Source organism: Bactrocera dorsalis, chromosome 1, assembly GCF_023373825.1.
Source record: "Bactrocera dorsalis isolate Fly_Bdor chromosome 1, ASM2337382v1, whole genome shotgun sequence".
Classification (NCBI taxonomy): domain Eukaryota; kingdom Metazoa; phylum Arthropoda; class Insecta; order Diptera; family Tephritidae; genus Bactrocera; species Bactrocera dorsalis.
Window position 1 is genome coordinate 69285573 of NC_064303.1, and position 288358 is coordinate 69573930.

The 288358-nt window shown below is 36.7% G+C and overlaps 2 protein-coding genes, 1 long non-coding RNA gene and 1 pseudogene across 6 annotated transcripts; 1 reads left to right on the forward strand and 3 right to left on the reverse strand.

Moving 5' to 3' along the window:
- Nucleotides 1–1230: 1230 nt before the first annotated feature.
- Nucleotides 1231–2145, reverse strand: LOC125775706 (uncharacterized). The gene is made up of 3 exons (XR_007421312.1): nucleotides 2005–2145; nucleotides 1679–1746; nucleotides 1231–1612 (listed from the first exon to the last, which is right to left on the reverse strand). It is a non-coding gene; the product is annotated as an uncharacterized LOC125775706 (long non-coding RNA).
- A 67655-nt stretch (nucleotides 2146–69800) lies between these two features.
- On the reverse strand, nucleotides 69801–72167 carry LOC125777861 (uncharacterized). Its single transcript, XM_049453902.1, has one exon. It carries the CDS (start codon nucleotides 72165–72167, stop codon nucleotides 69801–69803), a length of 2367 nt encoding a protein of 788 aa, XP_049309859.1.
- A 38999-nt stretch (nucleotides 72168–111166) lies between these two features.
- On the reverse strand, nucleotides 111167–239754 carry LOC105233475 (homeotic protein caudal). Of its 4 annotated transcripts, none has more exons than XM_049445970.1 (3): nucleotides 239479–239747; nucleotides 238703–239276; nucleotides 111167–111775 (listed from the first exon to the last, which is right to left on the reverse strand). In XM_049445970.1, the coding sequence occupies exons 2-3, from the start codon at nucleotides 239178–239180 to the stop codon at nucleotides 111318–111320; spliced, it is 936 nt and encodes a 311-aa protein (XP_049301927.1). In that variant the 5' UTR covers nucleotides 239181–239276; nucleotides 239479–239747; the 3' UTR covers nucleotides 111167–111317. The 4 variants fall into 4 exon arrangements, with proteins under 4 accessions (XP_049301927.1, XP_049301926.1, XP_049301928.1 ...); XM_049445971.1 differs by adding an exon at nucleotides 151937–152022 and having other exon boundaries at nucleotides 111575–111775; nucleotides 238703–239754; XM_049445969.1 differs by having other exon boundaries at nucleotides 238703–239747.
- Nucleotides 239755–269423: 29669 nt separating this feature from the next.
- Nucleotides 269424–271696, forward strand: LOC125775519 (uncharacterized; annotated as a pseudogene).
- Nucleotides 271697–288358: the final 16662 nt, after the last annotated feature.

The window sequence follows — 288358 nt, forward strand, 5'->3', positions numbered from 1 at the left end:
AGTACTCGCAGATACGTACATTCATAAATCATAAAGTAATAATAATTGACTTTTGATTGCAGACTGATTTCACTATCGCTTTGTGACAAAGTTCGTCCCATCGTAAGTGCTCGTTTTAAGCTCTTCGTTTGTGCGTGTTAGTGACAATCCGTGTGTTTACGTATACGATCGCTTACGCTCTTTTAGCACCTGCTATGACTTTGCCCATCCCTGCTTACTAGTATGCTTTTTTTTGTAAGCAATTGAGAGCTCGTTAGAGAGATGCTTATCCTGCTTGTTTTTGTTTGCCAAAGAACAAGAGGTATTGCTGTATATGTAATTGCCAATGTGGACTTTAAAAGAATTTGTATGTTTACATATACATAAACGTATGTTTGAATGTATATTGTTTAAATTTATAATTTTTTTATATACCCTTTTGGTATGGTTGTGTTCATAAACTTATGTTCATTTTGTGAAACTGTTTTTTTTTGTATTCGTTTCAATATTCTATGAGTTTTGCTTCATCGGATTGTTTAATTACTTAAGGAATATAATGATCACCTTTTTATATAAATATTTTAAAATTTAACATATAGTACCCAGTGTAGGGTATAAATTCGAAGGTGGTCTCTATGAAGAAAATGAGCGTGAAAACGGATTCGGTAAACCAGATGTTTTCCGTATGCACTATTGCAGTGTTTTTCAGTATTTTTGATTTCGCGACCCCTTTACAGGTTGAAATATTCTGGCGACCCCCTTGTGTCATAGTAAGTCAAAGAAATAATTTAATTTTAATTACCCTGCAAGACGGGTAGTTGTTAGCAAACGTGTAAACGAGTTGTTATTGTTCACTTTTGCATTCGTTAAAATATTTGTTACTTTTGTTCAGAGAGTGGGAAAAAAGTAACACATAGCTATTTAATGTTCAATGGTTATCTCGCTCTAACCAATGGCAAATATCGCATGCTGCCTTGTTCTAACAGAATACACACATTTGTTAGCAAATCTCTTCACAGTATGTTACGGGTAACAAATTATTTTGTTAGCGCTTAGCTTACCCATGTGTTATGGATAACAAAAAGTATTTGTTACCCGAATATCTGTTAGTGTTATTATTTTGGTTATCAGTTTGTTACCTTTAACATATAAGCATGTTAGGAAGAACAAGCAGTAACAAGATTATCGGTTACCCATTTGTTTCTTCTAGCAAATTCAATTCTTTTAAATAAAACTCAGTTTTTTTTTTATTTCGCTTTGTTTAATAATAAAATCATATTTACTTAAACATAAGATTAAGTTTACTTCAGTATAAAAGTTAAAAAAGCATATTTGTAAAACTAAATTTAGAGACTTCAACTTAGAACTAATATATACAACTTAGAACTAATATTTACAACTTAAAACTAATATGTCAAACTTAAAACTAATAATTACAACTTAAAACTAATATCCATTTTCATTTGTGAATGTTTGTCCCCGAAGCACCCGTGCTCTTCCGATGACATAGGCAATTTCGACTCGAGCTCCACGTAATGCTCATCCTCCAAGTCACCGGTGATGCGGCTAATTGAAATGTTTGTCTTTGCCGCTATGATGCGGCATGCGTCTGCATCTCGGCCTTTTCTGGCATCTAGAAAATTAATATATAAAAATTAACTTCTGTTTTAAATTGGTAATGTAATACTGCGTTACTTACTTTGTTTGTTAGGGATTTTTAAATTGCAGTGTGACGGCTCTTAATGGCATCCAGCTTTTGGGTTATATCTGAAAAACAAAAATATTTTTTTTTGAACACATGTATAGTAAAAAAAGAAAATTAAATAAGACAATAAATACACATTTAGGGTATTGATACTTGGTTACAAAATATTCAATCTTTTTATCTACATATGTAAATGGTTGAAACAAACACAGCAACGAGACAAAATTAAATAATACAATGAAAATTCAGTTAAATGAATATGTAGGTAAATGTTTACTATAAAATATTCACTTATATTGATATCTTTTATTAATATTCACTTATATTGATGTTAACTATTGATGATATTCATGATTTTGTATGCCTGCAATACAACGAACAACGAACAAAATTTGAACTCGTCATTGCGCAATCTTTGTTTTTATCATTCTTGAAACTGCGCTTTTCGTTTTCTTCTTCTTGAAAAATTGAGTATTCGTCTCTCCTATTCTAGCTAGTTAACATTACAATATGTTTAGAATGTCGTTAGTTGTTCTCTATCTTACTTACGTATTCTCCCATTCCATTGAAAATTCCAGAAAATGTAACAGTGTTAGTGAACAGCTGAAAATGTTTCAATGTGTTTGTGCAATCTGTTACCTCCGTCTTGCAGGGTAAAAGACTACATACGTTGGGTAATAAGTTTTTCCTATTTTAGCAAATTTATCTAATGGGTTGTCAAAAAAGTCTTGCGGTATTTTCGCGAGTTGGCGCTGAAAGCGCGTAGTTCTAGTTTTATTCGTCGCAACGGATCATGCTATACCGTTTTGGAAAGCTCATTTCACGCGCTAACACGTGTTTGATTGATTATCGTTTCTTTTAAGTCCTTCGTGAGTTATAGCGTCGCAAACATGGGGCAAAATAAAGAGAAAATACGGCATATTTTACAGTACTACTACGATAAAGGCAAAAATTCATCTCAAGCCGCCAATAAAATATGTGCAGTTTATGGACCCGATACAGTGTCCATTTCCACCGCACAACGATGGTTTCAACGTTTTCGTTCTGGTGTAGAGGTGGTCGAAAATGCGCACCGCTCCGGAAGGCCTGTCGTCGAAAATTGCGATAAAATCGCTGAATTGATCGAAAGAGACCGGCATAGTAGTCATCAAACCGTTATAAACCATTTGAAGAAGCTTGGAGTCACTAAGAAGCGCGATGTATGGGTGCTACACGAATTGATTCAATAAAAATACCGCAAGACTTTTTGACAACCCAATATTATTCGCGCGGGTCATACGACGTCGGCGACGGTGACGTGAGAGTATGAAACCGTCAAAGCTTATGCGGCATCTCACAACCAAGCATCAAAAAGAAGCTGATAAGCCGTTGGATTTCTTTGAACGAAAGTTGAAAGCTCTTAGTCAGCAGCAAAATACTATAATTCAGGTAAGTAAGAAAATAATGAAAAAAGCGTGGAGTGCACTATAAATCAGCTCTTAAAAAGCGCCCCACCCTTTTTTCACAATAATACTATTTTTTTTTTTTTATTTTTTTTTTTCCATATTAACAAATATTTTTAATTTTTTAGTTTACGTTATCGTCAAAGCGTGTTTTTTAGTTTTTTTATACTATATTTTTACTGTTGGTGTTTATTTATTTGTTATTTGCATACAACTTTTGATTATACTTAATTTCGGTGTACAAAGGTTCCGCGTCCTTAATTTTTATTGACTGTTCACTGGTATATTTGGTTTATTTTCAGGCATCCAGTGTAAACGAGTCAACATTATTAGCTGGCTACAAAGTCGCATATCGAGTTGCTAAAGCAGGGAAACCACATACAATTACCGAAAATCTTATTTTGCCAGCGGCACTCGATATGGTTGAAATTATGGTCAGTAAGCAGGAGGCAACCAAATTAATAAAAATATCACTTTCTGACAATAGTATTTTACGCAGAATAAACGATATGGCCAAGGATATTCAAGAACAAAAATTAAAGAATAGCCAACATTTTGCTTTGCAGTTCGATGAATATTCTGATGTTTCCGACTTTGCACAGTTTATAGTATTTGTGCGCTTTGAAGCAGATGACAGTATTACGGAAGAAATCTTATTTTGCAAAGCACTTCCTGCAAACACTACTGGCCAGTGTTTGTACGATATGTTTTTAGAAAGCACTTGCGACTACGATATTGATTGGAAAAAATGTATCGCTATTTGTAGCGATGGCGCTAAAGCTATGACTGGCAAAAATAGCAAACTCATTGCAAAATTAAAATCGATAATACCAAACATATCCTGGACACACTGTTTTCTTCATCGACAGGCTCTAGCTGCTAAGGTAGTACCTTCTTATTTAAATGACGTGCTCAAGGAGGTAATAAAAATTGTGAATTCAATCAAAGGTAAAGCTTTGCAAACCCGGCTATTTAGAATCGTTTGTGAAGATATGGAATCAATTCATCAAAATCGTCTTTATCACACAGAGGTCAGATGGCTATCCAAAGGAAAGGTATTGACAAGATTTCTGGAACTGAGAGCTGAATTGTTAATGTTCTTACAAGATGCAAAATCAGAATATGCTTATCGTTTTTCTGACCCTATTTGGCTCTTGAAATTAGCATTTTTGGCAGATCATTTTAGCCACCTTAACAATGTGAACAAGAACCTTCAAGGAAGAGAAGAAAATATTTTATCAGCTAAAAATAAACTAAAAGCATTTCAGGAAAACTTCGTTTGTGGTCAACCTCTCGGGAAAACAAAATGTTTGAGTCTTTTCCCTGTGTTCAGAAGATTGTTGAAGATAATGCATCAGACCAAAGTCTTGCAGTATCGGCTCATATTCCTTGCATGATACAAAGCTTGCGTAATTTACAAGAGAAGCTTTTGACATACTTTCCAGACTGCACTCTGAAGCTGACAATGGGCGTAGATGGACTTTAAACCCTTTTTCGGACAAATAAATAGATCTGGCTGATGTCAACACAAAAATGAACGAATGTCTTCTAGAATTAGCTACTGATGGCATGCTTAAAATGGAATTTTATTCACAAAGTGTCGACGTATTTTGGATGAAAAGAAAACACGAATATCCAGAGCTGGCAAGGGAAGCTCTTAAAATGTTAGTGCCATTCGCCACTTCATACTTGTGTGAACTGACATTTGGTAGACATTAAAACTAAAAAGAGAAATAGACTGCAATTAGAAAATGATTTAATTATTAATGTTTCAAAAATAACACCACTAATGAAAAATAAACAAGCACATCTTTCTCATTAAAATTATGTTTTTGTTGTGTAAGAAGCTCGACTTTTTCTTTCAGCTGGCGACCCCCGAGTAAGGCTTCGCGACCCCCTTAGGGGTCGCGACCCACAGATTTAAAAACACTGCACTATTGTATATACTTATGTTTATACATACATATGTTAATAACCAATCTAATGTGAGTTCTAGTATGTATGTATGTAAACAAATATATTTGCACCAGGTAGAGATGCATATATGTACAGTGAGTGTCAGCTTAATTGATGCAGTCACAAAAATAATCTTTAGATACCAATAACATTTGAATTAAAAAAGATATTCAAAAAAATTAAAAGCCAAAATAAAGAGCATTATTTCCTCTTAAAAACAGATATTTCATTTATTTGGAATTTTCAGCATTGATTTTACGAAACTGAAAATAATAAGAAAATATTATTTTTGAAATGAGCAGCTTATTTGATGCAGCCAACTTCTAACAGTACTATTCCCGTTATATTAAAAATTTCAAACAATACTTGCTGGTGTGTGTTGTATTAGCTTAGTTTGTAGAATTAATACAGTTTTTGGTGTGAAAGTGTAAGCAGCGTTCCGAGGAAAAATTTATTTTTAATCATGGGCCGGCGCACTAGCCTAGAGCAACGGGAATTAGTTATTCATCACTTTAAGCATGGTAAAAGCCAGCGTTCTATAGCTGAGATGGTAAATATTCCATCTTTTACAGTCCAGCACATAATAGAGCGGTTTTTGAATGAGAATCGAATGCATAACAAGGGCCGGAATGCTCCTAAGAAGATATTTACGCAAAGTGATGAAAGATGGATCATTAGAAAAATTAGTGAAAATCCCAAATTGTCGGCGAATTAATGTATTTGGCTCTGACGGAAGGTCGATGGTGTGGCGGAAACCCAACAAACAACTGGATGTGAAGGATCTACGGGCGACAGTGAAACACGGTGGAGGAAGTGTTATGGTTTGGGCCTGCATGGCAGCAACGGGCGTTGGTAACCTCGTTTTCATAGACGGAAATATGGACAAAAATATGTATCTTGGCATTTTAAAAGATAACTTGCTGCAAAGTGCTGAAAAACTGGGTCTGCGTGGAAACTTTAGTTTTTATCAGGACAACGATCTTAAACATAAGTCGGGAATTGTTCAGACGTGGATAATATGGAATTGCCCTCACCTAATGCAACCACCAGCACTATCTCCTGACTTAAATGTTATAGAGAATTTATGGGCTTTACTGGTAAAAAATATCAGAAAACACAACATCTCTAGCAAAGAAACCCTAATAACAGCACTACTCGAAGAATGGTTCAAAATTTCACCGGAGGAAACCAAAAAACTAGTAAATTCAATGCAAAGTCGTCTCAGAGCGGTTATATCTCAAAATGGTTACCAAAAAAAATACTGAAAAATCGAAAAAAAATTAATTTTTTTATACCTTTTATTGCCGCATCAAATAAGCTGCTCATTCCAATAATATTATTTTTTCATTATTTTTAAGTTTGTGAAAACCAAAATTTGAAATCCAAATAAATGAAATGTTTGTTTTTAAGAGGAAATAATGCTCTTTATTTTGGCTTTTGATTTTTTTGAATATGTTTTTTAATTCAAATGTTATTAGTATATAAAGATTATTTTTGTGACTGCATCAAATAAGCTGACACTCACTGTATGTATGTAAGCCTGTTTTTTTTTGTGTTGCTTTTTGTGTTATACTTTTAATTTTTGAATTCGGTTACTAACTTTAAGCAATCCTGCTTATTACTTGATTAAGTATAAGAGGTATTGCCGGATACTAGTGCAAGTAAATTCTTGAATATTTATTTTGTTGGTTAATAAGTGTTTGAATACACGAAGGTAAGCTGGTACGTCGGCAATAAAGTAATATTATTTATTAACATAATATAATCGTTATACCAAACTGTGTTTGGTTTTCATGTAAAATAAACTCGAAACTGGGACAGTTTGGCAACCATTTTTTCGCTGTTAAAACGGATTTCAAAATACGGATTTTATATCAAACGTATTTTTTACATATGTACATATGCGCATTAAAAGATTTAAAGAAATGAAATAAATACGCTCACTTGGTTCTTCCTCCAGAGGCGTTTCATGTGCTGTAGGTATGTATGTAAGTGTTTACAAGCCTGCGCGATTTCTTCCAATTCCTTTTCCTTTCTCCACTCCTGAATTTGTCAGCTGGCTGGAGAATGGCTTGTAGTTTTATATTTAACTGCTATTTTTGTTCGTGCCCGAATATTTGTTTTTGCGCCTTATTTGTGTTTTAGTTTATTGTTTTTTTTTTTTGCTTTCGCGTCATTCCGTTTGTTTCGATTTTATGTTTGTTTTATTGTTTAGGTGATTTTACATTTTGCGCCCGATTAAATAGTTAGTTTATATTTTGTTTAGGTAACGCGCATATGTTTGTTGCTGTTGTCTTTGTTGAAATTGTTTTTGTTCGTTTTGTTGTCGTTGTCACTTCACCTTTTCTTTCCACTTTATGTATGTACGACTGTATGTAAATATTTTAAATGTACTGCACTGCACCTTCTGCTGATTATTATTATTGTTTATTATATGTATAAAAGTATACGGGTATGTTGTTTTTTTCTTTGCTTGCACTGTTTTAATTTTGGTTTCGGTTGACACTTACTTTTATTAAATGTTAATGACTTTTATTTGTATAATTAGGATTTGGTTTGTGTGTCACTGCATTATTTTAACACTCCAGTGGTCGCGCCCCTTTTTGTGCCGTTAGTAGTCGCGCGTACTACATGTGTAGAACATTTTAGACATAAGGGTTTGAAACGAAATATTTGTAAATAAAAAAATGTGTTTTAATAATAATAAGTAACAGTTTATTATAAAACCAAATCAACCAAAAAATATTCATTTTAAACATATTAGGAACTTAAAATCAGACTTCTTGCGAATAGTTATTCGTAAAACGTAAAAGTATATACACAAGTGGTCTACTATTGTAGTACGCGCGACTACTGGAGTGTTAATATATGTATGTGTGTATTATTTTTCTCAGCACTTTTAGATCAACACACAATAGCTTAGTCGTTTTTAATTTTTTAGTGCCTGTCACTATGGCTCGAAGGACCATGCTTTGGCGGGGGCAAGAAAAAATACCTTTTAAATTTTCAATGCAATTTAATTTCATTAAAAGGATTAATTTTGATACTTATATTTAACAATAAATGTGTATAATAAGTACATAAGTATACAAAGGTATTTGCTACAGCCAAGATTCGATAGAATAAATGAAGGGTATCAGGTGGAAATTAGACGATGAGCACTATCGCGGTCGAATTAATTGTTGAACGCCGCATGCAGGATTGATCCGATTTAATGTGTATAAACCATAGTTAATTACATTGCGCGGGTTGGGTGTAGAAACAACAAAAATTGATATACGAAGTGTCTCAGCGACGAGTGTGTGATGAATTATGTCGAACGTCTCAGCGAATGTATAAACGAATGTGAAGACAAACAGCGATGATCCAATCCTTTTGATAGTTGACATCTGCTGTGGTGAAATCTAATGTGTCCCCCGGTGTGCTGTATTGGTGATGATGTGGTAGGTTGTGCTTGAGTGCGCCAGTTTTTCACGGATAGAGTGGGGGAGGCTTAACTCATTTAAACAACTTTTATTTATTCTCAAAAATAATAAGAAGTCTATTTAGCTTTTCTAATCCACATGTGCACTTGTTCACTCTCTTCACAAGACTTAAAAAAATAACATGTTGATGAATATTTTCGCAACCAAGCTTCTTTCGTAATATTATTTCAAACGTCGTTAAACAATTTTTATCTAATTATTAACAGTCAAGAGTTTTCATTTTCTTTAATACGACAAGGCCACTGGATATATAAACATAATATCGACTGTTTGTTGTCGAGAGTTTTCATTTACTTTATTTTTATCTAATATTTTTAGCAACTTGACTTAAAAATGGAAGATTAAGAAAGATGAAACGTTACTTACAAATACAACTTTAATTCGATGCGAATTAACTGCAACGAAAAAATAACTTCTTCATTAAAAGCACATATGTATAAGGAAAACCATGATTTTCTTACAAGATGTTTACTGACACTGTAAAGTGCCAATTTATAGTAATTACATACTGCGTATTATTTGCACAATTGACCTTCGGCAACATAATTGCTATTTGCAAAGACACAAAAATTAATTAATTTAAAAAAATGGAACTGAATAATCGCAAAGAGCAAAACATTACCCTACACTTGTAAAAAATAAATAAAGTCTGAGAGGAAATAAAGGTACCACACTACAGTAGTCGCCAAATGAATCGCTTCAATTTGAAAACGAACGACGCTGAGGCATACTATCGCATTGCTTTTTATATTCCCTTTCTTGATACTTACATTGCTCATTTGAAAAGCCGCTTTCTTGACCACAGATCAGTGTTAGAAAATTTTTGAGTATTTTTCCCAAAGTACGAATTTGACGCTTAAAAAGCTCGAGCAATATTTTCTTTTTATTAGAGGGTGATCAACTGTCCAGAACAAAACTTTCTTGCGAAGGTGAAAATGTGGAAACAGCAATTTCGGAATGAACAAAACGTCTTTTGGGAATGTTTTCAAGATTTTACGCATATTGACGTTATTGCCTGTTTCAATAGCATCACCGGAAAGATTTTTTTTATTTGGAAAGGATAGGAAATAAATTGTATATAATTTCTATTAATGCATGCAACTAAATTTTATTAAAAAAATAAAGAAATATTAAATGTTTTTTATAATTAATGACATTGAACACTTTGTACACGATTAACTGAGTGCTCGTCACAAACAGGTTGGTGACAATTGGCATAGGCCTTCCGTGTCTTTCGCCGTCTTCTTATTGGCAAAGCATTGCAGACATGACAAGATATTGTTACTCTTTTCCTTCCGGTTTTATCTTTTGGAGTCTCTGGACCAAGATTTATCATGACTGTTTTTGTCAGTGTATGGCCTTATACATTTTCAACGGCAATCTTTGTGGAGAAATGGCGCATTACTTGTGGATTCGCCGTGCGATGTTCAGTCATCGGCAATGCTAGTTCTTCACTTAGTTTACGCATGAATTGACGACGTTCTGTCGTTTTTTTTGAGAATCATTTTATTATTTTCATAATAAATTATATATGCCGCAAGTGAAGAAATATCTAGCATATTGAAGAACATTGCCATTGGCCATCTCGAAGATCGTCATTGAATGTTGTATCAACATTTGGTCCATTGTGTCAACTCCAGCTTTATGTTTATTGTAAAAATTTGTTATTTCTGGTTTTTGTTTAGCGTCATCACCAACTGATATATCTGAATGCATTGTCGATATTTTTTTTAGGAACGTAGGAACACATGGTAACCTTTTCGTGAAATCCAAAAACTGTCGAATACTCCTCCCGTGTCTTATTCGCTTCCATAACACTAGGGATATAAAGTTTATTCCTTTTTAGCGTGCCAACAATGGTAATATTCCACGACAACAAATGTTTAGCAACTGGTACAGTAGTAAAGAAGTTATCCATGCATATGTTTCTTCCACTTCCAATTCTTTCAATACTCTTTCACCCTGATTCCCGGCTCTACGTTGTTATGTTTTTTCTTTAAATTGTCACCTTCTATTAATATTTGAAGAAAAAACATTTTAGAAAAAATTTACAAATTTTTTTTAATAAAACAAACAAAATTTTTAATACTCAGATCGTGGGTCCCCCGGTAGCCGGTTGCTAAAAGACGTCAGTAAAGTTGATTACTAACTTAAGGGTTAATGGTCTAGCATCAATGAATATTCATAGGGATATTGATCTGTCAGTTGATGAAATACTAGAAGAATTCTTTCAAAAACCAAGAAAAATATAACATGGAATGTGAGATACCGTGTAATCCTTAATTAATCACTGAGCTTCAGCGATACTGCTTTTACAAATGTAGAGAAAGTTCGAATTATATGAATAACAACAAAAATCTTGTAACTTATTATAATTGCTTATAATAAACCTCATTCCAAACCCATATCAACAAACATATATTTTTCTCTGGGTTTAGGGGGTGTTTTAACACTGATTGCTTCCTTTTTAGGAAGCTTTCATATTCCTGTACTATTGATTTGAGGCGTGTTGTTTCTGCCTCATCAACTGGGGTACCGGCTGCCTGGTCTTTGGCTATCTTTCCCAGTATGAATAGTCATCGCCACGACAAGGCGACCAACATCAAAGGAGCATTCACCTGTACGAACAGCCCATGATATTTGAGCCAAAAGTTTCTCTAACATCTCATAAAACTAAATGGTTGAAGTATAGGAATTATATCAGCAGCTACAGCAATATTGATTGAAAAATAAATACAGGAAGAGACATTGATGAAAGATTAAGAGAATTTAATGATGTAATAACTAATGCAACTGTATTGGCAACACCAAAAAGAAACAATAAACCAGTTGGCTTTAGAAATTCCAATAATAATGAAATAGAAAAACTTGTAAATGAGAAAAGGCGAGCTAGACAGTTAAGTCGCTCTTCTTCATCTGAAATCTGAAAAAGCGCTTAAACGTGAAGAAGAACACAGCACTAAAAAACTGAAAAAGAAACTGTGCAAGCAAAAATTTCTTTGGAAAGCCCAAAAGTCTTTTAAGCCACTAGTAGGTTCCAACATACCTCTAATTCAGTGGAATGGTAATTGCGCACGCAGTGGTGAGGAAAAATTGCTTTGCAAATCAACTAGAAAAGGTATTTCAACTTAATTACCCAAAGAACAACTTTGAGCTTTCCAGTTTACCCAACACAGTTAACGAGTCACTCGAGTCTTTTAAGACTTCTACTTGTGAAGTTACTAGAATCATAAAAGAGCTAAATCCGAAAAAGGCATCAGGACACAATAATATTACTCCAAAAATGCTAATTGGGTTACCAAATATTGCTATAACTGTGCTCTCCTTGCTCTTAAATGCAATTCTTGGTTTCGGATACTATCCAACTTCCTGCAAAAAGTCGCAAATCATCATGATAGATAACCCTGGGACAGACTTAACACAGTCGTCTTTCTACAGACCCATAAGTCTCTGTATTTCTAAAATTAAAAAAAAAATGTTTTTATCAAAGATGACTCCTTTCCTCCATGAAAATAATATAATACCAACGCACCAATTCGGCGTTCGATAAGGCCTGGCATGAATAACTTTTATCAAAAATCAAAAACGTTTTGCCTTACGAATTGCATAAAACTTTGGAGTCATATTTAAGAAACAGGAAATTTACAGTTAAAGTAGCAGACTTCATATTAGAAGAATGAATAATAAGGGCTGGTGTACTTTAGGGTAAATTTTGTCGAAGAATGGCTAGCCAACTGGCGTATAAACATTAATGAGCAAAAATGCTCTAAGACCAGAAAGGTGTTCGACAGTTAAAGTAAACAATGTTCTAGTACCCAAGCGAATGAAGTAACTTATCTTGGGATTCACCTGGATCGAAGGCTTAAGTGGCGAAAACACATAGCGGGTAAAATAACTTGCATGCAGTTAAGAACAGCAAATTTAAATTGGGTTTTAAACAAAAATTCAAAATTGAGCCTAGACAACAAAGACCTGTTATACAACGCAATCATAAAACCGATTTGGATGTATGGCATTCAACAATCAAAGGTGCACCATTGTACATGCGTAATGAGATAGAGGACAGCAGAAAGAGATACATTTCTAAACTTCCTGAACATCTAAACCCATTGGCTGATGCCTTGGTATATTCCTGCAATCAAACACGTTTAAAAAGAAGTGATCTACCAGCCTACTAAAGAGAAACGTTCTACCAAACAAAGCTCAACCGCAGTCTTGAGCTTCTTTAGTTTTAAATAGATTTAAAATTTGAATACTTATTGATAGGATTTACCAAGCAGATCCAATAAATAAAGAAATAATGAAAAAAGTTTGTTAATATTTTTTGAAGTAAAGAAAGAGCGACCCTTTGTACTAATAAACACAACTCTGTAATATTATATGTTTATGCTGAATTAATGAATAAATATGCCCTCCCTCTTCCGGTTTGTATTTCAGGCTAAGCAAGATTTTTTATTCCACTGTGTAAAAATATATCACACCTATGAAGGTTATGGGCCTAACATTTTTGTATCTGTTAAACGCGGATTGATTATTTTTAACCAAATAATTTCGGATTTTGTTACTTGAAGAAAATGGCGACAAACGCGGTAGCTTTCCCGTCCGAAAAATTGAAGGGGCGTCAAAACTTTGATATTTGGAAGCGCCACGCGAAATCATATTTTGTGATAAAAAACTGTTGGAGGATAGTTGAAAAAGAGCTACCTGCAGACATTTCGGACAATGATAAATAATGTAATGAGCGTGAATTGGCTGAAATAAACTTTATAATTGAACTTAATAACTTTTCTCATATTGCCACAGCTGAAACGGTATATCAGCGTGGAATGTATTGTTCTGTGTGTACGAAGACACGGGTCTTACGCGAGAAGTAGAACTTTTAAAGCAATTAGTGCCTGCAAGCTTAGGGACAATGAATCAGTGCAAGAATATGTGAATGCTGTTGTGATGACGTCACTTAAAGTCCAAAACGTTGGTCTCAATATAGACGATGAACTGACAGCTTCGTTAATATTAGCAGGTCTATCGGACGAATTTCGCCCACTCATACTTGCCGTTGAAAATACAAAAGAGAAACTCACCATCGATGGTGTAAAAAACCTTTTGCTGCAAGATATAAAATTTGATAGTTTCAATAAGAGTGGTGAAAATGTGCTATATTAAAAAAAAAAAAACAAATTCGAAAGTGAATTCTAATAAGTTTCGATGTCATTCTTGTAAGAAAATTGGTAATTTTGCTCGTGATTGTCCTAATAAGACTAAGCTAAATTATTACAATGCAAAAACAAATATTCTTTTTGCATCTTTGCTTTCTCACGACATTCGTAATAAAGATGAATAGTTTGTTGGTTCGGGTGCTACTTCACATATGTATGACAAAAAATCGTGAAATGATTGTAAATGAAGTGAAGATAGAAAATAAAAACATTCAAACAGCAAATAATGAAGTAATTAAAGTTAACTCAAAAGGTGACGTGAATATGTTCGGTACGACAAATGACGAAAAATGGAAACAAAGTAGTGTACAAAGGCGATAAATGCAATATTTACAATCATCATAATAATTTGATAGCCACCGCAAATGTTGTAATTGATCTGTATCGTTTAAATTGTGATATTGAGTACAATCGTGATTCGCCAAGTAAAAATGCATTTTATACTTGTGACGATTATAATTTATGGCATAAAAAAGTTTACTCGGGCAGAAAACTTTTTTGATTTAATATAATTTGATGTAGTGGGTCCATTTTCAGTAATATCGTTTTCTGGTGGTCGTTTTCTGTTGACATTCGTAGATGATTTTTCGCATAAGTTGTTTGTGGTGCCAAACAAGCACAAATCAGAAGTGTTTGTTGAATTTGTAAATTCAGAAAAAAAAAATAATAATCGAAAATCAGTGTTCGCGAAAAATAAAGGTGTCTAGATCGGACAATGGTACCGAGTATGTGAATGAAAGTTTAAAAAAAGTTGTGATTCGGAAGGAATCATACACCAAAAAACATCACCTTATACACCTGAGCAAAATGGTGTTGCTGAAAGACTAAATAGAACAATTATTGAAAAAGTGCGATGCACGTTTGTATAAATGAGCATCCTCCCCCGGCATCCACACATACACCACACTATTACACCACATCACCTCAACCTCCCAACACCGACACGCAGCTTCACCATACCCACCATCAACGCTTACAACCCACATTTCACACTACTCGCGAGAGCACCACACATCGACACCCACATACACGTACACCAACCAACCACATCACACCATCTGATCGCACACACCACAGGGAGAAAAGGAATAAACAAGGAGATCGCAAATTCACTTTGCTTTTGACCTTCACAGCGACTGGTACGCCCGTGCGATTTTTTTCGACTTTCGGCCAACTCGATTAGTGCGCATCTTTTTCGCGAGTTATTCACTCCACGTGCGACCGGAGTTCTACCTCAGTTACATTAGACAATCATTATTCACTATTGTCAAATTAAAATTTAATAAACCCTATTGGGACATTCCCCATCTTTTTGATCAACTTCACGCGTGTGCATATACATTAACGTTTATTTTTTTGGAAAAGTATTTTGTGGTATAAAAGGTGAGTGCGGAGTTATTACATGGTCCTTCGAGACATAAGGAACGGCACCTTGGAAACAAAAAATTAACAGAAAATTAAGTGAAAACAAAATACCCCAGGCTGAGTGCAGTGGAAAACGAATAAAAAAAAAAAAACTAAGTGGGTACAAAAAGCCAGTTAAGTGAGTGAAAGAAAGTACATATGTATATAAAGAAAAAATTATTAAAATTAATTACTATTGTATAATATATGCAAAAAATAAATACATGTACATACATATATATAAACAAAAAGTAACAAGGTGTATGAAAATTGAAAAATAAATTTCAAAAAAAAAACGTAAAGTGAAATAAAGGAATACCTACTGTGCAGTGAAGTGCATAACAATACAAACACAAAAGACTGAAAAATTAACGTGTATACAGCAAATCAATTCTATTCGATTTAATTACCACTAACTAAATAAAACGGGCGCGAAAATAAATATAAAACAACTTAAACTTAATACAAAATTAAACAAAAGTTAAGAGCTACGGAAAAAAAAAGCAATAAGTCAACAAGTTGGAACGGCGGCGGAGAAGCGAAACATCACCCAAGGAAGCGCACACATTTTCATTATTTAACCCCCAAAAATCCCTGAGGAAAATCTGAGTGAGTGTATATTTTCCACTTTTGATTTTTATTATAATATGTATATATGTATGTAACTTGCACCAACGATCAAAATCAAAGAACCGATATTAACTAAACCCGTTTAATGAAAACGGTTAGTAGAGGCTCTAAATCGGCGGCAAATTTAAGTACCGATAGAAACCAATACGGTAAATAATATATGTATATATGTATGTATCCACAGTATACATATGTATATATATATATATATATATATTTATATATTAAACTAAAATAATTGTTATTCCTTGCCTTTCAAACACAATTCACAGAAAAAATTCAAGTATTTATTTTCAAAATATTCTGGCAATACCGCTTCAGATTATTAACTGTGAGAGGGATCGTTGCAAATCAAAAGTAAGAAAAAAAAGAGCAAGAAGAATATAGCATAAAAGAAAATATAAACATACATATATACATATCTTCAAGCGGATTAAACATAACGAAGGAAATCAACATTTTTTTTATACATAGAGATCCATATAACGGGTGATTTTTTTGAGGTTAGGATTTTCATGCATTAGTATTTGACAGATCACGTGGGATTTCAGACATGGTGTCAAAGAGAAAGATGCTCAGTATGCTTTGACATTTCATCATGAATAGACTTACTAACGAGCAACGCTTGCAAATCATTCAATTTTATTACCAAAATCAGTGTTCGGTTCGAAATGTGTTTCGCGCGCGTGTTTTGTTCAGCGATGAGGCTCATTTCTGGTTGAATGGCTACGTAAATAAGCAAAATTGCCGCATTTGGGGTGAAGAGCAACCAGAAGCCGTTCAAGAACTGCCCATGCATCCCGAAAAATGCACTGTTTGGTGTGGTTTGTACGCTGGTGGAATCATTGGACCGTATTTTTTCAAAGATGCTGTTGGACGCAACGTTACGGTGAATGGCGATCGCTATCGTTCGATGCTAACAAACTTTTTGTTGCCAAAAATGGAAGAACTGAACTTGGTTGACATGTGGTTTCAACAAGATGGCGCTACATGCCACACAGCTCGCGATTCTATGGCCATTTTGAGGGAAAACTTCGGACAACAATTCATCTCAAGAAATGGACCCGTAAGTTGGCCACCAAGATCATGCGATTTAACGCCTTTAGACTATTTTTTGTGGGGCTACGTCAAGTCTAAAGTCTACAGAAATAAGCCAGCAACTATTCCAGCTTTGGAAGACAACATTTCCGAAGAAATTCGGGCTATTCCGGCCGAAATGCTCGAAAAAGTTGCCCAAAATTGGACTTTCCGAATGGACCACCTAAGACGCAGCCGCGGTCAACATTTAAATGAAATTATCTTCAAAAAGTAAATGTCATGAACCAATCTAACGTTTCAAATAAAGAACCGATGAGATTTTGCAAATTTTATGCGTTTTTTTTTTTTAAAAAGTTATCAAGCTCTTAAAAAATCACCCTATATATATATATATATATGTATATCCGTATAATATACCCACATACAAGAATATAAATATACATACATTAGCGCTTTAGCGCATATCTTTAACCGCGAATACATACAAGTAAATGCGAATTATTTTTTATACATATTGCCGTATATCTTCAAGCGATTGTATACCTATAAACATAGGATACAATTAAATAAGAAAAAGAATAAATAATAAATAAACGGTGCGAAAATTCGAATAACATTGGGTGGAAAAAAATTAAATATTTCATACTAATTACCTTTGTACATACATACATATATTGAAAGTCCAATTTGGCGATTTCTTGGCATTTATCTTGTTCCTTGTCAAACAATACTATATGTACACAGCATCCACACGTATGTACAAAGGACATTGACCTAATATCAGTGCGCACTGATACGAGATACAAGGGCATCCGAATAAATCCGAAAAAAAAATAAAATAAAATAAAATAAAAATAATTTTTCGAAAATAAATAAATAAACAAAAAAAAAAGAAGCTCGACAAACGAGATAAATATAAACGATAACGCGTTATTAAATACTTTGTCGAAAGTAACAGCTCTTATTTATTGAAAAGAGCTCCCGGTTACATACATATTGTAATAATCCAATTTTGCGGAACTTAACAACTCTTATTGATTAAAAAGAGTTTTCGGTGACACATTTTTCTATTATAATAAAATATACATATATATTTTATTAAATCAAATTTTCTGAATGAACACAGATTCAAAAGAATCAAAAGCAGAATTCTTAAGAATTCCCAAAATGATTAATGATGACAAAAGTCCATGTACACCTGCTGAAGCTACACGCTCAAAGCAAGGTGCTACAAAGCAAAAAAGGGGGAAAGACATTTCGTATATTAAATTCATTTCCGAGAGTGACAGCTTAATTAAATACTGCACTCGATTTGCATCTTCACCGATTCAGGACAACTCTGAATCGGTACTAGAAATAAAAAATAAATCTATTGACAATTTTTGGACGCGCCTCCAAGCTGCAATAGTAGAAACTGATGATTCAGATCTACCTGAAAATTTTAAATCTTCGGCTTACGCCAAATACGAAAATTGCTTAGACCGCTATGAAGACACAAAAGCAATGATCTCAGATCAATTAAAACTTATGAAGCCAATTGCACCTACTCCCCACAGTAGAGTAGAGTTACCACAATTGCAAGCCCAAGAGGCAAGTTCAGGCATTCATCTCAAAGTGCCAGCGTATGATACGGAAATATTTCATGGAGGTTATGAACAATGGCCGTCCTTCCGGGACATGTTTACAGCCGTGTACATAAACCATCCAAAATTATCACAAGCGCAGAAATTGTATCACCTCCGATACAAAACTAAAGGTCAAGCAGGCGTAATAGTCAAGCAGTTCGCATTGAATGACGATAATTTTAATTTAGCTTGGGAAGCTTTAAGACAAAGATACGAAAATGAAAGAATATTAGTTGACAAGCAAGTAACGATACTTATGAACTTGCCTAAAATTCAAAGAGAAACCAGTGAAGAATTCATGAAACTAGAATCCACTGTTTCAAATTGTTTGTCGGTTCTATCGACACAAAATATTCCCACTCACAATTGGGATCCTATTCTGGTAAACATATGTACCGCCGCATTACCAGAAAAATCATTGCTTTTGTGGGAGCAATCGCTCTCATCAAGAAGAAAATGCCCAACGTGGCAGCAAATGAAAGATTTCTTAACTACCCAGTACGAAATTGCGGAAAGGGTAGACAAAAAAGTAGTCAGAACTAAAAACGTTCAACAAGAACTAAATCGAAGCTTCAATAAACCCCAAGCCGGAAGCAACAATCATTTAAACAGAAGCTTTTTCAAAGCACAATCGTTCGCATCTGAACAAAATAAATTCACGTCATGCGAACTATGTTCTGGAGGGCATAAGTTAAAAGCTTGCGAGAAATTTAAAAAAATGAACGTCACTGAAAGGAACAACTTTGTCAGGTCAAAAAGACTCTGTACAAACTGCTTGTCCCATACACACAATCTTAATACTTGCGAAAGCAAATTTAATTGCGTATATTGCCACAAAAGGCATCACTCTATGTTACATCTCAATAACTTTCCCAACACATCTCATAGCAGCCCTTTTTCAAAAAAAACCACGGGTTTAGTTGCAACAGCAACTCTCGAAACAAAAACTCAAGAAAATTGCCAAGAGACACCATGTTGTTCAAAGGCATTAAAAACTCAAACGCTACACAGCGAAAATCATAGTAGAGTACTACTACCTACAGCAGTTGTCTCCATCGAACATCGAGGAGAACTGTTCAAACTAAGAGCCCTAATAGACCAAGGATCGCAACGATCATTCATAGCGTCTAGGGCACAAAATAGTCTAAAACTGCCAACAAAACATGCCAACTATGAAATTACGGGAATGGGCGGTCGAGTAGTACAAAACTCAAGTAAAATCTGCCCCATTACCCTAATTTCCCCCAAAGCGGATAAGCGCATTGAAGCAAATGCTATTGTCTTACCGCAACTAACTAACATGCTACCAAGCTATCAAATAAATAGCAAGCATTGGGATAAAATTTCACACCTGACTCTGGCAGATCCCAACTGCAACACGCCAGCTCAGATAGACATCCTGATAGGTAGCGACCTTATACCGCAAATCATATTAGAAGGTGTTGAAAAAATTTCGAAAACACTACTGGCGCAAAATACCATTTTCGGATGGGTCTTAAGTGGACTAGTTGCGGAACCAGTCACAGCCATGACAACTCCAGTTGAGGAAATCTCAAACGAGTACCTCAATTCACAATTGAGAAGATTTTGGGAGGTAGAAGAACTCCCCCCCCCATTCCAATTACAACACCTGAAGATCAGTATTGTGAAGACTTTTACAAAGCCACAACTACTCGATCAGATAATGGTCGGTATGTCGTACGACTACCAATAAAACAACAATTTCCAGACACACTCGCCTTAGGTCACTCTCGCACCTCTGCAATACAGCAGTTTCTAAGTATGGAGAAAAACCTACTTAAAAAAGGTGAGCTTAAACAAGTTTATGATGGTGTCGTGGAAGAATACCTTCATTTAGATCACATGGAGGAAATAAGCCCATGTGAAAAAATCATAAGAGGCAAATATTACTCTTTCTACTTGCCACATCATGCAGTAGTAAAGCCTGAGAAGAAAACAACAAAAGTTCGAGTGGTCTTCAATGCATCACGATCCACGAGCTCAGGTAATTCCCTAAATGATATTCTATTTACGGGACCCACAATCCAACCAGATTTAATGCTTCTCATATTGAACTGGCGTATATAAATTATTTTTAGGCACTTGTGTGCTTTATTCAGGCTCGATCAGAACTAACTTTTAAAACATTCTTATTCTTAATTCTAAGCCTAAGCCGTCCTCACTGCCGCTGCCGTCGTCGCTGTCGTTGCTATGTTTTGTCAAATGCAGTGTCAGCGAATCCCACGATTACGCCGACTTGCGTGTAGTGTGAGTCGTTGTTTGTTTGCGCTATATTTGTGCTGCGCCAGCGGATCCCACGGCTACGGTAGTTTGTGAGTATCGCTTGTTGTTGGATCATAACTCGGGCCGTTGGTCATGGATTAGTGTAGTGTTAATGTTCAGCATTGCCTGAAACGGATGTTAGGCAGACAATGCTGACTTGGTATTTTGGTGGTTTGCGTTTCGAGTTAACACCTCCCTTCCTAAGTGGGAATCGCCCACGATTCTCTCGGTGACCTCTCTTACTAAGACATTCATTGCCTTTTTTGCGGTGTGTTTTTTATATTTGCTTAGAGCAAGTCGCAAGATTACTAGGATAAAGATTGATGCTATCGTTACTATAAAAAGCAATGTTGTTGAGTTGACTTCTCCTCGAAGAGCGCCAATATGGTTAATATTTTCCGCATTCATTTCATGAAGATAGTTCAAACTCAGTGTTTCTATATGTCCTAAAAGATTGACTCTTTGAGCCGTTGGAGTGCCAGGAGTACGAGTAGGAGTATGATTTCGATTGTGATACTCGGTCCCATTTACCTTTACCGACTGATCGAAAGTCAAAAGGTAAGTACCGCTGACTATCTGAAGGTAAGTACCTTCTGCTATCTCCTTTTTCAACCTCTATCGTTGCTGTGGGATTGTTGATAATGACAATGCCGTCATCGATTTCTTTGATGCCCTTATCATGATTGGTAGTAGTTGAACAATTTGCTACAGCACCTGTGAATAGCTGCTGACAACAAGTAGGGGTTGTTTGCTTCTTGCAAAAAGTTGCAAAAGTTGATTTTTCACATTTAACAGCATATGCTTCGTTTCCGCACTCAGCGACGGTATTAGTATCCCCAAAGTGTAGGACTCGTCCTTCGTGAGGCACGGCGAATAAACTATATTTTTTACAAACAATTTGAGGAATTGGATACTTAACTACAAAGTACAAATTATTCTTATTTTGTAAAGCCTTAATGCTAGACATTCCTATTATTTCTATTATGGTTATGTTAGTCGAGTGCTCATTGATAATATTATTGATATCACTATTATCTAATATTATTGGGTTCACTAGGTTCAACTTAGCTAGGGTTATTGAGATTGTGATTGATTGCAGTTCGAGGATTATTACTCTATTTCTTGCAAGTATTGTTTCGTAAAGATGACCTGTGTCTATTGCTTCCTTTCTTGTTGAGTTTATAATTGTGTTTATTGTTTGCGTAATTTCCAAGATTTTTTGCTGAATATGCGTATTAATTTTGTACTGTCTGTTATTAGAGTCAATGGGCATATCCTGTCTTAGTTGTAGTCTTTGGAAATCGTCAAAGTCAGGGGTGCCGGCGACGACTTTTAGTGCCGTACCTAAAAAGTTTAAGCTTCGTGCCTGTCGATGGTGAATGTCAACGGTTCGAAGTAAAGTCTCGATGTATTTTATGTCTGCTTCTACTATTTTCTTCATGTGTGTCAATGGGAAAAGGTCCATAAATCCTGCCGTCTCGTCGTTCAATGTTGCATATAGTGTCAAGTTGGTAAAGTGCGTCAAATAACCGTAATGTTCCCATACTATTGCGTTTCCGTCCAAAATTGGGATGTAGTTGGAGTTGGTGTAGTCAGTTAGCTTTTGTGTTAAAGTGGTCGTCAATAGGAATGCCGATATTATCCTGTAATTTAAAATACAAGACTTGAAGTAATAAAGTGATTAATTAAGGTGGACGAAGGTTGTCTTTGTGAACCCTCCTCCCCTTTATAAGAACGGTGGTGCCTAGGTCCTGTTCGACTACTTCTTCTGTAAATAGTGTTGAGAGTTTATTGCCTAGCCTTCGATTAACTTTCACTAGGACCTTGTCGCCAACGTTATACGTCACATTCTGACGAGCCTTATTATGATATTCGCGATCACTAGCCTGTGCTTTTTCGATACGATTTCGAACTAGTTCCGTAATGTTAGCTGAGCTGGGATGAAGGATGTCTATTGGTTTTTCGTGGGTTGTTGAATGAATTGTCTTATTATATTCTATGGTGGCAAGCAAAATCAAGTTAACAGTGTCATCGAGATTTCTTTCTAGTTTTAGACACCTAGCTATTTCAGTTAAGGTACTGTGGAAACGCTCCACTTGCCCGTTTGAGGTGCTATGCAGTGGAGGGGCGTTGGCGATTTCAACATTGTTGTAATTTAGCAAAGTTGATTTTATAGCATTTGAGTTAAGTGACTTTTCGTTGTCACAGTATATAGTTTTAACGTTTGGAAAAATGTTTATTAGCTGTAGTATAGGTGGTTTTACGTCTATGATGGTTCTAGACGTGATTTTCTGCACTATAGCAAATTTAGAAAACTTATCGACGCAAGTTAGAAAATATTTCTGGTCCGTGGAGAAAATATCGACGTGTAATATTTCACCAGGACTACATGGAACCGGCGTTGCCGCAATAACATGCTTCTTTGGATGTCTAATGTATTTAGACTTTGAACATATTCGGCAATTTGCTACTACTTCCCTTGCCTTTTTATTCATCTTCGGGAAAAAATAGTCAGCCAAGATCTGCTTAACATTTTCTTGCGCTGCCCTATGAGCTCTGTTGTGTTCAGCAAATATAATTTATTGTTGATCACTTTCGCTGAAGATCTTTTCGGTATGACGGAATGTTACGTTGGGGTGAAGTTCTACCAGTCGGTGTTGAATTTTTGCCAACACTGGTAGGCTGCAATGTATTGCGTTAACTACGCCATCATTAATGACTTCCTGCAGCGTTTTTAGTAATGACTCTACGTCGCAAAATGAAATTACATGTCTGCTTTTTGAACCAAATATTATAAAGGTCTGTTTTGTCTGGCTTTCGCTTTCTTGAAGAATTATCTGGTTTCTATAGCAATTTACGGGTTTATCCACCGTCTCTATAGTGTAGGTCAGTGACTCCTCACTGTGCATGGTGGCGCAGTCGGAGCTTGCCTCCATTTCAATTCCTACCATATTCATGTGCTGTCTGGACAACGCGTCAGCGACATGGTTTTCCTTTCCTGGTTTATAGAAAATTTTTGCGTTGAAGCTTTCTATTAGAGACTTCCATCGTTTGATTTTTGCGTTCGGGTTTTTATCAGAAACTGTGAACGTCAAAGGCTAGTGGTCAGTGTAAATATTCAACTGGTTTACACCGTACAGGTAGTTCCTCAAAGTGTTAAGAGCCCATACGATCGCCAAGAGTTCTCTTTAATTTGTTGCCAAATGCTCTTCTCTATCTCTAAGTGTTCTTGAGATCATGGTAATGGGTTTTTTCTCTTGTGAAAGGACGGCCCCCAAGCCCCTTGAGGATGCATCGGTTGTTAAGTCAAAAGGTTTAGTGAAGTCGGGATATGCTAACGTGACATCTTCTGATGCCAGAATTTCTCTAAGTTTATTAAATGCATCTATACCTTCTGGTGCTAGTTGAATTTTAATTTTTTTGGACTGTGTGGCACTTACTTTGCCATTTTCTCCCTTTAGCATATCAGTCAGAGGTTTTGCAAGGCTGGCAAAATCTTTAATGAAACATCGATAGTAGCTAGCCAATCCAAGAAAGGAACGTAGTCCTCGAAGAGTGGTTGGCTGCTCATAACATTTAATTCCATTGACTTTATCGGGGCTTGTTTTCACACCTCCCCTTGAGACAACAAATCCTAGGTATTCTACCTCGGTCTTGAAGAATTTCGATTTTTCGGCGGATATTCTCATATTTGCTTCATAGAGACTCCGCAGCACCCATTCGATATCTTTCAAATGGTCTTCTGCCGTTTTTGAATAGATAATTACGTCGTCAACGTAAACGTGGCAGGTTTTGCCAATTTGCTCCCTGAGGACGTCGTCGATTGCTCTCTGGAAGATGCTTGGGGCGTTTCTTAGCCCAAAAGGCAAACGACAGAATTCGAATTTACCGTTGTTAACGGAGAAAGCGGTTTTCTCCCTGTCTCTTTCCGCTAACTCGATCTGGTGAAACCCAGATTTAAGATCGAGGGTGGTAAAATATTGTGCACCTCTTAAGTTTGACAAGATTACCATTGCGTTTGGCATAGGGTATTTATCTTCGACTGTGACCTCATTCAGTTTCCTGAAATCAATCACAAGACGTTTCTTCTTATTTCCCGTTTGATCTACTCCCTTCTTATCAACGACCCAAATTGGGTTATTGTAGGGGGACCTTGAGGGTCGAATGATACCATTGACGAGAAGTTCAGCCACTTCTTTGTTTACAAAGTCGGCTACACCCATAGGATATGGATAAAGTCTCGAGTAAACCGATTCATCGGTTTTTGTTCTGATTGTACCAATTATATTAGTGTTGAAGGGTAGTGACTCGTTAGGGTCAGCAAACGCCTTATTTCTACTTTTGATAATTTCACAAAATTGCTCTCGAACTGAAGATGGAATTTCTTCACTTTTTATGTCGATAAAGTTTACATTTTTACATTCATGGAACAAGAGCTTCTCAGTTCCAGAATCGTGCTTTATTGTACTCGTACTGAGGTCTATTTGGGCGTTTACCTGATTGAGCAAATCGAGCCCAATTATGCCGTCGAATGTTGTTATATTTGGTAGTATAAAGAAATCTGCAGTTCCGCCAAACATCTTAATTCTACACTTTTGTGTTACAGGACTATTGCTGTGCAAAGACTTTACTATAAATGGTGTGGACGCTGGAATTATATTTTTTAGCTCAGGTATTGGCTTGATATAATTTTTCGAAGCTCCTGTGTCCACTAATAATTTAATTTTTTTTCCTCGATAACCTACTCCTCGCTCAATCCACGGGAGTAGGGACTTCCCCCTAAAAAATTCAATTGCTCCTCCTCGAGATCTTCAGTTTCATCTTCGGCTTCCTGATTATAAGTTACCTCACTAACCTTTTCTTGATTTAAGGTATTGATGCGTTGCATCTTTGGTCCAGTAACCCTATCTGAATCTGCCTTTCGTTTTCCCTGCTGTTGATTTGAACTATAACCCTGTCTACTATTACTTTGATTCTGTTGTTGGTATTGGTTGGCTCTCTGTGATGGTTCCCTACGCCAATTTACATTTTGTCTTAGTCTTGAAACCGATGGGTCAACGTCCATGGGGGTCACTTGTTCTTGCTTGTTAGTCCTAGTATCATTTGTTCTGTGCTGTTTATTTGTAAAATGCGGATTTTTTTGTTGCTGTTGCATCTTTTTCTCCGAATTATTGTTTATTCCTAGTTTATATTGGTCTTCAATAGACGTTGCGAAGTTTGAAGCAAATAAGTACCTTTCCCTATTTGACTCCACCTCCTGGGCTAATGCCAGAGCGCTAGGTAGGTCTTTAGGGCGAGAGGCAAATAGTATGTCACATAAAGGTCTTTTAAGGCCTGATATAAAAACTCTTAAAGCGTCCGCTCTATATTTTTCGCAAATTGATTCTGATACTTGACCCTCATGGGTCATTATGGTTTTATTCGTGAGGAGAGTTAATATTTTCTCAACCTCGTCGAAATATCGAAGCACAGATAGGTTACCCTGACGTAAGGTGGATAATTGCTGTTCAATTAAATATATCGGCCGCTTGTCTGCGTACGTAAAGTCTAGTCTCGCGATTATTGCGTCGAAATTCAAAACAGTGTTGAAGGATGCCAAAATGGCATCAGCAGAAGCTTTTATTTTATTCCTAATTATACCAACTGCTTGGTAGTGTCTAGAGCTTCCCTGGTAACTTCTGAAAACTTCATAAGATGAATGGGCAGCTTGTCGCCAAGACACATATGTACTGATTTGTCCGTCAAATTCTGGTAATGATTTTACCAGAGCAAGTGGTTCGTCACACCTTACGTTCGGTAATATTTTTACCGGTTGGTATACTTTTGGCGTTTGACCAGTGGTCAATGTAGTCAATTGCTCCGTTAATCGTTGGAGCTTAACCTCGAAAGTCTGTCTTTGTTGTTCAAGAGCGCTTGAGACGGCTGCTTGAACCACTGCGGTTACCTGATTTGAATCCATTTTACTGGTCACCTGTAGTTTTATAATTCTTTCTAAGAGGTTTTTTAATTCTGAGTCACTCATAAACTTGGAAATTAAAATTGAATAGAACTTGTAACCGTTCTTATAGTCGAATCAATCAATCACACTCTTTTGTTGATATGGCTAGATAATTTCAGTTATTTATTACAATTTTCTTCACAAATTCTGTTTCTAAACACAATGCTTTTTGAGAAAAGATTACACTGTTTCTTCAATCAATCACACTCTTTTGTTGATATGGCTAGATAATTTCAGTTATTTATTACAATTTTCTTCACAAATTCTGTTTCCTTTTTATTAAACTCTGGAAAATTTGTTTCACAAAATTTTATGATTAGCTTCTTATATTTCTAAAATAAATTCCTTTCCGTCTATTTTGAAAACTTAGTTTTAATTCAAAGGAAATTATAATGTTTTTATTTTAATGAGCACTCTACTTACAATATTCGAAACATGATTTTATTATAAACTGCTTTCTGATGAATCCTCGGATCCTTGGAGTCCTTGTAGGATTGTAGCGATTCTCTGTGAGTCCTTGTAGGATACGTTTTTAAAGATTGTAGCGATTCTTTGTGAGTCCTTGGGTCCTTTGAAGTCATTAAAGGCACTCCACCGCAAAATACCTTGGTGATTTTTACTTTCTGGAGAATCCTTCGTATCTTCTTTACCCGGTTGGGCGCCAATTATTTTTAGGCACTTGTGTGCTTTATTCAGGCTCGATCAGAACTAACTTTTAAAACATTCTTATTCTTAATTCTAAGCCTAAGCCGTCCTCACTGCCGCTGCCGTCGTCGCTGCCGTCGTCGCTGTCGTTGCTATGTTTTGTCAAATGCAGTGTCAGCGAATCCCACGATTACGCCGACTTGCGTGTAGTGTGAGTCGTTGTTTGTTTGCGCTATATTTGTGCTGCGCCAGCGGATCCCACGGCTACGGTAGTTTGTGAGTATCGCTTGTTGTTGGATCATAACTCGGGCCGTTGGTCATGGATTGGTGTAGTGTTAATGTTCAGCATTGCCTGAAACGGATGTTAGGCAGACAATGCTGACTTGGTATTTTGGTGGTTTGCGTTTCGAGTTAACTTATACAAATACGTATTCAATGGGGATGTCGAAAAGATGTATCGACAGATACTGGTTCATAAAGATGATCAAGATTTTCAGCGGATTATTTTCCGAAAATCTGCCAATAGTCCATTACGCGACTTTAAATTGAAAACAGTTACCTTTGGCGTAAACAGTGCCCCATATCTAGTCTGGCAGAAGACACAAAGCCAGAATTTCCTCTGGCAACACAAGTGTTAAAAACACAGACGTATGTGGACGATATCCTGTCTGGAAGCCACAGTCTTTCACTAGCATACGATACCTTATCACAGGTAATAAACGCCCTCAATACCGCAGGGTTTCCATTAAAAAAGATAACAGCCAACCACCCAAATATTTTAAAAAATATTCCTAAAGACCATTTGTTGGACACTAATTTCCTTATATTTGAAAAGGATAGTACAACAAAAACACTAGGCATCCAATGGAATGCGATATCGGACCAGTTTTCATACACGACTGAGTCCATATCCGCATTATCCGCCATTACAAAACGCCAAATTCTCTCCTCGGTGGCAAAACTTTTTGACCCCGCAGGATGGCTTTCGCCAATTATGATACAAGCGAAAATCTTGATCCAAGAATTATGGCTAGACGGAACCGACTGGGACGAACAAGTGAAACCTCTTCGCTTAGAAAAATGGTCCCAGTTCGCTAATAACTTGAACGACATCTCGAAGATACAAATTCCTCGGTGGGTAAACTATTCCCCCGAATACAAGGTGGAACTACACGGCTTCTGCGACGCCTCTGAAAAGGCATATTGTGCCACTATATATGTGCGCACCCAAAGCGATATTGCAACTACAAGCCACCTACTAGTGGCAAAAGCAAAAGTTGCGCCTCTAAAAACGCTAAGTCTCCCACGACTTGAACTCTGTGGCGCTCTGCTACTAGCAAAGCTAGCTTCAATGGTGCAGACCCACTTAAATATGGCGAAATACAGATTATATTTATGGTCCGATTCCGAGATAGTTCTAGCCTGGTTAGAAAAACCACCACATGCGTGGAAAACTTACATTTCTAACCGAACATCTGAGATACTTGACCTAGTAGGATCAGCCACTTGGCGTCACGTAGCCAGTGCTGACAATCCTGCTGATTTAGGTACAAGAGGATGCAAACCTCTGCATCTTGCCACCTCCACCCTATGGTGGAATGGCCCCCGATGGTTAACAGAATCTCCCGATTCTTGGCCGCAATCGCCTATGCGCAACATACTTGCCCCAGAAAGTCGTAAAATCGACACTTATCATGCAACACTGGATGACACTGACATTCTTGAACGATTCTCATCGTTCGCCCGAGCCCTCCGGGTAGTTGCCTATATGCTCAAGTTTCTTGAGCGGCTTAAACTTAAAGTTAAAGGAGCAACTTATCATTGCGATAAATTGACGCACCAAGACTTACAAAAAGCAAAGGTCGCTCTTATCGCATCAACCCAAACGCGCTACTTCAGCCGCGATATAGAATTACTAAGAGAATCGAAGCCTATTGATAAAAAGAGCTCACTCTTAGTTCTAAACCCATTTCTAGATACGAAGGGTTTACTTCGTGCGAATGGTCGGCTTGCTAATTCAAGCTTAACGTACAATGAACGCCACCCTATAATCATACCAGAGAGGTGTCCGTTTGCCACTTTATTTATTAGTTATATCCACACACTAATGCTCCATGCCGAACATCGCCTCATGCAACATATGGTCCGCCAAGAGCTGTACATACCCCGACTGAAGCCCCAAATAAAGAAGTGCATTTTCATGTGCAAAATCTGCACTATGCATAAGCAGAAAATGCGATCGCAGATTATGGCAGCACTTCCACCTGAACGCTGCAATTTTGCTCCGCCTTTCACCACTACAAGTGTAGATTTTGCTGGGCCTTTTATGATAAAGGCATCCATACTAAGGTCTCCTACCCTCATGAAAGGCTATGTGGCTGTTTTTGTCTGTTTCACGACAAAAGCAGTACACCTTGAGCTATGTACGAATCTGACGACGGAGGCTTTTCTTGCGGCTTTTGCTCGTTTCGTCGGACGACGAGGCTTTCCATCAAAAATCATGAGCGACAATGGTAAAACATTTATCGGAGCTCAAAGAGCTACCGAAAAACAGTTTGTGGACTTCACAAAACAAGTCTCACCGGACATTGTCCAAAAATACGCTCCCCAAGGTATCAATTGGCAGTTTATCCCCCCAAGCGCTCCACATATGGGTGGCTTATGGGAATCTGCCGTAAAAAGCTTCAAATCTCATTTTAAAAAGATAGCTGGCAACCACAAATTTAATTTCGAAGAATTCACGACCCTCTTAATTAGGATTGAAGCCGTTCTTAATTCACGGCCTCTCGCTGCACTCTCGCAAGATCCCTCAGACTTTACTGCCCTTACGCCAGGGCATTTTCTTAAAGGAGCGCCCATTCTGGCCACACCTGAGCCAGGCGTGGAGTCGCTTTCCTTATTAAATCGTTGGAAAAGAATTAAAATTCTCCATCATGACTTCAGTCGTCGATGGAAAAATGATTATTTAAAGGACCTCCACAGAAGGTACCGATGGAAAATCACAGAAAACGCGCCTAAGCTTGGAGATTGTGTCTTAATCAATGACGATTGTCTCCCCCCTACCGAATGGCGGCTTGGCCGCATATAGAAGCTCTACTACGGCTCCGACGGTCATATTCGCGTAGTCGATCTCCGTACACAAACGGGAACGCTAACCAGGCCGCTCGTTAAGCTATGCTTTTTGCCAACCGCGGATAAAACCGAAAAGTAAGCCGAAAATAACGTAATCGTAATCAATAAACAAAGAGACAGAATAAATGATAGCAACATTATCAACTAGTAATAAACACTAACACAAGACAAAAACAAAACAAGGTCGATCCATATGACGACGCACTCACGCCACCTTACGTGGCACGAACGGCCATATGACTATATGCACAAGTATATATGATAATTAAAATTACTATTTTCTTAACAGATCCATATGGATGCCGAGATGCCAATTGTGCCTACGCCCACTGTGCGTTCCGCCGTCACGGTTCCGCGCCCTAGAGCTACCCCAGTAGCAGCGCCGCGCACAACCATCGCTGCCGCACCTCCCCGAGAAACTCCATTGGCTCCGCGCAGTGACACGCAAGTACGGGCTCCGGAACCGCCACAACTTCAGTGCGCGCTATGTCGCCGCCGACATCGATTGCCACATTGTGGCATCTTCAAGGGAATGACACCTCAGCAACGCCAGCAGGTCGCCCAGGCCCACGGTCATTGCTTGAATTGTCTGGCGCCTACCCATCTAACGCGCGAATGCGCCACCGGGTATCAGTGCCAGGTGTGTATGGGTCACCATCACACGATGCTCCACCGCAATACCGGACCCGACGTCGAACGTCATCATGCCCCCCGGGGCCGTACTGCCAGCCGACGACTCCCGCGACCGCAACCGCGAAGGCAAGCCTTCCCTTCGGAGGAGTCCCGCTTCTGGCGTCAACGTCATACCACCCCGTATAGGAGGCGCCATCCTAGGCCGCAAGCCCGCTGTAAGACGGGCCTCAGCAACGTTGTAGCGACTCTACAACAACTACAGAGGTTACTAGGCTAAACACTCGCCTTGGGGGGCCAGGATGTATAAATGAGCATCCTCCCCCGGCATCCACACATACACCACACTATTACACCACATCACCTCAACCTCCCAACACCGACACGCAGCTTCACCATACCCACCATCAACGCTTACAACCCACATTTCACACTACTCGCGAGAGCACCACACATCGACACCCAAATACACGTACACCAACCAACCACATCACACCATCTGATCGCACACACCACAGGGAGAAAAGGAATAAACAAGGAGATCGCAAATTCACTTCGCTTTTGACCTTCACAGCGACTGGTACGCCCGTGCGATTTTTTTCGACTTTCGGCCAACTCGATTAGTGCGCATCTTTTTCGCGAGTTATTCACTCCACGTGCGACCGGAGTTCTACCTCAGTTACATTAGACAATCATTATTCACTATTGTCAAATTAAAATTTAATAAACCCTATTGGGACATTCCCCATCTTTTTGATCAACTTCACGCGTGTGCATATACATTAACGTTTATTTTTTTGGAAAAGTATTTTGTGGTATAAAAGGTGAGTGCGGAGTTATTACACGTTAATTAATTCGAGTTTGCATAAAAAGTTTTGGGCAGAGGCGGCGAAAATGTAATTGAAACGGACTATTGTTGTGAAATTCCTGACGGGTGTGAATCTTTCAACATTAACGATTCAGAATAGGTAGAGAGTAAAGAGTCACCAATGGTTGAAAACATGCCAACGGAATATATTGTATTAACAAACGCGAGAGTCAGATAGTGAATAATAAAGTAGACGCTGATTCATCTGAAAATGAAAATGCAAATGACTCTGATGAATTTAAAGTTTCGGGCAATCATATCATAAGGCGTTCGAAAAGAATCGCGGCCAAGAAATATGGCTATAAATTTTGTGTAGCTGACTTTGTTTCAAATGATCCTCAATTTGAGGACCTCAAAATTTAACTGATGCTATGGCTAGTGAAAATGCAGATGAGTGAAGAGTGACAGTTCAAGCTGAAATTGACGAACAAAACATGGTGTTTAGTACAATTACCTGTTGGTAAGAAAGCCATTAAATCTAGGTGGATATTCAAAACCAAAATAAAAGGTAATGGTGAGGTGATACGACGTAAGGCTAGATTGGTGATCAAAGGATATAATCAGAAAAAAGGTGTTGATTATGAAAAAACGTTTGCTCCTGTAGTTCGATACACCTTATTTGTTGACGTAAGCTGCACAGAAAGACTTGTTAGTACATCAAATGGAGTTAAATGATGAAATATATATGGTGCAAACTGACGGTTTTGATGACAACACAGTCTATTATGGAACGAGAAATTTAACAACGTTCTGCTGAAGTTAGGCAAAGTAAAAAGTTATTCGATGCTATTTGTAGCTGTGTATGTTGACGATGTTCTGTTGTTGTCAAGCGTTGAGAAAAGTATGAAAGCTTTAAAGGAACACCTTTTATCAGAATTTCATAAGAAAGATCTTGGTGAAGTATCCTCAGTACTTGGTAGGCGTCTTACTAGAGATACTACAAAGGGTACTATAGAAATAGATCAATCGCAATATATCTCAGATATGCGGAACCGTTTCGGAATGACTAACAGCAATCTGGTTGCGACACCAATCGACTTAAATCAACGTCTGAGTAATGAAATGCTCATTACCGTATATTCAGGCTGTTTGTTGCTTCTTATTCGCCTCACAACGCGACCTGACGTCAGTTTTGCAGTTAATCTACTGAGTTGTTTTTGTACAAATCCAGGAAAAGCACACTGGGTTGCAGTATAACGTGTAATGCGTTATCTAAAAGGTACCATTTATAGTGGAATTGTGTATAGCAGGGAAGTAAATGATCTCAATGGATACTGTGACGCAGATTGGACAAGTGATCTTGACCAAAGACGATCAACGACGAGCTATGTCTTCCGTCCGATATCCTGGTGAAAAAGAAGGCAGCGTACTGTTACTTTCTCATCGACAGAGGCCTAATTCGTGACCATAACATCAGCTATTTGGGAAGCAACTTGGTTAATACGTCTATAGTTTAAATTGACATACGTTATGGTAAAAGGTATGGTACTTTACTGTGACAATAAAAGTGCTATACAAGTGGTCTTGAATAACTCATATTCAACCCGTACAAAACACGTGGATATAAAAGGTAAATTTATTCGGCAGCAATTAGAAAGCGGCAAGATTAAATTGATTTATATTCCAACGAACGAGATGTTAGCAGACATTTTGACAAAAGGTATTGCTAAAGAAAATCATTTAATATTTGTAAGTTACTTGGACTTTTTAAGAATTAAAATAAAATTGTTTTCTTTGCTATTATTTAAAACAGGAAACTATATATCAAAATGTATGCATGAAATGTAAAGAGCAAAATGTTATTTTATAAATATTGATTATAAAAAGTGTCGTTCGGGAAAAGTATTGAAGTAAGGAAAGAGCGACCCTTTGAGTTGTGCTAATAAATACAACTCTGTTATGCTATATATACTGAATTAATGAATAAATATGTCCCTCTTCCGTTTCGTATTTCACGCTAAGCAGGTTGTTTTATTGCACTTTGAGAAAATATATCACAACTCTAAGAATATAACTTATATCTTTAAATTTACCATATAAAAGTTAGCGTAATTCGTAGACCAAATGCATATATTTTCGGTAATAAACTATAGTATATCTAATATTATAAGTTCAGGTACATATTGACATACATATACCATACAGTATAAAGAATTTTGAGAATCGTATATTACGAATATGGGATATTGACATGAATTTATGTATTTTTGACAGTACCACATATTGCTCCCAGAAAACGATGCTCCAATATTAAAGTACCTCATATATGTACCAACGTTACAATCGACCACACGTGCGGGATGGGATAGATACCGAGAGTTGAAGAGGGAAGCGAGACGCATTTGTAGACAGAAAAAGAAAGAGGCCGAAATGCGTGAGTACGAAGACCTTGATAAGCTGGCCGACAGGGGTAATGCTCCAAAATTCTACGAAAAGATGCGGCGGCTTACAGAAGGTTTCAAGACCGGAGCATACTCATGTATAACCCCCCAAGGTGATCTAGTCACCGATGCCCAGAGCATACTTAATTTATGGAGGGAACACTTCTCCAGCCTGCTGAATGGCAGTGAACACACAACGCCAGGAGAAGACGAACCCGATTCCCCAATGGATGACGATGGAGAAGACGTTCCATTGCCCGACCAAGAAGAAGTTAAAATAGCAATTACCCGCCTGAAGAACAACAAAGCGGCGGGGGCGGATGGATTGCCAGCCTATTCAAACACGGCGGCGAAGAACTGATAAGGAGCATGCATCAGCTTCTTTGTAAAATATGATCGGACGAAAGCATGCCCAACGATTAGAATTTAAGTGTGCTATGCCCAATCCATAAAAAAGGAGCCCCCACAATCTGCGCCAACTACCGTGGGATTAGCCTCCTTAATATCGCGTATAAGGTTCTATCGAGCGTATTGTGTGAAAGATTAAAGCCCACCGTCAACAAACTGATTGGACCTCATCAGTGTGGCTTTAGACCTGGTAAATCAACAACTGACCAGATATTCACCATGCGCCAAATCTTGGAAAAGACCCGTGAAAGGAGAATCGACACACATCTCCTCTTCGTCGATTTCAAAGCTGCTTTCGACAGTACGAAAAGGAGCTGCCTTTATGCCGCGATGTCTGAATTTGGTATCCCCGCAAAACTAACACGGCTGTGTAAACTGACGTTGAGCAGCACCAAAAGCTCCGTCAGGATCAGCGACTTAAAAGACAGCGGCTACGCTGGCTAGGTCATGTTGTCCGAATAGACGAAAACACTACAGCTCTGAAAGTATTCGCCGCTGTACCCGCCGGGGAAGCAGAGGAAGAGGAAGACCTCCACTCCGTTGGAAGGACCAAGTGGAGAAGGACCTGGCTTCGCTTATTATTCGCTTATTTCAATCTGCAAGCTGCATAAATTACCTAAACGTATGGGGATACACTTAAAATACCGAAGTTCAAGACCCATCAAAATACCGTCATAATTCAAATGCTTCAATACAGCTTTTTGAACGGTCCAAAAGAATGTCGGACGAGTGCTTTAGCTCGTTGGCCGGTATGGCCGCCCGTATGCCGGTGCAAACCATTTGAATGGCCTCTACGTCTGCATAACGCTTACCTTTCATGGGCAAATACATTTTTCCGAAAAGGCAGAAGTCGTAAGGTGCCATATTAAGTGAATACGAGGAGTGGTTAATGGTTAAAATGTGATTTTTGATTAAATAATCGTCCTTCGAATGTTGGATTCTAAGCAATTTTTTGTCGTCAGTCAATTTGTGTGGAACAACCCGTGCAAACACCTTTCGTAAGCTCAAATGTTCGGTCCAAATGCGATAAGTCAATGTTTTGGAGATGTTCAGTTCTATTTTCATGAATTTTAATGATGAAATTCACGCACAGTTTCGATGGAATTTCTGGTAATCACGGATATTGATTGGCCCACATGTTGATCTTCATTTATGTTCTCACGACTACTTTGAAAACGTTGAAACCATTCGTGCACTCTGCACGGGATAGGCAATCATCGCCATAAACATGTTTCATCAATTGAAACGTTTCGATAAAAGTTTTAACAATTTAACAAAATTTAATGTTGGCTCTTTGTTCGAAGCTCATTTTCGCACCGATAACACAAGCATACTGACACTTAAAACGCAATAACTGCACTTCCAATCAATGAAATGTCATGAAATCCTCACCGGACAATGGATAAGGGTAGGAGATTATAACGCACCAGTCGACAAAGAGATGGCGCAACCAGGGGGCGCTAGATTTAAAAAGTCCTGTTTACTTCGGAATGCTCCTTGTTTTTATACTTAAAGTAATGGAAACATGGGTTCTATAATTATCTCTTTATTTACCTTACAATGAAAAATTTTGTTTTACTGTTGAAAAGAATTATTATAACACGTCAAACCGAATTTTACTGGTCCACTCATTATCAAATATAATTTCCGATTTGTCCATGAATAAGTCAACTAAAACGCTTAAAAGTATACAGTATATTTACTCGTATCTATACTATCAATAAGGTATAATTAACTTTTTAGATAACAGCATTAAACTTCTTTCTATGACCAAAATCGAATACATAAAGTATTTATAAATGTCTGTATTTATAATGTACTAGCGTACCCAGCCCACTTCGCCAGGCTAGGTTTTGCTTTATTTTACAATAAAATTACAACATTGAATTTATCTCTTAATTATATTACAGTAAAAGTTCCTTATTCGCGCTTCCTTTATTCGCGGATTAAAAAAATGTGACCCAATTTCCATATTCGCAACTAAATATTTTTTTATTCGCGGATCTAATAAGTACATATAATAAAATTATTCCAAATAGGTATCCAACCCAATATTCTTGTCAAATGGACTAATAAAAAAGTAAAATAGATCTTATTACAAGTTAGCCTAAAGTAATGTTTTTAAATGATACGCCGAGGACTTTGACACAACCCGCCTTCGCCGCGATCGGTTGAATGAAAGCAACCTTATACCTCAATAAATAAAGTACATATTATGTATATTTTTAAATGTTGTTGTTCCGTTTATAGTAAAAGCTGCTTTGCGTGTTTTATTGTTTTGTCTTTCACATTAGTTACAAAAATTGTGATCGAGTAACACGTCTCTACTGTACTCTTCCATTCATAATGTCAACTAAAAAAATGAGAAACGAGTTTCGACACAAAAAAAAAACTGTGTTACCGCTTAAAGTGAAAATAGAAATGCTTGCTCGTTTACGCCTTGGAGAGTCATTTGCATCCATTTCACGCTCATTCAATGTCAACGAATCAACTGTACGATCGATAAAAAAATCCGAAGATAAAATAAGGTCGTCTGTAGCTTCAACTTCACTGTCAGCTAAAATTGTTTGTGATCCAGCAATAAAAAAATGGAAGTGGCGTTGTCATTATGGATCGAAAACCGCAACCAAAAAAGGGTGCCCCTGAGTGGTCAAAATCGTTGGAGAAGCAGCATCTGCAGCCACTGCTGCAGCCAGACGATATGCAGAAGAATTCGCAAACCTAGTAGCTGATGGAGGATACAAACCTGAGCAAGTATTGAATGCAGACGAAACTGAACTGTTTTGGAAGAGATGCCAAACAAAACATTTATTTCTAAAAGCGAAAAGTCTACTCCTGGATTTAAGGCAGCAAAGGATAAAGTTACACTGCTGCTATGTTCTAATGCATCTAGAGATTGTGTCATTAAGCCACTGATGCTTTACAGGTCGTTTAATCCTCGGGCTTTAAAAAATCAAGACAACCTGACAGTATTTTGGCGTGCTAATAAGAAAGCGTGGGTTACAAGCGCTATTTTTGTGACTGGTTCCGGAATTGTTTTGTTTCTGAAGTTGAAACTTATTTAAAAAAAAAAAGAATTTAGACTTTAAAGCGGTCCTAGTTTTGGACAAAGTACCAGGTCATCCTCGCGAGCTGAAACCATGCATCCAAATATAAAAGTGACATTTTTACCTGCCAACACGACGGCTGTGCTTCAACCTATGGACCAAGGAATAATCCAGGCCTTTAAGCTCTATTACATTAGACGAACCTTCAAAACCATATTGGATAATATAGAATGTAATCCTGATATGAATGTTATGGAATGCTGGAAGAAATTTGACATAGCAAAATGTATTGTAAACATAAAAGAATCAATGGAAGAACTGAAGCCACACACATTGAAGTCATGCTAGAAAAAACTGTGGCCTGCTCTGACTGACAAACTCAAATTTTGACGGCAAGCATAGCCGACCTGATGTTTATGAAATTTAAAAAAAAGGGTAAATCGCTCCAACTTTTGATTTTTTTTTTATTTTCTTAGCGAAAAATTTAAGAGCATTCAAATTGTAAAATAGATTAATTTTTTACCTGTTTCATTTCTCCAAATGCTTTTAACTTACTCTTGGAACATTTAATAGCCGTGCCAATAAACTCTCTATTTATTTTATTGTGAATTCAAAATGTTATACATAGATGTAATTCATTTCGTCGGATCATAAGGCGTTAGGCATAAAAGTTCATGCAAGAACCTTTTTTTGTTGACTAATTATTTAAATTTACTTGCATTACATTAAAATGGTAACCCTCTTCGCCACGTAGAAAAATAACTGTTTCCGCAACGCGTCGAAGGTTTTCATTTCGGAGATGTATGACGATATCGCGTCGCTCGAATTCTGTTGCGACCATAACCACTGCAACGTTGTCTTTTGCCGGTGCATTGAATCGCCGCTTATGCTCCCCGGGTGGTGTTTTGTCTGCTCTTATCACAACCTTATAATCATCTGTCGCCATCTGGTAATGAAACATAGTTTGTTTAGTTCCTTTTAATAAAGCCGTATTGCCTCTCTGATAATCCGCTTGCTTTTTGGATTGCTAACTCCAAGAGGTTTCTTACAATGCTTTTGTACACTTTCCCAATTGTGTCGAGCATGCAAAGAGGTCGATAAGATGAAGGTTCCTCTGGTGGCTTATTTGGTTTTGGCAGTAGATCCAGACGCTGTATCTTCCACGGATCGGGGAATATCTCTTCTAATATACACGCATTGTACATGTTAACAAATAATCTGGGCCTTAGAGTTATGGCTTCTTTAAGGGCTCTATTTGGTAAACCATCTATTCATGGCGCTTTGGAATTTTTGATCCTTTTTGCAATTGCCAATAGTTCGTCTTCTGTGACTAATAGGGGTGGCTCCGTAGCTTCGTTTCGTTTAATATAGGAAATGGAGGCATGCTTGCTTATTTTCACTTAATATTTTTGGGTGGTGAACATTTATTAACTTACCACAGTCAAAATGAGGCATAAATAAAAAACTTAATTATTCATTTATTTGCTCATAATGTCCCCTTCTTTAAGAATATATATTAAAATAATACGATTTTTTTTTAAAAATATATTAAAGTTTTATATTTAGGCAATATTTTTGGGACTTATTTTTCATAAATTTTAAGAAAATAATGCAATGCAACCATTTTCCGATTAAAAGTCTGTCATCTTGCCAATAGAAACTCAACCCCGGACTCCCCTCGAATATTCCCGCGACTAAACCTATAACTTGATTTGTAGTACATCCTTTATAACTAAAAAAGTTAACTGCCTGTCCAAGATCTCTGTAAATCTTAAATTGCACAAATGCAATTTCTCCAAAATAATGCAAACTTTTTAAAGTAAAAAATTAGTTAACATTTGTTTATGGAATGCTAACGGTGTTAACCAATATAAATTGGAAGTTATTAGATTTCTGGATAAAAATACTTATATTTATGTAATGATCTATGTATATGTGTTGAATAGTAGTTCAAATGTGAACTAGAAAATAGAAATAGAAAATTGAAATAAATAATATATGTATGTATATATATCGAGCCAATACCGCCATATTATCGTAAGCGACATTTTTTCGAAAATGAGTTTTTTATAGAAACTAGTAATTTAAGACGTAACGGACCTATCCCTGTTGATGTTCATCTCCAAAAAGAAACCGTTATAAAGTTAAAGCAAGTGCTAAAATTATCGTAAATACATACATTTTTAAAACCTTAACGTAAGCGACACCTAGCGTTTTTATCTTAAGTGCCTTGCGCACAATTTCATGTCGTGCATGCGACAATAATACTCTGAATACCACTCGCGCAGGCAGGAAAAATCTTCGTCCTCATAATAAATCTGATGAAGTAAAAGGGGCACAGTTAAAATTGTTTATTAAGATGTTGCCTGCTGTTCCATCCCACTATTGCCGCAATAAAAGCACTAAAGTAACTATATTAAAATTGGAAAATTTGCAATTTTATGAGAATATGCTTATATATTTAGATATATGTATGTATGTAGGATGAGACTTATTTATTTGCGATATAACTTTTTTCTATTACAAATTACTACAATATTTAAATTTTACGTCGCAACATAAACATGTTGTTGGTTTGGCTGTCCGTTCTTGAATGACTCGTTTTCTTGTCATCTAGCGTTATAACGCTTCCAAGAACTCAACGCAAGCGTCCTAACGCTTCGCTGAGTTCTTGTTCCAGTCCATAGTTGTATTTTGTCTTCGTCGTGTTCAGTAACATAGTCGTGTTCAGTAACCTAGTCGTGTTCAGTACTCTAGTCGTGTTCAGTACCCTAGTCGTGTTTTGTAACATAGTCGTGTTCAGTAATATAGTCGTGTTCAGTAACCTACACTCGACACCACATTCGGCCATCCTGTTTTCATTCGTCCTCGAATGGTTGAGTCCATGTCTTCATATATGTATTCTGAGACGGTCGAAGTCTTTCTCGGCCCCTCGGTCTCACCCACTTTTTCTACTTCATGTTTACCATGGTTAAGCTTCTTCGCTACTTTATACGGTCCTAAAAACTTTCCCTTCAGTTTCAACCCGCTACCAAACTGTGTTCTCTTTATTGCTACCAAATCGTTTATTTTGTATTTTTTCTCTCTCTGACGACGTGAATTATATGGTTTTCTTCCTGAATTTTTAAAATATTTTCTTTCGCTAGTTTTCGTACTGTTTCCCGATTTTCATTTAAGTCGTTTAGTAGGGCCTTTAGCTCTGGCATGTTGGCCATTCGCATGTCAAGTCCTGTTAATAACTTGAAGGGAGACTGTTTCGTACTCCGAGGAGGTGTGTTGTTCATGAACTGTTGCACCTTTTCTACATGTTTATACCAATTAGTTGGGGTTTCTGTACGCAACTTTGACAACATAGGTATAACGATTTTATGAATTCTCTCTACTTGTCCGTTTCCTCTTGGAACCCCCGTTGTTATTAGTAAATGTTGAATATTCTCCTTTTGACAATATTCTCTAAACAAATTTGATGTAAAAGCGGCCCCCTGTCAGAAATAATACGTCTTGGGTTACCGAATACAGCTGCCTGCTTTGTGAGTCTATCTAACACTGCATCTACTCCTGTATTTTTAGTAGGGTACAACCACACAAATTTACTGAACGCATCTACCACCACCAATATATAATTGTACAACTTACTGGTTGTTTCTAGTGGCCCTAATGGTATGTCTTCTTTATCTATGCTGTTCAGGAATCCCTCTTTCTTTCCTGACTTAACTTCCACAATTAGTTCCTTTGCAGGATTTTTAAAAAGAATGTCAAATTTTATTTAAAAGTCTTCGTATTCGTCTTTTTATAGAACTTTACGTACTGCCTTTGTCCATTCGTCATTCAGTTGTGCTTGCTTTAGCCGAAACTTTAAAGAGTCTTCTAGCATTAAGCAGTAATCCTACTTAAAGCGTCAACGTGGACCATTCTGGATCCTGCTCTATGTTCTATTTCATAGTTAAAGTCCTGAAGAAACAATGCCCATCTCGCTATTTTTCGCGGTACGTCTTTCTTATTAAGAGTCATCGTGAACGCGTTACAATCTGTCACAATTTTGAAGTGTATACCTAATAGGTATATTCTCCATTTCTTTAAGGCCTCTATGATTTCTGGTACCTCTAACTCATACGCCGGATAATTCTCTTCCACCAGCTTTGTTTTCCGGCTCATGTATTGTACCGGATGTAAAAGCTGAAATGCCGCGACTTGCTCTTCGCCTAACTTGAAAACCGAATCTTTTCTTAAAAGGTCTGACAAAGTTGCGTAGTCCAGTACGAATCGTCGGAAATATGACGTCAACCCCAAAAAGCTTTGTAACATTTTTCTGTCGGACGGAAGCGGAAACTTTTGTACAGCAGTCGTCTTTTCTTGCGGTATTTTTATGGTACCATTTCCCACTATGTATCCCAGAAATTCAACGCTTCGTTGAAGAAATTGGCATTTTTTCCATTTAATCTTTAACCCGTACGACTCGCTAACTTCTAAAACTTCTCGTAGTTTTTCAATACCCTCCACCTCGTCTATTGCGGTGATAATCAAGTCGTCCATATATGTAATTACGGTTCCCTTCTGGATTAGTGGCCGCAAAACAGCATTAACATAACGACAAAAGACAGCTGGTGAGTTTGAAATACCGAATGGAACAACACAAAACTCATATTGACTATTGTGGGTAACGAAAGCGGTAAATTTCCTAGATTGTGAATCTACTGGCATATGGAAAAATCCGTTCGATAAATCTAACGTTGTAAAAACTCGACCCTCTTGAAGGCTATCTAAGACATCGTCCATTACAACCATTGGAAAATTGTCCCTTACAATTTTTTTATTTAATTGTCTATAATCGCAACATAAGCATCTGTTTCCATCTTTTTTAGGAACTACTACCACCGGAGAAGCATAATTGGAAGAGCTTGGTTGTATTATTCCCTCTTTTAACCAATCTTCTATTTGTTTGTCGACAAAACTACGGTCATCGATTGGTAAACGTCTTGGTCGCTGATAGACAGGAATTTCATCTGTCAAAACAATTTCCTTCTTAATGGGTGATATGCTTTTGCCAGATGCTTTGTATTTATCAACTAAGATTATAACTTCTCTTGCTAATCCCATACTCAAATGTCCTAAATTCAATGTAGTCTCATCCTTTCTTTCATTTAAACTCATCGCATCAAATTCCTTAATCCACTAATTTTCTGCTTCTATTGGTGCATTTCGTTCTTGCTTCATAACCTGTTTAGAATCCCGCCTCAATTTTTCACTACCTGGTTTATAATCTCTTGAGTTATCCTTTTTCTTAAACATTACTTTATCTTCTGTTAAAACAATATCTACGTCTTTTAAAATAGCCTTTCCTATCATACTTGCAAATTTAATATCTTGTTCTCTGACTGCATGAAATCTGACTTTTAACGATAACTCATCTATATGTATAAAAGTATCAAAACTTCCGATTGTCTCAATCACATTTGAGCAAGCGCTATATAGTTTTCTTTTCTCATTGCTTAGAATTGGTTTAAGCCCACTTAGTATCAACGTTTCGTAACGTATTAAATTAAGTGAATACCCTGAATCAATTAGAGCTTCGAATCTAAGCCCATTTAAATTGACTGTTTTGAAATGTAATTCTTCATTAACGACTGGTTGGAAACTTGTATTTCCTAAAGTGTTTATGCTACTTGATTCGATTTTAACTTCTCTAGATCCCTTGACTTTGTTATTTTTGCACTCAAATGAACGATGCCCCATCTCATTACATTTAAAGCATTTATATTGTTTTTGTGGACATTGAGCTGATACGTGGAATTTGTCTCCGCACTTGAAACATCTTTTACCTAGTTCTTCTTTTGTCTTATTAGAGGATGTATCAGTTACTATTTTTTCTATCCCTGAGTTGTATTTCTGTATCTTTTCGTAAATTTTGATTTGCTCTTTTAGTTCTTCTATATTCTTAGCTTGATACAAAATTGCCTTGTTGAACTTGGTATCTGGAACCCCTTCTATGAAATAATCTATAATGCTTTCTTCGTCTACCTCCTTGAGATGATACAAGTATTCCCGAAAAGTTTCGTTTGCTTGTTTGCGGCGATTTTTCAACAACCTATGCACATCTGCAGAAGATAGTTTGCAACCAAACTCATTAATTAATGATAGCTTCAGAGCTTCCCAACTATTTAAATTATTCTGACTCCTAACAAAGAGTTTAGCGGCCCCACGAAGAAGCTGTTTGCCATAAACAAATCTCTGAAGATCATTCCATTTTACTATTTCTGCATTATTTTCAAATTCGCTTACCCACGAATATCTACAGACCCTTCTCCTGAAAACACGTTAACACAATCCCCTAAATCTTTTAGAGTAAACTGTTGTTGTTGCACGATATATGGTGAGGACCGTAAGTTGGTGGTTCCACCTACATCTTCGTAAACTGACTGGTTGAACTCTTCGTCACTAGCCCTATTTCCCGATAAGTCGTAGTGATGGATAAGTCTTTCCTGAAGATCACGTTTTTGACCTGTAGTCGAAATACCCAATTCCCTCAACTTTTCTTTCAGTCCGGTGACAGTTAAAGTCGTTATTTCGTTTAAGTCCATCTTAGTATTAACAATATGTAAGGATTTACTTATAACGTTAGCAATATAAAATTAACTTAGAAGTAGTATTTATATTAATTTTAATTATAGATTTGATTCTAGTTCTTCTTAGCAAATTATTTTTACTTTTACAATGCTGTACTTCTCTTTTTCTTTACGAATTCGTTTTGTTTGTTCTTTTAGATTAATTTTAATTTGACTCAAATTCTTTTTAGCAAATTGTTTCTTTGAAATTATTCTTCTGGAAAAAGTTTTTACATTTTCTTTTTGTTTGAAATTATATTCAAACTGTTTGATTTGTAAGATCAAACTTGTTAAACTCAACAAAGATTTTTGTCTACCTTACAGTATGATTGGATGTTTAGTGTTATAAGCGATTTCAGAATTTTGCAGTCTTCCTCCTACTCTTAAAATGCCATCTTCATCAACGAAAGGATATAATGTTGATAATTTGTTTTTTCTATCCAACACCTTGCCGTTTCTTAATTGTCGTATTTCATCATAAAAATCAAAATTTTGTTGTATTTTAATTACTTTCTTCTTTGCCAGCTCGTCTACTGTTAAATAATCTGTTGTTATCGTTCTTCTTCGAAGTTTATTTGTGAATCGCATCACGTATGCCATCACTCTAATTAGTTTTCCAAGGTCTGAAAATTTTTGTAGTATTGAGAAAACCCTTTCTCTTCCGTTATTGTGGTTGTAGTAACTATTTTTTCTTTTACTCTTTTCGGCCAATGATCTGTATTTAATTGAAGCCATGATGGTCCTTGCCACCATAAACTGTGTTGTAGTAATTTTTCAGGTGATGTCCCTCTTGATGCAATATCTGCTGGATTTTCACTTGATTTCACGTACCTCCATTCAGCTTCCGGAATCATCTCATTGATATCGTTTACTCTGGTGCGTACAAACTTCTCTTTGTTGTTTTTGTTTTGAATCCATGCCAATGTAACCATCGAATCACTCCATGCGTAAATTTTGCACTGTAAATTCAATATATTCTTGACTCTTTTTAATATATTAGCCAGTAGATGTGCACCGCAAAGTTCCAATTTGGGTATTGTTTTCCTATTTTTAATAGGGTTTACCTTGCTTTTGGCAAGTAACAGTGTTACTTGTTGCCCCACTTTTGCATAAATTACTGCTGCATATGCTTTGTCAGATGCGTCTCCAAACGCATGCAATTCCAATATAGTGCTATTATTTGTACCGATCCAGCGTGGAATAGTTATTTTAATTACAGCTTGATGGGGAAAGTAATATTTACCTTGACCCATATTTTCAACTTCCTTCATATGTCCCATCTTTTGATATTCCCGCATGAGCTTTGTGTAGTCGTCTTTTAGATCTTTTCTTGCTTCAAATTTCCTTTCCATACTCATCAACCGTGCGACTGCTGTCTTCCTAGATTCTCCAAGCTCTTTCTCCTTTTTAAACGGAATGGCTACTATAAATCTGCCATCTGTTGAATCACGTGTTGCCGTTTGAATGTAATTTTGTTCACATATGGTATCTTCTGGAGTATCCTTTTCTATTTCCCAGAATCTTTCTAAATCATCCAGTTTAAAGGTTGTCATGGCTGCTACTATTTTATTGCTTCTGGATCTTTCAATATTACCAGACACAATCCAACCCAGCATTGTGGCTTGTCCTAGTAATCCATCAGCTTTAATTATACCTTTGTTGTAATGCATGTAGATATTCCTCTTTCCAGATCTTCCAAAATTGGCATTTCATTTTTTGAAGAAGATTCCATCTATCTAATGTCGAAAGATTTCTTTCTTGGGATGGTTCTGGTGCACTCAATAAAGGTCTTCCAATTCAGAAATGCCCTGGAGTAAGTATACCGTCGTTTTCATAATCTTCTCCAGTTGTATAAAGTGGGCGTGAATTTAAAACGGCTTCAATTTGTGTTAACAGTGTAGTTAATTCTTCATATGTGAGAGTGTTATCTCCTATGATACGCTTAAGATGATGTTTCATAGATTTAACACCTGCTTCCCAGATTTCTCCGAAATGAGGACTTGCCGGCGGAATAAAGTGCCACTTAATGCCTTCTTTTTCCATTATTGGTGCAATAACTCTGTTATTGGTAACAGCTAGTTTTAAATCTTTGTCCAAAGATTTTGCTGCTCCAACAAAGTTTGTACCATTATCTGAATATATATCGGTACTTTTTCCTCTTCTTGCAAAGAAACGCCGCAACGCAGCTAAAAAAGCTTCCGTGGATAAATCGCTTACGGCTTCAAAATGAATTCCTTTTGTCGTCATGCATACAAAGACAGCAATATATCCTTTATATGATTTTTGGCCTCTACCTTTTGAGCAGGGTATTTGAAGCGGTCCTGCATAATCCACTCCGACATTATTAAATGGATGGTTGGGTATAACTCGATATGGTGGTAAATTTCCCATTAGTTGTGTCATCACTTCTTGGTTATATCGAGCACAACGTACACACATGTATTGTATTGTATAGTTGAAAACAACCCCATGTGGTGTGCTGTAAATATATATGTATATATTTAATTAGATAAGTTAGACTTCTAAAATAGTATATAAGGTTTCCAAATTACTAAATAAAATTAGAATGAAATATTCTCAGCTCGACTAAAGACTTTTTTGAAATCCCCCCACCAGCGGTAAGGTAGACAAAAATCTTTGTTGAGTTTAACAAGTTTGATCTTACAAATCAAACAGTTTGAATATAATTTCAAACACTTTTATTTTTAAAACTTCTTTTGTTTAAATTATTCTTCTTATGATTCAAACATTTTTCCATCCTTCTTTATATTACTTCTTTTCTTTGATAGTTTTCTTCTGATAATTTAAAAATTTTTACATCTTCTTCTTATGATTCAACATTTTCCCATCCTTCTTTATATTACTTCTTTTCTTTCAAATTTTTCTTCTGATAATTTAAAAATTTTTACATCTTCTTATGATTCAAAGATTTTTCCATCCTTCTTTATATTACTTCTTTTCTTTGAAATTATTCTTCTGATAATTTAAAAAAAAATTTACATCTTCTTTCGAAACACTTCTCTTCTATAAATTACACTAGCCGACAATTTTGACATTTTTTTTCTGCTCTGAAACCAAACTTGTTTTTTTATATTGCTTTGATAAGGTACATATATAATTTGAATATAAAAAAAAATTGCTAGGTCCAGGTTAAGAGAAAAATAAAAGTAAAGTTTTTGCAAAAAATATATTGAATATTACAAATTTTTATCCCTCAATTCATATTTTCTTGTACTTTTTTGAACTTCTGCTGTATTGGTAGTCAGGATTATCATGTAAGCATATCCAGCAATAGTCTGCCAGCATGCTAGGAGTCCATTTGCCTTGATACCTTTTCTCCATACTCAATATATCTTGGTGAAATCTCTCCCCATGTTCATCACTGACTACACCTAAATTGGGAGGAAAGAAATCCAAGTGCGAATGTAGGAAATGTATTTTCAGGGACATGTTACACCCTAAAGCCTGAAAATCCGTCAATAGGCTTGATATGAGTTCTTCATAATCGGGTGATTTGGTGTTACCCAAAAAAATTTTTACAACCCCAACAAATGAAAGCCATGCTTTTTTTTCTAGCGTATTTAGTTTAGAGACAAAGTTTTGATCCTTCATAACTCGTCGTATGTCTGGCCCCACAAAAATCCCTTCTTTTAATTTCGCATCACTAAGTCTCGGAAATATACTTTTAAGGTATTGAAAACCTTCTCCCGTTTTATCTATTGCTTTTACAAAATTTTTCATTGAGCCTAATTTTATATGAAGGGGTGGCAATACAATATTCTCGGGTTCAACAAGACGAAGATTGGACACACTTTTCTGATTAGGTACATAGTCTGTTCTTTTTGGCCACTCTTTTTGGATATAGTGTTTGCTTCTACTATCCCATTCGCACATAAAACAGCAAAATTTTGTGTAACCAGCTTGCATACCTAGTAACATTCCAACTACTTTTAAATCAGAACAAGTTTTCCAAGAATGTTTAGCATACTGTATTTTTTGTAGTAGATTTTTGATATTTTCATAGGTTTCTTTGATATGTACTCAATGCACCTGAATCTATCGCAACCTTTTCGGAACTCGTATAAGAGGTATAACTTCAATAATATTATCGTAATTGGACCTAAGGATTTTTTTATTATTTTTCTAATGATATACATACTAACAGGAACCAAAATATATAATTTTTATTTCAGTATTTTGTCTTCGTCGTGTTCAGTAACATAGTCGTGTTCAGTAACCTAGTCCTGTTCAGTAACCTAGTCATGTTCAGTACCCTAGACGTGTTCAGTAGCCTAGTCGTGTTCAGTACCCTAGTCGTGTTCAGTACCCTTGTCGTGTTCAGTAACATAGTCGTGTTCAGTACCCTAGTCGTGTTCAGTAATATGGTCGTGTTCAGTAACATAGTCGTGTTCAGTAACCTACACTCGACACCACATGTATGTTTTCTTTTTTATAACGGGTGATTTTTTTGAGGTTAGGATTTTCATGCATTAGTATTTGACAGATCACGTGGGATTTCAGACATGGTGTCAAAGAGAAAGATGCTCAGTATGCTTTGACATTTCATCATGAATAGACTTACTAACGAGCAACGCTTGCAAATCATTGAATTTTATTACCAAAATCAGTGTTCGGTTTTTTTTTTTTCGGACAAATTTTGTTCAGCGATGAGGCTCATTTCTGGTTGAATGGCTACGTAAATAAGCAAAATTGCCGCATTTGGGGTGAAGAGCAACCAGAAGCCGTTCAAGAACTGCCCATGCATCCCGAAAAATGCACTGTTTGGTGTGGTTTGTACGCTGGTGGAATCATTGGACCGTATTTTTTCAAAGATGCTGTTGGACGCAACGTTACGGTGAATGGCGATCGCTATCGTTCGATGCTAACAAACTTTTTGTTGCCAAAAATGGAAGAACTGAACTTGGTTGACATGTGGTTTCAACAAGATGGCGCTACATGCCACACAGCTCGCGATTCTATGGCCATTTTGAGGGAAAACTTCGGACAACAATTCATCTCAAGAAATGGACCCGTAAGTTGGCCACCAAGATCATGCGATTTAACGCCTTTAGACTATTTTTTGTGGGGCTACGTCAAGTCTAAAGTCTACAGAAATAAGCCAGCAACTATTCCAGCTTTGGAAGACAACATTTCCGAAGAAATTCGGGCTATTCCGGCCGAAATGCTCGAAAAAGTTGCCCAAAATTGGACTTTCCGAATGGACCACCTAAGACGCAGCCGCGGTCAACATTTAAATGAAATTATCTTCAAAAAGTAAATGTCATGAACCAATCTAACGTTTCAAATAAAGAACCGATGAGATTTTGCAAATTTTATGCGTTTTTTTTTTTTTAAAAGTTATCAAGCTCTTAAAAAATCACCCTATATATGTGTGTACTATATATTTCGTTTTCTTTTCGTATCTTCTGCTTTTGCTTAGGGTTTGAGCGATCCTGCTTGTTGTTTTTATTTATAGCCCAAGCGGTATCGCAAGAATTATCGCAAGTTATACTTGACTTAGGAAAACACAAGCTAAGCAAAAAGCGGGTACTGTACTTTTTTGCAGTTATTATTTTTTTTTGTAGATATACATATATCGAACTGTTAAGAACAGTTAACGGTGTCCCGAAATACCGTCAAAACAGTACCTTCACATACATATGTGCATAAAAATTGAATTTATATATTCTTATATATCAAAGTAAGTTTGGAACGGACTCACTTTTATTTCCGCCAAGGATTTTGGGTCATTAAACCTTTACTCTTTTTTGTGTTTCTTTTAGTCCCTTTTCCTCTTATGTACGTCCAGCGCTGTCCCTGCTGATTTGCTGTCTTCCTCTTTGTTGTCTGTTGGTGTAGTCTCCCGTGACTATGTATAGTAGTTGTGTTTTGTGTATACGAGTATGTTATTACACCGCGCCCGTTTGCTATTTTAACTTTAATGCTTGTAAATTTCTTACACTTTATACATAATTATACCGCGCCCGTTTTTGATTTTAGTAGGTTTGGTTTTTTGTTAGTTTATTTCGCGCCCGGTTTTGATTTTAGTGGGTCTTTTGTTTTCACTGTTTCTTTATATTTCAATTTCTTTTATGTATCTTTTTCACATCACTTTCTATTTTCCGTGCGATTCTGTGGTTTGTTTCGTTTTTCACTGTAACTTTGTTCTTTAATTTGTTCACGTTCACTTTGTTCACTTAAATTTTTTTTTTGATGAATTTTGTGTTTCAACCACTTGCGCACTTGCCAGGAAGTGAGTAAAATTTTTATTTCATTTATTTTTTTTTTTCTTAGGTGCCTTTCTGAAAGGCTCGAAGGACCATTTGTTGACGTATGCCACTAGTATACTTACTTGGTATAGTATACGTATGAGATCGAAAATAAAAACCGCTGATTTTCACACTTGTTTTAAAATGTATTATGTTTAATTACACAATATATATATTCTATGTGTATATGAATTTTTATTTCGGTTTTGTGCGGAACCCACTGCCGCACACGGTTGGTGAACTCGGTGATTCACTTCACTCCCGTCACTTGGCGGTTTTAATAAAAAAGGGAATTGCGGTGATTGTTGCGGTTGATAAAAAGGATGAAGAAAACTAATGGCCTGATCACACGTAACGAGTAGAACGGCGAGGCAGTGACTCGGCCGAGTGCTCGTTTCGTTTAAACAGTAAGGCGAGTAATGAACCGAGTCAGTGGGCGAGTATAGTGGCGAGAGTGTCACTAGAATCACATTTTGTTTACTAGGCCGAGTGCTTCTTTTTTCTTCACTCTTTTGCCCCTTCTGAGCTAATCACTGACTCGCTCGTTGCATGTGAACACGCGTCCGGTCTTCATTCGCCACTAGGTCGATTTTTATGTTGTGTATTTTATTGCATTTTGCATTGTGAAAGAATGGAAATGGCAAATAAGTGGAATTTTGATACAAGTGTTAAATTTATTCAAAATTATAAATTGCACCAATGCTTGTGGAATTTTTCATCTGCGGATTATAAAAACAAACACAAACGTGAGGCTGCACTTTTTGCCATAGTCCAAGAAATGAATATAACAGACTTTGGAGTGACAGAGGCGAAGAACAAAATAAAAAATTTAAGATCAACCTACAGCCAGGAGAAAAAAAAATTTAAGATTCTAAAAAATCAGGAGCTGGACTCACCAACGTCTACAAATCAAACATAAAGTGGCTACACGAAATGGAAGAGGTGTTCGCAAACGAACTAAAAAGACAAACGTTTGAAAAACACGAGAGTGTCACTAGAATCACATTTTGGTTTAACTCGTGCAGGAATAGCCTCTCGCATGACAGTATCTGTTTTTTGTATATTTGGAGTGATGTTTTCCAACAGGGTTTCGAAGGTTTCTATATTCATGCGCAAAAGCGCCCTAAATTCTTCAGGATCTTCTGATTCCAATTCTCTGAAGAGGATATTTGTTGCACCAATAGCGGATCATTATCCACGGTCTTGTCCACACTCTATTATTTTCTGCTTCCAATAAATCCCACAACTCTTTTATGAGATGCGGTAGAACTTCATTAAAAACTCTTTTAAAATGTCTTTTTCTACCAAACATTGTAAATAAAACTTTGCAAAATTTCACTGTCTAACTAGATGAACAAAATACGTGTAAACCTCTACTCGCCAACGCAACTCTCTCGACCGAGTATCATACTCGGCCAGAATACTCTCTCGCCACTGTACTCGTTACGTGTAACAAGGCCATAAATATCACGGACGACTGCTTTGCTTCACGGATGAAAACGGTAAGCGCCCGATCCCGGTCGGATCAATCCCTTTTGAAGGCTTGCAGTGTTGTAGTAATGATCGGTGTTAAGTACCGTGTTTGATGCGTATGTGTGTATTGGTGTATGCTGTGAACGTGACGTGACGTGAAGTGATGCGATGTGAGATGTTGCAGTTCATAACTCATGTGAACAACATTAAACTTGTTTTTCTCAAAACAATGTTTTTTGAACCGGTGACAACTGTAACTCGAAAGCCGCTCAGTAAATTTAAATGAAATTTATACAGCTTTTAGAACACATGATAATCCTTCGATCAGGCCCAGGATTATCTATTTATAAAACAAATTTTTTTTGTCCGATTGATTTTAGATGAATCTCCGAGGACTTATGGTTGTCACCGCAAGAACCGTTTTTAGGAGCAGGGTCAACACAAACAACTATAACTTTGGAAATTAATTGTTTTTTTTTGGAAATTTTCGTGATTTCAAGTCAACATATTCTATAATAATGCCATATTACTACTTTTATAAAATAACACGCAAACGCATTAACAGCAAAAAAAAAAAATCAGAAAGTACTCATTTTTTCCTGCCTCTGACTACCCCTAACCCCTTAAACAACTACAATGGTAACATAACCTGGAATTGCACAGATTTGCAGTTAGAGGGCACCTATACATATAATACAACCATCAGATGATTCGCTGGTAATCAACAACAAACGGTTCAGCAACTTAGAATCCATCATAATGAAACCAGGAATTCTTCTCGTACAGTTTACACCTAGCGAAACTGAACGATTGAGGATATTATTCCTACAGGTTCTAGAGTATTGCTCTGGTAACGCTCTTTGGCATTGCTCTGACTCTCGCCTTCGGATTACAAAAATACAGTTAACGGCTGAAGTGTATAATATTGCCGATAGAAATTACAACGGTCATAGAAATAAAAGTAGCAGCCATCACCGCACCACCAAACTGCAATGAACCAACAATTGAGATAAGAAGAAACCTACCCGGGTAGGTTGCTCCTGCATCCTCTTGTGTTCCACTACTGGATAGCTGGGCCTCGCGGATGCCCGGTCAGCGATGGACCAGCATTGGTACCTGCGCGGTCGGAAAAGCCTTTTGCCCTCAAAAGCTAGCCTCTCATTAGTGATGGTGCTCTTGACGGGCCACTTTTTTGTTTTAGCTTTCGTGTTTTAGGAGATATGTACATTAAACATATTAGTGGGCGTGGTCACGCACACTTTTTCACGATTTGCGCTTCTCTGCGCCAAATTAACATTTTATATCTTAACTTAACGCTTAGTTATACTTTATATGTTTTCGGTTAATAGTGATTTGTGGTCGTTACAGTGGTCCGATTACGCCCATCTACGAACTCGAAATTTTTTTTATACCAAGGAACCTTGTACACTAAGTTTCATTAAAATATCTCAATTTTTGCTTACATTAGTTATGACTTGCACGGCCGGACGGGCGGGCAGACTTACAGTCACCCGGATTTCAAGTTTTCTTGTCATCCTGATCATTTGTACTATATATACGAGTACATATACTTTACTTGTATATACATAGTATATAATACATCGATAAGCTTAAGGTGATACGTACAACAGTTAGGTGAACAAAACTACATATAATAAACTGTAGCAAGTGGTTGAAAGAGTATAAAAATAACTTTTTTAAGAAATACAAAATTCGAAATACTCTTTAAACAAACATCGTACTGCTACGAGGGAGATATGGGAGAGTAGGATTCGCTGGATTAGAGGAGCCAGGAGCTTTATTTCCCATGGACGGGAAGGTTGGTAGAGTGGTATACCCTTGAAAGATATTTATCAACTTTTAGTTAAGGCTTCATAACCATTGCTGAGTCTTCCAGTCAGAAGAATAAGTAGATCTACTGCTCCGGAGCGCAGCTTCCATAAAAGCGGTGACTATTTATTCTGATAGTTTGTTTTGCTGTTAAACCCAAATTTGAATTTATTCTTCAACACATTTTCTATTTAAAGCAGCTGACTCCAACGTTACAATTTTACGTAAATATTGGTCACGAAGACTTTTCGACAGAGAGCTATGCTACGAACGTGAAGTTCAGTACAGCATTCCACTAAAAATTACTTATTAGTCAGGTATAGGGTTATATATAAATAAATGATCAGGATGAGGAGAAAAGTTTAAAATCGGAAGACTGTTTGTTTATCCGTCCGACCACGCAAGCTGCAACTTGAATAAAAATTGAGATATCTTGAAGAAGCTTAGTGTGCGCATTCCTTTCCAAATCCAAAGCAGACGAGAGGCCAGTTTTACGACTACAGTAACCGAAAACTAAAACTAAAATAAAGAACTATAGCTCTAAATCAAGTATATATTTTTGAAAAAGTGAGACAGTCTCCTAAATGATAGGGCTTTTATTGAGTCGGTGACAAATTTTGATGGTTGGAGGGGCCACGCCCACTTTTAAGTGAAATCACATATCTTGAGACCCATCCGATCGATGTCAATCAAATTTTGTAAGTGAAATTCCTCTTATTTTTTATATAACAGCGTGAAATAGACAAAATCGGTCACTTCCCATATAACACAATTTCAAATCCCATTTCAAACTTCCCAGTATTTCAGAATAAAACTGTTTACTCGTACCAATATTAAACATATGTAAGTTGTGCCACCTTATGACTAAAAATTGCGTAAATCAAATCAAAACTTTTTGAGCCCCTAAGTACGGAATATGTGAACCCAGTGCTTAACTTTTTGCCGAAAACATTGGTCAATGTGTGAGTGAACAAGTAAACACATTTTACTAAAAGTTTTGTTGAATACAAATTTGATATATTTTCTTTTTCTGAAGAATATAAATACTTTTGAGCTAAGTGAATATATTATTTTCGCTATGATATAATTATTTTTTGCGAGTTCATGTTTTACTTGGAGAAGCTAGTGCTATTTTTGTGAGTATCAATTTTGATACTTCAGGCATTCCGCCCTACATAAAACCTACCTACTAATTCTTTAGCTATAAAAACTTTTTGAATTTCCGATTCATTATTTTTCTGCTTTATGCAGATATCAAAATCACTCGAAAAATAAAAGGGGAAGGCCCAGTACCAGCAGTCAACAAGACACTACAGTACCTTCTAAAAGACCCCGGACAGGTGTACTGACGTGCGTTGCGATTGTATTGGTCATGAAAAAATATTTATGGATTGGTCTAACTATAGCTGTGTAGGACCAGGGCATGAGAGAGAGGGAAAGAGCCCCCAGGTTGTACCGAGCATCTGTCTACACGCATATAAAGCATTGCTGGCTTTAGCCACCCTTTCTTCCACGTTGTGCTTCCACAACAGTTTGTTGTCCAAGGTACTTGGTGCGGTTCTTGAGGGGAGTTGTGTCCTATTTATATGTGTCCTCCATAGATGAAAGTGCACACTGACAAGGTAATCCAATGAATTCTGGGATTTTTGTCTGTCCACTCTTGACTGCTCCTGTGAATTAGACCGGGCGAGGCGGGGCTTTTGGATAATAGTTTCTTAATTCTCCTGGGTCTTTGTATTGATTTATGTACCACCTTTTCCGCACTCACCATATAACTTCACCCGAATTGCGATTAAAAAAGTCGTCTATAGTTCAACTCAAGTTGTTATCAATTTGGAATTTATTCTTCCACAAAAGTATAAAATATAAGTATTTGAATTTAACAAGTGGTTCGCAGGTGGGAAGGTTGATACTCATTTAGCCATCCTGGCCGCCCTAGGCAAGTATTTAGCCTAGTAACCGCTGGAGTTGTTGAAGTGTAGCTACCACGTTGCTGAGACCGGTTGGACGGCGGGCTTGTGGCCTAGTACGGTGCCGCAGCATACACATTTGGCACACATAGCCGGACGTACACTCCTTTGTTGTGTGGGTAGGCAACAGGCAACTCAGGCAGTGGCCATGGGCTCGGGCAACCTGTTGGCGTTGCTGAGGTGGCATCCCTTTAAATATGCCGCAGTGTGGCAACCTATAAGAGCGACAACACAGAGGAAATCGAATGCGAGTTGGCTCATTCGGTAGCGACGTAGGAGTTGCTCGGGTTGCACTGCGTGTAGCGGTTGAAGACGTTGTTGCCGTGATGGTTCGCGGCGCTGGTGCTGGGACAGCCCCAGGGCGTGGAACATGGACAGCCGAACTTATGGTTGGCATGGGTGCTTTTGCTGCATCGATACCCATATTTATCTATAGATGAGGTTATTATTGTGATTATATATTTGCGAAATATATTGGTGAACTAATGTTGCTACGTGGTGTGATATGAGTGGGTCGTCATGTGGATCGACACTTTATGTTTTTTTGTTGGTTTTAGTAAATTACTATTTGTAATATATTTTGCGGGTTTTTCTTGGTTTATTGTTTATGGTTTATATATCGGTTTTTTCGGCTGTTGGCAAAAAGCATACTTTAACGACCGGCTTGGTTAGTGTTGCAGTTTGCGTGCGGAGATCGGCTATGCGAATATGACCGTTGGAGCTGTAGTAAAGCTTCTCTATGCGGCCAAGCCGCCATTCGGTAGGGGCGATTACGTCATTGATCAAGAGACAATCTCCAAGCTGAGGTGCTTTTTCTGATGTTTTCCACCGGTACCTTCTGTAGAGGTTCTTTAGATAATCTTCTTTCCATCGGCGACAGAATTCATGATGGAGAATTTTAATTCTTTCCCATCTCTTTAATAAGGAGAGTGTCTCCACACCTGGCTCAGGTGTGGCCAGAATGGGCGCCCCTTTAAGCAAATGGCCGGGAGTGAGGGCAGTGAAGTCTAAGGGATCTTGCGATAGTACTGTGAGTGGCCGTGAATTGAGAACGGCTTCAATTCTAGCTAACAATGTCGTGAATTCTTCATGAGTAAACTTATAGATGCCAGCTAGCTTCTTGAAATGAGTTTAGAAGCTTTTTACAGCTGATTCCCATAAACCGCCCATATGAGGAGCGCTTGGAAGGATGAACTGCCAATTGATACCTTGCGGAGCATATTTTTGGACAATGTCAGGTGAGACTTGTTTCGTGAAATCTACAAACTGTTTTTCTGTAGCTCGTTGTGCTCCGATAAATGTTTTGCCATTATCGCTCATTATTTTTGATAGAAAGCCACGTCGTCCGCCGAAGCGAGCAAATGCTGCGAGAAAAGCCTCCGTCATCAGATTAGTACTTCATTAGGGTGGGAGATCTTAGTATGGACGCCTTTATCATAAAAGGTCCAGCAAAATCTATACCTGTAGTGGTGTAAGGCAGAGCAAAATTGCAGCGTTCAGGTGGAAGTGCTGCCACAATCTGGGTTCGCATTTTCTGCTTATGCATAATGCAGATCTTGCACATTCACTTCTTTATTCTTTATTATATTATTTATTTAGTCGGGGCATATACAACTCTTGGCGAAACATATGTTGCATGAGGCGATGTTCGGCGTGGAGCAGTAGTATGTGGATATATGCGATGAATAAGGTGGCAAATGGACACTTCTCTGGTATGATTATAGGGTGGCGTTCATTATATGTAAGCAGACCTTTCCTGTTTAGAAATGGATTTAATACTAACAGTGAGCTCTTTTTATCAATCGGTTTCAGTTATCTTAATAATGATATGTCGCGGCTGAAGTAGCGCGTTTGGGTTGATGCGATAAGGGCGAATTTTGCCTTTTGCAAGTCTTGGTGCGTCAAAGTATCGCATTGCGGATAGGTTGCCCCCTTTAACTTTATGCCTGAGTCGCTCTATGAATCTGAGCATATAGGCGGCTACTTTGAGCGCTCGGGAGAACGATTAGAATCGTTTAAGGATATCAGTATCATCCAAGGATGTATGATAAGTGTCGATTTTACGACAATTATGTGGCGCATGGGCGATTGTGGCCAAGAATCAGGAGATTCTGTTAACCATTGGGGCCCATTCCACCAGAGGGTGGAGGTGCCGAGATGCAAAGGTTTGAATCCTCTTGTACCTAGATCAGCAGGATTGTCAGCACTGGCTACGTGTCGCCAAGTGGCTGATCCTTCTATGTCAAGTATGTGAGACGTTCTGTTAGAAATATATGTGTTTCATGCGAGGTTTTTCCAACCAGGTGAGAACTATTTCGGAATCGGACCATAGATATAACTTGTATTTTGCCATGTTCAAGTGAGACTGCACCATTGAAACTAGCTTTGCTAGTAGCAGAGCGCCACAGAGTTCAAGTCGTGATAGAGCTATCGTTTTCAGAGGAGCAACTTTTGCTTTTGCCGCCAGGAGGTGGCTTGCGGTTGCAATATCGCTTTGCGGCGCACATAGATAGTTGCACAATATGCCTTTTCAGAGGCGTCGCAGAAGCGGTGCAGTTCCATTTTGTATTCGGGGGAATAGTTTACCCACCGTGGAATTTGTATTTGCGAAAAGTCGTTCAAATTATAAGCGAACTGGGACCATTTTTCTAAGCGAAGAGGTTTCACTTGTTCGTCCCAGTCGGTTCCGTTTAGTCATAATTCTTGTATCAGAATTTTCGCTTGTATCATAGTTGGCGAAAGCCATCCTGCGGGGTCGAAAAGTTTTTCCACAGAGGATAAAATTTGTCTCTTTGTTATGGCGGATAATGCGGATATTGACTCTGTAGTATATGAAAACTGGTCAGATATAGCATTCCATTGGATGCCTAGTGTTTTTGTTGTACTTTTCTTTTCGAATATAAGGAAATTAGTATCCAACAAATGGTATTTAGAAATATTTTTTAAAATATTTGGGTGATTGGCTGTAATCTTTTTTAAAGGAAACCCTGCGGTATTGAGGGCTTTTATTACCTGTGATAAGGTAACGACAGCATATCGTCTACATACTTCTGTGTTTTTAAAACTTGTGTTGCCAGAGGAAATTCTGACTTTGTGTCTTCTCCAGTTCGTGGAGTACGAATGGATAAAAATTTGGAGCACAGTTTACGCCAAAGGTTACTGTTTTTAATTTAAAGTCGCGTAGCGGACTATCGGCAGATTTTCGGAAAATAATTCGCTGAAAATCTTGATCGTCTTTATGTACGAGTATTTGTCGATACATTTTTTCGACATCCCCATTGAATACGTATTTGTATGTATATACGCCAATTTAATATGGGGAACATTAAATCTGGTTGGAGTGCGGGTAAATAGAATATCATTTAGGGAATTTCGCGAGCTAGTGGTTCTGTAGGCATTGAAGACAACTTTAACTGTTGTTGTTTTTTTTTTGTCAGGTTTTACTACTGCATGATGTGGCAAGTAGAATGAGTAATATTTGCCTTTTATGTTTTTCACATGGGCTCACTTCCTCCAAGTGATCTAAATGAAGGTATTCTTCTAAGACACCATCATAGTCTTGTTTCAGCTCACCTTTTCTAAGTAGGTTTTTTTTCCATATTTAGAAACTGCTGTAATGCAGAGGTACGAGAGTGACCTAAGGCGAGTGTGTCTGAAATTTGTTGTTTTAGTGGTAGTAGTACGACATACCGACCATTATCTGATCGAGTAGTTTTGGCTTTATAAAAGTCTTCACAATACTGATTTTCTGGTGTTGTAATCGAAATGGGGAGGAGCTCTTCTAACTCCTAAAACTTCTTTAATTGTGAATTAAGGTATTCGTTGGATATTTCTTCAACTTCAGTTGTCATAGTAGAAACAGCTTCAGTAACTACCCAACAGAAGATAGTATTTTGAGCTAGAAGAGTGTTTGAGGTTTCAGTGCAATTTGCGGTATAAGGTCGCTGCCTATTAGGATGTCTATTTGAGCTGGGGTGTTGCAGTTGGGATCTACTAGAGTCAGGTGTGAAACCTGATCCCAATGCTTGCTATTTATTTGATCGCTTGGAAGCGCTAAGACAATAGAATCTGCTTGATTGCGCTTATCCGCTTGGGGGGAAATTAGGGTAATGGGGCATACTTTGTTAGAGTTTTGTACTACTCTTTCGCCTATACCTGTAATTTCAAATTTTGCTTGCTTTGTTGGCAATTATAGTTTGTTTTGTGCTTTAGACGCTATTAATGATCGCTGTTATCCTTAGTCTATTAAGGCTCTAAGTTTAAACAGTTCTCCTCAGTGTTCGATGGAGATAACTGCTGATGGTAGTAACACCTTACTTTGATTCTCGCTGTGTAGCGTTTGAGTTTTTAACGCCTTTGAGCAGCATGATGTCTCTTGGCAAATGTCGAGATTTTGTGTTTTGGGAGTTGCTCTTGCAACTAAACCCGTGGCTTTTTTTGAAAAAGCGCTACTTTGACGTGTTTTGGGTAAAATGTTGTAATGTAACATGGAATGATTTCTTTTATGACAATATACGCAGTTGAATTTGCTTTCGCAATTAGTAAGGTTGTGTGCGTGGGACAAGCAGTTTGTACAGAGTCTTTTTGACCTGACAAAGTTGTTCCTTTCGTTTATATTTAATTTTTTAAACTTCTCGCAAGTTTTAAGTTTATGTCCTCCTGTACATAATTCGCATGACGTATGTTTGTTCTGTTCAGATGTGAACGATTGTGCTTTGAAAAAGCTGCTATTAAAATTGTTGTTGTTATTGACTTGGGGCTATTGAAGTTTCTGTTTAGGTCGTGTTGAACGTTTTTAGTTCTGACTGTTTTTTTATCTACCCTTTCCGCAATTTCATATTGGGTAGTTAAGACATCTTTCATTTGCTGCCACGTTGGGCAGTCACTTCTTGATGAGAGCGATTGCTCCGTAAAAGTGATGATTTTTCTGGTAATGCTGCGGTGCGTGTTTTTCCAGAATAGGTTCTTCACTTGTTTCTTTTTGAATTTTCGGCAAGTTCATGAGTATCGTTACTTGCTTGTCGACCAATATTCTTTTGTTTTCATATCTTGCTTTCAGAGCTTCCAAGCCAAATTGAAATTGTCGTCATTTAATGCGAATTGTTTTACTATTACGCCTGCTTTACCTTTTGTTTTGAATCGGAGATGATACAATTCTTGCGCTTGTGATAATTTTGGATGGTTTATGCACACGGCAGTAAACATGTCCCGGAAGGACGGCCATTGTTCATGACCTCTATGAAATATTTCTGTATCGCATGCTGGCACTTTGAGGTGAATGCCAGAACTTTCTTCTTGGGCTTGTATTTATGGCAGCTCTACTCTCGAATGGGGAGTAGGTGCGATTGATTTAATAAGTCTAGTTGATCTGCGATTATAGTTTTTTGTCTTTATACTGGTCTAAGCAAAATTTGGCGTAAACAGAAGATTTAAAGTTTTCTGGTAGATCTGAATCGTCAGTATCTATAGGGTGGCCCATATAAAATTTTAAATTTCGAAGATAGGGCGTAAAAGATTGAGTGTAGCGTTTGCTGTATGGCTCGTAGCGCCGTCCTGCTGGAACCAAATGTTGTCCAAGTCTTCCTCTTCAATTTGCTAGAAGAAAAATTCGGTTAACATTGCGCAATATCGCTCACCATTGATGGTTACGGTTCCTTTTTCATTTTCGAAGATGATTCCACCAGACCAAAATCCGCACCATACAGTGAATCGTGCTGGGTGCATTGGGTTCTCGATGATTACGTGCGGGCTTTCTGTGCCCCAAATGCGACAATTTTGCTTGTTAACGTAACCATCGAGGTGGAAATCAGCCTCATCGAAAAGATGATTTTTCAGTAAAATTGAACATCCTCGGTCAAACGATCTTCTGCCCAATCTGGGAACTGTAGACGGCTCGGGTGGTCAAGTGGCTCAGTTGTTGCACCAATTGAACTTTATATGGCTTCATAGCGAGGTCTTTTTTCAAAATTCGTCGCAAAGTTGTTCGCGGAATGTTTAATTTTTGCGATCGACGGCGAGTTGAGGTGGATGGATTCTCACTAACATTTTTAGCCACAGTCGCAATATTTTCGGTTGAACGCGCGGGAAATGAACGTTGACGTTTGGTTTATCCACCAATGAGCCAGTTTCACGCACACGCTTGACAAATTGTTGCTCAAATAGAGCTGATGGTACTTTTTGTCTGTCCATTTTTTTGCCAAATTTCTCGTGCGACTTTTTCAACCTGCTTCTAAAGAAAATAGTTCGAGCTGCAGAATTAAATAGAGAAGGTACAATCTTCTATAAGAGTGTACAACTGCTGGCGTATGCCGATGATATTGATATCATCGGCCTCAACACCCGCGCCGTTAGTTCTGCTTTCTCCAGACTGAACAAGGAAGCAAAACAAGTGGGTCTGGCAGTGAACGAGGGCAAGACGAAATATCTCCTGTCATCAAGTCACCAGTCGCATTCGCGACTTGGCACACACGTTACTTTTGACAGTCATAACTTTGAAGTTTTAGATAATTTCGTCTATCTTGGAACCAGCGTCAACACCACCAACAATGTCAGCCTAGAAATCCAACACAGGATAACTCTTGCCAACAGGTGCTACTTCGGACTGAGTAGGCATTTGAGAAGCAAAGTCCTCTCTCGACAAACAAAAACCAAACTCTATAAGTCACTCACAATTCCCGTCCTGCTATATGGTGCCGAGGCTTGGACGACGTCAACAACGGATGAGTCGACCTTGCGAGTTTTCGAGAGAAAAGTTCTCCGGAAGATTTATGGTCCTTTGCGCCTTGGCCACGGCGAATATCGCATTCGATGGAACGATGAGCAGTACGAGATATACGACGACATTGACATAGTTCAGCGAATTAAAAGACAGCGGCTACGCTGGCTAGGTCATGTTCTCCGGTTGGACGAAAACACTCCAGCTCTGAAAGTATTCGACGCAGTACCCACCGGGAAAACAGAGGAAGGTGAAGACCTCCAATCAGTTGGAAGGATCAAGTGGAGAAGGACCTGGCTTCGCGTGGATTAACCAATTGGCGCCACGTAGCGAAAAGAAGAAACGACTGGTGCGCTGTTGTTAACTCGGCTATAATCGCGTAAGCGGTATCTAAGCCAATTAAGAAGAAGGAGACTTATGCTTTAGTGTTAAGTGCTCTTCTCTTATTCTTTTTCACAAAGAGAGAGGGATTTGATTAAAAATTGTTCGCCTATTTGGACTTTGAATATATGTTCATATACATGTAAATAATATACATTTATGGTTTATGTATATAAACCTGGGCCCGAATCGCGGCACACGTTAACGAGCGAAATTCAAATATTTTGTTGTTTTCGGATCGTTGTACTCGCTATCGAATACGCTCTTTCGAAATTTGAAATTTCTTCATTCAATAACGTGTTCTCGTTTGTACGAAAGAATCGATATCTCACTCGTTAGCTATTTGAGAAACGTTATAGTACAAATTAAAAAAAGGTTTTGAATATATCAGTTAAAAATAATCGGAGGTAAAATGTAAGTTATTTTTCCTTTATTGAGTTTATTTAATATGTCAGTTAACGGTACCCTCCGCATAGAAGCCTTACCATAACTGTAAATAAAATTGAATCTTTGCACTTTCCAATTACACTCTTTCATAAATTAGAAATATAATTAACGTTTTTGATTAAATAAGAATTCGATATGCTTTTTCCTTTCTGAATCCAATAATCAATTATTATCAAAACAATATCGCTCGCCCTCACAAGAAGGCATAACAATAACAATCGGAAAGAAATCAGAACGCTTAACGTTCTGCTGGAATTTGCTATCACAGCTAAAATTGTAATTAGCTCTTTGTTCTGGATTCAATCAAGCTGATGCTTACATTTCAGCTTTAACTTTAAGTAAATAAAACCAAAATGTATAAATATTAGTATTTTAGAAATAAAGATTTGATTTGTATTTGGCAAAAAGTTGTGTTATCAAAAATTGAGAAATTAAAATTATAAAAAGTTTTCATTAAAAATAGTTTGGCACGAGTCAAAAAGAGCCTAGTATAGTAAAATTTATAAAAAGTTGTGTTATCAAAAATTGTGAAATTAAAATTATAAAAAGTTGTCATTAAAAATAGTTTGGCACGGGTTAAAAAAATTGAAGTTAAAGTGCCTACTAAAAAGTTAAGTAAAAATAATATAATTTACACCAAATCAAGGATATCGTAACCATACCTAAGTGAAAAGTTTCACTAAAAAAATAACTGTTCAAAACCTGAAATGAAGTGAGTAAGAACAAACAACGAAGTGACAATCGCAGGATAATAAAAACAAGAAAATCTTTTAAAGTAATTTATTTGAAAAATAGCAGTGACCAAAGAAAGTATAAGGGAAAAACTTTCACAAAAAAAATAACTAAAAGTAACAGTGACCAAAAAAGTGTAATTGAAAAACTTCCACTAAAAAATAATTGTTTGATTAAGAACAAACAACGATGTGACAATCACAGGATAACAAAAACAAGAAATTTTAAAATTTTTTATATTGATTCAAAAACTAATAATTAAAATAATTAATTAAAACATAACTAATCAACAAAATACGAAACTTTAAAAAGTAAAGGGTGACTTAATTTGCAAAAATAGCCAAGCAGCAGTGGTAACAACATCAGCGGACGTGTCAACAGCGACAGCAACAATCATAAAGGAAACAGCGGTAACAACAGCAGTAGCAACAACGGCATCATTAGCAGGAATTATAACAAAAGCAGCGAGAGAATACATTTGTAAGTTTAAATTAAAATTAACTATATTTAGAATATATATTAGAAATGGGGAATAGCCCAAGTATTAATTATAAAAAACTGTCATACTGCGAATTTTGTAAGGGCGATCACGATACTAGGAAATGTCCTAAACTAAAAAATAAAGACTATAACTAATGGTTTGTACGACCAATAAATTACATAATTAAAAGCTGCGATTCACTACCCTCGGGGGATCCTCCAGCTTATAACAATTTAAAATTCTCGGCGATTCACCGCCCAAGGGACCCTCCAGAGAATTATAAAAAATTAATTTAACCAAAATATTTTTTAAATCAAAACAAAATGCCAGACGAATAATTTGGACTATATATAATATGGACAAAATAGACAAAATGGTTAAAAGGGTTTGCAATTCTAATAAAAAAAAAAAAACATTTAAAAAAATATGTACCAAATTTCTTCCACGACGAAGATAAGAAAGTAAACTGCATGAACGCAGTATTTAATTACATAGGAAAAAATAAAACAGCCACATTAAAGGACTATTATAACAAGGACTCTTTAGAAGCATAAAGTGTGGCTATGATCCAGGTATCAAAAAGCCTATACCGATAAATTAATAAAACAATAATTAAAGGCTCGACCAGCCATATAATAAAAATATATTGAAACCGCGATTCACTACCGCAAGGGGGATCCTCCGGTTTATAATAAAAGCTTAATTCTGCGATTCTGGACTCCAGACCCTCCAAAATAAAAAAGCACCTCTTCCTAGAAGGGATAACATAAAAATAATTAACAAAAAAATCAGAAACTGAAAATTAGACAAAATGGCTAACTGTGACGCTTAGACCTAATAACACAAATAGTAGTCAATACCACTAGTGCAACCGATTTTCTAACACAGACGATCGACGATAATATAGCCTGTCAAGAATCGTTAGATGTAGTTAAATTCGTACCTTAATTTACTGGTAGGATGAATTCATATGTTAGTTGGAGAGAGGCAGCGCTTAGCGCTATGAGCCTATACGTGAGGAGCAGTAGAAAATACTTTGCTGCACTCACAATAATTAGAAACAAAATAACGCAAGATGCAAACGATGCATTAACTAACCATGGAACAGTCCTTAATTTCGATGCAATTCTATCTCGTCTAGACTTTGCATATGCAGACAAACGTCCAATACATATAATCGAACAAGAATTCAGCATTTTAAGGCAGGGTGCAATGTCGGTTGTAGAATACTACAACCTCGTCAACAAAAAGTTACCGCTATTAATAAACAAAACAATTATGACACACGGAAACAACGCAGACCTAACAAAAGAAATAAACAAAAAGAACAGGGAACACGCCTTAAGAATCTTTATAGCAGGACTATACCCTATTACGAGACATAATATTCTCTCTAAGCCCACAAGATTTACCTGACGCTTTAGCAAAAGCTCAGGAACTCGAATCAAATAATCAAAGAGCCCGGTTTGCTCAAAACTTCATGTATGACAGAAACAGGGTGAAGCCAACGTACACAAACAACAACTTAAGATTTCCTCAAAGGAACAACCCTCCCAATAACAATACACATTACGAGTATAATTTTCCGAAACCAACTCCTATGGATATAGACCCATCTGTATGCAGACCTTACAATAGAGATTTTAATATAATGGGGCAACAAAGCACATAGAAATTTTTATCAACAACAAAGAAATAGCAATTTTAATCAAAATGTAAAACCTATGCAAACGAATGCAAACTTTCAGGCCAATAGGGGGCAAAATCAGGAAGCACATGGGGTAAAGCGGCATAGAGAAAGTAATAATAGCTTTCGCCCGCAATGGTAAAATTAATTATAGGGTAAGGAATAACATGAAAAATGAAAACAGAAGCATGAACATTTATTTTGAAAACAAAACTAAGGAACAAGAAGCTTCCAAAAAACTAGCCAAGAAAAGTATCGGTAATATTAAAAATGAAAAAAATATTAAAATTGTGGAATAAACAAGTTCTACACCGCCAGCCAAAGATTTTACCGGCTATATTATATTTAAAAAAATGTATTTTGGGACAAAAAGATCCTAAAACGCCAGCCGACGATTTATACCAGCATACTGAAAACAATAATTATAAGGAAAATATTGTGGAACGGAAATGTTCTACAAAGCCAGCCGAAGTTCTTACCGGCAAACTAAAATAAAAAAATAATGGTGAAAAACCAAATAAAAATATAAAAATACAAAATTTAAACTGCTTGGGACAAGAAAATCCTAGCCAGTCGAAGATAATGCCGACAATAAAATCAAAAAATTGACTCCAAAAAAAGCAGGTACTAATAATTTAAAAATAAATAATTTCAATATTACCGATGAAAATAATTCCGACGAATTAACTGAGCTTCAAGCACATGTAAAAGAAAAAAATTCTCGAATGTATTCAGGCAATGATACAAGCTTCCCATTTCACCATGGGAAAATAATTTAAGGAAAAATAATAGGATAAAGAAATAAGCTGAAACCTAGATATAAAAAACAACAAGTTAAAGAAGTTTTAGAGAATAAAATAATAATTAATAATAGAAATAGAATTATTCATAAAAATAATATAAAATCATAATTATTATAGGTTTCCAAATTATGATTTTAATTTTGACTGCACTAATCAGCTCAGCAATCGCTGATGTTATAGACTACACCTGACAAGACTTCGCACTTATCGAAAATGGAGATGTTTCCATTTATGAGGAATACGGAGACCTGTTACAGTGTTACAGTGTTACACATTACTAATTTATCTTATTTTGAAAATATTATAGCAGACGAAAATAGAAATTTGTACAGTAACAACGAACAAAATCACGACAGCCTAGGAATTATTACACAGGAAACAGAATCAGAAACTTTGATAATTAAAACTTTATTGGAACAATTAAAACAAACCCATTTTAAGCAAAAAAGGGGTATAAATGAATTAGGAAAACTTTGGGAATGGATAGCTGGTACACCAGACCATGACAATTTTGTAAAAATTAATGACAACAATTTTACACTTTGATGAACTAAAAAACATAACATACTACCAACACGGTATAATGACAATAACAGATTTAATGGACATTTCTAAATTTAAAATAGCCCAAAAAGGAAACGTAAATATAATTTATATAAAATACCCTAAAATAGAACTAACATGTAGGTACTCTTACATCATAGAGCCATAGCTCAATTAGATGGTAAGCTTATTATTGACCAGAACTTGTAAACTAAATAAAAAAAGAACATGTTTGTCAGAAATTTTAAACAAAAAACAAGAGTAAATGTAATAAATTAAAAGAAAAAAACATACAAATTGAAGAAATTAAATCAGGAGCGTTATTAGTTTCAGGAAAAAATATTGTAGATAATCAAAAATTAAATGGAACATATTTAATAACATTTGAAAATTATACTGTAATAAATAATCAATCTTATGAAAACATTGAAGTAAAAATTTGGAGTTATTTTAAAAATAACCACATAAAAAATTTTGTAATTTTAAAATATTTTGAAACAACCAATAAACTGTTAAAATTAGATAATATAAATATTTTAGCAGAACGGAACAAGAACATAACAGTCAATTCATATTTTTGGTACATAATTTTAATCTTGGGAATAATTTTCATAACTTACTTGATACCAAAATTAAAAAAATCTCGCGAAATTCCCAAACCAATCGAAAATACGCAATTTCAAGAAATCACTTATAATGCTTGTTAATAAAAATGCGAGAAATTTTTTGCAATTAACTGATATAACATTTAATACCGAATTTAAAGGTTATTCAATGTTAACAAAAAAATCAATGGTTAATTAAAAAATTTAGTCTCAACTGCACCCTCTGAACGTTATCGACGGTATGATCGTTCTTCCCATAGCCTACTTTACTAAATATACTAATTGCTCCCGGTTTCCCAATTGGACCAATCAGAATGCGCCACGTTAGCTTATGCGTAAGGAAGTAGGACTTAAAATAATTGCTCCCGCTTTGCTTATTAGACCAATCACAGCGCGCCACGTCAGTTCATACGTAAGCAAGTAGGACTTACGAGGATTACGTGTGTCATGCTGCCAGATCGTTCGTAACACTCCCCCCCGGTATATCCTGCTGATCAGGGTGTACCGAATTAATCACATCTAGAACGGCTATTTTGGCGGCAGGTCTCTCAAAGATGCCACAGGCTGTCTCCAAAGTGGCGCTTCTAACCTTTCCATCTTCACTCTTTCGTACTTGGATCACTTTGCCTTTAGGCCAGCAGTTCCGGGGGTTACTAGGATCAACTATGTACGCTATATCACCGACTTCGATTGGCTTTACATCTGTAAACCACTTGCTTCGCTTGGTTATGGTGGGCAAGTACTCCACTATCCAACGTCTCCAGAAGGCGCTTGCTAGTTGCTGCGATGTTTGCCAGTTATGACGCAATAAAATGTTCTCAGTAACTAGTTCCGCGATTGGCTTAACTCCACTGGAACTACCTAACAAGAAGTGGTTAGGAGTAAGTGCTTCTTCCTCTTCGTGGTCGATGGGGACATAAGTTAATGGCCGAGAGTTAACCGTCATTTCCGCTTCCATTAAGACTGCACGAAGGAGTTCATCACTGGGACGGCTAGTTGTCAAGATATGTTTAAGCACCTGCTTTACTGACCGAACTAATCGTTCCCACGCTCCGCCCATATGTGGTGAAGCGGGTGGTATAAAACGCCAGTTGGTTGCAGCAGCAGTAAAGGTTCTTGTGATGTGATTTTTATCTATCAGATCAAATGCTAACGTCAACTCCTTCTCAGCACCTTTGAAGTTCGTACCATTATCACTCCACATTTCTACCGGACTACCTCGGCGCGCCATAAAATTACGTACAGCTAGAATGCAGGAGTCTGTCGAGAGCGAGTATGCGATTTCAAGATGCACTGCTCTGGTTGTTAAGCAGGTAAATAACACTCCGTATCTCTTTTCGGTACTTCTTTTGACCGTAACCAGCAGTGGACCAAAGTAGTCAACGCCTACTTAGGAGAACGGTCGACTAAATGCTGAGGTCCGGAAGGCGGGCAGAGAGGCCATCATAGGTGGCCGAGGTTGAGATGCTCTGTTTTTACAATGCTGACAAATACGTCGAATCTTATTGGCCACTGTTCGTAGTTTTATAATCCAATAGAAGTGCCTTATCTCATTCACCACTGTTTCCAAATTTCCATGATGGTACTTTACATGGAAGTGGTTAATGATAAGGTACGTAACGTGATGATTTGAGGGCAATAATACTTGATCTGGTCGCCCTGTTATCTTAACTCGACCATTTATTCTCAAAACGCCGTGATCATCCAGATAAGGTGATAGCTTCAGAATATTGCTGGATTTGTCAACTGGCTTTCCGGCTTCCAGAGTTGCGATAGAGTCTCCGAAGTTGTCGTGTTGCGCCTTTCTCCAAAGATAACGTTCCGCTTTACGAAAATCTTCAGTAGTTGGTCCATTACCAACAGGTTGATTATCTCGAATAATGCTTAGCCAGACCCGAACACAATACATTGTCATAGCTGTTGCACGAAGTAGACGGTTCCAAGTTGAAAATCTCAGTGGCTCTGGTACTACCTGGTGTTGTTTTGAGGTTGGGTGATGAAAGCCAGTAAATTGTGGACGCAGTTCTTCCGTTGCAATGCATTGCAATTCGCCAGACATAAGCCACTTGTCAGGCGAGAGGTACAAGAATGATGGCCCTCTAAACCATCGACTGTCATTAGAAAAGTCTGGATCACCATTCCATTTGGTTGCTTCGTCGGAAACGTTGTCCTCAGTTGGAACCCAATGCCATTGGTTAACGTCGGTCAGCTCTAAAATTTCACTAACCCGGAAGGCTACAAATTGTTTATAGCGCCGGTGATCGGATCGTAGCCACGCTAATACCGTTCGGGAATCTGACCAGTAAACGCATTTATCAATGTGGATTGAGTGCGATTCGATAACATGTTTGGCGAGACGAGCACCTAAAAGTGCTGCTTTCAGTTCTAAACGTGGTATGGATATTAGCTTCAATGGCGCCACCCTTGTCTTGCTTGCGATCATTGTACAGCTAACCGTATCGTCATACGAGTATCGAAGGTAACAAACTGCTGCGTAGCTAGTTTCACTTGCATCAACGAACGTGTGTAATTCGATTTGTGGAGCTCCGCCAATCCCCCCATAGCATCTTGGAATTCTTAGACTTTCTACTTTCGGAATTAGTTTGAGCCATCTTAGCCACTTGGCAAATTGGTCATCAGGGATTGGAACATCCCAGTCGCATCCAGCTCTCCATATTTCTTGTAGGATAACCTTTGCATATATTACGTAGAAACTGATGAGTCCAAGAGGATCGTAAATAGTCATGACCAAACTCAAAACCTCGCGCTTAGTAGGCCGCCTTTGATGAAGAAATATGTCAGAATCTCTATACTTAGCGGACACGCGAAATGCGAAATGGTCGCTAGACGTAATCCACCACATGCCTAAAACCTTTTCAGTAGGCAGTTCACGATCAAGATCGAGAGATAGCTCATCGAGCGGATTCTCATTTAGGGCAGATAATACCCGACTCGAATTGGACAAAAAATTTCTTAATTGAAAGCCTCCAAGTGCATGGACATGACGAACGTCTTGAGCTAATTTAATAGCTTCTTCTTCGGTGTCCACACTTACCAACATATCGTCTACGTAGTGATTTTCGGTGATGCACTTTGAAGCAAGAGGAAATTTTTCTTGAAAATCTTCTGCATTCCTATTTTTTACATATTGCGCGCAGCTTGGTGAACATGTGGCCCCAAACGTCATCACTGTCATTGCAAATGTAGTCGGCTCATTAGCGTTTGGTTCATACCAAAGAAAACGTAGGAAGTTTTGGTCTTCTTGTCGTACACGAACTTGGTGAAACATTTCAGCTATATCGGCTGTCACAGCAAATCTCTTTTGTCGAAACTTAAAGAGCACCGAGTGTAGAGGAGTTGTTAGGTCTGGGCCTTTCAGCAGCATGCTGTTTAGGGACACTCCATTTACCTTAGCAGCTGCGTCCCAGACTAGTCTAACCTTTCCTGGTTTATTGGGATTGGTAACTGCAAAAATCGGCAAATACCAATATTTTTTGACGGCGGAGTCGAGGAGTCCTAAACGTCTGATATACCCCTTTTGAATATAATCGCGTATCTTTGTGTGAAGAGTTTCAGCGAGATCGTGGTCTCGTTGCATCCTTTTCCGTAGACAGTTCGCCCGAAATAGGGCCATTGATAAGCTATCGGGAATTTCAATGTCTGGGTGCTTCCACAATAAGCTGGTCTCGAAACGACTTCCAGTGCGAACGGTGAATTTTTGTAGTTGCTCCAAAGCAACCTCATCCTCCTTAGACATCAAGGCAACAGGTTTGGTTGACACACCTAAGTTGTCGAGGAAACTGTACGCTTTGGTGATTTCAAGCAGTTCAGCTTGAGCAGAGCAATCACAGCTTTTTGCATCGACCCTTTCAAGGTCCATCCTAATTTAGATTTTTCTGCAATTGGCCCATTCTCTCCCCCATATATGGATTTTATTGGAGATCCAAGAGCCGCGTTATTTAAGCCTATCAGCAGTTGTGGAGTGGCGTTTGAATAAGAGTGCAATGACAATCCTTTCAAATGTTTGAATTGTAATCGTAATTTGTTAGCGTCAAGCGATTGAGTAGGCAACTGGAGTTTCTTCACAGAGCGAACACCTTTAAGAGAAAATTGCCTATGCCCATTTAGAGCCGATATAGTCAGGTCGGCTACGACAGACTCGTTCTCGTACCGATGTGTGTCGCCAGTCCAACGTAGGCAGAGTGGTTGTGGTGTTCCTCTTACATTCAGCTGTTTTAAAAGCTGTTCGTCGATGAGTGTAAGAGATGAGCCATCATCTATGAAGGCGTACGTTGATACACTTTCCTGACCAGAGTGTATGACTACTGGTAGTATTCGAAACAGTGTGCTTTCCCCTGTTGCTATATGCGCGTTAATGTTGGCAGAATGCTCTCTGGCTAGCATTTTGACATTACTTGACGCTTTCGTAGTTACAGTTTGAACGAATTCCGAGTTGTGTAAAAGTGGATGATGACTGCGTGTGCATCCATTAACGCCGCAAGGTTTGACCCAATTACATCTATTCATCGAATGCGTTTTCAAACATCGACGACATAATTTTAGTTTGCGAACAACTTACCACCTTTGATTTCGTGGCATTACCTTGAAAGAGGCACAATTAAAAACTTCACTACAACTTCCATTGCAAACGATACATCTTACCGAACTGAAATGATGATTAAGTGCCCCTCGTTTGCGCTCACGTATTGGATCCTTTGGAACGAGAACGCAGTTGGCACCTTGAGCCAACTGAAAGAGCCAATCACTGAAGTTTTGTAGATTGCATGCTGTTAAGCTCCGCTTATGCATTCCCCAATACGCTGGTAAAAGCCCAGGTAATTTCGAAACCAACCGCTGTTCAAATTCGGGATTGTTCAAATGACCAGTCAGACCAGATACTGACATCGTTGTACAGATATTTTGCACTTCTACGGCGAAATCGACTATAGATTCCAAATGGCTCTCCGATGGTGGCGGTAGTTCACAAATTTGGCGTTGTAGAACACTGATGATCAATTCGGGTCTACCAAATCTCATTTGAAGAGTGGCCATAACTTGATTGACGCATGAAGAGTGCAATAGCAGATTTTTAACAGCCTTTAGCGCTGGACCTTCCAACGCCTGTCGCAGTCTTAGCAGATTCTCTTCGTCAGAGAATCTGCAAACCTCTGTAGTTTGATTGTAAGCGGCATAAAACATCGGCCACTCGCTGGGTTTACCATCATATTTGGGTAATTCTTTAGTAAGGCTGTTACGAGAAGCAACTTGCTCCCGAGTCAATCGGCGAGAAGTTGAAGAACCAAACGACAAGCTGTTAACGCGCTCAGCTGTCGGAAAAGTCGTATGAACTGGTTGCGGCAAAATAGTCTCTGTATTGAGTGTTGAATTCCGTCGCAACTGCTGTTCAAGTGACTGTATTCGGTTCAATAACGATTGAAGAACCGGTGTTTGAATATCGGTTTCATCTCGTTGACCCGTTAACATTCCGGTTGGCATACTGTTAGGTAATGAAGACCCGCTATTTGTAACACCGTTTAGAACAGGAGCGGTTACATTAAATGGCGCCACAAATTGTGGTGGCAGCTGCAGCATTTGGGGTGGAAGAAACGCCTCATCCCTCAACCTGGTTGAGATCCTAGGCATTGAATATTGCCTTTCGTCCAAGTCGTCATCAAAACCCATCGCGTCTATGCGATCCAAAAAACTATGCTGTTCTCTTAATAAAGCCTCTCTCTGTCGTAGGATTTCACTTTGCTCTTGTAGCAACTCGGCGCGACGGCGGAGACCGAGTGAACCAAAAGAATTTGAGGAGTGAACAGGACTTATGATTTCACTTTCTTGTAGATGTGCTTGTTGGGGTGATACCGTGTACACCCGACTTCCATTTGGAGGAGCTGCATTTGATACGCCTGCGTTCGAACTCTCAGCGTGTGTCACAGGAATGCGCTGATTAGAAGCCCGATCAGTACCACTATTATCCTCCAGGTTGCTCACAATTGGAAAGCTGGTTGAGGTAGTGAGATTGGTGGCTGCAGCGCAATTAGGACCAAGAACGAAATTGGCAGGTGCAGCAGACGATACTGAATTATTCGCGCGCGACATTATAATTTACGTTAAATATAGTGCGCGATGAGGGTGGAATAAATTTTTTAAGATGTTAATAAAAATGCGAGAAATTTTTTGCAATTAACTGATAGAGGAGGAGTCATATGTAGAAGTTCACGCAAGTGAGGAAAGTTCTCTGATCGCCATTCACTTGGGAGTGGCCAGAAACGATTCTTTTGCATATGACTCAAGCAGCTCACGACTTCCGGTCTTTGACCAAGTATACTCTGGGTAGCCTAAGAACATCCGTTTGAAGGCGAGCTAACGTGAGAAGGCGAAATATCCCCTACATAGGGTTGTGCGCTGGGTTTGGGACCCGCCACGTAAAAAAACAACCCCAGCGAATAGCAACAACCAGCCTCGGATGAGAGACCCCCCTTTTGATGACGACCATGGAAAACGAAATAAGGACTACGAATTGAGGGCATGCACCTGGAATGTCCGGTCCCTTAATTGGGAAGGTGCCGCTGCCCAGCTGGTTGATGTCCTCGTGAAAATAAAGGCTGACATCACCGCCGTCCAAGAAATGCGATGGACGGGACAAGGACAAAGACGAGTAGGTCCTTGTGGCATTTACTACAGTGGCCATATAAAGGAGCGCAAGTTTGGTGTTGGATTCGTGGTGGGAGAGAGACTCCGTCGCCGAGTACTATCATTCACTCCGGTGAATGAACGTCTAGCCACAATCCGCATCAAAGCGAGGTTCTTCAACATATCGCTGATTTGCGCCCACGCCCCGACGGAAGAGAGGGACGATGTGACCAAAGATGACTTTTATGAGCGCTTGGAGCTCGCTTATGAGAGCTGCCCCCGCCACGATGTCAAAATCGTGCTTGGCGACTTCAACGCCAGGGTGGGCAAAGAAGGTATCTTTGGCACTACGGTCGGTAAATTCAGCCTCCACGAGGAAACATCCCCAAATGGGTTGAGGCCGATCGGCTTCGACGCGGCCCGAAATATGGTTATCTGTAGTACTAGATTCCAGCATAAGAAGATTCATCAAGCTACCTGGCTGTCTCCGGATCGAAAAACTACCAACCAGATCGATCATGTTGTGATAGACGGAAGACACGTCTCCAGTGTTTTAGATGTGCGTGCGCTCCGAGGTCCTAACATCGACTCGGACCACTATCTTGTTGCAGCTAAGATTCGCACCCGCCTCTGTGCAGCAAAAAACGCACGCCAACAAACACAAGGAAGGTTCGACGTCGAGAAGCTGCAATCACAACAGACAGCCGAGCGATTTTCTACTCGGCTTGCACTCCTGCTCTCTGAGAGCACTCGTCAACAACTCGGTATAAGGGAACTGTGGGACGGCATTTCAAACTCCTTACGTACAGCTGCAACCGAAACCATTGGTTTTCGGAAGGTGCAAAAGAACAGCTGGTACGACGAGGAGTGCCGTGTCGCAGCGGAGAGAAAACAGGCTGCCTACCTCGCAACGTTACGATCGACCACAACACGTGCGGGATGGGATAGATACCGAGAGTTGAAGAGGGAAGCGAGACGCATTTGTAGACCGAAAAAGAAAGAGGCCGAAATGCGTGAGTACGAAGAGCTTGATAAGCTGGCCGACAGGGGTAATGCTCGAAAATTCTACCAAAAGATGCGGCGGCTTACAGAAGGTTTCAAGACCGGAGCATACTCATGTAGAACCCCCCAAGGTGATCTAGTCACCGATGCCCAGAGCATACTTAAATTATGGAGGGAACACTTCTCCAGCCTGCTGAATGGCAGTGAACACACATCGCCAGGAGAAGACGAACCCGATTCCCCAATCGATGACGATGGAAAAGACGTTCCATTGCCCGACCAAGAAGAAGTTCGAATAGCAATTACCCGCCTGAAGAACAACAAAGCGGCGGGGGCGGATGGATTGCCAGCCGAGCTATTCAAACACGGCGGCGAAGAGCTGATAAGGAGCATGCATCAGCTTCTTTGTAAAATATGGTCGGACGAAAGCATGCCCAACGATTGGAATTTAAGTGTGCTATGCCCAATCCATAAAAAAGGAGACCCCACAATCTGCGCCAACTACCGTGGGATTAGCCTCCTTAATATCGCGTATAAGGTTCTATCGAGCGTATTGTGTGAAAGATTAAAGCCCACCGTCAACAAACTGATTGGACCTTATCAGTGTGGCTTCAGACCTGGTAAATCAACAACCGACCAGATATTCACCATGCGTCAAATCTTGGAAAAGACCCGTGAAAGGAGAATCGACACACATCACCTCTTCGTCGATTTTAAAGCTGCTTTCGACAGTACGAAAAGGAGCTGCCTTTATGCCGCAATGTCTGAATTTGGTATCCCCGCAAAACTAATACGGCTGTGTAAACTGACATTGAGCAATACCAAAAGCTCCGTCAGGATCGGGAAGGACCTCTCCGAGCCGTTCGATACCAAACGAGGTTTCAGACAAGGCGACTCCCTATCGTGCGATTTCTTCAATCTGCTGCTGGAGAAAATAGTTCGAGCTGCAGAACTTAATCGAGCAGGTACAATCTTTTATAAGAGTGTACAGCTGCTGGCGTATGCCGATGATATTGATATCATCGGTCTCAACACCCGCGCCGTTAGTTCTGCTTTCTCCAGACTGAACAAGGAAGCAACGCAAATGGGTCTGGCAGTGAACGAGGGCAAGACGAAATATCTCCTGTCATCAAACAAACAGTCGTCGCACTCGCGACTTGGCACTCACGTCACTGTTGACAGTCATAACTTTGAAGTTGTAGATAATTTCGTCTATCTTGGAACCAGCGTAAACACCACCAACAATATCAGCTTTGAAATCCAACGCAGGATAACTCTTGCCAACAGGTGCTACTTCGGACTGAGTAGGCAATTGAGAAGCAAAGTCCTCTCTCGACAGACAAAAACCAAACTCTATAAGTCACTCATAATTCCCGTCCTGCTATATGGTGCAGAGGCCTGGACGATGTCAACAACAGATGAGTCGACGTTGCGAGTTTTCGAGAGAAAAGTTCTGCGAAAGATTTATGGTCCTTTGCGCGTTGGCCACGGCGAATATCGCATTCGATGGAACGATGAGCTGTACGAGATATACGGCGACATTGACATAGTTCAGCGAATTAAAAGACAGCGGCTACGCTGGCTAGGTCATGTTGTCCGAATGGACGAAAACACTCCAGCTCTGAAAGTATTCGACGCTGTACCCGCCGGGGGAAGCAGAGGAAGAGGAAGACCGCCACTCCGTTGGAAGGACCAAGTGGAGAAGGACCTGGCCTCGCTTGGAATATCCAATTGGCGCCACGTAGCGAAGAGAAGAAACGACTGGCGCGCTGTTGTTGACTCGGCTATAATCGCGTAAGCGGTGTCTACGCCAGTAAAGAAGAAGAACTGATATAACATTTAATACCGAATTTAAAGGTTATTCAATGTTAACAAAAAAATCAATGGTTAATTAAAAAATTTAGTCTCAACTGCACCCTCTGAACGTTATCGACGGTATGATCGTTCTTCCCATAGCCTACTTTGCTAAATATACTAATTGCTCCCGGTTGCTCAATTGGACCAATCAGAATGCGCCACGTTAGCTTATGCGTAAGGAAGTAGGACTTACAATAATTGCTCCCGCTTTGCTTATTAGACCAATCACAGCGCGCCACGTCAGTTCATACGTAAGCAAGTAGGACTTACGAGGATTACGTGAGTCATGCTGCCAGATCGTTCGTAACAATGCTCTTTTGGCCCAAATATATAAATTAACTCAAAATAATAGTGAATCGGGGACTATTCATTTTAGGAAGGGGGGAGTTAACAATAGCCTCCGCATAGAAACCTTACCATAATTGTAAATAAAATTGAATCTTTGCACTTTGCAATTACACTCTCTCATAAATAAGAAATATAATTAACGTTTTTGATTATTTAAGAATTATGCTTTTTCAGTTCTGAATCTAATAATCCATTATTATCAAAACAATATCGCTCGCCCTCACAAGAAGGCATAACAATAACAATCGTAAAGAAATCAGAACGCTTAACGTTCTGCTGGAACAGCTAAAATTGTAAATGACTCTTTGTTCTGGATTCAATCAAGCTGATGCTTACATTCAGCTTTAACTTTAAGTAAATAAAACAAAAATGTATAGATATTAGTATTTTAGAAATAAAGATTTGATTTGTATTGGGCAATCCACAAGAACCACACGTGTTCTCATTTCATCCGCGCGTTCGCGGATATAAAATATATATATTTTTTTAAATTCCCTCGTTGCGGGAATTAATTTGAATTATAATTATAACTAATGATTTAAGGACAAATGTAAACAAAATAAATATGCGTAAAAAAAATTTGATGAGTCATTTTATGCTACAGCAGCAGAACTTAGCAAATAATATATTGCCTAATTGTGGGCAAGATAAAGTGGCTTAAATAAGCTATGGGATGCATTGACGCTAAAACTTATCGCTGCCGGGCCACCGACGAAAGATGCTAAATTTTGACCAAAAGTAAATAATATTAAGTAATTAAATAAATAAAATAATAGATGATTCAAATAATAATACAAAATAGGTATTTGCTGATCAAAAGCACAAAATAAAAAAGAAAATTTCTTTCAACAAAGCCTCGAAACAAAGGACTGGTGGTGGTCAGTAAGAAACCAATTGCTTAAGGGGTTACATACGTCCAGAATTAAAAAAAAATCGTTTTTTTTTATAGTTTATTATTCTTTATAGTTTTAGGCGTATTTCTGTGAAAGTCGATTGTAAAAATTCCCCATAGATACAAAGTTATGGTAGAAAATCAGACCGCCCGACAAGGGTTTTATACACACAGGTTAAGTTTTTTTTTAAATATTCGAAAATGTTTTCTCTATAGTCTGTCGAGCCGGATTTTTGATATTTTTATTAAAAAATTTTATAAACATAATTAAAGTGTGACATTTATGTTAAAAACTGTATGAGTTATCATGCAGACCGTGGAGCAACTTTTTTTATTGTACTTTGTGGCACGTGATATTTTATGTACTAATTTTTGTAAAGAAAAATTAAAAAATATTTTTTTTTAAACTTTAAGTACCAATAAACATTGTATAAAATTTTTTTATATATATTTCTATTGTTAACCCTTCTTAAAACAGTTTTTCTTTTAGCGCATTTTTGGTGCTGTTGGACGTATGTAACCCCTTAAAAGAAGAGATCGCTGCAAATAAAAGAAGATGTACAAAAAGCAGATATGCAAAAAAAAAGATGTAGAGTTGTAGATTAAAACTCATGAGCTTGATATTTTAAAAGGAAAAGTTTTAAATAAAACACCAATATATACTCGAGAATCGAGTTTTCTCGTAAAATAATCGATTTTTCGAATGTCAAGAACCGATTCTTAATCCACTTCGACTACTGAAAATCGATTTTAAAAAATCGATTATTTTAAGGGAAAACTCGATTTTCGAGTAGAATCGGAATCGAGTTTACCATCCCTACTGGCAGCTATCGGGGCACATATAAAACCTCCGCACAATAACCACCACAAAAAAAATGATTTTTTTCCATGTAATTTATATGGAAAACAGAAAATTTGAAATAGGCACCTCTTAATATTAATATTAAGAGCTCATCTTTTGAGTGACTTTTTTTTACACATTTTCGAAAGTTTTGAGCCTGTTTTTCAGTTGAAAAAAAAGGTTGCCTCAGAATGGCACACTCTAATATATATATATGTATATAGTTATATAAGTAACTATAGGCCGCATGTATGTCTAGAAATTTAATTTTGGCGGTACGAATATACCGAATAAGATAGAAATTGTAGTGTGCAGGTATTTAACCTCTGCACTTATTTGTAAGTATGTACATATATATGCATATATGTAAATAATTAAAGGTATGTGTGTTATTGTATATTACCAATGATATTTGTATCTATATATATGTATGTATGTTTATATTCTCTCTCTCTCTCTCTTTGATGCTTCCTTAAGAATTTTTTATTGCGCTTATTGCTTAATTTGAGCAATCCAGCTTACTGCTTTAAGAAGCAAAGGTAGTATTGGCGGAAAATTTACAAGTAAATAAATACTTGAATACTGAGATAATATTCTCTTTTTGGTCAGTGTTTGCATAAACGAAGGTAAGCATGCGTAGGCGATATAATACCATTTTTTTTAATATCGGTTTTTTAATTTATACCGTAGTATTTTATACCCGTTTTAATAAAATGTTGTATAATGCTTAAACGGTTTAATATGCAACCATAGTTACTAGTATATACATAAATATTAAAACCAAAAAATGGAAACGATACAATTCACTTTGATTTCCCATAGGGGTTTTTGGGTTGTACCGATCAGAAGTGAGTTTGTTGTCCAATTCCTCCTCGTTGAATGACAGCTGGTTATTCCACTTTCTACGTATTATCTGCTTTTCTTCGTTTTTTATTTTTGATTCTTGTTAGAATTAACGCCCGTATAATTTGTTGTAAGTGTGTTTGTTTTTTTAGTTAGTTTTAGTTATTTTAATTTAGTTTGCGTCCGGTTGTTTTTTTGTTTTTTTTTTTTTCTTTTTTTATGAGGTGAGATATGTATTCTCTATTTTGTGCTTTTTTATAACATGCACTTTGCACTGAGGTTGACACTTTCTATTTTGAATATGTAAATAATAATTTACTTTCATTTGTGTACTTTTTTTGTATTGTAATATGTTAATTCACGGCTCACTGAACGTATTTTGTATTTTCACCAAACTTGATTTTATTTTTTGCCACACAGTATTACTTTTAATTATTATTATATTTTTGTTTTGTTTAAGTTTTCGGTCACTTTCCTATGTTTTTTTTGTTTTTTTAATGTTATTTTCCGATAGTGCCTTTCTTTTAAGCTCGAAGGACTATATATTGACTTATGTACCACCTTTCCACACTCACCATATAACTTCACCCATATTGTGATTAAAAAATTCGTTTATAGTTAAACTCAAGTTGTTATCAACTTTGGAATTTATTCTTCCACAAAAGTAAATAGTAAATATAGGTAGCCAAAAAGGAATCGTGTGTGGATCGGACCGATGCACAGTGTATCGCTTAATACAACCTAGGGGGACAAAAACATTTTAGTTTGAAATTTAATTGTTTTGGTCGTGTTGATTAATGATTTTAAGTTTCATTGAAAAATTAATATATTTTTTTTAGATTCGCGAATAGATAACAAAAAATTGTGTAAAAAATATATTTACTTATTTTTTTAAATTTCAGAACATACAATAACATTTACTTTGATGTATAAATTACGTGCTAATACATAAGTCCATTACATTACAACTAATGAAAAACGCGATGATTAGTAAGGGATTTTTTACCAACAGACCTAATAATAACAGTAATATAAAAATAACAATAACACACAACAACAAAATGTTTAATACTATAATAACTATATACTATATCACTACTCCTTGAATGACTCATCATCACTGTTAGATTCATCTGAATTAGATACTAGATAATCTTTATCGTCATGGTCACATGTTACCTGACGTGGTACTTTTGATGGTATTGAAGGCGGGACAATTAAATTTAGAACTTCCTCCGGTAATTTATCTGTGCTCTTTCTAGGAACTTCTCTGAGTGAGTTGATTACCGGATCGGAAGTTATTAAAAGCATATGTAGTAAATCTGTATTATGTTTTACCAAAATTTTAGAACCGCGATTATCACAAAGTGTTGGAAGAAGTTGAGATACTTCTTCCAAAACCTTGTTAGTTTCTGTTCTAGTAAAATCAGTTGTTTCCTTTGAAAAAATAAGCTTAATTGGGCGACAATAGAGTGTGGACGAAGGCGGATTTTGCCATAAAATATTTTGGCTGGCATCGTCACTCAATCTCAATGGGAGAATAGCAAAAACAAAGAGATACTCATCAGTAGCATCGCAGTTTTCAAATTTCTGTTTATAAGCGCTATGGCCGGAGCTTCCGTCACATCCCCATTTGCTGATTAGTGTGAATGACGACTTAGAAGATATATTTGCTTTGAAAACTTCACATTGCGCTTCAATTAAACGTTTAGCGGTTTTATCCAAAATGCCTAGAAGTTTAGTTTCGGCGCGCGTTTCTGTTACCAAGATATGCTATCTGCAGGGTAACACAAATTTTTGGACTTACGTAAACTAAAATAGGATGCAAAAGCTTTATGTCCCGCCTTCAATTACCATTTTCGCGTCTGTTTATAGGAGTAACTTGTGCACTTAGAATCCACATAATAAGCTAATGCCTCATCACCTGCCAATTGCCTGACTTCGCATGTGGTATTACCAGACTTCTTTTTCTCTGTAGATTTCAAACTTTAATCGAAGTAGCTATGTTTCTATTACCCTCCAAGCGATTTGCTGCTTCAGCGGCTACGGTCAACTCGATGGCACTTCGCGATTCTAGTAAGTCCTCGACCCTTGATTTTTTTGTTTTAAAAGACGACTCTTCAAAATTTTTTTTGGTCTACCTTCAGGTCGATTGCTTCCAGTTGATGAGGTAGGACAGGGATGTTCCATTTTTGGTAAAATTGTAAATCTGTTCCTTCTAACCTACTGCGATTTTTGTTTAAAAAACGTTCAATCATCATATTTGTTTCAGTCCATTTTTTCGAAAATTTTGACGAAACACTCGAAATTTTTAACTTCATCTTCTTCTGTGTATCAGGCGTTACGTCTGTGGCACTAAATTTTGTGAAAACATAATTAACTAATCAAGAATTTCGTTCTATTTTACATTTTCGCCATTCTTCAAATAACTCCATTTTTGAAATAGAGCAAACTCGATCTGGAAAAAAAATAATTAAAAATTATGGGGGAAAGATGGGGACTCGATCAAAGGTCATTGTATAGCTTAAGGTTGCCGTTATACAATATTCAAACATTAGCTTGGATATATGTGGATAAAAAAAGTTGCATACGTTTAAAATTTGAAAATAAAAAGAACACAAACATTTTTATATGAGTTTTCAAAACCCCGTACAACGTATTAGCTAAACGCAAACCAAGTATTAAATTGCATAAAATATACATACATACCTTCTAAATTATATTCCACTTCATTAGCAGTCGTGTTTTCCTCTCCAAACCTTGTTAAATCACTATTTATATTGTATTTTTTTATTTAAATTGAAAACATAAAAATGATAACACCGTGTCACTTCGATTAAACTTGTTGTAGTTAACGGTATTAGAATATTTTGCGCAATTCTTACTTAAAACTGTGACATATCAAGGGTTGTTATAATCAGAGTACTGTCAATTATTTGATTGTTTACACTGACTTTTGTCCGCCTACAATGATCCAGGCGAATCACTGTGCGATGTCGTAGCGCCAGAGAGGTTTTTGATCGTGTTGTCTGTACTTTTGTTACTTTGGTTCGGCGAAAGATATTGGTGATGGTGTGTGCTGTTCTCTTGAGTGATGAGTGGGTGATGTCATTGTGTGGGTGTTAGAGCGTAGAGTATAATGTGAGTAACAAATGATGATGTGGTGAGTGTGGGGAATGTGACGTACCAATGTTGCATACAAAGATGTGTGGGATAGTGTTGACGGGCAGAAGTGGGAAGGCTGATACTCATTTAGCCAGTCTTTTCCAATCAACTACAAACGTTTTTCCAGCATTCTCGCTTTGTTCTGCGCACTAACTTCCTTTAGCCCCTTAGAAGATCTTTATATTCATTCTAACAGTCCTCGCTTTCTGCTAGCTTGGCCCAGTTGAAGCGTTCCCGTACTTTGCGCCTGAAGACCCAAGAGAGAATCTGTAATTATGGCGCTCGTAAATACAATTTCGCCCTTTTCAAGCTCTTCATGTGAGTTGTACAAGCAAGGTCTAAGTCTCTTGCTTTATAGTATCTGCCCATAGAAATCCCAGTTTGTATTCCTGGGATTTCTCTTAATTTCGTTTGGAGAAGTATAAGTACATATTGTTAGAGAATGACGGTACTCTCCAGTTTTATACCAGTGCATGTATAGGGTTATGTATAGAACGTTTCTAGAAGTGTGTCATATATACATAGGTTCCTCACGTCGATTAGCTCGATTACTTTGTAAAATATACTTAAAAGTAAGAATTCGCCTCGTTGATTGAAGTCGGGGGCCAAACTGTATGATGGACGTTAGCATCGGCACCCACCATCAACGCCTGCTTCCTTCTGCTGGATGTAGCAGTCAAACTTTGGAGCTCGCCCGTTGGCGCCTCGCTATCATGTAGCATGCAGCAGGATGTAAGAAGTAGAGATTCATTCTTGCCACCCTTCACCACCACAACCGTCAGGTCATCTGTGGAAAGAGTGCAATCAATATGAGAAAATATTTTTTTCCTAACCAAAATGGCTAATCTTACCTTGTTAGTTACGCTTGGGGTGTATGTTATATAATTATGTGACTTCAGCCCAGCGACCACGTTACCCGATGCAATCCATCGTTCCTGGCGTGAAGCCACGTTCTCTTTCTCTCCATTGATAAGAAGCTCAGCCGAGGCGATCTTTCTCTTGTAGACGTTCACTTGGGGTACCCTCAGCTCTAGGTTTAGCACCATCAGTCTGTCGACTGGGTTTTGCCTTCCCCTCCACTTCCTGTAGGACAAGTGAAGTAGCGATGATTTCTTCTATTCCGAGATCCGTTTCTACTTCGCGCGTCTCCAGCGTGTTTTTGTTTCCGTCTGCGAGGTGGCGCTTCTTGAGGTGAAGAAACACGCTTCCCACGCCACATGCTATCCCCACAACCTCGCTCTCTCAACGCGACGGTCAAATGCCGTTTCGTAATACCACTGGCCGCCACCGCTGCGTTGTCGGTTTGTCGTCCGCGTTCTTGACGCCTAGCTTCCCAGCTACGTCTTTGCACTTTTTCTTTTTCGAGGTCGTCTTAGGTTCACTCTTCGTTGAGCGCTGCCTCTTTCCAGCAATGTGCTCTTCAATGCGATTAGCATTCGCTGTGTCCGAGGAATAACACCAATCACGAGTGGCGAAGTGTGCGCACCTCCTCTCTAGCCTAAACAAGCCGTTTCACCTATTCTTCCTTCTGGCTGAACTTTCTTCGAAGCGGTTGCATATTCGGACCGCCGCACAGTAGTCGGGAGCGATGTTATGACTGACGAAGGAAGATAATATCAGGACTATTTTGAAGTTAATCTAGCACAAATCTAGTGTATTTAGGGTTTGATTCCTTTTGAAATTGAGTTCGAATAGGACGGCAATAGCGGGTGGACGAAGGTCTGCAGTTTTTTAAATTTGTTTGTGATTTTCATCATTTTGCGATTTTATTATCAATTGTACAGGGACATATGCCGTGACAAATAAATTATTGTCTTCCAAATTATTATTTTCAAATTGCCATCAAAGCCACATATTCCTATTGATAATACGTTATTAAAGGTCTCATTTCGTTCATTAATTACATTTGTAAGGCAATGTGGTGCAATAATTTTTTTTATCTCAACTTCAACATCAGATTCTGAGACCTTTATTTGCTCAGGAAAACTGTTTTTCCTTTTAAATATTATCATAGCAGGGTAATTTGTTAATATCAAATTTTTTGCTAACAAAACTTCTAATAAGTAGATACTAAAGCTTTATTAAATTTGCTTCGGTGATAAGTGATATTTCTTCATACATTTTCTAAACACCAAATATGTATATGATATGATATGATGTGCCTAAATAGAAGTACGTATAAAACAAACATTTGATAAAAGTGAGAAAATGATAAAATTAAAACCAATATACATATATGTATGATGAAAAAAAGCATAAATACAATAAAATATGCACACGTAAATACAAGAAATTATAAAAACAAAATACACAAAAAATCGCATGCTTGGTAGAATAACATGAATAACAAAGAAAGGTTGGTACGCAGCTCTTAAGTAATTGCTCAAGAACAAAAATACATTATTTCTGAAGTAATTTTGACAGCTGGTTACGCATTGTGAATGATCCACATTAGAAGAGCAAGAGAGAATAAACAAAGAAAACAAACTTTGTGCGTATGTATGTATGTATGTATGTGTATGGTAACACAAATATTTTCATTGAGATTTAAGGAATGTTGTTGATGATTGGTTGGTTTTATACAACATTTCAAAATGGAATATACTTTATAATAATGATTTCAACTAATTTAGGATGAATTTGACGATTACTTCGAATTTCCTGCAAGAAACAATTGCTGATTTGATGTTTCTTTGCAAAACCAGGTTTGCCATATTCACATTTTATTGAAAAAAAGTATTAAAAATTAGTACTAGCTTTCTTAAGAGCTGCGTACTAGCACAAGTAACTTTATCGCAGGAACGTTTCTGGACCGTTTCTTAAGCGTTTTTATACTCTCGCAACAAAGTTGCTAAAGAGAGTATTATAGTTTTGTTCACATAACGGTTGTTTGTAAGTCCTAAAACTAAAAGAGTCAGATATAGGGTTATATATACCAAAGTGATCAGGATGACGAGTAGAGTTGAAATCCGGATGTCTGTCTGTCCGTCCGTCCGTCTGTCCGTCCGTCCGTGCAAGCTGTAACTTGAGTAAAAATTGAGATATCGTGATGAAACTTGGTACACGTATTTCTTGGCTCCATAAGAAGGTTAAGTTCGAAGATGGGTAAAATCGGCCCACTGCCACGCCCACAAAATGGCGGAAACCGAAAACCTATAAAGTGTCATAACTAAGCCATAAATAAAGATATTAAAGTGAAATTTGGCACAAAGGATCGCATTAGGAAGGAGCATATTTGGAAGTAATTTTTTTGGAAAAGTGGGCGTGGCCCCGCCCCCTACTAAGTTTTTTGTATATATCTCGGAAACTACTATAGCTATGTCAACCAAACTCTACAGAATCGTTTTCTTTAAGCATTTCCTTATACAGTTCAAAAATGGAAGAAATCGGATAATAACCACGCCCACCTCCCATACAAAGGTTATGTTGAAAATCACTAAAAGTGCGTTAACCGACTAACAAAAAACGTCAGAAACACAAAATTTTATTTGCAGAAGGAAGCTGCACCCAGGCTTTTTTTTAAAATTGAAAATGGTCGTGGCGTCGCCCACTTATGGACCAAAAACCATATCTCAGGAACTACTCGACCGATTTCAATGAAATTCGGTACATAATATTTTCTTAGCACCCTGATGATATGTACGAAATATGGGTGCAATCGGTTCACAACCACGCCTTTTTCCAATATAACGCTATTTTGAATTCCATCTGATGTCTTCTCTGTATAATATATACATTAGGAACCAATGATGATAGCGGAATAAAACTTTACACAAATACGGTATTTGAGCTGAGGTATCACGTTTAAAAAAATATGTAAATGACGGATAATGAAATCTCGATTATCACTTTATCATGCGAGAGTATAAAATGTTCGGTGACACCCGAACTTAGCCCTTCCTTACTTGTTTTATATGAAGTTTTTACGTTTCTTGAGAGCTGCGTACTAAGCTGTAAGTTGCAAAAAGTTGCATCTGAAATCAATAACATAGACTTAGAAAACATTAACTAATATAAAAAAACTTGATTCATTTGTGGGTGAGACTGGGATCACAACTTTTTGTATATCTAAATCGATTTATAAAGAAAAACATAGCACTAAAAAGGGCTCTTATAAAACAATTGTTTTAAAATAATAAAACAATATATTATTATATAAAAACTACTTTGTTATATAACATATACCTTTATTCTCAATACACATTTCGATTTATGGGGATTAAACACGATTTTATATTGCAAATTTAATTTATTATAAGAGATAATTTTAAAGCTATTTTCACTGCACAGTCCGCGTGTTTCTATTGTCTCACTTTTCGCGCTTTTCGTAGCCCCTACGAATGGGATAGAGCAGGGATGGGCACATTTTTAGCCCGCAAAGTTAGCAAAGTGCGCACGGGGGCTAGATGAGGGGAATATCAGTTTACGGAGAGAAGGGCATAACAAGTTGAGAAAAATTGCGAAAAAAATAAATTACATTCCTCCATAACTTGATGTTCATCGCAGAGTGGTTGCGGCAATACTGACATTGTACACAAATTTAAGGGTGGAAGTTTACTTCATATCGGAATTGTACAGTTGTGTGAACAAAAAGGGGTAAACATAATTTGCAGAGTTTAGAGTTTCGCATTAAAATTTGTTTTTATTTACCTTTGCATGGTGGGAAATTTTAATCACTGTTAGGAAAAAATATATATATATTTAAAAATCGATCTTCAGTAGTCGAAGTGGATTAAGAATCGGTTCTTGACATTCGAAAAATCGATTCTTTTACGAGAAAACTCGATTCTCGAGTAGTATCGGAATCGAGTTTACCATCCCTACTGGCCGCCATCACGTGCACATTAAAACCTCCGCACAATAACCACCACAAAAAAAAATGATTTTTTTTCCATGTAATTTATATGGGAAATCGAAAATGTCGATGAGGCACCTCTTAATATTAATATAAAGAGCTCAGATTTTACCAGGACTTGTTTTTAGTCATGTTGAATGAGATTTTCATGGTAACTACGAAAAATAAAATATAAACTAATTTTTGGCCCACCTTAATATGCATATATAAAAAAACGATACTTGTGACCATAATATATATATGTATATATATATATATATATAATTTAATGAAAATGCTTATATAAATATATGTATATCTATATATATAAAAATCAATGCCACTTTCTTTGTAAGTTCATCACTCATAAACGGCTGAACCGATTTGGCTGATTTTTTTTTTTTTGTATTTGTTATTATAAGGAGAAGGTTCTTATGTAAGAAAAAATTACGAAAGTTGCCGGAAAACCCCTAAAAACAGCCCTTTTCTTTTTCCCATACAAACGTTTTATTTTGTATATACATACATACATACATACAGTCACCGAAATAAGTATAGTGTACAAAGTAAAAAAAGGAATTTAGGGAAGTTTACAAGCTTTATTTTGAAAATGATTGCATGTAAGCAATTGCGACCTATTTGTTCATTGTTGATCAGAACTTATTAGTGGCACAGGTACTTTTGTAGTACCGTTACTTTCTGTTTAATTTGCGCACTTGTACATTCAGAGCGAAATAATTATAGCGTACAAAAAGGAAAGGTATTCCGTATCGACAAGACGTTACATTTACTCTGTATTTTTAAGGATTTTTAAAGTGAGTTTGTTTTAAATAAATTATTAAAAAAATATTTATCCATCCTAACGAGCTTAATTTAATAACTAATTTAGAAATGCCTCGCGGAACCCAGTCATCGCTTGTTGAGCGCTCTAAAATTCAAACGATGCGGAAGTGTGGAGCTGCAATAAGGGATATAGCTGAAATATTCCATCGCAACAAGAAAACAATATGTTCCGTTTTAAAAAATCCCGAAATTTATAGTACAACAAAAAGAAATGGACGTCCTCCAAAGGTTGATGAACGGCTGAAACGGCAAATAAAGCATTTGGCAGTCAGTAAAAACATTTCTCCAGCAAAAATTAGGCTTCAACTAAATCTTGAAGTGTTCACCCGTCGAGTTCAGTAGATTTTAAAAGAGAATAGTAACATCTAGTATGCCAAACGAGCGCCTCAGCCTAAGTTGCTACCTCGGCACAAAACTGCAAGGATGCAATATACCCAAAAGCATTAATTGTGGGACGACAAGTGGAAAAAAGTGGTTTTTAGTGATGAAAAAAAATTTAATTTAGATGGCCCCGACGGCAATGACAAATATTGAAGAGATATTCGACGACCACTATAAACAAGGCATTCGAGAAATTTCAAGGGGTAATCTCTTATGGTATGGGGGCTTTCGGATATAATGGTGTAACCCCAATTTGTTTTGTAACGTATAAAATAAATTCTATAAGTTATATTGAACTGTTAGACAACGCCTTAATAGATTTTTTCGAATGATTTTGTGAGATAACGCCGCGATACACAATGCAGCTGCAACAAAACGTTTCTTTATGGACAGATATATAGCATTAATGGACTGGCCCGCCGTAAGTCCTGACTTACACGCCATGGAAAATCTCTGGGGAATACTTTCGCAGCAAGTTTATTCCGGTGGTCGACAATTTGATACTGTTAGAGATCTAAGGAAGTGCATTGAAGCCGAATTGAAGAAAATACCCATTTCCACCCTTCGCTCTCTAATTGAATCCATGCCGAGGCGCATAAATAGCGTTATTTTGGCTAACGGTAACCATATAAGTTATTAACACTTCGAATAAGTTTGATATAATATGAAATATTTGTTTGTACGCTATACTTTTTTCGTACCAAGTGAATTAAATTTTTGAATTATTTTATTAATAAGTAGTAATTTTTGTTTTTAAATATTGTGTAAATAATCCTCGATGTTGATTCCATTAATAAATAACATAAAAAATAATCATATGAAATTAGAAGTCGAATAAAACAGATTTTTAGCTTGTACACTATACTTATTTCGTGGACTGTATGTACATATGTAAGTAAAAATGATTGTTTGTTTGTTAGTAACGCTAACGCTCGAGAACGGCGGAACCAATCTTCATGAAATCAGAAGTTGTTCGCTGTGGATCTGGATAGGGTTAGATATAAAAAAAATCATTTACTTTTCATAAGGAAACGTCGAAAAATTGGAAATTTCCAAAAAGTGACTTTTCATACAATTCTTTTTTGTTTTGTTTTTCAATATTTTGATTTGTAAATTATTTGAATCGTTCAATTTCGGTCGCTTACTTTTTTATTCCGGAAAAATTATTGAAAATTATTCAGTGAAAACTTTATGTGTGTTTCAAACGAAGTGATCAATTACAGATTGAAAGTTGTTACGAAGCAACGAAGACATCGCGCTAATATCGGTCGGCGCTCTTTTTGCCATCAACGTATGGCAGCCCAAGACATACGAACTACATGAGACTCCCAGGATGCGATGACATATGTGTGGAATTATGAATCGCTGTCAATCAGCAAGCGATCATCACGATAATATACTGTATATATTTACAAGTATGGTGCAGTCAGATGCTGGATGTACTCTGTTGAGTTGCAAAAAAGAGGTTTGCCCCACGCACACATTTTTCTTTGAATGGTGGATGGTAGTTACACCAGATCAAATTGATGAAATCATTTCTGCGGAAATTTCTCATGCAGAGAAAGATCCATTATTCTACGAAGCGATGAAAACCAATATGGTGCATGGACCTTGCGGACACCACAATCCCACTTGCAATAAATGCACGAAACACTATCCACGTGCTTTTCTTTCGGAAACGCAAACTGGAAATGATGGAGATCCACTCTATCGTCGTAGCTCATCAGACGGCAATGGCAGGACATTTACCATTCAACTTAGAGTAGTGAATATCGAAGTCGACAACATATGGATCGTACCATATTCGCCACTATTGTCTAATTCACATTCAAAACCCATGCCAATGATGGATATTGTAGTTTGGTGAAATCGACTTTTCCGACTGTTGTGCATTTCGCAGTTCATTTGGAGAATGGCTAAAGAGTGGTTTTCAACCCAGAGAATATAGTACAGCCAGCGGAAACACTTCCAACAACAAAATTTACATTGACGAGTTTTTTCTCAACTTGCGTCAGTGATTCGTTTATGAGAACATTGCTCAATTTGTGAATGCCTTGATATTATGCATGGAATGCATCGCCAAAGAAATAGATACGCAGAAAGCAAGGCCAACCAATAGATTGTCATCCAGGTATGTTCTCAACTAATTCCTTAGGACGAATTTACATAATCCACCCGAAAAACGACGATTGCTAATACCTTCGGTTGCTATTGATAAATGTACGTGGTTCAATTTCATTTGATTCAATGCGCACTGTGAATGGTAGAGTGTGTGTATCATTTTGAGAAGCATGCAAGCAATTACAATTGCTGGAACATGATAATAAATGTAATCAAACGATGGACGATTCGATAGCTACTTCGCATGCCACTGAAGTTCGCACACTTTTCGCGATGGTCATTTCGACATATCAGCCTTCAAATTCGCGTCACTTACGGGATACGAAAAAAATTACATTGCCGATGAGATTTTACATCGTATTCGCTACGGATTGAAAATGGGCAAATTCCGATCGTCTTGACAGTGACACGAAGTCGTGAATTATCCAGTGGAATTTCTAAATTCTTTGGAGAGGCTTGGTATGCCGCAGCATCATTTGCGTCTCAAAGTTGAACCTGTCGTTATTATGTTTTGCAATCTTCATGCGCCGAAACTGTGCAATGGAACCCGACTGATTGTGACGCAGCTATCGAATACAGGGGGGCAGAATGCTTGATTCTACGAATTCTTTTGAGTTCCAACGATTTGCCATTTCAGTTCAAACCTATTCAGTTTCCAGGTAAATTGCATTTGAAATGACAATCAACAGGACACAAGGATAGTAGCTAGAAGAGTGTGGGATAAATCTGGAAATGCGTTTTTCACACGGCCAGATATACGTGGCGTGTTCACGAGTTCGAAACCCATCTTCTCTGAACATTTACGCACCAGAAAAGAAACCAAAAAAAATTTTGTTCATCAAGCTGCGCTACGTTAAAAAAAAAATTAGAAAAATCGCAAATAAATGATTTTCAACACAATATAAATTCAACTTTCTTTTCATTTCAAAACATATAATTTCACGCAGGAAAACGGCTGCGGGGTCAGCTAGTATATATATATTAATATTTGTGATATTTTCAGTTTGGTTGTTTCAGCAAAATATTCAAAGAATTTAGTTTTTTTTTTATAATTGTTCTGTTAAATTTTAAAAATCTAAGTTGCTTCTGGAAATGTATTAAAATAATAATACGCGCTATAGAAAGGGAACACATATTTTCAAAAGTATAAGAAATCATCAAATAAAAATATATTTGCGCGGTATGGCATTATTGATTGAGAGTGGCTAAGCACACAAATAGAATACAAACATTTGTAAACATGCTGTGGGCAAATACGTTGCTCTCATTTGTAAATATGGAGTGGTAAAACGTTGCTCTCACTTCCTCTTCATGTTTGCCCGAATTAAGAATAATCTTTAGTTATTCTATAAAAATATATTTTCCTTGGATTCCTCCAAGGTTTCTTTAATTAAATATATGTATATAAGTTTACACCATGAACAATATACTACCGGCTATGCCTAACATTATATTTAAACTGCGAACATGAGTTGTATGCGCGTCACTCTTTTATAGCAGTGCAGTCAACTCGTGTCGTCTTCCGATTGGCTAATTCCGGTGGCGTGGGATCTGGGATAATGTCATGCTTATTGTTGTTGGTCACGTGGTGGCTGTACATTCTTGTAAGATAAGATAATGCCCCTCCATGTGTCTGTATGTCGATCACGTTGTATATGCGTGATGTGGTATTGGCTTGTTGTTGTTGGTCACGTGGTGGCTGTACATTCTTGTAAGATGATGCCTCTCCATGTGTTTGCGTTTTGATCACGTTGCACATGCGTCATGTGGCTTGCTATTGTTGTATATATGTGTAGTGGTAAGTAATATGAGTCATACGTGTATGGCTGGGTGTTAACTCCCCCCTCCTCCGGTGAAAAGATCTCCTGATCTTTTTATACGCTAGTTGTGGCGTCCTTTTTGATGAGATGTTCCATACCTTGTTGTTTTAATATTTTTTCGTATTGTTTCTGCTGTCTTTCTTGTAGTTTGTGTGTTTTACATTTCATAATTGCGTAATATAACTTAAATCTAACATATAATAGCGACAAAATATTTTTACATTCGTTTCATTCCACTAGCACATTTGGATATTTTATTGTCTAAAACTAATTTTCCATGTTTATATGATATAAGTAGGTAGTACATCGAATGTCTCGCATTTTTCTTTTATAATTGGGTATTTATATACTACAATAAATGTGTCATTAATTCTGCATTCATGTATATCAGAATATTCCATAATATTGATTACCGGAATTTCTGTATTTTCTGATTTAATTATTTTTTCAATATCATTAATATTTATTGATGGTGAATAAAAGTTTTTATTTTTTGTGAAATTAATTGTTAGAGCTAAGTCTTCTAATTCTTTGTGAATTTCCTGCAACATTGTGTGTTGGGTAATTGTTTTATAGTTGAATGTTTCTAACAGTTTCTCGAAGTGAGTGTTGATTAACCTCTGTTTATTATTATTTTCTACTATATCATTAATTTGTTGTTTTATTTTTATCATATCGTCATGATCTGGTACGCCTGTTATAAAGCTAAGTGCTGATCCTAAGAAATTTATGCTCATTTTCTTTCTTCTAATTATTAATTGATTTTTTAACACTTCTATTCTGTTGACTAAGGCTATGTCCCTATGTAATTCCGGAGAGTTTTTAGCTAATGTTGAAAGTGTGTCATAATGTTCTAAAATTTTTGTTAAGTTTATCATGTGATATAAGTAATCTGATTCATTATAAATGTATGACGGATATGTCTCGGTTAATATAAACTTTTTATTTTCCACATTAGTTATTTGGTATTGTAGTGATTTGTTCACTAGAATTATTAATATTATTATCGGGTAGTACATTTCGTATGTTATCTTTGTGTATTAGTTTATTTTTCGTTGTAAGTACCGTATTTTCTTTATTTTCTTTTACTATGTGTTTAATATATCTTTTGTTATATTTTTGTCTTCTACTACTTTTCTCATAAATTATTTGTCCTGGTTTAAAATCTTTTTGGCTTCTTTTTTTATTATGGTATTCTAACATACGTTCTTGGTTTTTTTCTATATTATTTTTCACTTTTTCGTTAATTTCCTTTTGATTAAAAAATAAGTCTACTGGTTTTTCCTTTATCACCGAATGAATAGTCCTGTTATATTCCTTGACTGCTGAGAATATTTCTTCTTCCGTAGTTGTAGTTCTGTCGTTAGCTAAAGTCCTCGCGATTTCTAATATCGTTGAATGTAACCTTTCTACTTGTGCGTTGGAAGTTGAATGATTATTTGCTGTCTTTTCGTGTTTAATTTGTAATTTATTTAATAACTAGCAACCCGCCCCGGCTTCGCACGGAAATAAAATATAAGGCCTATGTCACTCACTGAAAAAATGATTAAAATCGATCCCATAGTTTTGATTTATTTATTACTGCCCGTGGCCCGCACGCGTTAATTTGGAGTAAAACAATTCCCCTTTCTTTATACCATGAAGATTTCCTTGCTATCTTTGGAATATCTTAATTCATACCCTACATTTTTTTGCATTTTTACATATTTATTTTATTTTTACAACAACAATTAATATATTACAGAATGTCTTTATATACAACGTTCACAGCTTTCTTGTCATTAGACAATAAAAACATGTTTTCTCTTGAGATAACTCTTGAAAGAGCGACATACAGTTGGTCAACGCAGTCAACGCTCAAATCTAAGCCTGCAACGGTGAAGATTTGACCCTGCGATTTATTAATGGTCATTACAAAAGATGTCTTTACCGGAAATTGTAAACGTTTAAATTGGAATGGTGAATCCGATGGTATCATAGGGATTCGGGGAATCAATACATCTTCTCCGGTACCACATCCTGTGAGTATTGTGCACTCTATTATGAAAGTTTTCAGTGATTTTACCAGCAAACGCGTGCCATTGCAAAGTTTAGGTGGATTCAGGTTTCTTAATAAAATAACAGGACAACCTACTTTCAACACCATTTTGTGATGATTCGTAACTCGTGCTGATGATTCTCTGGCTCTCTGTATTCGATGTCTATCCCTATCTCGGGTGCGGCGAGCCTCACGCTCTACTGAAGATTCTCTCTCTCTCTCAGCTCTATATCCATCCCGAGCCTGACTAAGGCGAGCCTCACGTTCCGTTGACGATTCTTCTTCTCTTGCTGAACGTAGTCTTCTGGCGTTCACTGTACTTCGACCTATGTCGACGATGACGTCTTCCAGACATGACTTTATAATTTCAGTACAAAATTTACTCAGTTCTATATGTATGTATTATTAACTATGCACAAATTGCCACATTATTATGTGCCGCAGTAAAAAATATGTAAATACTTACCATTTAGAAACATAAGAAAACTACTGATGTAATATCTTCAAAAATATTCATATTAAATCAACAATGTATTTAAGGTATTTAATTGGATAAGGATAAACGCTGTATTGATTAAAATCGCTTCGAAAATAAGCTATTAGTTGTCGTAAAAAGTAAATGACAAAAAATGTTATTGTGGGTGTAATCGTTGGAATCGATAGCAAATTTAACGCGCTCCGAATCAATAAAAACTATTCAAAAACTGTATTTTAATTATTGAACGTGAACAGAGCGGTTTATTTCGCTGAAAAATTTTAATGTACATATAATCAGGGGTGTTGTGAAATCCAAGACAGAATTGCCTAGCTGTCAGAATTGAAAACCAATTCTGATTTTAAATGGTGTCACAGAATCTGATTGGATTTTCGTCTTTTCGAACATACACAAAACCAATATTCGAATCAGCTGTTTACCAATGTGACAAATATTGTGATTGCGATTTGAATAAAATTTGAAATGAGTTCAAACACAACACCCCCGAATTACATGGAATTCAGTACGGTAATAACGACATGAATTGAAAATACATACATACGTACGTCCGAAATTTAATGATGCGAGAGATTCGTACATACATATGTACTACATGCATGTGTACGTACCGAGTTCTTTCACCATACGATCTAATTCAGCACGAATGAGGTGGGGTGAGCTTCCCACATAACTTCAAATGTTTCATTCGGTTGACAGCGAACAAACACACAAACAGTTTTTTTGGAAAAAGTGCTGCTCTTGTTTAAACAATTTTGGTTAAATAAGAAATGAATCAACTATTTTTTTGATGCAGAACGAAAGTAAATATTTCAAAGTTTAACTTCAAGTAAGTTTCATTTTAATCGGCGGATTCGTTTATGAGGTATGGCTGTGTAAACAAAAAATGTATGGTTTTTTACCACATTTTGTCCGAGTGCCACGCCCACTTTATATATTTCTTCACATTATAATGACATAAACCTTCCTCTTCAGACAATCTATCTATTAAAAAAAACCGCATCAAAATCAGTTGCTTAGTTTTCAAGATTTAAACATTTAAGGGGACATAAGGACAGAAAAAGTGACTTTGTTTTATAATATGTAGTGATGATGCGGTTGTGCCTATGCCGACGAATATGCTTTCATTATCGGTCATGAGTTCGGTACAGTTTGGAAAAATTTGTGATATCACTTCTTCTATTATTTCATGAAAATGTAGTTTACTTCCTAATTTACGAAAATATGCGTATTTAGTAAATCTATCTATAGAAGAGAGATAACTTTTGCCATTTATATAAAATATGTCCATTTGTACTGATGTGCCTGGAGTATTTGGTACTGGGCTTTTTCCTAATAATTGTTTTACTGGATGTCTTTCGTACTTATTCTCTTTACAGTTAATGCAATTCTGTACTACGTTTTCTGTATCTTTCTTGAGTGTTGGCCAATAGCATGTTTCTAATATCTCTTTATAGTTATTGAGCGCGTTTCTATGTGCCCTTTTGTGCGTAAAGTCTAAAATGTTTTCTCTATCTATTTGTTCAGTGATGTCATGCAGTTTAGTTTGTGTGAATACTTTGAAATAGGTTGAAAATATGTCTGCTATCTTTTCTTTGTGTTTATGCCACGTCTCTAAGTCAGTGTGGAATGCTGTTACTATTTTAGGTTTCATTATTTGTTTTAATGTTTGAATCATATATTCTTCAGTGTTATATTTTATTTCGAATCGTTCGTGTCGCGGAAATATAGTTGTTGCTGTTTTTTCGTTTGTTTGTGACGGTGTTAAAATAATTTGGGTTCGAAATGAATTTAATGGTTTTGCTATCATTTTTATGTTTCTTGGTGCGGATGATTCAGCTGAGTGCATTGACGTATCTGACATTATGTTTATTTGTCGTGATAAAGCGTCTGCTACAATATTTTCATGCCCTGGTTTGTATTTTAGCTTGGCACCATATTCCTCTATCAAATTTTTCCATCTCTTTAATTTAGTATTCGGGTTTTTTTCTGATATGGAAAATATTAAAGACTGATGGTCTGTGTATATAGTTAGGTCTGCTATTCCGTATAAATAATTTCTAAATTTCTGTAATGCCCAAATTATGGCTAACATTTCCTTTTCATTAGTAGAATAATTTTGTTCCGTTTTCGTCAATGTTCTTGATATGAATGATATAGGATTTCTTCCTTGACTTAGTACTGCTCCTATTGCGTAGTTACTAGCATCTGTGGTTAAGTCAAACCCTTTATTAAAATCTGGTTGATATAGTTCAACTTTTTCTTTTAATTTATTTTTTATTTCATTTATAGCATTTAGTGCTTCTTTATCTAATTGTAACTTTACGTTTTTACTTTTATTTTTTGAAATATTTCCGTTTTCTCCTCTTAGGTAAATTGTTAATGGCTTGCATATATGTGCGAAGTTCTTCACGAATTTCCTATAATAGGAGGCTAGTCCTAAAAATGATCGTAATTCCTTTAGTGTTTCAGGAATTTTATACCTATCTATAGCTTCGATTTTCCCTGGATCTACTGTAATTCTTCCATTGTTTATGATATGTCCTAAGAATTCTGTTTTTGTTTGAAAAAAATTAGATTTTTCCTCTGAGATTTTCATATTGGCTGCATGTAGGGTATGTATAATATTAGTGATGTCTTTAATATGTTGCTTTGGGTCAGTAGAGTAAATTAATACATCGTCGATATATACATATGCACATTTTCCAATAAAGGGTCTCAGTATGTCGTCGACACATCTTTGAAATGTGCCTGGAGCATTCTTTAGGCCGAACGGTAGGCGAAGGAATTCATATTTGGCTCCATTGACTGAAAATGCAGTATTTTCCCTATCTTCTGGTTTAATCATTATTTGGTGAAATCCAGACTCTAGATCTAATGTTGTAAAGTATCTTGCCTTGCCTAAATTCTGCAATGTCATTGTTATATCCGGTATGGGATATCTATCTGGTATTGTCTGCTTGTTTAATTTTTGAAAGTCTATAACCATTCTTTTCTTTGGTTTTCCTTCCTCATCTATACCCTTTTTTGACACTGTCCATATTGGTGAATTATATGGGCTTTTACTTTTTTGTATTATGTTATTTTTTAATAGCTTCTGTATTTCCTCTTCGACAAAGTCCTGATCCGCATATGGATAGGGGTATTGTCGTACCCAAACAGGTTCTCTGGTTTCAGTCCTGATCTCTGCTTGTATTGTGGTTGTAAAAGGTAACAGTTCATTGTTATTATTGTTATTCATTAATTCTTTTATTTCTTTTTCATAAGTTTTGTCTCCTATAGTATAATTAATTTGTTCCTTTACTTGTTCAGATATTTTTTCAAATGTTATAGAATATTCGAATAAATCTATTTTTGCTTTCATTTTTCTTAAGGAATCTTCTCCTAATATTAAATCAAATTCTTTTAATTCTTCTGCTTCAAAAAAATCTAAGTCAAATCCTACTAGATTGATTTCTCTCTTGTGAGTAACTGTTGAACTCCCGTGTAATGTATTGAATTTAATAGGTTTGTCTAATTTAATTCTTTCTGCAAATGGATAATTTTTACTCACATAGCTACTAGTTGCACCTGAATCTATCAGTATATGCACGAATCTTCCATTAGGTGCAGTGCGTCTTAACGTCGGAAGACCGTGGTATCTTATTATAAAATGTTTCTGTCTATTAACGGATGATTTTTTTGAGGTTAGGATTTTCATGCATTAGTATTTGACAGATCACGTGGGATTTCAGACATGGTGTCAAAGAGAAAGATGCTCAGTATGCTTTGACATTTCATCATGAATAGACTTACTAACGAGCAACGCTTGCAAATCATTGAATTTTATTACCAAAATCAATGCCACACAGCTCGCGATTCTATGGCCTTCATCTCAAGAAATGGACCCGTAAGTTGGCCACCAAGATCATGCGATTTAACGCCTTTAGACTATTTTTTGTGGGGCTACGTCAAGTCTAAAGTCTACAGAAATAAGCCAGCAACTATTCCATTATTATTTCTATAACTTACACTAGGTGCTTCATTGTAAAGTGACTCCTGGTCGTCTTCTTTTGTGTCTCCCACTTGGTTAAGGCGTTGTGTTTTTCTCTGCTGCGAGTTTGACGTGTCTTCTCTGTCGAACTTGAATTGGTTGCCGACTCTTTGGATGACTTGTCTAAACGCATTCTGTGTTTGCCTTGCTCCCTGATGAGTGTTCATTGGCGGTTGTGGATTGTATAGTTGTCGTCTAAATCTTGTTGAAGAGGGGTCTACCTCCATTGGTTCCGTTGTTTCTTGTTGCATTTGAGGTTGTTGGTGAGAAAAATTCTGTTGGAATTGCTGTTGTGTTTGTGATGTTTGCCATTGTCGATGGCTTCGCTGTTGTACCCTCGGTACGCTTTCCAGTTTGTGATAATGCGAGTCATGCTGCATCGTTCTAGCTATCCCATGTGCTTCCATCAGATTGGTGCATGATCTTGAGTATAATGCATTCTTTGTTGCTGAACTCCTCAATCCTGCGATAAATGTTCTTACTGCTTTTAGTTGCACTTCTTTTGATAGAGCACTGATCACATATTCGTTTTTATGTGTCATCTCTATTTTGGACAAAACTACATTAAGTGTCTGATTTAGCTGGTCGTAGTATAGGTGTAGAGGTTTCTCTGCTTGCCTGATTCTCATCATATCTTCCTCGAGGACATAGAGTGGACGTTGGTCGGCATCAGAATCATCCAAACGATCTATGATCTCCTCAAAATTTAGTTTGGTATTATTGTTGATGAGGATTTGTGCAGCTCGTCCCGTAACCTTTCCTCTAAGCAAGATTAGGGCTTCTGTATAGATATTCTGGCCGCGGAATATCTTCACATTGTTCATTAATGTCACTGCTAGCTTTCTCCAGTTCCTATATTCGTGATAATCTCCGCTAAAGTTCGTTAGGGCTGACTTAAAGAGCCCTAAGTCGACTTCCCTGGGATCTGTGTACGTACAGACTTCGTCCTGTGCTTCTTCCACTGGTGCAGCGGTTATTTGAGCTTCGGCGAATCTTCTCTGCAAGTCCATAACCATGGCTTGAAGTGCCTGGATTTCCGCTTGTGCCTGTGCCATTTTTAGAAATTTTTTTATGTTGGACCACTTTCGATACACTTGAATTTTATTTTGAATTCGTCGTTATTGAAGTCGCGAAGGATTTTATTCACTGAATCCTTTTGTTGACCGGTCCCTGCTCGGGCGCCAATTAAGAATAATCTTTAGTTATTCTATAAAAATATATTTTCCTTGGATTCCTCCAAGGTTTCTTTATTTAAATATATGTATATAAGTTTACACCATGAACAATATACTACCGGCTATGCCTAAGATTATATTTAAACTGTGAACATTAGTTGTATGCGCGTCACTCTTTTATAGCAGTGCAGTCAACTCGTGTCGTCTTCCGATTGGCTAATTCCGGTGGCGTGGCATCTGGGATAATGTCATGCTTATCGTTGTTGGTCACGTGGTGGCTGTACATTCTTGTAAGATAAGATAATGCCCCTCCATGTGTCTGTATGTCGATCACGTTGTATATGCGTGATGTGGTATTGGCTTGTTGTTGTTGGTCACGTGGTGGCTGTACATTCTTGTAAGATGATGCCTCTCCATGTGTTTGCGTTTTGATCACGTTGCACATGCGTCATGTGGCTTGCTATTGTTGTATATATGTGTAGTGGTAAGTAATATGAGTCATACGTGTATGGCTGGGTGTTAACTCCCGCGATGATCCCCTCACCAAGCCCTCAAAATGTGCACTCGTGCCCGCACGGGCAAAATGCCACTGAGGGTTAATGTGCCCATTCCTAGGATAGACCAAAAATGTATTTACCGTTAGTTTTATTGTTATTTTAAGAAATAGCTTTGATACAAACAGTAGTAAATTTCAAACTTTAATTTTTTTATTTTTGGCCTATGAAATCGAGCAGTGTGCGCCGCCTTGTATCTCGCTTTTGCCTTCAACTCCTTCTAGCTTGGCCTTTCTTGTTACCAGAGTGGGAATCCAGACCTGCACAGGATAGCGAAGAAGTTTTTTTTCTATTTTCGCGTTATCGCTAGCAGCGCCTTCATCGTCCGTGTCTTCATGGACGGACGCACCCATGCGCTATAAAGGTGGTTTGGCAGTAGCACTACAACCACCGTAAACTGATTGGGAAGATACGTCAGCCTTTGCTAGGCGTCGCCTGCCTGCAATATAATGTCTTTGCCAGAAACCAAATTGAGATCAAGATATTGTAAGCAGCGACAGCCAATGACCAGTAGACACCCGCGCTGAGGATACAGCTAAGAGGATTTTTGACATCCTAGATATACCGTAGCCAGTGGCGGATTAACGTATAAGCACTACAAACACGTGCCTGGGGTCTCTGTTCTCCAGGGGCCTCCGTCCTCTGCTGGCGTTTCATTTTGTACATACATTTTATCGAGATTCATCCACAATAAATATGTCCGAAATCACAAGGCGCGAGCAGTCCGGAAGTGACACTTCATACACCCCCCAGGACGCTGCCCCCTTCACGCCCCGCCCGCACGTCGCGTCGCGCCGCCGCGAGACCGAGTGTGTGAGTTGTCTTTGCATTGCAAATGATAGCGTCCATACCAGAGAACTGCAAAAATTACTATTATGTTGTTTCACTCATACGCGAACTTTTTCATTCAACTCAACTCACTGAAAAAAACAGTGATAAGCAAAATCAACTCATTTTGCCATACATATCATTCCGAGCATCTTGAGTCTTTGGTTCAAAATTTCTCACTCAATTCAACTCACTGAATAAAAGTCAGCGTTCAATAAAATGAGGATGTGTTGACGAAAGAATCATTCGGTTCAGTTTGAGTTGATCGTGTATGAGTAAACCTTAGCGACAAGATGACACGATGTAAGCGTTACGACTGCATGTACAGTAACAATTTCTATGCAAGCCCCATGCGTTCCACGAACTGCAGCTTGTTGTTTTAGCTTGTTTTTGTTTTCGTTCTTCTCACATTTCATCTGTGCAGAAAAAGTGCCGCTTGCTGCGAGCATGAGCAAAATCATACGAGTTGATTTTTGCGAGTTGAGTGTTGTTCTGGTTCAAAACAATGATTGTTGAACCGAATGAGCAAGCGTCCGAAATCATTATATTGAACACGAGCCGAACAAACTCGGAGTGAAACAAAAAACACACCCGAGTGAATTTAAAAGAAACCACGAAACTGGCCCATACGCATTACCGAACGTACTTACCTACTTTATTTACGGAGTGACTTTGGTTGAAACTACGTCATTTACGTAATTTTTTCAAAGAGTAATTATTGTTTTAGATAATATTTTCTATCGATTGGCCTAGGTTTCGATTGACCTGTACACCAAAAAAAAAGTACATTTCATGTACTTCCAAGTTAAGATATGTTTGGGTTCATACAAAAAAGTTCGATCTCTTTTGCACTTTGTTTATTACTTTGTACTGCCTACACATACGCAATAAAAGCCCCTATTATATATTTTTTTAACTATAACTAATTTACTTCAGGTTCCAGAGGGCACCGTACGTATACAGAAGGTGATATTTTTTATTGATACTTCTTCTTCTTCTTTACGGGCGTAGACACCGCTTACGCGATTATAGCCGAGTCAACAACAGCGCGCCAGTCTCTTTTTCTCTTCACTATGTGGCGCCAATTGGATATTCCAAGCGAGGCCAGGTCCTTCTCCACTTGGTCCTTCCAACGAAGTGGAGGTCTTCCTCTTCCTCTGCTTCCCGCGGCGGGTACTGCGTCGAATACTTTCAGAGCTGGAGTGTTTTCATCCATCCGGACAACATGACCTAGCCAACGTAGCCGCAGTCCTTTAATTCGCTGAACTATGTCAATGTCGTCGTATATCTCGTACAGCTCATCGTTCCATCGAATGCGATATTCGCCGTGGCCAACGCGCAAAGGACCATAAATCTTTCGCAGTACTTTTCTCTCGAAAACTCGCAACGTCGACTCATCGGTTGTTGTCATTGTCCAAGCCTCTGCACCATATAGCAGGACGGGAATTATGAGCGACTTATAGAGTTTGGTTTTTGTTCGTCGAGAGAGGACTTTGCTTCTTAATTGCCTACTCAGTCCGAAGTAGCACCTGTTGGCAAGAGTAATCCTGCGTTGTATTTCCAGGCTGACATTGTTGGTGGTGTTAATTCTAGTTCCTAAATAGACGAAATTAACTACAACTTCAAAGTAATGACTGTCAACAGTGTACGCGATGTTGAGGGGGCTTATCCCACGGTAGTTGGCGCAGATTGTGGGGTCTCCTTTTTTATGGATTGGGTATAGCAGACTTAAATTCCAATCGTTGGGCATGCTTTCATCCGACCATATTTTACAAAGAAGCTGATGCATGTTCCTTATCAGTTCTTCGCCGCCGTGTTTGAATAGCTCGGCCGGCAATCCATCGGCCCCTGTCGCTTTGTTGTTTTTCAGGCGGGTAATTGCTATTCGAACTTCTTCATGGTCGGGCAATGGAACGTCTGCTCCATCGTCATCGATTGGGGTATCGGGTTCGCCTTCTCCTGGTGTTGTGCGTTCACTGCCATTCAGCAGGCTGGAGAAGTATTCCCTCCATAATTTAAGTATGCTCTAGGCATCGGTGGCTAGATCACCCTGGGGTTTCTACAAGAGTATGCTCCGGTCTTGAAACCTTCTGTAAGTCGCCGCATCTTTTCGTAGAATTTTCGAGCATTACCCCTGTCGGCCAGCTTATCAAGCTCTTCGTACTCACGCATTTCGGCTTCTTTCTTTTTCTGTCTACAAATGCGCTTCCTCTACAACTCTCGGTATCTATCCCATCCCGCACGTGTTGTGGTCGATCGTAACGTTGCGAAGTAGGCAGCCTGTTTTCTCTCCGCTGCGACACGGCACTCCTCGTCGTACCAGCTGTTCTTTTGCACTTTCCGAAAACCAATGGTTTCGGTTGCAGCTGTACGAAAGGAGTTTGAAATGCCGTCCCACAGTTCCCTTATACCGACTTGTTGACGAGTGCTCTCAGAGAGCAGGAGTGCAAGCCGAGTAGAAAATCGTTCGGCTGTCTGTTGTGATTGCAGCTTCTCGACGTCGAACGTTCCTTGTGTTTGTTGGCGTGCGTTTTTTGCTGCACAGAGGCGGGTGCGAATTTTGGAAGCAACAATATAGTGGTCCGAGTCGATGTTAGGACCTCGGAGCGCACGTACATCTTAAACACTGGAGACGTGTCTTCCATCTATCACAGCATGATCGATCTAGTTGGTGGTTTTTCCGGAGACAGCCAGGTAGCTTGATGTATCTTCTTATGCTGGAATCTAGTACTACAGATAACCATATTTCGGGCCCCGGCGAAGTCGATCAGCCTCAACCCATTTGGGGATGTTTCCTCGTGGAGGCTGAATTTACCGACCGTAGTGCCAAAGATACCTTCTTTGCCCACCCTGGCGTTGATGTCGCCAAGCACGATTTTGACATCGTGGCGGGGCATCTCTCATAAGTGCGCTCTAAGCACCCATAAAAGGCATCTTTGGCCACATCGTCCTTCTCTTCCATCGGGGCGTGGGCGCAAATTAGCGATATGTTAAAGAACCTAGCTTTGATGCGGATTGTGGCTAGACGTTCATTCTCCGGAGTGAATGATAGTACTCGGCGACGGAGCCTCTCTCCCACCACGAATCCCACACCAAACCTGCGCTCCTTTATATGGCCACTGTAGTAAATGTCACAAGGACCTACACGTCTCTGCCCTTGTCCCGTCCATCGCATTTCTTGGACATCACCGCCGTCAGCCTTTATTTTTACGTGGACATCAATCAGCTGGGCAGCGGCACCTTCCCAATTAAGGGACCGGACATTCCAGGTGCATGCCCTCAATTCGTAGTCCTTTTTTCGTTTGCCATGGTCGTCTTCAAAGGGGGGGTCTCTCATCCGAGACTGATTGTTGATTTTCATTGGGGGTGTTTTTTTACGTGGCGGGTCCCAAACCCAGCGCACAACCCTAAGTAGGGGATACTAATCATCTATATTAAAACTGAAACGCCATCATCTCAGTGGCGCACAAAAACGCAAATAGTCAGAGCCGAAGAAGAGAAAAACAGATGAACTCCCAAAAATGACATCGTTTTTTCCAACTAATCAGTTAGAATCTGGTAAAGATAATAATGTATGTCAAGAATCTCAATCTTTATCATCTGTTAGAATACAAATAGATAAAAACAGTGATACAGACACCTCATTTGATCGTTTTGATGACGATGAAATAAATAGCGAAATTAGAACACGTGCTCCTGTTCCCGATAAATCTGAACCTGTTATTGTTGCGATTCCTGCAGTTTCAAAAATTGATCTCGTAAATTCCCATAAAAAAACAAATGCAGATGCTGGGCTGTGGACGGAATTTTCTGAGGAAGATATTTGCTATTGCCAGCACCATCAGGGCCCATTTTATGAATCGCGCCGTATATATGCTAATGGTAAAAGTGTCCATTTTTGCACACCACAACTATTACTGTATTTAAAAACAAAAAGATCTTTGCATTGCTTTGTTTGCAAGTTGTTTGGTAACAAATCCATCGGCAGCGTGAAGCCAATTTGCAGCTGACGGATTTAGTGATTGGCGCAACGTAATTGCAATTGAGCACCATGAAAATAGTTCAGCTCATAAGGACTTTATGCTAGCTTATTTGAGTCGAAGACAAGGTCTAGGGATCACCAAAAATCTAGAGGCACAAGTGAAAGAAGAGAGAAAATATTGGCAAAATGTATTGCAACGAGTTATTGCAGTTATACTAACACTTGCAGAACGTGGTTTGGCCTTTAGGGGACATGATGAGTCTTTTGGATCTATACATAATGGGAATTTTTTGGGTTTACTTGAACTAGTGGCAAAGGACAATCATATGACAATGCTGCTAATATGTCAGGACTATACAATCAGCTGCAGCAAAAAATTTTAGAGCATAATAAATATGCTGTATTTGTACCATACTCTAAACTTGATTGGTCGTAGTGCTGTTGATTGTTGTACGATCGCAGTGAATTGTTTTTCAATTGTGCAGTTGTTATACAATTTTTTTTCGGCTTCTACTCATCGTTGGGCAGTTTTAAAAGAATTAATAGGCAATGATAGCGTTCTGAAGTCGCTGTCGGACACTCTCACGCTGTAGCTACGAGTGCAATATTACAATCCTATCCGAAAATTGTGGATGCTTTAAATGAAATTGCTGAGGACACAAACCAAAAAGGTGAGACCAGGTTAGAATTACAAAATATTTCAAACAAAATGGAAGATTTTGAATTAATATTTATGCTCACTTTGTGGAATGATATTCTTCAAGTTTTTCATCACACCAGTAAAGGACTCCAAGAAGAAGGATTAGATCTTAAAACGTGTTCCAATTTGTATCATTCTTTATCGGGTCATCTCGTTGAAATGAGGAATCAATTTGAAAAATTTGAAGGCGAGGCAAGAAAAATTTTTCCTAATGGGGAATATAAGGAAACTCGAAGGCGAATTAAGAAGAAACATGTAAATGATGGAAATGCAGAGGAACTTGATTTGAATCCTAGAGACAAATTCCGCATTGAGACTTTCAATGTAATAATAGACACACTTAATGCTCAAATGCAAAGAAGAGGTGATGTATACCAAGAAGTTTCACAAAAGTTTTCATTTCTTGCGGATCTAAATAAGTCATGTTCAGAATATGAAAAAGATATCCAATTGCTCTTAGAATCTTACCCTAAAGACTTCAATGTAAACTTCCTCGGCGAATTTAATCATTTTTACAAATATGTTCGAATAAAATATGAGTTTTCAGAAACAAAGGTCACCCATTCCGATCTATATGAAATGATTATTAAAGATAAGGTAAAGTGCGTTTCTCAAATATAGAAGTGGCGATTAGAATCTTTCATAGCTTAATGATTACTAACTGCTCTGCTGAACGATCGTTCTCACAACTAAAAAGTTTAAAAAATCCGCAAAGAACAAAAATCCGTCCAGACAAGCTTAATTCAATAGCATTAATGTGTATTGAGGCAGACATACTTCGTTAGATAAATTTCGACGATGTAATTTCGGAGTTTGCTCTGATTAAGGCAAGGAAAAAAATGTTTTAAGTTTTAAACTATACCTTGTACACTTTCTATTTTGATGAACTTTCATTTTATACTTTCTACCTTCCATTCCATTTCTTTCATTTCCATTTAAGCAATAGAGGGCCTACACAGGCTCTGTGCTTAGGGTCTCGTATACTCTTAATCCGCCACTGACCGTAGCGTACTATATATAATGTACCAAGTCTTTTGAGTCCAATAATTTTAGAACGTATGGAGTGACTAGTGATAGTAAATTTGATTTTATCCATTTTCAAAACACTACATTGTCCTTAGAAAAATTTTAGAATGATATTCAGTATCGGGGTATTTTTAAAAATGACATATCAAACCTTGTATGCATTATTTACGCAGAGTTTTATTTTAAAACATCGTAGTTGGTGCATGCGATTATAGTCGAGTTTACCTTTTTATACTTTTGCAACTAGTTGCTACAGAGTATTATAGTTTTATTCACCTAACGCTTGTAGATCACCTAAAGCAGAGCCGCTCAAAATAATGCGCAATTTATTTACTAACGCATACAATCACACATTTGATATCTGCTAGCGTATGATTGTGTGCGCTTGCTTGCTTAGTACACTGAGTGAAATCGTGCTATTTGGTATTTTGTTATTAAAAATTTAGAAAAAAATAAAAAATTATGGTTTTTGATTAAAAAAGCAATTAAGAAAAACAATAATTTTAAGTTAATTTCTTTTAACTTTCCATAATTTTTTCCATATCGACTTCAAGATCGTAAGTTTTGATTCTCATTAAGTCCTCTATATGCTTATTCGAAACTGAATTCCTGTATTTCGAGTGTATTTTTGACGCTGGCAGAATTAGCGTCGTAACGTACATGCTTCGACTGCATTTGCTTGCCTATACTCCGAGTATAGGCATGAAAAATTTTGAGCGGCTCTGACCTAAAGCAAAGCGAGATAGATATAGGATTATATATATAGAAATGATTAGGATGACGAGAAAAATTTAAATCCGGTTGTCTGTCTGTCTGTCCGTCCATCCGTCCGTGCAAGCTATAACTTGAGTAAAAATTGAGATATCTTGATGAAGCTTGTATCGTATGTGGGTTCCTTAGATCATAGATGGACGTAATCGGACCACTGGCACGCACACAAATCGCCAGTACCCGAAAACATATAAAGTGCGACAACTAAGTACTAAATATAGATATAAATCTGTAATTTGGTACAGAGAATTGCAAAATCAAGGGGCGCCTGTGGGAAAATTATTTTGGAAAAAAGGGCGTGGCCCTGCCCTCTAACAAGTTTAATGAACATATCTCCTAAACCACTTAAGCTACAACAACCAAATTTGCTGAGAACAAATCTTATAAAAAATTCTACCGACAGTGTGGAAATGGATGAAATTGAAAAATACTCGGCTCATTTCCCATATAACGGTACTGTTAAAATCTACTAAAAGCGCGATAAATCAATAACTAAATATGCCAGAGATATTAAATTTTACCACTGAGATGGTATGATAGAGCTTTATGAAAGCCAGTATGAAAATTGGACGATGGACATGTCATCGCTCACTTATTGGTGAAATCCCATATCTTGGGACCCGACCAACCGATTTCGACAAAATTTAGTGCATGTAATTCTCCTTACATCCTTATGTCACATTGCAAAAATGAAGTCGTAAACAACCACGCTTACTTCTCCTATAGCACAATTATAAATTTCACAAATCAAGATGCAATTAATATAACGGGATAAAACTTTGCACAAATAATGTCTCTAGTGTGTGCCACCTTATCACCATAGCTTGTTGAAATCCAATAAAAACTGTTCAATTCCCTAGGTACTCAAAATTTAGGCCCCAGTACCTATAGTTCAATTTAAGAGAGGGTATTTTGTTCATAACAGTGTATCTTTGTGCCTAGACTAGATACATTTGTGCAAAAGCTTCGCCTAGCCTCTATATAACTAATATCAGGATTTTCGAAAATTCGGCTGATTTTACTGATTGGTTTTACACCTCAAAGTCTTTGCAACTGGACAAGTTGCAAGAGTATAAAACCGTTCGGGTGCACCCGAACTTAGCGCTTCCTTACTTCTTTATTATTTTTTTCTTTTCGTAATCCTTAATGCGTTTGCCATGGTCGTCATCAAAATGGGATCTCTTGTCCGAAGCTTCTTCTTTTCAGTGGGACGTTTTATACGTGGCGGGTCCCAACCAATGAAAAAGAGAAAACAGCTTCGGATAATAGCCAGTACACAACTCTGAGGAGGGATGATTCGCCGTCTCAGTGTGAGCTGCTTGAGCCATCTGTAAAAGAATCGTTTCTGGCCACTCCCAAGTGAATGGCACTCTGCTATAACCGCGTAAGCGATGTCTACGCTACTAAAGAAGAAGTTGGTGCATGAATCATACATTTTTTTACTAAGCTTAAATTGGCTTAGATATGACATTCCCATGCCGTTTATATGTATGTATGTTATAGTGTATGCTCTAATATACGAGTAAAATGTGTGTAATAATAGTTGAGGCAACAAGAATAAGAACCCTTTGAGTGTATTTTGTGTTTTCTTCTATATTTAGATCTTTATTTTTAAAAGTGTTTCGGTTGTTTAATACGGTTCAACTACTACAAAAATTTTATTGTATGTTTTGCAATATTGTAATATTATATGTTGACTATTTCAAAATATGATTGCAGTATTGTCAAAGTGGCATTGATGTTGCTACAGCTGCTGACAACGCTGTATGTTGTGTATGCACTGGATGTGAAGGTGGGGTTCCTACTGCGAACGGATGGTGATGACTTATGCGGTGCAAGCCAATAGTTGGCATATTTATAGTCGTCATTGAATGTAAAGTGTGTTGGAGGTGAAGCCCTGGTTCTATTTTCGGCTTTGGGACAATTGAATTCGGGTGGTCACATTGTGAAACTGAACCAGCTAGTATGGAAGTATCAGCATTTTTTTTGTTTTGCTTTCGTTCTTTAGCTCTTCTATTTTGAAACCAAATCTTCACTTGCCTTTCTGATAAAGAAAGAATTTGAGCCAGCTCAGTTTTACGACGTATAGTTATGTATCTTGATGTACAATATTCCTTTTCAAGTTCTAATCGCTGAAAATCGTTATATACCACTCTATATTTATCCTTCGTGCGAGTTTTGCCTGAAATAAAAAAGAGATCGTTCATAATTGAATTAATGTAAACAATGGGTTTGTTTTTTGAAGTGGTATTAGCTACTTCACAAGTTGCTCTCAAAATTACAAAACAACGGAGAAACTGAAAACTAGCAGAAATTTGCTCGCAAGGACCTAAATGTTTTTCGAATAGAATTGTTATTTTAACAATTCGAACCTTTTATAAAAAACAAAGCAAAACCAGCTGATAATTTAGCCAGCAGAAATAAAAATAGCAACCCCAGTAGAGATGAGCGACATTGCGATTTTTAAATCACTGTGATTTCAGTGAGTGCTATTTTTAAATCACTGTGATTTTATATTGCTATTGCGATCGCAACTAAGTCGACGTTCAAACGTCGTTGTTGTTGTTGTAGCGGCAGATTCTGCCAATTTGACACTGTTTGGCCGAATAAAAGTCCGGGTCTGTTCCACTTACCACTTACGTAGGTTTTCCGCCTTTCTTTTCACTACATTTTCGCAAATATTGGAGCGGTTCGGCTACCTGACACTTAGAGCGTATTGCATAGTTCATTTGTATGTTGGTATGATGGTTTCACACATTTCTTAGAAGGAATTACCATTAGTGTGGTTGATAATTTGTTTGTTTAGAATACCCGCTTTTAATATTTTCAAGACCAAATAATTAACGCGAGTTTCCTAAACTTCAAACCGCTATGACGAAAAATAGCATATACGATATATACAAAACCCTGAAGAAAGTTGTTACTTTTCTGCTATTTGCTATTGTGATCGTAATTCACAGGTTCGAACTGCTATCGTAAATCACAGGTTCGAACTGCGATCACAGTTTCGAACTGCGATCGCAATCACTGGTTCGAACTGCGATCACAGTTTCGAACTGCGATCACAATTCACTGGTTCGAACTACGATCACATTTTCGAACTGCGATCGCAATCGCAGTTCATAGAAGCGAACTGCTATTTATAAAAAGTGATCGCAGTTGCGATTTGCGATTTTTCAATCACAGTGAAAAAATCACCGGTAGTGAAATATCGCTCATCACTAAACCCCAGGCTTTTCTCAGACTCTTACGCTTTCAACTTGTACTCTCTTCTGTTAGTTTTCTGGGCTAACCGAATGGTTTTCTTGCCAACTATATTAATGTGAACTAGTATGTAAATGTATTCAGTTTTACTACATATTAGGCTGTCAAAAAAGTCTTGCGGTATTTTAGCTAGCTGGCGCTGAAAGCGCGTAGTTCTAGTTTTATTCGTCGCATCGGGTCATGCTATACCTTTTTGGAAAGCTCATTTCAAGCGCTAATATGTGTTTGATTGATTGTCGTTTCTTTTAAGTCGTTCGTGAGTTATAGCGTCGCAAACATGGAGCAAAATAAAGAGAAAATACGGCATATTTTACAGTACTACTACGATAAAGGCAAAAATGCATCTCAAGCCGCCAATAAAATAATAAAATTTGTGCAGTTTATGGACCCGATACAGTTTCCATTTCCACCGCACAACGATGGTTTCAACGTTTTCGTTCTGGTGTAGAGGTGGTCGAAGATGCGCCACGCTCCGGAAGGCCTGTCGTCGAAAATTGCGATAAAATCGCTGAATTGGTCGAAAGAGACCGGTATAGTAGTCATCAAACCGTTATAAACCATTTGAAAAAGCTTGGAGTTACTAAGAAGCTCGATGTATGGGTGCCACACGAATTTATTCAATAAAAATACCGCAAGACTTTTTTGACAACCCAATATAATACAATTATGTATTTTTCTTAAGTCTTTCCGATTTAGTTTTTAATGATTCTGACTCGTTTACAATCTATTCGTTTATCGTTATAATTATATAGTTTTGTTTACGTAATGGTTATTTGTAATACCTAAAGCTAAGCGAGATAGATATGGAGTTATACTAAATCAGGGGTTGGAATTTCATAGCACAATTGTAAAAGCTGATCTACTTCTTTAAACAAATAATGAAAAATATTTATGAATTTTAATTAAATGAAGTCTTCAATTTCGTGCTAACTGCGACTGTGTACAATTCCTCTCATGCCGACGACTAATCGTTATTCTCGTAATTGATTATGATGACAATACAGTTGAATTCCGGTTGACTGTGTGACCAGCCCTCCGTTCGTGCAAGCAATAACTTAATTATTAGTTATATTTCGTATAAGAGGTTCGAGTTTACAGTTATTTTTATACTTTTCTTACATAAATATATATGTATATCTATAAGAAAAAGATGCTCACTGATTACCACATACTGACCAGTATATATGGAACAAAATCAACCGAATATTTTGAAAAGTATTAGTATTTTTCAACATAAACGTTATTTGGAGGAAATTGCTATAATTTTTTGAGATATATATTTATTAAACCTATTAGGGGCGGGGTCATGCCCTTTTTTTTAATTTCCAGTCTGCAGATGCTTCTGGCTACTGCGATCCTTGTATGAATTACAGTTTATATCTTATTTTGAAGCTTAGTTATAGTACTTTGCCGATTTTCGTTTTATGAAGTCTTGTAGGCGTGGCAATGATCCGAATACCCCATCTGCAATACCAACCTCCCTTGGTTGAATATCTCCAAACTACGGGATAGACAATCATCGCCATAAACTTGTTTCATCAATTGAAACGTTTCAGTAAAAGTTTTACCAATTGTAAAACAAAATTTGATGTTGACTCTTTGTTCGGAGCTCATTTTTGCACCGATAACACAAACATACTGAAAAGAAATGTCATGTCTCACTGGATAATCGATAAAGATAGGAGATTCTAACGCACCAGTCGACATATATGTAGATGCCACCAGGGGGCACTAGATTGAAAAAGTCCTGTTTACTTTGGAACACACCTTGTAGGAAAGTTCCAAGTTTCAACAAATATGTTAATTTTTAATAAAATTAACGTTTGCAAGGAGAGGGATCAGACAGCCAGTAACTCGAAATTTAACTCGTCTTGTAATGTGGGTATTCCTTGAATAGCCGGTTAAACTTCCGCTTGTTCCGATTAGAAAATACTAGATAGGGAGTATTTTTTTTATTATTACGGAAGATAATTGAATAAAATATTTATCTTATTTATAAAATAGATTAAGAGAAATTTTATTGTTGTATTTGAATTTAAAAGTTATAGTAAAATGGCAATTAGATTATTGGCTAAAAACATTTGTTTAGAATGAATAAGTCCATCACGTCGTTTTTACGGCACACATCTTTAATCTTCCATGAAAGTCTTTAACTCCCTTTTCTCTTGCCGCCTCAAAGATCTCTTCTTACGTAACTGTTCTCACATTAACCCTTCAACTCCCACAATTGGCCATCCTGTTGTCGAAGTTGTTGATACGTCGCAGCTATAGTTGTTGCCCTGATGGGACCTGCTATGTTTTTGAGCTTACCTCCATCTTAAATTATCTTGTTATTGTTATTTGATACGGTCTCAGATATTTCTGTTTTGGTTAAAGACTACTACTAATTTGCATGCGTTTGAATGCCACCAATCCATCGATGTTATACTGATGTGCATCTGAGGTTCAATGCGTTATTTGTTGAATAATCCGGATTAATCCAGGAGTTAGTGAAGATAACTCTGTTGCTAACTACCATTTAATCCTCAAAATTTTACAAATTTTGATCTGATTAAGTGCGCAGTTAATCCGGATTAACCCTGGGGTCTGCCAACGCTATTAGTCTGTGATTTCTTGCTGAATTTCTGACGGTTGTGTATTTGGGAATCATTACTTCTTCGCATCTTTGCGCCAATCAATAAATACAGAAAGTGATATAAATGACTCAGGAGCTGCAGAAAATATATGTGAAATATATGAAGCGGAACTTTTATTGACTTGACACATTCTAATGGTTAATTCAGTTCCGTAACATCTTAATTGCGTTGACCTGTTTCAAACGAGCACCAATTCTATGTTCAACGGCTAAGGCGAACTGTTGTAACAATGGAATCCATGTTGCTAAACATATAAACAAGATTTCTTCGCTAATGTTTTCGTGAAAGCGCTACAGTCCGTGACTAACTTACTATAAATACGCACTGAACTTAGTTACCGCTTTTGCCACTGCAAGTATTTAGAATTCGTAGCTTGTGAAAACTCCGAATTTTCTAACCCCGCTTTTTATGCAAATTAAAAGCTCTTTCTTCTTGATATCCGATTTTGAATGAAACCTTTTGCTTAGCTATGTCTGTAAGATCTTTGGCAATAACAGAATAATTTAATTTAGAATATAAACTTTCTAAAATGGACTAAACCCAGAGACCTAAAGGTTGTCTCGGCATCTGTGGTACTTTATAATTTAAAACGGCTTCTATTTTTTTCCGGTGATCTGGTAACTTTGTTTTTCAACAATTACCATTTTAAACGATTAGCTGTAAACCGTAGTCTCGACATGTGTTCATTACTAACTCAAGATTCTTTACTGCTTCTTTTAAAATGTTTGATTGTCTATTTTTATGTCGTGTTTAAAATAATCATTTGGTTATATTTAGACTTCGTTTAAGCATAATTTCAACTTTTCATCCACAGATGGGAGTGATTGGACGACTGCCACGCCCAAACACGCCAGTAACCGAAAACCTATATCGAAAATTTGGCCTAGATCTTATATAACTAATATTAGGATTTTCGAACATGGCGTAGCCACAACTTCGGGCGCCCGGGGCCAAGGATGTTCTGCCGCCCCCCTTTATCTACCTACCTACAAGTTTCATGAGGTGGTTCGAACAAAAGTGAATTTTTACAAAATATCTGCGATATCTATATAAAGGGTGATTTTTTAAGAGCTTGATAACTTTTTTTTAAAAAAAAACGCATAAAATTCGGTTCTTTATTTGAAACGTTAGATTGGTTCATGACATTTACTTTTTGAAGATAATTTCATTTAAATGTTGACCGCGGCTGCGTCTTAGGTGGTCCATTCGGAAAGTCCAATTTTGGGCAACTTTTTCGAGCATTTCGGCCGGAATAGCCCGAATTTCTTCGGAAATGTTGTCTTCCAAAGCTGGAATAGTTGCTGGCTTATTTCTGTAGACTTTAGACTTGACGTAGCCCCACAAAAAATAGTCTAAAGGCGTTAAATCGCATGATCTTGGTGGCCAACTTACGGGTCCATTTCTTGAGATGAATTGTTGTCCGAAGTTTTCCCTCAAAATGGCCATAGAATCGCGAGCTGTGTGGCATGTAGCGCCATCTTGTTGAAACCACATGTCAACCAAGTTCAGTTCTTCCATTTTTGGCAACAAAAAGTTTGTTAGCATCGAACGATAGCGATCGCCATTCACCGTAACGTTGCGTCCAACAGCATCTTTGAAAAAATACGGTCCAATGATTCCACCAGCGTACAAACCACACCAAACAGTGCATTTTTCGGGATGCATGGGCAGTTCTTGAACGGCTTCTGGTTGCTCTTCACCCCAAATGCGGCAATTTTGCTTATTTACGTAGCCATTCAACCAGAAATGAGCCTCATCGCTGAACAAAATTTGTCGATAAAAAAAAAATAAAACACATTTCGAACCGAACACTGATTTTGGTAATAAAATTCAATGATTTGCAAGCGTTGCTCGTTAGTAAGTCTATTCATGATGAAATGTCAAAGCATACTGAGCATCTTTCTCTTTGACACCATGTCTGAAATCCCACGTGATCTGTCAAATACTAATGCATGAAAATCCTAACCTCAAAAAAATCACCCGTTATTTGTTACGATGTCGAGAATCAGTACGTATGGTAACACTTCTCGGAGTTCCCAGGCCGCAAGGAGAACACGAAATAGCAGAGCACGTCAAAGGGAAAGTGTTATTGAGAGGGTATCACCACGAAATAGACTGCTGCAGAGTAGCACGCACCAGTTAGAAGATGTCAATCAAACATACAATCAGCAAGAACGATTGAGAAGAAGGGAAGTTCACAATCAGCAACAACGATCTAGAAGAAAGGAAGTTCGTGCTCGCCAAAGTGATGAAGTAAGATCACAACATGCGATTATTCGACGACAACAGCGGCAACATCTTTCTTTTGTGAACTTTGAACGGGCAGGTTTTCGATATGATCCAAACATTCAATATAGCGCATCTGTTCAAATCGGTCAGAGGTCATTAGTTTGTCAATATTGCAATGCAGTCAAATTTAAAAATGAACCGTTGCCAGAATTGCTTCCACCACCACAGCCATTGTTCCAGCTGCTTTACGGTGAATCTCCTCACTCGAGCCATTTCTTAAAGCAAATTGTAAATGAACAAAACTACAATCCAACGTTTAAGGTATTTTTGCCAAACAATATTCGACAGAAACTACAGAGCTTTCCTCCAATTATACACGTTCATGGGCAAATGTTTCATCTCGCTGGATCGCTGTTGCCGCATCCAGATCAAGAGCACAAATATCTCCAAATTTACTTTCTGGGAGATTCACATGATGAAGTAAATCGGCGTTGTGCTATCTTCAATACAACGAAAAGAGAAATAATCGAACAATTGCAGCAAATTTTACACGAACACACTGGCCTCATTAAACTGTTTACGATTTCGTTGGAACGTATGCCAACAGATGATCATAGTATAATCATACAAGCGGACAAAAGACCAACAGGGTCACATGAAAGACAATATAATGCACCTACAGTTAGCGAAATATCAATTGTTGTTGTTGGAGAAAATTTGCAGTCGCGTGATATTGTTATCAAACATAGAAATCAAAACGCACTAAAACGGATATGTGAGACACATCGGTCTTACGACGCAATGCAATATCCGCTCATGTTCTGCCGTAGAGAAGACGGATATCACTTAGGATATAAGATGATAAATCCGGTGAATGGTTAGTAAAAAAAAATTTTTGTTTGCTACTTCATATAAGTAATTTAAGCTTTTAGGTGTCGAGACAAATAAAAAAGTCAGTTCAATGAAGTTTTACGCATATCGAATGATGATTCGCCAAAACTATGACAACCATTTACTGAGATATGGACGGTTATTTCAACAGTATGCAGTTGACATGTATGTATGTTAAAGTTGAGACAGAACGACTTAATTACATGCAATACAATCAGTCGAAGTTGCGATCTGAAGAGTATATTCACTTAAGAGATGCAATGAATGGTGATGCGGATATTACAGATATTGGTCGACTCTATATTTTGCCATCGACATACATTGGCAGCCCTAGACAAATGCATGAGTACTCCCAGGATGCGATGACTTACGTGCGCAATTATGGACGGCCGGATTTGTTTGTTACATTAACTTGCAATCCAAAATGGCCAGACATTACGAATCTATTGCATTCCGGTCAATCACCAAGCGATTGCCACGATGTTACAGCACGCGTGTTTAAACAAAAACTCAGATGTTTGATGGACTTTATTACGAAACAACGTGTATATGGCACTGTTCGATGCTGAATGTACTCATTGGAGTGGCAGAAGAGAGGTTTGCCCCGCACACACATTCTTCTTTGGATGGTGGAGAAAATTACACCTGACCAAATTGATGACATCATTTCCGCCGAAATTCCTGATGTTGAAATAGATCCAGAGTTGCACGAAGTGGTGATGGCCAATATGGTTCATGGGCCATGCGGAGAACACGATCCATCTTCGGTTTGTATGTCGGACAGTAAATGCAAAAAACGCTGTCCCCGTGCTTTTATTTCGGAAACTCAAACTGGAAACGACGGATACCCTCTCTATCGGCGTCGCTCACCCGCTGACAATGGCAGAACATTCATCACTCAATTGAAAGGAAAGAATTTCGTGGTTGATAACACATGGATCGTTCCATATTCGCCAATTTTGTCTAAGGCATTCAAAACACATATAAATGTTGAGTATTGCAGTTCAATAAAATCAATTAAGTATGTTTGCAAATATGTCACCAAAGGAAGCGATATGGCGGTTATTGGCGTTGAACGAGATGAAATTAGCAAATTTCAAATGGGCAGATATGTGAACTGCAATGAAGCAATCTGGAGAATATTTTCGTTTGCAATTCATGAACGCCATCCTACTGTTGTGCATCTGTCAGCTCATTTGGAGAATGGCCAGCGAGTTTATTTCAACGCAGAGAACATAGTACAGCGAACGGAAATACCACCAGCAACCACTTTAACAAGTTTCTTTGCAACTTGCGCCAGTGATCCGTTCGCGAGAACATTGCTTTACTCGGAGATGCCTCGGTATTATACATGGAATGCATCGTCTTTCCCCGGCGCAACATAACCCTGGCGGTTCATTTTTAAATTTGACTGCATTGCAATATTGACAAACTACTGACATCTGACCGATTTGAACAGATGCGATATATTGAATGTTTGGATCATATCGAAAACCTGCCCGTTCAATGTTTACAATAGAAAGATTTGTAAAAATTTTGTTAAAGTATACACAATGAATTTAGGAAAAATCGTTCATATTCTATTAAAACCAATACCGGTGTAATTTTTGAAATGAAAAAAAAAATCTATTTTGGGCAGAACGAAGTTTGCCGGGTCAGCTAGTTAAATATATAAAATTTAAGAACTAGAAGCGACACAAATTCTGAAGTTCCAAAATTCTCACAATACGGTTTTTGAGGAAATTGATAGTAAATTTACAAGACATCTTATTAAAAACCATAGAAGAAACCATTTTCGCTTTATATCTTGCTTTATATCTTGTATACTTTTGACACAATTTGCAGGAAGTTTTGCCCGAATCCGAGTTTTTAAATACCATTTTTGAAAATTTGAAGAAATAAAAGTATTTGTTACATTCAAAGCATAGTGTAACTGTGAGAGTGACATATCGCGACGACAGAGAAAAATTAAAGATACTGATTATTTTGTCACTCCTACGTCGCAATGTGTCGCTCTCACAGTTTGCCCAAATAAGCCAAAAGATATAAGACAAATTCAAAGACTGAAGAGTATTCGAGTAAAAATTAATATTTTTCATTGTTATTCAGATTATTACATTGTGAGTGTACAACTCTTTATCTTTTTTAATAAATTTTGTAAAAAAATTTGTTGAAGTTTTTTTCTGAATATTAAAAAATAAGATCGTTTTGGCGCCCCCAAGACGAAGCGCCCGGGGCCCCAACTGCGAAGTCTTGACTGTTAACAACCAATTGTTGATGGCGCCAATTGGTCGTAACGTTGCGATGCACATAGGAGCATTTACCCTCAAATATAGTACAAAATTAAAAATTACGAATTTCAGCGAAAGTACTCAAAATTGATTTTTTTTGGTACCTAAATAACCGTTCTACAATAAAGAGATTGAATGAATGACCTTCAGGCCGCTATATTGGCACACAAGTAGTCGGAACCTAGACTTCGTTCAGAACGCACGTGCTTATTCGCGAAACTCTCTATTGTTCTCGAAATTACAAGTGGTTTTTTTATTGTGTGAACGGAATTCTTGAAAATATTTTTTATGGATTCCGGACAAGATGATATGTATTTAATACTAATGATATAAAAATTAATTTAGTTGATGTATTATTATGTTTTTTCGGGAAAACAATGAATCATTAAGAGAAACTATTTTTTTTTATTTTTTAGAAATTAGTGTTTTTGTTATAGTGTCGGGCGAGGTCGAGCTATGACTTATTTTTCCTAGTAAACTACATGGTTTCACTTAACATGTAAGCTTAAACATTTTCTCAGTCTTTCCCCCTTTAAAAAAAGGACGTTGAAAAAGGTTGGTCAGTTGCATAAAATGAAATCCTGCTTAATTATTCTATACAGCTGCTATATAGATGATATAAGGGGGCTCTATCGTAGCCGGTGAGAAAATTGGACAATGGGCATGGCACCGCCCACTTTCTGGTGAAATCTCATATCTCGGGACCCGACTAACCGATTTCGACAAAATTTGGAACGTAACATTATTTTCATTTTCCTGTGTCACTCTGTGAAAATTAGCGAAATCGGACATAACAGAGTATCTTTGCGCCTAAAATAGATACAATTGCGCGAAAACTTGACCCCTTCAACACATTCATAAAGTCACTTTAAATAATTTTGTCCGGTTTTTGAGACCAAATGCTCCTATGTGCGATGTGAGAAGTTTGCTGTCTCTCCAGTGCAGCACGGTTCTCCTCACTCGGTTTTTCCCTCGGATCCCAAACCCAGTGCACAACCTTGTAGCTCGCCTTCAAGCGCTGCGCCATATACTATATAAAAGAATCGTTTTTGACCCCTCCCAAGTGAATGGAAATCAGTGAACTTTCTCACATGCGTGAACTTCTACACATGACTTCATCCTCTTGTATAATAGATATTGGAATATATTCGTTTATAACCCGTAAATCTTTAAAATCTTCATAGCTAATGTGTTTACATGATAAATGAGATTTCCATATACATATATATCAAGTAAAAGTAGGAACTCTTCTCTCGATACGAGTATTTACGTTAATAGTGAAAGGGAGAAATTTGTAGACTAAGTTTTCCCAAATTATGAGAAATTTTACTTCAGTTTGGTTGTATGCGCTTATTATTGTTTGTAGTATATAAAATACATTATAAGTGTATTAGGGAATATAAAAAAACCGTTTAACATATTTATATATATGTAATTATTATAAAGGGTAGGTCATCTAACGTTTTAAATTTAAATTATCTATATTTCGACTTTGGAAACGTCAAATACCATTCGGAAAGTGACAGATATTCAGTAAAAAGTCTAAAAGTCTATTCACTATTCTACAGTTCACAGATTGGGCAGAAGATCGTTTGACTGAGGATGGTCAATTTTACCGAAAAATCATCTTTTCGGACGAGGCTTATTTCCACCTCGATGGTTATGTTAACAATTGTCGAATTTGGGGCACAGAAAACCCGCACGTAATCGTCGAGAAGCCAATACACCCAGCACGAATCACTGTATGGTGCGGATTTTGGTCTGGTGGAATCATCGGCCCATTTTTCTTCGAAAATAAAGAAGGAACCGTAACCATCAATGGTGAGCGATATCGTGCAATGTTAACCGAATTTTTCTTCAAGCGAATTGAAGAGGAAGACTTGGGCAACAGTTCCAGCAAGACGGCGCTACGTGCCATACAGCAAACGCTACACTCAATCTTTTACGCCCTTCGAAATTTAAAATTGTATATAGCCCACCCTGTACATACTTATTTATGCAATTATATTTACAATGTGCGTTCTAAAGTAACAGCCCTCTGGTGGCGCCATCTATAAGTCGACTGGTGCGTTAGAATCTGCTATCTTTATTGATTGTCCATTGAGAATGAACTCATGATTGGAAGCTAAGTTATTGCGTTTTAAGTGTCAGTATGTTTGAGTAATCGGTGCGAAAATGAGCTTCGAACAAAGAATCAACAATAAATTTTGTTTTAAAATTGGTAAATCTTTTATCGAAACGTTTCAATTGATGAAACAAGTTTATGGCGATGATTGCCTATCCCGTAGCAGAGTGCACGAGTAGTTTCAATGTTTTCAAAGTGGTCGTGAGGACCTAAATGACGATCAACATGTGGGTCAATCAAAATCCGTGAGCACCGGAAATTCCATCGGGACTGTACGTGAATTCATCAAAAATCAGCCGAAATCATGAATGTAATTCATGGAAGTGGAATTGAACATCTCCAAAACATCGATTTATCGCATTTTGACTGAACATTTGGGCTTACGAAAGGTGTGTGCACGGTTTGTTCGGCACAAATTGACTGACGACCAAAAATTGCTTAGGATCCAACATTCGATTCGATGCTTGTGACCAAAAATCACATTTTAACCATTGATCACTCCCCGTATTCTCTTGAGATAGCACCGTGCGACTTTTTCCTTTTCGGAAAAATGCATTTCCCCATGAAAGGAAAGCGTTATGCAGACGTAGAGGCCATTCAAAAGGCTTGCACCGACATACTGGCAGCCATACCGTCCGACGAGCTAAAACACTCGTTCGACACGCTTTTAGGCCGTGTTAAAAGCTGTATTGAAGCAGAAGGAGACTATTTAAAAAACAAAAATTGATTTTGCCGAAAAAACCATTCGTTCTGTTGTTTTTTAGTCATGTTTTCTTTGGGACGCTATTTAATGACATATTTCAAATATACATTTCATTTGTACTTAAAATATTTATTTTCTATCTTTAACACAATTTCTAAAAGTGCAAGCGCTAAAAATAAAATGTTTAAATTTTCATAATTAGGGAATATACTTATTAATTCAGTTTTATTGAATATTTCTCAAAAACTGCTGTCATAATTATGAGTTACTTTATTGTTTTTAGGTTTCAAAAAGGAAAAGAAATGTTGCTCTAAGTTAGAACGAAATAGGGACACAAAAATTATTGTGATAGCTATGCATTGTCTTAAGAGTATTAGCATTATGAAGGAAAATATGCATCTTTGAAAATGCCAAAATTATCAGAATATTAATATTTAAAACTATAATGCTCTCCAGAACCATGTAGGGAGTCTGTAGATAACAAAAATTCTTATACCCGTATAAATTAAATTTTCAGAATGCAGAAATTAATGTGTAAGGAATTGATTGCAGTATGTCACCTTTTCTATTTTTGTTCCTATTTAAAAAAATTGAATTTGGTGTTTTGATAAAACATCGTTTCTCGATGGGGAAAATATCGTTGCAAAATAGCTTCTTCCCATTCTTCACAATTTTCAATTACATCAAATCATCTTTAAATTTCTACTACATAAATACAAGTAAAGCACAAGTCACGATATGTGACTAAAACTTTACACAAATACTGTATTTTCATACAATTGGTTTTGTTAATGAAAATGCGAGAAATTGTTTGCAATTAACTGATATAACATTTAATACCGAATTTAAAGGTTATTCAGTGTTAACAAAAGAAATCAATGGTTAATTAAAAAATTTAGTCTCAACTGCAGCCTGTGAACGTTATCGACGGTATGATCGTTTTCCCATTGCCTACATTGCTAAATAGACTAATTGCTCTCGGTTTCTCAATTCGACCAATCAGAATGCGCCACGTCAGTTTATGCGTAAGCAAGTAGGACTTAAAATAGTTGCTCACGCTTTGCTTATAAGACCAATCACAGCGCGCCACGTCGGTTTATACGTAAGCAAGTAGGACTTACGAGGATTACGTGAGTCAAGCTGCCAGATCGTCCGTAACACTCCCCCCCGGTATATTCTGCTGATCAGGGTGTACCGAATTAATCACATCTAGAACGGCTATTTTGGCGGCAGGTCTCTCAAAGATGCCACAGGCTGTTTTCAAAGTGGCACTTCTGACCTTTCCATCATCACTCCTTCGTACTTGGATCACTTTGCCTTTAGGCCAGCAGTTCCGGGGGTTACTAGGATCAACTATGTACGCTATATCACTTCGATTGGCTTTACATCTGTAAACCACTTGCTTCGCTTGGTAATGGTGGGCAAGTACTCCACTATCCAACGTCTCCAGAAGGCGCTTGCTAGTTGCTGCGATGTTTGCCAGTTATGACGCAATAAAATGTTCTCAGTAACTGGTTCCGCGATTGGCTTAACTCCACTGGAACTACCTAACAAGAAGTGGTTAGGAGTAAGTGCTTCTTCCTCTTCGTGGTCGATGGGGACATAAGTTAATGGCCGAGAGTTAACCGTCATTTCCGCTTCCATTAAGACTGCACGAAGGAGTTCATCACTGGGACGGCTAGTTGTCAAGATATGTTTAAGCACCTGCTTTACTGACCGAACTAATCGTTCCCACGCTCCGCCCATATGTGGCGAAGCGGGTGGTATAAAGCGCCAGTTGGTTGCAGCAGAAGTAAAGGTTCTTGTGATATGATTTTTATCTATCAGATCAAATGCTAACTTCAACTCCTTCTCAGCACCTTTGAAGTTCGTACCATTATCACTCCATATTTCTGCCGGACTACCTCGGCGCGCCATAAAATTACGTACAGCTAGAATGCAGGAGTCTGTCGAGAGCGAGTATGCGATTTCAAGATGCACTGCTCTGGTTGTTAAGCAGGTAAATAACACTCCGTACCTCTTTTCGGTACTTCTTTTGACCGTAACCAGCAGTGGACCAAAGTAGCCAACGCCTACGTAGGAGAACGGTCGACTAAATGCTGAGGTCCGGAAGGCGGGCAGAGAGGCCATCATAGGTGGCCGAGGTTGAGATATTCTGTTTTTACAATGCTGACAAATGCGTCGAATCTTATTGGCCACTGTTCGTAGTTTTATAACCCAATGGAATTGCCTTATCTCATTCACCACTGTTTCCAAATTTCTATGATGGTACTTTACATGGAAGTGGTTAATGATAAGGTACGTAACATGATGATTTGAGGGCAATAATACTGGATCTGGTCGCCCTGTTATCTTAACTCGATAGTGATAGCTTCAGAATATTGCTGGATTTGTCAACTGGCTTTCCGGCTTCTAGAGTTGCGATAGAGTCTTCGAAGTTGTCGTGTTGAGCCTTTCTCCAAAGAAAACATTCCGCTTTACGAAAATCTTCAGTAGTTGGTCCATTACCAACAGGTTGATTATCTCGAATAATGCTTAGCCAGACCCGAACAGAATACATTGTCATAGCTGTTGCACGAAGTAGACGGTTCCAAGTTGAAAATCTTAGTGGTTTTGGTACTACCTGATGCTGTTTTGAGGTTGGGTGATGAAAGCCAGTAAATTGTGGACGCAGTTCTTCACTTCCGGTTGTTAACTCGGCTATAATCGCGTAAGCGGTGTCTACGCCAATTAAGAAGTTCTTCACTTGCAATGCATTGCAATTCGTCAGGCATAAGCCACTTGTCAGGCGAGAGGTACAAGAATGATGGCCCTTGTTCTATTGAAAATTTATTTCCTAACGGGGTCTTTTCTGTTCTCGTTTTTGTTTTGTTCCAAATATTCGCATAACTGTAGGCTTTCGAATTTAACACATGTTTTAGCAAGTGCAATAATTACTATTTACCTATTTTTAAGTACAATTTTTGTTGAACTGAAAAACTTAAATATAAAATTTTGTAATAAGATTTGTGACTTAATTATTATTATTTGGTATATGTTAAATAAAAAAAAAGTAATTTTGGTCTGTTAGTATATGTTTTAGATCTTTACAATTGAAAAAGAAATTGTCCTATATCAAAGCGTTTATATGTGTAATCCAATGTTCCGTAGAAAATAAGTGTGGTGGATTCGATGGGATTCGATTCAATGTTTGTGTAATTTGTTAAAATATGTTGCGGTCTACGTCTTGTCCAAAAATTGGCTGCAAGTATTGCAAGTTACTGTTTTTTTTTTCCTTTTTTAAATACTATGGCAGAGTCTAAACGCACGCTTTTTTAATATGGCACGTGAACCAGTACCAACAAAAAAATTTCTAATGGTTGAGCATATAGTGAAGAGCAAACTCGCAAAATTCAAAAACAATTAAGAAATTTCATAAGCAAACTTGTAAAAAAGTGGAAAGAATGTCATAGGGTTATGTCAGTGTTCGAAGAACGAAATAAGAAATGGTTGGATGAAAATATATTTTTTTCTAAGCCAACAGTTCATCACCGTATACAAAAACCTTTTTCAGAGTGTACAATGAAAACTCAAAAAAAAAAAAAAAATGCATCAGTTGTTAACGAAACACCTAACCAAGAGTTAGTGGTAGCGGCAAGCGTAAGTCTTTACAAAGCTGGAAAAAGAAATGCTTCACAGGTTGTTTCAAAATTGTTTGAAGAAATTTCGACTGCTTCGAAAATGCTTAAGGCTGTAAGCTCTGAACAAATAAATTCCGTATACACCTGAGGAAGCTTTATCTCTTTATATAGATGACGGATACTCAAGAGGTCGTACAAAATAATCCAATATGGTGCCAAAGAACTAAACTGCAATATTTATCCAAGCTACGATATTTTACTTAAGGCTAAAACAGAGTTTTACCCCAGTGGCATACACGTAACTGATGGCATGTGGGTATGCAGTTAACATAGAGGCTTTTCGCATATATGCTTGGAATACAGCAGAATTATTTGTTCCCGAATATCCTTGGTTTTATATGTCTCCATCTGTACATAAAATATTAATACACGGAGCAGATATTATTGAAAAAGTTTCGCTACCAATAGGAATGATGTCAGAAGAGGCACTTGAGACAAGAAATAAAGATTTTCGCAGTTATAGACTGAACCATACGCGAAAAAACTCAAGGTTGAATACAATGGAAGACTTAATTCACACTCTTTTAGTTTCTTCAGATCCTATTATTACATTTAAGTCTAAAAGCACCTCCAAGTACTCCAAAAATCACACTGAAATAGATGATGAGGTCAAAAACCTTCTTTTACATACCTGGCCATCGAATTACGAACGGAGAGCATATTCAATATTTTTAATTTTTTTTGACAATGTTTTTAATTTGTGGTGAAAGTTACAAAATTACAACCTGGGTGGCATCCTTTGCCTATATTTCTACTGTATAATTAACGGTATAATATTCGAATAAGCTTGCCTACTTTATAGTTATCGGCAGGCAATTATTGTAACCGTAGTTTTTTTATCACTAGTACATAAACGTGGACGCGTGTGAGTGAATATAAAGCGAATAAAATTTTAGATTTTGGTGAAAATTTTTGTTTTTTTGGGATTATTTAAAGGTTAAAGAAAGAGCGTAAGTAAAAAACAAGTTAAAAAATCTTTATTAATTACTGAGTGTGCCTAATCAATGTTTATTCAACAATTAATGTCCTTTTATAGAGAATGGGTAAAAAGCGCTACATACAAAAAGAGAAAAAAGTGCAAGCTGTAGCTTTTCTAAAAGCTGGAAGTTCCAGTTATTCCACAATAGCCAAAAATCTTGGAATTTCTAAGGCATCGGTGGCTGAATTGGCAAAAAATTAAGCGCGGGGTATGATGAAGCGGCTGTTTTCGGAAATAACAGGAACAACTGCAAGGGCCTCCGGAAGACTACAGACAGGGAATACCGGTTGATTGTTCGAAAAGCTTTGCAAGTTCGTACCGCAACTTCTGAAAGCATTTTAAAAGCAGTTAGGGACTGTGATGTGGAAATTTCGAACCGTACTTTGCGTAGACGTTTTTACGAAAATGGACTGAAGTGCAAGAGGCCTGCTAAAAAGCCGAAATTAACTCAGCTGATGCAGAAAAGACGTGTTTTATGGGCTAAGCTGCATAGAACCTATGACGCCACCTATTGAAGCAAGGTAATTCACACATTTTTATTACGTCTAGAGGCCGTCACCCAAGTGGAAAATTATGTGCGGAGGAGGAGAGGGGAACGATTTTCTGAAGCTTGCATTATTCCTAGAGTAAAGCATCCTCCTTCAGTGATGGTTTGGAGCTGCATTTCAGACGAAGGATCCGGCCCAATTCACTTCGTCGAAGACACGATGCGCTCTGACCAATGTTTTGGAAAATATTTTTTTTTTTCCATATTTGAAAAGGCTAAGGTATCCGGCAAGCGACTATACGTTTATGCAAGATGGTGCTCCTTGCCATACCTCCAGAGCGAGCATGAATTGCATTAATTCGTTGAACTTGGATGTGCTGCCATGGCCTGGGAATTCCCCCGACTTAAACTCAATTGAAAATTGTTGGGCATCTCTGAAACGCAAGGTCTACCAACGAAAAAACACAACAATTGCAATTCTCAAAGAAAAAATCAAGGACGTATGGGAAAATGATGTTGAGTTGCATACAAAAATAAAAAATTACATTCGTAGTATGCCTAATAGGATCGCAGCCGTATTAGCGAATAAGGGCAGTGTTACCAAATATTAAATATATTTGCAATTAGCGTCACGAAGACAAAAAAAATATAATTGTTGTATCAATAAAGCCGAAATAAGTTAAATTACGAGCGATGGTTTATTTTTTATTGCTGATCAAACTTGAAACTGTTCGAAAATGTTGGCCGTTCGTAATTCGATGGCAGTAATTCTGAGAGCTCCCACTCTGAATAGTTTTTTTAATAAAACATAAAAACATATAAATAAATAATTAACACATATTTTTAGAATAAAGTAATGCATTTTTTCATTGTATTTAAGAAGCTATTAAGAGAGCGCCGCTAGATTGACCATTTCTCCCTGATCAGTAAACGCATTTATCAATGTGGATTGAGTGCGATTCGATAACATGTTTGGCGAGGCGAGCACCTAGAAGTGCTGCTTTCAGTTCTAAACGAGGTATGGATATTAGCTTCAATGGCGCCACCCTTGTTTTGCTTGCGATCATTATACAGCTAACCGTATCGCCATACGAGTATCGAAGGTAACGAACTGCTGCGTAGCTAGTTTCACTTGCAACAACGAACGTGTGTAATTCGATTTGTGGAGCTCCGCCAAACAGAGTTCCCATATAGCATCTCGGAATTCTTAGACTCTATACTTTCGGAATTAGTTTGAGCCATCTTAACCACTTGGCAAATTGGTCATCAGGGATTGGAACATCCCAGTTCTCCATAGCTCTTGTAGGATAACCTTTGCATATATTACGTAGAAACTGATGAGTCCAAGAGGATCGTAAATAGTCATGATCAAACTCAAAACCTCGCGCTTAGTAGGCCGCCTTTGATGAAGAAATATGTCAGAATCTCTATACTTAGCGGACACGCGAAATGTGAAATGGTCGTAGACGTAATCCACCACATGCCTAAAACCGTTTCAGTAGGCAGTTCACGATCAAGATCGAGATATAGCTCATCGAGCGGATTCTCATTTAGGGCAGATAATACTCTACTCGATTTGGACAAAAAATTTCTTAAATGAAAGCCTCCAAGTACATGGACATGACGAACGTCTTGAGCTAATTTAATAGCTTCATCTTCGGTGTCAATCCTTTCAAATGTTTGAATTGTAATCGTAGTTTGTTAGCGTCGAGCGATTGAGTAGGTAACTGGAGTTTCTTGACAGAGCGAACACCTTTAAGAGAAAATTGCCTTTGCCCATTTAGAGCCGATATAGTCAGGTCGGCTACGACAAACTCGTTCTCGTACTAATGTGTGTCATCAGTCCAACGTAGACAGAGTGGTTGTGGTGTTCCTCTTACATTCAGCTGTTTTAAAAGCTCTTCGTCGATGAGTGTAAGAGATGAGCCATCATCTATGAAGGCGTACGTTGATACACTTTCCTGACCAGAGTGTATGACTACTGGTAGTATTCGAAACAGTGTGCTTGCCCCTGTTGCTATATGCGCATTAATGTTGGAAGAATGCTCTTTGGCTATTATTTTGACATTATTTGATGCTTTCGTAGCTACAGTTTGATCGAATTCCAAGTTGTGTAAAAGTGATAACTGCGTGTGCATCTGTTAACGCCGCAAGGTTTGACCCAATTACATCTATTCATCGAATGTGTTTTCAAACATCGACGACATAATTTTAGTTTACGAACTACTTGCCAACTTTGACTTCGTGGCATTACTTTGAAAGAGGCACAATTAAAAACTTCACTACAACTTCCATCGCAAATGATACATCTTACCGAACTAAAAGTAGTTCACAAATTTGGCGTTGCAGAACACTGATGATCAATTCTGGTCTACCAAATCTCATTTGAAGAGTGGCGATAACTTGATTGACTCATGAAGAGTGCAATAGCAGATTTTTAACAGCCTTTAGCGCTGGACCTTCCAACGCCTGTCGCAGTCTTAGCAGATTCTCTTCGTCAGAGATTCCGCAAACCTCTGTAGTTTGATTGTAAGCGGCATAAAACATCGGCCACTCGCTGGGTTTCCCATCATATTTGGGTAATTCTTTAGCAAGGCTGTTATGAGAAGCAACTTGCTCCCGAGTCAATCGGCGAGAAGTTGAAGAACCAAACGACAAGCTGTTAACGCGCCCAGCTGTCGGAAAGGTTGTATGACCTGGTTGTGGCAAAACAGTCTCTGGACTGAGTGTTGAGTTCCGTCGCAACTGCTGTTCAAGTGACTGTATTCGGTTCAATAATGATTGAAGAACCGGTGTTTGAATATCAGCTTCACCTTGTTGACCCGTTAACCGTTGGAATACTATTAGGTAGTGAAGACCCACCATTTGTAATACCGTTTAGAACAGGAGCGGTAACATTAAATGGCGCCACAAATTGTGGTGGCAGCTGCAGCATTTGTGGTGGAAAAAGCGCCTCATCCCTCAACCTGGTTGAGATCCTAAGCATTGAATGTTGCCTTTCGTCCATGTCGTCATCAAAACCCATTGCATCTATGCGATCCAAAAAGCTATGCTGTTCTCTTAATAAAGCCTCCCTCTGTCGTAAGATTTCGCTTTGCTCTTGTAGCAACTCGGCGCGACGGCGGAGACCGAGTGAACCAAAAGAATTTGAGGAGTGAACAGGACTTATGATTTCACTTTCTTGTAGATGTGCTTGTTGGGGTGATACCGTGTACACCCGACTTCCATTTGGAGGAGCTGCATTTGATACGCCTGCGTTCGAACTCTCAGCGTGTGTCACAGGAATGCGCTGATTAGAAGCCCGATCAGTACCACTATTATCCTCCAGGTTGCTCACAATTGGAAAGCTGGTTGAGGTAGTGAGATTGGTGGCTGCAGCGCAATTAGGACCAAGAACGAAATTGGCAGGTGCAGCAGACGATACTGAATTACTCGCGCGCGACATTATAGTTTACGTTAAATATAGTGCGCGATGAGGGTGGAATAAATTTTTTAAGATGTTAATAAAAATGCGAGAAATTTTTTGCAATTAACTGATATAACATTTAATACCGAATTTAAAGGTTATTCAGTGTTAACAAAAGAAATCAATGGTTAATTAAAAAATTTAGTCTCAACTGCACCCTCTGAACGTTATCAACGGTATGATCGTTTTCCCATTGCCTACTTTGCTTAATAGACCAATTGCTCCCGATTTCCCAATTGGACCAATTAGAATGCGCCACGTCAGTTTATGCGTAAGCAAGTAGGACTTAAAATAATTCCTCCCGCTTTGCTTATTAGACTAATCACAGCGCGCCACGTCGGTTTATACGTAAGCAAGTAGGACTTACGAGGATTACGTGAGTCATGCTGCCAGATCGTTCGTAACAGGTTTCATGGATAATGACTTTCTAATAATTATGTGCTCTTCTTCTTTACTGGCGTAGACACCGCTTACGCGATTATACCGATTATATTATGTTCCCTTAGGACAAAATTCGGGTTAATAGCTCCCTATAACTAATATATAAACTTTCGGTTGGCTTTTTACATATACTATCAATACGAAATAGCACTTAGTAACGAATATGTGTGAATTTCCTGGTACAAAACTGTATTTTGGTAGGTCAGAAGCCTCTCCCTGTCAATTTAGCAGCGATCGGACGCGTTTATTATCGGATCTTTCTAGCGAGGAATACTTAACGAAAACGATGAAGTACATATATGCGTACAATTTCAAACTGATCATTCCTCAAAATAATACAATTGCTAAATATTTGGAATAGTAGAAAAGAACTGCAACCAAATACGCAGTGCAGTGGATTATAACAGGCTAAGTAATCAGTCGTTGAATATTATACCACGTGCATCCCAAAAGACTGATGTCATAACCTTGACAGCCGTCTTATTCGTCTTTCCACACTTGAGAATCGGTTCATAATGTGCAGTCCACTAGAATGACTGTCGATTGTCGATTTCTATTGTCACACACTGACTAAGAAATTAGGTTTCATTACGATTAAAACACACTTAAACACTACTCAGAATAATTTATTCGTTGTTTTTGTTGGATTATGAACTTATTATGAACCTATGTACTTTGCACAGAGGTTTCGTGTCTTTAGGGCGTCATTGTTCTCTGTGCTTATTTCGCCTCTTTCCAACTTAGCAAATCTCTATTCAACGGTGGATTTCCCTGATACAGAGCCCAAATTCAATAGTATTTTCCCCAAAAAAGCAATGCTTTATTAGCACACAAAATGCTTTATGAGCCATATTTTTGTAAACTACCAGAAGTTGCTTCACAAAATGCTATATCTCATTAACTAATAGTTATAATCTAACTAATAGAAATCATATACATAGATGGTAGTATTAGTATTGTCTAGGTGTTAGCCACATAAAGCGTGGACGGGTCCTCTGGTATAATATAATCTCTGTATCTTTATTTTTACTCAAGTTACAGCTTGCACGGACGGACGGACGGATAGACAGAGAGTCAACCGGAATTCAACTTTTCTCGTCATCCTGATCATTTATAAGTACAGTGTCGAACAAAACTCATTGGACTAACTCGAGTCTGACACATCTTTCGTCATAACTTTTTACATAGATGTATTAGACGATTTTTTTTGCAAAATAAAGATCACATATTCTATGTTAAAAAACAAAGCAATTTTCTTTTAAAACTTTTATGTAAGATTTATATATTATAACAGAAGGGAAAAAGTAAAAAATGCGTGCGACATAAATCATTGGACTAACACTCTGTATATCGAAATACTCACTTTCAATGAATTAATTTACCGCTATCTGGCGGGAAAAGAGTTTTGCAGGTGCTTATAATTATAAGTCGTAGATCACATTTATCCGAATTGTTTATTTTAATGAGAACGAGTGTGTTGTGAAATATATAAATAATAATGCTACTTAAAAATTATTTTAGAAAAAATTTTAAGCGAATTCACAAAAAATGTGCGACAAAGGAGCTTTGCAAAAATTATTCTTTGGGGAAATCAACTGATTCTGCTATTTTACACAAGTACAAACTGAAGGAACCGTTAAAAAACTTAATATTGGAGGACGTCCTAGAGTCAATTCGATAAAGGATGACTTGGGAATAGTGAGCGAGTTTAAAAAATATCCAAAGATATCAGCAAAAAAATGTTGTAGATAGCTTACAACTGTAAGAGTGAGTACAGTACAACGAATCGCAGTTGATGTGGTCTTTTTAGCTTCCTGATTAGCAGTTTCAACATGACAATGTTCCCAGATACATCCTCAAAGTTGTGGATGGGTTTTCGGAATAATAAGTTTATGGTATGAGAAAATTGTCAACAGGCAATTTAACAGGGAACAGGTTCACGGTTATAAAAACAAGCTATTTAATGCCTTAAAACGAGCCTGTAATGGAATAAATGACAGACATATTAGTAATTTAATTTCATCTATAAAATATTAATTTAAAATTAATTTATTTTCATATTTGGCTAAAGACCAATGATTTATGTCGCACGATTTTTTTACTTTTTTCCCTTCTGTTATAATTTATAAATCTTAGATAAAAGTTGAAAACAATTGCGCTGTTTCTTAATATAGAATATGCGGTCTTTATTTTGCAAAAAAATTATTCTTCTAATGCATCTAGGTAAAAAGTTATGGCTGAATATGTGTGAGATTCGAGTTAGTTCAATGAGATTTGTCCGACACTGTATATAACCGTATATCCACCTCGCATAGCTTTAGGTCAGTGTTGTCCAACGTGACTGTGTGCACGTTATGCTTGTGTTGGTTATTCTAACGTCAACTCATCGCAAAATTCTTCTTTGCTTGCCTACGAAGTTGAATACAGTAGCACAATCGTGCTTTCACAGACACTTGTCGCGACATGTTGGTGTGAGGTGTCTGGCACTGTCCGTGCGCTATTATGCGCATAGGCCGTGGACAACGCTGCTTTAGGTGGTACGTACTACCGTTAGGTGAACAAAACTATAATACACTGTAGCAATTGGTTGCAAGAGTATTAAAACAAAGAGCAAACTGCGAAGTATTTATTAGAGAGGATGATAATCAGTGCCGGATTAGCCACGTAGCAAAAGTAGCTAATGCTACGGGCCCCGCGAATCGGGCCTCGCGCTCCAACAGACCGTAATTAAAAAAATATCAATTTAGATGGAGCGTAAAATATCCTTGCATGATTTAAACGCGAAGCGCTTAGGCTATGCTCTACTTCCACCTTCCACCTGAAAATCTAAATCTCGATTTCGTCACGTTAAATCGTAAAAATAGGCATTTTACGAACTTCTTATCTTTTATGTTCGAATGTTTAATTATAAATATTATAATCGATATATTTAGACTAGTATCTATACTAGGTACATTTCTACCCTTCAAACGTCCAGATTTTTATTTTTTTATTAATGTCCATTAATTATTATATCAAAATAAAGTTAAATTTCTGCCGATTACCGCTACTGTGAATTTTTTTTAATTAAATAAATATTTTCATAAAATAAAGTAAAAAGAAAATCATTATCGATTATCTCTAGATTTTGTATGCTTCATAGCCGTCAAAAGAAAAAAAGTAGTATTATTAAATTTTGACCATATTTTTATTGAAAATTATTGTTTAACGATATTCTTGTGACCTTCCATATTATAAAAAAACTTTTAGTTCAGTCCAGCCTTAAGAGCAAGGTGTTTCAGAGTCTCAAGCCATGTTCTGCCATCTGGACCAGTGCAATGATTTGTTAAATTCTTGGACATGGAAGGTCATTCTGCTGAACAACTCGCTCAAAGTTTACTAGATTTCTTGAGTAAAGTGGCATTAAATCAAAGATTATCGCGGGCAAAGCTATTATAATGCCAGCAACATGAGTGGGAAATACATCAGCCTACAAGCCCGAATTAAGAAAATAAATAAGTATGCAGAATACATTCCCTGTCTTGTACATTCATTAAATTTGGTTGCTAAATGCGCTGCAGACTGCTGTACAGAAGCATTACTTTCTTTCTTCTTCGATTTCATCGAAAACCTCTACACTTTTTTTCCGGCACTGACGACAACATGTGAATAGTCAAATGGATGGATAACCGTTTCTATTACTTGCCTCAACATTGGATGCATCCCTTCCTCTCCAATCCGCTGAGTGATGGAATAAAGTTCGTAAAAGGTATATTACTGTTGATTGTCAAATGCGATCACACGCTGCAATCAATGCATGGGAGGAATAGACTTATGACATGGAAAAAAATGATACCAAACTCTTTGATTCAATGGAGTTCACATTTTTTATAACATTTGACAGTGGTAACTACGGAAAGAAATTAGTTTTGAGATTTTTATTATACCTGTCTGTAATGAGCAGTTTTTGTGAAAACGAAATACAAATTTTAAATTGGATAGTAAAAAAAAAATATTCTAAGCATTGACCGTAGCTTTTTACAAATTTTGTACCACCTTTGGCAATATGTGGGTAACATGCCAACAGAAATGTTCATCTTCTGATGTAAACCAATCAGACACCAAATTTTAGACCTCTGCGTAAGAAGTCGAAGTACTGTACAGCCAATAAGTGTCCCATCGATGAAATCAGATGGTAACCGCAAGGAGACAAGCCTGGTAAATACGGCGGGTAGGTTAGCAGCTCCCAGCAGGGTACTTTCATTACAATCAACCTGCATCGGTTTTGGTTTTTGTGCAGGTGCACTTTTAGTAACTTTTCCGGCTTATTCCTGTAATTTTTCGATCAATGCGTGGTTCAAATTGATCATTTGTTGTTTGTAGCGATTCAGAAGTAGAGTGTTTTCGTCCAACCGGACAACATGACCTAGCCAGAGTACCCGCTGTCTTTTAATTCGCTGAACTATGTCAATGTCATCGTATATCTCGTACAGCTCATCGTTCCATCGAATGCGATATTCGCCGTGGCCAATGCGCAGAGAACCATATATCTTTCGCTGAACCATTCTCTCGTTGGATTTCCATGATGACACTGTTGGTGGTGTTAATACTGGTTCCTATGTTTGTTTGATGACAGGAGATATTTCGTCTTGCCCCCGTTCACTGTCAGACCGATTTGCTTTGCTTCCTTGTCCAGCCTGGAGAAAGCAGTACTAACGGTGCGGGTGTTGAGACCGATGATATCAATATCATCGGCATACGCCGGCTACTTTATAAAGATTGTACCTTCTCTATTTAATTCTGGAGCTCGAACAATTTTCTTCAGCAGCAGATTGAAGAAGTCGCACGATAGGGAGTCGCCTTGTCTGAAACCTCGTTTGGTATCGAACAGCTCGGAGAGGTCCTTCTCGAACCTGACGCAGCAATACGCTCAGTGTCAGTTTATACAGCGGTATTAGTTTTGCAGGGATACCAAATTCAGACATCGCGGCATAAAGGAAGCTCCTTTTCGTGCTGTCGAAAGCAGCTTTGAAATCGACGAAGAGGTGGTGTGTGTCGATTCTCCTTTCACGGGTCTTTTCCAAGATTTAGCGAATGGTGAACATCTGGTCGGTTGTTGATTTTCCAGGTCTAAAGCCACACTGATAAGGTCCAATCAGTTTGTTGACGGTGGGCTTTAATCTTTCACACAATACGCTCGATAGAACCTTATACATTTGCGATGTTGAAGAGGCTTATTCCACGGTAGTTGGCGCAGATTGTGGGGTCTCCTTTTTTATGGATTGGGCATAGCACACTTAAATTCCAATCGTTGGGCATGCTTTCGTCCGACAATATTTTACAAAGAAGCTGATACATGGTCCTTATCAGTTCTTCGCCGCCGTGTTTGAATAGCTCGGCCGGCAATCCATCGGCCCCTGCCGCTTTGTTGTTTTTCAGGCGGGCAATTGCTATTCGAACTTCTTCATGATCGGGCAATGGAACGTCTGCTCCATCGTCATCGATTGGGGAATCGGGTTCGCCTTCTCCCGGTGTTGTGCTATCAATGCCATTCAGCAGGTTGGAGAAGTGTTCCCTCCATAATTTAAGTATGCTCTGGGCATCGGTAACTAGATCACCTTGGGGGGTTCTACAGGAGTATGCTCCGGTCTTGAAACCTTCTGTAAGCCGCCGCATCTTTTCGTAGATATTTCGAGCATTACCCCTGTCGGCCAGCTTATCGAGCTGTTCGTACTCACGCATTTCGGCCTCTTTCTTCTTCTGTCTGCAAATGCGTCTCGCTTCCCTCTTAAACTCTCGGTATCTATCCCATCCCGCACGTGTTGTGGTCGATCGGAACGTTGCGAGGTAGGCAGCCTGTTTTCTCTCCGCTGCGACACGGCACTCCTCGTCGTACCAGCTGTTCTTTTGCACTTTCCGAAAACCAATGGTTTCGGTTGCAGGTGTACGTAAAGATTTTGAAATGCCGTCCCACAGTTCCCTTATACCGACTTGTTGACGAGTGCTCTCAGAGAGCAGGAGTGCAAGCCGAGTAGAGAATCGTTCGGCTGTATGTTGTGATTGCAGCTTCTCGACGTCGAACCTTCCTTGTGTTTGTTGGCGTGCGTTTATTGCTGCACAGAGGCGGGTGCGAGTCTTGGCTGCAACAAGATAGTGGTCCGAGTCGATGTTAGGACCTCGGAGCGCACGCACATCTAAAACACTGGAGACGTGTCTTCCGTCTATCACAACATGATCGATCTGGTTGGTGGTTTTCGGTCCGGGGACAGCCAGGTAGCTTGATGCATCTTCTTATGCTGGAATCTAGTACTACAGATAACCATATTTCGGGCCCCGGCGAAGTCGATCAGCCTCAACCCATTTGGGGAAGTTTCGTCGTGGAGCTGAATTTACCGACCGTAGTGCCAAAAATACCTTCCTTGCCCACCCTGGCGTTGAAGTCGCCAAGCACGATTTTTACATCGTGACGGGAGCATCTCACATAAGTGCACTCTAAGCACTCATAAAAGGCATCTTTGGTCACATCGTCCTTCTTTTCCGTCGGGGCGTGGGCGCAAATCAGCGATATGTTGAAGAACCTCGCTTTGATGCGGATTGTGGCTAGACGTTCATTCACCGCAGTGAATGATAGTACTTGGCGACGGAGTCTCTCTCCCACCACGAATCCCACACCAAACCTGCGCTCCTTTATATGGCCACTCTAGTAAATGTAACAAGGACCTACTCGTCTCTGTCCTTGTCCCGTCCATCGCATTTCTTGGACGGCGGTGATGTCAGCCTTTGTTTTCACGAGGACATCAACCAGCTGGGCAGTGGCACCTTCCCAGTTAAGGGACCGGACATTCCAGGTGCATGCCCTCAATTCGAAGTCCTTATTTCGTTTGCCATGGTCGTCATCAAAAGGGGGGTCTCTCATCCGAGGCTGGTTATGACTATTCACTAGGGGTGTTTTTTTACGTGGCGGGTCCCAAACCCAGCGCACAACCCTATTCAGGGGATGTTCCGCCTTCTCACGTTAGCTCGCCTTCAAATGGATGTTCTTAGGCTACCCAGGGGATACTTGGTCAAAGACCGGAAGTCGTGAGCTGCTTGAGTCACATGTAAAAGAATCGTTTCTGGCCACTCCCAAGCGAATGGCAATTAGAGAACTTTCCTCACTTGCATGAACTTCTACACATGACTCCATCCTCCATCCTTACCACCCTAATTACGTTAAGGAGATAACTAAAATAATTAATGAATGCGAGTTATGCAACCATTGCAAAAACATTTCGAACAAATTACCATTTAAAGTTACGCCTCCTGTGTATGAGACTCGAGAAAGTTTGTAGTAGACGTTTGGAAATGGGACGATGAAAATTATTTAACATGTATTGATTTGTTTTCTAAATTTGCTGCAGCTGAAAAAGTATCAGCTTTAAATTGGTTAGAAACTAAGAAAGCCCTCCTGAAGATTTTTAATTTTATGGGATCTCCGAAAACATTGAAAATAGACCAGGACCAAGGTATCAACAATGTTAGCATAAAGCAGTGGTGTCAGCAATTGAATATAGCAGTCTTTTGGTGACATTGAGCGGTTTCTTAAAACGATGAATGAAAAATTGAAAATTATTTGTAACTCTGGGGATAAAGAGTTGAAATACCTTCAAATTGAACAAGCATTATTTACCTACAATCATGTTATTTCTCATTCCACTACAGGTGAAAGTCCCTATAACATATTTTTTATTCGAAAACACCCAAAAACAAATCCCCAATTAATTAAAGAACGAAGAATAAATAACATAAATCAAAACCGACAAGAAAAAGAAATAGATACGAATTTTGTTAGCGTCGAAACCTCTAGGAAAAGATTAGATAAAATTAGTAACCCTTATAAAAGAGTAAGACTTGTTCAAACCGAGTCTGATGGGGAAGTTTCAAAAGTTTAAAAACAGAAAAGTAAGAAAAAACAAAAGCCAATTTAACCCTTAAATGCATGGTTTTTCCTTTGTAAATACCAAGTGTGTATTTTTTAAGTGGCGCGCCAAGCTGTCAAATTATTAAAATTAAAAAGTGAAATGTCATATCATGAAAGTTTGCATTCAAAAGTCAACACAGATATTTTTAGCACCTAATAAAAGTAAAAAATACTGTGTTTGAGTTACCGTTTAGAAATTATGTAAGGAAGAAAACACTGATGTATATATACATCATCATGCATTTAAGGGTTAAAAGAAGAAAAAAATATGTCTAACTGATTTATGTTTACAATTTAGTTTTAGTTTTCAAATATTAAATATTTTGCACAAAATAAAAAATTGATTAAAGCATTTACTAATATTATTAAGAATTCTATGAATCTGATAACATTTTCATTCTACTCATTTTGTAAATAATAAAAACCAAAAACTGCAATGAGGACATTGCAATATTTTAAGATGGAGTGACATTGCTACACTCACTCAAACAATAAATTAATCTCAATGCGCTCTTATACGTCTTATACGTTAGAACTGAAATAATCGAGATGACCTTCTGTAGCAGTTATTAAGCAAGGATGGGTTAGTCATTAAGCAAACATTAAAATGTGACGTATTAATTTAGTATTGTAATACTTAAATAGTAAGGAAGGAATACTTAAATTTGTTAATAAATTAAAACAAAATCCAATAAACTAATATTTAAATTTCACTTGTAGGTATTTAATAATAACAATTTTTATGGCATTTGCTGGCTAGTACGAGTATAGTATTAAAATCTTATCTGATATACTCGCAACTTGTTAATTGGACCATAAAAATCAAAGAAATCAAATTATGCTGATTCTTAAACATATCACACATACAATTTGTACATTGCATACCCACACATATCTCTGGTTGAGAAAAAATGTTGATTGTGCAGAGATACGCAGATACCGACGGCAAAACGCAATTTTATGCAGAAGTGATTCAATCACAGTGTCATTGCATAAAATATCTAAAGAAATGTATCAAAGCATTTTTCAATTGCTACTTTCTTAACTCTTGATGAAAATAAATTAATAAAAAGTACAAAAATAAAAAATAATAAACACTTAGAAATCCCAAGTAGAAATAAATACATACATATATTGCATACATATATTTATTTCTCAGTTGGAAAACAATATTGTTAACAAAGTTGTAATACATATATCGTTTTTTGGCGAAGATCAAGATTGGCTTAGGCCGACCATTTCCACGCCCATAAAACGGCATTAAATGAAAACCTACAAATAAGTAATATAGAATTGCCAAGAGCAAATATTATAAGAACTTCTACCGACAGTATGAAAATGGAGGAAAACGATTGTCAACCTCACTCACTTCCCATATAACGGCACTGTTAAAAACTACTAAAAGCGTGATGAATCATTAACTTAATGCGCCAGAGACATTACGTCTTAACTCTGAGATGATATCAGAGGGTTTCAAAGTAGCTGGGGTCCAAATTGGATGAATAACGTGGCAACGTTCTCCTCTAGGTGCAATCGCAAATCTGCCATTCTTATGTAATGTGTGAAAATGAGCATCAGCGGGCTACAACCACGCCCTCTTCCCATGCAACACAATTATAAGCAATTAATAGCGCATTTTAAGCTTTAGCATTAATTTTTTTTATTTGTGTAAAAAAAAATAATTTGATATGCTATATTCAATGTTAGATAAACATATTTTGAAATGGATAGAAAAAAACCACAAAATTTAATTATTTTATAAGAAATACACGTGTCGTAATTTAATAGAACTAGGTGTATGTAAACTTTATTGGTCCACTGTATGAGCGTTAAAGCTGGGTTGAATCGGGTCAGTACTTCTTTTCGAACTTCCGAGTTACTTTATACCGCATATATCGGCCAATATGTGAGTTATCCTAATAAAATTGGCAGAACGGGTCTTGATAATAACGATGCAATTTTGCACTTAGAATTAATAAAATCAGGTAAATTGGCTTAGACCCCATATATGTAACTAACAACTTTTATGTACCTGAAGGCTTTAACTCTTGCAAGTTGCAAGAGTATGAAATATTCGGCTATACCGGAACTTAGCCCTTCCTTACTTGTTTTATGTACACTTTGTATCTATGTATACATGTTTTGATATAGCGGTGTTATATATAAATATTTGTAAATATACTTTTAAATTTAAGGAAAACTTTGTATTCAATTTTGATTAGGGACTGTTTTTTGCAATAAACTAATTTACAAAATGTATGACAATTTTGCGGTTGTTAATAAATACATTATATATACATATTTTTAATGTACTATTTTTACTTTGACAAAGAAAACAGCAAAAGCACGTTCCAGCTTGATTATTGATAGTTGTTTATATGAGAATCTCTTGTTAGACTTCAGTTGGTTTTGTGCCAAATAGTAGAAAAATGAAAATTTCGATTGATGAAAACGAAATTTTAAATTTTTCGTGGTGAATCTGAAGGTCAGAGACTTACTCTGCTCAGGATCTGTAAAACAAAACAAAAGAACCTCCGAATGCAAAATAAATAAGTTATATAAAAGCTTAATAATTCGTAATTATGCATTTATTTATTTTTTTAAGGGGTATTCCGGTATAGACGCATGAATTTTAGGCATTTTTTAAACTAAGATAAAAAAAAATTAAAAATTTTTACTATTCATTTTTTTATTTGTTTTTTATTGACATTTTAATAATATAAAAAAAATGTAAGAAAAAAAACCAAAATTCGTTGAGATACGGCCCGTTTATTAGTAAACATAACACCTCTTAGGTAGGTATGATTGCTTGTAAAACCAGATTCCAGCGCAAGAAATTTCATCAAGCTATAGGGTGGGCCATAGAAAATTTTAAATTTCGAAGATAGGACGTAAAAGATTGAGTGTAGCGTTTGCAGTATGGCACGTAGCGCCGTCCTGCTGGAACCAAATGTTGTGCAAGTTTTCCTCTTCAATTTGCTTGACGAAAAATTCGGTTAACATTGCGCGATATCGCTCACCATTGATGGTTACGGCTCCTTCTTCATTTTCGAAGAAAAATGGGCCGATGATTCCACCAGACCAAAATCCGCACCATACAGTGGGTGCATTGGCTTTTCGACGATTACGTGCGGATTTTCTGTGCTCCAAATGCGACAATTCTGCTTGTTAACGTAACCATCGAGGTGGAAATAAGCCTCGTCCGAAAAGATGATTTTTCGGTAAAATTGACCATCCTCAGTCAAACGATCTTCTGCCCAAATCCGGACTGTAGAATAGTGAATAGCTACCCATTTCGTAAATTTTAGAGTTTTTACTGAATATCTGTCACTTTCCGAATGGTTTTGACGTTTCCAATGTCGAACTATAGATAATTCAAATTTAAAACTTTAGATGGCCCACCCGTTAGTTAATTGACTACGAGTCGAAAAGTTTAAAATAAATCGATCTTGTTGTGATAGATAGGCGTGTACTTGACTTGAGCACGCTCCGAGGACCCAATATCGACTCGAAAATAAAAGCTGTACGGACGTGTTTTTAACTACTCCGTGAACTCTGTGACTATAAGCATAAACAAATAGTGCACGAAACAAAAAGTAAAAAAAATCAAACAAACAATAATGAGTGCTACTACTACTTCAGCTTGTCATTGCGGCGATCAGCTGAGAAGGATTCGATTCGCTGCAGGTACCAGCAGTTACTCAGACAGCGAAAGAAAATAAAATGCGAGGTGAGAATGTACCAAGCAAAAAAGGGCCATCTGTTCAAACTGGTTTGATCGCTACATAAACGTAAAAAGGAAATCAAGTCCAATGAAATCAGCTGTCAATACCAAAAAAATCCAACCAGGCACGCCAAATGCTAAAAATCTGGAATTTCTAAATGGCAACAGATTTGCTTTACTGAGCAAAGAACCTAATTACGATGCAAAAAAAAAATCACCACAGTCGTGAATACCAAACCGCCCCAATCAATTTGCGTGAACGGAGCTCAAATGCACTTGCCTCCAAACTATGCAATATAATAGGCAGAAACAATTTCCACACAGCGCATTGAAAAAAGGTAACATAGATGAATCAAAAATTCAAACACTGAAAAAAGTTTCATGGATCTTGTAAAATATTTGTACAATAATAACAAGAATTACTACTCTTACCAACTCTAAGCTCAAAAGCCCTAGTTGTTATCATTAAAGGTATAAAGTCTTCGGTAGATGTTAAAGAAGAAGTCTAAGGTGGTTTTATCACTAAATAGTAGTAAATATTTTTAATAGAATCAAAGTCCCACAACCAATGTTCAAAATAGAATTGATGCCAAATTCTTACCAACCAAAAAAATGAAAAACATCCGACTTACAATCTAAAATATTTGCTCAATCGCAGAATTACAATTGAGGAACCAAATTAAAGAAATGGTCCTGTACAATGCACAAATTACCAAGGATATGGACGTACCAAAGCATATTGCTTCCTACGCAGTGTCTGTGCTCCAAAACCAACTAAATGGAAGCGTTGAAACTACGATTTTCAACCTTACCCAATGTGTGACACAATTTATGTCTACAATGCGAAATATTATCAAAAGATAATAAAATTACAAAATCGAATGTTGCAAACTCTTTTAAGTAAAAACTGAGTGTATTGAACATTTGTATAAGGAATGCTAACGGTGTTAACTAACATAAATTGGAGCTTATTAGATTTTTTGACGAAAATGATATATGTAGATGTTATACTTTTGTCAAAAACTTATCTTACGAATAAAAACAATTTCTTTATACCGCGATTTAGACTCTACATATGTTACAAATCACCAAGAAAGAAAGGCACATGGTGGAATAGCAGTGCTGGTTAGAGAACAATTAAATCACCATGCATTAGAATTAGAGGATGGAGTCATGTGTAGAAGTTCACGCAAGTGAGGAAAGTTCTCTGATCGCCATTCACATGGGAGTGGCCAGAAACGATCCTTTTGCATATGACTCAAGCAGCTCACGACTTCCGGTCTTTGACCAAGTATCCTCTGGGTAGCCTAAGAACATCCGTTTGAAGGCGAGCTAACGTGAGAAGGCGAAACATCCCCTGCATAGGGTTGTGCGCTGGGTTTGGGACCCGCCACGTAAAAAAACACCCCCAATGAAAAGGAACAACAAGCCTCGGATGAGTGACCCCCCTTTTGATGACGACCATGGCAAACGAAAGAAGGACTACGAATTGAGGGCATGCACCTGGAATGTCCGGTCCCTTAATTGGGAAGGTGCCGCTGCCCAGCTGGTTGATGTCCTCGTGAAAATAAAGGCTGACATCACCGCCGTCCCAGAAATGCGATGGACGGGACAAGGACAGAGACAAGTAGGTCCTTGTGACATTTACTACAGTGGCCATATAAAGTAGCGCAAGTTTGGTGTTGGATTCGTGGTGGGAGAGGGACTCCGTCGCCGAGTACTATCATTCACTCCGGAGAATGAACGTCTAGCCACAATCCGCATCAAAGCGAGGTTCTTCAACATATCGCTGATTTGCGCCCACGCCCCGACGGAAAAGAAGAACGATGTGACCAAAGATGCTTTTTATGAGTGCTTGGAGCGCACTTATAAGAGATGCCCCCGCCACGATGTCAAAATCGTGCTTGGCGACTTCAACGCCAGGGTGAGCAAAGAAGGTACCTTTGGCACTACGGTCGGTAAATTCAGCCTCCACGAGGAAACATCCCCAAATGGGTTGAGGCTGATCGACTTCGCCGGGGCCCGAAATATGGTTATCTGTAGTACTAGATTCCAGCATAAGAAGATACATCAAGCTACCTGGCTGTCCCCGGATCGAAAACCACCAACCAGATCGATCATGTTGTGATAGACGGAAGACACGTCTCCAGTGTTTTAGATATGCGTGCGCTCCGAGGTCCTAACATCGACTCGGACCACTATATTGTTGCAGCCAAAATTCGCACTCGCCTCTGTGCAGCAAAAAACGCCCGCCAACAAACACAAGGAAGGTTCGACGTCGAGAAGCTGCAATCACAACATACAGCCGAACGTTTTTCTACTCGGCTTGCACTCCTGCTCTCTGAGAGCACTCATCAACAATTCGGTATAAGGGAACTGTGGGACGGCATTTCAAACTCCTTACGTACAGCTGCAACCGAAACCATTGGTTTTCGGAAAGTGCAAAAGAACAGCTGGTACGACGAGGAGTGCCGTGTCGCAGCGGAGAGAAAACAGGCTGCCTACCTCGCAACGTTACGATCGACCACAACACGTGCGGGATGGGATAGATACCGAGAGTTGAAGAGGGAAGCGAGACGCATTTGCAGACAGAAGAAGAAAGAGGCCGAAATGCGTGAGTACGAACAGCTCGATAAGCTGGCCGACAGGGGTAATGCTCGAAAATTCTACGAAAAGATGCGGCGGCTTACAGAAGGTTTCAAGACCGGAGCATACTCTTGTAGAACCCCCAAAGGTGATCTAGTTACCGATGCCCAGAGCATACTTAAATTATGGAGGGAACACTTCTCCAGCCTGCTGAATGGCAGTGAAAGCACAACACCGGGAGAAGGCGAACCCGATTCCCCAATCGATGACGATGGAGCAGACGTTCCATTACCCGACCATGAAGAAGTAGAAATAGCAATCACCCGCCTGAAGAACAACAAAGCGGCAGGGGCCGATGGATTGCCGGCCGAGCTATTCAAACACGGCGAAGAACTGATAAGGAGCATGCATCAGCTTCTTTGTAAAATATGGTCGGACGAAAGCATGCCCAACGACTGGAATTTAAGTGTGCTATGCCCAATCCATAAAAAAGGAGACCCCACAATCTGCGCCAACTACCGTGGGATTAGCCTCCTCAACATCGCATATAAGGTTCTATCGAGCGTACTGTGTGAAAGATTAAAGCCCACCGTCAGCGAACTGATTGGACCTTATCAGTGTGGCTTTAGACCTGGCAAATCAACAACCGACCAGATATTCACCATGCGCCAAATCTTGGAAAAGACCCGTGAAAGGAAAATCGACACACACCACCTCTTCGTCGATTTCAAAGCTGCTTTCGACAGCACGAAAAGGAGCTGCCTTTATGCCGCGTTGTCTGAATTTGGTATCCCCGCAAAACTAGTACGGCTGTGTAAACTGACGTTGAGTAACACGAAAAGCTCCGTCGCTCTCCGAGCCGTTCGATACCAAACGAGGTTTCAGACAAGGCGACTCCCTATCGTGCGACTTTTTCAATCTGCTGCTGGACAAAATTATTAGAGCTGCAGAACTGAATCGAGCAGATACAATCTTTCATAAGAGTGTACAGCTGCTGGCGTATGCCGATGATATTGATATCATCGGCCTCAACACCCGCGCCGTTAGTTCTGCTTTCTCCAGACTGGACAAGGAAGCAAAACGAATGGGTCTGGCAGTTAACGAGGGCAAGACGAAATATCTCCTGTCATCAAACAAACAGTCGTCGCACTCGCGAATTGGCACTCACGTCACTGTTGACAGTCATAACTTTGAAGTTGTAGATAATTTCGTCTATCTTGGAACCAGTGTAAACACCACCAACAATGTCAGCCTAGAAATCCAACGCAGGATAACTCTTGCCAACAGGTGCTACTTCGGACTGAGTAGGCAATTGAGAAGCAAAGTCCTCTCTCGACAGACAAAAACCAAACTCTATAAGTCTGTCATAATTCTCGTCCTGCTATATGGTGCAGAGGCTTGGACGATGTCAACAGCGGATGAGTCGACGTTGCGAATTTTCGAGAGAAAAATTCTGCGAAAGATTTATGGTCCTTTGCGCGTTGGCCACGGCGAATATCGCATTCGATGGAACGATGAGCTGTACGAGATATACGACGACATTGACATAGTTCAGCGAATTAAAAGACAGCGGCTACGCTGGCTAGGTCATGTTGTCCGGATGGATGAAAACACTCCAGCTCTGAAAGTATTCGACGCAGTACCCGCCGGGGGAAGCAGAGGAAGAGGAAGACCTCCACTCCGTTGGAAGGACCTGGCTTTGCTTGGAATATCCAATTGGCGCCACGTAGCGAAAAGAAGAAACGACTGGCGCCCGGTTGTTAACTCGGCTATAATCGCGTAAGCGGTGTCTACGCCAATTAAGAAGAAGAATTAGAATCTCATGCTATAGCGCAGTTACAAGCTACATCCATATCTATAAAAAATCACTGCGGATACTGAAACCCAATGGCTATATAATGCCCACCTCGATTTAAAATTACAGACATCCAATTTAAAGACTTTTTTAGAACGCTAGGTCATAGATTACCACCTGGTGGAGATTACAATGCAAAACACATTATTGGGGCTCGCGACTAATTAATCCGAAGGACAACAGCTGTATCACCCTATTATAAATAGGCACAATAATCTTGGCATAATAACTCCTGCTAAGCCGACATATTGGCCTAGTTATCGCAACAAATAACCAAATTCATTTAATTTGGTGTAACTAAAAATATAGATAAATGTCTGTTAGGAGAGTAAAACGCGTGTTGACTTGGCGACAGTATTAAACGAAAGAAGAAAGTTTGTTAAATAATGATAATGTCTATTTATAATGACATCTGTAAGTCTAATAATATACGTGGTGTTTTGTTAGATTATAAATGTACACTTTTTTTCTCAACACCTTCCCTAAATTGAATATTTATCTTCATTACAAAATGGATATAGAAATGATAGTTCGTTATACAATAAGAAATAAATTTGAAAAAGTAATACAATTCAGTTATGAGTAAGAGAAAATATTTGACTAATAATTGATAAGAATAAATTACTTTAAGCCAAATTCATTTGACAGTTGTTTGTTTTTGGCGCAGATATTGCTTTCGTAAAAATATTGGCCATCATTTCATCGGTGCCAATATGGTTTAACTTAATTTGGCCATCTTCAACCTTTTCTTTGATAAATTTTGATTTGATGTCTACATGCTTCGTTCTACTTGAGTATGAGTTATTTTCAGCTATTTGCATAGTGCTCTTGTTATCGCAGAATAAGATCATACATTTCGAAGCTTTGGGCACTAACTCTTTTTCAAATCGCTTAAGCCAGATTGATTCATGTGTAGCAGCTACCATATACATTAACTCGGCTTCAGTAGATGATAAGGCTACAGTATGTTGCCTTTTGGTAGCCCACGAAATAGCAGCATTCTGAAAAGAAAAAACATAACCAGTTGTTGAGCGGCGATCACTTACATCATTTGCCCAGTCAGCGTCGCAAAAACCAACGATTTCATCAGGACTCCTCTTATACACTAAGCCCTTGTCAATAGTTCCCTTGAGATAGTGCATGACCCGCTTTACTGCAGTCCAATATGCCTTCCCTGGGTTCGTGCTGTATCGGCTTAACAAGTTAACAGCAAAGCATATATCAGGGCGCGTGACCTGAGCGGCAAACAGCAGACATCAAATAGCTTGCTTATAGGGAACAGTAGCCATTTCATTTTGAAAGTTTCAGAGAGCTTATTTTTTAGTTTGTTCAGCAGCTTTGTATCATTGGCGAATAGGATGACATCATCCACGTAAACAACGACGAATAGCATTTTTTTGTCAGCGACAAGAAAATATACGCATTGGTCGACGTTGCGGCGTTGCAAGTCGAAACTAACTAGCGTTGAATTGAGCTTTATGTTCCAGACACGACTAGATTGCTTCAGACCATATAACGATTTTCGCAGCTTGCAGACGCGACCGGATCCATCGCTAAAGCCACTTGGCTGAGTCATATAGATCTCTTTTTTAAGCTCGCCATGTAAAAAAGCACTTACAGCATCCATTTGGTAAACAGTAAGGTTATATTTCACGGCAAGAGCAAGCAAAAAACGAATTGACGTACGAGTATATCGCACAACTGGTGCGAATGTCTCGTCATAATCGATGTGCTGCTTCTGGTTGAATCCTTTCAACACAAGCCTGGCTTTATAACGTACAGGATCTCCGTCTGCATTTGCCTTTATTTTGAAAACCCATTTTGACGGAATGGCTTTCTTTCCCATAGACAGGGCTGATAGTTCCCAAGTGCTGTTGATATCATGAGATTCAATTTCTTCAATCAATGCAGACTGCCAAAGTTTATGGTGTTCGTTTGTCATCGCTTCCTCCACAGTGTTTGGATCTGATGATACATATTCAGTTACGCAGAGATTATAATTTGGTCGTAACATATTCCGCAATCACTCAGAGCGACGGACTCCTTCATGGTCCAAATCTGTTATTTCTTTAAGCTTCATTGTTGATTCATGATTCCCTTCTGTATGCGAATGACTGCTACCTGAAGTTTCACCACTAGAGATTTAGGTTTTAACTTACTGCGTTTTTCTTTGCCTACGTGAACCATTGCCCTACAACCAAAGACTTTGAGGTGTTTCAAGTTTGGTCTTTTTCCTGACACACCTCTTCCGGACTCAGATTGTTACCTCTGCATGGTGTACGATTCAGTAGATATGCCGCAGTTACAGCAGCCTCAGCCTAGACTCTGTCCTCCAAATTTGCATCTAGCAGCATGCATCTGATTTTTTCCGTTATTGTCCGATTTAGCCTCTCTGCAACGCCATTCTGTTCGGGGTATAGGGTATCGTTTTCTGATGGATACTGCCATATTTCGAAAGATATTTGTTGAACACTACATTTATATATTCGCGACCATTGTCCGTTCGGTGAACTTTTATATATTTCGAAGATTGATTCTCCATCGTTGCTTTAAAATTTTACAAATTCATCGAAGACAGCTGCTTTTGATTTAATTGGGACAACAAACACTTTTCTGGAATAGTCATCCACAAACGTTAACAAATAGCGCGCACCAGAAAATGAGTTAACATTTAATGGACCCATTACATCACTATGTATTGGTTCCAAAGGTTGTTGAACACGCTGGCCTTTTTCACTGTGTGGCGCTGTGGTCTGCTTGCCTTTTATGCAAACCACACATTTGTCGTTACCACTGGTTGTAATTTTAACACTTTCCGAAGCATTTTGGATGGCGGTGACACTTTCGCGACAGACACGACTTAAGCGCCTGTGCCATAAGTTATTGCTTGCGACGCCCATCGCTGCATAACCTCGTTGCACACAGTTCAGGCGATAAAGACCATTTATTTTGCTCGCAGTTCCAATTAGTTGTTTGTCCTCGTTTAATATTTTGCACCAATTGTCTTTAAAATGGAATTCTTTCTCATTGTCTGTAATTTGACTCACCGAAAGTAAATTCGCACATAAACTAGGAACGTACTCAGCATTTTTGATAGCAGCGTTAACATTCTTATGTTTACTGGGCCCATAACCTGTTAGGAGAGTAAACCGCGTGTTGACTTGGCGACAGTATAAAACGGAAGAAGGAAGTTTATTAAATAGTGAACTAAGCTTCTATTCATAATGACATCTGTACGTCTAATAATATAGAGGTGTTTCGTAAGATTATAAATGTACAATTTTCTTCTTAACAATTTCACATTACAGTTGATATATGTACTCACGTATCTTCTGATTACTCTCCGGCTCTAATAGAGATAAGGGAACAACCCATATTCGTTGGTCGAAAAGTGGGTCTAACATCTAATAAAACGAATTGGCTAAAATATATACATACGTGAGTAGCCACATTAATGGTGCGTACAAAACAAATACAGGAAGAGATATTGACGAAAGCATAAGAGAAATCAATGATATAATAACTAACGCAGCTGTATCAGCAACACCAAACAAACCATGGAAAAAGTCGCAGATTATTCTGATAGATAAGCCTGGGAAAGACTTAACACAGACGTCTTCATACAAACCAATCAGTCTTCTACCCTGTCTTTCTAAAATATTTGTAAAAGTTTTACTATCGAAGATGCCTCCTTTACTTCACGATAATAATATAATACCAACGCACCGGTAGCACGATAGAGCAGGTAAATGTAATTACTAATAAAATAATAGTAGCATTTAAGCACGGAGAGTATTCTTCAGCAATATTTCAGACGTAGGACAGGCATTTGATAATGTGTGGCATGAAGGCCTTCTATATAAGATTAAAAAAATTCTTCCTCAAGAATTGTATAAAACAATATATCATCAAAAATATTAGCGGAGCACTTAAATTCTGTCGAAGAATAGCTTGCCAACTGGCGTATAAATGTGAATGAACAAAAGTGTAAGCATGTTACATTTTCGCTAAGACCAAAGATGTGCCCGGCAGTAAAAATGTACAATATGTATTTTAGTACCCCAAGCGAACGAAGTAACTTATTTTGGTATTCATGTAGATAAAAGACTTACGTGGAGAAAACATATTTATAGTAAAATAACTTGCATGAAGATAACAGCTGCAAATTTAAATTGGCTTTTAAATAAACACTCTAAACTTTGCCTAGACAACAAAGTGCTTTTATACAATGCGGTCATAAAACCGATTTAGGTGTATGGCATTCAACTGTGGGGTACGACCTGAGCAACTAACATTCATTTAATACATAGGTTCTAATCGAAAATGCTTAGAACAATCTCTTATTCGCCTTGGTACATATGTAATGAAAATATCCATAAAGATCTTGGTATTTCTATGGTAAAGAAAGAAGTAGAAACAGCAGAACTACATATATATCTAAACTCCGAGATCAACCAAACCCTTTGGCTAATGCTTTGGTACATTCCTGCGATTAAACACGCTTAAAAAGAAGAGATATGCCTGCGTACTAAAAAGCAACATATCACAAAAATAGCTCAATCACGTGCTGGAGCTAGTCTAGTTATACTCTCGCAACAAAGTTGCTAAGGAGAGTATTATAATTTTGTTCACATGACGGTTGCTTGTAAGTCCCAAAACTAAAAGAGTCAGATATAGGGTTATATATACCAAAGTGATCAGAGTGACGAGTAGAGTTGAAATCCGGATGTATGTCTGTCTGCCCGTCCGTCTGTCCATCCGTGCAAGCTGTAACTTCAGTAAAAATTGAGATATCATGATGGAACTAGGTACACGGCTTGGCTCCATAAGAAGGTTAAGTTCGAAGATGGGCAAAATCGGCCCACTGCCACGCCCACAAAATGGCGAAAACCGAAAACCTATAAAGTGTCATAACTAAGCCATAAATGAAGATATCAAAGTGAAATTTGGCACAAAGGATCGCATTAGGGAGGGGCATATTTGGAAGTAATTTTTTTGGAAAAATGTGCGTGGCCCGTCCCCTACTAAGTTTTTTGTACATATCTCGGATAGTATAGCTATGTCAACCAAACTCTATAGAGTCGTTTCCTTCAGGCATTTCCATATACAGTTCAAAAATGGAAGAAATCGGATAACAACCACGCCCACCTCCCATACAAAGGTTATGTTGAAAATCACTAAAAGTGCGTTAACCGACTAACAAAAAACGTCAAAAACACTAAATTTTACGGAAAAAATGGCAGAAGGAAGCTGCATCCAGGCTTTTTTTAAAAATTGGAAATGGGCGTGGCGTCGCCCACTTATGGACCAAAAACCATATCTCAGAAACTACTCGACCGATTTCAATGAAATTCGGTATATAATATTTTCTTAACACCCTGATGACATGTACGAAATATGGGTGAAATCGGTTTACAACCACGCCTTCTTCCAATGTAACGCTATTTTGAATTCCATCTGATGCCTTCTCTGTATAATATATACATTAGGAACCAATGATGTTAGCGGAATAAAACTTTATACAAATAACCCCGCTCACTCCTCATGTATTATATGTATATGTCGGAACGAACGGTGAAGGCATCGGAGATAATGGCGCATCTTCTTCTTCCATGATCTGTAGTAGTTAAAGCACAGCAAGTCGTCTGCAATATTCTTTGATTCGTGTTCTGAATCCGGCTGATGCGCAAGCCTTCGCTCTGACTACACCACCTCTCTATTTCACCACTGCACAATTATTTCATCTTAATTATTTCATCATTTTATTTATTGCATCATCTCTATGCAGCCAAATAACCGCAGGCGCCACGCTCATTTGAGTTCACCTCAAATGATGATCTGTCAGTTTAACAGAATGTTTTTTATTCACCTTCGGTTTCCTACTGAATGACATAATTTTCGTTACATTTGAATTCGAATTTTATTAATTGTAATATTATTTTTGTTTGGCTGCTGATTCCGTATAAGACCGACCACTATGTAATGTATTGGGTATTATTTTTCCGTTTTTCCTTACAGCTCACCTGATAACCTTTCGATATACTGATACTGAATCCAAATTTTCAACAAATGTATATGAGCCGATGTCAAAGTTATGAACAAACACGTGTTACCTAATTCAAATTGATTTCCTTCAATTTTAATATCGGTGAACCAAATAAATTAAAACGAAAATGACATGTAATAAAAATGTGTATCACAACACTTTTTAGCGGAAAAAATAAAGGAATATACTTAATAGATAAATGACATTTTTCAAAAAAGGATACGAATCGAAAAATAGAGTCAATTTACATATTCTCTCCAATCCCCCCAAACACATCCAAGTGCAACTTCAGCTCCACCTAATTTCAGCTTCCAACTGTAATACTGTTCAAGAATATCTCTCTCCGAAATAGGTAATAAACAGCTGAACTGAACACATCTAACTATATTTATAAACATTGGTAGGTTTTGAAATCTTCGAAACTAGGGAAATACATTCATAGAATATAGGTTACGACAACCATTGACTTTATAAAACCAATATCTACCTAAAAGGGAAAAAAATATCATGAGTAATATTGCACATTTTTTTTTATTTTTGCGAGTTTTGTTCTGTTAAAAAATCAGTATCAATAACATTTTATTATACAAAATTTTACATTTGGGGTACTCACAACCTGTCGTAAAGCATCGTAAAATCGTAAAATTATAAATTTTTACACTTGTTTAAAAAATTGTTGTTGGATTTCATACAAAAATGAGTTTACACATATACAATTCTCAATGCTATGTTTTCGAATCGTTATAACTTACAACTTTATGAGACTTGTGAAAACCCTAATTATATTCGTTTCTTTGGCTTAAGTTTGGCAAAGTGTACGAAATTGTGTTTGTTTGTTATCAGGTAATTAGAGTTGCTATAAAGTTTTTGTGAAAAATCAAAAATATATTCTAAATAGAATTTATTAAATACAAAACTACTTCATAACATCTCAAATAATTATTTACAAGTATATGTATATGAATGTTGGGTGAACTCGCCAAAGGATGTAAGACAATCTCCCCCGTTTCATCTACAATATACGTAGGATCATGCATCTCTGTTGAACTCATTCGGCGGTGCCATACAAAAATATATATTGTAAGACTGCTATAGTTTCTCTATTCCCAAACTGAGCAGGGTTAAATTTTTAGTTTCCATTTTCAAAATTTTTGATTGTAAACAAATCTTTTTAATTCTAAATTATTTATTTACAGCGGTTATCCATTATAAGGATTCTTAAGTCGTACAACTTATTCGTAAAGCCGAAAAATTATTTAAATTGAATAAATTTTTACCAATAACAAATCCATCTATTCAAATAAATACATACAATTTAAAATATTTACATAATTGTGACAAAAAAGCACACGGAAATTCGAATAAAATTTCCCGGATGAATGATATTTCATAAAAATGTATTTTGTTGAAGTGGTAGGATTATGCCAAATATACGCGCGATTCGTCAACCTGTTACTGCAGCTGCTTAACACGGTACACATCAGAAGTGCATTGCCATTTTTACAATGGCTAAAAATATCAAACAAAAAATTTGTTAAAACTTTGTATTTGTAATGAAATCCACCAAATAATGATATTGATATCATCGGCCTCAACACCCGCACCGTTAGTACTGCTTTCTCCAGGCAGTGAACGGGGGCAAGACGAAATATCTCCTGTCATCAAACAAACATAGGAACCAGTATTAACACCACCAACAGTGTCAGCATGGAAATCCAACGCAGGATTGCTCTTGCTAACAGGTGCTACTTTGGACTAAAATGCTCTCTCAACGAACAAAAGCCAAACTCCATAAGTCGCTCATAATTCCCGTCTTGCTATATTGTGCAGAGGTTTGGACGATGACAACAGCCGATGAGTCGAGGTTACGAGTTTTCGAGAGAAAGGTTCAGCGAAAGATATATGGTTCTCTGCGCATTGGCCACGGCGAATATCGCATTCGATGGAAGGATGCGCTGTACGAGATATACGATGACATTGACATAGTTCAGCGAATTAAAAGACAGCGGGTACTCTGGCTAGGTCATGTTGTCCGGTTGGACGAAAAGAAGGAACGGCCATAATTGTCTACACCAGTAAAGAAGAAGAAGCTGTCGAAAACCGCTGAAGTTAACAGAGCAAAACTTACTGATAGGAAGTATTTTTACTACTTTTTCATATGCTTTGAAAATCGAATAATAATCACGCCCAGTCCCCATATAACGATTATGTTGAAAACTAATAAAAGTGCGATAACTTACTGAATAAATGCGACACAAAAAATTTATTTCACCAGGATGGTGGACGCCTTCATAAGAGCAGGTTTCAAAATTAACAATAGGCTTGGAACCGCCCACTTTTGGGAAAAATCCTATATCTCTGGAACTACTTGGCCAATTTAAACCAAATTCGGTGTGTGAAATTACCCAGTTTCTATCACCGTCCACTTTTGGGAAAAATCCTATATCTCTGGAATACTTGGCCAATTTAAACCAAATTCGGTGTGTGAAATTAGCCAGTTTCTATCATACACTGTGAAAGCAATAATACTGCCCATATGACAAATTTTTCAAATCCATCTAATTCTTTCACTTTACATTATACAAATCGAACACGAATGAACTTATCAGAATAAACTTTGCACAAAATGGGACTATCTGGTTAATTCTTCCCTTAGTCCCATATGGCTAATATAAATATTTTTATTATGTAAGGAATTTTAATGAAATTCAGAGATAATCTTTTTCCAAAGTATCCTCTTGGCTAAAATGAAGGAAATTAGGGCAGTACTTCCCTTTGTCCGTTTTCAAATATACTACACTTGATTTTATACACAATCTGTGAGTTTTTATAATAAAATGCAGATAGCATCTCTTTCAGGTAATTGCGACATTTCGATCCACAAACTACAATAGATCATGTGTACTACATACATACATATGTAAAGTGATTTTAATTTGTCTCAAATGAAATTGGGATCTCTCATCTTTTGGTTGCGTTTCACGTATACTTCGTATATTAAATTTGGCCCCGAATTGAGATTATATCAGATACAGTGGCGGATGAGTTACGTAGCAAGAGTAGCAAATGCTACGGGCCGCGAATCGGAGGCCCCGCGCTCCAACTGACCGTAATTAAAACAATATCAATTTAGATGGAGCGTAAAATATTCTTCAATGCTTTAAACGCGAATCGCTTATCCACCTTCCACCTGAAAATCTAAAACTCGATTTCGTCACGTTAAATCGTAAAAATAGGCATTTTACGAACTTCTTATCTTTAATGTTCGAATGTTTAATTATAAATATTATAATCGATATATTTAGACTAGTAGCTATACTAGGTACATTTCTACCCTTCAAACGTCCAGATTTTTATTTTTTTATTAATGTCCCTTAATTTTTATATCAAAATAAAGTTAAATTTCTGCCGGATACCGCTATTGTGAATTTTTATTAATTAAATAAATATTTTCATAAAATAAAATAAAAAGAAAATCATTATCGAATATCTGAATATTTTGTATGCTTCATGGCTGTCAAAAGAAAATAAGTATAATTATTAAATTTTAACAATATTTTTATTGAAAATTATTGTTTAACCATATTCTTGTGATCTTCCATATTATAAAAAAAAACATTATTTTATATCATAACGCTGACCTCTTAACAGAGCAAAAACTTTTAGTTCAGTCCAGCCTTACGAGCAAGGTGTTTCAGAGTCTCAAGCCATGTTCTGCCATCTGGACCAGTGGAATGATTTGTTAAATTCTTGGGCATGAAAGGTCATTCTGCGGAATAACTCGCTCAAAGTTTACTAGATTTCTTGAGTAAAGTGACATTAATATCAAAGATTGTCGCGGGCAAAGCTATTATAATACCAGCAACATGAGTGGGAAATACATCAGCCTACAAGCCCGAATTAAGAAAATAAATAAGTATGCAGAATACATTCCCTGTCTTGTACATTCATTAAATTTGGTTGCTAAGTGAGCTGCAGACTGCTGTACCGAGGTATTACTTTTTTCCGATTTCACTGAAAACCTCTATACATTTTTTCCGCTTCTACCTATCGATGGGGTCGTCTTACGAACGCACTTAAAGATTTTGCTTCAAAAATTCCGATATTGAAATGGTTATCCGACACTAGGTGGTCAGCCCGAGCTGATGCAACGAAGGCACTTTTATGTGGTTTTATCCCTATTAAGCAAGTATTGGAAGCATTTTCAATAACGTGGACCAAAAAGCAGAGTGCCGTAATAAAGCTGACGGACTACTTTCATCGATGAATGAGTTAGAAACGGGAATAATGACAATTACGTGGAACGAAGTCCTAGAACGCTTGCAAGCGACTAGTGCTTCGCTGCAGTCATCTGATCAAAACCTTAATAAAGGGATACGGCTTTTATGAATCATTTATGGCTACGTCCTAGCAATGCGATCCACTTTTTCAGGTACTGAGGCAAGAGTCATAGATCTGACCTCCTGTGAAGAATACCAGCAACAGACATCGACGAATTAAGCGCACAAAGTACGACCATTTCAGCGGCTCTACTATACTCGACGACATTGGTCTGTCTGATTTAACTAAAAGTATGAAAGCATATCATAAAATCACGAGTGTTTTTGAAGTATTTCGACAGCTAAAATCTCTTACAACAGAAGAGATTTTGAAAAAATCCTCTAGTATGATCAGTGCTTACGAAGATGATTCGGAGAACAGCCTTGGCCGTCGAATTAATGCAGTTCGCAGAGGTGCTGAAAACAGATGTGGCTATTGTTATTGACAGCAAGAAACAGGAGCCTCTGGAATAGCAAAATTATAAACTTTTATTAAATAATTCTTTAGAATCGTGTTTCCCAAACTTAGAAATTGCGCTGCGAATTTACTTAGTTATCTCTTATGGTCACTAACTGCAGTAGCGAACGTTCTTTTTCAACATTAAAACGTATTAAAAACGAATTAAGGAACACGATGGGCAAAGAACGTCTTAATCATCTCACATTGTCGAATATAGAGCATGACTTGCTTAAAGAAGTCAATATTGAAAGTATTATCTCTAAATTTGCCTATAATAAATCCAGAAAAGTTTATTTTTAACAGTTTTGTTTTATTTAGTACCCTAAACTTGAAAACCTGTAGCAAACCAAGGACCCCTTAACAGAATTTGCTACAGGCCCCGCGCTAGTTTAATCCGGCACTGATCACATATATATGTATTATACATATATCTCTTTTGGGTTCCTTAAATTAACCGTAATATAAAATTTCAAAAAAGCGAAATGTAGTAATGAAACTTATAACGTTTTATTTTCTAGATTTGTCTTTAATTTCGTAATCAGGGACCCCTCAACACCCCTCCATCTCAAAATTAAACTAAATCCGTTAATATTTTAAAATTTTTTTCTGTCAAGTAAAATCCGACATGTATTTTGAGGTTAGGAAAAAATCCTGACTTGATGGAGCAAAACGGACTTCAGATTCGGCTTCAGCGGCCCAAAATACATATAATACACCATATTTGGTCAAAGGAACCTTTCAACCATTTTTTTTTTTTTTGTGGAGTACATACAACACAACACATTTTTTAAACTGTAATTTATGGTACTAATGTATACACTTTTTCTTTTACCTCTAAGTCTGAGTAAGAGTTCACAATGTCTTCTATGAATTCTTTCACCATGGGTAAGGAATCTTTTTCAACAACTAACATCACCATTTCATTCAATGGTGATGATAACGACGAATTGACCAACTCATTTGCAATTTCCAATAATGATTTTATTGAATTGATTTTACTTTGTGCAAAAACTTGTTTAAATTTCTTTGCAACCTTCAGAAACCATAAATAAAAATTAAGGGCGCAATTGCATTTTTGTCATTTTGAGAGGTTAGAAAATGTTGCACTTTTGCCTACTTAGAAGGCAACACTTTGAGAAAAGAACAATTGAATCTGAAAAAATGTTGAGAATAGAACACGCAACTTTGGCAGCCCGTGCATAGGGCAGCATAAAAGTTAATGCTGCCCACCAATAATATCAACACGCACCTTTGCTGCTGGCGAAAATTGAACTCTCTTTATTCAACAAATTTACTTAGTTTTAATAATCAAAGTTTGCTTACTTACTAAAAACTTACATATGTACGAGTTCTTACTAGCTAAAACTTATTTCTATACATCAAATAATCATAACGTAAGCTAAAACCAGTGCGAACCTCAGTTTGGTTGTGAAACGGATCACATTGCGGCGGCACGGTTTCCGCTTCAGTTTCCGCTTGTTATAGTGCCGACGAAATGTGTTTTTGTTATTGCAATTTTTGGAAATTAATTTTATTTCATTTAATTTTACTTGAGCAATGCAAAATATTGCTGAATTAGATTTTACTTACAAAATTGTCTGTATATTTTGTATATGTGCTAACTCCCCCTTTCTTAAGCATCAGCGTCTCGCTGATAAAATTTCATTTGCTACTGAAATCTGTGGATAATCTGCTATTGGTGGAATAAAAAACGAATTCCTATTTTTTGGTTTTAGTATGATATACTAAGCTAATGATAGTGTTATTGCAACAAGAATTGCTACGAAGCTTGAGCTAACTGAAAGAATGTTTTTTGCTGTTATGCGTTCTAGCTTATTTACATTATTTAAATGAAGTTGATGTAAATAGTTTAGATCTAATTTAATTTCATTTTATGTTAGGTTATTCTGAAATATTGCGGGTAAGACCTGGTAGTAACTTGTTTGTCAGTTTGTGTAAGTAACGTTGTTCAAGGTTATAGTTTCATTAAAGAAGTTTATAAGAAATGTACCATTTAGTTTAAGAGATGTATTATTAAAATAATTCAATGTTATTGGGCTTATAAAGCTGCCCTCGTTATCCATGACTAATGTCTTTGGTACAGTAAAATAGTGAACAAGCTTTATCAGCTTATCCCTGATATGCAATACTGATTTATTCTTGATTCTAAAAAATTTCGCAAATTTAGAGAATTTGTCAACGCACGTAATAAACTTTTCACCGGATATTTCTATAATGTCTATATGCAGTATTTCTGTTGGGTATGAAGGTATGGGAGTTGCTTGTAACTTGGGTTTTTGTGGATGTCGGTCGTATTTATTACATCCACAAATTTCACATGACTTAGTATATTTTTTAATAAGTTTTGTCATCTGCGGGAAGTAATATCTTTCCAATATCTGGTCTTTATTTTCCTTACCGTTTCGATGAGCTCTTTTGTGCTCCTGTTCTATTATTTTAAATTTAACTTCCTCATCAGGGATATCAGTAACCACTTTCTGTGTTATCCTGATACGAAATTGTGAGAAATATTCTTGGTATACCTGCTGTAATAATGAAATATATTTTTCGTGGATTTTAATACCATTGATTATATTTGGGTTGAGAACGCTTTTTAAAATTTCAATTAGTTTTTCCTTATTGTAAGCTTCACATGTAATGCGGTGCCTGTGATACCTTGGATGAGGTTCTTCGTGAATTATCTCCTCCTTTCCTTCTAAGAATACAATTTGATTTTTGAAAACATTTAATGGCGCTTCACAGTGAGGAATGAGTTTTGAGCTATCCTCTTCTGCGCTATGTTGTGAATTTTCATCTGTGGATGTGAGCGTATTTATTTCTATTGGTAACCGTGATAACGCATCAGCGACTACGTTAGTTTTTCCCGGTTTATAAATGAGTTTATAATTATACTCTTCTATCCTTGCTTTCCACCTTTTGAGCTTGGCGTTGGTGTTACTGTTACTTAGTGCAAACGTCAGCGGCTGGTGGTCGGTAAGGATTTTTATTTCCTTAGATCCATATAAGTAGGTCCTTAACTTGTCGTGGGACCATACTATGGCGAGCATTTCTTTTTCAATTGTGGAGTAATTCTCCTCGGTTTTATTGAGTGATCTAGATATGTAAGTTATGGGTCTATCTTTACCGATTTACCTTTGTGAAAGGACTGCCCCAATTGCTGTATTGGAAGCATCTGTCGTCAAAATAAATGGTTTATTGAAGTCTGGGAATACCAGGATTTCGGAAGACATAAGCAGATATTTTATATCATGAAAGGATTTTAAGCAGAATACATCTTTAATATTGTTTAGATGTTCTTCTTTAGTTTTCCCTGTTATTATAATATCATCAATATAGACGTAGCAGGACTTCCCTATAAGAGGTTTGAGAACGTCATTGATCATTCTCTGAAAAATGGAAGGGGCATTTTTTAAGCCGAACGGCAACCTAGTAAATTCGTATTTACCATTGGCTGTTGAAAAGGCTGTCTTTTCTATGTCCTTTTCCTTCATCCTGATTTGGTGGAATCCGGATGTAAGGTCGAGTGTGGTATAATAACTGCACTCGCCTAAGCTAGCAAGAGTGTTGTTTATATCAGGTATTAGGTAGGAGTCAGGTATCGTTACTGCATTTAGTCGTTTAAAATCGACGACAACTCTGTACTTCTTTTCCCCTGTCGGTCCTAATTTTTTTGGTACAATCCACAATGGTGAGTTATATGGGCTCTTTGAAGGCCTTATTACACCATTGTCCAGAAGTTCTGCTATCTGTCTTTCTACCTCACTCCGGAGGTTGGTTGGGTAAGGGTATGATTTTGTATAGATCGCGTTTGTCTGCGTAGTGCAGTGACAAACAACTCTTGATTGTCCCCCAGTCGTCCTCAAATATATTATATGATATTAAGGCCGTATCCGCAGGACCTTTCACTTTTTGCCTAATGTGCCGTAAGATGGCTCTATAGAGTGGCTTCGTCCTTACCACCTCATAGTCCTGTAAAATAGATTCTACATTGTGGATCCAGGAGATAAATTGGATCGGGTCTCCTTCGAATGTCGGTAGGTTCTTTACACTATCAGGCAATCTGCTAATTTCGGCTAGGTCTGCCTCTGTTAAGTGAATAAGGTTATTTGGGTTAGCGCTTTCGCTGTGTGGGTTGATTCTAGCTTCTAATTGATTTATTCTATTGCTTAATATCTTAGCTTGCTCGATTTGCGCGTTTATAGCGCCTGTCAAGTGTGTGATGGCTTCTTGTACTTGCTCCATACTGAGGCTCACCAGTTTTTACAATTTTTTCTATTGCTAATTGTTATAATCTTGCTCTTGTTACAATTTATTTTAAATTGCTCAATACATAAATTTGATTACAAAAAGGTGAATAACTTAATTTTAATTCTTACAACAGTATCGGGAGTATCAGCTTCTGCATCCTGATTTCGGGCGGTCCACTTGTTCCTTTTTGAGGTGTTTTACTCCGCTACTTGGGAGTGGATGACGTCACAGTTCAGGCTTTGATTGTTGTCTTGGTGGTTTTGCACTTTTGTCTACACAGTTGAATATGCTGCGAGAATTATTTTCTCAGTTGCACAGTTAGTATTGTCGTATTAACTTTGAGCACTTGGTGTTATGGCAGCTTTTCTACGTTGATTCCTTCTTGTTTAGGGGCAACAATAGTTTTTATTAATGCACAGTTTTGAGTCTCTTTGAGCACGTTTTTAGATAACAGCAGTTTTGTTAAGCTGCTTAGTTACTTACACGCGGATAACAGAAGTTTTATTAATGTGCGATTAGAGTTACTTTAAACACTTTGTTTAGATAACAGCAGTTTCCTTACGCTGTTTTTTTTCTGCTCGCGGGCAACAACAATTTTATCAATGCGCGATATAGAGTTTTCTAACGCTGCTTTTTTCAACCGATATAGACAATTTAAATTTGAAGTCTCGGGCGCCAGTTAATGCTGCCCACCAATAATATCAACACGCACCTTTGCTGCTGGCAAAAATTGAACTCTCTTTATTCAACAAATTTACTTAGTTTTTATAATCAAATTTTGCATACTTACTAAAAACTTACATATGTACGAGTTCTTACTAGCTAGAACTTATTTCTATACATCAAATAATCATAGCGTAAGCTAAAACCAGTGCGAACCTCAGTTTGGTTGTGAAACGGATCACATTGCGGCGGCACGGTTTCCGCTTCGGTTTCCGCTTGTTATAGTGCCGACGAAATGTGTTTTTGTTATTGCAATTTTTGGAAATTAATTTTATTTCATTTAATTTTACTTGAGCAATGCAAAATATTGCTGAATTAGATTTTACTTACAAAATTGTCTTTATATTTTGTATATGTGCTAACTTAAATGCCACATTTTTGTGAGCAAAGAAAATGCTATTAGTGAGTCTACGACTTCTAATATAAATAAGTTTTTTTCATGAAGAATTTTTCAATAAATACCGTTTTCATCTGCATTGAAAATTTCTTATGGAGAAAGGTTATTACGAAGCGAAAATATCTATCGTAGAACTTAGCATAAAACTTCTTCGCCATTGCCTTTAAAGCGGAACCAATAATATGGCTTCGACGTTGAGTCATAAGTCATTTATTGAGGACCTATTCCATTCTGGAAAACTCACTTTGTTAAAGTACTTATATACTGATTTCGTGTGTTGTAGTTGTTAAAGATTTTAAATTTAATTTTTTTGTAGTAAAAACCGACGAGTTTGAAGCTCTTTATTTCGCGAATATGGCCTTTACTGAAAGCTACTTAGGGGAATCGTGCAAAATATTTTATTTATTTTCCAATGATAAACGTTTTATATTTGACATAAGACCTACTAAACCAAACGAAATAGAAAAAACACAGTAATAGTGCGTTAAAAAGATTCGTTTTACAAAGTGTAGGTAGCGTTTATTGAGAAAAATATTGTAATTAAACAAAATATATTATGTTTTTATAGCTGACTTTTATTCAATACTTCCTCCCTGCGCTGCCTATTATAGCCTGATATCATTTATCCTTATGTACATATTTAAAGATATATCTAACGCTTTTTTACAAAAATTTGTACCTTCTCTTACACTGGGCAGAGATTTTTTCTCACTTTTACTTGTCACGTGACTCCCACCGCTTCTTGGACATCTCCATATTTTAATATTTTGCGGTTTTTTAATCGCTAATTTGGAATTTTAAGATGCTTCGTTAGCAGCCTGTTTCTTATGTTAAGCGATAATTTTTCATATTTACGGTACGATGATTGAAAAAACTGAACTAATTGTGCGTGTCAAAGATCGCGATTGCACATGTGTTAGCGAAACTTTCTCCGCCTTGCCTGACACTTCTTACTTAAGCAGCGAAGCGAAAAAACCAATGCTCGGTTTCATAGTCCATACTTAAGTTGTGCTTAAGATAAAACAGGAAAATAGTCTTTTACAGTTCATACTTAGGGAATGCTTAAGTACACAAAATGAGAGACTTAATCCAGGAATAAAGAGATGTCCAACTTATTCCAGTGTGAGAGCGTTTCAAAATTAGCGTTTTTTATAACATTTTCCATTATGGCCAGATTGGACAAAATAATAATTTTTGGGCATTTAAATTAAAACACCCAACATGTAGTACGAATAAAAATTATTATATAGTGGTTATTTATCATACATGCTTGCTTCGCATCGAACGTTCGAAAATATTTGCAAAGGAAATGTCTAAAACAAATTAAATCAACGCAAAAATCGAAAACGCTCCTTAAAATGTGTATTCTTCTATGTTCTAATACCTAAATCCATCTAAGTATTGCTCACAAAAACCCTCAAATGAAGACACACCTCTTTTGAGACAGATTATATCAATTCTGCTTAGCTAACCAAGTTCGCCGAAGATATGACTATCGAGATATTTCAACCACGGTGTTGGTTTGATGTTTCCATCTCCTCTTCCTCCACTTTGACAGTTAGCGTCCGACAAAATTTTCGGCTTTGGATCTTCCTGCGAATCCGCAGTTTTATAGTCAAAAAAAGAGAGAATTTCGGAAATAAAAACTTTCCATACAAGAAATTTAAATTTTTAATCTAACAATTTTTTTCAGATATTGTAGCTTCTCTTGGATAATAATTCATACAAAATTTAGTGAAGATTTTTTCTAAAATAAAAAGTTTTCCTTATAGGAACTTCATTCCGATCGTTTAGTTTCTATGACAGCTATATGCTATGATCGTCCGATCCAACAGTTTTAATCAGATATTGTAGTAACGCTTTCGATAATAACACTAGTCAACAAATCTGAAGGAAAAAATTGCGACTGATATGTTTAGAGGTTTGTGGAGTATTTAAATTATGAATTTGAATCCAAAATTTTCCATAGCATACAGCTATTTTCGTTATTTTAGTAAATGGCGTGTTAAGAATTTCTTACAATCACGTTCAGTTTTACCAACCTAAATTAGCAAGAAACAGCCTTTAACAACAGAATTGCAAAATGACTGTAAACTAGTGTATTTCATACGAAAATTCGTGAAGATTTTTAGTCAGATAAAGAAAATTTTCTTACAAAAACTTGATTCTGATCATACAGTTTATATGGCAGCTATATGCTATGGTAATCCGCTCTGAAAAGTTTATTTAGAGATTGTAGTATGTATTTAGATAATAATATAGGATTTTGTAAATATACCTTAAAAAATATTAAAATTTGGCCTTTTTTTTGTCACGAAGATAATGTTAGGTCATTTATGATTTGAACAAAATGTCGGTAAAAGGCTACCACAACTCCATCCCCTCCGGTATATGCCAGTTTTCGATAATTTCATCAAATTTAAGGGAAAAACATTGATCATCTTCGTGATGCCGCCATTCTACATTCTGTACCAAACTTTAAATTTTTGGAAGTGTAATTACCACACAAGGATTTGTTTTACCTCAATGGCGACAAATTTGTTGGTTAACTAAGCTATCAAGCCAGAGCCATATTTCGGAAGATGATTTTTCGATGAACAGTACTGGTATGTACCAGAGAACGTCAATTTGTGTAATAATCTTGAACATTTTCCAAGCGAACTAGTGACATAATGGAAAATATACAAAAGTTGCCCTAAGTTCGTAAACAAACACGGTCGCCACGAGCTGTCAAAATCACGACGTAGGTTAGATCTTGAATTGTTTCTGGATGTTGGCGTAACATTTGTCTTTAACAGCTCCCCACAGAAAATAGTCCAACGGAGTTAAATCGCAGCTTCTGGGAGGCCAATTCACATCACCTCTTTTGCTGATTATGCGATTTTCGAAGATAGGGTGTAGAATATTGAGTGTAGCGTTTGCTGTATGGCACGTTGCGCCGTCCTGCTGGAACCAAATGTTGTCCAAGTCTTCCTCTTCAATTTGCTTGACGAAAAATTCGGTTAACATTGCGCGATATCGCTCACCATTGATGGTTACGGCTCCTTCTTCATTTTCGAAGAAAAATGGGCCGATGATTCTACCAGACCAAAATTCGCACCACGCAGTGATTCGTGCTGGGTGCATTGGCTTCACGACGTGCGGGTTTTTTGTGCCCCAAATGCGACAGTTCTGCTTGTTAACGTAACCATCGAGGTAGAAATCAGCCTCGTCCGAAAAGGTGATTTTTTCGGTCAAATTGACCATCCTCGGTGAAACGATCTTCTGCCCAATCTGCGAACTGCAGACAGCTTGGGTGGTCAAGTGGCTTCAGCTGTTGCATCAATTGAACTTTATATCGCTTCATAGCGAGGTCTTTTTTCAAAATTCGTCGCAAAGTTGTTCGCGGAATGTTTAATTCTTGCGATCGACGGCGAGTTGAGGTGGATGTCGCAATATTTTCGGTTGAACGCGCGGGAAATGAACGTTGACGTTTTGATTTATCCACCAACGATGCAGTTTCACGCACACGCTTGACAATTTGTGCACAATTTTTTTTGCCAAATTTCTCACAGTTTGAGCTGAAGACTCACCATTTTGGAAAAAGTTTTCAATATTTCCCAGTTTTCTTCTAGTGAATATATCGAAATATAGATAATTCAAATTTAAAACGTTAGATGGCCCACCCGTTATATGCCTGACTTTATTCTTTTGTCCGCTTTTGCACCGATATTAGTTTTTCGTAAGGTACGTTGTTAATGTCTGAGTTCACTAAATTTCTACGTATATCATTAAAGTTTAAAAGAGAATATTCTCATTATGTTTGTTAATCAAAGCTTTAATAGGTGGTAGTATATGTGTATTATTTTTTATTTTTTGAAGAGAAGTAAGTATTTATTATTGGAATAATGATTTGTAGTATTCATATTGTCTTTGGATTTATGTCGTTAAAGTACATATTGGGTATTCCATACCAAATCGACCTTTTTTGAACCCGACCCCTTTAGATTTTGCTGAAACTTATCCATCCTTTTCTACCCTTTGAAAAGCATTTTTCAGAATTTTTTCAAAATTGTTTGTCCAACTTCAAAAAAGTTATGAATTTTTCAAAAAAATGTTTTTTTATTATCAAATAGCCATAAAAAAATAAAAAAAAAATCGGCCCATTCCGGGATTACCAGGGATAGTTGTCAACTTAATTGAAGTTTTTTTTTGAGGAAAAAAAAAATGGCGAACTTCCAAAAAATGACGATTTTACTTAAAAAAAACCGATTATTTTATATAATTGATCGCGCTAAATTTTTTTCGTAAGAAAGACGATTTTATTTGAAAATGATGAAATTTTTGTTCCTATTGATAACTTAGAGCTATCTGATGTTTATAGCAAGCACAATTTGTTCTGGAAAAAACATCTGCAGTCATTCCACGGCAGTGGATCAAGTGCCTCATTCACGCAATTTCGATATTTGCAATGTCTTAGGATTGATTCAAAATGTTGCTGGCTACATTCGTCTGCAAGTATGATGATCAAATCAGTTATAAACCTCTTATCATAAAGAATTCGGTATTGTTGGTGGGCGAGAAGAGTTAAATATAATTTTTGCTATATAAGAGATAACTTATTAAAAACTACTAAAAGTTAGACAACTCACTAAATAAATTCCTAAGAAGCACTAAAGTTTCCATTCTATATGCTACAGAAAGGCTTAAAAGGAGCTGGTATCAAAACTGCCTAATGAGCGTAGCAACGCCCAATTTTTAATAAAATCGTATACTCTATCAATTTTAACTACATTTTAAAATTGTTAAAATGGGCAAAATCGAACAACACCCTCGTTATGTCCAATATATAGGAATTATACATTCAATCTTATTTTCTCATTTTGCAGTTTATAAATCGAGAGTTATTGATGTTATTGAAATAAAACTTTGCACAGGTCCGGCCCGTTCATAAGTGTAGGCAAGTAAGGCGACTGCCAAGATCGGCAGAAACTTCATTTGATTTTTAAATTTTTAAATTATAAAACAATTTACAAAGCTATTGCATTTATTTAATTTAAAATATAAAAAGGTCATAGGGTTATATTTTCGCATTCTAATATACTTAAATTATAAACCACCACTGATATATTATTAATTATTATAACGAGCTACTAACATTTTTTCATGTTTATTTATTATTTATCAGCTGTAAACTTTAACAAACAAAGCCATTTTTGAACAAGATGGAGTATTAGAAATATCATTAGCTCATAATTGAGGAATATATGTACTACTGTGATCAAACTGAAAGGCGAATTTTGTTCATTTCATCTCCTTCAAAGTAATCCCCTCCCGCTGCAATACACTTATGCCAACGAATTTTCCAGTCATTATTGGCAAAAATCCTCCGTCGTGATGGCTATCCGAGCCTTCTTCGCTTCAGCTTTTATATCCTCAATTTAGTCAAAACGGTGTCCTCGGAGTGGTCATGTGAATTTGCTGAAGAGCCAGAAGTTACACGAAGATAAATCAGGCGAATGCGGTGGTTGCGGCACGACATTAGTTGAAAATCTGGCGAAATTATGACGAATAACCAATGCAGTATGAAATGGTGCATTTTCGCACTTCTTTACTCAATAAATTCAGATATATTAAAAATCGAAAAAATCACTTTTAGAGCCTCATAAAACGACACGTATCTCAAATACTAATGAATATTTTGACATGAAATTGAGCATAAATGTCACTAACAGTACTACCAATTTACAGAAAAAAAATTTAACGATTCGAAAAACACGCACAAACACAACAGCAGTGCAAGCAACAGACTTACGCAAATAGTGGTGTTGCTAACACTTCCTGTGTCCGTCGCTTGTGGACAGCGCAGTTCATAATAATTTTTTTTTCATTGAATTATAAAGTAATAAGAAATAAAAAATTGTCCCAAAAATAATCAAACTTAAACTGTTAATATCTTTTAAACGGTTGGGTTTACGAAAAAATCCTTTTTTGTAGAGCATTCAATTTCCTATAAAATCTAAGGAAGAAGATATTTTTTCAAGTATTTGGAAGCGAGATATAAATTTTTCCATCTGATAATAAGAAAAAATATAAAACTGTATGTAGGAGGACCTTCCCGTTACAATAAAGAACTCATATTTGGAGAGGCTTTCTTAGAGGTGTCTACGAACCTATTTTTCCGAGTACCAAACGAAAAAAAAATATTATTTTTTTTTTTTGAATCACCCTAATGTATCACCTAAAACTAATAAAGATAGATATAGAGTTATGAAAGTATATATACACAGTGATCGGTCTTGTATGGCATCCGCGGCCAAAAATACTTCAACTGCCTATATAAAAGTGAATCTTTTGCCAGAGCTTTTTAAAATCTCCCTCTTTGGTTTCTTACTCCGCCACCCCCCGATGGTAACAAATATTAAATAATTATATTAAATTAAAAAAGTTGATAAACGAAAAAAGCAATTTTTTGAATACGAATATTATTCAACTGAATCAAAAACTGATTTAAATAAAATGGATTTACTTTTGCATAATAGTTTTCTTTGACTGGTGAAGAAAGTAACTGAGCGATCCATTAGTTCTTTCATGTATGATGGAGACGATACATCTTAACATCCTTATTGCTATACTTAGCAGATTCTTCTGAGAGTCCTCCAATTGAAACTCGTGCATATTGAATAACATCGGGAGCGTGAATTAAAATTTTTCGGACTGACGAAGTAAGACAATACTAGGAATATTTTGAAGTTTATTCCTTTGCAGGATCTAGCACAAATCTAGTGAATTTATGGTTGTTTAAACTGATTCCTTTTGAAATTGAATTTGAACGCAATAGCGGGTGAACGAAGGTCTGCAGTTTTTCCAAATTTGTTTTTGCTCTTCATTATTTTACGATTTTATTATCAGTTGTACAGGGACATATCGCTCATTTGCTGCAAGACCGGCAGAAATCAAAAAACGTGATTTTTGAGTTAATGCTGCAGAATTGTTCGTTATATCATACTTCATGTTGAGTGAAAAATTCATATGAATTCCTCTTATATGCTCCGCTTGAGAAGAGGTGTAAGGTTGGAGTCACCGTGGAAGGTTGTAGTCAGTTGAAAACTTTAAACGCGTTTTTTGGAAAATCGATTTTTTTGACTTATGCCTCTGGACTACTGCCCAGAATTACCATCTAAGCCACATATTCCTATTGACAAAAGGTAATTAGAGGACTCATTCCGTTCATTAATTACATTCGTGACGCAGTGTGGTACAATCATTTTTTTATCTTAACTTCAACATCAAATTCTGAGATCTTTATTTGCTCAGAATAACTGTTTTTTCTTTAAAATGTTATTATAGCAGGGTAAAAAGTTAATATCAAGTCTTTTTTTAACGAATTTTCTAATAAGTAGATACTGAAGCCTTATTAAATCTATTTCACACATTTTCTAAACACCAAATTTCAAAAATATATAGGCGTGAAAGTTTACACCGATATGATGTGCCTAAATAAAAGTTCGAATAAAACAAACATTTGATCAAAGTGAGAAAATGATAAAATGAAAACCAAAGCTGAAATATGTATATACATATGTATGTATGATGCAAAAAAAACCATAAAAAACAATAAAATATGCACGAACAACATACACGTAAGTACAAAAAATTATAAAAAATAACATACAAAAAATCGCATGCCTGGTAGAATAACATGAATAACAAAGAGAGATGCAAAATATTGCAGCTGTTTTCAGCTGCATAAGACTAAGAAATATTATATATTTTTTTTTGTCACTCCTTCAACTTTAAATTACAATGACATGATATGTGATTTTGCAGCGATCAAAGCTAGAAAAGTGCATCTTTAAGTTATATCACTATTTTTAAGAAAGATATAAGACAAATTCAAAGACTGAAGAGTATTCGAGTGTTATTCAGATTATTACATTGTGAGTGTACAACTCTTTATCTTTTATAATAAATTTTGTAAAAAAAAATTTGTTGAAGTATTTTCCTGAATATTAAAAAAAATCGAAGATTTGCCGCCCCCAATACTGTGCGCGGGGGCGTCGGTCCCCCCCCCCCCCCCCCGTCTTAAACCAAGTTGCGGCCCTAGGGCACACAAGAATTTGGGGCCCTTTTTGAAAGTAAAAAAAAGCGACTTATACTAAAATTTTTTTACATTAATAAAGGTAATCAAATACAGTGAGATATAAATGTCACTAATGATGTCTTTCGGGATTTCTGTTGAGCAAAATCTTCTATTATGTATATCTTTAAAGTCAATTTTTTGAAGGATATCATTTACTATGCACATCATTGCCAAACTACTCAGTCGGTCTTGTAACAATGTTTTTCGCAATTCATTTTTTATTCTCTTAAGCTGCAAAAATGACCGCTCTCCACTACAATTGCTAACCATTAGACAAAGGAATATTCTAGTAGCAATTTCTAGGTTTGGAAAAGTTTCTTCCAATTTATCTGATTTTATTAGGTTATGTAAGTTTTAGATATTTAAATCCGCTGATTGCTTTGCTTTGTTTTTTAAATATTGGATTAAATGAAAACATTCTGTTTTGATCTCATCTGCATTAATGTCTTCATGATAAAACTCTGAAAATTCGTTGCATTTTTTGATCAACTCTCCAAATTCAATTGTTGTTAACTAACAAAGAAAACTAAATCGACTATAAATTTCTTGGTGTGCTGCCGAACGTTTTAAATGTGTATTTAATGTGTTAATTATGGGAATGAAAGTATCTACACGAAACTTATTCTTGCTTCTCAACTGTGCAGTCTGTGATGATCCTTCAAAAAAAATTTTCAAATATATCTTTGTAATCAGCAAATGGATTTTTTTCTTTGGCAGCCTGTCCGCAAATGCTCCTCGCTTCCCTCTTCAACTCTCGGTATCTATACCATCTCGCACGTGTTGTGATCAATCGTAACGTTGCGAGGTAGGCAGCCTGTTTTCTCTCCCCTGCGACACGGCACTCCTCGTCGTACCAGCTGTTCTTTTGCGTTATTCGAAAACCAATGGTTTCGGTTGCAGCTGTACGTAAGGAGTGTGCCTTCCCACAGTTCCCTTTCAGGTTAAGATGTTTAGAAACTTTATTTAAAATAGATTTATCAGCTGTGCCACGAACTTGATGGCACTTACGTCGTAGCTTTCTCTTTAATTTAATTACTTCTCTTATATCATTAGGATACTGAGGTTTTCCGGCAATTCCCTGATTCCGGTGTACTTTCCAAAACGGCGTGTTGCATACTTGCTGTAAAGAATAAAATTTTAGATTCCAACTGATCTGTATTCAATATATAGTCATTTTTACTTTCGTAGCATTCCATGATCGTTCTAAAGTACTCCCAATCTGTACGTTTATTATACAAGGCCGCTGTTTTGTCTTTAAGGATGACGGTTTACTTTTAGGTTAAATAGATTGGAGAATGATCTGAGTTAAGGTCATAACCCTGATTGATCGACAAATAGTTACGAGATATTTGCCGACAATGAAAAAGTCTATCAGGTCTGGAATCTTTTGATTATCTGATGGCCAATATGATGGTAGGTTCGTCGAGAATACGTAACTTCCGGTTGTCTGCAGTGGCGTAGCTAGGGGAGGGCGGCAGGGGCGGTCCGCCCCGGGTGTCACCCGGTTAGGGGTGACACCCGAGCCCGACTATGACAATCAGTTCTACCTATAAAAAATCGTAAATCTGTGGCAGAAAGCATAACCGCCACTAATCAAATAATCTAGGTAACTATAATATCGTACCACGAGCATAATAAATTGATACGAGTATTTAAAAACAAAACAATGTGCACACTGCCAATCTCAGTATATACAGCAGTGTTGTCCAACGTGACTGTGTGCACGTTATGCTTGTGTTGGTTATTCTAGCGTCAACTGATGGCAAAATTCTGCTTTGCTTGCCTACGAAGTTGAATACAGTAGCACAATCGTGGTTTCACAGACACTTGTGGCGACATGTTGGTGTGAGGTGTCTGGCACTGTCCGTGCGCTATTCTGCGCATAGGCCGTGGACAACGCTGCTCTAGAAAACAGGGTGTTGTATAACAGTTTTTTTGTTACTTTCATGTAATTAGGGTGTTGTGTTAGCATTTAAGCTACATATAAATTTTAAAGCTTAATGAGCAGCACTTTAATAGATATTATGTAATTTAAGTGATTGAGTTATTTAAGTGATTATTTTGAATTACTTTGCATGTTTCTTAAATTTTATTAAGATGTTACTTGTTATGTAAGTTCTTTTTTTTTTTAACACGCTTCAAGAATTTCTTAAATTTTGCATGCAAAACGATACAGTCCTGGGCGGTAAACTTTCGTTTGACTTGTACAAATTGATTAGCCGTTACAAAAGAGAATTAGGTGGAATTCGCACAACCAACGCTAGTCAGGGGATTCCTTTGATATAGAGCTCGTCACTTGTGTTGTGGATTGGATTTCTTTTGTTTCCGACCGCATTTATTTCAATATTCTTTTACGTGAACGTGTGAAAGTTTAGTGCAAAGTGTTTGTTAATTATTAGATATTAAAAACAACAATTTTTGTATAAAACCGACTATTAAGATTCTTGAAGAAAATAAACAAGGTAAGTAAAGTATTTTTGCTATTATTTTCTAGTCATACCTACTTAAATACATATTTACACCCAGTTGCAGGATTGTTAATTTATATAAAAATATATTTCACAAAGCTAGTTACGTAACGTGTACACGGAGAAAAAAATATAATAAAATTTATTATAATGTTCGTGAAAAATTACTATATTTACTAAGCCTAAACGAAAATTTAAATCTCGGTTAGATAAATTATAATAACTAAGGTTTCGAAAAATTACTAACCAGTTTATTAAAATCAAAAACTGTAAAGCAAATTGTATTATCTGCATTTTAAATAATAATAGAATTTTTTACTATACATATATTAAAAATTAGTAGAAGTATTCTTACAGATAGTAATTGTAATATTTGTAAAGAGAATAGCAATTATTTATAAATTGTGTAGTTATTATTAGAATCCATTAAAAAGAAATATTAATATATTGGTTAGTAAAAATTTCAATGCTGACATAGCACTTATTGTATTACAGTTCATAGAACACACACAACATTCAAATGGTAATAAATTAAATCTAGTCAGTACTTTTTGATGTTATGAATATAATTATTTAATATGTTGTAAAAGTTGCTATCTCATTTATTAATTTATTATATCAGCTTTTAATTTTTGATAAAAAAATTTAATTTTTAAGAAGAGATATTATTTTTTTGTATTTAGATTTTAAAATTTATTAATTTTTTCACCGCTGTTTTCTCCGTGTACGTGTTTATTTACTGCTACAATTTCTTTATGAAATCAACGTATCACTTACCAAATAAAAATATTTTTAGGATATCCAGAACGAAATATGCCGCAGGGAATTCATACTTCGAAAAGGCAAAGCGGGTTTCAGCAGAGAAAAGCCAAAAAGGCTAAAATGGATGAAATTCAGAGCATGTCTGGATCTCTTCTCAAATATGTTACAAAAGCAGATAGCGGCCAAAGTTCAAGTAAAGTACCCGAGTCTCCTGCTGACGAAAGTAATGATTCACATCTTGAAGAATCACATTCAGATAGCAACATCGACAATACAGAATCAATGAAGACGACCGATCAAGTGCAACACTTGAGAGATGTTTCACATTGGAGTTTACCGGTTCCCAATAATGTTCGCATTGACATAGTAAAAAAGGGGAGTGAACATTTCCAGAACAAAGAAGGACCATTTTCTGCTGTATCTCGTCATGGTTCAAATATTAAAGGTGATTCTCGTCATCTTTCACAGGAATGGTTTTATAAAGAGATGCCTAGTGGTGAAAAAATTCTACGATCATGGATGGTATTTTCTCCTTTATCAAATAACCTGTACTGTTTTTGCTGTCGTTTATTTGCTGTCGGTAACATACAAAGAACATTTACAACTGGATTTCAGAAGTGGTGGAAACTAAATCCTAAAGTATTGAACCATGAAACTTCATGTGATCATTTAGAAAATTTCGAAAAGTGGAAAACATTGGAAATGAGATTAAAAACTCACACCACAATAGATGACGCAACCTTGCAATTAATGAATACGGAAAAACAGAAGTGGAAAAATCTTTTATCTAGATTATTTGATATAACTTTGTTTTTAGCTAAACAAAACTTAGCATTTCGTGGACATGATGAAACCCAAGGGTCTACCAATAAAGGTAATTTCTTAGAACTAGTTAAACTGCTGTCAAAGTATGATGCTGTACTCAAAGAACATATATTATATTTGGAGCAGGAAAAATCTCCTAAAGTAACATATTTATCGCCAGAAATACAAAATGAGTTCATAAATGTTTTAGCTAATCACGTAAAATGTCAGCTTGTCAACGAAATTAAATCGGCCAAATATTTCGGAATCATGTTTGATAGCACACCTGACGTTTCACATGTCGATCAAATGTCCGAAGTAATTCGTTATGTAAAAATTAATAATAGAAAAGTAGAAGTCAAAGAAGTATTCTTAGGATTTTTTCCCTTACATGGAAAAAAAGCAGCTGATTTAAGCGCTGAAATACTAAAGAAGCTTGAAAACGATGGCTTAGATATTATGATGTATCGTTCTCAAGGCTATGAAATGCTGCAGTTATGAGTGGTGTACACGGGGGAGTGCAAGCTATTATAAAAGAAAAAAACAATAAAGCAATTTTTATTGGTTGTATAGATCATTCAATTAATTTATGCGGCCAACATTCGTTTGCACAAAATGTGAATTGTGTTACATTTTTCGGAGCAGTGGAGACAATATTTAACTTTTTTTCAACTTCCACAAGCCGCTGGGAAGTGCTCCTCAATCACTGCAAAGCATCTGTTAAAAGACTTTCGACAACGCGCTGGAGTGCTCATTGTATTGGCTGAAAAAGTATTGGCTGAAAATTTTGATGGGATAATATCTGCAATTGAGGAACTATGTGACCAAGACGTAAATTTAGAAACTAGAGGTGCTGCACAAAATCTTATCTCTGCTGTGTGCAATTTCTCATTTCTTTGTTTTCTTTTCTTTTGGAATGATGTGCTAAGGGAAGTGAACTATGCTCAGATTGCATTGCAAAGTAAAGGTTTATGTGTTGATGAAATAATCATAAAACTAGAAGCACTTCGTCTATTCATTGGAGAGAAACGGTTGCATCTAGCAGGAGAGGCAATAGATTTTGCTGTACAAAAATCGGAAGAATACAACATATCGATGGAACGACGAATTCGTCGCAAGAAACGCATGCCCGGTGAGTTAGCCACCGATACTGGACTTACACTTAGAGCGGAACTTCAAAAGGACATGTTAGAATGTATTGACAGATTCAATATTGAACTCGAAACACGAGTAAAGTCCATTAAAGACGTAGCTTCATTGTTTGAAGTTGTGCAGTCAAAGACCTTGCTTTTGGCAAACACTGAACAGTTAAAATTTGCTATATCAAAATTTACTAACCTTTACGATGAAGTATCAGAAACAGAACTACTTTTAGAAATACCAAGATTGAGAAGACATTTAAAAGCGGCTAATATCACTGTCTCTAATTGGGTGACGCTGGACTATTTGAAATTCATTGTCGAATGGGACTTTACAGCTTCTCTTCCGAATCTAACGGTTGCATTAAAGTTATTTATGACAATATGTGCATCAGTCGCTTCATGTGAAAGAAGTTTCAGCAAATTAAAATTAATTAAAAATTACTTGCGGTCTACAATGACTGAAACCAGATTAAACAATCTTGGTATTTTAACGATAGAACATGAAGCAACACAAAATATAAATTTTGAAGACGTGATTTCGGAGTTTGCAAGTGTCAAAGCTAGAAGAAAGAAATTTTAATTTTTTCACATAATATACTAATATAATATTTGTAATACTCGTGTTTTAATAAAATGTAAATGATTATTTTTTTACTTTAAAAGTTTTGATTGAGTTTTGGGGTGACACCTTCAAAATCCGCCCCGGGTGTCACCTATGCTAGCTACGCCACTGGTTGTCTGCAGTGCTTTATAGAGTTCTCTCCCCTTTGTAGTCGTAAGCCTTTGGTATTAAAAATATATTTTTCAAGCTTGCAGAAGCAATTTTGTAAGGAAGTGCCGAATTTGTCTTGTTTGTTGATTTTCTGTAAGATCTGCGATAAAATGCTGTTATTGGATATATTATCATTATTATTTGCTTTTAAAAGATGAGAAAAAGTCGATTTTTTCTATGTTTCAGCTGTAATTTTAAGATCTTCTTTTTGATGATGTTCATTGTTTTTTGTTCTGAAGTCTACAGATCCTTCTACTTCTTGGGCTAGACCATCATCACCTTTTTTGTGGGGCTAGTTCATCAATCAGGCAACGGCAAATTTCACGAGTTAATCGAAAATTTTGCCCAAAGGTATTCTCGCTCACAGAAAATGGCTTGCTATCGTCGCGTAAACATTTTAAATACCGCTCGAGTTGCGTCGTCAAACGACTCCACCACTTTCAAACTTGTCGATATACCAAAAAAGACAAGTATTTTCTAAGTATTTTTTATTCCTATAAAATGTAAGTTGAATCTTCAGATTCAACTACATACATACATATTAACATGCATAAATATATAATATGCATAAGCAAGCAATCATATTTTAAATTCCTTTAAAATGAAATCAAATACCACTGTTATTATTTGATATGTTTATTTAAGATATGCCGGGTCGTTGATGCTGAGGAATGTCAAGTCAAACAAAATTATAATAATAATAACATTTTTTTAGAAAAAATTGTATGCTTTGGTCGACCTTGGTTCAACCATAAGTATAATGAAAAAATCGAGTTTCGAAAAATTTAAATTACCAGTGCTTGAAAGTGAAAGCACTTTGGTGAATACTTTAAACGGGATAATTAAAAGGCCAAATGTTAAGGTAAAAAGCCCTTGTCCCAAAGAATTTAAATACCCGGAAAACGCAAAAATGAGATGGTTATTAATGGATTTCAATAAACCGTATGATTTGTTAATAGGAAACGATTTCTTTTTTAAAAACGTTAAAACCATTGATATCGAAAAAATGACAATAATTTTGAAAAATGGTGTGAATCTTCCATTCTATATAAAAACTATGCAAGAGCAAGTTTATTCATTAGATATAAGTGAAGTAAAGAACATCAACCTCGATCATTTAAAATCAAATGAGAAAAAGGAAATCGAAAAATTATTAAAGCATTTCAATAAACTTATCTATAAAGAAGGGGACAAGCTCACAAATGCAAAAGCAGTAGTTCATGAAATTAAAACAGTTACGGATCAACAAATAAACTCAAGAATTTATAGATTACCTCCAAAACATGAAGAATAAGTAAGAAGACAAATTTCTGAATTAGAAGAGCAAGGTATAATAAGAAAAAGTCACAGTAGATATAGCTCACCTATTCTAATAATACCGAAAAAGATAGATAATTCAGGAATACAAAAATTCAGGCTAGTGGTTGATTATAGGAGGTTAAACCAATTGACTGTAGATGATAAGTATCCTCTACCGAATATCGAAGGAATCTTAGATAAATTGGGCAAAGCACAGTACTTTAGCACTATAGATCTAGCAAAAGGTTACCATCAGATTTTAATGGCAGAAAGGGACATCCAGAAAACAGCTTTTGTCACTCCGGCAGGACTATATGAATACGTCCGAATGCCTTTCGGGTTGAAAAATGCCCCAGCTACTTTTCAGAGATTTATGAATGACATATTGAGGGAATATATAAATCAAATATGTGTCGTATATTTAGATGACATATTAATTTTTTCAACTTCATTAGAAGAGCACATAAACTCATTAAAAACAATTTTTTGAAACTACAAGAGAATAAATTAAAAATACAGGCAGATAAATGCAGTTTTCTTCAAAGAGAAACTACATTCCTAGGACACATTTTAACAAAAGAAGGCATCAAGCCTAATCCAGATAAAATTATAGCAATTCAAAGCTACCAATACCAAAAACTGAGAAACAGTTAACAGGATTTTCTCTATTACATATTTTCGACCATATGGGTAGGCCATTTAAAGTTGACCCATCTGGCAACGCTGTAACTTTTAACAGCGCTGACAAATCGGCTAATGTCATACCGCGTTAGAAGCGTCATTCGAAGACAATTTATACCATGGAACAGTACACTCCAAAAGAACGCGCTGAAATTGTTCAGCTTTATATTCAAAATAACTTTTCAATTGTGTTAACTCAACGTGCGTTTCGCAAAAAAAATAAAGTGAAAAGTGCTCCAGTTAAGAACACAATTAAGTCTTTATACGCAAAATTTGTGAACACCGGTAATCTCAGTAATGCCAGTCATGCATCCAGACAACGCACAAGACGTTCTGATGAAAATATCGAAGCTGTACGAGCCAGTATTGAGGAGACTCCATCGACATCGAGTTATCGCCGCTCTCAGTCAATGGTGAGCGTTATCGAGCCATGATAACGGATTTTGTGATACCCATTATTCGCGAAAATGACATGGATAACTTCTGGTTTCAACAGGACGGGGCTACATGCCATACAGCTCGACCAACAATCAATTTATTGCGACCATTTTTCCCCGGGCGATTGATATCGAAAAATGGTGATGTTGACTGGCCACCGAGATCACCAGATTTGACGCCACCAGACTTTTATTTGTGGGGTTATTTGAAATCCAAGGTATACGCTAATAAGCCAAAGACCTTAGCTCAACTGAAAGCCAACATTCGACGTGAAACAGCCGCCATATCATCCGAAACATTGGCCAAAGTCATGGAAAATGTCGAAAAAAGAGTGCATTTAGCTGTCAAAGCTAAAGGTGCCCATTTACGCGATCTAATTTTTAAATATTAGCTGAAACAAATCCCCTTGGACCAAAATAAATTATTTTTGAAATGAACAAAAAACATTGTTTTCTTTTGTTCTTTTTTTTTAGAAACAAATGGGTCAACTTTAAATGGCCTACCCTATATATATATGGCAATAAATTTAAAATAATAATTGATCACTGTCCGATCAAATATCTTGTTAATAAATATAAAGGAAAAGAATTTTCTCAACGCCATCAGAGATGGTTATTGAAATTGCAAGAATACAACTTTGAAATACAATATTTAAATGGAAAAAATAATGTTGTAGCAGATTTCTTGAGTCGAATTGAAAACTCGCCAAAAATAAAAGAAGGTAACGACAATGAATCAAACTTAGCATTGTCAGAAACAATTCATTCAGCAGATGAAGAACTGCTTGAACACTTTCCAATTAAAGAAGAAATTGTAAATAAATATAAAATTCAAATTATATTAACATATAGACGAAAAGAGCAAATGCAAAGACTCCATGGAAGAAAAATAATTGAAATAAACCCAATGGATGAAAAAGAAGAGAACAAGGAAACATTAAAAAAAAATAAATAAAAGGAAACGGAATAGTAGGAATATTTTCAGAAGTATCTGAAGCAGATTACCATAAAATACAAAAACTACTTCTTTAAATGTTTGCTCAAGATAGAAGTTAAAAATTTATAAAATGCACAAAAAGAGCCTCAGAAATAGAAGAAGATAAGCAAATATCACTATACGATACAAAAGAATCTATGCATACATTAAAAGATAAAATATATTTTCCAAAATTCAAATTCAATAATTATGGAACATTTTGCGAAATTCGGTAAACCTAAAAAAATTATTATGGATAATGAGTTTAGAGCAGAACAATTAATAAAATATTTAAATGACGAAAATGTAGAAGTCCACCACACAAAACCAAATAGCCATACAGGAAATGCAGATATTGAGAGACTGAACTCAACCTTGTTGGAACAGGAATTGAGGATTCTAGTCTTTCAACAGAAATGAGGATACAAATTGTTATATGCAACTATAACGATAGGTACCACTCAACTATCAAATGTTCTCCAAGGGACGCCAAAGAAAACATTTGTCCATCCATATTACAAGATAGAATAAATACAGTAAAACGGAAAACAGTAGCCAAATTAAACCAAAACAGAGAAGAATATATAGAAAACAGAAAAACAGGACCAATTAAAAACTACAAAAGAGTACGGCATAAAGATCAACCATATTTGAGAATATTTCCCTTACAAAACGTCCATCCGGCAAATATAAAAAGACCAATGAAATTGGCAAACATAGAAAATCCAAATGAAAATGATGACAATTCATTCAGTCTAAGGGCATTTAATGGAGATAATAACATTTAACTTTTTTTTTCTACATATATATACTTATTCTTTCTAGAATATACCCATGGTAAGAGATGTCTGTCGTAAGAGGCGACTAAAATCCAATTTAATTTTTTTTAAATCAAAACCTAAAACGGTTATAAAAGAAAAATTCGTTATAAAAATTGGCGAAAACTATTTTGATTATGTAGAAAATAAAACATTTAAAAATCTAAAATTGAGTAAAAGCTGCATATTTTCAAATACTTGCGAATTTAAATAATAACAAAACATCAATACAAGAAATAAGCGATGACACAATATTAATAAGAAATGCAAAAAATGATGTAATAAAACAAAACTGCGATGACAGAAAAATTGTATTAAAAAATAACTGTATAATCAAATTTGTAAATTGTAAAATGGAAATTTTAAAACAAGAATTTAAAAATAATAAAACAGAATATATTCATACAATTATATACCCTACCTTTCTACCCTAACATTCAATGATATTGCAATAAAAAATATAGAAAATATAAAAGAAATTGCAGAATTAAAATACCATAAAAACGCATCATATGGTATTAATATAACATTGATAATCATTGTAATGGTAGTAGTAGCAATCCTAGTAATAATATTAAAGAAAAAAACAACAAAAATAAAAATAGTAAATAACGGGTGATTTTTTTGAGGTTAGGATTTTCATGCATTAGTATTTGACAGATCACGTGGGATTTCAGACATGGTGTCAAAGAGAAAGATGCTCAGTATGCTTTGACATTTCATCATGAATAGACTTACTAACGAGCAACGCTTGCAAATCATTGAATTTTATTACCAAAATCAGTGTTCGACAATTTTTTTTTTTATCGACAAATTTTGTTCAGCGATGAGGCTCATTTCTGGTTGAATGGCTACGTAAATAAGCAAAATTGCCGCATTTGGGGTGAAGAGCAACCAGAAGCCGTTCAAGAACTGCCCATGCATCCCGAAAAATGCACTGTTTGGTGTGGTTTGTACGCTGGTGGAATCATTGGACCGTATTTTTTCAAAGATGCTGTTGGACGCAACGTTACGGTGAATGGCGATCGCTATCGTTCGATGCTAACAAACTTTTTGTTGCCAAAAATGGAAGAACTGAACTTGGTTGACATGTGGTTTCAACAAGATGGCGCTACATGCCACACAGCTCGCGATTCTATGGCCATTTTGAGGGAAAACTTCGGACAACAATTCATCTCAAGAAATGGACCCGTAAGTTGGCCACCAAGATCATGCGATTTAACGCCTTTAGACTATTTTTTGTGGGGCTACGTCAAGTCTAAAGTCTACAGAAATAAGCCAGCAACTATTCCAGCTTTGGAAGACAACATTTCCGAAGAAATTCGGGCTATTCCGGCCGAAATGCTCGAAAAAGTTGCCCAAAATTGGACTTTCCGAATGGACCACCTAAGACGCAGCCGCGGTCAACATTTAAATGAAATTATCTTCAAAAAGTAAATGTCATGAACCAATCTAACGTTTCAAATAAAGAACCGATGAGATTTTGCAAATTTTATGCGTTTTTTTTTTTTAAAAAGTTATCAAGCTCTTAAAAAATCACCCTTTACAAGAACTCAGGAGAGTTCAAACAGTAACGCTGGGGGAGTTGCGTCGTCAAACGACTCCACCACTTTCAAACTTGTCGATATACCAAAAAAGACAAGTATTTTCTAAGTATTTTTTATTCCTATAAAATGTAAGTTGAATCTTCAAATTCAAGTCAGCACAACGGCTTCAAGTAAATTTAGCAAATAAGATTTTTATAAAGAATAAAATAATTAATAATAAATTGAACGGCAAGCTGCACAGTACGGAAGTACCGGAGTTTTTATTCAAACAAAAGATATATAATATCGTAATTCGCGCGATTCCTATTTTCACAATTTTCATCTTCGTTTAACAATAATAACAAAAGTAAAATATCTTCCATTTTCACAACAAACAGATATTTAATTCTTAACGAGCACTGTCAAGAGCATTTGACATCTTAACAACTTATAAAGAAAAGAGCTTTTTATTTCAGACACAGAATACGAAATGCTTGATAAATTTCAAATTTTGACAAATTGTAAATATGTTGAATTTGTTAAGTGCACAGAATAGGGGTGTTAATGTGCGTCTGTAGTCTTCTATGGAGAAAGTTTTTACTTTTATACATACATATATTCCATCATTTAAAAGTTGAATGGTAAAATTGTTTTTTGATTCCGATTTTAAAATAGCATATTGCTGATCTGTCGTTGGCATCTCTATACACCATAATTGGTGGAGGCCGCGAACTATTTTTGGGGTAAGCGGTTTTATTATAGCGTTATCGGCTTTTACAGGAAGGTCAGGAGAATACTACGCTTTTCGTTTTTTAGCTGTTTTTTTTTTCAAAATCCATTCCGTTTCTCCAGCTAGTTCTTTCCCATGCGTTGAGAATTCAACTTACTTTCCAAATTCGGAATTTTTTTACATCATAATAATTGGCATTGCTTATAATTATATTTCTGCTCTATGTCCAACAAAAAGCTATATCGCAGAAATAACAAACCTTCCAATCCAAATTAGTCAGTGGTTGTAAGTCGCTGCTTCTGCATTACAATACACCTGAATACCGCGCTTTGGATTCTCCGGATTGATGAGCAGATTTTGTTAATTTTCTGCCTTTTTTCTAAAATACTAAAGATAAAAAAACAATTTATCTAGCTCAAATATTATAAGAACTCCTACCAACGGTGTGAAATTGGAAACCGAATTATAACCCTGTTCACTCCGCATATAACGGTACGGTAGAAAACTACTTAAAGCGCGATATAGCTCGAACAGCCTGACAAGCTGGCCGGCAAGGATAATGCTCGAAAATTCTACGAAAAAATGCGGCGACTAGCAGAAGATTTCAAGACCGGAGCATACTTTTGTGAAACCTTCAGAGGTGATCTAGTAACCGATGCCCAGAGCATACTAAAATTATGGAGGGAACAATTTTCCAGTCTGCTGAATGGCATAACACCAGGAGATGGGGGAATCCCAATCCTCAAAAAAGGAGACTCCCCAACGGCCATGGGATAAGCCTCCTCAACATCGCCTTTGAGGTTCTATCAAGCGTACTGTGTGAAAGATTAAAGTCCACCATCAACAAACTTATTGGACCTTATCAGTGTGGCCTTAGGCATGGAAAATCAACAACTGACCAGATATTCAATATCCGCCAAATCTTGGAAAAGTGAAAAGAGAATCGACGCGTACCACCTCTTCTTTGATTTCAAAGCCGTTCGATACCAAATGAGGTTTTAGACAATGCAACTCCTTTTCGTGCGACTTCTCCAATCAACTCTTGGAGAAAATAATTCGAGCTGCAGAACTAAATAAGGAAAGTATTTATTTTCTATAACAGTGTACAACTATTGGCGTACGCCGATGATATCATTGACCTCAACAACCGCGTTGTTATTTCTGTTTCTCCTAACAACTCAAGCTTTGAAAATATTCGACGCAGTAATCGCCGGGGGAAGCAGAGTAAAAGGAAGACCGCCCTTCCGTTGAAAAGTTCAGGTGGAGAAGGACCTGGCTTCGCATGGAATCTCCAATTGGCGCAACTTAACAAAAAGGAGAAACGACAGGAGCTTTAAACCAAGGTGTTGTCTTATAACTTATGTTATCAATATCATCACTTTGTGTTAACTCTCCATTACCACCTTTAACAGCGCCTCTGGAAATACTCGTAGTCTGTTCTTGCGTGAAGTTGACGAAACCCTCATATTAGTTTTAAGCTCTAATCTATAGATATGTGGGCAATGGGTGAACCTTTTTAAGGAAGCATCTATTTCGTCAGCACGTGTTCCTCGAGTCACAACTGGTAGGCTTTGACGGAAATCTCCTAAGAGCAGAATTGTACATTCACTAATAGGTAAATTTTTGTTACGCAAATCGCGCACAGTGCTTCCACAGACGTCTTGCTTGACATGGTAGCTTCATCCCATACTAATAATGAGCAGTCACGCATCAATCTTCCGGTAGTGCTCTGTTTAGAAACACTTTTATTAGCATGGGTGGTGATTTTCAGCGGAAGCTTGAATGTAAAGTGTGCTGTTCGGCCTCCTTCCAAAATCGTATGCGGGTTGTGTTGCGTCATCAACAGCTTACGCAATTTTTCCGGTAGATCTCACTTTTTTTAAAAGTGGATTGATTAAAAATGTTTTTCCTGTACTTGCTGGGGCATCACTGAAAAAAAATTTCCCTTTATTGTTATCAATTGTTGATAGTAAACACTTTTTTCTGATCGTATGGTGTTTCTTTTGAGTTGGTAGTGTTAGCTGGCAGTGGCATCCCAAATTTTTCAAACGCTGCTTAGTACATTATTTTGATAAATCTAGTAGCTTGCGTTTGCAATGTAAGCGGAAAAAATGTAATTATTTATCACATTAGAAATCTCAAAAATAACTGTATATCTCCACAATTTAGTGGATAAACCTTCCTCTTCAATCGCTCTATCTATTTAAAAAAACGCATCAAAATCCGTTAAAGATTTAAGCATATAAAGGGACATAGGGACAGAAAAATCGACTTTCTTTTATACTATGTATTGATAGTTGGCGCTGAAAGCGCGTAGTTCTTGTCGTTTCTTTTAAGTCGTTCGTGAATTATAGCGTTGTAAACATGGAGCAAAATAAAGATAAACTACGGCATATTTTACAGTACTACTACGATAAAGGCAAAAATGCATCTCAAGCCGCCAATAAAATAATACAATTTTTGCAGTTTATGGACCCGATACAGTTTCCATTTCCACCGCACAACGATGGTTTCAACGTTTCCGTTCTGGTGTAGAGGTGGTCGAAGATGCGCCACGCTCCGGAAGGCCTGTCGTCGAAAATTGCGATAAAATCGCTGAATTGGTCGAAAGAGACCGGCATAGTAGACTTTTTTGACAACCAATATATGTATTATATCACACTTTGACCGACATTTTCGATCAAAAGTCAACTATTGGTACTGGGGTCCACATTTCACATTTTCGAGTTTGGTTGTTGTAGTTAGCTTAAGTGGTTTAGGAGATATGTATGCACATTAAACCTATGAGATGGCGGAGCCACGCCTACTTTTTAAAATATTTATGTTTACGGGCGCCCCTTGCTGCTGTGATTCCCTGTGTTAAATTACAGTTTTATATGTTAATTAAATGCTTAGTTATGGCACTTTGTAGGTTTTCGGTTAATGGCGATTTGTGAGCGTAGCAGTTGTCCGATTACGCCCATCTACGAACTCGAATCTTTATTTGTAATAAGTTTTATACAAAGTCTGATCACGATATCTCAATTTAAAATTTTTCACGGACGAGCGAACAAACAGATAGTCAACCGGATTTCAACTTTTCTTGTCATCCTTTTCATTTATATATATACATATATAACCCTAAATCTATCTCAATTAGCTTTAGGTGATTCGTACAACCGTTAGATGAGCAAAACTATAATACTCTGTAGCAAATGGTTGCAAGAGTATAAATATACCTGAAGGGAATACAATCTACTATTCTCAGAAATATACTTTTTGAGCAAAACTAGATTTTTAAAACATATGTTCGTCTTTAGTAAATTTTCTTAACCACTACGCACAAACCTTTGTTAATATATTTAAAACCTGTGAACAACAATATATAGTATATCGTAGTCTGCGCGAGCTCAAAGTAAAAATTAATTCTTGATAACTACCGACAACAAGTAAACGGAGAGTGGTGGTAATGTGAGTTCATTTAATTAAAAAAAAAAAATCGTTTTAAAATTATTTTTTATAAAAACGGTGTCCCCGGAGCGGTCTTTTGAGCTTGGTGAACAGCCAGAAGTCGCACGGCGCCAGATCAGGTGAATACGGTGGTTGCGGAACGATGTGGGTTGAGTTTTTGGCGAAATGATCACGAATTACGAGGGAGTATGGGATTGTGCTATATCGTATTGTAAAAACCAAGAATTGTCTTTCCACAATTCCGGTCTATTTAGGCGGATAGCGTTACGCAAACGACGCATAACGTTCAAATAATATTCCTTGTTGACTATTTCACCAGTTGGAAGGAATTAATAATGCATAACACCACGATAATCGAAGAAAACAGTCAACATGACCTTGATTTTTAAGCGACTTTGGCTCTTTTTTGGTCTCGGCTCTCTTTTGGCACGATAGATCCAAGTCTCATCGCCAGTTATAATGCATTTCATGACACCCTGGTAGTCGGAAAGCATTGTTTCACACACTTCAACGCGACGCCCTTTTTTCCAAAAAATTCAATGTTTTCGGTACCAGTCGAGATTTGATGCACTTGAGGCCCAAAACATTCTTCAAAATGGTATTGGCTGAGCCTTTCGATATACCAACTTTATCAGCAAGGTCTCTAACGGTTTTTCAACACCAAATCTTTGATTTGTTGAACGTGCGCTTCGTCGGTTGAGGTTGATGGTCGCCCTGGACGCTCTTCGTCTTCGACACGTTCACGGCCGGCCTGGAACTCACTATACCACTTGTAAACATTTTTTTAGACATAGCCTCATCACCAAAGGCTTTCTGCACTATCCTCAACGTATCCGGCGCTGAAAATTGATTCCGTAAACAAAATTTAATGCAAATTCTTTGCTCAACAAATTTCGACATCGCAAAAAACGAAAAACTCACTTTTAGCAGCTCACAAAACGACACGTATCTCAAACACTAATGAATATTTTGACATGAAATTTGACGTAAATGTGGCTGACAGTACTACCAACCAAAAATAAATAATTCTCCAAATCCTTCGACGTGCGCAGTTTAAATTCAAATGCCTTATTTTTTGGCCACAGCGATTATATCTAGCTGACCTTTTACCGAAAATGTTAGAAAATCTCCAAAATTTGGTGTTGAAATTCGGATAGAATATTTTTTACATTCTACTATACTGAAATTGACGGAGATTTTATCCGGCCAACAGCTGTTATTTCCAGGATCTAATCCTGTTAAGATCGATAAGTAGTATGCTAATACTGCTATTAGTTTTACAGCAAAACCTAGCAGTAGGATGGCTCTATATCTTTCTGACCCGCGACTGAAGGAATTGCTCTGGTTTGTTTGCCCCAAAGGCCCCACCGTAATTCTACCTCGGTTAGATTATATTACATCGCCTATGGTTGGAGATATCCTATTCAGCCATAGGCAGCATTGTACTTAAGCTGTTATAAATAAGGTTTTGCGATGCATATACCAAGTATCAACGAAAAGTCTTGAAATTGTTCAATTTTGAACTTATTGTGTCTATGTCTACATGTGATCAAACATTTTTTTAAATAGCCTGTGCAAAATAATAAAATAAAAATTTTAATAAAATATTTTTTATTTTCTTTTTTTGTTAGCAAGTGAATTTTATAACTAAATACAGGTAAGAGATTAGAATAAAACAAAAAATATGAAAAAAAATTAATTCAAGTTTGACCTCAGTACTTTGTCAAACACGTCATTTCCTATAGGCAACATCCTGAAACTCTCAAACCAGGACTCCTAGGACTTTTTGGTCGGTTCATATTATGATCGCGATTAAAGCATATCAGTACTCAAATATTTTTTAGCATCGCTCACTTTGGGCATGAGAGGGTTAAGACACGTACGGAGTGTTCCACACGACATGTTGCAGTATGCTGCCAACAAAATTGTAGTTAGCGCGATGCGACGCCACTCCAGTCTAGTGGCCAACAAGGAACTCACGGAGATAAACCAGCATGACTCACTATCAAATTTTGGAGCTGAAACAGTAGTTATAGCATTGATCCCCTTATAAGAGATCTAAATTTGGAGATTCAACAACTGGTAGATCAGCATAAGCGGACGAAATAGGTGGAACACCTCAAGTCATGCAATATCTCCACCAGAATGGTCAAGATGTGGAAAATTTTCAAATTCTTGTCTAACTGGAGTCGTACCTCCTCAAATCTGAAGAAGTGCTAGTACTACTTTAACCGCCAATTTTTACTGCACCTTCTGCGGAAAAGGCGATATGATGTGCTTTACCACAATTAATAAGAAATTGATTTAAAAACATTAAAACTTCAAATTAAGTTACATTTATTTATTTTTTATATATACTTACGAATTATAATTATGCGAGATACATAACGTTATTAAAAAAAACTTTGCTAAATAAAATTTAACACTTTTTATTAAAGAATTTAAAAATGATGGTATTCAGTAGTTTAAGTTTATAAAAATAGTATTTACAAACTCCAATACTAATTTCCTACGATTTGCAAAAATGTAAATTTTTTCAACGTTTAAAATTGTATACAATTTTCTTTGCTCACCGTCTGATTAGCTTTCGAAAATAAACGTTCGGATGGAACTCATGTGGCAACAATTGTTAAGTATTTGGAAGTGTTTGTAAGTCGCTCCATATTTCCAGCGAATTTTTCGCTAATTAAGTGGAGTGTGCAGATTATAAGTAGATAGCTCAATCTGACATATACGAGTACAATAAATTGTTTCGATTTATCTTCCAATTTGTTTTTGACTAACTTATGATGATCAATCCAAATCCTTTGGCTTCTGCAATAACACTCCTCTCATAATTTTTGTAATTGTAATCTAATAGCTACTGATAATAAACTTTAAATATATTGCCCTTGAGCTCACGATTTGTCATCAAAATGGCGTCGACCAGGCAGTTTCGAACTATAGAAGCACAAGTTTGAGCTCTTGAGCCGTTTAGAAATTTGATGAGGATAACAATATTTTATGAATAGAAGGGGAAAAGTAAAAAATTAATTTTTGGAAATCAAGGCTTAAATAATTTTTGAATAATATGGATTTACAAGTTTGAGGGTACTAAATTCCATTTTAAATAAGTGAATAGGTATGTTTATAGGTACATACATATGATAATAATTATCACTATCACAATCAAATTTTACCGGAACAATCACATATAAAAATGTATTTATATGCATACATATGTAATTATTACAAGGTTTGTCCGAAAAGTAATAGGACCGATTTTCTTCCGCCGCGACTGTACTTTCCGAACGTACGCGCAACGACTGGTTTCGGTAAAGGGCGTGCGTAGCTAACGAACGATAGCCTTGTCAGTTGTCTCCGAGCGCCTGGAGAGGCAGTACAAGCATTTGAAATTTTTGCGCGACGTGTTTCTGTGAGTGTGCAAGCCAAAAATGCAGTGTTCGTTAGAGCAGGGGTACACGATTAAATTCTGTGTGAAACTCGGTAAATCTGCGACAAAGACGTTTAATATGTTCTAGCAGGCTTACCCGGATGTTGCTTTAGCAATAAATGGTGTGTTTAGGTGGCACCAGGTCTTTTTGAAGGTTCGAGTAGAGGTCGGTGATGAATGAGCAAATCCAAAGTGAAAACAATGTTTATTATCTTTTTTGACATCACAGGCATCGTTCACCATGAATTTGTTCCTCCTGGAAAACCCGTCAATGCTAAGTTTTACGTGAAAGTCAAGAGACTCAAATTAACTAACAATCGAGTCCGAAAAGATATCGCAGTCGACTGGAAGTTGCAGCACAACAATGTCTCATCTCACCCCGCCCTTCTTGTGAACAGCTACCTAACTAATGCCGGCATCCCAACGCTTCCGCGGCCGCCCTACAGCCCAGATCTGGCCCTACGGACTTTTTTGTTTCCTTGCCTGAAAAGGCCAGTAAAAGCTAAGCATTTTTAGACGACAGAGGGGATCCAAGCAGCATGCAAGAAAGTTCCGGAGAATCCCTTAAACGATGCCTTGGAAATCACGCTTGCGCGCAGCACCGACGCAGAAGGAGCCTATTTTGAAATATTCTAAAGAATTGTGAGGATTGGTGAAATAATTTTTTGTAAAAACTATTGTATAAGTCTCATTAATTCTAATTTTTTGATATTATCTAATCTGCCTGTGTTATGTGATCTTTTTACTATGATTACTGTAAAACCTACCAAGAACCAATCTTAGAATGTGAAGTTTAACGATATGTTGTAAAACAGAGCAATGAAATCGATTATAAGAGCATTTGTGGTTTAATGGCATAAAAAAATATAAGAAATGAATTTGACCTAGTATTGTCAATCTGTAATCCCCTGTACCAAATTACAGTTCCATAGCTTACTTAAGTGTTTAGTTATGACACTTTGTATGTTGTCTTTAACGGCGGTTTCTGGGCGTGGCAGTGATTCGATTACGCCCATCTATGAACCCCAAATTTTTTCCCAAGGAACATGTGTGCCAAGTTTCATCCAGATAACTCAATTTTTATTTAAGTTAGAGCTTGCACGGATGAAAAGACAGGGAGTCAACTGGACTTAACAAAAATCAGAACAAATGATTTTTTCGGCAAAATCAATTTATTTTATTCAAAATAATCTCCTGTCGAACGAATGTTTTAGCTCGTTGGCCTCTACGTCTGCATAACGCTTTCCTTTCATGTGCAAATGCATTTTTCCGAAAAAGGAGAAGTCGCACGATGCCATATCAGGTGAATACGTCGAGTAGTTCATGCTTAAAATGTAATTTTGGTCAAATAAACCTCTTTAATGATGTCCTTCGAATGTTGGATTCTAAGCTACTTTTGGTCGTCAGTCAATTTGTGCGGAACAAACCGTGAACACGCCTTTCGTAAGCCCAAATGCTCGGTTAAAATATGATAAATCGATGTTTTGGAGATGTTAAATTCCATTTCCATGAATTTCAATAATGCTTTCCGCTGATTTTTGATGAATTCACGCACAGTTTCGATGGAAATTCCGGTGATCGCGGATTTTGATTGGCCCACATGTTGATCGCCATTTATGTCCTCACAACCACTTTGAAAACGTTGAAACCACTCGTGCACTCTGCTACGGGATAGGCAATCATCGCCATAAACTTGTTTCATCAATTGAAAGGTTTCGGTAAAACTTTTGCCAATTGTAAAACAAAATTAAATGTTGACCCTTTGTTCGGAGCTCATTTTCGCACCGATAACACAAACATACTGACACTTAAAACGAAATAACTTCACTTCCAATCAATAAAATGTCATGAAATTCTCACTGGACGATCGATAAGATAGCAGATTCTAACGCACTAGTCGACATATAGATTGCGCCACCAGGAGGCGCTAGATTCAAAAAGATTCTTGTTTACTTTGGAACGCACCTTGTATATCGATTAGGCTTAGGTGATACCTGCAAACGTTAAAAGAACAAAACTATTATACTCTGTAGCAATATGTTGCAAGAGCAAAAACAAATGACGGCAGTCACAAACAAATTGGAAGTGATTGAAACAAAATTGTCGTTGTCCTGCGTGAAATTATGTGTTTTGAAATGAAAGACAAAAATTCATATTGTATTGATAATCATATTTTGCTACTTGTCTACATTTTTCTTCAATGTAACGCAGCTTGATAAACAAAATTTTTTGGTTTCTGTTCCGGTACGTAAATGTACAGAGAAGATGGTTTTCCAACTCTTGAGCACGCCACGTATATCTGGCCGTGTGAAAAACATAGCATTTCCAAATGTATGCCACTCCACTATGCGACTATCCTGTTGATCGCCAGTTTAAATTCAATTTTCACTGGAAACGGAATACTTTTGAACTGAAATGGCAAATCGTTAGAACTCAAAAGAAATCCGTAGAATCAAGCATTCTGCCCCTCATATTTGATAGGTGCGTCACAATCCGATTGCGATGATGCGGTGGCATACCAGACCTCTCCAAAGAATTTAGAAATTCCACTGGTAATTCACGGTGTCGTCTTCATTGTCAAGACGATCGATCGATTTGTATGACCGCAAGTCTCCTGGAATTTGATTTTGAATTTTCCAGTTTAATTTGTCAGACATACAAACCGAAGTGGGATTGTGGTGTCCGCAAGGTCCATGAACCATATTGGTTTTCATCACTACATATAGTACTGGATCTTTCCCTGCATCATTAATTTCCGCAGAAATGAGTTCATCAATTTGATCTGGTGTGACAACCATCCACCACCCAAAGAAGAATATGTACGTGCGAGAAATCTCTCTTTTGCCACTCAACAGAGTACATTTAGCATCTAACAGCACCACATATACCTACACTACTCCAAGATAAAGTCCATGAAACATCGTAACTGTTTTTTGAAAAGTCGTGCTGTGACATCGTGACGATCGCTTGCTGATTGACCGCTATCCATAATTCCGCACGTATGTCACCGCATCCTGGGAGTACTTCTTGCCTTGCCTTGCCTTGGGCTGCCATACTTTGATGGACCGATATTAGGGCGACCTCTTGGTGGCTTCGTAACAAATGTCAATTTGCAATTGACGTCTTTGTGTGAAACACTCGTAAAGTTTTCACTGAATAATTTTCAATAATTTTTCTTTTGAATAGCCGGAATGAAAAAGCAAGCGACCGAAATTGAACTATTCAAATAATTTACAATTCAAAATATTGAAAAACAAAACAAACAAAAATTGAAAAAAAATGTTTATGGAAAAAAGTTACTTTTTGGAATTATCCAGTTTGCCGACTTTTCATGAAAAGTATAAGATATTTTTATTTCTGAACCTTCCTTGATCCACAACGAACAACCTCTTAAAATTTCATCAATATTGGTTCAGCCGTTCTCTTAGCGTTACTAACGAACAAACATTGCTTCGTTGGTATGAGAAAAAGAAAAGGGCTGTTTTTAGGGGTTTTCCGGCAATTATTCGAATTTTCTCTCCGCAGAAACCATCCCTGAACCTCAGCGAACGTTTTAAAAAAAGAATTATCAAATTTGGTTTAGTCGTATGAAAGTTATGAGCGTACATACATTTTGGCGATTCATTTTTATTTATATAGATGTGGGCACAACAACATAAACAAAAAGTAAGGAATAGCAAAGTTCGGGTGTAATCGAATATTTTATACTCTTGCAACTTGCAAAGATTAAAGACAACGAAGTACCTTACAGGTACATAAGGATTTTATTCATTCTAAGCACAAGTATTACACCGTTATAAGAAAACTATGTTCTTTCATTTGTTCGATATATGCGGTATAAAGTCATCCGGAAGTTCAAAAATATTTAGATTAGTTATATAGAAACTAAGGGAAGCTTTGACCCGATTAAACCCATGTGTAGCACACAGACATACATACTACTATCAGGAAATATTTTCGACTATAGGTACTGGGGTCCAAATATTTGGTATCTAGAGGCCTGAACAGTTTTTGTTGTATTTAGACAATTTTTGGCCATATGGTGGCATACTCTAAAGGCATGATTCGAGCAAAGTTTTATCCCGTTATATCAATTTCTTCTTAATTTTTACAATCGAATGGAAAGAATCAGATAGAATTTAAAATTGTGTTTTATGGAAAGTATACGTAGCTACAGTTCGGTTTCGCCATTTTCATACTGTAACGTAAACATATCAGAGGATTGTCGGTACCAAACTTGGTTCAAATTGGTCAAACTGGTCTTGAGATATACATATATTTTGTGGGGGGTGCCCGTCGTCGGATATTGATACCGTATAAAGTCTTCTCATTCTACCTCGAGCGTAAAATTTTATGTCTCTGACGTATTTAGTTGTTGATTTGTCGCGGTTTTAGTAATTTTTAACAAGAAACGCGCATAACAAGTTTCATCAAAATATCTTATAGTTTACAAAAACCAGGTAGACAGTCACTTGGATTTCAACTTGTTTCATCACCCTGATCATTTATATATACTTACATATATACAGTGGCGGACAAAAGTCTACATACACCCCCTGTTTTCTTCGATGTGAGAGTACTAAAACTTTTTAGAAAAATGTGTTGATACAGTTTTATTCTAATCTTCTTTCTAATAACAACAAACTTAAAAAATCCATTAATTAATATAAAACTACAAATTTATGGAATAAAAACTCAAATATTGTGTTGACAAAAGTCTACATACAGTACAAAAATATCTTAGTTCAGTGCGAAAAACTGCAAAAAATGCTAGTTATTAAGACGTTTTAGTATTTAGTTGGGTCCCCATTGGTATCTATAACTGCTTCAAGACGCCGTGGCATTGATTCTGCTAAATTTGTCAACGCTTCAAATGTAATGCTGTTCCAAGGTCCCAATATGCGCTCTTAGAGTAGAGCAGAGCTAGAAATTTGGTTCTTTCTAATTCTACGCTCCAAAATCTCCCAGACATGTTCAATAATATTCATATTTGGACTTTGAGGTGGTGTATTTAATTGACTTGGAGTATAATAAAGCAACCAATCCTTGACAATTTGCGCCGCATGCATCGGATCGTTATCTTGTTGAAATATCCAACCGGAACCGAGCTCTAAATTATCCACCAAAGGCTTCAAATTATGTTCCAACAGAGACTTATACTTATAACCGCCCATTTCACCTTCAATAAAGTCCGAATTTCTAACTCCAGAGGCCGCAACAACTGCCCAAACCATTACGCTGCCGCCACCGAGCTTCACAATTGATACTACGTTCTTCGGTTCTAGCGTGGCGTTAGTTTTCCATCAAATTTTAGCACTTTCATCACTACCAAAAAGAGTGAATTTAGAATCATCTGTAAATGAAACTTTTTTCCAAAAATCCATTTCCTTTTCTTTGTGTTTTTTGGCGAACTTTAAACGAATTTTCCGATTTTTTCAGAAATAAAAGGTTTCTTCCGTGGTGTTCTACTGTGGAATCCGTTATCGTTTAGAGTTTTTTTTTATTGCTCTTGGTTGGATACTCATTTGTGACGTACTCGCTATGCGTTCGGCTATATTTGCAGCATTTACTTTTGGATTTTGATCTACTTCGTTGAGAATCAGGCTGACGTATCTACGAGATTGTTTTTTTGGGGGTCCACTGCGCGGTTTATTTTCGTTGGAACCATTATTTTTAAAGTTTTTTAGAATTGTCTGTACTGTTGCTCGACTCAAGTTTAAAATTTTAGAAATTTCACCAAATGATTTTTTTTCTTTTCTTTCTTTTATCACCAAATTTCTTACATCAATTGATATTTCATTTCACGGAGCCATTATAGCTATTGAAGTGTTTAAACCACAACTAAATTCAATAAATATCAAACAATAAACATATTGAAATAAAAGAAAAAGGCTAACGTTACCTTACTGTTAATATAACAATGTACAAAGTATGAGATTTGAACTGTATGTAGACTTTTGTCAAAGCAATTTTTGAGTTTTTCTTCCATAAATTTGTTGTTTTATGTTAAATAATGGATTTTTTTTAGTTAATTGCTATTATAATAAATATTAGAATAAAACTGTATAAATACATTTTTCTAAAAACTTTTTGTACTCTCACATCGAAGAAAACAGGGGGTGTATGTAGACTTTTGTCCGCCACTGTATATGGTACATCCCTATTATCCCACTTGATTATTTTGAAAAGATCGAAAATATTGACCGTATTGTACTCGTCAGTGATCGTAATTGAACGTGTTTTAATTTGCAAAAATGTAAAACAGTTTTCAGCGAATTAATCGTGCAATGGGAAACGTTATTTTTTAAAGCCACTGTATAAGTGGATATCGTTTATCTGTTTCTTTATAATTATTTTAAATCCGTCATGCATATCAACAAAAGACAAAACCCGACAAATATGAAACAGCGTTCATAATCCAAAATTCGTGAGCAAATATAGTTTTATTTAGATAACGAATACAACTGAAATATGTTTATTCAAAAATTTAGAGCAACGAAGAACATTAACAAGATAGCAGTAGTCAACAGCTCTGAAAATTTTCTTATCAAACTGGTTTGAAGAAAAATGGGTACATAAGTTTGCATAAAATGTTATAGGTATAGAGGGTAGTTTTGTGTATGTATACATTTTTATTTTGTGTATTATGTACATAGATTTTCATATTACATAATATTTGTTTTAATACTTCAATTAATACAACATGTAACACGAATGTACATACATGATTCGTAAATATTTTTATCTTTACCTTCACAGTTTTTCCTTAAATATTATGCAAGGCATACATGCACCAATTATTGTATCAACTTCAACGAATTGAACAACTGATTGCTACGTATATGGGGCAGTTATATGAGTTGAATCAACTGGTTGGATGAAAATCAAAATTTTTTGATATTTTGTGAAGTTGGTTGTGTTAGTTGAATAGTGTTTGGGTTGGTCGTGCGATTTCGAACGATTTCGCCATTTTATTTCGGCTGTCGAAGAGAGCGCGTCATATGTAATAAGTAAAGCAACAACTTCCGAGCTCATTTTTAAGCAACGAAGTGAATATTCAAAATGAAGTTGGCCTCAAAATTGTATTAAAAGTTGTGTCGTGTGTAGCGACTAGGGCAATTTCTAGCCCAACTCAATCAAACAACTAATTGATATGTGTATGCCTTGCATTAGAATCACATACCTAAATGACAATGAAAATGGTACAAATGATTTTAATTTAATTCCTGCGGACACCTCGATGTGTTTTGTACATACAAGGAGAGCTGGTGCTGATTCTTACGCAAAAGCCTAATTTAAAAAGAGTCATAGTTTTCGATTTGAATCTTCCCAAACTTACTTTTATAAACTTTTACACTGTTTATAAACTTGGCTTACTGAATATAAGCCAATTTTGTAAAGTAGAATTCCTTTAGAAAATGAAAATAATGCTTACATAGTTGACATTCATTCTTTTAGTAGGAACTAAACTACTCGTAAAATGTATTACTCTATATTAGCCAAAAAATTTTGTTCACATTTGACATAATATTTGAATAAATTATATAAAGCACACATTATCATTTCGTTATACGTTAGTAAATATTTCTACGAGTATATATAACAGAGCGACGCGAAATAAAGTTTCTTTAATCAGCACAGAAATACGGATTTCTCATTTGAGATTTTTATAGTTTTCTATTTAAGCCAGTACAACCTCAGGCCACTATTTTATCTTCTGTATGTATTTCAAGAAACATTAACTTTTGATTTAAAATGAAATGAGTATTTCATTTCTATTTTGTCAGTTCGTTTAGTTAGATTGTCACTATTGGGGTGTGTCAAATTCTCGTTTAGGGTATTTCCAAAAATTTAGCGATCGTGGGTCGTTGTATAATAAATGTATTCAACAATTAAATTGAAGTCGATCGGTTAATTTGTCGTTGAGTTATAATGTCAGCAATTTTAAAAATGTCGTTTTGAGAAAAACGCGTTTAAAGTTGCACTCATATAACGGGTGATTTTTTTGAGGTTAGGATTTTCATGCATTAGTATTTGACAGATCACGTGGGATTTCAGACATGGTGTCAAAGAGAAAGATGCTCAGTATGCTTTGACATTTCATCATGAATAGACTTACTAACGAGCAACGCTTGCAAATCATTGAATTTTATTACCAAAATCAGTGTTCGGTTCGAAATGTGTTTCGCGCTTTTTTATCGACAAATTTTGTTCAGCGATGAGGCTCATTTCTGGTTGAATGGCTACGTAAATAAGCAAAATTGCCGCATTTGGGGTGAAGAGCAACCAGAAGCCGTTCAAGAACTGCCCATGCATCCCGAAAAATGCACTGTTTGGTGTGGTTTGTACGCTGGTGGAATCATTGGACCGTATTTTTTCAAAGATGCTGTTGGACGCAACGTTACGGTGAATGGCGATCGCTATCGTTCGATGCTAACAAACTTTTTGTTGCCAAAAATGGAAGAACTGAACTTGGTTGACATGTGGTTTCAACAAGATGGCGCTACATGCCACACAGCTCGCGATTCTATGGCCATTTTGAGGGAAAACTTCGGACAACAATTCATCTCAAGAAATGGACCCGTAAGTTGGCCACCAAGATCATGCGATTTAACGCCTTTAGACTATTTTTTGTGGGGCTACGTCAAGTCTAAAGTCTACAGAAATAAGCCAGCAACTATTCCAGCTTTGGAAGACAACATTTCCGAAGAAATTCGGGCTATTCCGGCCGAAATGCTCGAAAAAGTTGCCCAAAATTGGACTTTCCGAATGGACCACCTAAGACGCAGCCGCGGTCAACATTTAAATGAAATTATCTTCAAAAAGTAAATGTCATGAACCAATCTAACGTTTCAAATAAAGAACCGATGAGATTTTGCAAATTTTATGCGTTTTTTTTTTTTAAAAAGTTATCAAGCTCTTAAAAAATCACCCTTTACAAAGAAAAATCGATGCTGTCAAGCCACTTGCGAAAATTATTCTCGCATCGATAAACGCATTGAAAGAACTTAAGAAACTAAACATTCCGGCAGAAATTCGTGGAGAAATTGAAGAAATTTCGAAATACTTCATATGATAAAATTTGAGTAAGTTTTGATGATCTTCACATGGTTTAAAATCTTTCTTCAATCAGTTTAAGAAACTTAGTTCTTCAAGACATCAATGCCACCATCGCCGCTATATATTAGAACTATAGAAAGCTTTCTTGCGAATTTGAAATGTATGTGCGTAAAGTAAAAAGAAATAAGTAAAATTAAAAAAAAACGTTCTCACTTCAATTTTTGCATGATATGAGGCCGAACTGAAGGCAGCTGCAAAAAAAATTTGCACAAAATTATTCCGTTGATGTATTTGATAAGTTGTTCAAGGAAGCAATTCACCTAAGTTTTGTGTGCCTCTCCAAAGAATATAGAAATTCCACTGGTAATTCACGGTGTCGTCTTCATTGTCAAGACGATCAATCGATTTGTATGACCGCAAGTCTCCTGGAATTTGATTTTGAATTTTCCAGTTTAAGTCAACAACATAGGTATTTGTGGCAGCTAAGGTTGCCCGTACACTCAAGGAATCGTACTTACGACAATTTGGCGAATGTTCGTATAAACATTCGTAATGAGTCCATCTTTCGTGAATTGATAAACGGTATATGGGATTGATATCAGACCACTATTGACCCATTTCCAATTCTTAGCGTATACAATTTAAAATGCCTTCGGAAATGTAATTTTTGGTCGTATCCCATAACGCAGATTTGAAGGCTGATCATCGTGAAATGCGTGCGAACTTCAGTGGCATTCGAAGTAGCCATCGCATCGTCTTTCGTTTGATTCCAGTGATCATCATATTCCAGCAATTGTAATTGCTGGCTTGCTTCTCAAAAAGTTGCATACACAGTACCATTCACAGTATGCAATAACTCAAATGAATTTTAACCGCGTACATTAATCAATAGCAACCGAAGGTAGAAGCAATCGTCGATTTTCGGGTGAATTGTGTAAGTTCGATCTAATGCATTAGTTGAGAACACACCTGGCTATCCATCAACTGGATGACCCTGCTTTCTGCGTAACTATTTCTTCGATGATGCATCCCATGTATAATATCAAGGTATTTCGAATAGAGCAAACGGATCACTGACGGAAGTTGAGAAAAAACTCGCCAATGTTAATTTTGTTGCTGGTGGTGTTTCTGTTGACTGTACTGTATTCTCTGGGTTGAAATAGACTCTTTGGTCATTCTCCAAATTAACTTCGAGACGCACAACAGTCGGAAAGCATTCATAAATTGCAAAAGTAAATATCATACAAAGCGCTTTATTTCAGTTCACGTAACGACCGTGTCGTTCAAACCCAATAACTGAACCGAAGTGGGATTGTGGTGTCCGCAAGGTCCATGAACCATATTGGTTTTCATCACTTCATATAATACTGGATCTTTCTCTGCATCATTAATTTCCGCAGAAATGAGTTCATAATTTTGATCTGGTGTGACAACCATCCACCATCCAAAAAAGAATAACTGTTTTTTGAAAAGTCGTGCTGTGACATCGTGACGATCGCTTGCTGATTGACCGCGATCCATAATTCCGCACGTATGTCACCGCATCCTGGGAGTACTTCTTGCCTTGCCTTGCCTTGGGCGGCCCTACTTTGATGGACCGATATTAGGGCGACCTCTTGGTGGCTTCGTAACAAATTTCAATTTGCAATTGACGTCTTTGTGTGAAACACACGTAAAGATTTCACTGAATAATTTTCAATAATTTTTCTTTTGAATAGCCGGAATAAAAAAGCAAGCGACCGAAATTGAACTATTCAAATAATTTACAAATCAAAATATTGAAAAACAAAACAAACAAAAATTGAAAAAAAAAAATTTTATGGAAAAAAGTTACTTTATGGAATTATCCAATTTGCGACTTTTCATGAAAAGTATAAGATATTCTCTTAGCGTTACTAACGAACAAACATTCCTTTGTCCTTCCTGATTTTCCGGCAATTATTCGAATTTTCTCTCCACAGAAACCATCCCTGAACCTCAACGAACATTTTAAAAAAAGAATTATCAAATTTGGTTCAGTCATATGAAAGTTATGGGCGTACATAGATTTTGGCGATTCATTTTTATTTATATAGACTAGCTGGCCCCGCAGCCGTTGTCCTGCGTGAAATTATGTGTTATTAAAGTTGAATTTATTATTTCATTTTTTTTGTTTTCAATGTAACGCAGCTTGGTAAACAACATTTTTTGGTCTCTGTTCCGGTGTACAGAAAATATGGTTTTCCAACTCGTGAGCACGCCACGTATATCTGGCCGTGTGAAAAACATAGCATTTTCAAACTTATAGCACACACTATGCGACTATCCTTGTGTCCTGTTGAGTGTCATCTCAAATGCAATTTTCAGTGGAAAATGAATATGTTTGAACTGAAATGACAAATCGTTGGAACTCAAAGAAATTCTTCCAATCAAGCATTCTGCCCTTTGTATTACATTGGTGATGAGTTCATCCTTCGTGAATTGATAAACGGCAGATGGAATTGATATCAAACCACCGGAAGCATCAACCGGAATTGACTCATTTCAATTTTTAGCGAATACGATGTAAAATGTCTTCGGCAATGTCATTTTTGGTCGTATCTCACAATTGACGCGGATTTGAAGGCTGATATGTCGAAATGATTGTCGCGAAAAGTGTGCGATCTTCATTTGCATTCGAAGTAGCTATCACATCGTTCAACGTTTGTTTCCACTGATTGTCGTGTTCCAGCAATTGTAATTGCACACACCGTACCATTCACAGTACGCAATGACTCAAATGCAGTTGAACCGCGTACATTAATCAATAGCAACCGAAGGTAGAAGCAATCATCGTTTTTCGGGTGGTTTGTGTAAATTCATCCTAATGCATTAGTTAAAAACACACCTGAATGTCCATCTACTGGTTGTCTTGCTTTCTACGTAACTATTTCTTCGACAATGCATTCCATGAATGCAAGGTATTTTCGAATAGAGCAATGTTCTCGTAAGCGGATCACTGACGAAAGTTGAAAAAAAAACTCGTCAATGTTAATTTTTTTGCTGGCGGTGTTACCACTGGCTGTAATGTATTCTCTGGGCTGAAATAAACTCTTTGGCCAATCTCCACATTAATTGCGAGAAGCACAACAATCGGAAAACGTTCATGAATTGCAAAATTAAATATCCTACAAAGCGCTTTATTGCAGTTCACGTATGGACCGTATCGTTCAAGACCAATAACCGCCATTTTTCTTCCCTTGGTGACGTACTTACAAACGCACTTGATCGATTTTACCAAACAACAATACTCAACATTGATATGAGTTTTGAATGTGAATCAGACAATAGTGGCGAATATAGCACGATCCATGTGTTCGATATTCACTCTTCTAAGTTGAATGCTGAATGTTCTCTTATCTGGTGAGCGACGCCGATAGAGTTGATATCCATCATTTCCAGTTTGTGTTTCCGAAAGAAAATCACGTGGATAGTGTTTCGTGCATTTATTGTCAGACATACAAACCGAAAAGGGATTGTAGTGTCCGCAAGGTCCATGAACCATATTGGTTTCCACCACTTCGTATAATACTGGATCTTTCTCTACATCAGGAATTTCCAGAGAAATGATTTCATCAATTTGATCTGTCGTAAGCATCATCCAAAGACGAATGTGTGCGCGCGGAAAACTTTTATTTTGCCACTCAACAGAGTACATCTAGCTAAAGTCAATCAAACATCGTAATTGTTTGAAAAGTCGTGCTGTGACATCGTGACGTTTGTTTACTGATTGACCGCGATCCATAATTCCGCACGTATGTCACCGCATCCTGGGAGTACTTCTTGCCTTGCCTTGGGCTGCCATACTTTGATGGCAAAAAGAACACCGACCGATATTGGGGCGATCTCTTGATGGCTTCGTAACAAATTTCAATCTGCAATTGACATCTTTGTGTGAAACACACGTAAAGTTTTCACTGAATAATTTTCAATAATTTTTCTTTTGAATAGCCGGAATAAAAAAGCAAGCGACCGAAATTGAACTATTCAAATAATTTACAAATCAAAATATTGAAAAACAAAACAAACAAAAATTAAAAAAAAAAAATGTTTATGGAAAAAAGTTAATTTTTTTAATTATCTAATTTGCCGACTTTTCATGAAAAGTATAAGATATTTTTATTTCTAAACCTTCGCTGATCCACAACGAGCAACCTCTTAAAATTTCATCAATATTGGATTAGCCGTTCTCTTAGCGTTACTAACGAACAAACATTGCTTCGTTGGTATGAGAAAAAGAAAAGGGCTGTTTTTAAGGGTTTTCCGGCAATTATTCGAATTTTCTCTCCGCAGAAACCATCCCTGAACCTCAACGAACATTTTAAAAAAAGAATTATCAAATTTGGTTCAGTCGTATGAACGTTATGAGCGTACATACATTTTGGCGATTCAGTTTTATTTATATACATAGATTATATTAAATTTGAAACTATTTATAAATAAAATCTATAAATATATTATAAAAAATTAAGAACGATCCACTCTTGCGTATCAACATATATAACCTAAGAATTTACACGTGTATGAATGTATGCATGTACATCATATAAAGGGTGATTTTTTAAGAGCTTGATAACTTTTTAAAAAAAAAAAAAAACGCATAAAATTTGCAAAATCTCATCGGTTCTTTATTTGAAACGTTAGATTGGTTCATGACATTTACTTTTTGAAGATAATTTCATTTAAATGTTGACCGCGGCTGCGTCTTAGGTGGTCCATTCGGAAAGTCCAATTTTGGGCAACTTTTTCGAGCATTTCGGCCGGAATAGCCCGAATTTCTTCGGAAATGTTGTCTTCCAAAGCTGGAATAGTTGCTGGCTTATTTCTGTAGACTTTAGACTTGACGTAGCCCCACAAAAAATAGTCTAAAGGCGTTAAATCGCATGATCTTGGTGGCCAACTTACGGGTCCATTTCTTGAGATGAATTGTTGTCCGAAGTTTTCCCTCAAAATGGCCATAGAATCGCGAGCTGTGTGGCATGTAGCGCCATCTTGTTGAAACCACATGTCAACCAAGTTCAGTTCTTCCATTTTTGGCAACAAAAAAGTTTGTTAGCATCGAACGATAGCGATCGCCATTCACCGTAACGTTGCGTCCAACAGCATCTTTGAAAAATTACGGTCCAATGATTCCACCAGCGTACAAACCACACCAAACAGTGCATTTTTCGGGATGCATGGGCAGTTCTTGAACGGCTTCTGGTTGCTCTTCACCCCAAATGCGGCAATTTTGCTTATTTACGTAGCCATTCAACCAGAAATGAGCCTCATCGCTGAACAAAACACGCGCGCGAAACACATTTCGAACCGAACACTGATTTTGGTAATAAAATTCAATGATTTGCAAGCGTTGCTCGTTAGTAAGTCTATTCATGATGAAATGTCAAAGCATACTGAGCATCTTTCTCTTTGACACCATGTCTGAAATCCCACGTGATCTGTCAAATACTAATGCATGAAAATCCTAACCTCAAAAAAATCACCCGTTATACATAGGCCATTCACGAGAAAATGATGTAAGCGATGTTTTGTCGGTTTTTTGTACAATTATGTCAACAATGAGCAAATGATTTTAATATAAAACTAAGATATGTTCCTAACAATTATAACGGAAGCGATTAACATGTTTTATTCTAAGTATGATTGTGCTGCTCGAACATATTAGGTAAACTATGATATGTGTTTCCATAGTCCTCTTTTTATTTCACATTTACATTTCAAAATAAGTGGAAATAAAAATTATATAATTGGATAATAATATACTTATTAATATAAAGTAAGTTAACGCATTTGTGGTGTTTATTGTGTTTTGTTTTGTATTATCTAACGTGATCATGAATTCTTAGAGTATTATGTTAAGACTTATCTTGTGGTTTAACGTTCATATTCTATCTAAGTATCACGATATTAGGGAGTTAACTCGCATGATCTTGGCGGCCATTTGACTGGGGCACAAACACATATGCACATATTTTCTAGAAATTTACGAAACATGAGATTGCCCACCGTCTTTTTGGAAATTGAAATCGTCCACGTTAATTTCATCGAATTCCGGAAAATGTCGGTCAACATCGTGTTATCACGCTTTCTGTTGTTTATAACGACATTACCTGCCTCATTCCACAAGAAATACTAAATACCGATGATGCTACTCGTATCTTATCTCAATACCTATTGGTAGACGCTCTACATACTTATGTATAATAAACATCACTAAAAAACGTTAACTCTTATATTAAATCTATTGAAATCGGCATATATGTATATGTCAGTGTAAATTACTGTTTCTTTACCGAAAGTATTGTAAATTTTCTGGAAATATCGTAATGAAATTAAGTATATACCCACTTAAGTATTTGACCCATTTTTTAAATCAAACTATTAGATCCAACGACGCGTTGCTTTGGCTATGGTATACATTAAATACTATAATATTAAATTGTTACACTTTACGAGAAAAGATAAAAACGTTGTTGCCGACATTATAATCAAAATAAAGGCTTTTATACGTATAGAAAATTATTAATAAATAAATTTGTTAATGGAAAAAAATAAAGAATTAGTATTATTTTCATTTGAACAACATCTGCTGTACCCAAAAAATAAAGTGACATTTGAATTTAAACTGCGCACTTCGAAGGATTTGGAGAATTATTTTTTTTTAGGTTGGTAGTACTGTCAGTCACATTTATGTCAAATTTCATGTCAAAATATTCATTAGTGTTTGAGATACGTGTCGTTTTGTGAGCTGCTAAAAGTGAGTTTTTCGCTTTTTGCGATGTCGAAATTTGTTGAGCAAAGAATTTTCATTAAATTTTGTTTGCGGAATCAATTTTCTGCGGCGTGTACGTTGAGGATGGTGCAGAAAGCCTTTGGTGATGACGCTATGTCTAAAAAAAATGTTTACAAGTGGTATAGTGAGTTCCAAGCCGGCCGTGAACGTGTCGAAGACGAAGAGCGTCCAGGGCGACCATCAACCTCAACCGACGAAGCTCACGTTCAACAAATCAAAGATTTTGTGTTGAAAAACCGTTATATATTTTAAGATGGAAGATAAAATGATGTATGCTAAATTTTGCAAAAGGAGTTCATCAGTTTGGGAATTTACTCAATACAAAAACGCAGCCCGTAATCTTTATATACATAGCATTTAGGTGTAATGACAATGTTCCTGAGTTTTTCTTTATCCACAAAAGCACATACGGATATCAGTTTCATTATTTAATAAAAGCTGAAAGTGCTTTTGTGAATGGGCGGTATATTGGTGAGAACGACCAGCGACTGTAGAGGTTAGGTCGTGTTTAGTGGAACAGATAACTGATGATAAAGGTGTATGCAATTATACTTTAAATTCGTTAAAGAATTATTTATATCTTCATGAAGATAACTTTATAAATCTCGTCATCCAACGCGAGTGTGATATTGGAAATTTTGTTATAAAAATAGTTTTATTACGTTTCATAGCCATATGAATTCAAGTAATGAATGTTATTTTATATTATAAAATATAAGAAGTAAATGTTATTACAAGTAACTAATCAAAATTCAATTCTTGTTTTGTGGAAATTTAATCTTTGCAAGCTCACATGAATGCATTTACGAAATTACATTGTAGCCCGTTAACACATTATACGTAATCCACATTCCACATCAAAGTGTTAAATTTGTAATGAGGGTGTAAAACGTTTAACCAAGTTGTATAGGTGCATACCGCAAACAAGAAAACCGGTTTAATCTCAGTGGGATTAACTGAAAAGAATTTTTTTCTTAAAGGAAAAAGAAACCACATGTATACATCAGAAAACTAATAAAACCGTTTTTATGAACAGTTGTGCTCAAGGGCACTTTAAGGACGTTGAGAAATTATTAGATTAGATTACGTTGAACCTGTTGGAAAGCAAATTTATACACGTATGTTTATATTAGCGTGGAGGTTATAAGAAAAATGTAAACTAAAATAGCAGGAAATGCTCTTGGGTTGCTAAAAGTAGCAGCAGTGGAAGGCAACGAGAAAATCGTCCAGGGCAAGAAGTGATATTTCCGCTTAAATTTTGTATTTTTAATGATATACTCAAACAATATGATTCTACTGGAGGCAATTAACATAAATTCCGTCACTTCAAATAGCTGATGTCGGCGCTCCACTTTTGTCCATGCAAAATGTTTGTTATTGTCGCATCACAAAATTGCAATACTTTATATTAGAGTTCTCTAAAAATATTCATAAAAATAAAAAAAAAAACGTTTAGAACAAAAAGTAAGTAATACACGTATGCATGAATGTTTTTGTAAATTATTTTAAAAAACTTCATTGCTTGCTATGGCCAGCTCTCAAGAAACGTAAAAACTTCATATAAAAAAACGCTTAAGAAACGGTCAAGAAACTTTCCTGCGATAAATTTACTTGTGCTAGTACGCAGCTCTCAAGAAATCTAGTACTAATTTTTGATACTTTTTTCCAATAAAATGTGAATATCGCAAACCTGGTTTTGCGAACAAACATCAAGTATATTCTATTTTGAAATGTTGTATAAAACCTACCAATCATCAACAACATTCCTTAAATCTCAATGAAAATATTTATGTTACCATACACATACATACATACATACATAATACGTACAAAGTTTGTTTACTTTGTTTATTCTCTTACTTCTTGCGCTTCTAATGTGGATTATTCACAATGCATAACCAGCCGTCAAAACCACTTGAAAAAATAATGTATTTTTTTCTTGAGCAATTACTTGAGAGCTGCGTACCAACCTTTAGCATATAGACAACGCATCGTTCAGTTTGATTCATTAGATTTCAAGGGAGCACTTATCACAAAGCAGCACAAATATCGATGCTAAAGTGCTTTTACACAATAAGAGGGAAATCGAGTTTTTTTTAACTATATTTTGAATTGGACCAACAGGTGCTACTTCGGACTGAGTAGGCAATTGAAAAGTAAAGTCCTCTCTCGACGAACAAAAGCCAAACTCTATAAGTCGCTCATAATTCCCGTCCTGCTATATGGTGCAGAGGCTTGGACGATGACAACGACCGATGAGTCGACGTTGCGAGTTTTCGAGAGAAAAGTTCTGTGAAAGATTTATGGTCCTTTGCGCGTTGGCCACGGCGAATATCGCATTCGATGAAACGATGAGCTGTACGAAATATACGACGACATTGACATAGTTCAGCGAATTAAAAGACAGCGGCTACACTGGCTAGGTCATGTTTTCCGAATGGGTGAAAACACTCCAGCCCTGAAAGTGTTCGATGCCGTGCCCGCCGGGGGAAGCAAAGGAAGAGGAAGACCTATTGGCTGGTAAGTTTCAATTGGTTTATATCATTGCTTAAAATATATAATTATATAAAGTCATAACAGTGTTTAAAGTATACCATAGACACAGCAACGCGTAAGATCCCACTTACTAATACTGTATGAAATTATAATCACAAACATTAAAAAATTTCAAGTTATATATTTTATGAGGGATTCATTTTTATTGTACCATGCTCCTTATCGAAAACATATCACAGAATGGCAATTGTTCTGTAATGTCTTTGCAATTAAGATGATATAATGCCACATTTGTAACTGCACATTTTTTTGTATGTACTACAATATTTCTTTCTTTAATATTATAACTCAACGTTAAAATTTGAATAAGTATTTGCACGCTAAATTTGAAATTTGACTGAAAAATATATTTATTTTTTATGTTTAGAAATAGTTTTCTTTTTATTTTATGTGCTATGAGGGCGAAAACAAATCTTCGAGTTCTAACATAAAAGCATGGTTATGACAGACGTGTAGAATGAGTATACAAAATTTTACCACTTTTCATTAAATACAAGTTTAAGCGTGATGATCGGTCGACAGGATGGAATTAATTTTTATATATGTACATACATGTGTACAGGGTTTTCCAATAAGAGTGATAAACATTGTTAACAAAAAAATTATAGCAAAGCACTCTAACTGTTAAGAAAATTCAAATATTTTTCTATTTATTATGAATCGATAGTATTGTTTATTTACAGCACCACCCAGATGAAAGTGAGCCTCATCGGAAAAGAGAAAATCTTAAAAAAATCATTATCGTTTTCAAGTTGCTCCAAAGCAAAATCAGAAAATTCATGACGTTACCGGAGAACCAATGGCTTCAGTTCTTCAGTGAGAAAAGTTTTATACAGAAGGAAGCTCAAATGCTTTCTAAACATCCGCCAGGTTGTGTTTTGAGATAGTCCCAATTTTGGAGAATGTCCAGGAAAAGGCAAATTGCGGTCTTTAGCAACACTTGCCGGAAAGAAAGCAATGTTTTCGTTACTTCTGGCGGTTGTTTGTCTTCTAGAACGCTCGAAATTTTCAACAGTTTGACGAATGGAGAGCACAGGTGGACGATTATAACGCCCACAAAATGACAAAAGCGCACGAAAAGTTACAATTGAAGTCGATTATTTGGATAACAAAATTGAATAATTTGTAAGATTTGTTCCTGCCTATATCTTTCCGTGATGATATTGTAAATATATGATAGAAATGATATCATGGAAAACTCGGAACATACATATAGAATGTAATACAAAATTTACGTTCGATTGCAAATAAGGAAATATTGCTAAACCTCAACGTTCAGTTGCAACTTTTATTTTAAATATATTATAAACATGAACCCAAGCCCTAAAACTCCTGCCGAACGCCAAATATAAACAATCAACTGCATCTGCAGATCACATAGTGCGCTCTATCCGTAGAGCCGATTAGGCGCACTACAACATTCAATTCCAAACCCTTTGATGCTTCTCCATTTTCGCGATAAGCACTGCTTAATTTGTGCTATAAAAACCAAGTTTTATAGTTGCAACACTTACTTTTTAAGTTAGTCCCGGCCTATTATTTCCAATAACAAGTAAGAAAGCCCCAAGTTCGGGTGCAACTGAACTCTCTTATACTCTTGCAACTTGCTGGAATCAAAGCCAGGGAAATACCTTACGATGTAAACCGTCAACCAGAGGATCGAAATCGAAGCAATTTTATATATAACGGGTGATTTTTTTGAGGTTAGGATTTTCATGCATTAGTATTTGACAGATCACGTGGGATTTCAGACATGGTGTCAAAGAGAAAGATGCTCAGTATGCTTTGACATTTCATCATGAATAGACTTACTAACGAGCAACGCTTGCAAATCATTGAATTTTATTACCAAAATCAGTGTTCGGTTCGAAATGTGTTTCGCGACAAATTTTGTTCAGCGATGAGGCTCATTTCTGGTTGAATGGCTACGTAAATAAGCAAAATTGCCGCATTTGGGGTGAAGAGCAACCAGAAGCCGTTCAAGAACTGCCCATGCATCCCGAAAAATGCACTGTTTGGTGTGGTTTGTACGCTGGTGGAATCATTGGACCGTATTTTTTCAAAGATGCTGTTGGACGCAACGTTACGGTGAATGGCGATCGCTATCGTTCGATGCTAACAAACTTTTTGTTGCCAAAAATGGAAGAACTGAACTTGGTTGACATGTGGTTTCAACAAGATGGCGCTACATGCCACACAGCTCGCGATTCTATGGCCATTTTGAGGGAAAACTTCGGACAACAATTCATCTCAAGAAATGGACCCGTAAGTTGGCCACCAAGATCATGCGATTTAACGCCTTTAGACTATTTTTTGTGGGGCTACGTCAAGTCTAAAGTCTACAGAAATAAGCCAGCAACTATTCCAGCTTTGGAAGACAACATTTCCGAAGAAATTCGGGCTATTCCGGCCGAAATGCTCGAAAAAGTTGCCCAAAATTGGACTTTCCGAATGGACCACCTAAGACGCAGCCGCGGTCAACATTTAAATGAAATTATCTTCAAAAAGTAAATGTCATGAACCAATCTAACGTTTCAAATAAAGAACCGATGAGATTTTGCAAATTTTATGCGTTTTTTTTTTAAAAAAAGTTATCAAGCTCTTAAAAAATCACCCTTTACATACACCATATATAACTTGTACACTAGCCCTACATATATGTACATATATTCGAAATAAGATTTGTTCGAAAAACCAAAACCATTATACGTAGTCATTATACAAATTAGCCGGATGTTCAAAAATCCTGGTAATGGTCATTTGGGGCTAAGGTGAAGTATTCGCCCAATTGTATTCATTTTAGGCAAAATGATGTAAAGGGTGATTTTTTAAGAGCTTGATAACTTTTTAAAAAAAAAAAACGCATAAAATTTGCAAAATCTCATCGGTTCTTTATTTGAAACGTTAGATTGGTTCATGACATTTACTTTTTGAAGATAATTTCATTTAAATGTTGACCGCGGCTGCGTCTTAGGTGGTCCATTCGGAAAGTCCAATTTTGGGCAACTTTTTCGAGCATTTCGGCCGGAATAGCCCGAATTTCTTCGGAAATGTTGTCTTCCAAAGCTGGAATAGTTGCTGGCTTATTTCTGTAGACTTTAGACTTGACGTAGCCCCACAAAAAATAGTCTAAAGGCGTTAAATCGCATGATCTTGGTGGCCAACTTACGGGTCCATTTCTTGAGATGAATTGTTGTCCGAAGTTTTCCCTCAAAATGGCCATAGAATCGCGAGCTGTGTGGCATGTAGCGCCATCTTGTTGAAACCACATGTCAACCAAGTTCAGTTCTTCCATTTTTGGCAACAAAAAGTTTGTTAGCATCGAACGATAGCGATCGCCATTCACCGTAACGTTGCGTCCAACAGCATCTTTGAAAAAATACGGTCCAATGATTCCACCAGCGTACAAACCACACCAAACAGTGCATTTTTCGGGATGCATGGGCAGTTCTTGAACGGCTTCTGGTTGCTCTTCACCCCAAATGCGGCAATTTTGCTTATTTACGTAGCCATTCAACCAGAAATGAGCCTCATCGCTGAACAAAATTTGTCGATAAAAAAGAAAAGAACCGAACACTGATTTTGGTAATAAAATTCAATGATTTGCAAGCGTTGCTCGTTAGTAAGTCTATTCATGAGGAAATGTCAAAGCATACTGAGCATCTTTCTCTTTGACACCATGTCTGAAATCCCACGTGATCTGTCAAATACTAATGCATGAAAATCCTAACCTCAAAAAAATCACCCGTTACCTTTATGAGTTAAATACTTTCTGAAATTTTTATTGAGATAACTCAAATATTGGTCGATTCTAGGTATATAAAATCACGAGGAAGTTCGAAGTATATGGGGCTCAGGGAAGTATATCTCAGAAATTGACCGATATTTTCGAACAAAAGTCAACTATAGGTCCTGGGGTCTACATATTCGGGATCTAGGGTCTTGAACAGTTTTGGCTGGATTTGAACAAATTTCCAGCGTTCCAGCATACCAACATTACGACAAAATGCTTGCTGTTAAAGAAAAAAAAAATAGCGAACTTCCAAAAAAAAAAATACGATTTTACTTAAAAAAGGGAAGTTCGCCATTTTTTTTATTTTTTTTCCTCAAAAAAACTTCAAATAATTTGGCAACTATCCCTGCTAATCCCGGAGTGGGTCGACTTTTTTTAACATTTTTTTTTATTTATTTAAAAATTTTTTTCATTTTTTAAATAAAAAAAAATATAAAAAAAATCGGCCCACTCCGGGATTAGCAGGGATAGTTGTCATTTTATTTGCAGTTTTTTTTTAGGAAAAAAAAAAATAAAAAAAAAATGGCGAACTTCCAAAAAAAAAATTATGATTTTACTTAAAAAAACCGACTATTTTATACATATAATTGATCGTATTAAATTTTTTTCGAGTATTTTTTCGAAAAGTTCATTCAAAAACAAAAATTTTAAAAAAATGGTCCCCAAAAGTCAATTTCTACAAAAGTTATGGCTATTTGAATATTAAAAAAGCCATTTTTTAGCAAAAAATAGCAAAATTCATAACTTTTTTGAAGTTGGACAAAAAATTTTGAAAAAATTCTCAAAAATGTTTTTCAAAGGGTAGAAAAGGATGGATAAGTTTCAGCAAAATCTAAAGGGGTCGGGTTCAAAAGTGGTCGATTTGGTATGGAATATATCATATATAAACACTGACAGCCCGCCCTGGCTTGTGGTGAAAGTCCAGTAGGATTCAGTTAATTTAAAAACTTCTGGGGATAATGGACTGCGATATTAGTCATGGTGTCTATCGATTTTTATTTTTTTATTTGTTCGGGAACTTTTTGAATGAAGATCGTTTATTTTGATGACACTATATTCCAAGCAATGAAATTCCTTCTCGAGCAAATTCTTGATGTCGATATACTGCATCTATTAAAATTTCTAAACTATGGACTATTTGGCCTGGAAATCATCCAGAAGAATATTTCCCAAGTTTAAGCAGTTGCTGTGGAAAATCACCATTAGTGATTCCATGAAAATAAGCTCTCATATTCGTAGTCTTACATTTTCAATAGAAGTCGCAAGTCCAGCTTGCGATATTAAGCAAGCTTTGATGATAACTGCTCGCGTACGCATCCTTTAGAAGAGTTGCAGCAATTCCTGACGAAGCAACTGCTTTCGCTATGTTCCCTGATTGTCTTATTTTAACAAGTATTAAATTTGCAATAAGAAACAATCCATATATAATATTATCTATATTGAACTTACATATTCTAATATTTAGTGTAGCGATCTCACTTCCATTTTCTGCGTCACCGCGACGATTAACTGGATATCCTTCTTCTCCAGTTTGGATACCTTTGTGGAAACCTCTAGGGTACCTTATTGTACAATTACCGTTTTTCATACTTACATGGTGCTGTTAAGTTATGGCATGGTCCGTGCACCATATTTTTAGTTACAATATCAAACAACATTTGATCGTTTTGTTTGTTGGGCAGTTCTGCAACTATGACACTATCAATTTCCTCTTGCTGGATTTTTCTTTCTATCTCAAACAGCAAATGATAGTATGGTAATCGTCGATAACATTTCACTTAGCGAAATATTTCGTCTTTTGTGAATAATTTTATGAATTTCTTCATCTTTACATGAAATACTCTTGAAATGATGTCATGACGATTGAAATGCTGCTGACTAGATAATATATAGTTCCACTTTAATGAATGAAGATAGCAAGTTTACGGGTTGATCGATACTTGAAGGGTCTACATTTGCATCGTAATTTAAGGCGTCTCTAAGATGAATATATTGGCCAGCCCTTTGTCTTTGTTGATAACGACATATGTAATTGAATCTTTCTAATATCATTTTTCCATCGTATCGATAATACAAGCATATACGTATTAACTAAATAAATCTCTGTAATAATGTAATGAATTGAAACAATTAGCTCTAACCACCGACCTAAATGCACAAAATGTTACGTGCTGTACCTTGCTGGTCAAATAATAACCGTCTTCTCCTATTACAAACATTAAGGGATACTGTAGACGATCTTATGATCGGTGTGACTCAGATACCCTTTTGAGTTGACCGTCTCTACCAGCATTATATCTCTTAGGCCTTTTTCTTCCTAATCCAAGAGGAAAGCTACCTCGTTTACAACTGGAGCATTTTATCTACCCGCGTGTGGTGTTTGTGATGGCCGGTGGGAGTGAAAAATTTACTTTTAATTATCCGAAGAGTTACGATCTAAATTTTGTTTAAAACTTCTTATGAATATATTGTTGCTATTCATGCGGCTTGTAGTTCGTTAATTAAATCAATTTTTAGCATTGTATCTATGTTTGACTGTGACGATAGCTGATCTGCGATTTTAAAAGTAGGCATGAAATTATTTTCCTTTATTTACTTTGCGCCAATCGATGTATTTTGAAAAGGTTGTTGTACCTCCTTATGTTTTTAAAAAAATGTACAGAATGTTTGTGATTATTTTTTGGCAGGACACTTAGGGCAGATCCAATTCATGGCACCGATTTAGACGGACGGCTGTGGAGCATAATCAATCTGTGGACCGAATCTGAAAGCCAATCTGTTACTATTAGCTAAAACTTGATTACGACCTCTATTTGTTAATGCCCGTTGTCTTTCTCTCTGATCATGAAGGCGTTGGGAATGCTCAGAGCTCTACTCCCTAGTACCAGCTTGTATACTTCTAATTTTGTGCAAGCCGCTGCAATCGTTCGATATTCGATCCTAAACTGGCACGCGGTTGTGATTGCAAGACGATTTTCAGTTTCTCATGAAAATTCTCCATTAAGGCGTGTTTTTGATATCCTAACCTAGGAACTATTTCTCGAAAGTTGAGATCTAGATCTTTTGAGCATTTTAAAATCAAACAAAGTTAAACTGCACTAAATTTTTTGCTTAAAATCTATAAAAGTGTAATTGAAAAATTATAAAAACTACTTCAGTTGCTAAGCTGTTGTGTTAAAAGTTACAAAACATTATTTACTGAAAAATTTAAAAAATGGATTTCGTTTTTAAAAGTACTTTGTTTATTTTGAAAAAATAAAAGCAAACAATAAATTATATTTTTGGGTTGAATTACTTGCTATACAAATTTAAGGTATACTATATATACATATACATATACAATATTTTCTAGCAAAATTTATTTAATTTTGTACACAACTGCTATGACCACGCAACTGAGCTTTTATAGTGGCAGTTATAGATATATTTACATATGTTTTTTTTTAAATGAAAAAACAATTTATTTCTTAACATTGACTCCTCTCCAGTACCGCAGTAACACATACGTATGTATATCGCTTATTATTATTACGGGGCATCTCGACAGGCAAAATATTATTTGAAGGTAGGGTGAAATAGTGGGAAAATACATACATATGTACGTATGCACCTTGTATGTATGTTTACAATTAATATTTTAATGAGAATTGTTGGCATATTTGTAGATATTTTTTACTGAAATTAGTAACCTCAAATAGATCAATGAATGGAAAAATTATTGAAATCAGTAACCCTATAAAATGATAATGCAAATAATATATATTTGTATTAAAAATGCAGTAGTTCGAATAAAAAATAATAATCCTGCACACATGCTCTTCAAATTTTTAAACTAGTCGAGAGCTCCCACCTGCGGTGCCATTTTGAAAATAAAATACACCCTGCGAAATAAGTAAGTAAGGCACTACAAAAAGATTTCTTAAAAAAGGAACTTTATAATATTTTGTGATTTTATTTATAAATTATATTAATGTATTTCAGAACGATTTAAAAACAAATGAACAAAAATTAAAATTTTAACCCTTTGAACTCCAAGGAGGAAAAATTAAAAAAAAAAATTCAAGTCTAGTGCGAAATAATTATAAAGGCACAAGAATATTTTAGTTTCTTAGGGAAATATTTATTAATTTAATAAGAAGTATGTCCTCCGTTATTGTTTAGAACTTCTTCCAAACGCTTTGGCATTGAGTTAATGAGAGAATGAATGTACGATGGCTCAATGTTCCTCCATTCTTGTTGAATTTTTACTTTGAGCTCTTTAATGTTCTTAAATTTACGTCCATGACTGAAAACCTTACTCGCTAGCAGTGACCAGAGATTCTCTATTGGGTTTAGGTCAGGACTAATCGCAGGCCAATCGAGAGTTGGAATTCCGCGGGATAATAGGAATTCTTTTGGCTTCCTTGAACGATGGATTGCTGCGTTGTCCTGCTGAAAAATATACAGATATATCTTCTCCAAACGATATTAAGACATCATCTAGAAGCTGGATATAATAATCGGAGTCCATCTTGGTGCTAACGAAGCAGATAGGTGTGGTTCCTCGGTAACTTATTCCCGCCCAAACCATTAGGGAACCACCTCCAAAGTTTCGGCGTTGACGTTTTTGCTTGGGAGTGCCTTTCTTGCGCCAATACTTATCTGCACCATCCGGCCCATCCAAATTAAATTTCTTCTCATCCGAAAATATTACAGTTTTCCATTCTTCATCCCAACAAATATATTTTTCAGCAAACCGTAATCTAGCCAATTTATGCCGAGGTAGCAGTGCTGGTTTGGAACATTTTTTTTCGTAGGAGAGAGTTAAATCTTTTTTTAAAATTTGTTGTACGCGTCGATGCCCGTCCTGGTCGCTTTTGATTCCCATATAGATGGCCCATTTTTATGAAGTTGTCGATGACACAGCTAGATCTGTTTAACCGCCTCGCAATATCGCGATTCGACCGTCCCTCTTCATGATACGCTTCAATTTTTCCCCTTTCCTCAAGGGTTAATGGTTTTCCGCGTGGCATTCTGAAATGTTTACATATTAAATATAAAATACTTGTGTTACTTATTAAAAATAGACTAAAATAAGAGATACCCACTTGTATTTCCTTGTACTGTCAGTATAATTTTTATAAAATATTAATTTTCACAATGCCTTTATACTTTTTTCGCACTTCCTAACGGTTTTAATCGCGTTTTATTTTTCATACACACACAAGGATGAGCAAAACTTATCGATATTGCCTAAAGTTGCCACAGAATTCAGTTACGCATTTGCAAAAAAAAAAAGGTATTTTGTGGGTTGCAAATCAAGAGAGTAATGATAAGAAAAACATCCGCCTTTATACTTATTTCGCAGGGTGTATCAAGATATCAAATGGCCACATAAAGAATTTCCCTACTACTGCTATAAACTTTTGCCTGTCGAGTTGCCCCGTTATGGTGCCATCTAATAGGCTGGTTAGTGAACAACGCAGTATCGTGGGTCGTGTCAGCTGGGACGACCTATCTTATGGGCGCGCAATGTAACTGAACAGTGAAAAACGCTCCCTTCTCTCTGACGTGACGTTGACGTGAGAATCTGCGACATTTGGATTTTTGCCGTCGCAAACGTCTCAGCTGATTGCTCTCTCACAACGCAGGGTTGCCAATATCGATATACTGCAGTAATTATCAACTTTTATAATTCAATTTTTTCAATATGTTTGAAATTTTCTTAAAATAACTCAAAATCAGAGTCGAATGCTTTTATTTATAAATATATAAACTATTTTTAATAGTTTGTTTTCATTTTTGATATTTTATATTGTAAAAAATTGTAATTGAAAACAAAGATGTGCTCAAAACTATATATGCGCATTAAGCAATGGCAACAATGTTCAAATGAAAACAAAGCAAAGATGGCTGATTTCTGCGTTTTTACCACGTTTTTGACTGTGCACACATTTTGCCGATAAGGAAGGAAAAGGAAGGAAGGGAGTAGCGTTTTTGACTGGCTAGCTTCTAACATAGCAACTTGAGCGGCGACTATGCGACATTTTTCAAATAACAATTCTAAACTTGTGATATCTTTCGAATAGAATTTCCGAATTGAATACTTCAAAAGTTATATAATGGTAATGAAGCATACTGAAATATGAAGTAATTTTTTTGAAAATTTAATATATCCTCTGTTCATCACAGATAGTGTAGTTTCTCAACAGCGAAAGAATTTTTCAGATTAGTCAAGTAGTTTCGGAGCCTATCCCATACAACTAAACAAACAAGCAAATTTTCCTCTTTATAATATTATTTTAGTAAAGAAAAACAAGTACGGAAGGGTTAAATTCGGGTCCAACAAAACATTTCATACTCTTGGAACTTACAAAAATCAAAGCCATGGATATACTTATTGGAAGTGAGGTTATTGCATTTTAAGTGTCAGTATGTTTGAGTTATCGGTGCGGAAATGAGCTTCGAAGAAAGAGTCAACAATAAATTTTGTTTTAAAATTGGTAAAACTTTTATCGATTGCCTATCCCGTAGCAGAGTGCATGAATAGTTTCAACGTTTTCAAAGTGGTCGTGAGGACATAAAAGACGATTAACATGAGGGCTAATCAAAATCCGCGATCACCGGAAGTTCCATCGAAACGGTGCGTGAATTCAACAAGATTCAGCCGAAATCATTATTGGAATTCGTGGAAATGGAATTGAACGTCTCCAAAACATCGATTTATCGCATTTTGATTGAACATTTAGGCTTACGAAAGGTGTGTGCACCGTTTGTTCCGCACATATTGACTGACGACCATGCTCAGTATCGTCTCATCGACCGACGCTTGTGACGGATTATTTGACCAAAAATCACATTTTAACCATTAAAAACTCCCCGTATTCACCTGATATAGCACCGTGCGACTTTTTTCTTTTCGGAAAAATGTATTTGATCATGAAAGGAAAGCGTTATGCCGACGTAGAGGCCATTCAAAAGGCTTGCACCGCTAAAACGCTCGTTCGACATGCGTTTGGACCGTGCAAAAGCTGTATTGAAGCAGAAGAGAACTATTTTGAATGAAATAAATTGGTTTTGCCAAAAAAAACACATTTGTTCTGTTTTTTTTTAAGTCCTGTTTACTTTGGAACATACCTTGTATATCTCACTCATTGACCGATATTTTCGCTACATACATATGTGGGTAAGTTTGTAGTTGACTTGGCAGACAGCACCGAACCTTTAAGGAAAATAATGAAGAGTAAGGAGAAATTTGTTTGGGACAAAGAGCATGGGGAGGCATTTCTAGGAATAACGGCGAAAATTGCCGAAAATCGTATACTTTAACCCATAGCACAAAACGTGTTTAATTGCAGATGCTAGTCTGGTGGCCCTGTGTGTCATACTAGTGGTGAGACAAATACTTTGCGGATAATTTCATTTGCCAGTAAGTGTCTCTCATTGGCGAGAAAGAGATATTCATAAACAGAAAAGGAAAGTCTGGCCTTGGTATGGGCTGTGAAAAAAAAAATATTTTATTTGGCAGACTACACTTTGACTTAATAACCGTTCACAAGCTAGAAACCATATACAAGTATAAGCCAATCTCACGACCCCCGGCGAGGAACGAAAGATGATTGCTTAGGTTACAATCATATTGTTTCAACTATTAATCCCACGAAAGTTTCGAGAAATAATTCTGGGGCTCGCACATGAGGGACATGCAGGAATAAGTGCAGTGAAACGGAGGTTACGCGCCAAAGTTTGGTGGTAGTGGCGGAACAAATATGCTGAAAAATACGTCAAGACCTGTCAAGGTTGCCTTATAGTGTCAATGCCACCAAAGCCGAAGATATTTTCAGGATTGGGATTTCCAGAGTCACTAACGTATGACAACGGAAGACAATTAATTAGCGTTGAGTTTAAAAGTTTTTGCAATACCAACGGCATTCGGCGAATGATTACGTCCCTATACTAGCTCTAGTCTAACGATGAAGTAGAAAATATGAACAGGACCTAGTGAAATGCAAACAACGACAGCTACAAAAAGGAAATTCATAAGTTCGTTTTAATGTACAATGTGACTCCACATGGTTCCACGGGTGCTCCACCGAAAGAACTAATGTTTACCAGAGTTGTAAGACATTCAGAACCTTGTAAGGGAATTGGCAGACTCAGAAGGGAAACATAAGGATAGGCGGGGAAAAGATATAGGGAAACAGTTAACCGACAAAGCCAGGAGGGCGAGAGATATTAACATTCTATTTGCAGCCTATCAGTTTGCAACCGCATACACTTGATGTAGTCTAAGATCCCACCATAGTACGACCATCACCCATCGTATTACGGGATGAAAATAATCTATGTAACGGGTGATTTTTTTGAGGTTAGGATTTTCATGCATTAGTATTTGACAGATCACGTGGGATTTCAGACATGGTGTCAAAGAGAAAGATGCTCAGTATGCTTTGACATTTCATCATGAATAGACTTACTAACGAGCAACGCTTGCAAATCATTGAATTTTATTACCAAAATCAGTGTTCGGTTCGAAATGTGTTTCGCGCTTTTTTATCGACAAATTTTGTTCAGCGATGAGGCTCATTTCTGGTTGAATGGCTACGTAAATAAGCAAAATTGCCGCATTTGGGGTGAAGAGCAACCAGAAGCCGTTCAAGAACTGCCCATGCATCCCGAAAAATGCACTGTTTGGTGTGGTTTGTACGCTGGTGGAATCATTGGACCGTATTTTTTCAAAGATGCTGTTGGACGCAACGTTACGGTGAATGGCGATCGCTATCGTTCGATGCTAACAAACTTTTTGTTGCCAAAAATGGAAGAACTGAACTTGGTTGACATGTGGTTTCAACAAGATGGCGCTACATGCCACACAGCTCGCGATTCTATGGCCATTTTGAGGGAAAACTTCGGACAACAATTCATCTCAAGAAATGGACCCGTAAGTTGGCCACCAAGATCATGCGATTTAACGCCTTTAGACTATTTTTTGTGGGGCTACGTCAAGTCTAAAGTCTACAGAAATAAGCCAGCAACTATTCCAGCTTTGGAAGACAACATTTCCGAAGAAATTCGGGCTATTCCGGCCGAAATGCTCGAAAAAGTTGCCCAAAATTGGACTTTCCGAATGGACCACCTAAGACGCAGCCGCGGTCAACATTTAAATGAAATTATCTTCAAAAAGTAAATGTCATGAACCAATCTAACGTTTCAAATAAAGAACCGATGAGATTTTGCAAATTTTATGCGTTTTTTTTTTTTTAAAAAGTTATCAAGCTCTTAAAAAATCACCCTTTACATCTATCTACATATATAAATAAAAATGAATCGCCAAAATGTACATATCTACGCTCATAACTTTCATACGACTGAACCGAATTTGATGATTCTTTTTTTATAATGTTCGTTGAGGTTCAGAGATGGTTTCTGCGGAGAAAAAAATTCGGATAATTGCCGGAAACCCCCTAAAAACAGCCCTTTTCTTTTTTCCATACAAACGAATGAATGTTTGTTCGTTAGTAACGCTAAGAGAACGGCTGAACCAATATTGATGAAATTTTAAGAGGTTGTTCGTCGTGGATCGAGAAAGGTTTAGAAATAAAGAACCTGTATGTCTTTCATGAGGAAAAGTCGGAAAATTGAAAAAAATTCCAAAAAGTTAATTGTTTCCATACAAATTTTTTTATTCAATTTTTTTGTCTTGTTTTTCAATTATTTAAATTGTTCAAATTTGGCGTTTGCTTCAAAAATTTTTGAAAATTATTCAGTGAAAATGCTATGTGTGTTTCATACAAAGTATCAATTACAGATTGAAATTTGTTACGATGCTATGAAAAGGTCGTGCTAATATCGGTCGGCGTTTTTTTTGGCATCAACATATGTACATTAGCAGCCTAATGCACATGAACGAGTACTCCCAGGATGCGATGACATACGTACGGTATTATGGATTGCGATCAATCAGAAAGTGATCGTCACGATGTCACAGCAGGACTTTTCAAGCAACAGCTTCGATGGACATTATCTTGAAGCAACGCATATATGGTGCTGTTAGATGCTAGATGTACTCTGTTGAGTGGCAAAAGAGAGGTTTGCCGCACGCACACATTCTTCTTTGGATGGTGGAAGGTGGTTACACCAGATCAATTTGATGAAATCATTCAATCATGCAGCAATTCCTGATGCAAAGAGAAAGTGATGAAAACCTATATGGCTCATGGACCTTGCGGACACCACAATCCCGCTTCGGTTCGTATGTCTGACAATAAATGCACGAAACACTATCCACGTGCTTTTCTTTCAGAAACACAAACTGGAAATGATAGATATCCACCCTATCGGCGGCGCCCATCAGACGACAATGGCAGAACATTCAGTATTCAATTTAGAAGGGTGAATATTGAAGTTGACAACAAATGAATCGTATTATATTCACCATTATTGTCTAATTCACATTCAAAGCTCATATCAATGTTGAGTATTGCAGTTTAGTGAAATCGATAAAATACGTTTGTAAGTACGTCACCAAAGGAAGGAACATAGCGGTTATTGTTCTTGAACGATACGGTCGATACGTGAGCTGCCATAAAGCGCTTTATAGGATATTTACTTTTGCAATTCATGAACGTTTTTTGACTGTTGCGCGTCTCGCAGTTAATTTGGAGAATGGCCAAAGAGTGACATTGACGTCAACATTGACGAGTTTTTTCTCAACTTTCGTCAGTGATCTGTTTGCGAGAACATTGCTCTACTCAGAAATGCTTTGAAGAAATAGTTACGCAGAAAGAAAGGCCAACCAGTAGATTGACATCCAGGTGTGTTCTCAACTAATGCCTTGGAACAAATTAACACAATCCACCCAAAAAACGACGATTGCTTCTACCTTCGTTTGGTTTTGTATAAATGTACGTGGTTCAATTTCATTTGAGTCATTGCGTTCTGGGAATGGAATGGTGTGTACAAGTTTTGGAGAAGCAAGCCATCAATTACAATTGCTGGAACATGATAATCACTGGAATCAAACGATGGGCGATGCGATAACTACTTCGAAAGCAAATAAAGGTTGCACACTTTTCGCGATGATCATTTTGACATATCAGCCTTCAAACCCGCGTCAATTATTGGATCAATTCCGGTTGATGCTTCCGGTGGTTTAATATCAATTCTATCAGCCGTTTATCAATTCACGAAAGATGAACTTATCACGATTGTTCGGACATTAGACAAATTATAGTAACTACGATTCTTTAAGTGCACGCGCAATATTAGCTGCCAAAAATACCGATGTTGTTGACATAAACTGGAAGATTCAACGTCTTGACAATGAAGTCGACGCCGTGAATTATCCAGTGGAATTTCTAAATTCTTTGGAGAGGCTCAAAGTTGGATCTGTCATCATTTTGTTTCGCAATCTTCATGCACCGAAACTGTGTAATGGAACCCGATTGATTGTGACGCAGCTATCGAATACAAGGAGGCAGAATGCTTGAGTCTACGAATTCCTTTGAGTTCTAACGATTTACCATTTCAGTTCCAACGTCTCCCGTTTCTAATGAAAATTGCATTTGAGATGACAATCAGCAGGACACAAGGATAGTCGCATAGTATGTGCCATAAATTTGGAAATGCTATGTTTTTCACACGACCAGATATACCTGGCTCGGTCACGAGTTGGAAAACCATCTTTTTTGTACCGGAACAGAAACCAAAATAAAGCTGCGTTACATTGAAAAAAAAGTGGAATGATAAATTCTACTTTGTTTTCATTTCAAAACACATAATTTCACGCAGGACAACGGCTGCGGGGTCAGCTAGTATGTATATAAATATATTTCCGCACAAGATGACACCCCCATTTGATACTACCACTTAAAAGGTAGTAAAGCAGGAAGGAAATGTTGCGCAGATTTCCTGGCTGTAAAACATACACCAGGAATATTGATCATTTCAAAAAGATTGTGACCACAAACCCATTGAGTCCTGCAGCGCCAGTTTTCCTCGACGCCGAGTTTTTTTCTCGAACTACCTCAACATCTGAGGATCAGCAGAAGCCAACCGAGAACCTCAAACTACGTCTGGAGAAAAAGGAAGAAATGTGAAGGTCTGTACCTGAAGGTCTCATGTATGTAACGTGCCTGGAAACACGGCATTTTAGATTGATAGTATATCTGCCGCCGACCGAGCCAGACAGAGAGTTATTAATATTTTGAATAGCAAAGATATTAGTACGAATTATATAAATTATAATAAATCGGGAAATTGAAAGAGATTACAATATATAGTACATATTGTCACCTGAAATGCAAAATAACGTATCATCAAAAAATTCGAAATTGAGTATCTTGTTGATTACGCTTCACTACTTCAAATTACAAACGTAATATTACATATACATATATGTTCAACAATTTCAGGTTCTGATATAAACCAGTTTTAACAAATATTATTCTTTTTTACTCACGTTCCATTTTATTTCGTGTTTCATTCATTCCACTGTAAATTTTCGAAAATGTTGTTATGTTATTTTGCATTTCAGGTGCCGATATGTATATTGCAAAATCGACGGTGCAAATATTCACATTCTTTCTCAGCTGCGTTTCGGACCTGATGCGAAATATCGTTTCATTTTTATATATGTACATATTAAATCTTTTCAATACTTTTCCTAGCATCCATATACCCAATAGAACGATTTCGGAACTTCCTGTTGATTGTATAGTGCAAAGAGAGGGTCACGCCCCACTAACAGCACATCTTTGTGTTTAAATTATTAAAATCAGGACGATAAAAAACAATTAAATAAAACTATGACTTGAATGTAATAGCAGCTAAGAATGTCGATCAATAAGTAAGCTGTCTTAGCAATATAAAGTGAACGTATGATGTACTGATACTACATACATACATATGTATGGAGTCATGTGTAGAAGTTCAGGCAAGTAATAAAAGTTCTCTGATCGCCATTAACTTGGTGGTGGCCAGAAACGATTCTTTTACATATGGCTTAAGCAGCTCACGACTTCCGGTCTTTGACCAAGTATCCTCTGGCTAGCCTGAGAACATCCGTTTGAAGGCGAGCCGAAGTGAGAAACACCCCCATTACAGGGTTGTGCGTTGGGTTTGAGACCCGCCACGTAAAAAACGCCCTAATGAAAGATTACTATCATTCACTCCGGTTGATGAACATCTAGCCACAATCCGCATCAAAGCGTGGTTCTTCAACATATCACTAATTTGCACCCATGCTCCGACGGAAGAGAAGGTCGATGTGACCAAAGATGCCTTCTATGGGCGAAATATGGTATTTGTAGTACTAGATTCCAAAATAAAAAAAATTATCAAGCTACCTAACAGTCTCCCGATCGTAATATAAGCAACCAGATCGATCATATTGTGATAGACGGAAGACACGTCACCAGTGTTCTAGACGTGCGTAAGCTCCGAGGTCCTAACATCGACTCGGACCACTATCTTGTTGCAGCCAAGACTCGCACCCGCCTCTGTTCAGCAAAGAACGCACATCAACCAATACAAGGAAGGTTCGACGTCGCGAAGCTGCAATCACAACAGATAGCCGAACGATTTTCTACTCGGCTTGCACTCTTGCTCTCTGACAGCACGCGTCAACAACTCGGTATAGGGGAACTGTGGGACGGCATTTCAAACTCCTTACGTACAGCTGCAACAGAAATCATTGGTTTTCGGAAAATGCAAAAGAACAACAACAAGGTACGAAGAGGAGTGCCGTGTCGCAGCGGAGACAAAACAGACTGCCTACCTCGCAACGTTACGATCGACCACAACACGTGCGGGATGGGACAGATACCGAGAGTTGAAAAGGGAAGCGAGACACATTTGCAGACAGAAAAAGAAACAGGCCGAAATGCATGAGTATGAAGAGCTTGAAAAGCTGGCCGACAAGGGGTAATACTCGAAAATTCTACGAAAAAATGCGGCAGCTTACAGAAGGTTTCAAGACCGGTGCATACCCCCAAAGGGTATGCCCAGAGCATACTTAAATTATGGAGGGAACACTTCTCCAGCCTGCTGAATGGCAGTGAACGTACAACGCCAGAAGAAGGCGAACCCGATTCCCCAATCGATGACGATGGAACAGACGTTCCATTGCCCGACCATGAAGATGTTCGAATATCAATTACCCATTTACAGAACCACAAAATGGCGGGGGCCGATGGGTTGCCGGCCGAGCTATTCAAACACGGCGGCGAAGAACTGATAAGGAGCATGCATCAGCAAGTCCAACAATTGGAATTTAAGTGTGCTCTTCCCAATCCACGAAAAGGGAGATCCCACAATCTGCGCCAACTACCGTGATATGGCATAAGCCTCTTCAACATCGCGTATAAGGTTCTATCGAGCATATTGTGTGAAAGATTAAAGCCCACCGTCAACAAACTGATTGCACCCTGTCAATGTGACTTTAGACCTGGCAAATCAACGATCGAGCAGATATTCAGCATGCGCCAAATTTTGGAAAAGACCCGTGAAAGGAGAATCGACACAGACCACCTCTTCGTTGATTTCAAAGCTGCTTTCGAAAGAACGAAAAGGTGCTGTCTCTATGTCGCGATGTCTGAATTTGGTATCCCCGTAAAACTAATACGGCTGTGTAAGCTGACGTTGAGCAACACCAAAAGCTCCGTCAGGATCGGGAAGGACCTCTCCGAGCCGTTCGATACCAAACGAGGTTGCAGACAAGGCGACTCCCTATCGTGCGACTTCTTCAATCTGCTGCTGGAGAAAATAATTCGAGCTGCAGAACTTAATTGAGCAGGTACAATCTTTTAAAAGGGCGTACAGCTGCTGGCGTATGCCGATTATATTGATATCATCGGCCTCAACACCCGCGCCGTTAGTTCTGATTTCTCCAGACTGGATAAGGAAGCAAAGCAAAAGCGTCTGGTGGTGAACGAGAGCAAAACGGAAGACCTCCTGTCATCAAAGAAACAGTCGTCGCACTCGCGATTCGGCTCTGACCTCACTGTTGACAGTCGTAAAGTCGTAGATAATTTCGTCTATCAGAGGAAGAGGAAGACCTCCACTCCGTTGGAAAGAGCAGGTGGAGAAGCACCTGGCTTCCCTTGGAACCTTCAATTGACGCAACCTTGCGAAAAGAAGAAACGACTGGCGCGCTGTTTTTAACTCGGATATAACCGCGTTAGCGGTTTCTACGCCAGTAAAGAAGAAGAATATATATCTACACATATGTAATGATTTTCATTCTGAAATTAAATGAGCATACGAAAAGAGAATTCTGGGCGAATCTATACAGAAGTCAATAAGATCACAAATTTGATTGTCAACCTTTCGGTTCCTTCGGATAATGCCTATTGAATTTTTCACAACCTTCTAGGTTTTACGAAGTAAACAGTGTAAACAATAAAATAATATTTTGGAGTCTCAATCTCCAGTAGCTTGCGGTACAACTGATGTGTCGTAGATATAAAAAAAAATACAGTTATAGAAATTCGGAATATGGCCACAATATTAATGTGCTTGTACCAGCGCGGGGCCTGTAGAAAATTCTGTCAAGTGGCCCTTGGTTTGCTATAGGTTTTCAAGTTTAGGGTACTAAATAAAAGAAAACTGTTGAAAATAAACTTTTCTGGATTTATTAATGTTCCTTAATTCATTTTTAACACGTTTTAATGTAGAAAAAGAACGTTCGCCACTGCAGTTAGTGATCATGAGAGATAAGTAACTTCGGAAAGCAATTTCTAAGTTTGGGAAACATGATCCTAAATAATTATTTAATAAAAGTTTATAGTATTCCTGTTCCAGAGGCTCCTGTTTCTTGCTGTCAATATCAATAGCCACATCTGTTTTCAGTACCTCTGTGAACTGCATTAATTCGACGGCCAAGGCTGTTCTCCGATTCATCTTCGTAAGCACTGATCATACTAGAGGATATTTTCAAAATCTCTTCTGTTGTAAGAGATTTTAGCTGTCGAAATACTTCAAAAACACTCGTGATTTTATGATATGCTTTCATATGTTTAGTTAAAGTAGACAGTACGTTATCAATAATGACAATAAACACCTCAAATTCGAAACGTCGTTCAGGTGTTCGATTTTCAACAAAGTCGTCGAGTGTAGTAGAGCCACTGAAATTGTCGTATTTTGTATTTCGCTTTATTCGTCGATGTCTGTTGCTGGTATTCTTCACAGTAGGTCAGATCTTTGACTCTTGCCTCAATATCTGAAAAAGTGGATGGCATTGCTTGGACGTAGCCATATAATGATTCATAAAGGGCGCATCCCTTTATTATGGTCTTGATCAGACGACTACAGCGAAGCACTAGTCGTCTAACTTATTCATTGTTGAAAGTAGTCCGTAAGCTTTATTAAGGCAGTCCGCTTTTTAATCCAAGTTATTGAAAATGTCTTCCAATACTTGCTTAGTGGTGATAAAACCACATGAAAGTGCTTTCGTTGCATCAGCTCGGGCTGACCACCTAGTTTCCGATAACCGTTTCAAAATGGGAATTTTTGAAGTATAATCTTTAATTGCGTTCGTAAGACGACCCCATCGATAGGTAGAAGCAGAAAAAAAATGTATAGAGGTTTTCAATGAAATCGATAAAAAGTAACGTAAAATTTAATGAATATGCAAGACAGGGAATGTATTCTGTATACTTATTTATTTTCTCAATTCAGGCTTGTAAGCTGATGTACTATATTTCCACTTATGTTGCTGGCACTATAATAGCTTAGCCCACGACAACCTTTGATATTAATGCCACTCTCACTCAAGAAATCTAGTAAACTTTGAGCGAGTTGTTCAGCAGAATGACCTTCCATGTCCAAGAATTTAACAAATCATTCCACTGGTCCAGATGGCAGAACATGACTTGAGACTCTGAAACACCTTGCTCTTAAGGCTGGACTGAACGAAAAATTTTTGCACTGTTAAGAGGTCAGCGTTATGATATAAAATAATGTTTTTTTTATAATATGGAAGGTCACAAAAATATCGTTAAACAGTAATTTTCAATAAAAATATTGTAAAAATTTAATAATTATACATATTTTCTTTTGACGGCCATGTAGCATACAAAATTTAGAGATAGTCGATAATAAAATCAGCAGAAATTTAACTTTATTTTGATATACACACGTAATTAATAACTAATTTATATAATAGCTATAAGATTTTCTGCAAATCAAACTTAAGAGCATTTTTGTTACAGATTCTTATAAATTTTCATTTGATAAATTTTTTAAGTATTTCATTTTAAATTTTTGTAATCAAATAAATATTTGTGTTCTTATATTTTTTTACGCTCTTGCAAAATTTTTCTACATAGTTTTCTTCACCTGACGGTTGTTTGTATCATCTAAAAGTAATCGAGTTAGATATTGGGTTATATATGTACTATATACCTATAAATTAATAGAATAATGAGACGAGTTGAAATCAGAGTGACGGTCTATCCGTCCGTCTATCCTTACATGCAAACTATAACTTGAGTAAAAATTAAAATATTTTAATGCAACTTGGTACAAGTGTCCAGCTCAAAATGTAAGGACGAGTTCATAGACGGGCGTAATCGGAATACTGTTACGCCCACAAGACTATATTAATCGAAAACTAATACCATAACTAACTAACTACAATGTTGTTATTAAAAACAACGAAATAGATGAAACCGGATTATAATCCTGCCCCATATAACATGTTTGTTAAATTCTACTAAAAGTGCGGTAAATCAATAATTAATTGCGCCAGAGGCATTAAAAGGATGATGCAAGAGGCCTCTATAGGAGGCAGTATCAGAATTGTATGATGGGCGTGGTACCGGCCACATTGAGGTGAAATCACATATCTCTACCAATAGGTGCAATCAGACCACGCCTACTTCCCATACAACACAAATCGGACCAAACTTTGCTCAAGCGTGCCTTTGCCATCCCACACCTACCCACTGCCAGTTACTAATTTATCGGACACTCTGTGAGTTATATTATTGCAATTCAGAAAGAGTCGCTTCTGATAAAAATATGCTGTAATGGGTTGAATCGGATCAATAATTCCTTTAGCCCCATAGAGGTTAAGTAAGGTTAGGATATATTGACTTTCTCGCCTATAAGTCTTTTGTAACACCGGATGGAAGTTTTTTATTAATACGAGCTGAAGTTTACGTCGCTCAGGACGTCAACGGTTTTTGGGAAATTTAGTAAAGACTTGATAAGAGCAACGAGCCGTAGTATTCACTCCAGCGATTTCCTGTATGAGATTTAATAGAATTTAATAGAAATACCAAAGCACCGTAAAGTAAGATTGTCTTGACTACTCTTGTCTAACACCAGTGCATAAGAACTTGTAATAGGCCCCACGTTGACCTCAACATACATACATACATACGTAGAAGGCACCACTATCCTTTCTTCCACATTGAGATTCCACGTCAGTTTTCTGTCCAAAATAACTAGTAGTAGTGGTTAACTCATCCCCGTTAATCCTCGGCGTTTTTCATGGCGGGATCTTTTACCTCATTGTAAAAAGTACCGTATCCGTTTTATCAGCATTTGCCTGTAGGTTAACCAATGTTGTCCATTGGTGTAATATATGATTATTCATCGCGCTATTGCGATGTATCTCCATAGGCTATCAGTTTGGGTGCATTTTCTTAAAATTTACTCAGAAGCTGATTTGCTACAAGTGACCACAGGAGAGGTAAAAATACACCCCCTGAGGAGTTCCTGTTCGCGATAATTTGAGCAATCTGGCCCCATAAAGCTAATGAATAATTTTCGAACTTCCGGTTAACTTTATACCGCATATATCGGGAAATATGTGAGTTATCTTAATGAAATTTAGGGAGCGTGTTTTCTAATAACCGTGCATTCTCGTGCCTAAAATTCATAAAATCGAGTGAAAACTTGCCCTAAACCACATATAACTAACCTATATAACTAACAACCTATAATCTTATGCACCTGAGTAAACAGCGTCGTCAATACCAACTGTTAGGGATGTCGGAAATGGAATAAAGTATCGATATATATTGTATCGGTCATTTTTGAATATATCAATATCGACATTGATATTTTTATTTAAAAATATCGATATATCGGTATGATATGAAAAAAAAATATTTGGCCTAATCTTCTTTAATCATCTTACCTTACTAGATAAATACTAACCAATAGACATAATTTTTAATAAATCAAGAACAACAATGAAAACATTAATTATTTATTAATCAAACCAATATTTATCTGATACAGACATTAGAAAAACTCTTTGATTTACGTGCTCGGCTGTAAGCCGACTTCTGTTATTGGGTACTGCGAGATTCACAGCAGATGTCACTCTCTCCGAGGAAACCGAGGACGCAGGCGATATCAAATACTTTAGAGCTATGTCGGTAAAATGACGACAATGAATTTTGTTGGATTCTCTTTTCTGGGTATTATAGGCTGATCTAGATATTGCTTTAGTTCGCTAGGCATGCCATCACTGGTTGAAGTTGAAAGTAAAGAGTTTGCTGAAGCTGCAGCAATATCTATCCTAATTTTTTCATGTCCGAATGGCGCACTGTTGTTTTCCATATTCACTGTTTTTTACTCCTATGTTGTAAAAATGAAGATTACTTTTATTAAAGCCAACACTTGTACTTATTATTTATTGAAGCTAATTTTTGAACACTTGCACTCTTCTTGGCGTCTGAACAATAAGTGACGCTTCTAGAAACTACGAATTAAGTATTCAGTTGAAACTGTGAATTTCTAAGAAGAATAATTGACGAACAGTGTGCCCACAATCCTTTTGTAAAAAAACGCGGGAAAAGATGTTTTCTTTTTCTGCTCTTTCGCCTGTTGAGTGAAGTTGGGGCGGGTGATATTCCTCTGCATTACGCTTCTATTACTTTATGTAATTAGTTGGAGTAATGCAGAGGAGTATTTGTTTGGATTAAACAGTTAGTATAAAAAAGGATTTAGAATTTTTTGATCATAAAAATATCGTTTTTATACCTTTTCAATACTTATAATTTATATCGATACCTCGATATATCGAAACAATAAATATCGCTCAAAAATATTGTTACATTGAAAAAATTATATCGATATATCGATGTATCGATATTTTTCCGACAACCCTACCAACTGTAACTTGGCGATATGTTACTGATCAATGACCGAAACGCTTAAGGGCTTAATACGTTTAGCCTAAGAGTCAATCTTACTAACACAAATCACATATTTATCATAAAAGTGATATAAATGCCATATAAGATCAATGAAAAAGCGAAATGTAATATATTGATCACGAGATAAAGTAACAGGGTTTCAAATTGATACAGTAAGAGTATAAGATAACGACGAAATATGCACCAATTTGGTTCATTATCAAGGCTAAACAACATTATCTTTAAGAATCTGAAGAAATATGTACTCTTAAATTTTTTTCTATATTTTTGCTTAATTTATAATAAGCTATATGTATATCGGTTCATTCTCTTTTCCTAATTATACTTTCTATCTTAATTTGTTGCACAGTTATAGCACATTAGGTTCTATCGAGATGTGTGAAAGATTGAAGTGTGGCTTGCAAAATCAACAACTGACCTGGTATTCACCATTCGTCAAAACTTGGAAAAGATTTCAAACCTGCTAGGGAAGGACCTCTTCGAGTCGTTCGATACCAAACCAGGTTTCGTGTGACGTAATTTATGGATGGCCCCTAATGGGGTACAAGATATCGAAGTATGGAGAGACATCTACAGTTAAAACTTGTTAAGACTAATTTTAATCTTCATATTCACAATAAAGTCAAAGCTTAAGATCTTCTTAGCACAAAAGTCGAACCAAGCAGTGGGACAACAAAGTTATATGCTCCCAGATTTTCCCGTTTCAGTTAGATTAGTAAAACCCTTATCTACAATGAACAAATATGCTATTTCAGTTGTCAGTTCAATCTTTCGGAAGCTTAGTCTAAGTTTTGAGTACTGGAACTTATTACGTGAAATCTAACTGTCTCACCTACAAAATCCATAACGAATATTTTTTACGCCGATAATACTTATACTATAAAGATTGCGCTTAATGTCAACAAATAAGATGTTTATTATTCGCCATATCTCTGCTTTGACATCTGTGTGTGAAAACCTTTTGTTAAATAATTTTCTTATAAAGCAGCAACATACTCGTACATACTAGTTATCGGGTTGAATTTTATTCAAGAGAGGAAGGGAATACCTTATTAAAGTGGTTAAGCATTATCATTAATTTTGTCAAATCTTGTTCTACTTAAATTATAAACTATTGTAAAACATGTATAAGTAAATTTTATTTATTTATGGGTTTTAAAAACTTAGGGATTCAGATAAATTTTAATAACGGGTGATTTTTTTGAGGTTAGGATTTTCATGCATTAGTATTTGACAGATCACGTGGGATTTCAGACATGGTGTCAAAGAGAAAGATGCTCAGTATGCTTTGACATTTCATCATGAATAGACTTACTAACGATCAACGCTTGCAAATCATTGAATTTTATTACCAAAATCAGTGTTCGGTTCGAAATGTGTTTCGCGCGCGTGTTTTGTTCAGCGATGAGGCTCATTTCTGGTTGAATGGCTACGTAAATAAGCAAAATTGCCGCATTTGGGGTGAAGAGCAACCAGAAGCCGTTCAAGAACTGCCCATGCATCCCGAAAAATGCACTGTTTGGTGTGGTTTGTACGCTGGTGGAATCATTGGACCGTATTTTTTCAAAGATGCTGTTGGACGCAACGTTACGGTGAATGGCGATCGCTATCGTTCGATGCTAACAAACTTTTTATTGCCAAAAATGGAAGAACTGAACTTGGTTGACATGTGGTTTCAACAAGATGGCGCTACATGCCACACAGCTCGCGATTCTATGGCCATTTTGAGGGAAAACTTCGGACAACAATTCATCTCAAGAAATGGACCCGTAAGTTGGCCACCAAGATCATGCGATTTAACGCCTTTAGACTATTTTTTGTGGGGCTACGTCAAGTCTAAAGTCTACAGAAATAAGCCAGCAACTATTCCAGCTTTGGAAGACAACATTTCCGAAGAAATTCGGGCTATTCCGGCCGAAATGCTCGAAAAAGTTGCCCAAAATTGGACTTTCCGAATGGACCACCTAAGACGCAGCCGCGGTCAACATTTAAATGAAATTATCTTCAAAAAGTAAATGTCATGAACCAATCTAACGTTTCAAATAAAGAACCGATGAGATTTTGCAAATTTTATGCGTTTTTTTTTAAAAAGCTAGCAGTTATCAAGCTCTTAAAAAATCACCCTTTAGTTTACCTAAAACATTAGGCATGGACTCTGCTCAAATATTTTTTGCGAGGAATCATTTATGCAGTTTCAAGGTTTTAGGTATTTTAGCCTTGATCACTTAAAAAAGTTAGGAAGTAAGTGTTGAGTTGTCTTCGCCTCGTCTTGACGATCAAAGTGGCTGCAGTAGTTAAACTGCTATCTTGATTGCGGCAACCTCAGTTTGAAAAACGTTACAATAGTCAGGAAGCCTGAATAGCTCCCGTCAGTAGACTCACCTACAAACCTTCTGCCCCAGCCTGTCCCTCTGCTCCAATATGATTTACTCGTATATCTCCTAGTGAATAAAACCAGTTTGGTTGTACTTATGTTAATGGCAAGGGCATTTCCAAAAGTCAAGTTTTTTATGACTCTAAGGGATATCTCAGATATATTTCATGCAAGGTATAAAAGGACATTTCCTTGACCATGAGATACGAGTGCAAATAAAATTAAACAAGACATCCGACAAATAATAATACAAAACTTTGAAATCAAAAATTTTATTATCATATTCAGTATTTGAATATTAAAGGAAGTGTGCATTAACATACTCTTTAATTTACTTATTATGTTATAGATATAAATTATAGGTACAATTAATTGAATTAATGAAGAAACTTGTAAGTTTCGAAATAAAACAGTATTAAAAAATCGCTGTGCCGAAATAACATTTAAGTTCATAAAATAAATATTATAAGAGAAATTTAAAGGGAATATAAATTAAAACAATAACTACTTAATAAGGAAGGAGTATGATAAATTCGGATGCCACACTATTTATTTTTCTGCAATTCGTAAGATTTTAATGTCTTGAAATATTTAAAACAAAAAGTCTTTCACAAGAATTAAACATTTATTATTAGGCAAAATAGTGATTCCATTCCTATCATATTTTGTATCTTATCATTGACCAACTGTTTCATAACTATGTTTTATTCTATGGTATATTCGAAATACTTATAATAATATGGTACATGTAGGTAGGTTTGGGCCATCTGGAAGTACTGATTCTTTCAAATTTTAGTATCAGACTACATTAATTGGGAAGGATGTCATCTTCCTAAATCTTTGAAAAAGAAAAAAAATTTTGCAGTTTAAAATTCAGCCACATGGGGAATTTTCGTTATTCAGTCTGATAACGATATTGAATTCATATGCAATATTTATTATTAAGTTTAGCTGACATCTGAAAATATTTCAAACTTTTAGAAGTTGCTATAGTGTACAATGTTAACATTAAAGCGGGAATACATACGTTTCTTTGTATCAAATTACTGTTTTGTGTCTTAATATGTGGGATTGGCAAACTTTTGAATCCTCTCGCCTGTAATAGCAACCTTATAGTACCAAGAAATATGTGTATCAAGATATCTTAATTTTTATTCGGGTTGCAGCTTTCAAAGACGGACGGACAGACAGTACACATTTTTGGTGATACAAACAACCGTTAGGGGAACTAAACTTTTATACTCTGTGGCAACATGTTGTGCGAGTATACAACAAAAAGATTGCCTTTGCTCTGGCAACAATAGCTAAATGTAATTGATAAGCTAAATATATAAATTTGTTATATATAAATTTCACAATAAATTAATTAGATTGCGTGTATTGGTCATAGGTTATTTCATATGAAATGTATTTTTATGAGTAAAATACTCACCAGGAGCCGGTTGAGTGGGATACGAAGGTTTTTTCATCCATTCGTAATACTGCGTCTTTACAGGAGATGTATGGTTATTATAGGCGGAATTTACACCAGTTATAGTACTATTTGAAGAATTTTGAACTGAATTCGTTGATAAGGAAACATCGGGACTGGTGGCATTACTCCCCGATGTTACTAAAGTGGGAGATGGCACCCCATCGGTGATATGAAGATCATTACGTCTGGATTCATTTATTCCAACAAGCTCAACTGTAGATGGACCACTAGAATTAGTACTTCGACAAGAACTTGCACTGTTGCCTATTACAGTGCCATCATTTGATTCATTGATAAGTTGTTGCACATTTGTACTTTGTAATAAGTTGTCAGTTGTCGATAATGGAGAATGCCACTCTGCGGTAGAACCACCAGTTGGATGAAACATGTGATGTGTATTATAATATACTTGATGATGGTTATGTGATGATTCCATTTCGTTCAGTAGTTGATGATTTGCTGACGTAGAATAATTTGCCGTCCACTGCCATGGTTGTGCAGGCGGATAATTCAAAGTAGTTGGATTATGTTTCTGGGAATAACTCATTGGATTGTAGTATGAAACCATTTTGCTACTTGTTTTGCAAAAAAATACTTTCAAATATTTACACAATAAACCGGATATAGTTTAAATAAATTTTTTATGTTATACTATTTTTTATTACACCTACGTGTGCATATTTAGGCAACTTTCAAATCCATATATGCAACGTTATTTATACACTAGCACTTACAACAAGAACTTATTAGAAGTATGATTATTTTAATCACCATTCAATGTGAGAACACTTCGATATAAATAAAACACAAGGTACATTGTATTTTGTAAATATATTATGTAAAGATCAGTTAATAATTAATTAACTTGATTAATTTATATAAAAAATGTAAAGAGCACTAAAAACGTGCATACGCCAAGTTCTTTGAAGCTTTAACAAAATTAACTGTTTATTATAATAGAAGGTAGCCCATATATTCCGTTGCCTGCTTTAAAACTACAGGTGCCATTTTTAATTCCACTAACATCTACCATTCATTTAAATGCCACCAATGAGATTAAAGACAATGTAGATATACAGAGATTAAAACACCTACAGTGCTTCTTTTCTACCAAAACTTTTACTTCTACTTGGGAGCTCCTAGCATTTCAAGTTTAGCTATCCTTGTCGTTCGCGTTAGGTAAAACTCGATTGGCTGTTGTAAACCACACCCTCATACAATTGCTTTTGCTATTGGCTTGAATTTGAGGCTATAAATAACATATTATGTGTTCACAATTAGGTCCACTGCATGGTGAATAGAATCGCTAGCGATCAATTCTAAAATAGGCGTTACATAATAGTGAAAACGGACAAATTGTTTCGCCAATTGCTATCAATAATTAAATATTTACCTACACACAAATAGATACGTAATGCTTATATGTACCTGAGAGATGATAAACAAAAAGGGCCGAAAAAAAAACATTTTAAACCTATCAAGTTTCTATTTTATTTACATTTTTTTTATTTTCCTACAAAATTTATGTGATAAATTATAATTTCAATATTAAAAGTATTTATATCTAGTTATGCATATACTAGTTATGTACATACATATGTATGTATATATGTATGTATATATATTTGATAATAACTTTTAAAATTTTATGCGAATAACTCAATGATTATATCAATAAACAATATAAGAATTATTAATAATAAAAACATACATAGTCATATAAAATGTATGTATGCTGTAAATGGAATATACATACATATGTACCTATACTACGCCGGTTTAGTTTAAACACATTAGAACATTAAAATTGAACGCAGATAAAAATAAACTCTCCTAATCTAAAATTGAGATCAACGTTATATAAAATTACATTTTTTACAATAAATAAAAAATGGACTTATTTAACAAATAAAGATGGACGAAACACTATCTTTGTATGCAAAGAAATGACATGCGAATATATCATATCTATACCAAAAATTGTGTGTATACATAAATGTACATAGTTGTATGTTTCTTATATAATATATTATGTACAATTTGAAAATATGCATTTGTTGTTTAATGTGAACATTGTGATTTAATGAAACTTATAGTCAATTTTTAGAGGTGCAATAGTATAATAAGAGACAGTGGCGGATCCAGAAAAAATTTTTGGGGGTTTGTTTTACGAAAAGTTGTATTACTCAACGTATTTTTAATATAGCAGTTCCCTCGCGAAAATTCAGTTATTATAGGACACGTTTTGTCTTGTGCACAAAAATGGGTATAAGGATAGTTGAATTGCGAAAAATCATATTATACTGTTGAAAAGAATGAGTTAATTATGCAACTTGAAAATAATTATGCACGTGATAATGAGGAGCTTAAAAAGTTGACCATGTACTACGTAAAATGGTGTGCAGGCGCAGGTGCATAATAATGCGCATGATATATGATATATGCGCTCAACTGAATAGGTTCATGATCTCAGAGGTAGAAATTTATCTATAATTCCTAAACCAGTTTTCCGATTTGCATAATTTTTTTTCCTTAATTCTTAAATCATATTAAAATAAAATGGTGAAGAAAGTTTTTCAAAAGCATATTATTTATTCCTTATTTATTTATTCTTCTGAAAGGTTAACAAAATCAATGATTTTTTTTTTCGTTCATCTGAATAGGTTCAACCTAAAAAAATTAAAATTATATAAGTAACTTAAGATAATTTTCATATTTTTGGCACTTAGCTTATACTTAAGAGCATTTCTAAAGTATTTTTTAATAACTTTAATAATGAGTGAATCCGCCGTTTTTCGATATAACTTCATATAAACGATCGGGAAGCGAGCTATACAAATTTTGCAGTATTTGCAGCGAAATTGTTGTCCAGGCCGTTTTAATTGCCGCAACTAAAGTTGTTTTGCAATCAAATTGCCTGCCTCCTTCATATACCTTGCGCGATAGCAACCCCCATACGTTTTCCATTATATTAAGGTCAGGTGAATAAGGGGGCCACTCGAGCAAGTCCACATTTTGAGCCTTAATCCACTCTTTTACCACCCTAGCTGTATGAATAGGAGCGTTATCGTGCTGGTAAGTCCATTTAATAATGTGAAAAATATTGGAATAATGAGGAAACGCAGTCTGTACGATAGATTTGTAGGTTTCCGCGTTCATTTTGGAAGTAACAAATTGAAGGTCGCAAGTGCCAAAGACTGATACCGACCCCCACACCATTACGCCTCCCTCACAGCTATGGCGACGGCTCAGAAAGTGCTCTTACTTTCGAAAATCGTGATAATAGTAGTTGTAGCCATCAGGGCCGTCTAAATTATTTTTTTTCGTCGGAAAAAACCACCTTTTGCCATTCGCTCGTCCAGCTCATGTGCTTGCGCCCAAAGAGCAGTCGTAAAGCTTTACGTGCATCATTTAACGGTGGTTTTTTTTTAAGTTTCATTCGTTTTAGATGATCAGCCGACGAAATCACACGTTTAACTGTAGACACACTGGCTGTAACACCGCAAATTTCTTTAATTTTGGGTGCTGAGAGATGCGAATTGGACGCACCTCACACAATATGCCTCCTGTCTGCCGCAGAGGTGGCGTGTTTGACTCCGCCTTTCATGTTTTTGCCATATTCTACTTTGTTTCTCAAAAAGTTACTCACAACATTTTGGCTTCGACCAATTTTTTGAGCGATTTTGCGATGGCTAAGGCCACTTTCACGATAGGCTTCGATTTGGCCTCTTTCATACTCGGATAATTGTTCTCCGCGTCCCATTTTTCATTTAATTTAAAGAAAATATATGAAATAAAAAATTTGTATCAAAAATGTGTCGCCACAACGCCAAGTTTAATCGTAAACTAAAAATCTTTCAGCTGAACCTATTCAGTTGAACCAAAAAATTGCTCAGAAATAAGCGATATAAATAGCAAAACAGAATATGCAAAGTAACGGTACTTAGCAAACGGTTCTTTACTAGCGCACACTGATTGGCACATATATAAAGTCAAAACGTTTTTAAAAAATCATGCGTACGATCAATATGTGATGCAAAAATCACGAAAATGCAAGCGAATTTATTTGAACCTATTCAGTTGATCGGCAGTGCATTACTAAAAAAGAACATGTTGATGAATATTTTCGCAACCAAGCTTCTTTCGTAATATTATTTTTCTCTGAGTTTAGGGGGTGTTTTAACACCAACCCCAAACCAAATTCGAGATGGTATGTGAGAATCTTGTGGGAGCCGGTGGAAAAATTGGGCACTTTTTGGACTTTTCGGCTATATTAATTGCGTAAATGGGTGAAATCGGACTATAACTACGCCTACTTCCCATATAACACAATTTTAAACTCCATTTGATTATTTTACTTTCCAATACACAAATCAAGAAGATATTAATATAGCGAGATAAACCTTGTCAGGAATGATTATCTTAATGTTTGCCACAGTATGAACAAAATTTGGCCGAATTCAACTAAAAAATAATATAATATGTTTTACTCATAACAGTGCATCTTTGAGAACAATAAATAAATTCAGGCGAAAACTTGGCCTAGCCCCTATAGATTAATATCAGTATTTTCGAACATCCGGCTGTCTTTACTCTATGTGATTGGTTCTTTAGTATGAGGCATGTTATACGAGGTTTGACAATTAAGTAATGAGACTGATTTGATTGCCACGCTTGTGGTAAACCTGTGACCTTGAAATTCCTTTTATCTTTTTCCTCCCCTCTCCATTGATAATATGCACCATCGCTCTAGCTTGTTTAGTTCGCCTGCTGCGTCAAGTTGAGTAGACGTGTGTTTGGAGTGCTCGTCGTGGTCAAAGGAACCCATTTTGAGTTGATTATGGACATCCAGCCGTCTGTGACGAAGGTACTCGCGGACATCCCAGTCGAAGCGTTCCAGAAATGTTACGAAGCATGGAAAACGCGCTGGAATCTCTGTATAGCTGCCCAAGGGGATGTCAGAGTTGTAGAAACATTTTCAAATGTACGGTTTTTATGGAATTAGTCTCATTACTTAATTGTCATACCTCGTAGTATGTGTTATTTGCGAAAATAAGTAAAATACTGTCGATACTACCCCTACTCCCGTTTTCCTAAAAACTGTATGTTTTAGTCAGTGTATGAGTTATATATAGTTGTATAGTATCTATACTGGCCTTGGTAACGTCTCTCAAATACCATATTAGTTATAAGTATTCACGCGATTCAGTCAATTTTTGAGATTCAGACTTACTATTATTAGGAAAAGATTCTTTCCGAAAATCAATTATATATTATATCTCACACGTTTACCGATATTTTAGGTGAAAAGTCAGCCATAAGAACTGGGGTCAGTATCTTCGGTTTCTGGCGTCAGCTATGGTTCAATTTTGACAATTTTTAGAACTTAGATGGAATAAAATACTATTTGGACGATATATTCGTTTGTGCTTTATTTGAATACTCGAAAAAAAGGACTCAGGAATTTAAAATCGCATTTTATGGGAAATTAATTTTGTCTAAAATAGCACTGTGTCAAAAGTATTTACGGACCGAGATTGGTCGAGTAGGTCTGGAGATTTGTGATTTCACCAAAATGTGTGCGCCGGCTTCTAAAAAACCCTTTTGTATCATCCTGGATTTACTGCTTTTGACACATTTGATTATTGATTTATCACACTTTTATAAGTTTTCAACAAACCGTTATATGGGAAGTGAGCAAGGTTATAATCCGATTTCACACTGTCATAAGAATGTCGAAAGGATTTGTCCTGTGCAATTTTGGGTGTTATAGCTTTAATGGTTTGCGAGGTGTATCCATTAAATCCATTAGGGGACGAGGCCACGCCCGCTTATTCAAAATACCATAGATACCGTTGAGCCAAATAACAGTTTTGTATCTTATTGTGCAGCTTAGTTATGACAATTTATAGGCTATTGATTTTTTGCGAAGGCGCAACGACCCATTTGCATTGCCTGTCTGCAAAATAAACCTCAAACAATGCCAAGAAACATATGTTTGAACCAAGTTTTGTCAAGATACCTCAATTTTTGCCCAAGTTTCGCTTACATGTACATACAGTTAAGGACAAAAATATCAATATTTCTCATGTCACTTAAAATTTTATTACACCCTGTAAGTATAAAAAATTATAAATACTCCCTTCAAATGTTTATTAATTTTGCTTTCGCCAATTTATTACTGTTTCCATTCTTTTTATAATACTGTTTATGATATTCTGTATAATATTTGGTCTTATATTTTGCAATGCTAGGAGTGCCCGCTTCCACAAATCAGTTCAGCCTTTGGAACTTCCCTTTCAGCTAAAATTTTCAGTTTTAAAATTGTTTAAAGATGGTCAACGGGCTTAAATTATTTGAACTAATGTGGTCCTTTGAACAGTTTGATCCCACTATCCCAAGACCACGGTTTGTTAATTTTTGCGACATGTTTTGAGTCGTTATCCTGCATAAAATATCTCCTTGTTCACTTTGGAATCCGATTATAGCCAGACTTGGAAGATATGAGTCTTCCAGAACGTCAATATAATCTGTGACACGCATTAAACCAACGATCGGCCGAAGTACACACAACACATTTGCGGGAAACATGCCCAAGCCTTCAGTGATTCAAATCTCATTATTTGGCATACATATGTTGCGATCCTTTGCACCACCCTGTTTGTCAGTCTATGTTCATGAGAGGCCATCAGACCCTAAAATGTTCATATTTTTTGGCGCAGACGTACGATGCTTATTACTTTAGAACATGCATCTTCGTACTGTTTTATCACTAACGCTAGCTCCATGGACCTCTCTAATAACTTTATTAGTTTTCGTTGCGAAATTGGTTGCTCCTACAACAACAAAGTGCATGGCAATTCCTGCAACAGTTGGGTACAACTTATGCGGATGGCTTCCGCTCTTTCGTAAAATTATTAATTTATCTGTATTTTTTTATTGATAAATCCAAAAAAATTTATATTTTTTTGTGATTTCTCGTTTTCCTTCAAAACAGAATTAACAGATTTACCCATTACAATGCAACTAATAAATTATTTCATATTTCTTGGGATATAGTATTTGTATTCATCTTTCTCATATTAAAAATGAAACGCCTTGAAGCGGACAAAACTGTTGACAGTTTACTTTGATTCAAAGAGATAGTAAAATTTCCGTTAGTTTGTCCCTTAGTGTGTATAACTTCGTAACTAACTCGATTAACCCTCGTCGAGACCAACGGGTCTGGCCAGGCATATTTTGTTTTTAAATGTTATTTAAATATGTATATTTAGAGTGCAGCAAACGACTTGCGCTTCCAGGTAGCTTCCTAGAAATTCTAAAAAAATTCAAGGATATCGTATCGAAAAGGACGAAAAAAGGATATTATAATATTACACCTTAGTCGAGACCAATGGTGCTTGGCTAGACCCCATATATTTTGTATGAAAATATATGAACTTTGGTATGTTTCTATCACTTCGCACGGTTGATCTAGCTGTTTTCATGTTCGCTACATGTCCAAATTGGTTTGTATGTTTATCTAGGTCAAATACTTTAGCCGCTAGAGCGTTTTAAAGGTTAAGAAAAATGTAATTTTTCTCAAAATGTTACATTTTTTGTGAACGCTATTGCCACGCTCCTGGTAGGGATAGAGGAGAGGTTGAGGGCTGTCCTGAAAGCCCCAGGGGAGAACTAACTCGCAAAATGGGTTTGATCTTCCCGGCCCGATACCCCCCAACTGTAGTGAAAGAAAGGGGGGGACATGGTGAAAACCCATTTTCGCCTATTGCCACGCCCCCGGTGGGGCTTTGGGGGCAAATTATACATTTCCTGAAAGCTCTTTAAATTACCTAACCGGTGCTAGAGCGTTTTAAAAGGTTAAGAAAAAACGAATTTTTTCTCAAAATGTTACATTTTTTGTGAACGCTATTGCCACGCCAAGCGTGAACAAGGCAATCAATTTGATTTCAATCAAATCGAGAGGTAAGAAATTTCAAAAATGTATCTATGTTATACATATGTATATGAGCGTAAATACAACATGTATTTCCATACAAATGTATGTAAACACATAGGGGCCTAGCCAAGCACCATTGGTCTCGACTAAGTGTATCAGACCGTTGGTCTCGACCAGGGTTAATTTTATGTGAAACTAACAACAGTTATGTCAACAAAACGAGAGAGAACAAGCGAGAGTAAGGAAAAATTTAAAACAATCTACTGTAGCTACCTCACTAATTATCCTAACTGTGATCAAGTAACAGCTTTGAAAAGTACTCATTTGTTACAAACTAGAAAATAAAGTTAATAAAAAATTAACTTCTAAAGTGCTTAAGAGCAATACAAAGAGAATTTGCATCAATAATTTTAAAAGTTTGAAGCCATGTTCAAATTTTAACCCTTACTTTACTGTATTGAATAGTTTATAATAATATAATGAATGTGAACCTTAGCCACAGCAGTGCGAAACCACTTCACACTACTATTATAATGGCGAAGGTTTGTGAGTGTTTATGTTTGTTACTTCTTCACGAAAGAACGGCTGCAGCTCGTTTAATAAAGTTTGGTAAGGAGTTAGCTGACATCCTGAATTAACATATATATCAGGCTAAGTTTTACTCCGAGAAAATATCTCATTCCCAAGGAAAATCGATGAAAATAAATTCACGGATATTGTATAGTAAACTTCATATATAACGTTTTCAATTAAAACAGGATCTATAAAAAGACGTCCAATTTTTACTCTTCAATCAATATTAAAGAGAACAGTAGATATGTACAGCGAAGTCGTGCCGAGCGGAGTGTCGGGGGAGTGCACATCACAAACAAGGTTGACCCGAACGGACAGACACGTGAAGGCAGACGACGTTGTCGAATGCTTGCAATTTATAATTTTATTGTATTGTTTATCAACTTTTAAGCAAAGAGGTCATTTTTTGTATTTTTATTGCAATAAAATATCTGAAAAGATTTGTTTTTAAGGATTCGTTAAATAATAAGTAGTTTAAAGTAAAAATAGGTAGCTTATTTTTCAATATAATTGTGCTAAGAAATATTCATGTTATAAGGAAGCAGTATTTATTAGTTCGTAATTTTTTTTAACGCACTTTGTTATTTGTTTTAGTGGGTACATATCCAAGTTAAATAATTAATAACTTTATTTCTTGGCTGTTATAATAGGTTGTCAAAAAAGACTTGCGGTATTTTCACTAGTTGGCACTGGAAGCGCGTAGTTCTAGTTTTATTCGTCGCATCGGGTCATGCTATACCTTTTTGGACGCGTGTTTCACGCGCTAACACGTGTTTGATTGATTGTCGTTTCTTTTAAGTCGTTCGTGAGTTATAGCGTGGAGCGTATAAACATGGAGCAAAATAAAGAGAAAATACGGCATATTTTACAGTACTACTACGATAAAGGCAAAAATGCATCTCAATGCCAATAAAATAATAAAATTTGTGCAGTTTATGGACGCGATACAGTTTCCATTTCCCCCGCACAAGAGGTGGTCGAAGATGCGCCACACTCCGGAAGGCCTGTCGTCGAAAATTGCGATAAAATCGCTGAATTGGTCGAAAGAGACCGGCATAGTAGCAGCCGTAGCATCAGTCAAGAGCTGGACATGAGTCATCAAAAATTCATTTCAATTTCAATAAAAAAAAAAAAAAAAAAATCAATAAAAATACCGCAAGACTTTTTTGACAACCCATTATTTGAAAGTGGTAAGTATTAAACAGAAGGATGGGTTAATGTGTAGAAGTTCAGGCAAGTAAGGAAAGTTTTCTGGTCGCCATTCACTTGGGAGTGAAAAATAACAATCAGCCTCTGTCGAGAGACCCCGCTTTTGATGACGACCATGGCATACGAAAAAAGGATTACAATTTGAGGGCATGCACCTGGAATGTCTGGTCCCTTAATTGAGAAGGTACCGCTGCCCAGCTGGTAGATGCCCTCGTTAGAGTGAAGGCTGACATAACCGCCGTCCAAGAAATGCGATGGACTGGACAAGCACTGAGGCGAGTAGGTCCTTGTAGCATTTACTACTGTTGTCATATAAAGAAGCGCAAATTCGAGGAGGGATTTTCGGTGGAGTAAAAACTCCGCCTCCGAATCAAAGTGAAGTCGTTCGACATATCACTGATTTGCGCCCATGCTCCGACGGAAGAAAAGGACGATGTGACCAAAGATGTCAAAATCGTGCTTGGCGACTTTAACACCAGGGTGGGCAAGGAAAGAATCTTTGGCATAACAGTCGGTAAATTCATCGACATCGAGAAGCTGCAATCACAACAGAGAGCCGAGCGATTTTCTGCTCGACTTGCACTCCTGCTCTCTAAGAGCACTCGTCAACAACTCGGTATAAGGAAACTGTTACAAAAATTATGGAGGGAACACTTCTCCAGCCTGCTGACTGGCAGTGGACGTATAACGCCATTATCGATATCATTGGCTTTAATAACCGCTTCGTTAGTTCTGATTTCTCCAGAATGGATAAGAAAGCGAAGCAAATGGGTCTGGTGGTGAACGAGGGCAAGACGAAATATCTCCTGTCATCAAACAAGCAGTCGTCGCACTCGTGACAATTTCATCTATCTTCGAACCAACACCAAAAACAACGTTAGCTTTGAAATCCAACGCTGAATATCACTTGCCAACAGGTGCTATTTCGGACTAAGTAGGCAGTTGAGAAATAAAGTCCTCTCTCGACGAACAAAAACAAAACTCTATAAGTCACTCATTATTCCAGTCCTGCTATATGATGGACGATGACATCATCTGATGAGTTGACTATACGAGTTTTCGAGAGAAAAGTTCTGCGAAAGATTTTTGGTCCTTTGCACGTTAGCCACGGCAAATATCGCATTCGATGGAACGATGAGCTGTATGAGATGTACGACGACATTGACAGACTTCAGCGAATTAAAAGAAAGTGGCTACGATGGCTGGTCATGTCGTCCGAATGGCAGAAAACACTCCAGCTCTGAAAGTATTCGACGCAGTAGCCGCCGGGAAAGCAGAGGAAGACCTTCCCTCCGTTGGAAAAACCAGGTGGAGCAGAACCTGGCTTCGCTTGAAATCTCCAATTTACGCAACCTTGCGAAAAGAAAAAAACGACTGGTGCGCTGTTGTTAACTCGGATATAACCGCAGTAGCAGTTTCTACGCCAGTAAAGAAGAAGAAGTATTAAACAACAAAGTTATATTAAAATAGTTTTCTTAATTAAATTATTTACCATATACTAATGTATGTGCAAAACAAATTCAATAGTATACATAATCTTTTAATTATAAACCAAATAGTATTGATTTAAAAAAAAAAAATATTGTGATACCCTTATGTATTTTCGCCAATTGAATACGATGAGGAATTGACATCAAAATTTTTGATCAAAGTGACATGTCTTTGTTGTTTAAGGCTGTCTTACCGCTTGAAAGAAGCATACATTTTGACTGAAAGAATTTCCCACAGATCCTCGTCGGATTTAAATCTAGACTTACGGCAAGCCCCAAGCAATACAATTTTTCGAAAAGTTAAAGAAAGCCTTGTTTTCTTCGCTACATGGATCGGTGCATTGAAAAATTCATTCATCATCATGCAAATTACTACCAAAATCAAGCAGTTCTTTTTCCAACAAATCAGTGTAGATGACTATAATCATTTTGATGGGTACTAAGTATATTTTGAACTTGCCTTGTGATGAAAAATCTGCCCATAACATAAGTCATGAACCACCATAAACACTTTTATGGCCTACCTACTCTTCAATATTTATGAAGACCATCTGGTCCGGTTAAATATCTTTTCATCACTGGAAGGCTTCGTCCCGTGGCTTTGGCACGCGATATTCATATATAGGACATACATCTTTTGATATTATTTGATATGTACCTTGTTTAGTCACATCAAGATCAAGTTCTGTTTTTATTTGCCTGCAACTCATATGACTATTGGTTACTAGCTTCTGAATGTGCCTTTTGCTCCTGTCATTACGGGTACCTATAGGACTACTATGCTTAGTAATATGTACCATAGTTATATGGATTTTTCAAAATATTGGTTGTTGTGTTTCTACGCCTCTTTACAGAAAAAATAATTTTCATTTCATTAATCAATCCACGATCCTCATCTAAAAACTCAGTTCCGTGTGGCATTTTCCTAAAAAATCCAACATTTTAATTTTTTATTGATATCTTTAACCTTTCTTAATGTACGTACATTAATCTCTACACTGATGAATTTTGACCGGCCGGCGGCGGCCGTCGCGATGGCGGCTGTGACCAAGACACCGAGATTTATCGTGTTGCGGAAGTCTGATGGCTTTCTCAGCCAGGATTGCAGACACTTACCGATATTATGATGCCCTACATACATATTTGCACGAGTATACTCATGACGCCTTCTCATATGAACGTAATTACGGCCGGTCGGACCTCTTAACGATGACACGTAACCCAGTCTGACCCGAAATATATAACGAGTTGATGGATGGGCCAAAACCAACGAACCAACATGACATCGTCAACAGAGACTTTTGTAATAGCTGGTGCTTCTCCTCACGAAAGGTCAGTTGTTTAGTGACAATTACTGCTGCTAAGCCAAATTGCCCCAATATCGTTGAAATGATCCTAAATCTATTGCCTTTGGTGATTCTGTGAGTGATTCTGTTAATCCGCACACTTCAAGTTCAATCAATGTTAATGGTAATTTGAAATTAAAAGTGAGCACTATGAACAAAAAGTCTCCAGCTAATCCGAACACTTCAACTATTTTTGGTGTTCTCGATGTCGTCATATCCAAGAAATGAATTCATTTGTCTCCATTTAATAATTCTGTCACGGAGGAAGACTTACAAGTATATCTTTCGTTATTAAACAACGCTGTGGACTAGTTGATGCGCCTGTTGTTCATAAAGTTGCTCATCCGTTTTCTGCACCTTCCCTCAATGACTCTTCTCTTTTGTTGTACTATCAAAATTGATCTGATATTAGGTCTAAATCAAATGTTATTCATATTTTTTCTTCGTACATGAGTTTTGATATTATCGTTATTGTTGAAACCTGGCTTAATCTTAGGTACTATGACAGTGAACATATCGACTCAAAATTTCTATTTCTATTTTGATTTTTTTTTTTGGATTTTTCTATTATCGGAAAAAACTGGCTGTCTTAGAGGTGGTGGTGTCATCTTAGCTGTTCATAACAAATTTCGTCCTTTTTTAATATTGCTTGATAATGATGATTCTAATCTTGACCAACTTGTGTATATATCAATGACGCTCTGTTCATCATATTTTCATACATTTCTCCTAAAAGACCTCTAGAGTTGTATGAGATGCATGCAAATAATATTTCCTTACTGGTTTTAAATGAGTTGAAAAATAATATTTGTGTTTTTGGTGACTTTATTCTAAGCAATATTGTCTGGTCCGGTTGTTTCTATAGCCCTGCCCTTGTTCCCTCCAATTTTTCGTCTTCTCAAGAGTTATATTGTTATAAAGAATATGTATTAATTGAGTTTTCCAAAGAATTGTATGTCCAAGTGCATTTTCGCTAACGAAAATGCAACAGTTAATAAAATGTACCATTAATTCCACTAACGAAAATGCAACAGTCAACAAAATGTACCATTAATTCCGAAGAATTTTTATAATTTGTATTTATTGTTCATTCAAGTGCATTTCCGCTAACGAAAATGCAACAGTTAACAAAATGTATAATAACTTTATGATTATTAATTGTACTACTTTGCAAAATGCACAAGACACATTTCCTAAGAATTTTTACGCAAGCATTTATTTTTAAGTTATTGCAAGAAAGCAAAATATTAGTATTTAAGAAAGCACAAAATAAAATTAATTTTTCGTTGTTCATCACTTCGGTGAAAAAAGTTTATATCTCATTGAGAGAATGCTTAGTCTCAATCTGATTCAAATTAGGTCTTATTATAGTCTTGCTCGATTTCTTGACTTAGTCTTTCTCAGTAATAATTTAAACTTTACGTTTCTTGATGGCTTTTCTTCCATCTCTCCAGTTATCATTCATCATTCTCCTTTAACGTTTCAGCTTTATACTTATCTTTTTGCTTCCGTCAAACCTATTGACAGACTAGGTTGCAATTTTGCATTTTGTGATTTTGCAAACCTCAACGACCTTCTCCTTGAGCTAAATACTGCTAATAGTTTTTCCACTTTTAAGAAATCCATTCAAGAATTTTGTCGTTATGGTATCCCCGTTAAACATATACAACCATATATAGTAAGTTGCCATGGTATCCCAAGGATCTCACACGCTTTAAAAATCTTAAAACTAAATACTACAGAAAATTCTATTCAACAAAATCTCATGCCTCCTTCGTTAAAAAACTGTTTGGATAAATTACTCTATAAAAGATTTGTTGACTGCACGGAATCTAACATTAAGTCGAACCCTAAGTCTTTTTGGAACTTCGTAAAATCTAGAAAGGCATGCTCGATCATTCCTTTTGCTTTATGCTAAGGTGATAAATCGCACGTACTCCTGCTAAAATTACAAACTTGTTTGCAGAATTCTTCAGATCAAATTATGTACACGAAGAGCTTAGAACTACTTCTATTTTTTCTGCTAATAACTTTTCATCCATAAATTTTGCCACACTGTGTCTTTCACAGGATTGAATCTGGATTGGCCGCCTGTACTTACAAAAAATTATCCTGCCTTGGTATATACTCTCATGCTTCTCTTCAACGATTCTCTGTCTTCTGGTAATTTTATTTCAGACTGGAAATTGGCATTCATTGCCTTTATCCTTAAAGGTGGTAGAAAGGATATAGTCTCCAGTTATAGGCCTATTTCTAAACTCTCTAACATATCCAAAATTTTTGAGTGCTCTCTTAAAATTAAGTTAAATCAATAATTAACGTCAATCAGCATGGGTTTGCCTCTGGTCGCTTTGGTGGGTCAAATTAAGCGGTATTTAGTGATAATTGTATGTCTGTCTTCTCCGGTAGATTTCAAGTAGATTGTGTTTACACAGATTTCTCTAAAGCCTTTCATAAAGTTCCGCCCAATATTCAATTAAAAAATTATTTTCTCCAGGTTTTCACTCCGTCTTCTTGCAGTGGATAAGTCATATTTGCAAAACAAACGTCGTGTTGTTATTGTCGGTGGGTTGTCATCCGATTCTTTCATTGCGTCTTTGGGAGTGCTACAAGAAAGCGTTTTAGTCTTCTTTTGCTAAATTTTGACTATATGCAGATGACTTAAAAATAAACCGTAATTTTCTAATAGTCTGTAAGATTTATACCCGGTTTCACAGTCCATACTTAAGTTGTGGCCAAATAAAATCTTAGCAAAGCATTGTGGCAGACTGAGTAATCGTTTGCGTTTCACAGTCAATGCTTAATTTCTATAAACTTTTATTATGATATATGGCAACGTTATGGGCAACATATGTTTTACAAATATCATCCATAAAAATATGTTTGAAATATTTAAATTATAACAGAAAATACATAAATTTGCCAGGAAAGTTATATCGAAAATGGATGAAAACAACTAAAGAAACCCGAATTTCTCCGCTAGCGAGTCGGAGCACCTATTAAAACTGGTTAAAATCCCAACCCGATTCCATATTTTTTTCACAAAAAATAATATCTTATATCTTATTATTCTTCTTTTGGCAAATAACTGAAAATTCAACAAAAATCAGCTGTTACTGCATAAGTTTCCCATTTTCAGTACTTAAGCATATCTTAAGTATGAACTGTAAAACACTATTTTCCTGTTTTATCTTAAGCACAACTTAAAGTATGGACTGTATGGACTAACTAAAAGAAATAAATAAAACTACACCTTGGCAAAGCTTTCTTGTGAAACTTGCTGCTCGCACACTTGCGCAAAGACTAAGTGGTTGCGCTGGCTGTTACGTCCTCAGGAATAGCTGCTGGCCAAGCGGTGGCAGAACTGCACTTTCAGTATCCTATCTCCCGCTGAACCTTGCAAGTGAACAGCAAGGCGCTCCATTGTAAGTAGTGATGAGCGATATTTCACTACCGGTGATTTTTTCACTGTGATTGAAAAATCGCAAATCGCAACTGCGATCACTTTTTATAAATAGCAGTTCGCTTCTATGAACTGCGATTGCGATCGCAGTTCGAAACTGTGATCGCAGTTCGAACCAGTGATTGCGATCGCAGTTCGAACCTGTGATTTACGATAGCAGTTCGAACCTGTGAATTACGATCACAATAGCAAATAGCAGAAAAGTAACAACTTTCTTCAGGGTATTGTATATATCGTATATGCTATTTTGCGTCATAGCGGTTTGAAGTTTTGAGTGTAACGTTATTATAATTTTTAATAATGGCAGGAAATGTATCAAAGAAAAGAAGTGAAGTATGATGTTTGAAGTGGTAGATGAAATATAATCAAAATGGAATATTTTAATTTGTTTTAATAAAATTTTTAATTTTACTTATTGTCAAAACCAAATTTGAAAGCTTTTTGTGTTAAAAACAAGAATTGTAACTAATTAATTTCAGAAAAAATATGGAATAAAAAAATTACGGGTTTTTAATATTTTCCCAATTGGTCTTGAAAATATTATTAGCGGGTATTCAAAACATTCTGATGGATTATGGAATTCCGTCAAGTTTTTCTTTGAAAATATTAAAAGCGGATCATACCAACATACAAATGAACTATGCAATAAGCTCTAAGTTTCAGGTAGAAAAACCGCTCCAACATTTGCGAAAATGTAGTGAAAAGAAAGGCGTAAAAACTTGACTCGAGTTACAGGAACCAAAAGAGAATTTACCGCCAATAACGACAAAAGGTTCAGTCGTTCCCACGACAGTCGGGTGTACGTAACTGGACGGGACCCGGACTTGTATTCGGCCAAACACTGTCAAATCGGCAGAATCTGCCGCTACAACAACAACAACAAAAAGTCTCCGTTTTAACTTCGACTTAGTTGCGATCGTAATAGCAATATAAAATCACAGTGATTTAAAAATAGCAATCACTGAAATCAAAATCGCAATATCGCTCATCTCTAATTGTAAGGGTGCAATGTCGCACAAGCGAGCGATTATAGAACTCAGGGGCGTTATGGAATAGTTGCCGGAACTAGAATTTAAACCGATAAAAAAAATAGTAGAAAAAGTGTGGGTAATACGGTACAGACGGGTAATATGGTATACCTGTTTTTTTGCAAAACTATTAAGTATATGGTAACCCTAATTATGCCAGAAGCTGTGAAATTTAAAAGAAAAGAAAGGAAAAAATAAAGGCATTATCAACGGCACAGTTTTTTCTCAGTTGTAGAACGTGTAATTTTATATAGGTAATCTACCAAACTTCATTTACGAAAGGTTAGTTTGAAAGAATTTGATGCTTTAAATAAAAATATTAGTAAAACTGTGATAGTAAAGAAAATGGAGGATATGATATACCAGCGTAAGGCCAATATGGTATAGTGTACTATATTACCGCGTTATTTGCATTAGGCTAATACTTTTATTTTATTGTTGAAATGTATTCCAAATATGCCGAAAAAAGGTGAACGCAGGCAGTAGGATAAAGGGAACATGGGAAAGGCCATAGCAGCTGTGAGAAAAGGAAAAATGGGAATAAACCTTTGAAGTGCTACACACAACATTACAGCGAATGGCTAGAAGCGAAAAGCCGGAGAAACCCACAAAAATTAGGCAGGAAACCTGTGTTCAGCGCAGAAATTGAAAGCGATGGAATCTCGCTTTTAGGGGCTAAGTAGATTGGACTTACGATATCTTACATTTCTGGTGGCACTTAAAAACAATATTCCTAATAACTTTAATGTGTTGGCTATATATGCAGGTAGAGACTGGTTGAATGGGTTTTGCAAACGCCATAGTAAAACTTTGAGCTTACGTACACCAACTGGTACTTCTTTCGACAGGGCAAGAGGATTCGCTCGCCAAAACGTCGCTTCTTTTTTTAATTTAATTGAAAATGAGTATACAAAATATAATTTTCCAGCAACCCAAATTTGGAAGGTAGATGAGACGGGGCTGTCAGTGGTTCAATCTCAACAGCCTAAAATAATTGCACAAAAAGGAAAGCGACAAATAGCTGCCATGACTTACGCAGAACATGGATCCCTTATAACTGTTATAACGTGCATGTGTGGGTCTTTCGTGCCTCCATATTTTATATTTCCTAAAAAGAAGAACAACTCACTTCTTATGAAGGATGCTCCACCTGGAGCGAAATCTTCGTGCCATCTATCTGGATGGGTACAAATTCTCATTTTCGCAAATATCTTCACAGAAGCCGATTTTATAGCAGGAGAAAGAGCAGATAGACTCATCCTTAACCACCTCAAAATTTTTCTGAAGTTTTCAAATTAATCACAGGTTCTATCGAATGCAGCTGCAAAACATATAACGCCGCGGATGATTTCCCTCCCCAAAAAATAAGGAGAACCATAGCCAGCAGTAGAGGTAGAAAATCAAAGGCAACAGTTCTGACAACCTCTCCGTACCAATTAGAGTTGCAAAATAGTTTGGCAAAAATAGCTGCTCGAAATTCCGCCAAGAAGAAAAAACCGCTGTATTCTAAAAAAGCACATTGGTCAACAAAACAACGGCATGATTCAAGTAGCGAATCAGATCGTAGTGTACCTTTCGAACAATCGGATGGCAAGGAAGAATTCCATGATGTACCACCATTTAAAGATACGTTTTGCACTTTTTGCAAAAAACGTTGGGAACAAAATGTAGAGGTACAAAAATTGACTTCTTGTTTACAATGTGAAGCGATTTGGGCTCACATCGTACACATTCCAAAGAGAAGTGCTAATGTATTATATTAACCATGTATACCATATTACCCGCGCATTTTTCATAATGCCAGTTTCTGACTTCTTTCACATTTTTAATCACACATTTTACACCATACGAGTACAATATTAAGCATTTTAGGTCAAGGGTTATATTGTATTTGCGAATATTAAACTATAATATACTATAAACATTTCAGTCTATAAGGTTGTTTACGAATCTTTTCATAGTTATAGCCAAAATAAAAATGGGTATACTATATTACCCACACTTACTCTACATAGATGTCAAGAATTCAGCTATTATTAGTTTGATGTTCGAAATAGAATTTGTATCAGTTTTGGGTGCCATCAAAACCAAGTTTATTGCATTGTAATTTTCGAGTGCTGTTAGATGGTTGAAAAAATTTACATAAGTTAAGAAATTTATTTATATTATTGCTACGAATTAATTAATTTTATTTCTGTAGGGGAAAATATAAGATACAAAAAATCACAGCTCTGCTAAAAAAAACCAGTGTTGCTGCCAACTGAAGGGTCGAGGGCTACAAATGTGGTTCTATGATATTTACCACCATGGGATTTTATTTTTTATTTAGTCGACAATGTGATATGAATCTGTAAAGTAACACACAAGTGAATGCAAGCTAATAGCGGGATTCTGTAACCTGTCTCTAGTCTCTATTTGAGACATTTTGAGGCAAAGTCTCAATTTGAGACTAGTTACTATTCACTAAACAGTCTCTAGCGTTAGTCTCAAAATATTGAGACCTGGTAGTTAGCAGGTCACAAAACTAAAAAGAGCTCTTGTCTGCCATTTCGAATATACTGAATAGAGATCATCATAGATATTAATCGATTGTCGTTTCTTTATATTTTGTAAGCAACTCAAACACGAAAAGATGAAAAATAAATCAATTTTACATAAATTTCGTAAATATTATGAAACAAAGTCAACATATATTTTTATTTTTATTGATAATTATGTTTTTGACTATGCTACATTTAATATTTGTTATCGACATATTTATTTTCATTCAAGTGTAAAAACATTTCTGAATAAGGAAATGTAATAAATTTTGTGACTGTCACTTACATAATAGCAAAATCATCTCAAGTCTCAAAAATTGTCTTTAACTCAAAATCTCAAATTTAGAGACTTGAGACTGTCTCACGTTACAGAATCGCACGGTATATTCCACTTACGATTCTCCTGGGGCATCAAGTGGGATACTGTGATCTCTTAATATTTTCCTTTCAATTTTTCCTTTTGTTTCTTATCTAATAAAATGAAAGTTAAAATCGCTGAAGTCATTGAAAATTTTAATAGAATTGCTTTCACAAGATTAGTCACATTAGTAAACAGCTCATTCGAATATTTATTTTGCGAAAAGACGAAAATTCAAACAGATTATGTGACACCATTGAAAATCAGAAATGGTTTGCAAATCTGACAGCTTAGCAAATCTATCTTGGATTCCACAACACCCCTGAATCTTGACGGGTGTAGCGGTCGTCTTGCTGGAAACTGATTTCCAGCAGATGTTATCGATTATCGAACAAGGTACTGCGGCAGACGTGATAAACGCATACCTCAAGCCTTTGTCGTTATGAGCTAAGGTAGAGCGGTTACAGCTTAATACTAACATGAAGATCTAGCTATCAATGATTAGGAGTCTGGATTTTTTGCACAAACGTTTCTTAAAGTCGTGAAGGTAGCATGGCGGTGGATAGCCTTTGACAGACAGCCTATATAGCAATGTTGTTAGCTTGGAAGATAAATCGAGTTTATAAGAAAACCTGACTAACGAGGAGCGTTTATGCGAAGGAGCTATCATGGCGCCCAAAAACGAATTGGTATAAAAAAACTAAGAAAAGAATATTGGTGTGCCTGTCATTCTGGTGTATAACCTTGCGTCGCACAGACTGTTCAAAGGCATTAAGTTACGTTTCATGGAGCTGAGACGGTACATCGTTCAATCTACCATTCTTACTAGAAGGGTCAAAGGAGCTCAAACACCTACAATTTTCTTTAAAAGTGGCTTTCCCTATCATAATAAATAAAAGTCAAAGACAAACTCTTAAAGTAGCCGGCATTCAATTGGGCACCCCTTGCTTCTCCCACGGAAACCGTACGTGTGCTGCTCTCGTGTGTCGAGATCAAGAAATCTTTTTATTTCCGCAGAAAACAATAAGTCCCGCAATATTGTTTACCGAGATGTGCTTACTGCATTATTTCTAGCTCTGACCCAAGATAAAAAATTTCATAAGCATAATCAACTCTACTTTTCTATAAGTCATCAAATTTTGGTAGAATCTGCTATCTTTACCGATTGTCCAGTGAGAATTTCATGACATTTCATTGATTGGAACTGAAGTTATTTCGTTTTAAGTGTCAGTATGTTTGTGTTATCGGTGCGAAAATGCGCTCCGAACAAAGGGTCAACATTAAATTTTGTTTTACAATTGGCAAAAGTTTTACCGAAACCTTTCAATTGGTGAAACAAGTTTATGGCGATGATTGCCTATACCGTAGCAGAGTGCACGAGTGGTTTCAATGTTTTCAAAGTGATCAACATGTGGGTCAATCAAAATCTGTGATGACCGGAAACTTCATCGAAACTATGAGTGCATTCATCAAAAATCAGCCAAAATCATCTTTGAAATTCATGGAGGTGGAATTGAACATCTCCAATACATCGATTTATCGCATTTTTATTGAACATTTGGGCTTACGAAAGGTGTGTGTACGGTTTGTTCCGCACAAATTGACAGACGACCAAAACTCACGCAACATTATTCTATTTATTTTACTAAATTTTTTCACCAAAAACTAATAAATTAAGTTAATTGCACGAATTAACAAAAGTGAATACCGTTTTGTTTACAATTTACATACCTTTCTATGCTTCTTCTTCCCAACTCAAACGAATTACATCACAACATGACAGCATAGCGCAATTTGTAACAATTATCACAGTAAATCGAAAAAGTAAAGGTAAATCATGTTTGGTCAGAAAAATAAGCATGTCGTACTCAAACTCAATCTAAGATCAACTGTTTCGCTCATAGTGGAATTGAAAGGACGTTACCATATAATTTTCTTTTACGATTTTTAATTTTTTTTGTTAATACATATATATTCAAATAAAATATTATTATTATTTATTAGACACATTATAAAATAGTATATCTAACATAATATGGCATACTAGCTACAGCGGCCTTTGACGCCTATCTTATAAGTAAGTTTAATATTTTTACAATTGGTTAATTAATCTTAGTTGTTCTATGATTTCCTTTGATTAATATTTTTTGAGTTAATATGATTTAAACAATCTGTAGGGTTAATTTGATTAAAGAAAATTACTCTGATTCTCGCGAAGATGGGACAGTGATCTAAGATATGATCGGTTGTTAGATTATTGCCGCAGTCGCATCTTTTCGGTGTTGTTGTAATTTAGTAAATATTATAATCTTATATGAGTGTATAATCTTATATGAAAAGCGCCATCTAAGATTGTCAAGCAAAATATAATTATCTGTCAAAATTACAAAGACACACTCACTCTGCAAAAAGATTCTAGGTGTGAAATAACAAGTAGAACACGTGGCTCTAATAAAAAGCAAAGAAATAGAATAAATGAAATTGTATTTTATTAAATAAAAATCACCATTTCAACAGGTGTTTTGTAGGTGATCAAATGTTCGTGTGTAAGCTTCGTGTGTCCAATACGTCTTCTTCTTCTTTACTGGCGTAGACACCGCTTACGCGATTATAGCCGAGTCAACAACAGCGCGCCAGTCGTTTCTTCTCTTCGCTATGTGGCGCCAATTGGATATTCCAAGCGAGGCCAGGTCCTTCTCCACTTGGTCCTTCCACCGCAGTGGAGGTCTTCCTCTGCTTCCCGCGGCGGGTACTGCGTCGAATACTTTCAGAGCTGGAGTGTTTTCATCCATCCGGACAACATGACCTACCCAGCGTAGCCGCTGTCTTTTAATTCGCTGAACTATGTCAAGTCATGTGTAGAAGTTCACGCAAGTGAGGAAAGTTCTCTGATCGCCATTCACTTGGGAGTGGCCAGAAACGATTTACATATGACTCAAGCAGCTCACGACTTCCGGTCTTTGACCAAGTATCCTCTGGGTAGCCTAAGAACATCCGTTTGAAGGCGAGCTAAAGTGAGAAGGCGAAACATCCCCTGCATAGGGATGTGCGCTGGGTTTGGGACCCGCCACGTAAAAAACACCCCCAATGAAAAACAACAAACAGCCTCGGATGAGAGACCCCCCTTTTGATGACGACCATGGCAAACGAAATAAGGACTATGATTTGAGGGCATGCACCTGGAATGTCCGGTCCCTTAATTGGGAAGGTGCCGCTGCCCAGCTGGTTGATGTCCTCGTGAAAATAAAGGCTGACATCACCGTCGTCCCAGAAATGCGATGGACGGGACAAGGACAGAGACAAGTAGGTCCTTGTGACATTTACTACAGTGGCCATATAAAGGAGCGCAAGTTTGGTGTTGGATTCGTGGTGGGAGAGGGACTCCGTCGCCGAGTACTATCATTCACTCCGGAGAATGAACGTCTAGCCACAATCCGCATCAAAGCGAGGTTCTTCAACATATCGCTGATTTGCGCCCACGCCCCGACGGAAAAGAAGAACGATGTGACCAAAGATGTTTTTTATGAGTGCTTGGAGCGCACTTATAAGAGATGCCCCCGCCACGATGTCAAAATCGTGCTTGGCGACTTCAACGCCAGGGTGAGCAAAGAAGGTACCTTTGGCACTACGGTCGGTAAATTCAGCCTCCACGAGGAAACATCCCCAAATGGGTTGAGGCTGATCGACTTCGCCGGGGCCCGAAATATGGTTATCTGTAGTACTAGATTCCAGCATAAGAAGATACATCAAGCTACCTGGCTGTCCCCGGATCGAAAAACCACCAACCAGATCGATCATGTTGTGATAGACGGAAGACACGTCTCCAGTGTTTTAGATGTGTGTGCGCTCCGAGGCCCTAACATCGACTCGGACCACTACATTGTTGCAGCCAAAATTCGCACCCGCCTCTGTGCAGCAAAAAACGCACGTCAATAAACACAAGAAAGGTTCGACGTCGAGAAGCTGTAATCACAACAGACAACCGAAAGATTTTCTACTCGGCTTGCTCTCCTGCTCTCTGAGAGCACTCGTCAACAACTCGGTATAAGGGAACTATGGGACGGCATTTCAAACTCCTTACGTACAGCTGCAACCGAAACCATTGGTTTTCGGAAAGTGCAAAAGCACAGCTGGTACGACGAGGAGTGCCGTGTCGCAGCGGAGAGAAAACAGGCTGCCTACCTCGCAACGTTACGATCGACCACAACACGTGCGGGATGGGATAGATACCTAGAGTTGAAGAGAGAAGCGAGACGCATTTGCAGACAAAAAAAGAAAGAGGCCGAAATGCGTGAGTACGAACAGCTTGATAAGCTGGCCGACAGGGGTAATGCTCGAAAATTCTACGAAAAAATGCGGCGGCTTACAGAAGGTTTCAAGACCGGAGCATACTCCTGTAGAACCCCCAAAGGTGATCTAGCCACCGATGCCCAGAGCATACTTAGATTATGGAGGGAACACTTCTCCAGCCTGGCAGTGAACACATAACACCAGGAGAAGGCGAACCCGATTCCCCAATCGATGACGATGGAGCAGACGTTCCATTACCCGGCCATGAAGAAGTTCGAATAGCAGTTGCTCGCCTGAAGAACAACAAAGCGGCAGGGGCCGACGGATTGCCGGCCGAGCTATTCAAACACGGCGGCGAAGAACTGATAAGGAGCATGCATCATCTTCTTTGCAAAATATGGTCGGATGAAAGCATGCCCAACGATAAGTGTGCTATGCCCAATCCATAAAAAAGGAGACCCCACAATCTGCGCCAACTACCGTGGGATTAGCCTCCTTAATATCGCGTATAAGGTTCTATCGAGCGTATTGTGTGAAAGATTAAAGCCCACCGTCAACAAACTGATTGGACCTTATCAGTGTGGCTTCAGCCTGGTAAATCAACAACCGACCAGATATTCACCATGCGCCAAATCTTGGAAAAGACCCGTGAAAGGAGAATCGACACTCACCCCCTATTCGTCGATTTCAAAGCTGCTTTCGACAGTACGAAAAGGAGCTGTCTTTATGCCGCGATGTTTGAATTTGGTATCCCAGCAAAACTAATACGGCTGTGTAAACTGACGTTAAGCAATACCAAAAGCTCCGTCAGGATCGGGAAGGACCTCTCCGAGCCGTTCGATACCAAACGAGGTTTCAGACAAGGCGACTCCCTATCGTGCGACTTTTTTAATCTGCTGCTGGAGAAAATTATTAGAGCTGCAGAACTGAATCGAGCAGGTACAATCTTTTATAAGAGTGTACAGCTGCTGGCGTATGCCGATTATATTGATATCATCGGTCTCAACGCCCGCGCCGTTAGTTCTGCTTTCTCCAGACTGAACAAGGAAGCAACGCAAATGGGTCTGACAGTGAACGAGGGCAAGACGAAATATCTCCTGTCATCAAACAAACAGTCGTCGCACTCGCGACTTGGCTCTCACGTCACTGTTGACAGTCATAACTTTGAAGTTGTAGATAATTTCATCTATCTTGGAACCAGCGTATACCCCACAATTGAAAAGTAAAGTCCTCTCTCGACGAACAAAAACCAAACTCTATAAGTCGCTCGTAATTCCCGTCCTGCAATATGGTGCAGAGGCTTGGACGATGACAACAACCGATGAGTCGACGTTGCGAGTTTTCGAGAGAAAAGTTCTGCAAAAGATTTATGGTCCTTTGCGCGTTGGCCACGGCGAATATCGCATTCGATGGAACGATGAGCTGTACGAGATATACGACGACATTGTCCAATACGTAGGCGTATATAAATTGAATTGGGAGAGAGACTCCGTCGCCGAGTACTATCATTCACTCCGGTGAATGAACGTCTAGCCACAATCCGCATCAAAGCGAGGTTCTTCAACATATCGCTGATTTGCGCCCACGCCCCGACGGAAGAGAAGGACGATGTGACCAAAGATGACTTTTATGAGCGCTTGGAGCTCGCTTATGAGAGCTGCCCCCGCCACGATGTCAAAATCGTGCTTGGCGACTTCAACGCCAGGGTGGGCAAAGAAGGTATCTTTGGCACTACGGTCGGTAAATTCAGCCTCCACGAGGAAACATCCCCAAATGGGTTGAGGCTGATCGACTTCGCCGGGGCCCGAAATATGGTTATCTGTAGTACTAGATTCCAGCATAAGAAGATTCATCAAGCTACCTGGCTGTCTCCGGATCGAAAAACCACCAACCAGATCGATCATGTTGTGATAGACGGAAGACACGTCTCCAGTGTTTTAGATGTGCGTGCGCTCCGAGGTCCTAACATCGACTCGGACCACTATCTTGTTGCAGCTAAGATTCGCACCCGCCTCTGTGCAGCAAAAAACGCACGCCAACAAACACAAGGAAGGTTCGACGTCGAGAAGCTGCAATCACAACAGACAGCCGAGCGATTTTCTACTCGGCTTGCACTCCTGCTCTCTGAGAGCACTCGTCAACAACTCGGTATAAGGGAACTGTGGGACGGCATTTCAAACTCCTTACGTACAGCTGCAACCGAAACCATTGGTTTTCGGAAGGTGCAAAAGAACAGCTGGTACGACGAGGAGTGCCGTGTCGCAGCGGAGAGAAAACAGGCTGCCTACCTCGCAACGCTACGATCGACCACAACACGTGCGGGATGGGATAGATACCGAGAGTTGAAGAGGGAAGCGAGACGCATTTGTAGACAGAAAAAGAAAGAGGCCGAAATGCGTGAGTACGAAGAGCTTGATAAGCTGGCCGACAGGGGTAATGCTCGAAAATTCTACCAAAAGATGAGAGCGGGACTAAAAGCTCCGTCAGGATCGGGAAGGACCTCTCCGAGCCGTTCGATACCAAACGAGGTTTCAGACAAGGAGACTCCCTATCGTGCGATTTCTTCAATCTGCTGCTGGAGAAAATAGTTCGAGCTGCAGAACTTAATCGAGCAGGTACAATCTTTTATAAGAGTGTACAGCTGCTGGCGTATGCCGATGATATTGATATCATCGGTCTCAACACCCGCGCCGTTAGTTCTGCTTTCTCCAGACTGAACAAGGAAGCAACGCAAATGGATCTGGCAGTGAACGAGGGCAAGACGAAATATCTCCTGTCATCAAACAAACAGTCGTCGCACTCGCAACTTGGCACTCACGTCACTGTTGACAGTCATAACTTTGAAGTTGTAGATAATTTCGTCTATCTTGGAACCAGCGTAAACACCACCAACAATATCAGCTTTGAAATCCAACGCAGGATAACTCTTGCCAACAGGTGCTACTTCGGACTAAGTAGGCAATTGAGAAGCAAAGTCCTCTCTCGACGAATAAAAACCAAACTCTATAAGTCACTCATAATACCCGTCCTGTTATATGGTGCAGAGGCTTGGACGATGACAACATCTGATGAGTCGACGTTGCGAGTTTTCGAGAGAAAAGTTCTGCGAAAGATTTATGGTCCTTTGCGCGTTGGCCACGGCGAATATCGCATTCGATGGAACGATGAGCTGTACGAGATATACGGCGACATTGACATAGTTCAGCGAATTAAAAGACAGCGGCTACGCTGGCTAGGTCATGTTGTCCGAATGGACGAAAACACTCCAGCTCTGAAAGTATTCGACGCTGTACCCGCCGGGGGAAGCAGAGGAAGAGGAAGACCTCCACTCCGTTGGAAGGACCAAGTGGAGAAGGACCTGGCTTCGCTTGGAATATCCGATTGGCGCCACGTAGCGAAGAGAAGAAACGACTGGCGCGCTGTTGTTGACTCGGCTATAATCGCGTAAGCGGTGTCTACGCCAGTAAAGAAGAAGAAGAAATATAAATTGACCATTTAGATTTTGACGTGTTTGTAGGGTATATGGCGCCTAGACCATTAACATTGAATTTGGCATATCGGTGATGGAAATTTTTCCAATTAGCTGTTTTTTTTTTTTTGTTGTAAGTATATATTGGGATATATAGTGTTGGAGGTCCTTTTCGGACGATGGTGTGAAATAGATGAAGGGAGACTGGACTATGAAATTGGCTGTTTTATCTGCAAGTTCGTTTCCCATAATTCCTTGATGACTTGGCACCCAGAAGAGAACAATTTTTTTTGCAACAATTATACTCCGAATTTGAACAATTAAGTTGTTATGACAGTTTAGATTTTTTACGGCAGAACTTGTTGATAGACTGTCAGAACATATTACTTATTTTCCTGTGTTATTCCGTGCAAACGAACATGCCTTTAGTATGACTAAAGCCTCGGCGGTGAATATGGAATAATAGTCAGGAAGGAGGCCTCCTGAAATTATAGTGTTGTTAATGCCGACGATGGCGTAGGCTGTTGCGATATCCGATTTTGTTGCATCGGTAAATAACCAGTTGTGTGAGTTTAGTTTATAACTTTCTTCCAAAAATAGTTTGCGGAATACATTATTTGGAGTGTGGCTTTTCTTATGCAGATGAAGATTCAAGTATATCGACGTGTCTTGCATCCATGGCGGAAAACCGGGTTTTCTTCTGTTAATGTAGGTAGATGTAGGTTGAGTTGTTTATGCAGGGATGCACAGCGACGAATGGTGCGTAGCACTTTATAAGTGCGCTTCGATTTGATTGCATTTGCGAAACATTTATTTAATGTGTGGTTTGGTGTGGTGTTGAGTTTTGGGATTAATTTTGCAGTTCTTTCAAACATTGAAACATTGAAGGTAATCCCGCTTCTGCGAGAATACATCTTGTCGTTGAAGTGGGGAAAGCGTTTAAGATACGGCGGATAGCAGCGTGATATGGAGCTTGAATATTTTTATGTTAGCGTTGGCACTCCATCCGTTAATTGGGAGACCGTATTCCAACTTGGAGAGAATCAAAGCTCTGATTGTATTAATAAGAGTATTTATATGCATTTCTGAGAATTTTGAACTAAGAAATTTAATGATATTTACTCCAAGAATTCTTAAATTATCTACAAGTTCTTTGTTAATGTTATTAGTTAGTGTTTTATTAACCGTACAATGGTGTTTACGGCAGATATGTAATACTTTGCATTTATTAATAGATAACAAGGCACCCGACGAGCTTCCCCAGGTTTGTATGTCCTGAAGGACGTTAGAAAAGATATTCTTTATTTTGTTAGTATCTTTTATTTTGGTATAAATTATTGTATCGACTGCATAGACAGATATATGCAAGCTTTTATGATGCAGCATAATTGAGTCAAGTTTGTCGAATGCGATAATGATCACTGATAGAGGGGAACCTTGTGGGAAATCAGTCCCCAGAATGACATGGTTTCGTGACGAAAGAGCATCCAAAACGAAATGATGTATTTGCAAAAGAGCGTCCATCGTTCCATTTTTCAGCTTAAATGCATATTGATTGTGGGAGATAAGCTCGTTTTTGGTTACAAACCACATAATCCGTCGCGCTAGAATCTTTTCATAAAGTTTGCTCAGGCCTGGTAAAAGGGATATAGGTCTAAAGCTGTTTATGTCGTTGATGGGTTTTTGTGGCTTAGGAATGGGTATGATCACTGCTGTGGTCCACGTATGTGGGTATTTACCGTGTTGGAGTAGATCATTAAAAAGTTCAATGAGCTTGTGTTTGGTATCGGTCGTCATATTTTTTATCATTGGGTAGGAGATTCGGTCGAAACTTGGTGTTTTACCTTTTGTCTGACTTAGTGCGGCTTCAAATTCTGAGCAAGTAATACCGACTTCGAGATGTTTGGCCGAAGGTGCAATATTCTCTGGAAGGTTTGTAATGTATTCCGAGGAGAAATTTTGGTCGTTTGAGTAATTAAACCATTTCTCACCAAATGCTTCAGATATATCTTTAGATGATGTGAGGAGTATTTGGTGGACTTTTAAAAATTTAAGCGGAGATTTGGGTGTGCCGGTTAGGCTTTTGTATCAGCCCAGATTTTGTAACGTCATATGTGTTGAAAAGTGGGTTGCCGAACCATCGTTAAGAAGAGTGAGGTTGGCTTTCTCTAAAAGGTTTTCTATTTTTTTACCACGAGAGTTAGTTGAGGAAGATCCCCATAGTGTACTCCATGCGTTAAAGTCGCCATTGAGAATTAAAGGTGTTTTAAAATGAAGTAAGCAATTCAGTAAGTCATTTACTGAAAAGTTTTGACAAAGAGGAATGTATGTGTTTATTATTGTTATTTTTGTATGTAAATCTAGTTGACGGCGTCACATAAAATGTTTGAGTTTAGCGGTATGCGTTTGTGTGGAATTTGACGCTTTACTAAGAAACCAATTCCTTGTTTATTTGTTGAACTAACATTTAGATTTTTAAAATAACCAATATATGGTTTTGGGATGATAATATTATTAGTGTTGTATGGAAAGTGTGTTTCCTGAATACTGATAACATCTGGGTTTTTTTCTTTAATTAGTAAAATAAGTTCTTGATAGTTGTTAATGTATCCTTTCATATTCCATTGCAACATTTTAATAGTCATTAAATGGAGAGGAGAGAAATTGAAACAGATGTTGTACGTAATAGGGAATAGAAAATCGGAGAGACTTGACTAAGAGTTAAGTTCTTCCATTTAAGGTGGCTGTAAACGGAGAGAGTAATTCTTATGAGAATGCGATTAGATTGGTGTGAGAATTCTCAAGCCTATAAATATACTGTAAATAGAGTGGGTGAGAATATGCAAACACTCTCACGACTCGATTTTATTCTCACTTGCAGCAAGTGAGAATATTTTTTCTCACCGCGTGCTTTTTTGATATTTTGATATTTCATTTGTATTTCTTCATTGTTGATGTGATAATAGCGTGTGCAATGGATTCAGCAAAAAAGAAAGTAAAATTATGTGATCTTGGTGTGAGTATTATTAAAGAAATTTTTTATTTTCTTTATCTAGTTTGTAATTATCATTGCTTTTGTATATATTTTGTTTATAGAAATGGGGTGATGAAAAATACATCAAATTTTTCGAATTTCGTGAAGAAAATCCTATGCTGTGGAAAAAAAGTGATGCTCAGTCTATGGATATATGTAAATGCAAAATCACGTTTATATGAAGAAATGGGTAAACAATTAGACTGCACTGGTGAAGAAGCAAAGCTGAGGTTCCGAAGCATGAAGAACACATACCAGAAAAATTATAAAAAACTTCCAAAAAGTGGTAGTGCAGGTGGCACTCAAAAAGAATGGAGATTTACAAAAAACCTTTCATTTTTGTATAATGAAATGACAAAAGCCGGACCTATAGATAATTTGGTAAGAATTTATCGCTTTATTTTTATTATATGTATTCTCTAAAGTCTTAACAAAATTGTTTAATTCAATTAATTATTATATCCACAAATTCGGTATTGAAATGGAACTTCACCTGCTTGAGTAACAAAAAATTATGTTATTTCCTTTTGAATCTCTTTTGCTTCATTTGTTGCGTTGTGTGTTTGAACTGGAGCTAGAGAAATAAGTTCTTCTGGTGATTCCAAACGCCAGTTACCAGGAATTAGTACACCGTTTTCTTCTGCATCAGCATACGATGTTGGTGAATAAAGATTTTGTGTCCCTCTCATGCAAAAATTGTGTAAAACACATACAACCGATACTATGGTTGTAATTTTTTGTGGTGAAAAGTTCATTGTTGTTCTCAAACATCTGAATCTAGCTGACGCTATACCAAAAGCATTTTCAATAAAACGTCTAGCACGTGATAATCGATAGTTAAAAATTCTTTCTGGCATGGTCAAATTTCTTTTTGAATACGGTTTCATAATGTGCTTTTGTAATGGAAACGCATCATCAGCAACAATAACAAACGGAATTTCTTTTTCTCTATTCAATAATGGGCGATTGGGTGGAATATTCATCTGATTGTTTTGCAACTTTTCGTAAAATTTACATTCATTAAAAACACCACCATCTCAACCAGAACCTTTAGCGCCAATATTAATATAGGTGAAACAATAATTAGCATCAGCTAATGCCATCAAAACAATACTGCAATGACCTTTGTAATTATAATATTCACTTCCGCTTCTGTCAGGTTTTATTATAGTTATTTATATGCTTTCCATCCAAAGCACCCATACAATTCATAAAATTCCACTTCTCCCAAAAGCCATCAGCAATTTTATACCATTCTTACACAGTTGAAGGGGTCTGTAAAAATCAAAATTTTTAATTTAATAATTATTATTTATTATTTCCAGGGTGATGATAAGACTGAAACAGTTGCAGAAAGTGAAACATTTACAGACGCTGATACACACTATTCTTCCACTTCTATTTCATCAGCTGAAAAACCAACAACATCTTTTTTTTTAATAAAAGAAAGAGGGAAGTAGCAACACTTCAAAGAGAACAAATATATCAAGGTTTTTTGGAGGAGCTAAATAAAAAAGATAAATATGATGAAAATGGTGAAGGATTGGCATCTATATTGAGGAGAATTGGTAAACAAGACGAAGCTTATGCTGAAGAATTGGAATTGAAGTGGCACGCTGAAGGTATTGAAAGTTTGAAATGTTTGTCTACCAGACTTACCTCCCAAGAAATCGAATGAGTATTAGGTTTTTCATTCATTAAATGTAATTTCAGTTTTAAGAATACCAAAGTGTTCACCCAAAGGCAAATGTATTAAATAAATTTATGTTTTTATATTTACCTTCAAATAATCTTCTTTTAGTATGTTGTAAATAGCTTCACACACGTCAGTGAATATTTTACCAATCGTACACGGCGCAATTTTAAACACAATAGACAAGTTGTTGAAACTATCGCCTATTTAAAAAAAAGCACATTCAACTCAGGTAAAATTGTTGATTAATTTCCTAGAAATAATTACCTGATGCCAAATAGAATAGAGTGATAGCGCTACTTCGGACTGAGTAGGCAATTGAAAAGTAAAGTCCTCTCTCGACGAACAAAAACCAAACTCTATAAGTCGCTCATAATTCCCGTCCTGCTATATGGTGCAGAGGCTTGGACGATGACAACAACCGATGAGTCGACGTTGCGAGTTTTCGAGAGAAAAGTTCTGCTTTATGGTCCTTTGCGCGTTGGCCACGGCGAATATCGCATTCGATGGAACGATGAGCTGTACGAGATATACGACGACATTGACATAGTTCAGCGAATTAAAAGACAGCGGCTACGCTGGCTAGGTCATGTTGTCCGGATGGATGAAAACACTCCAGCTCTGAAAGTATTCGACGCAGTACCCGCCGCGGGAAGCAGAGGAAGAGGAAGACCTCCACTCCGGTGGAAGGACCAAGTGGAGAAGGACCTGGCCTCGCTTGGAATATCCAATTGGCGCCACGTAGCGAAGAGAAGAAACGACTGGCGCTTTTGTTGACTCGGATATAATCGCGTAAGCGGTGTCTACGCCAGTAAAGAAGAAGAAGACAGCTAGACGATTACGACTACTAATTGCTTTCCTCATATTTGTGCACTTTTTTCGTATCAAAGGTTCAATCTTCTGATGAATTTCTTCAAATTCAACAAAAGTGATTCTTACAAATTTTTTGTAAAATTCTTCACCTTCTGCTTCCAATTTCTTTATTAAATTTTCGTACACATTTTCACGGTCACGATCTAAATAAATTTCGCGACTCCAAATTCTTGTTTTTTTTCTATTTTCCTCCTCTTTTATTTCGTTTAGATATTTATTGAAACTTAAAAAACCCAAAAGCAATTTACGTCTTTTCGCCATGTCCACTTGGCACACAAAACCACAGAGCTCGACAATATCACTCTTCTGCAATAAGCATTGCCATATGAATTCTCATGAGCTTTATCATCATCATGTAACTCAGTGAAGCGCTTTACCTAGCCCGCGGGCGGCCGACTTTATTGCTCTCTCACAGATTCGCTCACACGTATTAGTCAAGCTCTCTCTATACATTGTGGAAAATTAATGTGCATTTGAAATTCACTTGATCAACGACTGTTGACTGCTAACAATTTTACTATGTTTAATATTGAGTGGGAAAACAAGTTTTTGTGATTTATTGTTGCCTCGTGAAACTGGGCAACATTTTTGGAAAAATCTGAACGACAATTTTTATCCGAAATTAAAGAACGAAATGTGGAAACTCTTTTCAATGTTTGGAACTACATATTGTTGCGAAGTTTCGTTTTCCACTTTGAAATTAATAAAATCAAATACTAGAAATAAAATTAGCGATCGGCACCTTGAAGATTTACTTTGTATAAAGTTTTGCGGCTCCGAACTAGATTTAGATAAGTTGGTTCAAAAGCATGAAAATATTGATTTTTAGTTTTTTGATACAGCCGTTTAGGTGAAAACTTCAACATAAATTCAATATTTAAATTTTTTTGAATTTTAATTTCTTTTTGACACGTGAATTGACTTTATTTTTGTAATTGATAAAAAATTAATAAGGAATTTCATTAATTTCACAATTTTGTAAAAGTTGTCGAATCACTTTCAATTTTTTTTTATATTAGTTAATACTAAAGTTTTGTATTTTTTTTGGGTGTAGCAGCAAGCTCTCTCATACTCCAACACAAGCACACAGTTTGGTAGTGTGCGTTTGGGCATCACTGATTTACACGACCGACGTAATTGGTCTCATTGAGAATGAGAATATCGGCCTTTACACGGTCACACATGGGTGACAACATGTGTGACATCACACCAAGTTGTATCGTGTAAAGGGAAAAAAACATGCTTGTCACACATGTTCAAAGTTTTTAAACTTGTTTAATTTTTCTGATGCACGCAGTGTATTTTTTCAGTCGGAAAAAAAAACAGTGTGCAGGAATGGTGTCGCGCATGAACGAGCAATTTTGGAAAGAGTTCTTTGAACTCTACCGAAGTTTTCCAGAACTGTGGCAAATAAAAAGCGAGTGCTACAAAAACAAAAAGAATGAAGCTTATGAAGTGCTTCTATCAAAATTAAAAGAAATTGATGGTAACGCTTGCTTGGACAATTTAAAATGTAAAATTAATTCATTTCATTTCATTCATTTGTAATGCTTTGGGCAAGATATTTCCAGTTCTTTTAACAAACTTGTATGCGAGCGTGTTGGTCTTTTCTTACGCCAATCTTGCACCCAAATTCGTTTTTTCTTGCCACTTTTTGCAATTTCTTCCTCTTCCTCCATTTCTAAAATTTCTTCAATCAGAAGAGCTGCCAATAATGCGCGTACCATGTTTACTCGTTAAAAGATGAACGAAAATGAAGTTCACACACATGCATGACCGTGTGAACGAAAACGTCAAACTTGTGCATCAAGCCATGTTCGCGAGCATGTGTGACCGTGTAAAGGCCGCTAAAGACATGATGCCGTTCTTCAATTCACAGTCGCCCTTCCAAAAATCGTCCAAACACTGACAAAAATAAGCGACTGGAGGAATAGAACGTCTGCAGCAAAAGCATCGAATCTAGCCATAGAATAAAGCGCTCGTTCGTTTTTTAAAAATCGACAACATGGATTCAGCACCAATTTTTCGCAGCCATACTCGTATATCATTATACCCGCAATAAAATTATCTTTATTTTGATATAAGCTTTATCACGTAAGTGGCTAGTTGCAAATCACTATTGTCAATTTACCTGTATGTACCTGCTTACCTAATAATTACACCGAGAAAAAGAAGACAACCCAGTGTTTGCATATTCCATAAGCTATATACTTTCGATTAGTCTACAGTTTATGACGTGAGAGAGTGCGTATAATGTTGAAAAAAAATCTTTTTTTAATTATTAATTAATTACACTTAGCATCACAATTTCCAGTCAACCTCCTCGAAATTAATATTTTAATGTAATATATTTTATATAAAAACTAGCTGAACCCGCAGCTGTAGTCGTACGTGAAATTATGTGTTTTGAAATGAAAAGACAAAAATTCATATTGTATTAATAATCATTTTTTGCTACTTGTCTACATTTTTCTTCAATGTAACGCAACTTGATAAACAACATTTTTTGGTTTCTGTTCCGGTGCGTAAATGTACAGAGAAGATGGTTTTCCAACTCTTGAGCACGCCACGTATATCTGGCCGTGTGAAAAATATTGCATTTCCAAATGTATGCCACCCACTATGCGACTATCCTGTTGATCGTCATTTTAAATTCAAACGGGAAACGGAATACTTATGAACCGAAATCGTTAGAACTCAAAAGAAATCCGTAGAATCAAGCATTCTGTCCCTTATATTTGATAGGTGCGTCACAATCAGATTGGGATGATGCGGTGGCATACCAGGCCTCTCCAAAGAATTTAGAAATTCCACTGGTAATTCACGGTGTCGTCTTCATTGTCAAGACGATCGATCGATTTGTATGACCGCAAGTCTCCTGGAATTTGATTTTGAATTTTCCAGTTTAAGTCAACAACATAGGTATTTGTGGCAGTTAAGGTTGCCAGTACACTCAAGGAATCGTACTTACGACAATTTGGCGAATGTTCGTATAAACATTCGTAATGAGTCCATTTTTCGTGAATTGATAAACGGGGGATTGATATCAGACCACGGGAAGTATCAACCAATATTGACCCATTTCCAATTCTTAGCGTATACAATGTAAAATGTCTTCGGCAATGTAATTTTCGGTCGTATCCCATAACGCGGATTCGAAGGCTGATCATCGCGAAATGTGTGCAAACTTCAGTGGAATTCGAAGTAGCCATCGCATCGTCTTTCGTTTGATTCCAGTGATCGTCATATTTCAGCAATTGTAATTGCTGGCTTACTTCTCAAAAAGTTGCATACACCGTACCATTCAAGTTAATACCACCAGTTCATATTACATGAACATATTCAATTTCTGTTATAAATATGTAACCCATATGGTACTTTGCTAATACTGTCCGCCTTAGGTGGTCCAAAAGAGTATCTCATAGATTGTAAGATGAATCTTTCCACTTGTAACATATGTCCTACTTATGTCCTATCTCAAGTGGATTGTAGATATACTTCCTAGAATGTAAGATTAATATTTGTATCTAGGCTTAAGTAATATATTGTATTTAGGGTAGAATAATAAAGAAGACGAGGCAGTTGCCCACAGGAAGTTGCCCGTAGTTGCCCAAAAACAAACGACATAATTAATTCGCGATCCTGCCAGGAGACACGTAAACTCCTGTTGGACCAAAAACAAAAAAAAAAAAACAAAAAAACGCAAACAAGTATCGCGAAGTCGCGAGAAAAGAAATATAAAAGTACGAGTGTGTTACTCAAAGCGTACGGTGGTAATTAGAAGCGCGCAAAGCAATTAACGGCAAAATAAAAATCGCTAAGTCCAAAAAGAGACATAAGAAAAAATCTCAGCGCCACTTAGAAAAATATTGAAAAAATTTCGAATGTGTGTTTGTGCCACCAATTGCCAGTCAAACGCAGCACGTTTAAACAGATTACGGGCGAACAACAAGCAACGCATTACAACAAAAACAAAAAATTTAAAACAAAAAACTACAACAGTTTCACAAATAAAGTGATTTTAAAATCTGAATTGAAAAACCAAAAACTGAAAGTGAAAATTTTTGAAAATTTCAAACAAATAGAAGAAAGTGCGTGGATCTATAAACTATCCACATAAAAACAAATAAATAAAAAAATTTCACCAAAAAACTTATTTCATTTAAACTTCGCACACGGCCGCCAACGACGACCATTGCACAACCAACCGCCAAAATTCGACTTAAAAAGCAACAGCAGCAGCAAAGGCAGTAAAGGTAACAATAGCCGCAACAGTAGTAACAGCAGCAACAGCAGCAATAGCAACAGTAACAACAGCAGCAGTAGAAGCAGCAACATAAAATTAGTTGTAAGTAAGGCTTATATTTATTAATTAAATGGGAAATAAACCCACTAATATTAAGTATAAAAGTTGTTTAATGTGAGTATTACTATATATCTTGCTTCATGAAACTCACAAATACATATAATATATAAAAAAAGGCAAACCCGAAAAATAACGATTATAAAAAAGAGGCGATAGGAATAAAGAATTTTTAAAAGATCAAGATAATTTTATAATTTTTCAAAATGGCAGTGAATAATTTTACTGTAGACGATATAGCTAGATTAATAGCTACACAAACCGCAAACTTAAGAACTGAGATAGCTCAGTTGAGTAATAGAATTAAAACTTTAACAGATGCGGCACATGTAACTGAGTATGAAACTCAAGGAATTAATGATTCCATAACATGTGACGAAAATTTATACATAATAAAGTCTTTGCCAGAATTCTCCGGTAAATCATATGTCAGCTGGAGGGAAGCTGCAAAGAATTCGATGAGCCTATATATTGAAGGTAGTAGAAGGTATTTTGGAGCACTAACTATCCTCAGAAATAAGATTGTAGGTAATGCCAATGATATGTTAACTAATCATGGCACAGCTTTTGCTAAAGCACAAGAACTTCATTCAAATCAAAAGCGATCGTAATTTGCTTTGCAATTTACTAAAAATAATCATCAAATTGGAAGATATTCGAATTTTCGGAATATCTTAAGGCAGCCCCAAATGAATAATAATTCATACCAAATGTATTCCAATCACCCAGAACCTATGAAAGTGGATCAATCAATCCAATTAATAAATAAACCCAGTCATGTGCAAAGAAACCAACCACATGTTAGGAGTAACAAGTATAATTGGCAGACCAATTATCAGCCAACAAACATACCAAAAAGGTCAATTGAAAGTGCACAAATAAGCGCACAACCTCAACCAAAAATTCAACGAATTAATAATATTGGTGAGAACCATTTTTTAAGTGTAAATTCTGATTTGCCGTATGTTATTAAAACCGATACAAAAACTGGGCAAATCTTTAGAATTTTCATAGATACGGGCGCAACCAGCTCATATATACGGGCCGGAATTTATAATAATAAAAACCTTTTAGTAATTAAGAAGAAGGTTAGAACCATTCATGGTTCGACCATAATAAAATATTTTCATAATATCAATCTGTTTGGTATACAGGAACGTTTTTATGAAATTAACAATTTAGAGAGCGATCTTTTAATTGGAAGTAATTTCCAAAATAAAATCGGAACGACAATTGATATTCCGAATAGAAAATTGATTTATGGGAATAATAAAGCAGAGAAAATAACTTTTCTCAATGATTTAACTATACTAAACCCCTTGGAACAAAAAAGTCCTGGGGCACCCGTCAGTAATAATATTAGCAAAAATGATACTAAGGATAGAAAAATTAATGAAGTAAATGCTCACAACATTTTAAAAATAAATAATGTTGAACGAAGTTGCTGATACGTACAAATGTAATAATAATGAAACGAAAGATATCAACATTCCATTGCTAAGAGAGGATGTTATTGAAACAATAAATAAAGCTCATCAAAATGTTAACATGGATTTACCTTTTAGAACAGATATTAAAGCAGAAATTAGAACTGAGGATGACAAACCTATATGGTCCAAACAATATCCTTATTCTATATCTGCAAATAATTTTGTTAATAAGGAAATCGAAAGTTTACTCGCAAAAGGGATTATACGACATAGTAAAAGCCCATATAATTCTCCCGTTTGGGTCGTTCCAAAAAAAGGAATAAATGAAGATTGTAGTCCGAAATTAAGACTGGTCATCGACTTTAAAAAAATTAATGAAAAAACAGTAACCGACAGGTACCCAATGCCTAATCCCGAGGTGATACTTTTTAATTTGGGAGAATCAAAATACTTTTCCACAATAGATTTAGAGTCTGGATTTCATCAGATATTGATGGAAGAAAACGACATAGAAAAAACAGCATTTTCTGTAAATAACGAAAAATATGAATACCTAAGAATGCCATTTGGACTTAAAAATGCTCCAAGTATATTTCAGGGAGCAATGAATAATATTTTACATGAATTTATAGGAAAATTTTGTCACGTTTATGTTGACGACATAATAGTATATTCAAAAACTCCAAAGGAACATATATCTCATTTGAAATATATAGTACAAACTCTCGAAGAAGCCCATATGAAAATATCTATAGAAAAATCAAAATTTATAGAAACCGATGTGGAATTTTTGAAGTTATACTTCTTATACGACGCCGGAAAAGGTTGCGATAGATTCTGGTTGCGCAACCTTCCATATAAAAGTAACGCAAAGTTGCGCAACCTCGCTCCATCCATATGAATGTAACGCAACCTTGTCTGCGAAGATGTGCGAGCAGCAAGCGAAGCGGTGACAATCGGCGATCGTTTGTTCGTTTCTTTCGGCACAGCTCGGCCGACATAACAACACAACACAATGTTCCATGCTTATGCTGTTGTTGTTTTTGTAGAACAATGGGCCTCATGCATAAAAACGTGTAAAAGCGCTGAGTTGAGTCAAGTGAGCAATTGCTCGTAAGTTGAGTTCGATCAAACAGCAACAGCTCTTACTCAATTTCGTATGCATAAAAATGAGTTCAAACCAATTACAATTACTTGAGCAAACTGAGATCAAACCTCTAAGCGCAAACATGTCGTCAAGTGGAAGTGAATTTGAAGTAGAGCTCAAAAATAATAATAAAATGGAAATTGACGATATTTCAAATTTTTTGGTAGACAAAATAAAAGAAAATAAATATTTACTAGAAAAAAGTCAGTTACCAAGCATAAAAAGTAAAAAAAAACAAGCAATAGAAATATGTGTGAAAGAAATTTTTCTCAAAAATTTGGAATGGAACTGTCAGAGAAAAACATTATAAAAAAAATAGCAAACATGAAATGTCGGGTTAAAAGTAAAATAGACATAAATAAAACAGGCAATAAAAAGATTATTTTAAAAAACTGGGAAGCAGAATTATCCTCATTGCTTTGTTCTGATTCTAATCCCTCAACAAACAAACTTCCTGGTAAGTGCACCGTTATCAAATTTATTTGTTTATTCCAATTTTGTTGTTGATTTCGCTCTTCGTTTATTTTTTTACAGTTCATCTCTTTCTTGGAAGCAATGGCGACAACTGTACGCTGTCTGTCAATACATTAGAAGAGACATCAGCAACAACAACATCAGAAACAAAAACAACAGTAACATCAGCAGCAAAACAGCAAAGAAAGCGCCGTTGCACTGATAGCGACGATCAAACTGTATTTTTTTTTATTTTATTTTACATTTTGCTATATGTTGTTTATTTTTGAAGGTTTACAAAAAGTCAACAGCAATTTTGAGTCGTTATCAGACTGATGAGACAAGGGAGTTAAATTTTCAAAAGCTGCAAAGGCTTGTTTTGTTAAAGCAAAACAAAGTTGAAAGGCCAATGCAGAGTATTTCAACCAAAACATACGTAAAATAGTTGAGAATTCGCAGAAATGAAAGACAAACGAAAGAAAAAGAAGTATAACTTCAATAATGCACAAGCATACAAACATACATATGCGCACACATGTGAATATGTCACCAACCAAAAATTGATCTTCACAAGTCAATCCGGCAGCCAAATTGGCGAAGAACAAAAGAGAGATGATTACGCTGCATATTCTCTTCCGCAACGAAGAGACGGAACTACTTTCCGAGTCAAAATTCCTTCATTTAGAGATTGCTTTATTCTTCATTTTATGTGCATAATAAATTTATAAAATGTGAATTTAAGTTTTCTAGTTTTCTTTCATACAAAATGATATGCATTTCTGAACACCGCTAAGAAGTATAACTTCATCCGCGCGTAGGGACTCCACGCACCTGTTTTTTAGGATACGTTGTATCCCATAAAGTTATAAAAACTGATCCCAAAAAAGTAGAGACAATAAAAAATTACCCATATCCCAAGACGTTACGACAACTTAGAGGATTTTTAGGATTAACGGGATACTATAGAAAATTTATAGGAAATTATGCAACAATAGCTAAACCACTAACAAAACACTTAAAGGGAGAAAACGGTAAAATATTGCAGTATACTCGTTTGTCCAAAAAACAATTATTAATCTTGATCAAGAAGGAATTGTTGCTTGTGAAACCTTAAAAAGAGCGTTACAAGAACAAGTTGAATTAGCTCAACTAAACTTTGAGAAAAAATTAATTTTAACTACTGACGCATCTAATGTTGCTGTAGGTGCAGTTTTATCCCAAGAAGGAAGACCAATAACATTTATTTCAAAGACACTAAACTCTACCGAACAAAATTACGCAACAAACGAAAAAGAATTATTCGCCATAGTTTGGGCATTAAAGACATTACGCCATTATCTTTATGCAGTAAAAAATTTAGAAATTCATACGGATCATCAACCATTAGCATTCGCAATGTCCGAAAAAAATCCAAATGTTAAAATGAAAAGATGGCGAGCTTTTATTGAGGAGTTTTTTCCAAAAATTATTTATAAACCTATAAACCGGGAACAACAAATGTAGTTGCTGACGCATTATCAAGACAAGTATTAAATAATTTAACTAGTTCATGTGAGTCAAGTGACTCAAGTGATTCACTAATAGAAACCCAACATTCCGCAGAAAGTAGCGATGAGTACCAAATTCATGAAACAAAAAAACCTTTGAATCATTTTAGCAACAGATAGTAATCGATAATGGAGCAAGAATTACTGCCTTAGAAACTATTTCTTCTTTCAATAATAAACGTTTTTTTAATTGAATATGACAGACCAGAAAATATAATTGGTATTTTAAAAGAATATATGAATCTAAAAGTAGTTACAGGAATATTTTGCACACTTGAAGTGCTATATGCAATACAAAACATTTTGAAGGAGACATTTCCCACGATAAAATTTCTATATACTAAACTATTCCCTAATGATATATGCAATAAAGAAGATCAAGGATCGATAATCGATCAAACACATAATAGAGCACATAGAAATTATAGGGAAAATTTGGCACAAATTAGCCAGCAATATTATTGGCCTTTAATGATAAAATAATTTAAACAGTACGCAAAAAATTGTAGCATATGTAATAGTAATAAATATGAAAGACATCCGAAACTAATTCCAATAGTTTGGAGTTTAACAACTCCATATAGATATTTTTTCGCACAAAAGCTTAAATTTCTTAGATGTATAGATTCATATTCCAAATTTCTAATCGTAAAATATATAGAAGACAAATCAAATATAGAAGAAAAAGTTTTGGAACTGTTACAAACATTTCCAAATGTTAAAAGTATAGTTATTGATAATGAACCAGGCTTAAGTACGATACAGTTCAAGTCTTTAATGGAAAGGATTAATGTGCAAATTTATTATTGTACACCACGCCACAATACAAGTAATGGCCAAATAGAAAGAGTTCATTCAACACTGATTGAAATCTCCAGATGTTTAAAGCAAGAACACAGCTTAATTAGTAATTTTGAATCAATTATGAGAGCAGTTCAACAGTATAATAAAACAATTCATTCTGTAACAGGTAAACAACTTTGCAACATTTTATTCAATAAAGAGCCTCACGATAATATGCAAAATGTATTGCAAAATGCTCAAGAGAAAATGCTAGAGCATTATAACAAGAAAAGGCTTCAGAAAAGTCATCAGAAAGGAGATATTGTTTATGAAAAAATTTATGGGGAAAGAAATACATTGAACCCCAAGTACAAAAGACAAGTAGTATTAGAAGATTTAGGAAATACAATTAAAATACAAAACAGAAACAGAATAATACATAAAGATAATATCAAATCTTAAATTAATATGCAAGAAAAAGAAATTTTTGTCTAAAAGTTGTCACATTTAGAAAGACTTCAATCAAAAAAAAATAATTAGAAGTCAAAGATAATATAAAAGGTATCTAGGAGTCAAATTTAAATAAATTGTACATATAAATTAAGATTTTAAAATGATACTGTTTAAATTGATAAAATAGTCTATAGCCTCACGTACTATATCCCTTTGAATCGGGACGCTTCAATTTAAAGGTGGGGGAGTTCATACCACCAGTTCATATTACATGAACATATTCTATTTCTGTTATAAATATGTAACCCATATGGTACTTTGCTAATACTGTCCGCCTTAGGTGGTCCAAAAATGTAACTCATAGATTGTAAGATGAATCTTTCCACTTGTAACATATGTCCTACATATGTCCTATCTCAAGTGGATTGTAGATATACTTCCTAGAATGTAAGATTAATATTTGTATCTAGGCTTAAGTAATATATTGTATTTAGGGTAGAATAATAAAGAAAACGAGGCACTTGCCAACAGGCAGTTGCCCAAAAACAAACGACATAATTAATTTTCACAGTATGCAATAACTCAAATGAATTTTAGCCTCGTACATTAATCAATAGCAACCGAAGGTAGAAGCAATCGTCGTTTTTTGGGTGGATTGCGTAAGTTCGTTCTAATGCATTAGTTGAGAACACACCTGCATGTCCATCTACTGGATGACCCTGCTTTCTGCGTAACTGTTTCTTCGATGACGCATCCCATGTATAATATCAACGTATTTTGAATAGAGCAATGTTCTCGCAAACGGATCACTGACGGAAGTTGAGAAAAAAACTCGCTAATGTTAATTTTGTTGCTGGTGGTGTTTCTGTTGACTGTACTGTATTCTCTGGGTTGAAATAGACTCTTTGGTCATACTCCAAATTAACTTCGAAATGCACAACAGTCGGAAAACGTTCATGAATTGCAAAAGAAATATCCTACAAAGCGCTTTATTTCAGTTCACGTATCGACCGTGTCGTTCAAAACCAATAACCGCCATGTTGCTTCTTATGGTGACGTATTTACAAACGTATTTTATCGATTACACCAAACTACAATACGCAACATTCACATGACTTTTGAATGTGAATTAGACAATACTGGCGAATATGTGTTGTCAACTTTGATGTGTTGTTAACTTCGATATTTACGCCTCAAAATTGAATGCTGAATATCTGCCATTGTCGTCTGCTGAGCATTCCAGTTTGTGTTTCAGAAAAGCACATGGATAATGTTTCGTGCATTTATTGTCAGACATACAAACCGAAGTGTGATTGTGGTGTCCGCAAGGTCCATGAACCATATTGGTTTTCATCACTTCATATAATACTGGATCTTTCTCTGCATCATTAAATTCTGCAGAAATGAGTTCATCAATTTGATCTGGTGTGACAACCATCCACCACCCAAAGAAGAATATGTACGTGCGACAAACCTCTCTTTTGCCACTCAACAGAATACATTTAGCATCTAACAGCACCACATATACCTACACTACTCCAAGATAAAGTCCATGAAACATCGTAAATGTTTTTTGAAAAGTCGTGCTGTGACATCGTGACGATCGCTTGCTGATTGACCGCTATCCATAATTCCGCACGTATGTCACCGCATCTGAAGTGAAACTTCTTTCGCTCTATCTATATGTATATATGTATATGAATGTGTGTGTGCAATATATACATGTATGCACATATACATATATTAATTTCCTACAAATATTTAATTTTTTTTTTTTTTTTTTTTATTAGATGTAAAATAGTAATACAATTATTATTTTACATTTTGATTGGAAAGAAGCACTAGCTACTGAGGCTTTCGGCTTACCTAATTTTTTACAATATAGTTATTTTTAAAATTATTTATACTTAATAGTGATAATTGAATTAGTGTGAAGTATACTCGTACATGTTGCTATTTAAATTATATAAGATGTTTAATTTTACATTTTAATAAAAATTGATTTATAAGTCTTATGTTAGCAACATTGGTATTTTTTAGTAATTGTTTTGGATCTATTGTGCCAAAAGTGGTGAGTCTGTGTGCAGCAAGTGCAGGGCAGCTTAGCAAAATGTGATCCACTGATGTAGAGTTTGCATTGCATAGGAGGCATGGTGGTGGATTCCTACCCTTGAGGAGGTGTTCGTGTGTCGAAACTGTGTGTCCGATGCGAAGACGGGTGAAAGTTTGGGAATCGTGGTATGAGCATGTAATAGGAAAGGTTGGTTTAACACCTGCTGGATTGATGGTCGCGTAATAGTGATTCGGAGGTTGTAATGTGCCTTTCATTACTTTGATGAAATCTAGACCTAAGCGGAGTATGTCCGACTTATCTAAATAAGGGTATAAGTGTAGAGGTTCTTTTGTGGCTAGTCTGGCTCTGGCATCTGCTTCTTCGTTGCCAGGTAATCCGACGTGGCCTGGTACCCACATTATTTTAATTTTGTGCTCCTTTTTGATTAACAGATCTCTAGTAGTTGAAATAATTATGTTGCGATTATTTACATTTTGAATTTAAATTTATTTTATGTTTTCATTAGTAAATTAATATTTTTGCATAGATCTTTTATTTTTTCGTCTGTTTTTTTGATGACTTTTTTTTCTCTCTCCATCGCCGTGTTGCCTCTGCAGACTTTGCTCTCCTTTCTATTGTCGTTATTTCAGAGGGTTCAGGGACTTGATTGTTTTCTGATGGACCAGCACTTTGAATATCATCTGTAGCAATTTCAACTATTGCATCTGGTTCCTGTTGTTGCTTACATTGTTGTTTAAGCAGTGCTTTTCGTGCTCTGAATTCTCGATCACGTTCTGCAGAAGTTTTTGGCGCTTTATTTAACCTATAATCCCATAATTTCAGTTGTGTAAATGTAGTAAATTATATTAGAGTCATGAATGATCATAAAAGTAAAATCGAAATTAATGTACCTAACTTCAATCATTTGTCTCGGTTTTTGTACATGATCTATAGTGAGATTTCCATCATTAACTTTCATTTGATTATTGCCATGTTCAATCACGATGTCACCAATTATTTGTAATGCTAAACCTCTACAATTAATAAGTATTTTATAATTTACGGATTAGTTAAATTTTATGTTATTCTATTTTAAAATTTGCTGAAGTAAATTGTAGAAACGAGAGGCTAAAATACGGAAGAGTAACAAGGAAAAAGCGAGAGAAAAATAGAAAGAGAGGCAAGAAAAGGACAGAGAATCAAACGCGTCCCAATGTAGAGAGTAGAATGCCGCATATTAGTAGAGGGAGAAAATATGTAGTCAAGGACAAAGCACCAATGCATATGACGCTACGACGCTAGTAACTGGTTTGAGATGCGTACTCACCTTCGTGATTCGTTATCAATTGATTGGGTCTCACTAGGTTTAAAATCTTGTTTTGAATCTGTTGTCACACACTTTTTATGCACAATTTCCGTACGTAATTCCTTCTTAGTTGGTGGTCCTAAAGCACCGCTTTGATACTCGGAGTCTGTGTCCTTTTCTCCATAATTTGTTATTATTTACCCGAAAATTCACATAACATAAACTTTAAAATAAATTTACAATTTTATTTACTTTAAACGTAAAATATTGAATGTATTGAACAATACTAATTCATAAAATTGTTCAAAACGCAATAAAATTACAGTAAATTACAATAAAATAACCAAACTATCACCGTTCGCGTAACGCTAGTAAACTCGCAAACGAACTACTGACTGAAGTATACACATATTTCATTTCTCAGCTGTAAGAGAAAGAAAGAAAAATGTGCGCGCGCACTGCTGACGCTTGCCTATATCCCCCACCAATTACCGTTCGCCTCGCCTGATCACACTTTTCGTAACGCGTTCGTCAGCTTACTCCCCAAGCCAAGCGCGCGTAAAGAAGTTTCACTTCAAAAAGAATTATCAAATTTGGTTCAGTCGTATGAAAGTTATGAGCATACATACATTTTAGCGATTCATTTTTATTTATATAGTTAGATAGATGTAGATTATTTTCATCCCGTAATACGATGGGTGATGGTCGTACTATGGTGGGATCTTAGACTACATCAAGTGTATGCGGTTGCAAACTGATAGGCTGCACCTTTTGTACTGATCGACTATCCATAAATATAGCAATACGTTAATTCTGAAAACTACCTTAGAGATTAATTTGTTCGCACTAAGTTATAAAGTGTGGTCTTATCCCGAGTCGTGTGTTTGTATATGGTAAGAGTGTGTTTCCAGGTGTGGTGAGTAGTATTATGGATCGCCAATTTTTGCGGGTAGAGTGAGGATAAATGCACTGAGACTTAGCTCATTTCACAATTCTGGAGCTCCTAGGTGAACATTTTGCCTAGTATTACACGTACATGCATATTTGCGATAAATGTTAAATGTATTTTGGAGTGCAGCTGGTAGAGTAGCTGAGCGCGCAGAATACAAATTGACCGTAGAAATATTTGGCCATGGAGTTCTTAAATGTATTTACCCGTGTGTGGAGACAATAGTTTTTCGTTTAAAACGTAATTCATATGCGTGTTAATGTTCGTGTATCAACTTTATTTTGCGTGTTTATTTCCATTCGTACACGCTGCGAAACGCGAGAGAAGTGAAGCAATCGAAACACGCAGATTGTGCAGTAAAAATAGCTTAAAAATTATCTCTTATAATAAATTAAATTACAATATAAAATCATGTTTAATCGCCGTAAATCAAAATGAATATTGAAAAGAGGTATATGTTTGTTGCGCCAAGCGACATCTTTGTAACTCTAAAACTAAATATATGAAAATGAAGTATTAAATTATTATAATGAAAAATGAAATTGAATTTATAAATATTGAATTCTATAAAATAATACTTACCTTAATAATGCATTAATAATACCAATCTACTACTTACCTTAATACTTACCATAATCTATTACAATATTGAACGGGAAGTTGAAGATGATAATATTTACCCCTTTTTTGATACATATTTATATTACCACTAGTTTAAGCCGTTAGTTTTAAGACTTAGGCTTAGCACTTAGATTAAGTGAAATAAAGAACGCTATTGTAATTGAACCGCTGAAACGACCGGACGCGTTTTCATTTCTTACCGCAATTTATTTTCGACAGGCAATTCGGTTTTTCAATTTTATTCGCGCATTCCCAAGTTTTTATTATCGATTCTCAAAAACGCTTGAGAATTTTCATGGCGCCCGAGCAGGGACTTAGTGCGTGAGCTAAGAAAATATTTAATTTGACTTTCGTTATCGTTTTAATTAACCATTATCGTGTCTAATTGCCTGTAAATCGTTCGGTTTTCGGTCATCGGTAAAGTGCTGTGGGAACAACACCTAAAACAAATATATGAGTACAAGTACATATCATATAAAGAAATAAATAAGATACCAAAAGAAAAGTACACATACATACATATAATTGGTACATATACTAAAAGTGATCAAGTGATAGTGACAAATAACTACATGAATCGATTTTCCTTCGGACATTTTCCGTTTAAATTTACTTTACTGTGCTATTGCTCATTTTGCGCATTGATTGGTTTGGCTTTCGTATACTTAGGAATCGATATTATTTATTTCTAGTTTTCGTCACCGATTCCAAATATATTTGTTGCCAACCTTTATTGCTATTGGTTTGGCTTTCGTATATTTGGGAATCGACATACATATATTTTTTCGTTTTTGTTATCGATTCTTAATATATTTGTTGCCAACCGAAATAGTCTTTCTTTCTGAAATTTAATTTAACCAACGCACAATGAACAAGCCAAAGCCAACTCTCGCAAACCTGTCTCCAAGTAAGGAGTTGACGAACTTAAAATCGTTAAGACGTCAAAGAACGGTTGCGAAAAGTAGTATTTTGCGCATTAAAACGGGCCTTCTCGAAAAGATTATGTCTTTAGATCCAATAGAATTGGAATGTCGTTCAGATATATTAAATTCACATAGTGAAAAATTAATGAAGTGCCAATCAAAGATTGAAGAAATTGATGAAGACGACATGGCCCGAGGGGAGTTAGAGGACATCATCGTTGGAACGAAGTCCATAATAAAGTCAATTTTAGCGAAAAAAAAACTTCATTTGCCGAAACATT

Bases quoted from the DNA above. Each gene is read 5' to 3' on its own strand.
- LOC125777861 (XM_049453902.1), bottom strand. From the start codon at position 72,167: ATGTCTAAGGAGGATGAGGTTGCTTTGGAGCAACTACAAAAATTCACC.
- LOC105233475 (XM_049445969.1), bottom strand. From the start codon at position 239,312: ATGGTTTCATACTACAATCCAATGAGTTATTCCCAGAAACATAATCCA. The intron at 111,776-238,702 runs GTGAGTATTTTA...TTTTTATTTCAG, and splicing joins TCCCACTCAACCGGCTCCTG to GCAAAACTCGCACGAAGGAT.